Below are 244,784 nucleotides of genomic sequence, written 5' to 3' on the forward strand. Positions count from 1 at the left end.
AAATGGCCAGATGCAAAACCATTTTCCCTGACCACTCCAAGAAGAATCCCTCTACCTCTCTTGCCCAAAGTGAAGCAGGAGCTGGCTCATCTGGAAGACCTGGGTGTAATCTCAAAGGTTGAACAACCCACAGACTGGTGCGCCGGAATGGTGCCTGTACCCAAACCAAATAACACAGAAGTGCGCATATGTGTCGACCTAACAAAACTGAATGACTCAGTCAAGAGAGAGAGGCACATGCTCTCCTCAGTCGAACATACACTTGGACAACTAGAGGGCGCTAAGGTGTTTTCAAAGCTCGACGCCAACTCTGGATTTTGGCAGATCCCTTTATCCAAAGAATCTGCACTCTTAACGACATTTATCACGCCATTCAGCAGATACTGCTTTAACTACCTGTGTTTCGGCATATCATCTGCACCAGAGCATTTCCAGAGGAGAATGTCTCGCACCCTGGAGGGCTTAGAGGGAGTATTATGCCAAATGGATGACGTCCTGGTGTACGCACAATCACAGACCCTTCACGACACACACCTGCATGCAGTTCTCAAGAGACACGAGCAAGTTCCTGGGGCAGATCATAGATCAGTCTGGAGTCAGGGCAGATCCGGATAAATTGGAGGCTGTCACTGACATGAAAGAGCCAGCTGATGTTAGCGGAGTCAGACGATTCCTGGGGATGGTAAATCACCTCAGCAAATACCTTCCACATCTGGCAGAGAAAACACAGCCTCTCAGAGATCTGTTGAGAGCAAAGAACATGTTCACATGGGGAGATAAACAACAAGAAGCATTTGACAGCATCAAAAAGGATCTGAGCACGCCGTCTGGACTGGTACTCTACAGCGCCAAAGCCCACACAGTGGTTTCAGCTGACGCGTCCTCTTACGGACTTGGTGCAGTGTTACTTCAGAGGCAAGAAGACGGCCAACTCAAACCAGTAACGTATGCCTTTAGAGTACTCACCAACATAGAGCAAAGATACGCTCAAATTGAAAAAGAGGCGTTGGCCATCACATGGGCGTGTGAGCGTTTTTCTGACTTTCTAGTGGGACTTACTTTCCATGTTGAGACTGACCACAAACCTCTTGTCCCACTACTGGGCTCAAAGAACATGGACGAGTTACCTCCTCGTATTCAAAGACTGAGAATGAGGTTAATGAGCTTTGCTTACTCCATCTTCCATGTAGCAGGTAAAAACGTTGCCACTGCTGATGTCTTGTCGAGAGCACCTGTGGGGGTCAAAGGGGACACAGGGCTGGAGAAGGAGGTCAACCTGTATGTGAACATGGATATGTCAAGCCTGCCAGCGACAGATAAGAAACTGCAGGAAATCAGAGAGCACCAGGACAAGGATGAAATTCTGCAGCAAGTGAAAAAGTACTGCACTGAGGGGTGGCCACGTAGACACACCATAGACAGAGCTTTTCTACCTTTCCTACAGTTTGCAGGCGAACTAACTGTGGAAAATGGACTGAAGGGTAGTAGACTAGTTATACCAAAGTCACTACAAACTGAGATGCCACAGAAACTGCATGTTGCACACCAGGGCATAACAAAGTGCCAAGAAAGAGCCAAACTCTCGGTCTGGTGGCCAGGATTGAGTGTGCAGCTTCAGAGGTTGGTTGAGAACTGTGACACCTGTGCGAAGGAGAGAGTCAACTTTAAAGAGACATTACTGCCGACTGAGTTTCCAGACAGGCCATGGGATATGGTTGGTGCGGATCTGTTTGAGTGGAACAGCCACCAGTATTTGGTGGTAGTAGACTACTTCTCCCGCTTTATGGAGATTGCTAAACTCACCTCAACTACAGCGGCAGCAGTGATTGAACACTTGGAATCCATCTGTGCTAGGCATGGCGTTCCATCTGAAGTCAGAACTGATAATGGGCCACAGTTCTCTGCAGATTGTTTCAGACAGTTTGCTGCAACGTGGGGATTCACTCACACCACATCCAGTCCCCACTTCCCCCAAAGTAATGGAGAGGCGGAGCATGCAGTGAGGACAGTAAAAAGCCTTCTGCAGAAAGGAAAAGATCCGTACATGGCTCTGATGGCTTACCGAGTTATACCCCTGGCCAACGGGCATAGCCCCGCAGAACTGCTGATGGGCAGACGCATAAGAACTACTGTTCCTGTCATACCATCTTCCCTCGATCAAGCTTGGCTGGATATCTCTAAACTGAAGGAGGAGGAACAAAACAGCAAACAGAGAGAGAGGAAAAACTTCAACAGAAGGCACAGAGCTTATGACCTGCCAAGACTGAAACTGGGTGATCATGTTTAGGTCACTGACACCAGAGAAAAGGGGACAGTGATGGCAAATGCAGACACACCGAGGTCTTACGTTGTTGAGACTTCCAGGGGAAAACTGTGTCGAAATCGCAGCCACCTTGTCACCACACAAAGGCCTGCAGCCACACCAAGTGTCCCATCAGACACAACTCATCCAGACACCACAGTTGGTCATCATCCAGCTGAGCAGAGTCACTCTGAGCCACAGAGTCCTCAGGCTGAGAGACGCTATCCAGTAAGAGTGAGAAACCCTCCAAGGTACCTGATGGACTTGGATGTGGGACTCTAATTAGCTGAACATAGTTATTAAAAAGGAATGCATTCCCAGATATAGCTATTTGACTGTACAGTACAGTACAGTACCCAGAAAAGGGGATGTAACATTATCAGTTGTGTTCTGGTACATCTCTGTCAGAGACTAGAAGTGTCCTGTGATAGGGTTTTGTGGTATATAAAGTTACTTGGAAGAAAACACAGGACATGCTGTCGGGCTCTCATATTTTCCCCTCCATCACCACATAACATCCATCCGCTACCATTCTCCACGGGGCTAATTGGATCTGGATACACTGCACCATTGCCACAGGCGGTATCCATGTACATACTGTCAGTTCTCCTCCCACTACCTGACACACTGTGAAAGCTTAAAGGACTTAAGCACAGATAAAGTGGTAAAATGGTTGAAGGAACAAAACAGAAGTTGGAAATGTGGTAGAACTCACAAAGCAGCAGATTGTTTGAATATATTTCATTCTTACTCAAAGCAAAATTAGGCAACTTTATAAAGAGACCCAACATAATTCATACAGCTCACAGAGGGTTATCAAGATAACATTAAATAGAAATGACAAGGGAATATGAGCATACAAAGCACCTTTTAGAGATTAACATACCCTTTAAAATATGTCTATCTAAAACATATTGCACTGGTAGAATAAGGCAGAAAATAATATAAGCAACTTGTGAACTTAACTGGAAGTCTGTGTATAGATTTCCTATCTATTTATTTTTTAAATAAACAGAAAACAGAACAAAATGCACATTACAGTTGAGAGACTCCATAAGTTCTTTCTAACATTTTAACATCCCCAGAATCCCATTTCCCCGAACTCTCCTCCCCTCCATCTACTCCTACCCCATCCCACAGACCCTTTCCCAGAACAGAACTAGACCAGGTTCCATAAGAATGAATGCAAGTACTCACAGAGAAAACAAGACATAAATAGGAGAATAATAATCATTCAAAAAAACAACAATAAAAAGTTCACTAACTGAGACCACACCGAGAACATTAGATTTCAATAGTTTAATTGAGATAATGAAAGAGAGCTGATATGTTGATGGATGGGTTGGAGAACCTGATGAAGGATTGGGGATGGAGGGCTGAAGTGATGGGGGGAGGAAAGGGGTGAGAGGAACATAGAATGGAGGGTTGAGGGACGATGATGGATGTATGGTATGTGGACTGGACAACGACTGCCGACAGTAGGGAGGTAGGAGGGAACCGGGGAGGTTGAGACTCTGAGTGGGGGAACTGTCTCTCCAGTCCGTCGCCTGGATAGAGCCCCCTGTTCTAGTGTTAAAACGGAGGAAAGAGGATGGTTGATGAAAAGAGAGAGGTTAGGGTGGGAGGGACTTGCAACTGAGATGAGGGGAGAACAACGGATGGGGTGTGTCTAAATACTTTGTTGTGCGGAAGTGGGATGTGTACTCGGCATGGTCTCTGTTCCTCAACCTTGTTTATAAATCTATAAACTTCATTAAATGAGCAAGTAAGTGAATAAATGGATATCTACTCACGAATAACCACTCATATAAATCTCCAAAAACTAACTAACATAAATGGAAGACAAGAGTTTGTATTTGCTAGCATCCAAGCCATTTTGCTGGTTTGTTTAGGTTTCATGAGGTTAGGGAACAGCTGGCATATGTATGTGGTGGGCAGACAGTGAGGCACCTGTCCACCCCAGGTGGGCCTAAATGCAATTTTTATGGTGCCACCTCACCATGAGGAGGGCAATATTTGATCAATGGCCCCCAGTAAAAAATAAAACCAATTTGAGGAGTCGCTCAGCGTAAACTTTATTTTTTCCAATTTAAGTAGAAACAGGATTTCCTATGGCTCGGCTTTAAAAAAGGGTGGCTGGGAAGATTCCCAAAGAAAAATAATTTGTCTACGGGCAATTAGAGAGGCGTCTTTGTAATTTCGTCCAGGGGTCTACCAAAGATTGCTATATGAGGGAATGGACAGATTCTCAACTCCAAAATTGACGACATCGTGTTTAAGAATGAATGCCAGAAGCCAGATAGTTTGGGATATGACCAAAATATATGAGTCAAATCACAGGGGGCTTGGGAGCATCTTTCACATTTTTCATCCACTTTCTCTGGGTAAAGTTTGGAAAGTTTAGCCTTACTGTAATGGAGTCTATGAATAACTTTGAACTGTATAAGGCTAAGCTTGGCACAGCTGGAGGAGGAATTGACGGCTCACAAACCCTTTTCCAGAAATCATGCAGGTGGGGTGGAGCGTTGTGATTTAACAGCAGGTTTAATGCAATAAAAACAGCTTTTTGCATCTTTTTTTCTTAAAGTTTTTTCAATTTTGTTTTCATTGCATGGGGATAAGGTCCAGAGCTGGGCCTATTTTTAAAACATCCCTCTTGATGGTGCATTCAGGAGCTTATAGGAGAGTAGAAACAGAGGTGTGCTATGTTTTTAAAAAAATCCATGACACTTTCACATCAGTCCCACTTCCCACCCAGTCAGTACAAATAGTTGAGACGTATCAAGCTGCCAAATCACAACTTGGAAAACTGAGAGTCAAGTGCTGTGCAGGCCGACTGTGGACTATAGCTGGCAGTATAGTGGTCTATAAGGTAAGAGCTTTATTGTATTTTCCACCCCTCATTTACTCCGGTGAATACTATTTTTTCCAATGAACCTTAGTGGTCTCCTGGCAGCTTTCTGTCCATGCTGAACATCCTCCTTCATACTTAACTTGCTTTGCCCATTTCTAGTGAGTTTGACTGCAAATTGTACTAGAACGCAGACATCTTAAATACATACATGGGTTTCTACGCAGCAGGTTGCAGCAGCATGGAGCAATATTACTTACAGTAATAAAATACAGAATCGGGCCTGATAGATGAAGTTATATAATCTTGTGGGAGTGGTCTAGTCAGGAGAGGCAGTCTATCGTGCAGTAATTTATTCAAAATAAAGCTGATATGATGAACGTGTGAGCAAACAACTGCCATCCAGCAATTATGGAGCAACTTTAGGAATTTTTTGAAGTCCAATATTCACTCTCCTTTTAGCTCTGATTTGGTCTCCACCAACTGCTGATGGCAATATCGGGCTATTAGGCTGTTAAATGCTTCACAAACTGTTTCTGTCTGACATTGGCTGCTGGACAGGAAGCATACAGTTGGTTTATCAGAGCTGTTTGAATCGAGGTTGATGAGAGCGGAGAAACTGAGCCCAAACGGTGAAGCTGCAGGTCTTAAAACCAACACAATGAGCTGAAAGACAAACTGAGTCCTGTGGTCGTTCCCTGTGATTTTGTCAAATGGAGCGACACCTTTCAAATTACACATTTTTTCATTGTTATTGAAAAAAAGATGTTATGTTAGTAGAAAAGTATTAATAAGCACAGCTTTAACTGAAAGAAAAACTTTGTAGTTTGTAGATAAATTTTAAAAATGGTTTTCCGGAATGTTTTTCCCTGTGTCATGCTGAGGACAATGACCAAAACTGTGACTGAATGATTCAAATCTTTTGACGTCAAAAACCAACACAATGAGCTGAAAGACAAACTGAGTCCTGTGAAATTGTCAAAACTTATAGTATTTGAGTAATACTGATACCACAAGAAATTACACACGACTTTTTCTCATGTAAGCAAAAGATAAAATCATCAAGTAAACTAAAACACGCCCTTTTATTAAAGAGTGTTGTGGATTTTGACAGCTATTTGAGTTTAAAGATTTGATCAGACTTATGGTTAACAGGATGTGTAGGTTTTTAGAAATCAGAAATTCATAGGAGGGAACCCCCACAAAGTAAAATTGCATTTTGAACTTTTTCTGTGAAAGACACTAATTACACGCAGAGGAAAATAATAAGAGGCTGATCTTTATCTGAGGAGTCCTAATAAAAGCGACCCTCAAAAGATGGATCAGAGAAAGTGTCACATCAGAGAGCCTGCTGTCGACTAAAACATCCAGCTGTCATGGATTTTTGTGCTGGTAAGTGTCTGTTTTCTTTCTATGGCGGTGTGTGCAGCGCAGGCCTATCCTCCCTCTCTCTCTTTCTCTCTCTCTCTCTCTCTCTCTCTCTGTGTGTGTGCGTGTTCAAATCTAATGCATCTCCCCGATGTGCTCCTTCATTTCACTGCTGTAGTTCTCATCTTCCTGTGCCTGTTCACTGCACAAGCAGCCTCCAGAGCTGTTGAGAATGTACAATGTACCGGGGCCTTAAGGCCATCACTCCAGCTGATGAGAGAAAGGACAGGAGAGCTTCTGGGGAGAATCGTAAGTTTTCTGGAGCTTACTTAAATCTATTTACTAATGAAAACAGTTCATTATATTTTAATATTCAGGAGGTGAAGGTTGCATTTAGTGATTTTCGATTAGTCCCGGTAACTTATTGGGGATGAATTATATGGTTATTCATCTTTTGCACAATCTGGGTCTGTACTTGCTTTGCCACTTTGGAGAGCATCAGTACATTGTAGGAAGATCATATGGCAGTCAGGAATTTTGGCTCCTAAGTCATCCAGGTGCCTCCATTGGTGGAAGACTTATTCGGATCATTTAAGTAAAAAATGTGCACCATAAAATACTTAATTACAATTAACAGTGCTGCATTCAAAGTGTGTTTTAATACAAGTGCAGAAGAATTAGCAATAAAATGTAATTAAACAGAAGTAAAATGATGCAGGATGGACCCTGTCAGTGATACAGTAGGCTTTTATATTATTTGATCGTTATTATTTATGCATTAACATGTAATGAGGGCAGCACAGTCTTTTTAAAAAGCACTAAAAACCTTTCTATTCAGGAAGGCTTTTTCATCTCAACTCTTGTTATTCTATGTTATGCAAAGTAACCACAAATGTAGTGAAGTGTAAAGTAACCATAACATGGAAATACTCATAAAAAACAGTAAATGTACCTAATCTACACCATTGTTCACTGATGTTGACACCTACTGATCAAGTCCGTGTCCTGCAGACTAAATCCGAGTTCCCCAACACCTCCTGCCCTCCAATGACCAGGGAGCTCTCCTCCTTTTGCTGCAAAATGATAGAGTTGTCCAAGCTGATCCCGAAGCTGGAGGAAGACTTGCTGACCATCAGCCAGCTCAGTCTGGAGGTGGAAAAGAGTTTCGGCGGGCCCACACCCAGCCAGGACTGCAGCCTGCCCCACTTTGAGCAGCAGATGGAAATCGATTTGTATCTAAAGTGTCTGCTGCAGAGTCTGGACCAGCAGCTCAGCGAATTATGTTCTATTTATTAATTTCACACATTTGCTTTAAGTTATTAGAAAACAAATCATTACTGTAACCCAGTTTTACATGGGTGAGAAGGTTAACTTATCCTGGAAATTACTTTAAGGTACAATTATTAACAGTATCTCATAAGTGATATTAATTATTAATGTTATTTATTGAAAATAAAGTAATAAGAAGTCACACTTTTCATTTGTGTTGCTTTTATTGTGTTTCACAACCATTTAAGGCGTCTTGAAGCTTGTTGCATGAAGACATTTGGGAACTTTGGGGGGAAAAAAACACTCAGATGCAGCATAAGAAAATATCTTTACTGTTTAACACAAATACACAAATAAAATACAATACTAAATTTGGGGGGAAAACGTGGGCAGAACCAATCTGCAACAATACACTGTACAATCATCCAGAGCAAAACGCCTTCACAGAAACTTCAAACAAGTTAGAAATCCAACCTGGTATGACGAAACACTTTAAAATCACTGGATGAAGAAGAAACAAAACAATCACCACACAAATGCCAAGCTGCAGTGGAACATTAGGGCTTTATGTCATAAGTTAAATCATGTCTCAATTCTCAGTTTGAAGGGAAAAAAAACAATCATAATCACAAAATCATCCCCGTAACTGCATACAGAGGTGGGGTTTAATTTTCTTACAGTAGCAATAACATCCTTTTGGGTGAATATGACATCTATACTTCACACTTGCCACATCACATTGGCCTATTTTGAGTCAACACTGCAAATAGGCTACAAGTGCCATCCCCGTCTTACTGTAAATTGAGCAGCTTTACATGCACAGGTAAATCTTAAGTGATAAAGTGATTTTTATGTCGTAGAAAAGTAAAAAACCAACATGACGGCACACAAAAAGCTGCTCATTTATCAAATAACAACTATCAATGGTTCCTTTTTCTACTGTAAAAGTCAAAGAGTAAACTCGGTTGTTCTGCAGAACAGAAAGTAAAAACACAAGTCACAAAATCCATGTCTGCCTGAGGAGTGCTGAACCACAAATCTTTTTTTTTTTTTTTAAAGAAAAAGACAGACTAATCAGCCTGCAGAGATCACCGGTAAGGGCACTTTATTCGACCTTAAGGCTGACAGAGTCTAATTCTCAAGCCGTCAACAGATGTTGTCAGTAACACAATCATATATGGCTTTTGGTCTGTTTCAGTGTGTTTTCTCCTGCGTCTGCCATTACCACACATTATAAATTAGTGTAACTTCCAGCAGAAAAACAGAGACATTGGTAAATCAAACTATGTGATGTTACAGCCAAAATGTTTTCCTGCTGAGAAGGATCCTGACTTGATTTGTTCATAGCTGAATGGTAAATAATTACGCTCACCAGCGCAGCCCTGAGTGACCAATAAAGAACAGAAAATACTCCTACAGCTACTGTGCATTCAGCTAAGATCTTGTAACACCGTACATGTGAATAATCTGTACTGCTTTTTTCAGTTATGCTCCCTATGAGGGCTGTAAGTAATATCGCTCCATGCTGCTGCGACTTGCCCAGTAGAAACCCATGTGTGTATCTAAGATGACTGCGTTCTAGTACATTTTGCAGTCAAACTCACTAGAAATGGGCAGAGCAAGCAAAGTATGAAGGAGGATGTTCAGCACGGACAGAAAGCCACCAGGAAACCACTATTGTTCACTGGCATTCACCTGAGTAAATGAGGGGTGGAAAATACAATAAAGCTCTTATCTTATAGACCACTATACTGCCAGCTATAGTCCTAAAAATCCCACATTCATCTCATCTCCTCATGATCAAACCATCATGTCCGTACACTTTATACATCTAAGAGAAGACACAAAATTATCAATCACTCAATATTTCCCTTTTTCAACACAATGTTGTGTTTTCTGTATTATAAAAGTAAGTTAAATTTAAATATATACTGTTGTTCAAAAAGCAAACAAGTACCCCCTTCCAATAATGTATTTCGAAGATTATCACCAAGGGTTGTTGCTGTCATTCAAATATAATGTGATAAAATGCTTCTAAAAATCAAAGGTAGGGCCCCCCGTGTGCATCATTCCCAAAGAATCAGTGTGCAACAGAACAAATGCAGGACCCTTGTACATACAAAGTAAGCCAGATGTAGCTTGCATTTCTCTCATTTATTATCCCGGAGGAAGTCGTGGATCTGTGGAAGACCTGGCGACCTTGCTGAATGGCTATAAGGTAAAGTAGTGATATGTCATTTGGACGATTGCTGTTGGAAGGTTCATGATGACGTGGTGTGGAGGCTCCTCAGGACACCTCGCCTCCTCTGCGAGCCAGTCTACACGTCTGTGTGCGTGACAGCCTGGATGGCTTCTTCAGGCAGCAGGGATGGGTCGCTAAGAATGGACGTGGTTGTGCTCAGCTGACGAAGCGTACTCAGCACCACTGAAAAATAGTGAAGCACAGTTTATTGACCATGACCTGCCTGTACAGCACAGCAGTGTGAAGCCAGCAGCTACACAGTTGGCCTGCACAGTAAATGGCTCACAGTTTTTTAAGTCGGTGATTTTGTAGTTTGATACAACGTCTCAAATATTTGTGCTTACTGGGTGAGAAGTGGGACTGATGTGAAAGTGGCATGGATTTTGTTTAAAAACATACCACAGCTCTTTTTGTGATGTTTGTGATAGGCCCAGTTCTGGACGTTATTCACATGCAATGAAAAGAAAACTGAAAAACTTTAAGAAAACAACATGCAAAAAGCTGTCTTTATTGCATTAAACCTGCAGTAATTTATGTAAAATCAAGCTGATATGATGAATGTGTCAGCAAACACTTGCCATCCTGCAAATATGGGAATTTTTTGAAGTCATGTTTCTGGCCACCTGGCAAATGTAAGTCCAATATTCACTCTCTTTTTAGCTCTGATTTGGTCTCCACCAACTGCTGATGGAAATATCTGGCTATTTAGCTGTTGCTTCACTATGTCCACCAACTAGTCACCAAATGTTTCTGTCTGACTTTGACTGCTGGAAAGGAAGCATACAGTCGGTTTATTGGAGCTGTTTCTTTTAAAATAGTTGCCTGCTACATCAGGAATCGAGGTTGATGAGAGCAGAGAAACTGAGCCCAAACGGTGAAGCTGCAGGTCTTAAAACCAACACAATGAGCTGAAAGACAAACTGAGTCCTGTGATCATTCCCTGTGATTTTGTCAATAGGAGCGACACCTTTCAAATTACACGTTTTCATTGTTATTGAAAAAAAGATGTTATGTTAGTAGAAAAGTATTAATAAGCACAGCTTTAACTGAAAGAAAAACTTTGTAGTTTGTAAATAAATTTTAAAAATGGAAAGAACTTACATGGTTTTCCAGAATGGTTTTCCCTGTGTGTCATGCTGAGGACAATGACTCAGGGGAATTTAAAAAACTGTCTCACAATTCATAATTTGATTACTGGAGTGACGAGTTTGTAATTCTTAGAGTTTTCTGCAGCAGCAGAGACTCACCCACCAGTGAGCTGCTAAAACTGTGACTAAATGATTAAAATCTTTTGACGTCACCTAACATTATCAGATCCACTAAGTGTATTTGTTAGAGTCATAAGTGGGAGGTAAAAATTGCTTGGAAAGTGTGATCGACGCGGTTCCTGCCCATAAGATTCAAGGTGGAGTCATTTCATGTATTAATTTAGGGAAAAAAAAAAAAAAAAAATCGATGCACTGTTGAATTTCCTGTCATGTCATGGTTGTTTTGCAACAGAAGAAGTAAATCTTGAATGACTGTCCCCTCTTATCTGCAGAAGATCCTCTTCTACTGGTCCTTTCTGTTGTAGCCTCAGAGTAGGTGACATTCAGTACCTGTATGCCACTATGTGTGTGTGTGTTGTGCTGAATGTCTAGGAGAAACAGTGTTTTACTTACTGGGTCTGAGCACCGGAAGGGAACAATGGCGATCGAGCCATTGCAGCGTGGTCTGGCACAGCTCAGCTCTGCTTGTAGTTAAGACCATCCCATTAAATGACTCAAAGAGAGGCTTGATAATGATGCTGAACTGGAGTGGATGACCGTCAAGGATCAATTACACTACACAGAGTGGTACAAAGGCAGAGCTTCGGACTCTAACCTTTATAACTGTAGCTTTTGTTTTAACCACTTCATGCTTGAAGACTATATAGACTATAAGATTAGCTTGAACTGAAAAGTATGTAATTAAAAACATCAATTATTGTCAATACAAGTGTGACTGAGGATAATTTGTTGAAGTAATAAGATTGGATATAAATGTCTCTTTGCATTGCCTTCATATAATAACCATGCATATCGTTGCATGCAGTTAGCGATAAAGGATTTACTGCATACATAAAGGTTAACTGACCTGGCTACTAAAACATTGCTGATTGCTGGTATTGCTCCATGTACAGAAAAATGCTGAGATATTCTGCCTGATCATGTATTTGTCTTCTTGCTATATATAATATAACAAAGCAATTTCCCATTCTAAATTACCATGTGACTGGTAAAAATGTCACAGTGGAAAATGAGTTATTTGTATTAATTCTTCAAATCCTTTAGGCACTGTGGCCAATGAATAAAGTTTGAATAAGTCTGTTTTTACAGTCTGGACTAACAGTAGCTTGACTTAACTGAGAGCAGAGTGAAGATTTTAAAAATACTTCAGTGGCATAAGCTCTGCTTTCTATGAAATGTAATGACACAGGATGTTATTATGCATCACTCTTATCTTAAAGTGCCTCTCAGAGACACATTCCACATCAAATCAAGATATTACTACTCTTTACTTTGATCATCACAAACAAAAGATAAAAATGACACCATGATGACAGAGTTGTAAAATCCGGTCTAATAGTATCTGAAACTGCTGTGCAGTGTACTGACGTCACTCTACGGGTACCTTTAACAACAGTGCCCTTTGTATTGTTTTAATGCAGAGGCTGTTTTCAGTCAGAGCTCTTGCATTGAAGGATACAATCCAAAACTTCCAGTTCTGGAGAGTGCGGCTCTTGATATATTCATTGAACTTCTCTTGCATGTGGTCAAAGCGATGCCGCGTGCTGGGCACTCCTGTTGCAGGTAGTTGTTCCTGGCACAGGCTGTGATTAAGCAGTGACATAAGACAAAAACAGTTGAGAGATAATGTGTTAAATGTCTGTGCATCAGACGACTGATAACAGAAAATACAGTGTGTTGACGTACTTTATGGAGGCGTTGAGCTCCTCTATCTCTTCTCGCAATCTCTTGACCTCTTCTTGCATCTGCTGCCTCTCTTGCTGGAGCTTCCCAATGTGCTCTACTGTCTTCTGCAATGTGACTGCATTACTGATCTAAACGCACACAGTTATTGAACATATGGGGAATTTGAATATTTAGAACAACATGTGCAGCAAATACTGTGAACAAATATAGACAAAAATAGTGATGTTTTATGAAGAAACACAGACACAGACTTACATTTGATTGGGACTTAAGTGTGGGAACCAGGTTGCAGAGTGTTTTAAAGCCAATGTTTATGTTTGATCTTCTCTTCTGCTCAGCAGATATGTGTGTTGTTCTCCGGCTCTGTTACACAACAGCAGTGGAAATATTACACAGGTTTTGTTTGTCACAATTCACAAATGAGTGGTTAAAAAAGGGGAAATGCCACTGATGTTACAAACAGGGTTATATATTTGTCCAGGCATTAAATTCAGTCTGTCAAAATGATACCTTTCCTTACAGCTTTCTATCTACACTCACCAGCCACTTTAGTAGGTACACCTGTTCAACGGCTTGTTAAAGCAAATATCTGACCAGTCAATCACATTGCAGCAACTCAGCACATTTAGGCATGCGGACATGGTCAAAATGATCTGCTGAAGTTCAAACCAGGCATCAGAATAGGGAGGAAAGGTGATTTAAGTTATTTTGAATGTGGCACGGTTCTTGGTGCCAGACAGGCAGGTTTGAGTATTTCAGAAACTGCTGATCTACTGGGATTTTCACATACAACCATCTCTAGGGTTTACAGAGAAAGGTCCGAAAAAGAGAAAATATCCAGTGAGCAGCAGTTCTTTGGGGGAAAATGTCTTGTTGATGGCAGAGGTCGGAGGAGAATGGCCACACACAACATGTCGAACCTTGAAGCAGATGGGCTACAGCAGCAGAAGACCACACCGGGTGCCACTCCTGTCAGCTAAAAACAGGAAACTGAAGCTACAATTCATAGAGGCTCACCAAAATTAGACAACAGAAGATTGGAAAAACGTTGCCTAGTCTGATGAGTCTCGATTTCTGCTGCAACATTCAGATGATAGGGTCAGAATTTGGCGTAAATAACAAGAAAGCATCCATCCTGCCTTGTATCAATGGTTCAGGCTGGTAGATGGTTCTTGGAACACTTTGTAAACTGAGCATTGTTTAAATGCCACAGCCTACCTGAGTATTGATGCTGACCATGTCCATCCCTTTATGACCTCAGTGTACCCATCTTCTAACGGCTACTTCTGTCAGGATAACGTGCCATGTCACAAAGCTCAAATCATCTCAATCTGGTTTCTTGAACATGACAATGAGTTCACTGTACTCAAATGGCCTCCACAGTCACCAGATCTCAATCCAATAGAGCACCTTTGGGATATGGTGGAACGGGAGATTGGCATCATGGATGTGGAGCCCACAAATCTGCAGTAACTGCCTGATGCTCTGATGTCAACATGGACCAAAATCTCTGAGATTTTCCAGCACCTTGTTGAATCTAAGCCACGAAGAATTAAAGCAGTTCTGGTGGCAAAAGGGGGTCCAACCCAGTACTAGCAAGGTGTACCTAATAAAGTCGCCGATGAGTGTATATGCCTTACATATAAAGTGCAAAAAGACCATATGCTCACAAAAATGAGTGATGTTAAAATATATGAACACAAACACAAACCTGGTTTTGCTCATTCTTTACCAGAGGCGTACTGCTGCTGCTGATCAGTGACTGGGGACTAGGAACTTGATCTAGTGCACATGGCGACCCTTGACCTGATCCTGGCTGACTGTGACCTGGAGAGGAAAAACAAAAAAGACTTGTACAAGTGGTGGGTTTTGGTGTAATGAGATGCCATTTAGGTAGAGTGAACTCTCACCGACACTAGAGGAGGGTTTCTGGTTTTTGCGGCTGGAAGAATAAGACTTTTCTTTGGGGACAATCGGCTGGGGAGACTTTTGCGTCTGAGACACAACATGAAATCCAGATGACTGAGAAAAGAAAAGAAAAAAAAAGTTAAAAGATCCACTGACTTCACTTGTATTGATCACCTGAGCTTTGCTTTGCAACAAGAAGTTTAATTACTTATTTATGAATTGCTCACATCAGAGCAAAAACAACTAGAGCTGCAATGATGGGTCAATTAATCGATTAGTTGTCACCTATTAAATGAATCACTAATCAATCATTTGGAGTAATTTTTTTAAGAAAAAAAATGTTCAAATTCTCTGATTCCAGCTTCTCAAATGTGAATATTTTCTGGTTTATTTAGTATTCTAATGTCTACTAAATATCTTTGGGTTGTGGACTGTTGGTTGTGACAAAACAAGACATTTGAGGACGTCATCTTGGCCTTTGCGAAACAGTGATCAACATGTTTCACCATTTTCTGACATTTTATCGATCAAACAACTAATCAATAAAATGAGAAAATAATCGACGGTTTAATTAATAGTCATTAGATCGTTAAAATAATCATTAGTTGCAGCCCTAAAAAGAACTTATGTGGAAATCTTTAAGTTGTAGTTGCGTAATTTTCTACTGGCAGCTCAGTTATTTCAAGACCCACTATAGCTGAAAGACTGATATACAGTATGTAAGAAGAAAAGACAGTGACTGAGCTGAGAACTTACCCCTGCAAGATGAGGAGTGAGCACCACTGTATTGGGGCCCACCTCTGCTTTCATCGGCGTTGGTGTAACAATCACAGCATTGCCATGACCTGGGAAAGGGCCTGTGAAAAGTGAAAGTTGACAGTGAGAGGCAGCATCCAGAGTTTAATGTGCATGATCCGTGTGTGAGTTATCAGTTTTGACACATGGGCCACATCTTCAGTGCTTTTTCTTCCTCGGTGGTTTTCATTTATGCAGAAAATGAGCTCTGTGATCAACAGAACTCTGACATGGTTCATCTTTTTGAACAAATTTCAGGTCAAAAATTGCATTCTTTAATATCATGAAGTGCAATTTTTAGACTGTTATGAGATTTGCAAAGATAAGCTGTTCTATTAACACGTAGGTACAATATTGTTACAGAATAATTGTTGTAGACAGTATTAGCCTAACATTAGTTTTACACTTTATCAACAGTATAATAACTGTTTCTGTGGTTCAGAAATCCTGACAACTAATGACATTTTTAAACTCATTATCTTGCTGAACAAAACTAAATATTATGTTAAATAAAAAATAAAAACATTGAGAGCACAATAAGAGCGCTTCCACTGGAAATCTTCCAGGAGACATTCATTTCTGTGTTTGCCACATACATCAGCACTAGTACAAGCACAGTCACAGTACAGTGACTCAGATGTCTGTACTCAATTTTTCTTAATCATCTCAGAAAATCAGCTTGACTACTTGACTTGTATGTAAGAAAAGCTTGAGCGCTATCTTGTGGTAAAAAAACGACACAGCTCCACTGCTGGATCAAAAGGGGTTAAATGCACAATTTCTACAAATGCAGAATCAATACTTTGATCTGAAAAATCGGAGACAACAGACCTGTGAGGATAAGTTGGGGGGGGTGGACGGGGTTAGCAGGAGCAATCCTTTGCACGGGGCGGTTTTTGTTGGCACTGGATGACTGAAAGGGGCGAGGCAAGACAAACGTCTGAGGGTGCTGGACAGAGGTGGCAGGCAGCGGAGCTAAGGATTGGAGTTGGGACGGAGGAGGTGGAGGTTGTGTGGATATGGAGTTATATTCTGAGCCGTGGGTGAAGGTGGTGGCAGCGGCGCTGGGTGTGACAATGGAAGAGGCTGTGTGTGTGATCACAGATGGTGCTACGGTCTCGTCCAGAGCTGCTGTGTTGTCCAAGGGTGAGGGAACCATGGGTGCTGCTGAGACCATGCTCTGACCTGGGAGGCACTGTGCCAGCGGATCATGGGATAACGTCTGAGAGACTGAGGAAACTACTGCTTGATTACTGGGCGCCACGTGCCCGGGAAACAGAGGCATGTAGTTTTGTACAAAGGCAGCATCCCCACCACCACCTGTTCCACTGGTTTGACTGGCCATGGGAGTGGGGATGGGCAGGGGGCCAGGAGGGGAGATGTGGTTGCTTGTGAGCTGCATGGAGGACATTAACTGGGCCTGGCGAGGAACAACAAAGGAAAAGGGAACAAACACATTTAGTCCTTTCTTTCTTACAGTGAAGAGGCAGTTCTACATATGTTCATATTAGCTGGAAACTCTACACATTTATTTGTCACTAATAACAATAAGAGAAGTGGATTCACTATTCCTTCAAATATGAATGAATACTTTGGATTAATTGGGCATTAATTAAAATTTATATCACAACTGTAACCAGCTTGCACATAAGAAAATTCCTAATGTGTCTTTAATTTAATGTGACAGAACTGTGGAAAAATCTTTATCTAACTAGCTGCATTTCCACTTTTTATAGTCTTTCTGTTCAGCAGATACAAATCACATTTCTTTTAAGAATATGCCTGTATAGTTTTTAAGAGGTTTAATGGAATACAGATCCAAAGGAGAACAACAACGTTACAACTCATACAGAAGATACTGATGCAGTTTCAACTGAAGCAAACAGAAGAGGTCACATCACTCCTGTTCTTCAGTTCCTGTAATGGCTTCCAGTGAAACGAAGAACAGATTTTAATACTCTTTTACAAGTTGAAATATCTCCCCATAATTACGCTCACATGCTGCCAAAATATCTCCTAGGCAAAGCTCCCAAATAAACAATTTGTACCTACAAGTCAGACAAGGACTTTATGACAAAACTGTGTTCCAGGACTCAAAAGAAAATCTGACACACATAAGGCTCAATAAATTACTTCTGGGGGAGCTTCAAAGAGGACGACAACGTGAAACAGGAGCAGAATATTTAGCCATATTTTGAGTGTTTGATTCTGAGAAGAATATCGCTTCAATGTTAAGCAGTTTGAGTAGCAAGTCATGTGTGAAAGGTGCTATGTAAATATAGTTTAGTAATATTATTATTTTACATTTTTTGTGTAACTACATTAAGACAGAAAGATGGTAGAAGGTGTGGCGGAAATCCTTATAAATTGACCAAAAAACAAAACAAAACCGTAAGTCTTAAATCTTAAAACAACAAACTCTCCTCATGGTGGTGTGTGTTAGAGACTGAGCGTGGGCTCGGTGTTTACCTGTGACTGAGAGCTGCTGCTGGGTAGAGGGGTGACAGATGATGCAGTGGGGGAAACAGAGGGGAAGACGGGCTGACGGAGGCTGTGAAATAAGTCTGAAACAAGAGTCTCTATGTTAGCTAGAGGTTAGTATAAACCACACTACTTTTTTTGTGTTAGGCACAAGCCAACAGCTGTAGCAGAGTTACTAGAACATGTGGGCTTGATTCCCGTAACGTGTGCACCATTAGTGTGTGCGCAGTGTTACTGCAGCTACGGGTGGTGCCTTACTGCTACCTTGAAGTGGATCGAAGGAGTCCATGAAGTCTAGGTTGGGTTGTAAGGGGATCAGTCCTGGTTGGATCATGTCAGCGTTCCCTGCGTGAGCTGTGGAAGGTAAAGAGGCAGAGGTAGGGACGGCGGGAGGAAGAAACGCCGGCATTTTGACAGATATATGGCAGAAAATCAGCCTTCAGCAGTGTTCATATTAAGATTGATACTTTATAGAAAGACACAACAGAAAAAGTAGGAGCTTAGTTAAAAAATAATTATTAAATCAAGCAAAACGCTAAACTTTAATTAGGATGTCTCTACCAATTTCATAAAATAGACAGCTGATTATTTTCTCACCAATCTCCCTCGGATTGGGCCAGGCTATGGGCTGGTGCGAGGCCAACGTGGAGAACAACGTGTCTGAAAACTCAGACATCAGAACGTCCATGTCAAAGAGAGGGTCCATCTCCATAGGGGCGGGTGTTTCATTATGCTTACGAGGCACGCGGCGTGCAACAATCTCTTCATCCTGATAAAAGGAGACACGGAGCATGTCTGGAGAGACTTCCCCAAACAGTGATAACTGCTCCTCTGGCCCCTTTGAGTGTTCAAAATGCAAGCAACCAAGCCGGTTAATGACACAAAAAGCATGCAGTGTTGAGTACAGCCAACATGGGATGACACTAAATTCAAATAATGGCAAAACAAAAACTTTAACAACATGACAACACATGCGCTAGTCTTAAAAAACACCTTATTAATATTTATTATGTGTCTGTCAATAAGTTACAACCTAAATTAGGTGCAAGCGATCGAAAATAATCCGTTAAAAAGTGTTAATAGTGTGAAAGTTGGAATGAGTTGATTCCATTTATATCGACATCTGATTGATGATCAGAAGTTGATAGTAATGTTGATACTAAAAGTGCTTTGGTGGGTGGAGCATGATGCATTTTTTCTTTGCATACCTTAAGCAAGCTTGAGAGGTCATCATCCTTGTGCTTCTGTAACTACAAAAAATTGAATAGCATATTAGTTTAATAGTAATGTTTTATAATCAAACAAACAGGTACATAGAAGAAATGTACAGTATTTCTTGCACAAATACTGAAATGTTACAATATATTTCTGAAAAACTGCACTATACTCTACCCTTTTCTTAAAGTACGTCCTCCACTTGTGATATTCTCTTATGACAATTTCAATTCTTCTTTTCCAGCATTTCCCCTCTGTGGCAACAGCCTGCAGAAGAAGAAGAAGAGGAAGAGGAGATGGGAAATACGCCAAAGTCAACCATAAAACACACAGGACACCAAAGAAGAGGCAAGGGGAACATTAGCACCGAACCGCAGACCGAACAAGCATCTGATACCCCTTTCAGACAGCAGACGATCATGTAACGTGACTCGAAGCTGTTAGCAGAGACTCCAGTGTGCAGTGGAGATCCAAACATTTAACTGATAAACTTGCACTGACTGAATAATTACCAGATAAAAGTTTCGGCTACATCTCTCTGTCTGTACATCCGCACACTTTCTCCATCGCCCACACACGTGCACTTTCTTTTCTCTCTCTCTCTTTCTTCTTAAGATATTCAACAGCTGTCATACTGATAAGCTTTTTCTAGTAAAGGTGTGGACTGGCGGGTCAGTTAAACAACATTTAAACATTGGTATCATTTAATTCATTTTCATTCGTGGTAGCAACGTCAGTTCACCAAAGCCAGGCAGTGTTTGACCTGCGTCCATACAGGTGTTTGACCTGTGTCACTGTGTCAGTCTGAGAGACTGGACATAAAATAATCACCCAAGGGAGGATTTTGGTAACAAGAGAGAGAACAAAAAGTCATTGTTTCTGTTTGGAAATGCACAAAATGATCGTATTTTTCTATATTTACCTCCGCAGGACGATGGACGTCCAAGTCCATAGTTCCATCGAGGGGGGTCACAAAATGACAAACGGGATTCTCCCTTTTCTCGACATCTAGGAATAGAAACACAACCTTAAAGTCATTCACACTTGAAAATACACACATCAGACCGACATTTACAACACAACTAAAATTAATGAACATCTTATAGCAAACGCTGACATTTGACTTCTGTTTCACTTCTGTTTTCTTTCTTTTGCGAATCCTACAATAGAAATTCAATTTCTGATACGATGTATGCAGACAACAACAACATGAACGGCTTTAGGTGAACGGTCATAGCTCAGCTCATAGCTCATGAAAAGCTTGACCCAGTTTGTGTGACATGAATGAGAGATGCCGTTAGTCACTGTCACAAAACTGCTTATGGCATGTAAACAAACATTTACTACTGCAGCAGGTGACAAGCACCGTGCCAATATCTGCCTGCTGACACACTGGATCCCAAATAAGGCGAGATGCAGGTGGACACATATCCACCGTAGCTTGATTGAAAGTAGTGTTAAATTCAAGTCACGCTAAATAAAACACTAATCAACACTGCCTTCACTATGAGAATATGGATATATAACAAAAGACAGAGTGGAACTCTTACACTGCATATACCAGGCTCTCCATATGGCGTTGTTGAGGCGGATCTTGTCTCTCCATAGCAACTTTAGCCCTTTGAAGTTTTTCCATTTGGGAGAAACCAACTTACCACTGAAAAGACAATGAAACAGTGAAACAATTTCAAGTGAGAAACAAATCAAGTACATGCAGATCAACAGTAGAACACCATAGGGGTGGCTACTGCTCAGAGGTGGAGCCAGTCGGAAGATCGGTGGTTTGACTCCCGGCTCCTCCAGTCCGCATGTCGAAGTGTCCTTCGGCAAGATACTGAACCCCAAAATTGCTCCAAAAGGCTGTGCCATTGTTGTGTGAGTGTGTGTGTTTGTGTGTGTGTGAAAGAGCATTAGAAACTCCTCCTGATGAGCAGGTTAGCAACTTGCAGCCTCTGCTATCAGTATATGAATGTGTGTGTGTGAATGGGTGAATGTTGGCATGTAATGTAAAGCGCTTTGAGTGGTTGGAAGACCAGAAAGGCGCTGTACAAACGCAGCCCATTTACCATTTCATAGTGATTTTCTTTGCATTATTAGCAGAAGAAGCCCCTTGTTTGTACAGGATCAGACCTACAAAATGTTTGAACCTTCCCCTATATCACTGTAACATGACACCATTCTTGTTTTATTATCAATTATTTGGCTAAGCTTTAATAACAGACATGTTTGTCACCTTGAATGACATACTAACAAATACTGACGCTGTGCAATGATCCCCAAAACTTAATTGTACAAATTGTGTATAAACGCGAATGACATAAAGTGTGAATAATAAAGATGAACTATCTAAGCCCAGCAAAAGCTTGTTTTTCTTCACTGACTGAATCGGTGAGTTGTCTATTGACACAAGAAGAGGCAAGTCTATCCTGAAAAAACAGGTTTAGTTCAAGAAAAAGAGAGGTAAAGGTCACCTTGATCAACACTGGTACGTCAAGAAATACAGCGAGCAAGCGAAACAAGAAGAAGTCCATCAAGGTCAAATTCAAGTCAAATAACCCGGCATTGAAAAACACACCTGCGCTATTCAGTGAAAAACAAGGCGACATCAGAGGAATAGAGAGTCCGGTCGAGTGAAGAGTTAAACTGGAAATAACAGACAGCTGCGTTGTCCCACAATAGACCGAAACTCTGTGAGCTCAAAGAAGGCAGATATGATGTTTAAGGTCTAACTGACTGTATTCAAGCTCCTTGTTAATAGTTAATAGTTATTTTTTATCAGAAGAAGAGATAATAATGACCATCAAGGGGAAAGTATATTTTTCTTCCCACTCTGCTGTGGTAAGGGCCACGTTTATCACATTCCAAAAGAGTTATCTCAACAGTTTCTCCTCTTTTCCTTCCTTCCTGTCTTCTTAACAATCTGTCTTTCCTGTCCTGTCTTTTTTTCCTGTCCTTCCAGGATTTTGCTGTCCCCCCCCCCCCTGTTTTCATTTTGAGTGCTTACTTTCTGTATATGTCCTTGGGACTAGAAAAATCTGTGTAAATAAGTAGGTAGGTAGTTTTATAGGGGAAACATGCACATAGACACAATCAGTTCTCCATTCAGGATGAATGACAACAGCAGTTACTGATAGTAGTGCTTTCCTGGTCTATAATTAGTCTCCCGGATGAGTCCAAGTTGGTGCCATTTGCAAAGTTAGAGGGAATCCTCTGAGCAGCTGGCTCTGCACCAACGTGACAGTGACACTTAAGCTGTAAACAGAGAGCCACGGGGAATGTGAGCCCAGCATTTTTTGTTACAGCCTGCGTCTTGATATCTGGTTAACAACAACAGCATATTTGCGCCTTTTGGTTTATGTCTGGACAATTACAATCCTTTTATCCTTCATTGGACATGGCCGCGTTATCAATGACATTGTTTAAAATGGTCTAAAGGACAGGGTCAACATTTTTCAAGTGAGTCCAGAAACAATAGCCAGGTGCTGAAATGAACGTTGGCACATGTAATCATTCCTCCTGTTCATATTGACCATTAGAAGATCCTTTCATAATGCACTTATAATGTAAGTGATGGAGGACAAAGTCTACAGTCCTACTTCCATGCAAAAATCTATTTGAATGTTTATTTGAAGCTAAAACGAAGCTTCAGTCATCCAAATTAGTTATCGTCTATAACCGTAGAAGATAATCACTTAACTTAGCTTCAGACAAACTACATTTCTGTTCAAAACGAGGACAGCAGATTTTCTTACATACATTGTAAGTGCATTATGAAGACATCATCAAATAGTCAGTATGAACAGGAGGAATAATTACAGCGAGCAAAACCTGTTCATATGGACACTGGAAAATTGTGAACCTGCCCTTTAATCTGTAGAGTTGTACAGCTTGTAGAAAAAAGTCCAGCACACAAAACATTTATACCACAAATAGGAACATGGTGGCATGTTGTGTGGTGACATTATGTGGAACTATAATTGTTCTTTGTCATTTTTAAGCCACGTCTAGTGCTGAAACACCATCAATCAAATCCAATTATGATTTTTTTTTAACAATTTATCATTGATCCAATCCAATCCAAACATTGTATTGTTTCAATGTCTCTGTTTTACATAAAGACTAAATATTTTGTTCATGCTGTTGTGCAGCAATAAATAAAAGATTTCTATGAGCTCTGGTTATTTGTCATTTCTTTTGACTAAATAAATAAATAGTAATTATTATTATCTACAGTCATAGCCGTGCATCTCATTTCCAATAATTTGATAATTGCTCAGACAGCCAGAGTCTCAGAAATAATAATTAATAATAAACAGAGTAAATATGGGATTATGTAATACATGACAGCTCTTTTTCAAACACTCTCAAAATTAAATCTGGATTCATGAAAAAACAGCTGGTTTACAGAGAGCGAGAGAAAGTAAGATATCACTCCACATATCTTTTCAGACTGTTCACCTTCACTCAGAGATGAAGTCAGCTGATATCCAGGGAACAAGAATTCATTGTCAACCTGTAGACTGCATTTATTTGTTTGCTTAGGGATAAAATCGCACCCACCCTATCATTAATGGCAGACTTGCTGTACCACCTGATCTACAGCAGCTCAGCGAGAACGTTATGTAATCCATATGTTATGACTGTTTCATTCAGGAGTTACTGAACAAGCCTGGAGCTGTTCTCTCAGCGCTTTCAACACACAAAACTAACTCCTTTCTCATAAAGAAAGAACAGTGTCAGATCCGCCTACTAATTTTTCAGGCTTGCACGGACCACATCAGCTTCGACGGGGCACGCTAAAGCTCTCCTTATTTGGTAGTTTATTTTGGCTCGATACCAATGAAAGATTACGGTTTGTTGTTTCTGATTGCCGATTGAGATTGTTCCACCCCAGATTAGAACAAAGAGCTTGTATTCAAGGGCAATGACGAGGTGATGCGAGTTCATCAGGCCATCCTGTCCTCAGAGCTCTTAATGTCTAAACAGAGACCACGGGGGAAATATTGCACTTTTTACTACACTACATTTATTTTAAAGAGGCAATTACTACTTTTAAGATTATGGTTCTATGTTAAACAGCATATGATAAGCTTATAAAATACAACACACTGTTAGACTTAAACCAGAAGTTTCCATCCTTGTTGTGCGTTATGAGTTGCGAGTGATTTCTCCTCTAAACTACTCAGATGGTTTCTTTTAAATAATCATTTAACCTCTCCAATATCTCCAATATTTGAAAAGAATAAAGACCTGTGGGACTGCAACTAACGATTATTTTCACTATTGATTAATCTGTTGATTATTTTCCTGATTAAATGATTAGTTGTTTGGCCTATAAAATGTCAGAAAATGGTTAAACATGTCCATCAATGTCTTGTTTTCTTTCGACCAACAGTCCACAACACCAACATATTCAAAGAATTTGGACATTTTTTCATAAAAAAATAGCCCAAAACAATTAATCGATTACCAAAATAGTTGGCAACTGATCGATTAGTCGACTCATCAGTGCAGCTCTTAAGATTTGTGTAGCAGAACTTTTTTTTTCTTCTTTCCGCTCCCATTAATCATCTCATGACCCTTCAGCTTTATCTTGTGACCCCTTAGAGGGGGCCCAACCCGTAGGTTTGTAACCACTGGAGGAAACTTAAGATAAAGTAGTTTTAACTAGCTACACTTTGACCAGCAGCAACAGGAAATTGTTGCTTATAAATTGATTATTATCAAGGTTATCAAGGTATTATGATCAAATCATGTAATAAAACATCAGTCTCAGGGGCCCTTTTGTCTGTAGAGGGAGTACATTTGTTTTCCTGATCATACTTGTGAATGCAGGACTTTCCTTGTGATGTATTATTACTCTATTGTGTTGGTACTTCTATATAAGTATAGGGGAGGAGTACTTTGTCCACCACTAACACTAAACTGAACACAGACCATAAAAGTGATAAAGCAGGAAGTTACATGGAAAGGAGGCTCGTGACTGTAATTTCACAGCAGTGTGTCCAATGCCTGACAGTATGGATCTGAATAGATAGATGTAGATATAGATATAGATATAGATAGAATAGATATGGACATTGAACACGATGAAGAGGTAAAGTGAGACTGAAGGGGGGGCTGTGACGTGTGTTAACCTATAACTTACCTGTACGCGAGGGTCATGCATTCAAATAGTTTGGTCAGTGAAGCATCTATGGAGAAGTGCGATGCGCTCGCTTTGCCAAAATGATAAGTCTGACAGGTCTGTTTGTTGACAGTGTCGAAGTCGTAGCCTTTCTTCGGGGGGTGCTCGCTGTGGGGCGACGACACCATGAAGTGTCCACTGTGGATGATCTGAGACTCCAGCCCGTCCGTCCTCCTCAGACCCAGGTGAGTCTCCTCCGCGTCAGAGTCGTCGTCCTGCTCCTGCTTTATACTCGCCGGTGGGCGACGGTATTTCTGCCGAAAAGACATCTCCCCAGTCGTTAGCTCAGCAGACAAATAGCTAACGTTAGCCAGCAAGCTAGGACAACCAAACTGTCCCTCTCATGAGGCTTGCAAAGAGGCTGCTGCCGGTTAAAGTTTGTCAGCTTGCTGCCGCGGAGTCTGGGCCCTCGGTGCACCCATCTGAAAGCAGGTTGTTCGTAATTAATGGCCCAAGTTAACTTGTTGTTGTCTTGTTAGGTAGTTGACGTAGTCGCAGGCACCAGCTGACAAAAAAAACTGCTGAAGCCCATCCCAGCAGGCTCCTCTGTCCGGAGCAGGAAGTTCCTGTGTCAAAGTGTTTCTGATTGGTCAGTCGGAGCCCCACCCACCACAGAACTCAAAATAAACCTGAGGCGACAGGTCGCACTGCACTCAACATTTAGTTTATTGTCATTTTCTTGTTTACTTGCATACTTAAAAAAATGGAAATGCTGTTCCTCCCAGCTCACAGCAGTGCAACAAGAAAGGATAAAGATGTATACCCACAAAATTCCGTAAAAAACATATAAATCCCAAGAGAAAAAAGAAAGCGCAGTGCATTAAAGTGCAACACTACTGACACCTGAACACAATTTGCACTGCTATTCATTAGCTGTCCACACAATGAAAAATATAGAAACTCAATATAAATATAGGCTACACATCAAGGATGCAGATAACACATTATAATAACTATTAAAAAAGTTTTTTTGTTACTCTGTAAACAAAAAAAAAAGCAGCCAGGATACGAAATGTACGTTGTGTTGAAAAACGTTTCACTAATGTCAGTGTACCTCACACGCAGCAAACGCAATCAGAGGAGAAAAGTCTAATTGTACATATGAATCCTCACTGATCTTTCATATTGTAGTGTATAAGGTCAGCAATTACATTCAAACATTGGCAAGTTTTTTTCAGGATTTTTCATTGGATGGCCTTTAACTGGCGCAAAGGCAACGCAGGTCTATATATTTAGTTTATTTATTTTAATTAATTTAAGAATAAAATTGATTTATAACACTGGTTAGGATCGTATCTGAAAGCAGATGTCATTCTTCATATTAATGAACGAGGGCTAACAGTTTAATTTAATACTCATTTGTCTAATATATTTATTCTGTGTTGCACCTCTAGATTAGAGATGTACTTCATATCCACGCACGATAAGAAGTGACCTGTTTCATTTAAGCGTGATTGAAAATACTGTTGTTGCAGCCTTAGAATTTCTGAAAGACTGCCATTTAATTTGGTTTGTGAAAACCAAAACTTGCTATGGTCGAACAGTTTTGGAATCAAGTGTTAGAATTATAAAAAAATATATATATATATAATTTCTGGCAGGTTTATTAGACTTAATTTCAGCACCATATACTGTTCAAATAACGTGGCACCAACACGTGGTCTGAATGCTCCTCCTCCTGTGAGGGCACTATAGATGTAACAATGTTATATTTATTGGGTTTTACAGGATCTTTGTGTTTATTCTGTTGTCAATAGTAGATTTATGAAAACTGATGTAAAAGTTTTGATGTTAACTGTGAAAGTCAAAACTTCAGCTTTCATCAGGGGGCCAAATATTTTTGCTGGAAGGCTGGATTTGGTCCATGGGCAGCTATTTGCCTACTACTGGTGTGCAATGGTATGCAACTTGTGTATTTACCGTTTAATTTGTTCATCTATAATTTTTCCTTTCAAAACGCATTTTATATGTAAAATGTAACACAACTGGACACGTGGATGTAACATATTATTGAATGACACCACTTTATTCATTTTATTTCACCTTCAGATACATAAAATTACAGCATTTTTGTGAAGGTATGTAATGAAAAAACAAACTTAAACAGAGCAGCAGAGTCAAACGCTCATTGTCAACATGACTCAGCTCCCGGAGTTGAGCCGACAGTTTGTTGTTCACTCTGGAGAGGAAGGCCTGCCATCCTGCTGTGCTGACGATGGGAAGCCCAGGATGTAACCTGTAAATGTCTCCATTGATATCTCATCTGGGATCGCACTCTGTAGAGAATATTCTGAATCTCCACCTGGACACACACACACACATCGAAAAGTGATGATGTTTCTGCAGAAGTTATGTTGAATTCTAAGGTTTGTGAGTGATTTTTTCTTATACATACCGTCAGATTTATGAATGTCGTGCTCAGAACTTTCCCCTTCTTCTTTTCCTTCACTGAGGCCAAGAAGTGTAGTGAAACACTCAGCCACCTCATCCTCCGTCATGGGTTCCCCTGTCAAAGACCATATCAAAATGCTTCACATGTTGGACTTTGTGACAAGCTGACAATGAAATATAACAAGAACAGAGAATCAAACTTTTTTTTAAAAAAGTAATGTGACAAAAATTCAAAATCCCAGCTGAAAATTGACAGACTAATCCTTCTTTGACTGAACAGCCTTCAACATACCTCGAACCTGTAGAAGCTCCAGCAGCTTATGTCTCTGCAGAACAGGCCGTCCTGTACTACCACGCTTACCAAGGATGTGAAAAGCTTGACAGAGTTCATTGCTGGAGATGCCAAAGGCTGGCCGGTGGTTGACGTACAACCTGATAAACTCCTCCAGGTCGATGTCGGTCACATATTTCCCTGTTTCAGCATATTTGCTGAACTTGACCTCATTTTGCATGTCTTCTATCTGGTAAAAAATAATACAGAGATCTGTTATTACAGTTCTGAGGTGATGTTTTAATGTCAGATAAAATGACATTTATTGTACCTCCTGCTCAGTAGGGAAGTAGGCCAAAGCCCTCATCAGGGAGGGAACCTCTGTAAGAGGAATTTTGGTAGACACTTGACGTTTCTTCATTGAGTCGATGCCTTGATGGCGGACCTGGAAGTAATAGAAAAAGTCCTCCATCTCCTAAGGACAGAAAAGCTCAGAATCAAAATCAATGTGACGCATTGAAAATTTTGAATGCTTAGTTAAAATTGTATAAGAAGGAAATGGCGAGGAAGACTGTAGCTTCATGTAAAATCTGATGTCTTAATCTTGCGGGCTTCTTCAATCCAAAAATACAGTAAATGTGTGAAAATAAACAATGCTCTAACACGGCAGATAGACAAGATTTCGTATGTTGGTTGTTATATCTTTCCACAAATGCACCCAGTGTACAAGTTCTCCATTGAGTTTCCAGTGTTCTCCATTGAGTTTTAGATTTCTGCCACAATGAACTCACCCTGTAGAACTTTCCATCTCTGCCTCCCTCTAGAAGAGTGTAAAAGGGCGCCATGTCCTTTCCACCCAAGGATGCTGCTGCCTCCAACGCACTACAGATATCACAACCACAACAAGGATTGACTCCAGGAAACATAATTACATTACTCTCTCATTTCCTGTGGTCCTCAGGTTGGTCCCAGTAAACCTTACTTGAAGCTCATCTCCCATGACAGGACAGTGCAGTCGAATCCCCCTGCCGTAAAAACAAATCGGCCGTCGTAGGAACAGGCAAAAGCAGACACCCCCCACGGATGGCAGATCAAAGCGTTGGACTTGTAGGGGTTCCCATCCACAGGCAGAATCTGGAGACCCACCTGCAGGAAGTACAACATACTCTTAGTGGTAATGTCGATAATCTGATTCTGTTTTATCAAAACAGCAATATGAAATTAATATTTAAAATATTACAAACAAATTCAAGCTCTGACCTTGTCGTCTGTGATGAATACCATGTAATATGAGCTTGTCTCACGGTCTTCAGAGAAAGGAAGAACCGCTATTTTCTTAACAGGAGTTCTATATGTCGGGCCAAGGAGAGTCTTTCTGTTGTAAAATACAAGTAATAACAACTGTCACAGAAATACATTTCACATAAAAAAATATGATCTTGTTACAGTATTTCACCGACCTACACATCTTGGTGGTGCTGTTTAAAAGCTTCATCTTGTATTGGTCTGAAGCAATGAGAAGAAATTGCTCTGCGGAGAGGGGCGGATACCAGGTCATGCACATTGGCACTGCGCTTTGCTCAACGCGCTCCGAGCTTAAAATGACAAGCTGGTTCACATCACTCTTTTCCAGGTCATACTCCACCTGTTATTCAGTCCCACACATGCACAGAGAGGTGGGTGCTAAATATTAGGTATAAAAAAACCTATATCACAAGACATCAAACTGGTCCAGAGGCCTACAATGCTGACAAAGCAGACTAACCAGTCGGCGGTCCATGCCCAGAGAAAGCAGTCTGGGCTGGGTGCTGTCCAAGTGCACCCCAAAAAGAAGATCTTTGATGGGTTTGTAGTGGGAACGGTATCTGCCCAGATATGTCCAACGAGGCAATGAGCCTTCATTAGTCTGCAAGCGGAACACTGTCACGGCTTTTCCGGCATCCTAGAAATTGCATTGGAACAATGAAAGAAAAGGTACATGTCATACTGGAAGTTTTGAAAATGTTCAAGCATAGAAGTAAATTTGCAATCCATAATTATGGAGTGAGACCTAGTTACTGAAGTGCTGAATGAACTTGATACTTGGACACACAAATACAAAAAAATTGTCAGTGCTGTTGCTAATAATTCAGATTAATGTCACAAAATCTCTTTCTATGTATATGTTACTGCTCAACCCCCCATAATCACAGCTTTAAAGCCCTAAAAACTTATTTTCTCAGTCCTCATGTTACTTTGATTAATGTAAGTTTCTGCCAGAGTTAGAAAACCTTTCGTTATTTCACTTCAGAAATTTCTGTATTTCTATTTTTCTCTGTGCTCTTCTCACTAGTTTGCAGTTGGCGGATCTCAGTCGGAAAAAGGTGACATCACATATGTCCGTGCACCAATCAGGATTTAGCATTTAATCAGAATCTGAAGACTGTTGGTGGGTTGTTTGTCATTGTCAAGCAAATCTGATCAAACCACACCCACACCCGGAACTTGCTCACCGCAGTGGCGAGGTAGTTAGAGTCTGAGGAGAAAGTGATGTGATGGATGGCGTCTTTAGTGTAATGGAAACACTCCTCTGGATGACTTTGCAAAGTCGTTGGATTCAGTATGTGAACAGCTCCACTGCCAAAGCCGACAGCCAGGTACAGTCCTGTTCAGATACAAAAAGGGGGTCTTTACACTTTGCAGTTTTACTCAACTAAAACTGTGTCAAGGGGTAAGGATACTGGCTCACCTTGAGGGTCAAATGTGATACACTGAATCTGTTCCTCTGTCTCAAAAGCCCTGCTGCAGATGGTCAGTTTGCGGTCATAGTCCCACACTTTTAAAATGCCCCTTTGATTGCCCATGACCACATCTGGCCTTTTGGGGTGGCAGGCGATTGCATGTAGAGGCTCACAGTTCTCATGTATCAGGATCTCAGGGATGCCTGTCTGAGCATCTACATGTACTACTTTGGAGCTGGCTGTGGACACAACAAAGTTCCTGCAGAAACAGAAAGGTCAGCTTGGCTAGAATGCAGTTTCCTAGGTAATTTAATTTGCTGCAGGAAACAATTCAGAATGAAGACAAAATGGAGCGTATTTCTTTTACCTGATAATTAATGGTTTGGCCTCCAGTGTGCAGTCCTCCAGATATCCATCTGTACACTCTTTGGAAAAGGAAATGGAAACAATAGCATCAAGGTTGAATTCTCTGTACCAAGTCAGGAGCATGAAGTTTTCATCGTAAAAGTTGATATGTCCTCGGGTGTCACCAGTTACGATACAGCTGTGATATCAAATGAAACACATGCAAAGAGGGATTAGAGACCAGTAAATAGAAGCCACTTTCATAAGACAACAACATTTAATATTTCTGGCTCTGACTACCTGTCAGTTATAGCGAGCACAGTGATTGGATCTTCCTGAAGGGAAAGAACCTGGACATTATCTTTGGTCAAGCATTGGTTTGCAGCCAAGTCTTCCATCACTTGCCACACCACTATGCTGCCTGCTGCAGTGGCTGTTAGGACCTCAAGCTTTTTCCAGTGAAACACAGACTGGTTGAATGACCCGGTGACCATTTTGACAATGTGAGAGCAGTCAGGAGAAGGGTGAGGAAATGCGGGAGCATCAAATACACTGGGGGCTGCATTATAGAGCTGCAGTGGTGAACAGATGAAAATAGTGTAAAATATTTATCAAAACACTCATTGCCATAATAGACAGAAACATCTCTGACATGTCCTACAAAATCCTGATGATCATCTTTACCGTGCAAATCTTCAGGGCAAAGTATTGCAAACTTCCCTGGGCCTAAAAAAAAAAGACCAACTGATTATTGCAGCATATAAACACATTTTACTGAAATACTGAATACTGAACATAATTCAATAAAAAGGACCAGTGGCACTTACTGTGCTGTAAAGTAACACTTGGCTTTTACTGTTGCTGAGCAGCTGAGTACTATCATTTGGATTAAAAATTATGTAATCCTGAAAAACAATGCAATGTTTGAATGTTTGATCACCTGAATGCCATATATGTAAAGTTAGGTAAAAAAAAAAAAAAAGAAAGGAAATTTGACTTACTTGAAAACCATGTGTAGGACTGAGTTCAGTAAACCACAAAGGCTTTTCTGTGTCATTTGTCCAATCCCAAATACTCACACACTGCGAAAAAATCATTCTGATCACTGCCAAATCTACTTATAGATACTCTTTATACTGTAAGACATGAATAGATGGAAATTTTACTCAAGAAAGACAATATTGTCAAATGTTTGCTGTTTCATAGAATTGATCTAAGTTGTATTTTGTACTTTGTGTTGCATTCTGAGATATTAACCATTTGATATAAATACAACAATTTACATACTTTCTGTTCTTCTAAATATTTAACCTAAAGGTGTGTTTAAACCCTAACCCTAATAGGACAAAAAAATCACAAAATAACATTTAAAGATCCTAAATATATAGATAAATATTCTATTCTATAATGTCATTTGTCATGTTATGTTTTGGAGCACTTTCATTGAAATACCATAAAGTCACACAGCGTTTGGTGCTATTACACTCCTGACCTTCATTTTAGAGAAAAAGTGTCACTATTTCAACATCAGAGTGAGCATCTGTTTCCTATTCTCTATCAGTGGTGCAAGACCATTGGTTCGGTGTTGCTTGTGGAAACCACAGATCATAATTTGGTTTCTGTTTGTATCCTAAAATGTGTGCTTCACAATCTAGATCAAACACAACACCATAAAAATAAAATCATGCTGTCATACTCACTTGAACTTTTCCAGTCCCGATGGTTACTAGATGTTTTGTGTCCCTTGAAAACGCCATCGCAATGACACCCCCCTCAGGGTGGCAATCAAACAATGTATGCACAGGAATACTGGAATATTTATCATACATGTGGTTACCATCAAGAGCAAAAGCTGATACATGAAAATATTAATACGTGTGGAATCAAGAACTACCCGGAGTAGGAATCCCATATCATCACTGTGCTTTCTGGGCCCTGGTCTGCTGTCGCAATCCAGCGTCTGTCTTCACTCACACACATGCATGAAATAGGGCTGGAGTGACCCTGACAGTATTGAAGAATATATTTAAAATCAATATTGCAACCTGCGTATCACAGTTATCCTTAGCTGCCCACATCACTCATAGCATTGACTTAATAGGAAGGACAATGTCTAGTGAAGATACAAGAAGTCGAAAACTGACCTGAAGTGTGTGCTGAGAGTTTGAGGTGTGATTGTATATGATGCCAACATGAGCTCCAGCATAGAGAACCACCAGCCGATCGTGGTCTTGCAGACTGACGACAGGAAGAGCAGGGTTCATCCCAAAGACCCAGTCTAGTGACTGCATGCAGAGCAAATTTGCAGTATTGTCATGACTCAATGGATATTCTCACATCACTCTATTCTTACAAACCCTCTTGGTTGCAAGTGCAGAGGGTCAATATACAAATAGTACTCATTCTCTACATATATACACACATTCAACAACATATACTTACCAGTGCATGTGTTCTAGTATGAGTTATCTTCTTTGGGAAAAGTGTGTCTCTGGTTGCAGCGTAGACTTGAGACTCCGCGGTCACTTTCAGTGTGTTGGAGTCTGTTTCCTCTCTCCTAACCCCAACACCATCTTCTTTGTCCTTTCCGCTCTTCCTCTGACTCATTTCCTCCTCTTCATCATTATCCATACCTGCTGGTTGATTTTACACCACTTGGCCTTCTTGAAGGCTTGTTGAGGGCGCTAAGTCACTGCTAAAGGCAAACGTTAGCCTGAGAGTAGGCCACGAAAGATAACAAATTCCGCAATTAGGGTTAAAGTAACTGAAAACAACGACCACAACACCAGCTCTTATCTAATTTTCTACACTCAAAGATGTAAAAACTAAAACAACTATTTAATCTTAAATTGTCAATTGTGAATGAAAAAACGCGATTTCTGTGGCTTCTTCTGTTGGAGCGTCTCGTTGCCTAGTTACCGTTGCTATGGAACGACCATCAGGCCTTTCACACTAAAAGCACAGTTTATGATGGATTTTCTAAACAAAGATACGTAAAGTACGTAAATCAACAGTTTTAGCAGCTTTCTTATTTTTTAGAGCTAAACATGGTTTTAATGTATTGTTTGGATTCATTTTCACACATTATCATTAAGGGTTTATAATTGCTAAATTTGGATTTATGAATATGAAAATTCGCCAGAATAATGATCAAATTGATTATGTATAATTCATTAATTGTGTTACTATTGTTATTGAAGAGACCAAACAATATATTTTTCCGGTAGAGAGAAAAGTCAGCGTAAATATTATCAACAATATATCTGATTACATCTTTCCAAAATTTGTTAAGTGTTACGATAAATAAAGTTTCAATAAAGGATTTCAATAATATTATATGCGCTGTGTTTACGGCATTTGGGGGATTAAGCTCAAAGCAGACCTAACGATTTTGTGATTCCCTTGATTTCGGTAGGGAAAAACGGGGAATCGATACATTTTGTATCACTAATTCATCACAGAATAATGACATCTTGAATATCGACACTGAGGGTACAGATTAATACAAAATTCAAAATCTGAAGTGATAATAGAGGTAAATGTAGGAAAAAAGATGTTATTTTTCCAGGTTAAGATCAGGACATACAGGTCTCAATGCTCCTTTATACATCTTGAAAAAGAGTGTCAGATAAATGTGAGACTTGTATCTGCAAGGAAACTGTTGAGCATGTGCTGATAAATTGGAGGAAATTCACTGTAGAAAGAGAAAGGCAGTGAGAGAGAGAGAGATAGAGAGAGAGAGACAGAGACAGAGACAGACAGACAGAGAGAGACAGAGAGAGACATGCTTTGCAAGAGCTCTTAGACTATTTGGTCTGTTTGTTGTTTAAACAAAGTGAAATGCCTAAATTTTACACTTATATGCCATAAGAAAGAAAGAAGAAGACAAATGCAACCTCAAAAGAGCAACAACTACAGATTACAGTGGACAGTAGTGACCAGAGGAGCAGACACAAGGACCAAACCAGGACAATCTAAGGTACTGAAGAACATTCATCTACTAGGACATGGAGGGATGTATCTGTAATGAAAACGTGAAAAGGAACTGGAAAACCCTGAAAACTCATCTTCTCCACGTTTTTTGATATTTTGATCAGTCTATTTGTTCATACTTTATTTAAACAGTTAGCTAAATTAAGCTAACATTAGCACTGGCAGTTGGCAGTTGACAGTTGACAGTTGTCAGTTGGGATCGCACTCCATTGTCAGTTGGGATCACATGCCATTGTCAGTTGGGATCGCATGCCATTGTCAGTTACTTGTCAGTTGCTTCATTCCAATAAGGTCCAGCGAGAGCCAATCAAAAACTAGAAATAATCGGACCAATCAGAGTGCTGTACACAAACAGTCCCACCAATATGAGCCAATCAGAGACACTCCCCTACTGCTCAAATCTGGCTAACTACCTGCCAATCAATTACCATCCTGAGGTAAAAAATGAATCTCAAAGAAGAGAGTTTAAGCAAAAGCTGCTGGAAGGAAGACCTGAGACTCTGTTTGCTGATTTTTATAAAAATGGAGACATCAGCAACCTAATATTTTACTCTGGACACCCCAGTGTGTGGCACAGTGCCATCATCCTCCACCACCCATCTGCAGAAAGAAAAGGCATTTTCAATGAATGGAAACGACAGCTAAAAGAGAGTGAGGACCCAGATACAGTGATGACAACTATCAACATCTACAAAACTGGGAAGATTATGGTACAAGGCAATTTAAAGAACTTTCAATCTGAATTTCAAACCCTCAAAACACTAGCAGGAGCACAGAGAAAGAAATCTGGCCCTGCTGTCACTTTCCCTCTGGATCCCCCACAGAGAACTTCAGCTGCCTCCCCATCACCAACACACAGTAGCCTGGCAGAGGAGGAACAGAGCGGCAAGGAGAGGGAACTGACCAACAATATCCCCCCTCTCATATATACCACCATGAATGAAATGAGAGATAAGCTTGCACATATGGAAAGTGAACTGGTGCAACTTCAGGACATTTCCCTCCAGACAAACTCTCTTCGAGAATCAAACAAAGCCATCCATCAGCAACTGTCAACCATGAAGACACAATATGAACAAACCCAGACCCAGCTAAAAGAACTTCAGCATGACATGACACATGCAGGAAAGAATTAGCCACGCTAACAGCACTGCTTAGAGAAATGCAACAAGAGATAACTGACAACAAGAAAGAGATCTCTTTACTGGCTGAGAAGCTGAGAGAGAAAGAAATGACAATTCACAGCCTCAGCCAGCAGCTGCAACTTCCTGCTAACCCAAACCTACATCCCCCTGAACCACAAACCCTCACCAGCCCACTGACTGCCTCTCCTGACCTGCAGCAGACACCAGAACCACCGACAAACCTCAGTGTTCCTTGTGAACAGCAACACCCATCAAAGCAATCATCACTTCCCACCGTACAATATAAATGGGACATTGTTTTTCTTACAGACTCTAATGGGAAGTTCCTGGATGAAAAAAGACTGTTTACAAACCACAAAGTAACCAAAATCCGATGCCCAACTACTAACAAAGCCCTTGAACTGCTATCTGAAGAACATCTTGGCAGCCTGAGCCACATCATCATCCATACAGGCACCAACGATGTGAGAGCCCAGCAGGACGGGTTGCAACATCACTAAGAGCAGTGATCAACAAGGCCAGCAACACTTTTCCTAACACAAAGATTGTCACGTCCACCCTGCTCCCACGAAAAGACTTCCACCCTAAAACTATTTTAGGAATCAATGCCAGCATGTCAAGAGATTGTGCCCTCAGACTGAACGTATATCTGGTCCATCACCCAACCCTCGGTGTCGACAACCTCTATGACCAAGTACACCTCAAAAAAGAATATGTTTCTGTCTTCGCAAGGACGCTAAAAGATGCTGCGCTGGGCCGCATCCCCACATTGAGCAACCAAAACAGCAGGAGAGAGGACAGAACACAGACAGCGCCGACCAGGACACAGGGACCAGCAAACCAGAGACAAGAAAGGAGAGGTCCACCAAGACCACCACACCAGCACCCACAACACCCTGGACACGGAACAACTGGAGAGTCCACCAAGCACCGCCAAGGAACTCCTGAATTTCTTCTTGCACATCACCCCAGACCCCTACCCCTACCCCAACCCCTGACTACCACTGCCATGCCCACCCCACCATGGACCCCCACTTCTACCCCCACATCCATGCCCAACTCACCTTGGCCCCCCACCCCCTCCCAGGAGTGCCACCGTGGACACAGTAGGACCACCACAAACATGGAAAGACCTCCGCTCAGCACCACCATCACAGCTGCACAGACCGCAGCTACATGGTGCATGCATGTACACACACACACACGTACACATATACACACACACACATATACACACATATACACACACACACATATACACACGCATACACACATATACACACACACATGTTATTGTTATAAATTGCTGTTGTAAACTGTTTATCAATACTGTTAACTGATCAAATTAATATCATTACAATTATACAAATATTAATACTGTTTATGTAAACCAATTCTATGTTTAAAATAATCTCTCACAATTCTAGGTATATAATCCATAGTTTAAAGTTTCTTCTCTTGGCAGTATCACAGTAGATTATGCAGTAACAGATTTGGACCCTGTCTCTTTCAGAGCATTCAGTTAAGCAACAAACCCCCTTTTCAGACCATAACCAGATCAGGATCTACCTTAAAAGAATACACTCTAACCAACCATGCCCCAACTCCAGTAAATTATATCATATAACAGCTCACTACATATGGAAGCAAAATAGGTTATCTGAATATCAGGAGGCAATGAGCAGCCATGGAATCCAAGAGCCTTTAAATTCTTTCCTGGCCTGTTCATATTCACACAGTCAAGAAGGAGTAAACGTGGCCACAGAGCACATTAACAATATCTTTCATCATGTGGCATAACAATCTAACTTATCCTTCCTAAAACTAAACCCAAAAAAGAGAAAACAAGAAAAATGGTTTGACTCAGAATGCAAAAACATGAGGAAAAAACTAAGACAATTATCCAACCAGAAACACAGAGCTCCAGAAAATCAGGAGCTACATATTCACTATGGTGACACACTCAAACAATATAAACAGACACTGAGAACTGAGAGAGAGCAACACCTCAAAAACCAAGTCAACTTAATAGAAGAATCAATAAACTCAAACAGTTTCTGGGATCACTGGAAGACCTTAGACAATAATAATAATAATAATAATAATAATAATAATAATAATAATAATAATAATAATCTAGCCATTCAAGATGGAGACATATGGATAAAGCACTTCAAAGACTTATACAAAGAAACTCACAACACACCCGAACAAGACCAAATACAAGGGAAATTGAACCAATTAGAAACAATCATGAAGGACTACCAAAACCCATTAGATTACCAAATTATTGAAAATGAATTAGACCAAAAACTGAAAACCCTAAAATGTAGAGAAGCCTGTGGACCTGACATCATCATTAATGAGATGCTGAAACACATGGACTCTAAGTTCAGATCAGCCATTCTGAAACTTTTCAATTTAGTACTCAGAGTTGGCTATTTTCCTGAAATATGGAGTGAAGGACTAATAAGCCTCATATTTAAAAGTGGGGACAAGACAGACCCCCAAAATTACTGTGGAATCTGCATAAATTCATGTCTGGGAAAAGTCTTATGTAGTATACTAAATTTACGAATCATAAACTTCATTACAGAGCATCATTTATTAAGCAAAGGCAAATTGGATTCCTTCCTGAATTTAGAACCACAGATAATATTTTTACATTGAACCCTCTAATTGATAATTACGTGCACAAAATGATAGAAAAAATTATGCTTGCTTTGTGGATTTTTCAAAAAGCTTTTGATTCAACTGGCACAACAGCCTTTTCTTTAAATTGATCGAAAGTGGTATTGGAGGAAAAGTATATGATCTGATCAAATCAATGTATTCTAAAGCAAAATGCTCAATTAAGATTGGAACAAAGAAAACAGAGTCTTTCTGCCAGAGACGTGGAGTAAGACAAGGCTGTAGCCTCAGCCCCATGCTATTCAATATATACATTAATGAACTGGCAAAACAATTTCCCCTGCACCTGAACTGAAATTACAAGACACTGAAATAAAGTGTCTCCTATAACCTGATGACCTGGTCCTGCTGTCCCTCACCAAAGGGGGGTTAAAGCAACACTTATTAGAACTGGAAAAATACTGTCAAACCTGGGTCCTGAGAAGTCAACCAGCCCAAAACTAAAGTGCTCATTTTTCAGAAAAGGTCCAGACTACAGAGAAACACCAGCTTCACAATTGGAAACAACCCTATTGAACAAACAAATCACTACACATATTTAAGACTAAAAATTTCAAACACAGGAAATTTTAGCTTGGCTGTGAATGAACTAAAAGACAGCTTTCTATGCCATCAACAGATCAATAAACACTGAACTACCAATTAGAACTTGGCTCAAAATATTCAAATCAATCATTGATATAACTGGTTCAAATGGCTTTATTTAAATGTTTAAACGAACAGGTTTGATATCCAGAATATAAATTCTAAGTCATGATGTTACACACACCGGTACGTTAGGTGGCGGTGTGCACCTTAACGTTGATTTGTAGTCCGCCAGTACAACCAAAGAAGAAGAAGAAGAAGATATCGCATGTTGTTCGAAATATCACATGGTTCCAACCTTAGAGTTGGTGTCCGGAAGAATTTTCCGGTTGCACTGGTTTGAAAGCAGCTGATCTCTGTTGCTGATTATCTGGCTGTGGTTCATGTCGTCAACTTTTACTGTTTTTTTTTTAGCTTGTCTTACATTTTCGCCACCGCTGTTTCTTACTTTTTTCACTACATCCCGTTGACTGAGGTCTGAAGGATTATCGCTGCGAGGACTTTGTGACGGTTCAGACAGCAGAAAGAGAAAAATAGCACTCCTATAAGGAAGCGGCTAGTTATGATTTCACCAACTGACAGGTGAGGAGACATTATAATTGTCTACAGGGGACTTATCCATGTGAGAAATAGCGTTTTAAGTCCGACACAAGTTGAGTGAGATTATGCATCTAACCGAAAAAGTTAGCTAACTTTAGCCGGTGGTTGTTATCTCCAATCCGCTCAGCTGACTAAAACTATTAAGTAGCTAACAATGTTAGTTAGCCAACACTCAGCTCTCATAAACCTTTAGACAGTGAGGTAAGTCTCACCTGTCAGCTCAGCTACTGTTAAACCATATTAACTATCTGCGCTTTGAACGTAATAATTTGAAAAAGTTTCCAAACAGCGTTGACAGTTGTTAGCTAGGAACATAAAAACTGTAATGAAGGATATAAAAGTAAAGGATAATCACTCTCTATGAAACTTTGTATGATTAAGTAGTTTAAACAGCATTAAATACTTGGACAAAATGTCCTTTTAATCATCAGCAGTTTTAAAGTTGTTTTTTGTAACTGTAAGCCAATTCAGAATCAGTAATTTACATAAGTATTTGTCAAGAATAGTTCATATACATTGTCTAAACTGTAGTCAAGTCAATTTTATTGATATCACAGATCACTAATTTGCCTCAGGGGGGCTTTACAGTCTGTACAGCAATACAACATCCTCTATCCTTAGACCCTCAATTCGGATAAGAAAAAAACTCCCTAATAAAAGCCCTTTTAAAGGGGAAATAAATTCTTAAAATTGTGTCTTCTACTTCATTGAGAAATCCTGAAACTATGAATCTGTAAATATTTTTCATTTCAAAAGTTAAACTGAGAGACGCAAGATGTCTTCTACTTCACTAAAAAGTTGATTCTCAGTGTTATATTGAACCATTATTGGCTCCAAACTAGTTGTGATGTTCAAAAGATCATGCTAACACATACATACTTTAAACTCAGAGTAAATGTGAGCTCAGAGAAACTTTGCTCCTACAGCAGATGAATGTGAAAACAGTCTCCAAGTGTCAAACTCTGCACATACAGTGATGGACAAACATCCAAGTTAAATAACCATCGGCTAAGCACGTGGAGCAGTAATTCACTTCGAAATGCAAAAATCGCAACTTTCTTTCTCTTAAAGGCAACACTTTTTGAAATCGTTAAGTTCAAGAGCATTGGAGAGGAGTATTTCTGGGTTTTAGCGTGCTGTACTGCACTCTAAGAGCAGGGCCAAGTAAAGAAGCCTGAGGTAATGTGCCATGTTTAGGACAACCAGGCTCTTGAGCAGTGAACGCTAAGCACGTGAGATTTAGTTCCCTGCAGCCACAAACACAAGACAAACTGGGTTTCCTTTGAAAGATTTAACATTCAAATGAATCACATTAGAGCTACAAAGTTACACTGAAAACCCTTCTATTTTCTGTTGTGAAATAGTAATGATATGTCCAACAGGTGGGAGTAATATATAAGAGCTCTACAATGTGGACAGACAAGCAAAGAGGAATCAGAGTTTCTCAGGAGGAGCTGCTCTGCAAGAACGCCTGTGGGTATTATGGAAACCCTGCATGGCAAGGTTTCTGCTCCAAGTGCTGGAGAGAGAGAGCCCGTCCAGCTGGAGCCGAGAGACAAGACGCGAGGTGAACACACACACGGTTTATAGGGATCATTCGGAGCATTTAGATCTGGACATCAGGTATAATGACATTTTGACCATGGTTTGCTATATTAAGGTGGTGGTCTTGTGTGGAGATTGATTCTTGTCACAACACCTAAAACGTAATACATCATAGAAACTGCAGTTACACCATTGTGCTCTCCCTTTAAGGAAAAGACTTCAGAGGAGATTGTTATGTTAATAAGATAAGATAAATAGAGCTACTTTATTAAGTCCATGAATTAAAGCAGATAGTGGTTATTGTCATTTTATTTACTCATTAATATGTATAGTTAATAACTGCTTTGGTAACTTCACTATCCTCTAACCATCAGCTGGAGGCAATTTAAGTACTTCAGATTAAAACAGGTTTAGTTTTGGATATCTAATGTTGTCGTTCCTTGCAGACCAACCAATGACGGAACTCCTCTCACCTTCTCCAAATTTGAGGAGAAGAAAAATGCGGAAAAGGGCCGTCGAATTAACACAATGAGGAGACTCTTCTGGGGTAGCCCATCACCTCCCAAACGTCAAGGTACTTCTGGTTAGCTCTGTGTACTTTGATTCTGTGCTCTCAGATACATCAATTTGAAAAGTTGTCTTTTCACAGCGTGTTTCTAAATGGAGTAGTTTCTTAGGCCCCGTCGGTATGTGGAATGTTTTTTTGTGCCTAAGAGTAAAAATCCCTCATCAGCTGCTTCACCAAATTTGGGTCGGACTCCGGGCATATCTCCTAAGAATTAAGAGCAAAAAGGTCTTGACAGAAATGATAACAAAGATACATTTGAGAGCTGGTAATTGGAAAAAAATCAACAAAAAAACTAAGTACAACCAATTTTAAGGTCCTGCTACTAGAGATTGAACCTGGGTATCTGTGATGTTGATAATTAACATCTCCCTTTTCCTTCTCTAGAGTCTTCTGAAACACATGCAAATGTGTTGAAAGCCTACCAGGGCCTTGAGCCTGGGGACTTCACTGGTTTCCTAAAGATACTTCGGAGCCCATCCTCCCAGCGCTTGCAGTCCCGATGTACAGCTTTCCTCAAGACAATGGAGGCTTACCATGTAAATATCTGTTTAAGAGTTTAATATGGTTATTCTATCACATTACAATTTTCATAAAATCTCTTTGATACTGCATGGTAGAGCTGATTAGAATCTCATCATCTGTACAGGATCTGCCGGTACAGAAGCAGTCGGATCTTGTGCAGGATTTCTACCAGTCCTTTGCTGAATATTTTAGCAGTGAGTACAGATCAGTTCAACATTCCTGGGGCTGTTTATTCTGCTGACACGGGAATATTAAATGACTTTTGTCGTTTTTATATTTAGGTTTCTCCGAGGCCCAGGTCACTCAGATAATGGAGCATGTGGAGAAGTTGATAATGACACGGTTGCACAAATGGGTTTTCTGCCATGACAGCTGTGATGATGAACAGAAGGACCTGGCTCTGCAGAGAAGAATACGGTTAGATTTACGTACAAGTTACCTGTGTTGCGTTAAATTGAAACCTCCTAACCGAAACACCTGCTGGATGCTGACTGATGTCTTTGTCTTTGCAGTTCATTAAACTGGGTTACTCCTCAGATGCTGGGTGTACCTTTTCCGGAAAATAACACCACAGTCACAGGTGATCCCTTTCTGCCGGCTATAACAGGTGATTCTATGTTTCACTACTTCATCTCATGAGGAAAAGTATGTCAAATTTCACATATGCAAGTTCTGAAATCCTGGTCTTTGACAATTCATTTATTTCCAACAGCCATAATTGAGATGGATGCCAAACGAGCGCCTCAGGACAAACTTGCATGTGTGACCAAATGCAGTCAGCACGTTTTCGAAGCACTCTCCACCTCGAACACTGAGCCCGCTAATGCCGATGACTTCCTGTCAGGCCTGGTTTATGTGGTGCTGAAGGCCAATCCACCTCGATTACACTCCAACATGCAATATGTGATTCGTTTTGGCCTCCCTCACAGTCTGATGGCAGGAGAGAGCGGCTACTATTTCACAAATTTGGTCAGTTTATTGCAAGTGTAGTGAAATTCACTCATCTGGCATACAAAAAACGTTTTGTTTTTTTTTGTAAGATCTGTTAATCACTCACACTGTTGTCCTCTGTTTTAGTCTTGTGCAGTGGCCTTCATTGAAAAACTGGATGGACCAGCACTCAACCTCAGTCCAGAAGAGTTTGAGGGCTACATGCTGCGTCAGCGAGCTCCCTTTGCACGAAGCAAGAGGCAGCAAGCTGCCAGTGAAACACAACACCTGCTAGAGGAGCTGAAGGGCAGACAGGAGAAGCTGGACCAAGGAATGGATGCTCTCGGCGTGCAGCTACAAAAGTGGGTGCAAGCAGTTAATTCACAACTGGATGAGGCAACAGGCCAGCTTGCTGTGGTGCAGAAGGAGATAACAGCTCAGTCGGAGCTCTCACAGTTCTCATCCTCATCTCATGACACGGTGCCACCGGGGGACGACACCAAAGACCAGACGGTGCTGGTGTTTTCAGATGAATGTGCAGGTCCTGAAGATACAGACTGTTAGCTATAAAAAAAAAAAAACCCATCTAATTTGGTACTTGACTTTTTTAATCCTCAGCACTAATGTTTGTAGGTTGCAGAAAGAAACACAGATTTATATTCAAGTGCCACATTTGCACAAGTTCCAACCTTAGAAATCTTGGAATTTGTAAGCCATTTGAACATGAAGGAAATATTTATAAATGACACTTTTTCCATTAATATCACAGGGTGCACAGGTGCTTTTAATGGCTTTGTTAAGATAATAGTTTGCACATATTTCCTGTTTGAGGATGAAGGCCATCACACTTACATTCCAATTTACAATATATGCACAAATATTGATCAGAAGTAATATTTAAACACTCAGGTTATGCAGCACTTGAGGATATCGTCTAACACTTTAAGGGTGCTTATTTAATATTGACCTTTTTCCAATAGTGTATATCAATGTGCCTACTCATACAATGCTGTGAAGTGAATAAATATGCTAGAGGAGGAAATATTAGATGGCAGTTGATCCACTTAGACCACTACAAGTCACAGGGGGTATTTAGTTTAATCAGGGTTTTCAGAGCTCTGTGTTGCCTTCATTGTCTGTACGAGGATGAAATGACTGGTGCAACACAATTGTATTTATTTTACCATCTGTGTTAGTGTGGAGTAGGTACACAGTGTTTACAGATGTCTTTTGAAGAAATTAAAGGAGTTTATGTTATGATAAAAAATTGTATCCAATATTAAATATTATATCTATGATTTAATATTGTGTGCGTTTGTGCTTTTCTTTCATTTTTCAGCAGACTGAGGAAGAGAGTGATATTTGTGTTTAATCTTGATGAATGTAACGTCAAAAAGAAATGTTTGGTTGGTCTCAAAAAAAGTCAATTTAAGGACTAAAAAAACTGCTTTGTGACAGTAAATGTGCTTGTATATAATGATTTTATACTGAGAATGCTCTTCCACTGCTTAAGTACTAATAATTATAGTCAATCACTTCTACAATTATATATGGATTTTTTGCCATGGAGGAATTAAATATTCACTCTGAACATACTCTGTTATTGTTGTACTTAAAGGACAGGTTCACAATTATTCAAGTGTGTCTTAAAACAACATTCAGGTGCCCATATGAACACAAACAGGTTTTCCTCACTGTAATGATTCTTCTTGTTTATACTGACTATTAAAAGATCTTGTTCAAATGTGCTTTCAATGTAAGTGATGGAGGCCAAAATCCACAGTGTGTCCACACAGTGATTTTGTGAAAAAATGCATTTAAAGGTTTATCTGAGTTAGTCATATCAAGTGGATATCTGCCACATTTACAGTCTTTTAAGCATCAAATTCCCTCTTTGTGTTTCCCTGTTGAGCTGCAGTGGAAGATATTTACTTGATTTGACTAGTTTGGAAGGCTGAAGCTTCATATTAGCTTCAGATAAACTTTGAAATACATTTTTGCACAGGGGGAGGCTTGTGGATTTTGAAAAGAAAGGATCTTCTAATGGTCAGTATGAACAGGAGGAACGATAACAAGAAAAACAGTTTTCATTTGGGAACAATACTATTTTTTAAGACAGACTTAACTTCAAATGTGTGAATATCATGTATAAAAGGGGACACGGATAAAAGAGTCAAAAAGAGCCAAAATTGCTTCGCTTGACAAAGACCATCTTGCATTTGAAATAAGGGTTGTGAATTATTTGGTGGTTGTTTAACTGCTTTTGACATGTCTTTGGGATTGTGTCTTCTTTCATCGACCAGTTGGTGGCAGTAGAGCGCGTAGATTTGCTGCAACCTACATGAAGAAGAAGAAGGTGGGCCTGATACGAAGAAGATTCGGTATCAGGCCCACAATTCACCGGGATCACAGAATTCGTCGTTACACCGTGAACAGGAAGATGAGGATGACAGGGGAAAGCAGTTCTGGAAACTCAGAAACAACAATGGATGATGTAAAAAATCTTATTAAAAAGAAAGATAACATCGAAGAGCAGATAAAAGCGTATTACGACGTTTTGGAGGACGTAAGTCTGTCAGACAACCAATAACAGTAGTCAGTAATAGTCACCTGCAGCGCTAAGCTAACTCAAGGCTAACTTACATCATTTGGGTTAACTGAATGTACTTTAAACATGGCTTTCTTTACGTTTACAGCAAGGTGTCGGAGTTGAAGGTCCATTGGTTGATGCAGAGGGTTACCCCAGAGACGATGTTAACTTGTACCAGATCAGGAACGCGAGACACAACATTTCCTGTAAGTAACAGTTGTTTCTAGTGTTTTCTGGGACCAGTTTATGTAACAGGATGTTTTGGGAGCAGCACATTTTCCAGCAAGCCTCTTGTTCCGCGGTCATTCAGGGATAATTGACTTGAACTGACTGAAAAATACAGGACAGAATAATCCACACCACAACTGGCCAAATATTGGCTATCAATATAGTTTGATAGATACTGATATCATTTTTCTGAAAATATGTTAATGTATGTTAATTAGCTGGAACTTTTTTCATTTACAATTTATATGCTGCTTATTCTTTTCTTTTATTCTCTTTGTTATTCATCTGTAAAATGTTAGAAAACAGTAAGTTCAGTAGAAATCAACAATACTTGCATATTCGATTATTATATATATTATGCATTATACATATTCAATGATTCTGGATTTTTCAATTAAGAAGAAAGGAGTAGATTTTAATGATCTTTAGCTAGTGTGTTAGACTTTTTTTGGATAAACCATATCAGACATAAATTATTCCTAGCATTTTATGTACTTTGGGATATTTTTATGTCTTAAAACATGTCTGGAGGAGATCTGTAAATAATAAGTTAAACCATCAATTGATCATTAGAATAGTTGTCAATTAAGTTTCTGTCAATTGTCTAATTGTTTTAGCTCTACATCACAGCATTTCTCCTTTTGAGAATAAACTTTTTCATAATAAAACATAAACATTTCTAAAGTAATGCCTCGATTGTGTCTTACAGGCCTGCAGAATGATCACAAGGCCATCATGGTGGAGATAGAGGAAGCGCTGCACAAGCTGCATGCTCGAGAGAAAGCCAAGCGGGAACAAGATGAGGCAGAAGCCCAGGAAGAGGCGATGGAGCAGCAGGTCACGCTGCCTTCTCCTTTTGCACGGGTGGATGCTGTCACACAAGGATCACCGGCCTGTGGAGCTGTGAGTGATGTGAACTATGCGTTAATATCCAGATATGACAAACTATGACTATTTTACATTGAAGTGAAGACTCAAAGAGCAGCTGTTTCTGTCCTGTGATCGCAATTTCTGGTGTGTTTCTTTCCAAAGGGCCTCAGAGTTGGAGATGAAGTCATTGAGTTTGGTTCTGTGAACACAGAGAACTTTCAGAACCTGCAGAATATTGCTTCTGTGGTACAACATAGTGAAGGGGTAAGCCACTCAAATAATCCACAGCTGCTTTTTTGATTGGGCAACAAATCTAATTTTATTGTTTTCCATTTTTCAATTCAACTGTGTTGTGATATTTATTATTTTTTCTGATGCTGTTTGTTGTCTAAATGAAAAGAAACCCGAATTCTTCAAGAATGATTTATGAATTCCTTGAGATTGCAGCTAAAAATAGGCTCCTCACTATTTATTTTAAGATTTTTCCATAACACAGATGGTTTGAAGGTCTTCTGGCAGTCGAGTTATGTTCTTTTTATCATATTGCTCAGCCTTATGTGCCTTCTATGTCTGTGTTTTCATTTCCTCCTACAGAAACCATTGCGTGTTGTAGTGATCCGGGACGGTCAGAGAGCACAGATGAGCTTGACTCCACAGCGATGGTCAGGCAGAGGTCTGCTGGGGTGAGTGCCATCGACATTCAGTCACGTGTCGGGATTGGCAAAGATTCATCAGTTAGTCTAGTACAGTTGCTGATATTTAGAAGCAAAGAAAGCCGTGAAGCCCCCAATAAATAAAGTTACTGAAATGCTACAAGTGAAGCAGAGTAAATGTTTCTCTCAGTGTGTTTTACTTTGACAAGTAGCAATGATATTGTTAAAATACGTCTACACCTTAAAACGCTCAGTTCAAATAGATCTAAACAGCTGTCTGTTGGTGTTAGCAGGTTTAAAGTGGTTCACATCACTCACAAGCCTGTCCTTGTTCTTTTTCAGATGCAACATTGTTCCAATCCATCGATGATCGCCGTGACATTGGACAGCATTGTGAAACCCCTCCCCTACTTTTATCATCTCTGGATGGTTTCAAATAAATTAACTCTGACTCTTTACACACCACAGAAATTAGAAATTTCAGAATCTTAAACAAATCTGGATCTATTTCCTTCATACGAGAGCAGATTTCAGTTTGGGATGTATGAAAACAAAGTGTCAAAGTGCTTCTGTTATAGAAGTTGTGTTGAGTTTACTTAACTGAGTGAATATTTCTACTTGATACTCTGAATAGATTCTTTCATGTTAAAACAATTGACTTTAAGTTGAAGAAGAGTTTTTCCCTCTTAGGAGCTTGAATGTACTCAGCGAATGTCATTGCAAGTATTGATATGTTTTCTACATATTGTGTGCAAGTGGTAATTTTGGTTCAGGAGTAGCACTAAAAAAAACAGAGAAGAAGCCACTGGAGACTTTGGAGAGTAATTGATTCACTTTGCTTCTATCGTTGTGAGGCTTGATGACCCATCAAATGTTATGTAGCAGCAAATCAGGGAATGTTGATATGATGATGGATTACTACTGAAATGTTCATTTAACATTTAATCAAAGATTTTATTTGTTTTGAGTGAACTTCTTTCATACACGACTCACTGTGTTCATTAAGTAAAATATTCCTACGTCTACACATCATTGATGATTGATTTGGCCGAACAGAGATGAAGAATTTGAACTGTTTATACGGATGAGTCCGTTATAGTGAGATGACAAAAAGCCATATGTGACCAACATGTCTTAAAACAAAGAGCAATTTGTTACTATTTCCAAACACATTTCAAAAAGTTTTATTTTATAAAAACGTACACAACAAATGTCAAAAATATTATTTCTTTTCAAAAGCAGGAACTCCTCTTTACCCAACATCATACACTGCTAAATTTCAGTATGTGCCAATTAATATAATTATGAACACAATCACATCAATAAAGACGTGTGAACACATGTTATGAACTTGGACCAAATGTTTGTATTTATATGCTAAAAATATTTGCATATTCTCATTGATCAGATTACTCAGGAAGACACAATCGTCTCTACAAAGTCAAAATACCTGATTAACAGGTATAAATGTGACATCAGTTCAGTAGTAGCATGAAAAGGCAGTGAATGTTTTCATTTGGCCCCATTGCTTCAAAGGATGTAAATGGGGTTTGTTACAAATCTCTGCCAAACAAAAATGGTAAAATCTGTAACACAAAGAGAGAAAAATAACTTCATTCATAACTAATTTGCAGAAATCATGTGGATGTCTTGAGTTTCTTCTTTTTGGCCTTGACCATCTGTGGTAGTTGGATTTTGAAGGCAGTCCTGTGAAGATAAAAATCACACAGCGAAATTTCAGACGTATACCAACAGTGGCCGATGAAAAGAGTTTTGGATTTAAGATTTAGTCTTTAAAATACTCACTCGCAAGTTGTACAGATGGGGCTGAAGTTGCAGAATACTTTTAAGAGAAGACAAGAAAGCGTCACCGCAAAACATAACCGCAGCTTTTGAAAGTAATATGAAGATTTTTGTGGTGGGATCTGAGCACTTACTTGACAAACAAACTGAGCAGACATAACCGATTTCAATGAGGTTACGATGGCAGAAACACGCAGCTCTGTAGTCCACGTGCACAGGTGGCGGTAGCACCAGCTGTGACCGCTGCTCAGAATCAGGCAGGAACACCCACTGTTCAGAAAACACAACCATCATCATCATCATCAACACAAAGCGACGGTTATTACATTCAAATACAATCTTCTCAGTGATGTGTGAATCTGTGTTGCGCTCTCACCAGAAGATATTGTGCCAGGGCAATCTTCTGAGGTATCTTCAGGTACAATCCTCCTGTTATATCACAAGCCTGAAAAACACACAGCTGAAGGTAAAACACCTGAGTGTAACAGGTTAGGATACGAAGAGCATAAAAGAGCAAATGTACACGCTGTAAAACAAACCTGCTGCAGGAGACCTGAGTCTGAATCCAACACGCAGGCATCTATCAGGATGTTCTGTAATAAAATACCAAACAGTGATTTTTTAAAAACAAAATATACTGTACAGGTGACAGAAAAGTGGCAAAAAACACAAGATTTTACCTGCTTCTGGGCCGCAAATATCACATTCATGAAGTTCATGTATTGGAGGGCACAGTCCTCTGCTGCTTTTATCACCTGTCCAGCAAAATGAATTACGGAGGTTCAAAATCAAGTGAATAAAAGAAAAGCACTCATAAACATTAAACCGTTCAGGGCTTACCAATATTCTTGATTTTATCTCCTTTCCAACTAAAAAAGAAAAAGCGTACATTAATATGCACTGAAAAGAAAAAACAACACTTATTGAAGAGCATTATTAAGCTTAATATTAACAACAAAATTACCCTCCATGTCCTTTGAGACCCTGTGAATATCTGAATATTAAAGGTTTAAGGAGAATTTGGAAAACATTTCAGTGATCTGCTGCACTCATTGCTTTGTTCAGAAAAAAAAAACAATCTGTTGACATTTATTTCAACTTAAACAGCAAAGAAATCTATTATCTAACAAGGGAAAGTCTTACTAACAGAACAGCACTCCATCATCCAACACATTTAATACAAAAACATCAAGTGCACAACATTTCTCAACAACTACAGTATATAAACTTCATTATATAAAGCTGGATACAACTTTGTCCATGTCAAGAGGCCCAAACTACAGATGAAAGACCATATGAAAGTGTACATGTAATAATAGTCCTTGAATTTTGCTTGTGCAATATAATGTCTCTGTTTAGCTTGTACTTCTAATTTTACTGCAGTCATTCATGATTATGAATATAATCTACTATTAGTAGCTTTACTCATTCTAAGCTGCTACGTGTCATAAATGGTAAAACTGTACAGAACTTGTATTGAAAGGATACAGCAGAGAGCTTTGGCGAGGGATCCAGCCAACAAGGTATCTGTCGAATTTCCCCTCACTTCAGCTGTAATCACATATGAGGCATAATTCATTTCAAGGAGTCACCAACAGTGTGAAATGAACCAAAAATAAAGTTAAAAGTACAATATATTAACTACTAAGATAGTAATCGGATCATTTTCACATTTTATAATAAAAACAGTCCAACTTGTTTTGCTATCAGAACGTTGAGAAAGCTTATTCCAAGAGTTGTGAAAAGTATTATTGATGATGACGACAAAGTAATAATCTGACAAGGCAGTAAAATCTACGCTGTATATTCTGTGTTCTAAAAACTGTCCTGTACCTACTTTTTGACATAAGGTTCCTGATCTCCTCAGCAATAAGGTTATTGGCAACTGACAGGAGTTCATACTTTCCATCCCCACTGGAGGATGCCTCATCCCCACCATCTCCACCTCTCCAGCTCTTACTGGGATACAGAAATTGACTGAAACAAAGTAAGTGGGAGAGGTTTGCATATAAGCAGTGACATAAAATGCAACGATGTAAAAATACTCCATTGCAAAAACAGTCTTCTTGTGTCAAACTCTGCACATACATCATTCTGCACAGTGAAGCTCAAACATCCAACTGAAGGAACAAGAGGAAACAGACATTTTTGAGTGAAGGAAGCCTTTAAGTTCAGTCTCATGGAAACTAAACTATGAAGTTACCTGTCTTGACAGTGGCTGGCGATGACTGCCAGCTTGTTTGTCCTGGTCATGGCCATGTGGGAGTTACCCATCACCATGACTGCATCCATACACTTGGACAGGGTGAACTGTGCAGAAACAAGAGAGCAGCATTTAGAAACAACAACCATCTAAGAGTAAGACAGAATAACATCTAAGTTAACAGTACTAAGTTACCTCTGGCTCACGTTGAGCTTGCTGTCCCCACCATATCGGATTTACATCCACGACGATCACCAGCAGATTGATTTCATCCTCTGCAGAAACATGTGACACATTGTAAGAACATAAAGCAGCTCTGACACAGTAAAGCGGCGAACCAGCGTCTCTCAGATGACAAGACAGGACGTGCACACTGTAAATAAAGTATATTTCATGATTTGAGCCAAACATAACGTTACCTGATGCCATCCCCGGGCAGGACTTTAACGTTAGTTTGAAGCGATCAAAGACCAGAAAGTGAAAACTGGAGCTTTATCTTCTGTTAGCTTCCATCTTTCATCTGAAACTCCACACAACTTTGCAAGCTGGTTTTAGTCAGGATATTCTGACAACGTATAGTAGTTTATAGTTGTAAAAACAGCTAAATTTATGGGCTTACAGTCACTTTAGCTACTGATGCTTGTGTTACCCACTGCATCAGGGAAACTCTCGCGAGATTTGTATGCGTTGTTTCTTCATTGTGCGGTTTGTTTGTCATAGTACAAAATAATTATGTTTTGTGATGTGACAACGCTATGGATACGGTCTGGTTGGGTTTATGCAAAAAAAACCCACTTGTTTAGGGTAAAGAAAAGGTTAGGAAAAGATCATCGTTTGGGTTAAAACGATATCTTAAAACAAATCTCGCGAGAGTTTCGCAACAACCGACCAATGCGGCGTCTTCTTCTTCTTTGCTGGCGGACGACAAACCAACGTTAAAGGTGCTTCTTGCCACCTACTGTATCGAAAATGTAACGTCAGAACATTACAAAGAAGTTATACCATGGATGTAGTTTTATTCTGGATATTAAACCTGTTTCCAGTATCCCAACTCCTTTCATCGTTAGAATGTGATGTTTCCTAACGTTAGCAGGAATGTTTGGACTGAATTTAACAGATTTTTTTGTCCTCAGTAAAGTTAAAGAAATTCATATTAAGATTTTACACAGATAATATCCCAGTCTTTTACTGTTGTAGTTAGTTGAGGTGGAGTTAGATTTAACTACTTTATATAGTGTTTAGTAGTTAAATGTACTTGCTACATTCCAACTCTTAGACCTCTTCTGAGGACTGTGTGGGCGTGTAGACATTGTGCTTGATTGACATCAGTCTTAGTTTCGTGTTATAGTTTTGCTGAACCTGTTAGGTTAGGAACCTGTTAGGACAATTTCATCATTCTTATTAGTATATAGATATTGGTGGCATGTAACTTCCAGCAAAGCTCAGCCCAAAGTCAACCTGGGCAGAGACCTACTTAACCACAGTAACTGAAAACACCTGTTTGGATTAGTATTGTCTTTGTGTTCATGTTTATATATAGTCTTCTACCAATTAAAGATACAAATATTTAACTGAGGCTGTAACTAAACATTATTTTTTATTATTTTTCAATCTGTCAATTATTTTTCTTGATTTCCTGATTAACCATTTAGTTGATAAAATGTCAAAAATTATGAGAAATCGCCATAATTTCTTCTTCTAAAGTATCGTCTTCAAATTGCTTGTTTTGTCCAACCAACAGCCCAAATCAATTTTTAATTCACAATGAAACAAAGAGAAAAGGAGCAAATCCTCCCATTTGAGAAGCTGGAAGAAAGATCCTTTCCCTGATAAATGACTTAAATGATTAATAGATTATCAAAATAGTTTTTTTGATTGACTAATCAATTGACTGTGTCATCACACAACACAATATGAGTTAATTAGAACTACATTAAGTGAGTTAATATCAACAATATGAAAACAATATCAACAATATGAAAATTTGCAGCAACATGCTACAAAATCTGATAGGATTATCTACTCTATAGTAGACACTTGTGGTGTTTTTCTCTTTGACTTGTGTTAAATAATGTTCAGAAGCATTTATGTGTATATATTGACAAATATCACCATGCACCATGATAATATTCCACATATAATTTACCAGGACAATGACACATATAAATAATCATCATTTATAGAAAAACAAGCATTATTTTTGTACAGTATTTAATCATTTTAAGCCCTAATAGTCTGTAGCAAAACAAAATATTTTAGAATCATTTCATAAATGCCAGAAATGTATACATCATATACCTGCTGACCTGATCCATGTCTGCAGTAACTCCCTGTTTTCTGTGTCCTAAAACAAACTGTGTCATCTAAGAGAGCAAAACACAATAATTAGCAATCAGTATTTTTGGTTGATTAATCAAACAATTCTAAATGCTTGAGTGTCTGGTTATTTCTTGAGTTTTGGCTGAGCCTTGAGTACGACAGTCCTGTATCTCTCAGTCTGGTAGTTGTCCGACTCAATGGCCTCGCTGGAGTCGTTCAGCGTCACATATACATCCCCATTGACCTCGGTCACCTTGTGAATCCTTTGTTTGACGCCCTTGGAGCGCCAGTGTGTTCTCAGCGGTTTGGCTGTAGGATCATCCACAGCTTGGTAGAGCCCTTCCCCTTCTGCCAGTGTGATCTTGTACTTGTGCCACGGACACACGATGCACGGCCGCCCATTAAACTCCTGCCGGCGTCACAGCATGAAGGTGATGACAGAGATGATATAATGGAAGTGTCGGTAGCAGTCTCACAGTAAGATTCACACAGAGGACAGCCTTTTTTTTGTCAACTGATCCCAATATCTGGAGAAAAAAACAGCCAACTCACCTCAATGTCTCCATATGCTAATGGACCACCTGCATCTGTCAGTAGGAAAACAGTGTCATTGTCACAGCCGTGTTTCTTTATCAGTCTTTCAAACATATGATGATCCCTTACAGAGTGTAAATTCTCTACAGCTAAAAGAAAATAAGAATGTCATCATTTTTCTAAATGTCTAATAGAAAAAATCCCAAAAAGAATTAGGACAGTTTTTAGAATTACATTTTTTAAGGCTGCAAGTAACAATTAATATGCGATTAATCTGTTGATTATTTTCACAATTAATTGATTAGTTGTTTGGTCCATAAAATGTCAGAAAATAGTGAAAATGGCGTCAGTCACTGTTTTCCAAATCCTAAAATGACATCATCAAATGCTAAAATGTTTTGTTTTGTCCACAACCCAAAAGATATTCAGTTTACTATCACAGAAGATTAAAGAAACCAGAAAATATTGACATTTGACAAGCTAGAAACAGAGAATTTGGATTTTTTTTTTAATGGATTATGCCAACACACACACACACACGTGCATGCACGCGCGCGCGCACACACACACACACACACAGCTTACGGTAACAGCGCATGTCCATTGCATGAAGCTGCCCCTCGTGGTACAGGACCAGTACATCTCTGCATCCATTCACTAGCTTGGTCACACGGCCGGATTTGACAATGTCCTCCTTTTTCCCGATGAAGTGGGAGGCAAGGGGAGGGGAGGAGGAAGAGGAGGAGGAGGAGGAGGAACAGGGAGGGGGAGACGAGGAAGAGGAGGAAGTCTGAGAAGTCTCCTCCTCAGAGGACATGTTGATCACTTCTTACAGCAGGTTTCCTGGTAATGAAGAAGATTATACTTCAAGAATATTTTGATTTCTGAGAACATCATTGATAGAAAAATAGATGGATATTTTTATGCAGGGCTATTAGACTTAATTCATCTTCCTATGAAAGACCACAATACACATGAGAAGGCACAAGTTTTGTCATTTTTCCTCCAATTTCCTCATAACCAAATAACATTTTAAAAAACTTGGATCTACATTGGGATATTAATTAAGTGACAGAAATGATTCTCGTAGGTTTACAGCTTCATCCAAACCTACAGAACAATATTTGCTAAATTGCGATTTTTTGGTCATACACTGATTAACAGAATAATAATGTTGCTCTGAAGTGTTCCAGATGTTTTCAACATCAGCTTCTTTAATTTCCTCCACTTTTACATTCAGATGACTGCTGAATGGATAATAGTCTAAAAAATGAGGTAAAGGAGTAAAGGAAAACACATCTGAGGCTGTCCTGGGATGCACCCAAAGTTTCCTGAAGGGTGGTAATTAACAATCTGCATCTCTTAATTCATCCTAAAATAGATGTGAGTGACTGAGATTAAAGGAGAGAGAGAGTCAGTGTCACAGAGAGAAAGGGGAAGAGAGATGTGGACACTGAGTTGCAACGTGTTGTAACCCCATCAGAATAAGCTTCATGTAGCCCACAAACTATCTCACCATGATCCAGATTAGTTCAGATTGTATGAACTAAACTGTAATCTGCAGTCTCTCTCTTCTCCCTCAGTCAAAATGTTTTCCTTCGCATAAAGAGCTGGTATTTTTTAAGGGCTCTGAAGATACAAAATGTGGCACATAATTCTGCACATACTCACAAAAAAGACCAATAGAGACAGAATAAAATCAACAAAGACAGAAACACATCATCATGAGTCACGTTACTTCACAAAGGAGAAGTAAGTTAGTTCCTCTTTAACTCAGCTCCTGCACGTTTATAGTTAATTGTCCAATTAAAATGTCAAGACCGCCTACCTTTTATGTAGTCTGGTCACATCTCTGACACTGAATGTCATGTCCAAGTTGTGTAGTCAGTTGCCATGGTAATCTTTTTCACGGGATGGGTCTGGTATCCTGGCAACTGGCTGCTAATGATGCTAAATGTAGCTGAGACTTTAAATAGACTATCTCGCTAAAATGACAGACGACAATGTTTTAGCGCTTTATCTGCATCAAACTGACAGCATGTGTTTATTTGGACATGTAACAAATTATTAAGAGTAAACTAAACTTAGTCAGTGTTTCAGGAAAGCCATGATCTGGATCTGGAAGACATGAGGAGGAGCCAATGTTATGTGTTACATCCAATGTTGTCCGCGCTGAAACACGGACTGATGAACTAGATTCCGTGCCCTCCTTTCCCTTTAAGGCTTAAAGATCCCCTCTGCTTAAAACAACAATGTATGTCTGATATGGTTTTTCCAGAAAAAAATATAATTATCACGTTAGAAATCCTTAAAATGGCATCTACTCATTTCCCCTCATTAAAAATACCAGAATCTATGAATTTGCAAATATATTTCATCTGAGAAGTTTAACTGTTGGACACAAGATGTCTCCTACTTCACTGTAAAGTCAATTTTCAGTGTTTGTGCACTGCAGGCTTCAAGTTTCCACATCACACTTGTGTAAATTGAATATTGGACCAGGATTGGCTTCATAACTGGTTGTGATGTCACAAATCGTGCATGCATGCCCCTTAAAACTGGATTTTCAGTGAGCACAGAGAAACTTTCCACTTTCAGCAGATCAATATGAAAACAGCCTTCTAGTGTCAAACTCAGCTCAAACATCCAACTGAAAGAAGAAGAAGAAAAACATATTGTTGAGTGGAGGGAGTCTTTAACATTTTTTTTAACAACAATGCAAAGTTGTGCCAAAGTATACTCAAAGCCTTATTGTATTCGTTTATATATAATATACCTTTATGGTAATATACCAATATGTCTATGTCATGGATTACGGTAGGTTTAGATGCTGGGGGGTAAAATCGATGTGTTGGGGAAAAATATTTGTAGATTTTATGTTTGAGTGACAGAATAATTAAATTAATATATTATTAATTAAAATTCCATATTTTACACCATTTGAACGTTCAGAGTAAATATTTTTCTATTAGTCTTAGATATCGTATTGTTTTTGAAAATGTTTAATATTTTGTAATCTATCTTATCTATGCTGATCTTTGTTTTATTTATATTTTTCTTGAGTCTGACTCTGAAAGCTTACAGCATTGTGAAATAGGAAACAATGTACTGTTCAAAGCACGTCTATAACCATACAATAGCTACAGCAGTACAATATAATATCTATATTTTTGTGTAAAACACAGATAATAACAGTAATAATCGTTGTGTGTTATCATATGGAAGCCCAGAAAACATACAACATCTTATATTGTAAAGCCAGTGGGACAAATATCTTAATGGTTTAGTCTGAGAAGGCTTTTTGTCTTAGTGGGTTTGCTGGTGGGCATTAAGCCCTCTGAGGGATTAACGTTGTCCTCTGCTTCATGCTGAACTGGGCATTTTGTCACCGGCTGTCCGTCTAAACATTCCGCATTGATGTCTGATAAATAAAAAAGAAATTAAGCGCCCACCCCAAAACCGTTTTCGTCGCTATGGAGACCGACTCTGTGTACGGAAATGGTGATACTACTCCGACTAGCAACTTTGTGAAAAATTAATGCATTTGGTCAGTTCAGTTTGTTCAGATAAATCGTCGTGTTCGTCTTTTTGTCACTATAAAGTCTCACTGGAGTTCAGACGGTAAGGTAAGTTTTCTGCTCAGGGGCGGATTTAGTGATTTTAGGGCCTGCAGGTAAACACTGTCTGGCTTTATTTTCATCCTTACTCTAACTGGGAATGTTGGAAATTGTCAGCGGTAGAAGAAGTACTCAAAACGTTTTTCTGAAGTAAAACTATTAACTATAAATAGTAAAACTATTAATACCTTTCAGTAAAAGTACTTCAAAAGTTTGAGTCTTGCATTCAAATTTTAAAAGTTTGAGTAAAAGAGGAATTATCAGCATAATGTACTTAAATTTACTTAACGTCCATTCAAGGTGGAGCTTTTAATTCTAACAGTTTTATACAATGCTGGATAGTTGAATGAATAATATTGCATCATATTTGAATTGTTACATTTTGTGAGTAAAATCTGAATCTGCAACATAACCAGTAATATTTTATCTGTCAGGTAAATGTAGTGATACAATGTTTTCCTCTGACGTAGCAGTAAAAATATAAAGTTGCATATTTGGGGGCTTTGGGGGCCTTTTGTAAGTTATTTTTGGGTACAATGAGTTAGAATAGTAACATAATTCAATATTTTTCATATCTAAACATCATAATAAATCTATAGCTGTTTGGGGTTATTTTAGTTGAGGGTCCCAAGCAGTTGCCTTCCCTACCTAATGGTAAAGTCCGCCCCTGTTTCTGCTCTTACCTTTTTGAAAAACTTTACAGCTTTAACCTACAGTTAGCCAATTCATACTTTTTCTTCATTTTAGAGTGTGGGTTTGTTCTAACAATAAACCATTTCCTGGGATGGACAGGTGTCAACAACCTGTTTCCCTTTTTCTTTTATGCTCTGCATCCATACATTAAATTAAAACTGTGCTGCAGGCTGTCTTCATGTAATTACATTTGCAGCATAACTGTGCTCTATCACCATATGTGTGCATATGAAGAGGCTCAAATGCCGAGGCAGGAATACTGCAGCTGCTGGTCAATTTACTGTAGAAGCCAAAGAAGCAACAGTTGCATGCCTGCATATGCTATATTTGTCATATTTGCTTCGATACAGAAATGTGTGACATGACTACACTGTGCTGCTCCTGGCCCCATCCTGGCCGAGTGTCAAATTTCAGCATCATACCAGCGTCCTGCGCTTTGCTTACTGCCACAACAGCGCAGTGTGGTAGTAGTGACACAGTGACCGACCATTGGCCTTCAGTCTCTGACAGAAATCACAGAGGAAGGGAAAACAGCAAGGACACACTGACTTGGAAAAAGCGGTGACTGAGCTTGTGTAGAAAGGATCCAAGTTTGATTTTTCTGTGTAGGTTTAGCATTTCCTCATAGAATTACACTAGTTGTACAGTCATTTCTTGCATGCATGTGCTTTGTATGACCAACTGATGGAGAGACTAAAGTGAAATATCTGCTTCTCCCAGGGTAGGCGGAGACAGGTGGAAGAAAAAGAGAGAGAAAAAGGAAGTGGAGGAAATGACACTTTGCCTGTATGAGTGTCTGAGAGCAATTGGGCTACAGCGTCATTATGCACGGTAAGCAAACACACTCACAGCACATTCAAACTCACACATTTCCTCCTCTGACTATCAGTCACCCTCTGCCTCCTGTCCTTTCAGGTTTACCTCCATGGGCGTCCGTCGTGCAGCCCACCTTTCAGCGCTTACCATGGAGGACTACCCCATCCTGGGAATCCACACCATGGAGGACAGGACTCGGCTCTTCCGTTTGGTCCAACTGGTCAAAACTCTTGACCTGGAGAGCCTTGGATTTGAAGATGGTGATGATGATGATTATGATGCTGATGGTGGAGATGAAGACAACACTGCTGCAGATAGTAGTTTTACTTATGATGGTTATGAAGATCGTGACGATGATGCATATGAGGATGAGGATGTGAAGGGTGCTGCCGTGCGTAAGCTGAATGCAGCCACTTCTCCCAAACCATCAAGTGTACGCAGACGGCTTGATTTCAGTAGTGAAAGTATTGATCATCATCAGAAGCTAGTCCCTCGTCCTGCGGGGACTGTTCATGTTTCTGCAGGTTATAACAGAAATGATGAGTCAGTCCAGGGCAGAAGGTCAGCCTTCGTACCTGTGCAGCTCGAGCTTGACTCCGCATCTGCTGTGGTCTGTGCTTGCCAAGGGAGGTACAACAACCACAGGCCAGATGTCCGGAGTCGACCATCTGACGATCACACAGGAGAAAACACCAAACCAGACATCACTGGAGGAATTTCCATACACAGCTCTCACACTAGATTAACACCTAAGTGTGAGTCATTCCACAAACCAAAACCACGGCCTGCAACAGTTGCATCAAAGAGGTTTAACAATAAACCGGTTGGGCAAAAAGATAGAAAAGGAATCTCTAGGAGGCAAAAACTCTCTACAGAAATAGGCATTAATGGTGCCTCTGAAGGCATGGCTAAGCCAACACCTGTTTATGAATCAAAGAGAACAGCTGGATACAACTATGGACTACCACTGAGTCCCCCTTCTGCTTCAAACAGAAAGTAAGTGGTAGTGGTTTATTTTGTCTGTACAGCTCCTTCCTAGTAAATGAATACCTTAGTGAAGTTTTATGATTCTCTCCCTTTATATGATAAAGTTTGCATAAAGTTTCCATATGAGCATTGTGTCCTTTGGACATGATTATCCTGTGTGTGTGATTTGCTTGTGTGTGTGTGTGTTGCAGGCAAGCAGGGGCGCAGCGGATCAGCGTGTGTGTGAGGAAAAGACCTCTGACACGTGCAGAGAGCAGGAGAGGAGAGGCCGATGTTGTGACAACTCCTGGTGGAGAGTGTGTGATTGTCCATGAGAGCAAAGAAGCTGTGGATCTCACACAGTACATACTACAGGTAGATACGATATGCAGAGAGGAGTCAAGTCATTTTAAAGTCTATCTCCAATATGTATACTGTGTGTATACAGTGTAGGAGCATGTAAGGGTGGAAGGTCACCGTGTCAGATTAATATGATGTTTATTTCACACCTTGTCCCTGCAGCACAGGTTCTACTTTGACCAGGTTTTTGGGGAGGAGAGCTCTAACGAGGAGGTGTATCAGAGAACAGCATATCCTCTGGTGCAGCACATGCTCAATGGGTAGGGGAGCAGCGATGTAGTGTACTAACAGTATGGATGTGTGTATGTTGTCACCTTACCATCCTTTCTATCAGAATCCAGAAAAGCGTATACAATATAATCAGTACAAATCTGATCACAGCTGTTGTGTTTACATGCTTGATTGATATCTCCCTCTTCTTGGAGACTCTCATGACATTTTGCCTCATCATAACAAGACAAGCATAGATGCAACTAATAATGCATTGAGTTGTTCTGTTCCGTTTAAAGGGCAACAGAGGATATCACATTTTTTCTGTCTTAAAACAACACTCACATGTCCATATGTGCATTGTATGTCTTTGGTTACTGCAATTGTTGTCCATACAGGCTGTGAAGTGATACCTTTCTAATGCAATTTAAATGCAAGAGAAGGGGCCAAAAATACATTCTAAAATTCAGCTGAAGCGAATATAAGGCTTTATCTTTCTGAGTTGGACAAATCAAATAGGTATTTTCTTAAGTTAGTCACTTAGTCTTTTTAGTACTAAATTCCGACTCCATCACAGCTCAGCAAGGAAACAGCATCTGGGGAAAGACAAAGAGGGAGTTTCACAGTTTTGGAAGTGGATTACAAAGGGATCTCTAAAGCCAAAATGGACTTGAGGAACATCTACTGTATTATTATTATTCATATTATTAATTAGAAAAAACATTGTGAATGGCTATCAACAGTGTATCTACTTAACCATTACAGCAATGTCACCATAGTATGAAACAGAGACTAGTTAAATGCGCATGCTTGTATGTGTGTATTATGTGTATATAGGGCCTGACGTGTTTGCACACAGCTGTGCTCTTAACTATCTATATTTGATGTTGTGTGTGTGTTCATAGAGGCAAGGCCACCTGCTTTGCATATGGCCAGACAGGTGCAGGAAAAACTCACACCATGTTGGGTTCATCGCCTGGGAGACCGGGGTTGTATGCACTGGCAGTCCAGGACATTTTTGCTCACCTGTCCACCACACACACCCCCTCACCCTTGCTGGTGTATGTCAGTTTCTTTGAAATCTACTGCGGTCAGCTGTATGACCTGTTGGACCAGAGAAAAAGGTGTGTTGTGTTAAAAGATATTAATAATTGTTGAGGAGGAGGAACGACAAGAAGATGACTTGAGAGTAATTGATAAAACTTTTTAAAAAGATGAATAATAATTTGCAGGCAATGCTAATGTAAAGATATTTCTCATTACACTATCAATTGCATATCTTTGGAATATCACCACCATTTTCTTTATACTTGTTTGCATTGAATTTTAGAAAATATATAGGAAAATTGCCCTGTCTCTTAGTGATTTATTTCCTTTATGCCCAAGTGTTCCCATAGGGATAATTTATTATTTGGTAACGTCCTCATTAATGTAAAGTATGTTGTCTTATAATCGTATTTGAATCTATGATTCTGTAGGTTATTTGCCAGGGAGGATGGCCAGAAGGTGGTTCACATTGCAGGGCTGCGTGACGTCAGAGTGGACTCAGTCAGCTCGCTGCTGGAGGTTTGACTCTTTCTATAAAAACTGCCTCATGTCCATGCTTTGTGTTCTGATTAGCACTTTTAGAGCACTTATGGTAATTACTAAGACTTTAGTTCCAAAATGAGATATCTAAAATTTGGAAAAAGAGAAATCAAATATCATGGTGTACTATTAAAGTTGTGAGCAATCATGTTTACCAAATTCATGGCAGAGAACAAAAAAAATCTGTTCTTTTAGGTTTTAATGGAGTTTTAACTTATTTTTTCCCCAAGAATTATTAGAACGAAACCTTGCCTCTAATAAATTTGAATCTCTTTTTGCTGTGCTTAAGTATTCAGTAGAATGCTACGGTAAATATACTTATACATGAAAGTCCAATGTCAACACTACCTCATTTGGGCTAATTCTGTGCTTACATCCTCACAGATGCATCAGCAGACTCTTGAGTACGTTAAATACTTTGATTATTACTATAAAGCGGCAATATCTCTGAACCTCTCTCTAAATCTCAACCTCTCTCTCCCTTGTCTCCCTCGTCTTACTTCATCATTGCCCTTCAAGGTGATTACAGAGGGCACAGAGGAGCGCACTCAGGGGATGAGCGGAGTGAATCCACTCTCCTCTTGTTCCCATGCCTTGCTTCAGATTCAGCTAAGAGGTCCAAACCAGCAGATAACTGGCAGGTGAGTGACAACATTTGATGTGCTTTATTATATTGTGAGCTTATTAGGGTGTGTTCACTTCCTGAATGTCTTGTCTTTCCCCTTTAAGACACTACTGTATCTTACTGTGACTGAACTAGGAGCGGTGTGTGTGTGTGTGTGTGTGTAGAATGTGGTTTGTGGACTTGGCAGGAAGTGAGAGAGCATCAGATACCAAAGAACCAGACAGACAGAGTCGTATGGAGGGAGCTGAGATCAACCAGAGTCTGTTGGCTGTAAGCTGCACACACAGACACACACACACACGCTCAAATCAAATACATTACAAATACATTGTCAGCATAACATGGTATTTTACATACTTTCAAATTTATATTTTTTTTTCTTAGCTTAAAGAATGTATCAGGTCCCTTGATCAGGAGCAGTCGCACACACCTTTCAGACAAAGCAAACTAACTCAGGTACTAAAAGTTCGGTAACTCGCCTTTTTCTTTGGTTCTTGTGTGCACTAATGATACAAGTGTGCACATGTGAAAATGTTTGATCAATAAATTCTCCTGTGTTCTCATTCTAGGTCTTGAAAGACTCGTTTGTTGGTGACTCAATGACATGCATGATTGCCAACATTTCACCTGGTCACTTAGCAACAGAACACACACTTAATACTCTAAGATATGCGGACCGGTAAGTTTGAGTGCAATATGTGTGTATGTGTGAATGTAATGGGACAGGATGGGATATTAGTTACTTGAAAGATTTTTAGCAGTTTTTATTAACTACTGGATTGTATTGATTCGGCTTTAAATTCAATTATGCTAAGTTTCGATTTTCATCTTAATCCCAGTGTCGACAACTGATCCAGTCTTTGACAAATGCAGGTGCATAGGATAACCAAAAATGTTTTTTTCTTTTCATAGTATAGTCAGGAGCTATAGAGGGAATGATCAGACTGCTATTTGAGATGTTATGTGTATTTCATTTTCCATAGTGTGAAGGAGTTGAGGGGACAGGGAGGATTAAGAGGAGGAAGAAGAGGCAAGACAATACCCTCCCCCAAACGTAACCTGTCCAACAGCAACAGCAACAGCAGCAGCGGAGCCAGCAGTGTTGGCACCCGAGGAAAAAGTCCCCCTAAAAAGCCAAAGTTAGGGAGACAAAGAGAAGCTTTCAGCCCCACTTCACCTGCGACAATTCTCTGCTCCACACCAAAGAACAGTAGATGGGGAGAGGAAACAAGTGCAAGGGCAAGACAAAGGATTGGACTTGAACAAATTACACCAGTGAGAGGTTCACTGGGAACAGGTGATAAGAGGAGGGAGAGAACAGGTGAGAGGGAAGATAGGAGAAGAGCAAGTGAAGAGAGGTATGGAAGAACTGACAATTACTCAGTTGGTGACCAAAACACAGGGGCAGGGCTGGTGTTGGGACAACCAACAAACAGGCAGCATCGCTCGTGGGAGGTGCCAAGAGAGAGGTTAGCCCAGGAGGGTCATTTGTCTTTTGCTCAGAGGGAATCTGGCTTCTACCACAGAGGGAAAGAGAACCAACAAATAACTTTGAAAGGGGGAAGAGAGGAGGAGAGGAGATGGAGAGAACAGAGGAGACAAGTGGAAAGCAATAGAGACACACATGTTGAAGTGAAGAGAACAAGGGAAAGAGATTTTCAGAAGGCTGCAGAAAGGGATAAAGAGAAGGAGAGGCGTCTGAGACAGTATCACCAGCAGCTGCAGCAGTTTTTACCTTCATCTGCCTCTTCCTCTGTTCATGTCCTCTCACCTTCTACAAGTCTGTCTTCCTCTAACCAGCCCTCTCTCTCTTCTCTTGTCCCTGCCTCTTCCTCTTCTTCTCTCGGAAACTCTTCCCACCTCTCAATTTCTGCCCTAACGCATCGTGGTGTGGAGGAGGTTTTACATACGTACAGAGCCAGGGTTGAGGTTAGGGCTGATGGTAATAGAGGACAGTTGCCTTTCCCCTGTGGAGGTGGAGAGACTTGCTTACAAACTGAAATCTCTCCAAGCTACAATAGAACTAATGATGAGGATGGCCATGGTGACTCAAGTGGTATTGGTGAAGATTGGAGGGAATGTTGGGAAGGAACAGAGGCAAAATTTGGACGAGACAGAGGTAAAAGTGAGAAGAGGAGGTCACTGGAAGCAACAGGCAAAGGGGAGGTAAGAGTCAGGAGGGAAGATAGGAGGTCAGCTGGGATGGAAAGAGGAGAGATGAGGTGGGCTTGGGTGACAACAACAGAGACAGAACAGGCAGGCAGGATGGCAGGCGCAATGGCAACTGATGCACAGGAAGTAGTGTCTTACAACTGTGATTCAGAAGAGAGGAGAGAAGTGGGGCAGGAACGAATGGACGCCCCAGTGTGGAGCACTGAGGAGGGAGACGGCAGTTTAGTGTCTGCCCACAGCACTAATGAGAACAGTTTCTTTAACCAATTTCCTGTTGAATCACCCCATCAACGAGCTCCAGCAGAACGACCCCTCTCCCCAGCCTGTGAACATACCAACGCACATACCCTGACCCCAAACAAATACTCCTTGGTGTCAAAACACACCAGATGCACCACCAACATCATGCCTCTACCACTGCAAAATGCCCAGCAGGGAGAGCCATCAAGCAGCAGCAGAGAGAAGGAACCACGGATCACTGCTAATGCCAGTAGAAAACAGTTTCCAGATGCTCAGTCAGCCAAACTACTTCTCACTACTTCCATCACTGAGAATGGATGTAAAATACCTGCCGAGCCCCTTAAGTTATCTGAAAATCTAGCTGGCACTCAGATACGCAGCCATCCAGAGACCAAAGCCAAAATGTCAGTTTTACCTCAAGAAGAGAGTTCTCTAAGCGACATCATGGACCCTCTCAGCATCTCACTGCTTGAGGTGGATCAACAGGCTGCCACAGCCTCATTCCTTCAAGGGGAACAGAGCAGCAACTCACTCTGTCCACTTGAGGATGAGAGGGAAGGTAACAACAGGGAAGTGGAAAAAGAGCGTTTCACATGTGCTGAGATGGAGGGGAAAGTTCTAAAGGACATGGATGTTGAATTTCGCCTGTTTCTTTTAGAGCTACCACAAGCGAAGATCCACTGCCCTCCAACTTCTGACACCATGACAGCTACTAATCACACTAAGCTAAGAAACGACAGGTGTTGTGCCACACACGGACACTGTGGAATAGGTAAGTATGAGTCCTGTGTGTGTGTGTTTATGAAGTAATGATTAAAAATGGGTATATGAACATTTTTTTTAATCTTGTCCAGGTATGGTGGAGCCTCCTATCCCTGAAGTTATGCTGGTTTCTCTGCAAGACCAAGAGAACAGTCAGAAACCCCAAACACAGCCAGCAAGAGCCCCTGAATCTCCACTTAAACCCTCTACGTGTGCCTCTATGCAAACTTCTGTGATTCAGCCCAACTCATCCTTTCTCCAGCTCTCTGGGAATACTAGTTCACCCGGTTCACACAGCGGTGCCACAAAAATGCCGCCAAAATATGCAGAAAACATGCACACCAAACCTGCCTCTTCAGTTTCATTACCACAGTCAGAAAATGTCTTGGGCCACGTGAACTCAATGCCAAACCAGTGTCAGTCAGTACATTCAGATCACCCCAGCAACTCAAGCATCTCACTCCAAAATAATAGACTTACAGAGTCAAATATTCAAGAGAGTACCTGCAATCAGCAAATTGGACCCATAATCCATCTGTCTACCCTGGAAGACTTGGATCATGCCCAGTAAGCAATTTTTCAACAATACAACCATCTTAATTAAAGTGATACTTTTACATTTACATTTTACTGAGGCTCAACAACTACTATTATTATAACTAATAATGATAATACAGAGATGTGTTTAGTGATATTTAAATCTGATGCACAAATGTCAATCCTGCAGATATGACACAGAAATCATTCAGACCTCTTTGGTAACACATTTGTAAACACTGCTGTGTATTTGGGAGTAATAACACCCTAGAGGTTATAAGTTTGAATAGAATATTTCTGTCTATCTCTAATTACTACCCCACCACCACCACCACCATGCAACTTTAGATGGAGTGTTGTCCAGGCCCACTGGGAGCAGCTAGAAGAGATGGAAGCTTTATATCGTAAAGAGGGGACGCTTCTGTGCCAACAACCTGATATGGTCAGAATAAATCAAATCCAGTCATTAGCTGAATTGTTATCGCATCCTCCCTACTTTTTCTGTCTCTTTTCTTTTCTACTAAACTGTACATTTTAAATTAATATAATTATAAGTCATTATTTAAATTAAAATGAATTTTCTTGAAATGCTTCTGTTAGTCAAGGATTTATCTCATTTATATATGTATGCCATCAGAATTGAATTTCCACTCTTCTGTGTCTGTCTGTCTGTCTGTCTTACAGGCATTTGAGGACTACGTTCACAAGCTGGAGGACATCATGAAGAGAAAGGCTCGGTGTGTCCACAGCATGAGAGCTCAGCTGCAGCCATATCTTAAGCTCAGTCCTCCTTCTTCCGACCACCAGCACAAACAAGAAGAGGATAATCATGAGCCAATCACTTGAATTAACTAAGTAAATGAACAGAGAAATATTTGCATTTTTTTAGTGTATAGTGCAGGTAATACACAGAAGAAATTCGAATTATACAAGGCTGTTTTTTTTCCAATTATGAGTCCAATATATTACTTTTATTTATTTATTTTGAATTTTCAAGTGTCCATATGTGGAAACTTGTCTTAGGGTACAAGACCAATTTCCTTACAGGACAATGAGGTACATCAGCATCAGAAGGGTAAACTATACCCACATGTATGTTTGTGTGTTCTGCAGATGGATGTGGGTGTTTTGTTTGTTATTTTTTTGTGTGTAGGTGTGGGATTGTTTTTTTCCTCTTGGATTCTCAGCACTATAAGCAGCACATGCTGATACAGATGCATTTATAGCACACATACATATTTAATTGAATTGAATAATATAATTTAATGATTTGTCAATTTCATCTTAAGATGGAGATGTAATGCACTACTATGGAAACATGGATGACTGCTATTTAAATTATTTAATAGCTGTAATGGCTATTTACATACTATATACAGTATCTATTAACTCAGCCTAACTCACCAGGGCTGTTGTTTTGCAGGCCCAGTCTTGGTCCGATCTTGGTGCTTGTATCAGATGGATGAATTTTTTCTCAGCTTTGGACTTGCTTGTTTGTTTTTTGATCGTAGGTAGAAAACTCAAAATTACATCTCAAAGATTAAATGTTAATAATAAGACCCACCCTTAATATTTCCATGAAAATTAAAGCACCTCATTTCTAGACGTGACCTTGGTATTGAACTTGACCAGGCACTTTCAGTTTTCCTCAATTTGTGCTATACCCACACCCCCGCCAGTCTCTGCCTGGACAAAGACCAGCTCAAAGTGGTTAGGTTTGGGATTCTGCTGGCTACGGGCTTGACTATTACAGTGATTCTGGAGCAGATGATACTCGATACCAAATAGACACAACTAATATTTTGCTAATCTACTTAAAACTTGAGTTCAAGTTGTCTACTGAGATGTTTACTGGGCAGGTGGCAAACTGTTATCTAGTTCTACATTTTTGTAAAAATGGTAGTATTGAGGCTACTTGGTTTTTGACACACAGGTCTAAAGGGTTAAGATTTTATTAAATTTCCTTGGCGATCAGATGATGTGTTCTGTGTTGTGAAATATATATTTCAGTCAGAAGTCAAGATTCAAGAACTTTTATTGTCGTGTGCACGGCAACACAGCAGGTGGCAACATTGAAGGAAGTGAAATTAGGCTTCAAACTCTAGTTCAATCAGAGTACTAAATAAATATTTATAATTGTAAAAAAAAAAAAGGAGAGAGAAGAGAAAGACAAGAGAGAGAGAGAGATGACATTAAAAAATATAAATTTATACAAATATACATTATATTACACATACATGATAAATAAGTGTACTGCACAGAAGTGATAAATACTTCAGGTAAATATAAATATTGCCTAGAAGAAGATTTGATGTCAAAGTTGATTGGATGATTATTTTTCTGAATGGGACAGTGTTGATTTGTCCTGTGCCTAAATCTATTTGCCTATTTGAATTGCCATTCTTTTATTATGGAAATCTTTATATTCCACGAAGAGCATAGCTGAGATTTGAGAGTGATAAGGTCAGTCAAATTAGAATAGAAGAAGCCTATATAAACTCAGTGTTCATTTTAGGTGATCACCTCAGCTAGTATTACACCACCATTAAAGAAACTCCCACAACCTGTTCTGGCTCAAGAAAAACCTGCTGTTAAAAAAAAAAAAAACTCCTCCGTAGACATAAAGAATAGAGCATAAACACCACATTTATATCTGTTCTCGCATCAAGAATTAGGTCTGTGTTGATACTTTTGCTAAATATGGAAAAATCACCACATAAACTCCCTTTAAAGTAAGTTGTCATCATGCTGAAAACACTTCACAATGCTGCGCGCTCTCGTGGGGGAGCGCGCGCGTCAGGGCACGGCGTTCAAACCACCTGACCGGCTCGGCGGGTTTTGGTTGGAAGCGTCGCCCTCACAACGTTGAACAACGGCGCGGTGGGTCACGTGACAGCATCTGCTGCTGCTGCTGGCTGAGCGAAGCGTGTTAGCAGGTAAAGAAAGAAAGAAAAGGGTTTGTTGTGCGAATATTATCGACTTAAAAGCGGTTTCAACGACCTACGCGTTTTATCCTGTTATTTTGTAATTAGTTAAAGGAACCCGATCGGCTGATTCGGAGACACCACTCGTCCTGTTCGGTGGTTAGCTAACTGAAAGCGCTACCGTAACGTTACTGTGGTGCTGTATTGTAAGCGGACAGGCCGTTCACATGCCGGGGCAGTTAGCACTTTGGTGATATTTGTCGTAGGTTAACATAAATCTTCGACAACACACCCGTATCACAATCCTACTAGTGAAATACAGACACCGACCGTTGTGTATGTGAAAGTAAAAGCGCGGTGTTTTTTCTTTTCGTTTCAGTTGTGTTAGCCAGATGCTAACATTAGCTTCTCTGTTAGGTTTTCACAAAAGGGTGAATCTTCGCACTCGTCACATTTGTTTATTTTTTTTTTGCTCATGACTCGGCGAGGCTGTACGAACGGAAATCACATCGGTGGATATGTTAATTTTATGGTCACATTACTAATATCTTGCCAGTAGAAAAGGGCTTTTTTAACTGCAGGAGTCGTGTGTGTGTGAATCGCACACGGAACAAAGACAAACAGCAGTGGCTGGCCGGGCTAAAGCTACAGTTAGCTAGCTGGTTGACCTAACGCTAATGTGAGCGTCAATCGGTGCGGCTCATATTTCCGTCCGTCCAGATTATTGTAACATTAACCAAACTAACAATTCGACTACCATTAACATTAGACACATGCGCCTGAAAAACAATGATAACAGTTCATTATACATTTAACGTTAATAGTTACTGTCATGATGTCGATCGTTTTTCTATACGATTATTAGACAATAGTAAGAGCACAGCCGGTGAATCTCATCTGTTGTGTTTGCGCGCTGACAATTTGTCAGTTATTATTATTGTTGCTTAACGACCAGTTACTGCGTAATATAATCTAACCCGGTGTAGTTGTTGCTTTCGGTTTCCTGAGACAACGTTTAGACTGGCACAAAGGCCCATGTCATCTGAGGTTACTCGTTACTTTTAATGAAATGCCAAATCGCTGATGCTACCCTTGGCGTCGCTGTTTAAAAAAAAAAAAAAAAAAAAAAAAGTTATAATTCATACCCACCCATAACATATGCTGGTGCATACTCAAATTGTTTTTCTGTGGGAGACTGTGGGAGGGTTGTAAGTTGACACCTGGACTGTCCCCTCTTGGCTGGCTAAATTTAACCAGGGAGGTGGGGGCGACAGATGGGGTTTTAGTCTTACATGGCATACTTGACAACAGTGACTCTCAGTCTGCTTACATATTCATTATACTGTACTGGGACTTGGACATTATCCAGTTTTGTATTTTACTAGGAACTGTAACGCAACTTAACCATTTCGCAAATGGCTGGCACTCCACTTAACTTCTGACCTGTCTTTCTCTCTCTCTCTCTCTCTCTCTCCAGATTTTTCTATTTTGTACATACATTGTTTTGTATATACTGTATATGATGACTTCAGTGGTCAGCAATCAAGCCCGGGGGACTCGGGACAGAACGCTGCCCACTACCACACAAACAACACAGCCACAGAAACAGATACAGGTGGGTCTTCACTATTGTACATACAGCTGCAATACAGAAAAGTACAACATACAACGGTTCTACAATAAATCCTACCTTCATGAAGGGTATAAGGTTACATATTTTTATCTATTTTAAAGAGGTGTTGGTATATTTTATGACCATTTTGGAGGCTGTAGTTTACAGTGTGGTTAAACTATATTAAGTTAGACTGAGAGGTGTTTTTCAAGGATGGACTCAATATTAGAAACACCTCAAAATAACACGATACAATTCAACAGCACCACTGATTGGCTCACTTAGTCTTAAATGTTATTGTATTGACATTAAAAGTAAAATGTGGAATAAATGAAGCATTGAATTTCACTTCACGCTTAGACTTTTTAAAATGTTATTTGGTAGTATTTGGCTTTTTTTTAAAAAAAATTTGACATTTGAAATGTATAGAGACTGGAAATTTGGGCACGGGTAGAGGGAGGGGTATGACATCCAAAAAAGGTCAGACGAGAATCGAACCACAAACATGGTTGCGTATTTTAATCCATAGGTTAAAGGAGAGCCCCGATATCTCATTCGTAAAATGATTTTTATATGACTAGGATTGTGGCATCTTTTATTCAAATAAGTAAATAAAAGCCAGGGTCTTACAAACTGCTGATTTGACTATGAAAATTACACCTTTTATCATTTTCCTGTTGTATTGTTTCTAACTGAACTCTTTGTTTACCAGGCCACAGCAGAACAGATTCGTTTGGCCCAAATGATCTATGACAAAAATGACGCTGACTTTGAAGACAAGGTCAAACAGGTAGTGTATTTGTGCATATACACACATAAATACAAATTCTTCTGGCTCACCACCCTATCAATCTGGACTTCATTGACAGTGGCACCCTCGCTGCATCAAGTGTTGATCTAACGTAATGCTGTTTGTTTTTGTTTTGTACAGCTGATTGAGGTAACTGGGAAGACTCAAGATGAGTGCATGGTAGCCCTCCATGACTGCAACGAAGATGTAAACAGAGCCATCAATTTTCTGCTGGAGAGCACCTCTGACACAGTGAGAACTTATATACACTCATTGTACTTGTATTCACATATCATGTGGCAATTTCTCTTCTTTTTAGTAGAGACGTAAAAGCCATGAACAATGCAGAATTTCTATCACAGTATATGTGTATTTTATAGACACAACCTCATTCTCTTGTTAACTTCTATGTCCAGAACTCCTGGGAGACTGTGGGGAAGAAGCGGAACATTGGGAAAGAAGGAGGACCCTCAGAGATAAAGGAGAGCAGGGAGAAGAAGGGAGGAGACAGGGAGGCTAGTCGCGGACGCGGTGGTTCCAACAGGAGGGGCCGAGGTATCAGCCGAGGCCGCGAAGGTAAGAAAGATATTAGTTCTTTTCTTCCATTCTAAGGAGTAAGGAGCTTGGATTGTGTAGATATTTGTTGATCGTCAGTGTGTTGGAATGGGATTCTCTGTATTCGCTGCCTCTTTGGCATTATGTCTGAGGAGGAATAGTTTTTCTAATGTCAGCTTATTTTAAGTTATATGTTGTTAAAAGTATGAAGAGTGTATGGAACATTTATTTCCCTAGGGATTTAATTAAAAAGGCTCTGAGGTCTTTCTTCGAGAAAGTATTAATAATATATGGAATATAATGTCTTAATTTCCTTTTCCCGTTGTTTCCTGCTGGATTCCAGGTCGGTTAGAGGAGAATGGGTTTGAGGTGGCTCCTGGAGAGAGAGGGGGAGACCGTGGACGCAGAGGACGAGGCAGAGGTGAGCGTTACAGCAAATGACTCTTAAAATTTTCTAAACGCCTTGCCATTTTATTAGTGATGAGCTCCAATGCAAAGTTGAATAGGGTGAAGATAATGGTGGTGGTGAGGGGGTTTATCTATAGCTACAATAAGCGTACATTTCCAGACGGCTCTGGTCTCATTAAAAAAAATCAGATTGGGTTTATATATAAACCGTAGAAGCTTAAGTTCTCCATTGTTGTGGTGTTTAGATTAACACTTTCTACATCGTTCTAAGCATTTGGACAAACATGTCCACACATTAAGGCAAGTCGTAATTTTGTCTGAGGATACTGTGTATGTTTGGGTGATGTAGCTGGCAACATATCTATTTGTGTCTGCAGGCATTTAGAGTGCTGCAGTACTCAGCATGTGTGGAATGAGCTCAGTCCCTGCAGCTGCTTGAGTGTGTGTGGAGGGGGGTGTCGTCAGTAAAGAGAGTAGAGAACATGGGAAGCAGAAGAATTTGACAGGATTTATAGGCTTTGATCAAAGAATAGTGATGTCAATCAAGGTGCGAGTCAGAAGAAATGGTGTCAGTTGGCAGGTTATTCTTTGACGGTAGAGTAAATGCATGCATTCATGTTGCAGCTTGTCATTATGAACAACTGTTAAATGGGTAAAATCAAAAGCTTTAAGACAGAAATACTTTAAGATATTCATGGCCAAAAACAAATCTTTTGGTTATTTAGACCTGGGGCTGGGCAATATATCAATATTATGATAAGAAACTAGATATCGTCTTAGATTTTGGATATCGTAATATCATGATATGGCATATATAGACTTGAAAATATTTGGTGTAATTCAAAACAAAAACAGATAAGTAGCATATTATCTAATGCCTGACAGAGGTGTCTGACTGAAATGTCGCTTTCTCCGTAAACATATTGCTAGTTTGATACTTTCTTAAAACAAAAAACAGAGAAGAACGGAGTAATGAGCAGTTGGGGCTGAAAGGAACGAGTCAGCGTAGGTCATCTGGTTGTTTTGTGTATCCGCAGGGGCAGGGGGTCGCGGTAGAGGAAGAGCAGCTGCTGGCAACAGGTTCTCCTCCCAGGGAATGGGGTAAGAAGAACACATGTTTTAGTGTAAATCTTAAGTCTTATTATTAATTATGTCGGATGAGGAGGTGGTGATGGTAATTACAAGCACATATCTTAAAACAAATGTGTGGAAAAACTAAGTTTCTGAATCTCCTTTATAGAAAGTGATTAAGTCCTATTTATCTGCTGGGTCTTTTTTTTGTTATCGATAGCAACAACAGCCTTTTTACTCATTTTCTCTCCATTGTTTTTCCACCTTTCCTGTTGTCTTTTGTTTCTACCCTCTCCTCTTTTCAGCACCTTCAATCCTGCTGACTACACGGCTAACTCGGGAGGTCGCCAGGAGACATGGGAAGGGGACGGCAACGAACCTGCTGAGGGAACTGGTACGGAAAATAACAACATTAAGATGTCACGTTTTGATACCCATTTCCTACTTCTGCTGTGGAATGACGCAATTGTTAGCTTTCAAGTGTCAGCATTATCTAGTGTTCACTCACCCTAAATCAGTGAACTGAGCTGAACTGCTTTCAGTTCGTTTCAGGTTACGGAGTGTGAGATAAAAGTAGAATTCAAGCAGAAACAAGCAAAGCGTCTGCACATAGGGTTCAGGATCTTAGATTGTTTGTGTTGTATTAAAGTAGTCATGGTGCTTTATTTTGTGTCACTGTTTTGGGATGATGGATGGTTGCTGAGAACATATCATGAGTATGTGTAAACATTGCAACACTGACTTGGCTTCTGTACTGTTTTTTCAGGAACATGGGGAGGCAATCTGGAAGACTGGACTTCAGAAGACTGGAATGAGGATGTAAGGCAGCACTTCTTAAAGGTTTCAAAAGGGATTTGCAGTATGACTGATTGTTAACTTGCTGAATATGATTTAAGATCGACTGGTTTTATGCAACTTAAGCATAGCTGTGTGGCCCTGAATAGTTCATGAAATATACAGCACAACACTTCTGTTTATTTTAATTTGATGGATAATAGTGTTTGTATTTTTTGCCCTTTCACAGTTGTCTGAGACCAAAGTATTCACTGCCTCTTCTGCTCCAGCAAACCACATCACACTTGGACACAAGTAAGTCGTTCTGTCCAAAGTGCGTTCAACTTAAAATAACACAAAGAACAGGCTGTATTTTGGAGAATAACGTTAACTTCTCTGTGTCATCTCTTCTCCCCAAACCTCTTTGTCCTTCCACTCTTCACTCCTTCCACTTTATCTGTTCCTTTGTCGCCTGCCTCTCCTCAGTGTGGACCTGGCTAGCCTACTGCCTAAGGCTGGGGTGGCTGTAGGGGGTTCTGTGGACTCTGACTTGGGGGCCATAGTCGAGGGCCCCTCAGCTGAGGATTTGGGGCAGAGCCTGGTGTTTACCAATTCCCACCACAATGGACGCACTGCAACACACAGCTACGCACATGCCACAGCGAACAGCTACGCCCATGCTGCCTCTGCTAGCACCACCTACGCACATGCTGCACTGGTACGGACAGCCACGCATACACACACTTCCACATTTTCAAACACCAGCAAATACTTACACTCATTATGTACCTAAAGAGTCATATCAGTGTATTCACTTCTTCTTGTGCTTCTCTCATCCTCCTAGTCCTCAGTCCTGGGTTCTGGTTTTGGGTCTCTGAATGCACCTAAGCCAGCACCTGCTGCTGACATCAGGACATCGGAGCAGCTCAACGGGCCTCGGCTCAGTCAGAGAGCCAGTCAGTCGTTGGCCACCACCAGCAACAGTAATGTTTCCAAAGATGCAGGGCCACCTCCAATACAAAGTCCTGCTCCTGCCTCTTCTCCCTCTGTCGATATCAAGGCTCAGAGATTGGAGAACGGCCCTGTTACTGCCCTACACTGTAAGTTTAACTCAAAAGTAAATAAGAACCTCAGCACTACTGTGCACTGCAGGACACTAGTTGTAAAATATTTCCCTCTCTCTCCAGTGGAGATGAAGCTTCAGCCGGAACCATCGGCGGTGCTCAGCCAGCTGGCGCAGAGGCAGCAACAGTCCTCCATGCTTCCCACCACAGAGCCTCTGCACCTGTCTCAATCGCATGCTCCACAGGTCCCCACACCACCAGGTATTATACTACACCATAATCACTTCCTTTTTTTTTAATCAAACTGAAATTTAAAGAACCAGTGTGTAAGATTTAGTGGCATCTAACGGTGAGGGTGCAGACTGCGATCAAATGAGTACCCCTCCCCTCCTCTTCCAAGAATGTAGGAGATCCTAAGGTGGCTCCAAAGCTCGTTTGTCTGTGTTGGGCTACTGTAGAAACATGGAGGTGCAACATGGCGGCCTCCATTGAAGAGGACTTGCTTTCTATGTAGATATAAAGGGCTCATTCTAAACCAACGACAACACAACAATACTTATACAATACGTTCTGCTAGATGCCACTAAATTCTACACACTGGTCCTTTAAAGCAGACAGCCTGCATAGCGTACTGCATGATATCACGGCTGCAACTCATGACTGTTTTCATAATTGAATATTTTTCTGACATACACTTGTGATTCCACTGCTGTGCTCTGAACCATATTGTGAATTAGACCTCTCGCCTTTTTAATCTACTTCAGGTCATGAGTCCTCCATCCCTCCGGTAAGAGACGGAGCTTCTCCAGGAGTGAAGCTACCAGGCATGGAGCCTCCCATCACAGAACCCCCTCAGAGGCAGCTCAAGACACAGAAACGCAGAGTACCGCCTCCCTCAAAGGTAAGTTCCTCAGATAGCTGTTGTTTTTTGTTTTTTTTCTCCCCCCCGACAAAAAGCGTAATGACTTCCATGCAAAATTAATGTAAGATCGACATCACTTGTAAGACATGGTAGAAACTGAAAGTTCTCTCTATAATTAATGCGCTCTCACAAGTTTGACAAGAGATGAGCTTGATCTCTTCAGACAGTCAGTTAGCTGTCTGGCTGTGTGGTAGGAACAGACTGAACAAAGTAGTTTCTGCAAGCTGTTAACTCCACTCTCGTTACTTTACTCTCTCTCATAATTGAAGATATCATCTCGTCACAGACGCAGTGGGCAAAGATAAGTGTACTCATACACTTACGTATAAGTCATACTATACTGTAACACATTCAAGCAGGAGTTTACAGGATTGTTTTGACCAAAGATGGCTACTAGGCAGTTATCATCCTATTTATTTGTGTGCATTTTACCAACTTGATTTCCATGATTTAAACATTTTACGCATCGTACAAAAATAAATTCTAAATAATCAAATGCGAAATAAAACTTAAACCCACTTTGTCTACTTCAGATCCCCTCATCAGCGGTGGAGATGCCGGGCTCTGCGGATATATCTGGCCTGAACGTCCAGTTTGGAGCTCTTGACTTTGGTTCTGACACTGGCAGTGGAACAGTGGACATGGCTCAGGCGGAGTCAGCCAGAGAACAAGCCCCGGCTGTGGCTCCAGCTCCAGCTGCTCCAGCACCCATGCCTGTCCCCACCGCTGTTCCCACACAGCAGCCGCAGAGCAGCCTGTTCTCCAAGCCAGGATCTGTGAGGTGCGTGTGTGTGAGTGGTGATGTGTGGTGTGTATTTATTTGAGGAATTTGAACCCAGTAATAATACTTCCTGTCTCTACATCTGCCATATTCTCAGTAGTGTTGATTTGAATATTTTATTTACAAATCTTTGCCCTTCTACCCTTTTCTGTCTGTCCTGTGAACAGTGAACACATGAGCAGCTTACCCTCAGCTGTATCAGATCCCAGCTTCCCCTCACCATCTTTGGGCTTACCTAGTGCCACACCCTCCCCCTCACTGGGTCTTCCCAGTGCAGCTGCCCCACCCTCTTCTACAGCCCCTACCACAGCCAGCCGTGTAGAGAACAGTGGCCCAAGGTCCATGCCACCCCATCTGGGCTTCTCTCAGAGCAAGGATGTCTCATCAGCTGCTGGACCCCTCACAGTAAGGATAAATCTATGAGTGTGGGGGGAGGGGAAGGCCTAAATGACAAAGAACTGACTGAATGTTATTCCTCAAAAGCATAATAATACTCAACATAAAGCTGAATGACAAAATCAAGATTTTCATTTTCTCTTTTCATAGAATGGCTTCAGCGGCATGAAGACACAGAGCACACAGGACAGTAAGTACTCTCAGCATCGTTAGCAGAACTGCACTGGAGTGACCTATAAAATCTAATATAATGAATATTGATTGCGAAATGCATCCGGTAGGAAGTGGAAAAGTCCTCTCAGGCAAAGTTGATGCGGTTTGATAAGACAAAGACATACTCAGCCCATCTTTCTCATTTGTTTTGTTTCATTCTTGTTCCTCCTTCCACAAATTCACACCAAATAAATAAAATCAAACTCCCTTCTTTTTTTTTTTTCTTCTCTCAAACAAGCTACGTCATCAACGTCCAGAACGGTGAAAACGGAGTCTCCCATAATGACGAGTGACAGTGGCCCCGTCCACCACATCCCTTCCCCTGCAGTCACACCTTCACACTCAACACCCATCGCCTCGCTCAGCAGGTATGGGATGCTTCAGACACATGTGACGTATTGACATTGATTCATTAGTTTTGTGTCTCCTTATTTTTTTTCAAATTTTCTTTGGAGATAATGATGTTTACAAGCACATATCTTAATCTTTGAATGTGGAAAAATCTGTCACTGAATCTCCATTTTCTAAGTGCTTTTGCTGCCTCAACAAATTTAAACAGGCTGACAAAACACTTCTTTTTTTTCTCTAGTCATGTGACCAGTTCTCACTCATCCGGATCAGCACTCGCCACAAGCTCCTCCCTGACGGTGAGTGTGCACATGCTCGCACACACAAGACATAATTCTGCAGTTGTGGTGTTTTTTAAGGATTTTAGAATATGATACTTTCAGTGCGGGACTTCCATTAAGCACTGAGGGTTTGAGGGAAACATGGATATGGTGTTATTTATGAAAAACATCCGTGCCTTGACTTATAAAACAGGTGCTGGTTCTCTCCTCACACACCCTCTGCTCTCGTCCCATTACTTCAGATAACTAACGAGGACAGCAGCAGCAGCAGCGGCGGCAATCTCCATGCCTTTCCATCGTCGTCCAGCCAGGTTGTCAATTCCAATCCTTCGGTTCCACTGGCTGTCAGCAGCTCAACCACCAATGGTCTGCATCCATCTGGAGCACCGGGACTAACTCCTAATGGCACAAACTCCATCACAAACACCTCACTCTCAACCGCAGGCAGCCGCACGGCACCACTGCTCACCGCCACCTCTGGTAAGTTCATATTCACATATTCAAAAGAACTTCTTTTTTTTGCTTATGCTTTGGAGAAAGTTTTGATTCTGTTTTTGTGACTATACAGATTTTAAATTATAGATTTTATCATTCCCTCACTTTGGTCGTCTTCTTGTTTTGTTACTTTACAAGTTTAAATCACAAATTATTCATTGCAAAATAAAGAATTGGTTAAAATATTCACCCATTAAGTCAAATTCAAATTCTCCTCATGTTTCATCTCTTTCCCAGGTAAAGCTCCTCCTAACTTGGCCCAAGGAGTGCCACCTCTCCTGGCCAACCAGTACATAATGGGCCCTGGTGGCTTGCTGCCTGCTTATCCGGTAAGTCTGGCTGTTTTTTTTTTTTTTTCTTCAATGGGACAGATGAAATAGATAGGTGTTGGTATCTCAGCTGACTCACCTACACAGAAATGTAGATCATCTTCATTTTCTTATCTATTGGTGAGGCTTCACGTCTGCACCTTTGCACCTTAAATCAAAGACTCTGTGTTTAGCAGGAGTGGAAAAATTTAATTGAACAATTATGCCAGCGTTCACTCCTTATTCTGTGAAGCTATTCAGTGTTGATGATGATGGTGTTTTAGTAGGTTCTGATCAAACATGACGTCTATGGAACGCACTGAAACACTGACTAAAGCTGAGCAGAAGCTAAAAGAATTAGATGATGAAGCCAAAATTGAGTTTATAAGCAACAGTGAGGTTTAGTAGAGACTCCAACATGGTAGTAAATAGTTACCAGTTGTTCCCTACATTTAATTTACAAGAACTGGAAAATATGCACAGAATTCTTTAATTGTTTATCGCGTGTCTGAACTTGTGGGTTATCTTCTTTTCAACAGCAGATCTATGGATACGAGGAACTACAAATGCTGCAGTCTCGCCTTCCTATGGTGAGTCTGTTGTGTTTTTTGTTCTGTCAAGTAGCCTGCTGCGTATTACCTTGGCTGACAGCCAGTATTTCAAGTATTTAAAATCAGTACTGGACTTTCAAATGTTTGTTTCTTGTATATCACATCCCTGTTACCAGTCTAAGATGATTAGAAAAAGCTACAAAACAGGAAGGGCTTTTTAATAATGTTTTTTTTTTTTTTCTCCTCCTGCACAGGACTACTATGGTGTAACATTCCCTGGTACTACAGCTACCATGCCTGGAAGAGATGGCCTGGCCAATAATCCATATTCTGGTGAGTCAAATTGTCCCGGGTGTTCTGAGCTGATGTGTCTACTTACTGACCATGTGTTTTATGTATAAGATATGCCGTTAACTCATACTGACACTGAACAATTGACGCAATCGCTGATCAGTGTCTCTGTTGAAGTACTTTATTTTCCTCAGTTTGGTGGATTCTTTGCTAATTAGCCATTCAACAGATTGGCAAAGAGATTTTAGATACATTTTTTTTTTCAACTTCAGTGTTGTCTTTTCTATCACTGTTTTCTCTCTAGGTGAGGCGACAAAGTTTGGCAGGAATGACTCTTCGTCTCCAGCTCCCCCGACCAGCCTGTCTACAGCCGGGGTGCAGTCACAGCCCCAGCAGGCACCGCAGGCAGGGACACAGGGGCAGGGCCAAGGACAGAGCCAGGGTCAGCAGACACAGAACCAGGCCTTCCTCAACCCCCCTCTGCCCCCTGGCTATGGATACACTGGTAAGAATAAGCAAAAGTATGTTTCATGATGAGGATGTCAGCCTGACATTTCCTCACAGGCATTTCCTGTTATGTCATCATGCACTTAAGTATTTAGTTACCATCTGTCCTCTTGTTATTTTTGGCCTCTTGTTTAAATGCCAATAAGGAGTACTTGAAGCTAAAAAAGAGTGTTCTTTTTTGCCAGTAAATCCTGAGGATTGTTTAGAATACTATTTTCTAATTGGATAAAAGGGAAAACTGACTGTACGATAACCATTCTACAGGTCTGCCATACTACGCTGGTGTGCCTGGGGTTCCCTCAGCCTTCCAGTATGGCCCCACCGTCTTTGTGCCTCCTGCTTCAGCCAAACAACCTGCAATGGGCCTGGCCAACCCCTCTAACCAGTACCACCAACAGCATCAGCCCAGTTACGGACAGCATGCATATGGCACAGGTAAGACTAGGACAAGAGAAGAAGGCTCTGTCTGCCACTGCTTGGATCGACAGTTAAAACAGTGCGTTTTTAGTCAAATAGCAGTAAAAGGCAGTTTTTAATTTAGTGTTTTTAAATTCAATACACGCACAGACTCCAGCCTGTGTTGGTATCTCAAGTGACTAACCTACACAGAAATGTAGATCCTCTTCATTTTATCTATTGGTGAGGTTTCACGTCTGTGCACCTACGCCTTAAATCAAAGACTCTGCGTTTAGCAGGAGTGGATACATTGAATTGAATAATTATGCCAGCGTTCACTCCTTATTCTGTGAAGCTATTCAGTGTTGATGATGATGGTGTTTTAGTAGGTTCTGATCAAACATGACGTCTATGGAACGCACTGAAACACTGACTAAAGCTGAGCAGAAGCTAAAAGAATTAGAAGATGAAGCCAAAATTGAGTTTATAAGCAACATTGAGGTTTAGTAGAGACTCTGACATGGTTGTAAATAGTTACCGGTTACCAATAGTTACAGACTCCAGCCTGTGCGTGTATTGAACTCCGACAGCACAGGTTCATCTTAAATTGTTACTGCTGAATAAACTTATCACAGTGCCATAATCTGTCACAACAACATGCTGCAAAAATGGTTGAGAAGGTTATCTGATAAACCTCAACAGTCGGACTGATCATTGTAATATCAGTGGGTTATTTAGCAAGTTACTTCACCATGTCATATAAACTGTTGACATGACTTACTGCCATGTATTGTTATAATACTGTTGTTGCTATACAGTCTCATGTATAGCAACAGTTTGGTACAACTGTATTTTACTAGTACAGGTATTATGAGTGAGACAGGGTGTGTATGCAGAGACGATGGCAATAAGTAAAAGAGACGTGGTCATAAATTGGGGTGTGAAATGTGAGGAGGGAGCGGAGAGAAATGGACATCCAACTCTTCATACACCAAATGCTGCATGTGCGTGTGGGATTGGGCCTTTTGTGTGTGATTTTTTTTTTTTTTTTTTTTTGCTTGTGCTGCATGCATAGCTCAAACCCCCTGCTGAAGTTGGACACGGCTCAATATAGACAGCTGCCATTTTAGTCAGGTTACCTTACTGCCTCTCTCTCCTCTGCCCCCTTCTCTTCTTCTCTTCTTTTCTCTTTCCATCCTCCCCCCCCCCACCCCACCCTCTTCTCTTTCTTGACCTCATCTGTTCCGTCTCCTTTCTCTTCCTACCCCCTCCTCCTCTGCTCGCTCTGCCTCCTCTCTTCTTTCTATACTCCTCCTCCTCCTACTCCTCCTCCTCCTCCTCCTTCAGCCTTTGATGACCTGTCTCAAGCCCACGGTGGGGAATACAGTAAGGGAGGGTACGGAGGCTCTGCCCAGTCACAGGCCAAATCAGCGGGCAGCGGCCCAGGGAAAGGTACACACACCACACATGTGCGCACACTCTAACAGCACACACAAAGTCAGTGGGCGTTGTCCTGTGGGGGAAAAAAAAAACGGATTTACTCACAATTGCAGATGATTCTACAGTCAAGAATGTTCTGGAGAAAGGTGCGTATATGCACGTGTGTGATGTGCACATAAATGGATACATGCCCAAGGGTGAATAAAGTGAGAGTCACATCTCTGCGCCTCTTCATTTAATATGCTTCTTCCTACTGGCTGGCCCCCCCCTTCTACTAACAGTGGAAATGAACATTCAGTGCTCAATATTCACTCATCAGCAGTGAAGTGACAGTTGTTCTTATTCCCCCTTAACCCCTTGATTTTCCTTTCTTCTTTATCGTTTTCTTCCCCTTTTGCTTTCCCCCCCTTCTCTCTTAAATCTTTATCTCCTTCCTCCTCCCTCTCTTTATTCCCCTCTCAGCACCGGGACTGTCAGGTTCAGGTACAAGTGGAGGAGTACCTGACATGGGAGGTTCGATCTACAGCAAAACACAGGTGAGTAAGCCTTCTACTTGCTCTCCTGTTGTATTTCTGTCTTTAGGTTAAAGGCCTTGTGCTTCTGCTTGCATCTTGTAGAATGATCGTAGTCTTAAAATCACCCTCGAGTGACCTTCTCTGGAGTAGATTTGTACCGAACACCTGCCAACAGTTAGGTTTCAAATTATTATAGGTTTCTTTGCGTGGGGTGGAGTGAATGTTAACGTTTTACTCGAGTTGCCGACAGTTACCCGCATTACTGTAAGTGTAACAAAACTTAGTAAAAAGCCATTAAGTACTTTATCAAACCGCCTGTTCAAGAAGCATAAACATGGAGAAAAGTGATATTTTCAACTGCTTTGCCCGCGGTGTCCCATCCACTGCTGTTATGTTATGTTAACACGCTGGTTAAGCTAATGAAACGAAAACTGTATGTAGCGAAACTTTTTATCTGAGTTTGCCATATATCTTAAAATTTGGCAAATTCTTGTAAACTTAGCTGCTGGCTGAGACAAACCAGCCCCTCCTCTCTACCAGCAGTACCTGCAGCAGACGGAGGACAAAAGACTGCCTGCGCAGCTGTGAGAGAGCAGCTGTGCACACGCCCCTTGAATCGGTTGTGGCGGCAGATGGGTTGAAATTGTATATCGTGTGTGTAGATTGTGTTTCATAGACGATCTGGCAACTTGAGTAACGTCAGACAAACGTACAAAACTTAGGGATCCGTGTGTATGACGATTATTCATAATAAAGGTTGAGAGCCGTGCAAATTACGGGAGTTTCCAGTGTGTTGGCAGGTGTGGGACTGGTAGACTGGTGAGACATGTTGGCGAAAAAGACGACCATTTGTAACTTTAACATCACATTACATTGGATAACTTTGTTTGCATTGAGGTTCCTCAGTGAAGTTTATGAAATGCCAATTTGAAATGTGCAAGATTTGTTTTTATTTCTAGAATCATTGCACCTGTAATTGTGATTTTCAAACATTTGTGTCTTCTCTCTCTGTTCTCTTCAGTCATTTGACAAGCAGGGCTTCCACACAGGGACACCGCCACCCTTCAGCCTGCCTTCAGCACTGGGGGGAACGGGGCCCCTGAACCCCGGGGGTGCTCCTGGTTACGCCCCTGCTCCCTTCCTGCACATCCTGCCGCCGCACCAACAGCCCCACTCCCAGCTGCTGCATCATCACCTCACGCAGGACGGACAGGTAAACGCATTGTGCGCTCAGTGTCTCCCGAAAATAAGTTTGTTAGAAACGTTTTGTGCATTCGGGTCTTTTATCTGGGATTTTGTTCATTTTATTTGGCGCTCATGACCTCAGTGTTGTGATGCACTATTCTTATCTGCTAGCCTGCAGTATTCAGCAACTTTATATAGAGGCCTTTTTGGCCAGATGGTCCCAGGAATATTTGGCCCCAAGAACTAAAATGTCAAACTATGAGTTCCCTGCAGTGCGTTTGTTTTGCATTTCAACTGGTTCTCAAGAAAAATAATAATATGGCATAGTAGATTAATGATGGATTTAAAAATTAATGTTTCTTGATCTATATTAAGTTATTTTTACAGACAAGTTCACATCATATTTGTAATTTAAAGTTGTACAATTGCAACAAATTAAGTTGATATGTTTAGTTAGTCTCTAGTTTGTCTCCTCCAATTTTTTGAGTGGTCAGGTCACTTTAGTTCCCATCTCGATTCAATAATATTAATGCTGACAACCACTTTGCTTGCACCTGATTGATTGCTGTATACAGGTTGTTGCCATTTTTAGACTCTTTTTTTTTGATGTAATTAAATGCAGCAACTGTACCTTAATTGGTCGTGGGCCATCAGAAAGTACTATCTTGGTAGTGGGAGATATTTTCGAGCGTGGGGCAAGAAACCTCACACCCCAGGGACCAAAATTGCATCTGTGGGTTCTTGCTGTCAGAGTGCTGGTGAAGTTCAGTCCTTAAGAAGTTGCCTGGAAAGTTATGTGGTTGGAAAGGGGCGAATAAACTTAATAGAATGTGGAAATGAAATAAACCTGTCAGGTAGTTACTTAAACTCTAAAACATGATTGACTGAATGGTGTTCTTGTTCTCCGCAGGGTGGTCCTGGTCAGCGCAGTCAGTCCAGCAGCATGCAGCAGAAAAACCAAGGCAGCAAGTCCAGCTACGGCAGCTCCCCCTACTGGGCCAACTGAGGAATGCTTCCCACTCCCCTTCTTCTCCCCCAAAAGGCTGTGTGTATGTGTGTGTGCGCGCGCGCATGTGTGTGTAAAGCTAAATCAAAAAAAGCAAACAGAAAGACACACTACCCTCACAATGAGCAACCACGGGCGTCCTCGCCCCGCTCCCCCCACCTCCACAAGTCCTCATAAGTCTTTTGGGTTCTCTCTTCCCCCCCTTTTCAAAAATTGGTTGTACATGTAAGATATTTATGTATGTATTTATATATATATATATACTGTATATGTAATAGTAGAACATGAAATGTGGTTGCTGCATTTTATTTTTGAAGGACTTTTTGTTTACTTTTTTCAAAACTGCAGGAAAAGATGTTACATAAAGACAGAATATGATGATGATGATGGTGAGAGAGCAAGTGAAGAAGATAGATGATCAAACCCTTCCTGGAATAAACCAGAAAAAGGAAAAAGAGAGCTATAGCACTGATCATATGAGGACATTTCAGATGGGGGTGGGGTTTATAATAACTAACTGCATCTGTCTCCTCTTTATTTTTCTTTTTTTTTTTTATACATAACCTCCTGAATGACAGGCTCATCCCCCCCAAACTTCATTTTGTAGCTTCCTGTCTTTCCCCTCCTGCCTCTCTTCTCCCTTCTTCTGGAGGGCCGCCTACTCTCCCTGTGTCAACACCTTCCCTTTAAAGACAGACCTGCCCATCTAAATTTTATATTTTAATTTAATTTTAATCCTCATTGCCCTCGAAATAAAAGTTCTGAGCAGTTGGAACACGGACTTGTCTGAGTCTTTTTGTATTTGTGTGCACTTGTGCCAGTTTTTTACACGTGTGTATTTAGAGACTGTCTGAAAGGCCAGACTAAAGAGTGTCAGAGATGGAAAAATATATTTTTTTTAAAAATCAATTAATCTTACAGGAACTTCAGCAAATTCTGCCCATCATAGGAAGAAGTCTACCCACTGTTTTCACATTCATGTTAGAACTGTTTGAAAGGAAAACTCTGGTAACAAGATGTTTCAAATCACTATGTATAAACATTCATGGAAAGTAAATTCTTGCACACTGATGTGATTAACCATATTCCACACATGGCTATTGGTGACTTTCTCAGGGACAGGTAAAGCTTCTCTGTGGTCCATTATTTAACTTTTTGGTACAAATTACAACATGTCAATCTTTACTGAAATTAAGAATGTAAATCCATCAGAATCCGAATGACGACAAAACAAAGTATTTTTTTTATTAAAGATTCCTAATTAAAAAGTACAAATGTCTTTTTTTGTTGAAATCTGATAGTAGTGAGGTTTTTGTCTTGACCGTTGACTGGTTTGTAGGAACTGTGTGATCAAATGTAAGCAAATAGGATGGTAATATGATGAAATATCTCTTTAACTCATTTGACTGGAGAACCTTTGTTGCTTTGGCTTCAGAATCACTGAAAACAATAGCCGAGGTTCTGCTGAGATTTACAAAAGTTGTGTGAAATGAATCCCTGAAAATGAAATGAACATTTCTGCTAGGTGACTGGCCATATGGTGACTCAGCTTGAGTCAGACACAGGCAGCTCTGTGATAGCAGTGAACACATCATAAGACGCCTCCTTTAGCTGTGGAATACATATCAGATCTCATCCTTTTAATAAAAACTTGGAACTGTTTTTGTTTTTGAAAGTTTTATTAATTTAGCCAATCCCATTATCACAAATCAAAAAATTGCCTCAAGGGGCTCAACAATTAAATAATGAATTCCGAAACTGATTGTTATGAGTTAATTTGTCCTTTGGCTCGTGACTCACCACCGCAAGAGGGAGAGACTTAAACATGAAAAGGGCAGACAGGACAATTGCTCTTTATGAGGTGAAATTGTACAGGAATGAGTTCCTACAGTAAATCAGCACCGTGACATTCATTAAGACGGGATGAGCAAGCACGCAGAATGAGGGTGAATAGATGTGGAAAGACAATGGTATGTTTTTCCAAGTTAAACCCTGATGTCATCCTCAGTTTAGGATTGTCGTTGCCTCATTTGCCATCTTGAAAGAAGCAGTAATGGAGGAAGGAGTGGAGAAGAGGGTAGAAACTATTAAATCGTTCAAAAGCATTGTTTGTCATCCAGGCACAACCTACCAAACATAGTGGCAATATGGATGTTTTAAATCAGGAATACAACTTTTATGGCCTATTGGTAAATATGCATTCCACATAAACTTTTAACCTTGTTTCCTGTCAAATAGAGGCAAAAATAATCTTAAAATAAGAAAAATAGCTTTTCGTCTGCAGAGAAGATAATCAGACACGGTTCATGTGAGGACTGATGTTTGCTGATTCATCCAGGATCATTTCCTTTTCTGGTTGTTGCTTAGAACTGGGGAGCACTCGTTCCTTCTCATTTAGTTATTGAAAAAGGATCATTTATACTGCAGCAGTAATTAGTCTGATTGAAGAGGCAGCCATAAAAAAAAAAAAACAAGTTGACATGCGGAACAAAAACTCTGATCATAGTTACTGAAATAATTTTTTACACCTTTGTTACATCTTGTGGTGTTAAATGAGGATGTTTGAAGGTCCACAAAAGGAGAAGGATGGCTCTGTTAGTGTTGAGCAGTAAAATAAACTATATTTTAAAAGTTTATCTGACACTTATGTGAGGCTTCAGCAGTCTGAGTTAGTCATATCAAGTGGATATCTGTCTTTTTAGCATCAAATTCCCTCTTTGTGTTTCTTCGGACAGTGTTTCCCTGTTGAGCTGCGGTGGAAGTAGAGTAACAAAAATAGGGACTTTGACACTAAAAAGACCGTAATCATGAAAGATATCTACTTGATTTGACTAATTTGGACAGCTGAAGCCTCAATTAGCTTCAGATAAACTTTTAATACATTTTTGCACAGAAGATTGGCCCCATCACTTACATTATAAGTGCATTATGAGGGGATTATGGTGAGAAAAACCTGTTTCAATGTTCATTTGGGCACCTGACTGTTGTTTTAAGACAGACTTTAAAAATTGTGAACCCAACCTTTAAGTTTATCTGCCATCTATTATTTGTAACCATATCAGTCACCACTAGGTGGCAATATAGCCAAATGAAGTCATTTGGCTGCTTCATATCATACACTGGATGACTTTTCAACACGAGGCTATCCCCGGTGTCACAGCTCACAGGGACATGTAAATGATTCCTCATATTTAGAACATACCCTTCAATATTTTCGCTCCATAACGTAGGGACAGTTAAATAAGCAGGTCACTTTGAGCCGAGCACTGATTCATTTCTAAGATGTGAGTCATATATGGGACACATGAGGGTTGAACAAATCTAATGAATACATACATCAAATGGAAACATGTTGACAACTGAGCTGACTGGGTGTCTTTGTGTTAGGTGACGACCCTTTGCCTTACTGAATCTCTACCATGGAAATCAGTATTCAGATTCCTCATGGACTCAGGAGACCAAAGTTTTACTTGGCTATACGGCGCTCTCTCTGTCTCCGCCTCCTTCCATCTCTCTCCTCTGAATGTAGAATGTGTTAGCCCGCAGAGTAGCCCATATAACCCTGGTATGTGGCTGACAAAGGAGAGGGGGGAGAAGAAGAAGAGAAGAGTATAGTGATGGGAGGGTGGGATGCAGAGCAGAGAAGATGGAAATTCGGTGAGTGGCAGGTGCTATTGTGGCCTAAGTGCAGGAGCCTACAGCAACAAGGTCAAAGGTCAAAGTGAAGTTGAAAGGTCAACCCTAACTCCCTGGAAGCCCACCCAGAGAGAGATACGTATGGGGGGGGGGGGGGGGGGGGGGGGGGGCATGAGACATTAGAAAAAGAAGATGTAGACAGAAACGAGACCATCTGGAAATGAAAGCAAAGGATGTAACAGGTAGGAAAGACCATGATGGATAAAGATTGCGAGCATTCGGGACATGAGAGAGGTGAGGAGAAGCAGTGGTAGATGGGCAATTGCAACATGCATTTAAATGCAATAGGGGCACACATGTCCGATAACACCCCTGTCTTAATGGGACAAGAAAATCAAGTGGGAGGTTCTCCTCTAGAAGTGTTGGACTTGATACTGAATGAACAAATTAGCTGTGTCCTTGCTGAATAAAGCTAGTTGGCCGCAGTTTCCTATTAGGGCGTTCCATTGTGTTGTATCTTGGGGGTTGTGTGGAGTTTTTTTTTTTTTTTTCCCAAGTTGTGTTTGGCCTAAACACATGATGCACCCTGTTATTTCATTGAAGAGGCACAGGAATGCACACAGGAATGCCCCTCAGTGTTTGTTGACACTCGTGACCGCTCCGCTCTCTCAGATGTTGACAAAGACGTTTTGTTGGGGTTCACTCGGTTCACTCCCCGCAGAAACTCGGGGAGCTGTGAGGCTGTCATGCAGGATATCGCGACATTATAGACCTGAATGGAAACTGGGGGCCCTGCTGCTCAGGGCGGCCTCGTGACCTGGGTACTTGATTTGGATACTCAAATCAATTTCTGCTGTGTTTCGTTTCTTCTCCTTTTTTTTTTTTCCTCTTGAAATTACAAGCCCTTCCATCCGGCTGAATGGAGAACGATCGCGGGGTGTTTTTTTTTTTTTTTTTTTCCTTTACCCCCTTTCATCTCCATCTGGGGGACCATGAGATGTTCTTGTCCCCCCGCTTGTTGTGAGATGTGACAGCGGGGTCCATTCAACGAGAAATTGGCTGCAATTAGTGCAATTATGCTGATTTTCACTTGTGTCCCATGCAGAACAGAGTTTTCGCTGTGCACAGAGACATCCCCGGGAAACTGCTGCAAAACAAAAACCCATCAATCAACAAAGGCCTTGAATGAAAGGCTCAACTGCAGATAATACCAGGCACATTCCATAATGACAGCATTTAGTCAGCTGTGACCTGTGTTGCGGTGGGGGGCATGACATATAGAGCTTCACCGATTGAGGGGAAATATGCAGTAAAGCCAGTCTAAAGGCCAGAGGGTCTGCATGGCAGTGGTGGTCATCCAACCCATGCAGGCCCACCTGCAGTATTATAGTGTTTAACACACCTGAGTTCAGCTCATGTTCAGTGATTCAGCCAAGGGCAATCCTACTCTTTTTGGATGTATTTTAACCAGTCCACACTGTTAACCCTTAGTCTTGATTACAAAAAGAATCATCAACCTGATAAAGTAGAAAGATGGTTGGGTGTTTTACGGGAGGAAAGCATTACTTCATCCTTTTTCTGAACATATAGTAGTTTTTTTATGTCTGTGGCTGTTTCCCATTGGATGACGACTGAGGTGGAGGTCATAGTTTACCCAACTTTACATTGGTATGTCTATGTCAATATTGCCCAGGAGACTGACAAGGCTTGCATTCAACAGCAGGTTTCAAGGTGAAGGAAGGGGGAGCAGTATCCAACATGTAATGCATCCACTTGTTCGCTGGTGGGAATTTTCGGTGAACAAAAAAAAAAAAAACATCCCTGCCATTCCTGTGTAGCAGTTTGAATCAGCTTTTAAAATGTTACTCACTGTTAAACGTGTCGGCATCTCAGCTGCTCACTGAAAAGTTGCACAATGGTTGATGGTTGGCAAACAGCTCTGATGACCCAGTAAACTGTGGTAAAATGAACTCTACTGTAGGCTATACTCACAAAATTAGTCATGAGCCCCGACAAAAGGAATACAAAGACTACAAAAATGTTCACTGGGATCGTCTCAGTCTACAAAAAACCTTCAGCCATCAGAATAATCTGAAAGATACAACAGTCATATAACAAACTGTACACTTTGTCAAGCTGTTTTTATCCCAGTCTGTTCTTAAAAGTGTGGCACTACCTGTTTTTCAAACTAAATATTTAATCATCTCAACATGTTTGAAGAGTTTTTCTTCATATTGAATGCAGAACACTGCTTGGGCAATATTATTTCTGAATAAGAGAGACCAAAAAGAGATTTAACATAACTCTGTCCTGGTCCTAATACTTTCTTTATCTGGGATTATGATTAATTCTAGATCCAGGTTAAATAGGGTCACAGCAGGGTCATGGTTAGGGTTAAACATAGGGTCAAGGTTGTGATTATTCTGTAGAATAGGCACCAATCTACAGATTCAACTGTTTCGCAGCTTTTGAGGTCAGTTGTGTTGTAGTGCCTCGTTGCTTTGAAAGAAGTCACATAAATGAACACGTCGTTAACTGCAGAATATACAGACTGTCTGAGGTCCTTGTATTTTTTTTTTTTTTTTTTTTTTTTTTTTGCAAGTTCAACTGAGCTTTGTGAAAACCCAAATAGTCATTATCTAATTCTTTCTAACTGGGATACTTTCCAGACAGTTTGGCTTTAAGTGGATTATTCTTCATTTTTGCCCAGGGGCTCTCCCGGAGGAAGCCCTTGAAGCTGGGCCCCAGGTGGCTCCCTGTTCCCCAGTTTGACCCCCCCCCCCCCCCACCCCACACACACACACCACCCCCACCCCCCCCGTGCTGTGTCTGGTGGACGGGCGGTCAGCAGTGCATCCACTCTGCATCCAAGCAGAGTGTCTTTAAGACCCAGCGGAGCTCGGCAGGGAAACCCCGCGGCTTTAGTTGTTTCTACTCTCCAGAGTGTCAGCTAGTTATTTGTGAGGAGGCGCTGTAGCCATTTCGCCACATGAAAGCCCGATGAGCTGAACGACCAACATCCGAGTTGCTCGTGGAGAAGAGAAATCAGCTTTGAGGAGCTCCTCCGCGCGCACACAGACGTGTACGAACTCGCGCGCAAAGACGCACGGCGCACACACACACACACGCACACTTCCTCCTCCTCCGCCGTGGAAAAAAGAGAGAGAGAGAGGAACAGAGAGGGGCACACGGAACGCAAACTTCCAACTCTCCCATGTGGAAAGCAGAGGTTTGAGGATACGGTATATTTTTCCTCTTCGGGGCTCCGTTCCTCCCCCCCTCTCTCCCTCTCTTTCTCCCTCTCTCTCTGTGTGTTTCTGCCCGGATAGTTGGGTTTCTATGAGAGTCTTGCTCGGCGAGAAGAGAAGTTTGGTTGTTTGCCTGGTCGGCTGAGGAGGAGGAGGAGGAGGAGAAGAGTCGGGTTAAAAGTGGGGGAAGATGGTCCGCAACGCCGCTTGGAGAAGAAGCTTGCTGTGCGTCCTGGCGCTCAGTCTCGGCTTTGCGTCCCCGCCGTGCAATGCTCGGATTTACACCAACCACTGGGCAGTCAGGATAGCCGGGGGACCCGAGGTGGCCGAGCGGATAGCGGAAAAATATGGCTATAGGAACATGGGACAGGTAGGTCTTTTTCTCTGTCCAAAGTTACCTCTTGTTGTGTGTGTGTGTTTGCGTTTTCTTGTTTTTTGTCAACTTGTAAAAGTGTCATCATGGTGGTTATTATACCTCTATCAGTTAGGGGTCAAAGGTTGACAAAAAGGGACGCGAAGAGTCCAAACCTGAGCCCATAAACCCTCTCTGTAACTCAGTTCCTTCTGTGTCTGTGACTCTCCGTCTCATACAGACAAGAGGTGAGAGAAGCTTCAAAGAAAGAAGACCCAAGAGCAGGATGGCACAACAGGTGCCTCCTCGCTGTGTTTCCGCGGATCATGTTCGGGGCTACAACCGCAGGGAGCTCACTATCAGCCTCACAGACTTAGCAGCCTCATGTGCTCGGTGCTTTTGACACTCAAGTGAGACAGCTAGTGCGGTTTGGTTTATGGTCTTGGTCTTGACATCAAAAGGTCCACAGTCAAACAGATTCTCGAGTTGTTCCCTTCTTGATGCTGTTGTGTGTTGTGATTTTGCCAGATATGAAACAGTTGGACTCAAAAACCGTCCCTGGTAGGTTTTTCTATTTAAAAACTTGGTAATGTTAACATCACAGGCAAAAGGAGATTGGAGATTTGCTGTTGCACTCTCCCTCAGTATTTCTCCTGTAAATGTAATCTTGACATATCTAGGCCCACTGGGTCAGCTGCTCAGTGACATGTAGGATTAATTCCTAAGTACATGCTCCCATATTTTGGACTGTATGTACAAATAGATGGGATGAGGCTGTTTTTATCTTGAGAAATGATTGAGCACCACTATAAGAGAACATTTTAAAATAAACACGCCATATTTCACTCGCAAAATCTGAGCCTGTGTTTTGCAGCTTGCTTTTTTTTTTAAAAACCCATCAAACATAAGCATGCCTCCACAGTGTACACTTAGAGCCAAATTCAGGGGCCAATTCTCAGCAAAGTCTTAAGATGAATCCTAACCATCCCAGCAGTAAAGAAACATACACAGAGAGGGGGAAACACTCTCTCTTCACATGATGTTGTTTTATTAATCAACAGAAGCCTGCGCAGCTCCAGGAGGAGGGGTTTATGGTCACTTGGAAATGTGTTTTGACAAAGTTAAAAGAAAAACCCTGTGTTCTGCATAGACAAAAGAAATACGCCACACAAACGTGGACCTCACACGTACTCCAGAGTATCGTGACCGAAATACACAGATAGCTCAAGCCTGCACTTGCCAGCACTCGACGTGAAGACAGCGTGGAACAGAGGGGGGCATTCTGACAGGTTGTTGTGGGGTAGCCTAGTCAACAGCTATTGAACCCCCCCCTCCCCTCCCTCCCCGCCTTATCCAGCCCGCCCACCCACTATACTCCCCAGAGAGCAGGCCTTAATGGCCTCGTTTATCCCCTGTCTTTGACGGGAACTAATGTGTGGAGTCCCCTCCGTACCCACCAACCCTCACCCCACCACCACCACCACCACCACCACCCCCCACCCCTTCCATCTTTCCATACCAGCCCCCCATAGGAATTCCCCTGTGGAGTGCAGTGTCGCCCCCAACCCCCACCATTCGCCCTAATTTCCATCTCAATATGGAACGTTCATTGGACTTTGACACCTCATAGACAAGAGTTTTACTTCACTTCCTGGTTTTGGGGTCAGCTGAAAGCCGCTCTCATGGGAGTGATAACAGCACACTCTGGTTTCCTAATGTGAACTTTGACATCCACCTCCATCAACCCTTTCGCTCTAATATGTATAATGACATTAGACTGATCGATTTGAGGTGACTTATTGTAAAGTTTCTTGAAGTTTGACGCTGCTGTAGATCTCAAAAAAAAAAAAAAAAAGGTGCGAAGACTTTGTTTTGTGCTGGATATGCGGGCCGTTTGTGATAAATGATCTGGGGACGTGGCTGCAAAATGAGAAAAGGTTTTTACGTCGTGAAGGGAAGGAAAGTAGTTAAAGGGAGACAAAAGGGGGATGGGTAGGGAAAACATGTGACAGAAGGACAATATAGTCTTCTTGACAGGGGTGGAAAGAGGAGAAGAGACAAAGATAACCGCACACTGGGAGATGGAGGGAGGAGGGAGCGAAAGAAGGGACGATAGATGGACGGATGGATGAAAAGAGTTGGCATGGAGTGAGAGAGCACCTCGTTAGGGAATTCTGGGTAATCCTCTTAACCATGGAGCCCCCTTCCCAGACTAAGACACTGGCCCAAATTGAGTCTAAATCAGCTGACAAGGCCCCAGACCAGGATATCTGTTCATACTGTTGTTTTGAAGAGCTGAGAGAAGGACTTGAAGCTCTTGAGAGGGAGGCTGATGATCTGTAGCCTGAGGTGGAGAAGAGATGGACAAGATATCAGATTATTTATGCAGGTTGCACTGATGCTACATCAGTTCTTGAAGGCATCAGGCCAACAGGGTGTTGTTATGTGTCAATATTTATCTACCTTTCCATAAATACATCATGCATACTGATCACTTTTTTGTCATTTTTATATACTTGTTTGTTTTGCTGATTAAACCTGAGACAGAGTTGATTATTTTAATTTTAGCGCCAACTGAGGCAAATGTTTTGTCTGAACCGCACTGCCTCAGGCAAAACTTGAACTTGTAGTTCAGGAGTCAGACTCAGCTATGAAACATCATTTCTGTTGGAAAAATCTTATCATCTTTTGCAAACCCTTTTGGGATTCTATATCAAGAGACATGGATCATCCGATGAAAAAAAATAAAAAATGTCAGTGATGCAGGAACTCATGAATCACTGATGTGCAAGTGGTTTCACTTCACAAATTTGTTACGACATGATTCCAAGTAACCAGAGGTTATACTGAAGTAAGGACTCACTTCGCTGATTATTGCATCAGCGTGAAAGATTAGATGACTCTACAACCCCTGCGTGTCTATCTGATCATATGCAATCATAACTGAAACAGTAACAACTGAAGCCATGCATGTAGACTAGAGTTTAGGGTGAAAAAAGGTTGAAAAGATAAGACTCATTAGAACCTGAAGAGAATTTGACACCATGATAAGAGTTGTGAGGATAATGACACACAAATGAGTCATTTTTGAAAAACAAAGACTGAGTTTTAGGTTTTTGCTAACGCTGTGTGTGTAAAGCTTTTCCAGCAGCTCCTAATTTGCAGACACTCCTAGAGGGAAGGGTGGCCTGCTAATGGCAGTGCAGATGTTGGGTAGATTAAATAGACAGTGGCAGCTCGATATGTTGAGACCTGTTTACACTATGAGAAACATCCAAAGTGGTAGCCGCCTATTGTGGAAGCACATTTCGTTAGTATGCAGAATGCTTTATAATTTGATCACCCAGGTCCTCTGATGTGTGCTGCATGTTTATCTGATGTTAAGTGTTTTTGCTGGAAAGTGATCTACAGTAGCTCAAGCCTACTGGCACTTTGTTGTTTCTCATTTTATCAGTCTGTAAGTTGGAGAATATGTGCGAGCATTGAGCTGAAAGCTGATCTAATGGGCTCTGTGGCGGCGAAGCTGAGCCGTGGATCAGTGACGCGCCACAGGACCCTTGGCAGCCATGACAGTTTGATCATCTGAGGGATTGTATGGTCTTTATCAATTATTAAAACTAATCACCGTCCAGCAGCTTGCCTTCTGACTATCAATGCCTGTCTGCGGATCCTCTGTCCTTAGCGTCTCTCTGTCACTCAAAGTCTTTGTCCGTGTGTGTGTGTGTGTCTGTACATTTTCAGCCTCCCTTTTGTGTTGTTTTGTGTGTCTTTGTCTGTGTTTGTTTGACTTTTAGCTTCACCTTTTAATCCGTGTCCTTTTGTCTTTTTCTATGTCAGATTTTAAGAGCTCAACAAAACTTTATATACAATACATTGAAAAAAAAACCCCATAAACATTACTATAATAACATAGAAAATGTGTCACTTTACTACTTTAAGAGAAGGAACGTCTCTTCAAGTACTTAAATTGTCAGTCACAACAGGAGTCGACCCAGTTCATTAATGTGATAAACTGTAATGTCGTATATGTATGATGTGTGTCTGATATCAACTGTTGAATGCAAACATCTCTACAAGAATATCAATGTCAGAGCGGTTATTAATTGTGTTGCTGTGCTTTGCAGATTGGGGATCTGAAAGACCATTATCATTTCTTCCATAGTCGGACCATCAAAAGGTCGACTTTGTCCAGCCGTGGTCGCCATAGTTTCATCTCCATGGAGCCCAAGGTAAGACTGTTGTAATGTTAATTATAGATTTAGAATAAAAATAGTTTACAGATGACGTGTTCCTTGTGCATTCAGTGAACGCAGTACGGTAAAGTCCGCTGACTAACTTTTGCCGTGCTTTCATAAGCATCTCCTGGTCTTCATCAGTGGAGAACATTTGCTCACTTTTCATGGGGATAGCTCAGATGTCATCATGCTACCATAAGTACGGGACTTCCATATTCCCTGTAATCACATGACCACAGTTTCATACTTGATGACAACTGAGCAAACTCCATCTGCTGTAGTATGGTTAAAAAAGCAGAAAAGACAAGTAAGTGGACCTTGAGTTAAGATTATTTTGTCAAACTACTATTAACAAGGACAAACATGTACTCGTACTGGAGGTAATTATAGACATATTGCCAAATTCTGTGTTTTTGGCAGGCTCTCACACAGGCATCACTTTCCTTAGACTGTTTGCCAATTTCTTCAATGTGTGTTTAATAATTGCATGTTTATTTTTGATATAAAGTTCTAGAAATTACCCTTTAATTTGCCACAAATATGCCATTAACCAAAGAGTGTAATTGAAAGCAGAATTATCAAAATATAAAGTTATTTTAACAGTTTTTTTTCTTCTCTTTTTTTATTACCCATCATTCAGCCTCCAGGGTACAGAAAAGTCTAGACACCTTGAATAAGTTAACAAAGTAGGTCTGACTGCTTTCACTGGGTCAGAGAGGTGTGAGGTACTGAATGCCACCCGGTGGTCGTGGTGGTGTCCCAGAAAGAAGAATTAGCCGCTTCACCAGATTTGTCAAAGCAAAATTCAGGGAAATCCTGGCTCTTCTATTCTTAGTATGTGCTTGACAGAAAAAAGGTCTGTCACAGAAACCTGAGTTTACTGAAAGTCTCTGTCTGTTACCATGGCAACAAACTTTCTATACGGCAGGTACAAGGCTAGGTTTCTGCCCCAGCGGTCATTCACCATGTTATACCACGGCCACAAATCAAGGCTTTATGATATATTTGTATTTATTTAATGCAATTTGACATCATCTCTACATTATACTACTGTCAACTTAAGCATAAAACACTGGCTTTCAATGCATCTTAATTAACATATGCAATTAGAACATGTTTTTTTTTTTTTTTTATTTGAGAGAAATGACCCTTGAAACAAGAGTTAGAGCTGAAGTAAACTGTTCCTCTTGTCTTATCAGTGCTCCTCATCACTGCACCAGGTCATCAAACCCTGGCTGCATTATTGATGAAGCCTGAACCCCACATCAGTCTGACTGGTGAATGGGTTTATTTTGACAATGCTTACTGTATGGACATGACTGATTGATTAAACAGAGAGACTGGTACAAACTTCATTGACATATACACCAGCTAAAACGTGATGAACATGTGGCGTAGCTAGTTTTTGACCTTTTTTAAACTGCGTTGTGTGCATAACGTGTATGTGTAGGGACTAGCTTCAAATGGGTTTCAAAGGACAAGACAGCTCATGAGCCTATTTTTATTTTTTCATATTTATATCTGAAACATAGAATTGATTTTGATGGGGTGAAACTTATATCCAGTTTTTATCCGTTTTTAAAAATATTGACTATTTGGAGATTTGGGGATTTCATCCAGCAGAAGTGGTTGTGTGTGTTTTAAACAGTGGATTCAAGTTTGTTTGTATCTGTGGATGCACATGAATGCTGAAAAAAAGAGTATGAAATAGGAAGAAGAAAACAGAAACAGCGAGCAAAACAGGAAGAAAGGACAGTGCCTGTCATCTTCTGTTATCTACTTATCTCTTTGTTGTCTATCACCATGTTTCTTTTCAGTTTTCTTCCCCTCCTGTACTTTCTTTTTAGTCCACTCAGCTTGTTTTGTCCACCTGCTGTCCTTACCTGTCATCCCTTTTCTTTTCTCCTCCTTGGTCTCCCCTCTCCTACCTCTTTTCTCACTATGGCTTTCAACATACTCGTTTCCCTCCCCTCCGTCTTTGGTTCTCTTGCTCTCTCGGGCCTGACACTGTGCCATGGTTGAGGAGGGTTTGTGTCCTGATGCCAGCTGGCTGAGAGACTGAGATTTTAGAAGACTAGATCAGAGAAGAGAGGTTAAAGGAGAGAAAAAAGGGGGGGGAAAAGAGCAATTACAACAGAAGGAGAGTGAAGAGGAGCTGAAGAGAGGAGGGAAGAGGGGAAAGATGGATTAGAGAAGCCAAATAAAGGAGAAGTGGAGTGGAGAGGAATGGAGCTGTCAGTGTTTTCCTCCAACTCGTTATGCTTTCAGCGTAATCTGTGGACCTGTCTGTGGGTTTAGGATCAACATGACGGCCAGTTTGGCACCAGCGCAATTTGGCATACAGCTAATGATGTTTTGCAATCAGGTTTTGTAATAATGACAGCCGTGTGTGTTTGTGTGTGAGTGAGTCAGATGGGTGTAGCGGTGCCATGAAAGGCGCACCCTGCCATCCACAGTACTCATTGGCACGCATGTTACCATGGTGATGCAGCACAGCACAGATTACCACTTTATGGCATCCGCCTAACTGCAGTGTCACTTGCCTCTCAGGTCAAAGACCACTTTATTTTTCCAAGCTGGTGAAGGACTCTGCCAAGGACACTGGAGAGAGTATGCGTCTTTACCTTGATAGCTGCACGTCTCTAACTTTTCCTTTTTTTTTAACTTCCTCAAAGATTTTCAGCCCATTTTGGGTTTATTATAGATGTTTATCATTATTTCTTAAACCACTGAACAGATGGTGAAGGTCTGCAGTCTCAAAATAATTAAAGTTTTATTGTTTCATGTTTAAAGCTGTGAACCATCTTCACATTCCATCAAGAAAGAACTATAGATCCTTTTATACTCTTTACCTTCTAATCTGTCGATTATTTTCTCGATTTAACTGATTAGTCGTTCTATAAATGTCAGTAAAAGGTGAAAGATGTCCCAGGCTCAAGATGACGTCCTCAAATGTTATTTTGTCCCGACCAACAGTCAACAACTCAAAGACATTTATTTATCATAGAGGACTGAATAAACCAGAACATATTCATATTTAGGAATCTAGAACCCTAGAGTTTTGGCATCTTTTTTATAAGAAGATGACTCAAAACAGTCGTTGTTTGATTCAGAATAGTTGGCAATGAACTTTTTAGCGACTAATCGTTGAAGCTTCAAATGTTACTATACAGTAAATGTTCAGCTGTCCCTGTGTTCATCACATCACATGACGGGGATTCTCAATTGATTTGAGAGAGGAAAAAGTGATAAAATATGCAGTGGTGTCACTTAAATCAGCGTATATAAACCTGTTAGTGAGGAGATCTTCTCTTTATGCCTCCAGCAGCACTCAGCTTGCACCTTGCACTGCTCTGCTGACGTACGCCCATGACTCATTCATACTGGGAGTTCCAAGAGAGTTTGGCCGGCCGCAGACTTTTTCGTCGTAGCTCTGCACTGTTATTAGTTTTTGGTGTGAAATGAGTTCAACTATACTTAGTCTGCTTTGTTTGAAATGTATTTCCAGCAACTTCTAGTTTCCTGTAAACAACAATTTGAATACTGCAGTGGCTGTTTCTTCTTTTTGTAATGTCTTTTTGAAGTCTGTGCAGTAGATTAGAAGAGAGGAAAAAAACGGTCCATGGCGTTCCGTTGCGGGAGCATGGTGTTTCCAGACAGTTTCACTTAGTGAGACTCTTGTTTACTTGAAGTCATTTATCCAGACATGTGCAGGAAAACTGAGAGCCAGGTGTGGTCCGCAGCTGAATCCTCGCAGGGATACACTGAAATGCGGAATGGCTGTGACCACAAAACGAAATTTCAGTCATACCACATGAGGAAAATATTTCCCCGCATAGTAAAACTACTTGAATGTGATCTTAAGGAGCTCAAATCCAAATGATTAAACACTTGAAATCTATGTCTCATTGAATTATTTTAATCGCTTTTAGAACTCACTGTATTCATGAACATGTGTTGAAACCAAGGACACTCATAGCATCAAGGAGACAACACAGACGGAGCTTGTGTAGCCTTCAGGACCTTAGGAGTCATTTGCATATGTGCAGGTATTATGAGGATCCACACAGTCCCAGGTACAGATTTCCATAAAGCTTTGGATGCTTGTCTGACATTCAGCAGTAAACTCCTGCATATGTTTGCCTTGAATTTGTTTAACAGATGAACCGTTAAAGAGTTGATGCCCGGAGACGAGCACCTACAGCTGGCCAGTACAGCACCACTGGGCTCAAACCGTGTGCTGCGTTTAGGCCGAGGCTCTGAATCAGAGCAGAATAGCCGCCTTCCCGTGTCAGTCCAAAGGTTGTTATGGGTGTTGTTATGGCAGTTCTGCTACACTAGCCTTTGACCTTTTTAAAAAAACTCCCCAACTTTCAATTATTTTTGCCTGCGACTAAAACAGTGTCACAAAAACAGCAGTGAAAGTGGATCAATTTGTTCCCATTTGTTCTATTGAAGTGAACTCTTCCCCAGTTTCCCCTGGTTACTGACCCAGCCAGCAAGAGCCACCTGCAAGCCCTTACACAGGGAGCGAATGAGAGAGAGAGAGAGAGAGAGAGGGAGAGGGAGAGAGAGAAGGAGAGGGAGGGAGGGAGAGAGAGAGAGAGAGAGGGAGGAAGTGGTTGGAGTGGGAATGAGAAAGAAAGGCAGGCAATCTCGGAGAGAAATGGGCATCTGCAGCAAAAGAGAGAGACAGCGAGAGATGAGGGGAAAGATGAGAAAAATGGGGGGGTGGGGGGAGAGTGAGATAGAGGAGAGGGAGTCAGGAGCGGGAGAAAGTGGAAAAGGAGAGCGACGGCGAGGTACAGGTGCGAGCAGATCATTCCTCTGCTCCACCAAGCAGGAGTAAAAAGAATGGAGCAGATCCAATCGTCATGCCTCGCAGCCTGCCAGCGAACTGGCAGTGAAACAAAGGCAGTGATACATGGGCAAGTTTTCGAGGCAATAATAGAGGGCAATATTGTCTTTGTTTGGATAGGGATTGGCAAACGTGACACAATTGATGTGGATAACTGCAGGCTGTTAATCAGGGAGTGATTTTTAGCAACAAAAGGACAACAAAGGATGCCATTGCCCTTGATAGTTTTAGAAAAACTGGCTCGGGGTCTCGCTGCAAGTGGACAAAAGTTTCTCAAGTGAAGAAGTCACCAGTGTAAGCAGCAGTACAAATAAGAACACTTTAAATGCAAAAAGAAATTGTTTTCAAACTGTTAAATGCTGATATATATGCACTCAATATACGCCTCCTTATCTATCTATCTCATACAGCGCAATGATACGTCTCCTTTTTTTGAAAAAGATCTGTGTGGCTACAAAAATCAATAAAAATGAATTATCAGTCCTTCTGGGAGTAAGAGCTGAGTTGTTTATATATATAAACACCAGCAGAGTTGTTTAGATATCATGATATTAATGTCAACAACCCCCACATTCCCACTGAAACAGCTGGACGTATTTACCGTTCCTCCGCCTTCCTGCTCTTATTAACATTGCTGTCACAGTTTGCTTGAATAATTTTCATTCGGCTTTCTCCCCAACTGCTTTCTAAATAGAAAATGTGCAGTTGTGAGAATGAGAAGTATGAAAATGTGACGAGGACACCGGCGATCAACGGGAGATGCATTTTCCGAATGACATTTTGAATACTTTTTAACCCCGGAGACAGTTGAAAATAATCAGATGAACTTGAAAGGAGAGTCATTTTTCAGTTCATTCTTCGAAAAGTGTTACTTTAAGTTGAGGAAAGCTTAGCTGTGGTCAGACACAGCAAATCAGTATCATCTGGGTAAGCTGCATGAGGTAGATGAACACTTCAGTGTCCCACTGTTATTCTTAAAACAGATTTTAACATGCATTAGAAGTACTTCCTGGCCTTTCTTTTTTCCGCAGTGCGGAACTGAGATATGGGTACTGTAAGATAAGAAGTTATACTGTATGTGGTAACAATAACACATGGTTCTCCACTGATCCTAAATCGTATCACTTACCGCCTCCTCAGACGGGTCGGAGGTCATCGTCAACTACGGAGCAGCACCAGGTCGCTCAAAGACACTTAAGCGAGGTGGACGCTTTGTCAGCAGATGCATGAAACCTCAGGTCAACCAAAAATTTTTTTTTTTTTGCCATCTGTTAAGTCTTTGCCCTGTATCGTCAGTCAGAGAGGATCGGTGGCGAGAATGAGAGGCAGTGACGCGTTCATCGTCAGACCTCCCTCCCTGGAATTACCAAGTTAAGGACAACAGCAGTTAAGACTGACTCTGCTGATCAAAGATTGCGGTTGATGCTATGCTAATGTATGCAAATTGTAATGAAGCATCAGTGGTTTTGCGCAGACCCTTGCACACACACACACACACACACACACACAGGCGCGCAAGTCCTGATGACACTGTTGTTTTGAGGCTAATGGCGTGTGTAAACGGTTACTTTGAAGCTGATGGTCCTGACAGAACTTGACGTGAAATGAGCTGAGACCTCGGCAGACGGAAGAGCATGAGGCTAAAACTAAATATGTCACTTGGTATTTTGCTCTCTGTCTCTCCCAGTTTGCCATTTCTTTGTCCTCCTTTCCCCACTCTTTTATAAAGAAGGTCTACACACTTCAGCTATTAAATTACGTCATCTACAGAATCATTTTTTTTTTTTTGTTTTGTTTTGTTTTGTTTTTCTCTCCCTCCATGATCTATAAAGAGCTACATACTTGAGTTATTAAATCAATGTTATTTATAAAATCAATTATCCTCCCTTCACTTGCTGTCTTTCGGCCTCTCTTGCTATTTGTTTTCACTTCCCTCCCCTTCTAAGCTTGGTCTTTTTTTATTGACTCTCCTGGGACTCGTTCTCTTCAGCTCTTTATCGCCTCTCCTTCTCTCGTCTTATCTTGTCTCGTTGCCTCGTTCTCCAACTCTCCAGAGAGCCTGGCAGATTGTTTCAGTGCATGAGACCAGATAATCACTCTGCAGTCATTATGTCAGCTATTTTCTTCTACTTTTTTTTTTTTTTTTTTTTTTTTTCCTCCTCCTCTCGTCTTCTCTTTCTGTCTGCTGGAGCCGTATTGATGTGGAGAAATGCCTCGTCTTTGAAGTCGGACATTGTTCACTAAAGCCTCAGACTTCTAGATCTGGCAAACTGAGCAACAAAACAATAATGATTTTTTCAGTGTGAAAATTATTGTATTGATTATCAGTTATGAGTGGAGTTTCTTTGTCTGTACGTCATGCGTATAGCTCGACAATTTTACTTCACAGTAGATGGTGTGGCGATCATTTCCGTCTGAGTGTGGACTTGGAAAATGGGGGGAAAAAAAGGTATAGATTCACAAGATTTCATCTATTTCCTCTGAACATCTTGTGATCCTGGAGGGTTTATATGAATGTCAATGTACACTTCAGTCTAAAGAGTGTCTAAATCATTAACTCCAGAGATATTTACATCTCAGGCTGCTCTTACACAGCGTTACACACACTCACTCTAAGTACTGTGCTAGTCTTATGCCTGCTAATGTTTCAGTTGTTGTGTAGCCATCGTTGCTGGTGCATGTAAACTTCTGATGGAGTCTTTTTAGACCGTTGAAGTCTGCAGGACTTCAGCTAGACTAAACACAAGATTTTAGGGTTTTAAAAAAGAGGTGAACAGGGCCAAGCAAGTGGTGTCCAGCCGCCTTGTTCGGATCCAACAATGCTGATTTTGAAATCGGAAAATTCCGTCTGAAAGTGAAGCGAGATTCCTGCCAAGGAATGCCTTGCGCCTTGAAGCGAGCCCATAACATTTGAGAGATTGATGTTACCTGTGAGACATTTATGTCTTCGGTGCATATGTGAGTGTGTGTGTCTTAGTCTGTCCATTTTGCAGAGGAACTGATGGAGAGAAAAACTTTTTGTCCACAGCAAAACTGCATAGAAAGATGGCTAAAAAGAGACCTTTTTAAAGGAGTATAAGAAGATTCTGGACATGCTTCTTGATGTACTTTCTCAGTGGCATTTTCTATTTAGTCTTAATTTGTTCACCTTAACATTTAAAACGGGGAGGCCACACATAAAAAGTGCAGATAATTCAGCTGAGCACTGTCACCTGGTTTAAAAAAATATGTATTTTCACCTTTGCAAGTAGAAAAACACATTTTTCTTGAGCTTTGTTCCCTCCTACAGTTAAAAAAAAAAGTCATTTTGATGTATGGCTCACTCATAACAAATATTCTATTCTCTTCTGCTACTTTCTAATGTTTTTTTCTGTCTTGGTTGGTTGGGCGTGATAGTATACTGGCTAGATCTATTGACTGGAGATTGTCTGTGTATATTTTTCTTGTGTGAACTCATCAAGCAGAGGAGAAGACATATAGCCACTATATTTTCACTTTTTTTTTATTGATGATGCAGCATCCGCTATTTAATAAGATCTCAGGTTTTCCAGCCACCTCACATTTTCCTTCAGACTTTTTTATCCTTGAAGACATCATCACCTGATGACTGATTGTACTATCTGTGAAGTAATTCTGCTACTACACCTACTACTACTACTACTTCTGCTATCTCCTGTCTGTGTTTGTGTGTTTCAGGTGGAGTGGATACAGCAGCAGGTGGTGAAGAGGAGGATCAAGAGGGATTACAAGCAAGCCCCGCCCATTTCTCTATCAAGCCCCGCCCACAGCAGCCCGGCCCAGAACAACATATTCTATAACGACGCCAAGTGGAGCAGTATGTGGTACATTGTGAGTACACTGTATACTCATACCAGAGAGAGTGTTTACAGGACCAAAACAAGAAGCTCTGAAACAAATAAAGACTGATACAATCTACGCCGTACTCCACTGTTCTTCTCACAGGGTTGCGTGCTTTTCTTTGCCCACATTTATCCAGTTTGTGGGTCAAAGGTCACCTGAGGTCATGGCACAGTCCTCATTACTGCAGGGTCAGTGGAGCTGAGGGATTTGTGTGTTTGTGTGTTTTACTGAATGAAATAATAGAGGATCCGCACTTATGAAATTTTTGCTTTTCCTCAATTTGAAAAGAGACAGTTTAGGGTCAAGGTAAGGGTCTGTGTTTATTCATAAGCATTCAGCACAGGAATGTCCACACAGCTAGGAATATACGTGTCTCCACGCTCCTGCATTTCGAAATTGTTTCTTGGAGATCAGCAGCTCGCGCGCGCGCTCGTCCACGCGCGCACACACACACACTCAGTACTTTCAAATTCATACAGCAGAGATTTGCCGGCTTATCACAAATGTTTGCATACACCCTCAGATCATTGCTCTTTTATTGATGTATTTGTGTGTGGTTGAGTGTCCTCAGCTCTGTCAATTGTTAACTCAGTATAGATAACTCCTAATACTTTGACCAGTGATTTTAAACATATTTTTCTAGCTTGAGGACAGAACTCTGTGAACTCCGCGTGCATGTTTTCAGCTTCCTCCAGTAATTTCTAAAAAAAAAAAAAAAAAAAAAAAAAAAAAAAAGTCACCTGGCATGCTGTTGAAACATCTCACATTTCTGACAGTTTGTCCATCTGCGGATTATATTTTATAAGCAATAACACTGAAGCAAGACTTTGATGACTGTAGTAAAGAGCCCTATGAAAAATCCATTACATTCAATTATGTATCTGAATGTCACTTTGACACGCAAACAAACAACAGCTTGTGGCAGAGGCAGTGCCTTTGAAAAACATTTGCAGTAAATGATAATGGATTGCCTAAATCATACTTAATCATGTTACATTATATAGATATTTGATAACACAGAACAATAGATCAGCTGAAGCACAACACCTGCATTAATGTAAGAAACGTTTACATGTGTTGTGACTGGTGGGGAGCCAGCTGAGGAAGAGTTAGCACTTCACAGCTTATAAATCAGAGGAGATGAAGCTCAGAAGTTCAAAAAACAAAAACCGTTTTACTGATGTCGGAGACACTGATGACATGTTAATTAATTTGCATTTTCCAATGTAAAAAAGAGCTTTCATTGTGTTTTTTTTTTTTTTTTTAGTTTTTGCATTTTTTTCTGCTGCTGTGTAGTTCAACTGTTTAATTAATTAATTAATAATTTTATCAATCCAACATGGACTCTATATTTGAATAGTAAAAGAAACTGTTATAAGGTTGAAGGATTTTTTTTCTGTTTAAACAGGCTGAGATTTCACTCAGATTTTTTCAAATACTTGAGACTTCACTTTAACTTGTTTGAACTGGCGTCTGTGCGACTGTGTGCCTGTTGTAAGTTAAGCGGTAAAAATTCAGTCTGTGGGCACGCTCATAAATTCTAAATTGTGCATCAACAGACTCTTATTACGTATTTTATCTCTTGCTCTCCTCTCTTCTGTGTTTGTCTTTTCATGTTCCTCCTCCTCCTCTCAACTCCGGTTACCGTCTCTCCAGCACTGTAACGACGACGTCCATAACTGCCAGTCAGACATGAACATCATGGGGGCGTGGAAGAGAGGCTACACGGGTAAAGACGTGGTGGTGACCATATTAGATGACGGCATCGAGAGGAACCACCCAGACCTCTATCAGAACTACGTGAGTGTGTATGTATGCGCGTGTAGGGCGGCTATGAGCGGTAGCGGTGTGTGTGTGTGTGAATGTGTGTCTTGGGGCATTATAGGAACTTGTATGTAAACTGCAGAAGTAAGTGAGTGTCTGATTACAAATATACAAACAGTGAAGGTCTTCTTGTGGAAAAAAGACACTTAGATTATGAGATTATGGACACACTAGAATATATGTTTAAACCAAAGGTGATTATGATGATGACATGAATGACACTAACATTTTAATTGTACTTTTTATCATGTAACCAAGTTGAAGAAAGCAAGAAATTCATGTTACAGAATTCAAATAATCCACTAGATTGGATTGTAGCTTGGATCAGATAATCATGTCTCACAGATTACATTTTGAAGGGAAGCTTCCTCAAAGCTGTGCAAGTATTCTAGTGTTATCTGTCTGTAGTTACATACTGTATGTGCATGCTGAGGTATGTGTCCCTCAAACCAAGGCCAGATAGTTAGAGCAACTTCTTAGCCTGAGGCGGCAGGTAAGGCCATCAATCAGCCGTGCAGATAAAATGATTCACACCCTGTTTGACAGAGCCTGCGCTGCTGTTATTAGCTACTCTTAATGCCCGGATTTGTTTATGCCGAAGGGCGAGCGGCACTGCAGATTGAGTTAGCTCTGATTGCATTCGATTTACAAAACTGTTGTGAGTGATGCTAATGTGAACTGTTTGATTGGGTTAGAGAAGCTTTTTGGCGTTACACAGGTCTATAACACACACACACACACACACACAGTTGTGTTGGTGTCAGACACATTTTTTTATGAATTAACCTGTTGGATGTTTTCTCTGCCCCCTGATGGTTATTACAACTGTGTCTCTTCCAGGACTCTCAAGCCAGCTTTGATGTCAATGGCAACGACATGGATCCCATGCCGCGATATGACGCAACCAATGAGAACAAGTAAGAAATTAGAAAAATGTTGCATCCCGGATCTAACGAGGGAAAGAAATGTAACTTTAAAGGTCACAACAGGGCTCAGGTAAAGATTAGCAAGTGGCTTTAGTGTTTTGGTGTTATAGTAATCAAAATGCTTTTGTGTGTTTTGTGTTTTTTTTGGGATTGATTTTTGCCAGAAACCTCAGTGTGTTTGTATTTGCTGGCTCCTGACTTTGTTGTGGGTGTGATGAGTAACATTAGTGTGTTTGATTGTGACATTTGTGGGGAGGTTGCGTTTTTTTTTTCTGTTTGGAGGAATTGGTGTGTGTATGTGTGTCAGGGGGAAAAAAGCTTGTCCAGGCACTTGTCTTGTGCCAGTTTGGCCTAGTGAGTGATTTTTTTTTTTTTTGGTGTGTGTATGTGTGTTTGGCTGCAGCAGCCCAAGTGCCTTGGCAGCGGCTCAGTCCCTGCTGGTAATGCATTGTCTTAAAGAGACATGAGGCCTACAGATGCAGCTTAATGAGCTGGGTTCCTTTTAAAGCTGAATTCATAGTCGACTGCGATGTTGTGTGTGTGTGTGCGTGTTGACAGACATTTGTTTTTTTCCTCTTTTACCTTTCATACTATTCTTTAGGATCAGTTAAATCAGAACATGACGCTCACGTCCCTCATGACAGCTGAATAGATGTGAGAGGTCTGTGTGAGGTGGCAAGTAAAAACTGGTCATCATCACGCCTGGAAGCAAGCACACAGTTTGTTGAATTTCTGAGAAAAGAACGCTAACTTTAGCTACATCTGGCAAACTGCGGGTTGTTGTCAAACTTTGTGTTGTATAGCAACAAGAATGACTTAATGCTGGTGGATTTTTATCTGTTGCTGTCTATGTGTAACAAGCGGCGCCAACAGCTGCGCTTTGAATGTAGGCAGGAGGGAAAAAAGCAAGTACGTGATTACTGCATACAGCTCTCTGAAATAACGCGTTTGGATGCACCAGCACCTACTGTGCTGTATTTTCAGTGATGTTCCTTGTGCCTGCAAACTTTTAAATATCGCCCATTACAGAGCATCCATCCTACGTACCACAGATTTTAAACACGACAAATATAATTGCGGAAAATCCAGTCTTTTCTGCGTCAGATATCCTTTTGTTAAACAGATAAAAAGTAGTTACAGAACTTTATGTGTTTGTGTTTCTGAGCTTCTTTCTTTCTCTACCTGATAGTTGAAACTAGTCCACTAAAAATCAAAGCTTGACATGTGCGTTTGGTTCATGGCAAAGCTTTAGATGGCAGGGTTTTGTGATCAGTGTGTTAATAACTCGGTCTTCATGGATATGATGAGTCTGTGGGTGTTCAATCAAATGTCTTCTCTTGTATTTACTTATATATGTGTTTGTGTGTGTGTGTGTGTGTGTCTGTGTGTGTGTTTTCCCTTAAGAAACTAGGGAAAACTAGACAAAGCTTCTCTTATCCGTCATTGACTTCGAAAGAATGTAATCGTTATTTTTAATATTGGTCTCGGAATGTATCTTGGCAGCAATGAATATACGCCACTGGCCCGCCATTTAGTTTAATCAATTAATTAATCATTAAATATCTTTCTTTTTTTCCCCAAAAAACCAGACATACACATTGAAAACTGCGTAAAACTTAACTGAAATTGGAATTTAAAAAAAGAAAGAAATGATAGTTATCCTGATTCACAAAGAGCCAGCAAATATAAGATGTTTACTTTGCTTGTTGACGCAGGGACAAAACACACACACCTGTGCTTTTACGCCCTCAGATATGTACCACAAAGAGTTAAATGTGAGTTTTAGAGGCTGTATCCTTTTGAAACCTTTAGAAAGTTAAAAGGTAAATTTGAATAAGTACTGTGTGCGAGTGTTTTCACTATTATCCATTGCACAAAATGTTATATGGTTCTGGTTGAAACACAGAGAGATCCCAGAGTGACTGTGACACAGATGTGTAGAAAATGGAAAATACAGGCAAACACAAAGACTGGAAAGACAGCCAGACAGACGATTTTATGGATTAGTGGAGTGAAGTGACCTGAGTGAGGACTGTTGAAGCGTTTTGAAAGAGGGAGCCAGAGGTTTGGCTCATTAACTGTGATAAAGGGGCCCATCACTGATTTGCAGACATTTAATATGTTATACTTCAACCCACTGTTTCACTTGTGTTAACTTTTCTGTAAACCTGGGGGTCATTTCAGCTGGACGGAGAATAAAACGAATGTTTTCACATCTATACTCTACTACACATAATATAAATATCAATGTCTGAAATGGATATGATTCAAAAAGAAATTTCTCATTATAAATGTATTTTCAGTGTATGCTGTACTATGTATTATAGAAATAGGTTTTGTAAAACTGTTAATAGCAGCTGAACTGTGAGATTTGTGAAGTGAAGAAGGTTAAAATCCTTTTAAAGTTAGATGTCGTGAACAGAAGTGTTGTTGATGTAAAGGAATAGTTCAGTGTTTTGGGAAATATTGTCGAGTGAGATGAGAAGATTGACATCTCTCTCATGTCTGTACGGTAAATATAAAGCTAGGCTACTGAAAGTGGCTTGTTAGCTTAGACTGGAAACAGCTAGCCAGAGTCCGTCCAAAGGTAACAAAATCCACTCACCTGCACCTTTAAAGCTCACACATATCTGGTTTGGTCCGGACTATTTGCCCGAGCGCAATCACTGCTCTAGGCCAAAAATGTTTGTTACCTTTGGGCAGAGCCAGGCTAAGCAGTTTCCCCCTGTTTCCAGTCTTTATGCTAAGCTAAGCTATCTGGCTGCTAGGCTAAGTCTAGCTTCATATTTACCACACAGAAATAAAGGTGCTTCATTCTAACTTTCTGCAAGAAAGCGGATAAACGTATTTCCTAAAATTACAGCAATTCCTTTACACTGTTCTGACTTCAACTTTCTATAGTTTGTGGAAATCCAGATGCAACTGTATAGCATGAAATTCTGGGAGAGATTGAGGGTAAAGAAGTTATATCAGGGATTTCTGCTCATGAGTTTTTTTCATGTAGTTCTGAAGCTGCCACTCAGGGATGTTGGAGTACATTACTGGAATGCCTCGATATTTTTTTTAAGCCTTTGACCATGATATTATCTAAATGTTAACCTGAAATAATCAGGTTACGGTGAAAAGGATTTTCCTCTGTCTGAGTGCTTCCTTGGACTTTGAAACTTCACAGTGTCTTCCCCGGGGGTTTCGATAGCTAGATGCTGGGTTTCCATGGCAGCGGTCAGAGCTGTTTCCGGGGGGTGTTGTGATGCAGATGTTCTCTGCAGGAGGTGTGCGTGTGTGTGAGTGTGTTTGTGCCGATCTAGAAAGTGATGTTTTTGAGGAGGCGGTGGACGCAAACACACTTATGTTTGTTTACGCTGGTCGCTGACCCGAGCCGATTGTCACCACTGCAGTTACTGGTGGAATGTTACCCTGGTGTGTGTGTGTGTGTGTGTGTGTGTGTGTGTGTGTGTGTGTGTGTGTGTGTGTGTGTGAGAAGCTGTTAGTCATATGAGTAGTGTAATGTATTGCTAATCTTGGACATTATTTCAGCTATCATTGTGTTTATGTCTGTGTCTGTGCTTGGGGAGAACAGCGCTTGTACGCTCCGCTCAGAGCACGTCCAGAAAACGTCCAAAAAAGATCAATCAAACTGTTACATTTGTGTTTTTACATCCTCACTGAGGTTCTTCAAACATATTTGTCTGGACAGATTTACATCTTATTCTGTAGTCTGTTAGGCCTACGAGGGGAAAAAAAAACAGAAATTGTTGAAATATTTGCAGTGTCTGCTGCATTTGTAACACTTATTACCCTTAAACCATTTTGTTTAGCGTTGCTTCAAGAGGAATGTACACATTTATAAGTCAAAATGTGTGTTTACGTGTAAATGTCCTTGTTTTCTACCTCAAAAGCTGCATGTTTATCTGGTAGTTTGTGTGTGCTCTCCTGCTCATGTATACATTTGCCCGTGTTAACCTTGATATCATCTGTGTGTGTGTGTGTGTGTGTTTAGATTTGTGTAATAAGCTGTTCATTCCTGCTCTCTCCTCAGACACGGGACACGGTGTGCGGGTGAAGTTGCTGCAGCCGCAAACAACTCCCACTGCATTGTGGGAATTGCCTATAATGCCAGAATAGGAGGTGAGTGATGATTAGTCATATCTGTCTGGTTCCTGAACAGCTTTTGACACATCTCTGTTTATTCAGCAGATGTATGTCGTGGCTTATGTTTAGTGTAATTAACCTACTAATGTATGACATGTGAAAGGATGCTGACGGCAACCGTTACTGAACATTTATTTTTCTGCTCCCGGCTTCAATGCTATATTGAAATCTGTCTAGTTCACACAGTAAATTCATCACAGATATTCAGCACACTGTATATTTAGTACATTTCATCAATTATTCCAGTTATTCCGCAAACCTGATTTAACTAAAAATTGGTGTTCAGTGATTGATCGTGCCCTTATATCGTCACGGTGATGTACGACTGCCTCTGTGTACTTACATTCTGATGAAAGCAATATGTGATGGATGCTTTACATTGAAGAGGAACAAAGAATTTTAAATGAGTATAACTTGTCATGCTTATAGATACAGTGACTGTATTGATAAATCATGTGTTAGTGGGACAAGCATACCAACATGGAAATATGAATTAATTTATTGATTAGCCTAATTAATTACTTGATTATACTGACTGTGTTTAATTAATTATGGTAATTATCGCAGGACATTATGGAGATTGGCTGCCTGTGAAACTTTTTCTTCCAGTTCTGTGGAAACACATTGGAGACAGATCAAACTTTGCTTTGTGCATATGTTATTTCTATGTTCTTTGTGTATCAGGCGTGCGCATGCTGGACGGAGATGTAACAGACATGGTGGAGGCCAAATCTCTGAGCCTCCAGCCACAGCACATCGACATCTACAGCGCCAGCTGGGGACCTGATGACGACGGAAAGACTGTGGATGGACCAGCGTCTCTGGCCAGGCAGGCCTTCGAGAATGGCATCCGCACGGTGGGCACATGCACGCAAACACATTTACATCCAGAAACGTGTGAAAATAAACGTGTGCTTCATTGCTCAGCCAAGACTTTGACATTGGTATTCATACGGTGAGAAAAGATATGAACACACACACTCCGAGCAGATGTGTTTGTTTCATGCTCACGTACTCGTATCCCAAAGTCCTTTCTGGCTATCTCTACCTGTGAAACACATGCATCTGTGTGTGTGTGTGTGAAGCTCATATACTCATATCCCAAACTCCTTTCTGACTATCTCTACCTGTGAAGCTCCTCCGGACATTAGAGAAAAGCTCTGCTATATTAGCATATATTAATTTACATATTCATAGCTTATTTTGCATAATGACAAGCTGGCGCTGTGTTGTTTGGTTGAGTAGAGTGAAAAAGCTTTAACAGAGGTTAACAGGGGTGAAGTCATTTATTGGTCACATCTCACACATTCACAAAGTTTGCTACAACTGGCCTGCTGCCATTCGGTAAGTAGATGTGCACCTTTGAGGAGGTGAGACAGAGATCCAGGTGGACGGAGAGGCTGAGGGCCTGTGGCATGTTACGAGAAAGAGAAACAGAAAGAGACAGAGACAGAGAAAAGAAAGGGAGGAACAGGTTGGCAGTGTGAGTAGAAGAGAGTCCCAGTCGCTCCTGACAGGCTGGCCTTTTAAGATGACAGAGGTGATGGAGATATCTGTCCAACTGGTACGAGTTGTGTGTGTGTGTGTGTGTGTGTGTGTGTGTGTGTGTGTGTGTGTGTGTGAAGCTGAGTGGAGATGGCATGCTTGTGAGTGCGGCATGTACCTATGTGACACTCTGGAGAGACAGTTTATCACAGAAAGCTGGGGTGTTAGAGATAGCACTGACAGCTGAGGGTTGCAGTCTGGCCACTGCTGCTGTGTGTATGTATATCTTCTCTTTGACGTGCTTTTTTTCTTAGACTTTTCTCTTTTCTGGCTTTTTTTGTTATATGAAAGGAAGTGAGGAATTGTGTGCCTCTACTGCATGTTTTTTTTTTTTTTAACATTTTTTCTCTCTAATGACTGTTGAAAATGAGGCCAACTCTGTTTATGTGTTTTCATGTTTTTTTTTCATGTTTTTAGGGCATTTTAGGACTATAACTAATCATCAATTGTTCGATTTTGTCTTTTATTAATTGATGAATCGGTTAGTCAATGAACTGTTTGAAAATAGTCATGCATGCCCATCACTTTTTCCCAGAACGCAAGAAGACTGCTGAAAATTGCTTGTTTTGATAAAACAAGAGCCTGAAAGCCAAATTTACACTGATCTAAAACAGAAAAAGCAGCAAATGCTCACATTTGAGAAGCTGAAATATGTAAATATTTGGAGATTTTCCTGGATAAATCACTTTTAATTCATTTTCTGACATCTGACAAATTGATTTGAGACTGTGATAATCAGTCATGTGACTCAGATGTATTTATCACACCTGTGAGTACTCAGCAGTTGTACTGAGTGAACCTGAAGAAGCTACAGGCGAAACGCGTTGTTCGCTCTTAATAAAGTCACAGTAAAGTCATTACAGTGTGCGATGGTTAATTTTGACCGACCAGCACCTGTCTGACAATACTGGCTGTGCATGGAGAGTTCTGTCCTTTTGATTTGAGTATTTGTTTGAACAACAAAACATTCATCCTTTTTTTCCGATCTCTTGCTGATGACGGCCGTCCATCAGTTTCACCTCTCTCGTTCATGCTCTATCCCCCTCCTCATCCTCTCTACTGACTCTTACCTCTCCCTCTCATTCTTTGTCCCCTCCTTTCTTTTGCTAACTGCTCTTCAAAGCGCTCTCCATCACTCTCATCTGTCAGCATTTGCTCTTGTCTGATCCCCCTCTCACTCAGAGGGCTCCACTTGCTTATCGCTGCCTGACAGAAGCCCCCTTTTGAAGAACTCCATTCCACCTTTTATCCTCATATCATTGTGTGTGTGTGTGTGTTTCAAAGCGTGTGGATGAGTGTTTTTTGAGTGTGTATCTTGACAAACAGTGTGAATTGCTGTGTCAGTCAGTTCGTCAAATGTCTTTTTCGCTGACTCCTGGCTGAACTTTGCCTTCATAACTCGGGCGGTCATCACCAGCGCTGTGACTCCCTTTGGGCCTGCGTTTAGATCATTTTCAACTCAGCCAATTCAGGAAGTACAATGTCTAATTGAAATAGTGAAAGGCATTTGGCCGGAGATGGTTTAAATTGAAAAATAACTGAAACTGAATACTGTTCTAGTAAATGAATCGGTGTCTTTATTCACACTTTGGGTCGATTAAGTGCACTCGCTCTGAGCTGGCTCTGGCCTCTCAATTAGCAAGATCCTCTGAATACATCAGGGATACATTTTTTTATGTGCTGTGTAACCTCCTCTGGAAACCTAGATTTGAATATTAAACATCTGCCTGGCTGCACATGTAATGGGCCTCAGTTATAACAAATGTCCATATGTGTGCAGTGTTCAGCCAAAACTTGATAAAATGCAAAACATGCACATAAAATCGTTGTTAAAACGCAGTCTTACTTTCTGTTAAAATGCTTAGTTTATTTATATGATCTGTAAGACAAACTCTTTATGCAAACTTCTCATACAATATTTGTAGCTCTACTGCTTTGCTTCCTTTCAAAATTGTACATGATCAAGTCTAACTTAAACTTTGAGAAAAATTGAGAAAACTGGATGTGCAGGAGCGATAAACAAAAATAATCAGACAAAATAAAAAGAGTAAACACAAGGTATCAACCATAAGAATATAACAAATTGGAAAAAATGAAAGAAATAAAACAGACTAGGCAGATAGACTGCAACAACAGCACAACATAAATAAAAATAAATAGGGGTCAAAGATGAGAAAATGACTTTATGGTAACAGTACGTTTCAAGAGAGATTTAAAAGTTGATACGGCTCCATCAACCTGACTTCCTGTAGGCAGGATGTTCCAAGATAAACAGGACTAAAAAAACATACAGAGAAATGATTTTATCCTTTTCAACTCATTTGTCAGTAGCATATACGAGCAATCTTCCTCCTTCCTCCCATTGAAAAAAAATAAAGCCAAAGTCAAGTTCCAGATGTTATGCAATGAAATGAACTATTCAGAAAAACATGCATCTTTCTAACTAATGTCCTGTAGCTGACTTATTACTAATAAATGTGACAGTATTCAGTTAGTTCCAGTAACAGATTAAGCCTGATGCCAGTCAGTAAATGAATTAGTCTCCTCTGCTGCAATGTCACTGATGTGAGGAGAGACAGGAATTCACCTCAGTCCGACATGGAAAAAAACTCACTAACACAACATGGCATCCGGCAATGCCAACTTTTCAAAGGGAAACATTATGGTTACTGAGCTTAGATCAGATCTCATCAGATCTGTTGCCAGACACTCATAGGACTGCCGAGGACTTAAACTGCCTTTCTGCTTACTGATCTTTTCCGGCACTTTCGCTGTTGCCAGTATTGATCTTTTCATGTTTTATATATAGTGATGTCTGAACCCTGAACACATAACCTGTCACTCCCCCCTTCTGACAAACAGTTAAAAGTGTGCCAAAACAAAGTCCGATGAGCAGTAAGTGAGCTCTGAGCGCTAAAACAAATCTGCACCCTCTTACTGGATCCTCTCTGCATCTTTTCCTGTCAGGGGAGGAAAGGACGCGGCTCCATCTTCGTGTGGGCTTCAGGCAACGGCGGTCGCAGCAGAGATCACTGCTCCTGTGACGGCTACACCAACTCCATCTACACCATCTCCATCTCCAGCACGGCCGAGAGTGGACGCAAGCCTTGGTACTTGGAGGAATGCTCGTCCACACTGACCACCACCTACAGCAGCGGGGAGAACTACGACCGAAAGATTGTAAGAATGGGAGTGAGTGTGTGTGTGTGTGTGTGAGTGTGTGAGTGTGTGTGTGTGTGTGTGTGTGTGTGTGTGTGTGTGGTCGATTTATGACAACCGCTACTGAACGTGTACACACACAGTAATTCTTGACAGGGGCACTCATGGCCTAATTTTCGTCTTCCTCACTAATGTCCAAGCTTTATCTGTGGTGTTTTGTGCTTAATTAAAATTTGGACAAGGTTTAAGTTTTTCCCCTTGAAACGTGAGCTCAAAAAAATTGAAAAATTTGCACATTAGATCATTTAAGGGCACAGAATGGTACAACTTGGCGTTAACTTGGCCTTGCGTGTGTTTGTGGGTCCAGTGGAGCGACCTGGTTTGACCCAAATCGACCAAATCCCTCCCATGATCCACTGGGATGGACGGTGACAGTTGGCCACTGTGAGCTAACTTGTCTGGCGGCGTCTTGCTACATTCCTCGCACTGATGCTACAGATGGACACACACACGTGTGCAGAAACACACACATACACACACATACACACATTCTTTACAGTTTCCCTCTGGCTTTGTACTCTTAGAGTAGAACCTCATATATCTGAATGTCAGTCAAATCTTCTTGAGCACATAATGTCCTGTCTACTCTTATGCTACTGGACCACTTTCACTCTTTACCAAAGCATTTCACATTCAGTGTGTGTGTTTCAGATAATCCCTCAAACTTTTTGGTCCAGCAACAGTCCTTTGATGAGGGCTCAGACTGGAAGTTGGCCAAACTTTTCTTGGCTGACTGACTGTCAAGCTGTCTGACTAAAGTCCGTACAATTAAAGCGAACACACAGCGCTTTAACAACACGTTTTACTACTTCTTACTCTTTGTCCTTTGTTTCTCCTTGGGCACTGAATCGTTTCCTTGAGTTCTTTGGGAAACTGGTGATTTGTGTACTTGAGTGTGAGTGTCTGTATGTGTTTTATCTGTAGTGAGGCAGTGTATCAAAGCTGGAATGTGACTTTCAGGTGTATTAAATCCTCCTGATCCTCATGACTTCAATCTCTGTCTCCGTGTCTGTCTGTTTTTCTTTCTCCCTCTCTGCCTGCCATCACTGTCACTGTCACTACTCTCTTCCTCTCCCCTCACCTCTTCCCTTTTCATGCCTTTTTTTTAAACTTTTCATCCCCTCATCTCCCTTTCCTCTACTTTCTATTTACTATCTTGTATTACCCTTCTCTCCTCTATCCGCAGATCACAACAGACCTAAGACATCGGTGTACAGACAGTCACACGGGGACATCAGCCTCGGCTCCCATGGCTGCTGCCATTATTGCTCTGGCTCTGGAGGCAAAGTAAGATCCACTTAACTTCATCCCTTCACTTCATCCTTTTGCCCCTTGCTTACCTTCTAATGCCCCCTTGTTCTCTGGCCTCATTGATCTATAAGGGGAACACGTGTAGCATTTTCTTAGAAGTACATCATTGTCAAGTCAGCGGCGGAGATGCATTTGAATACTTGAAAAAGCTATCTTTGTTTTTAATCAGTTAATCCCTGGGACATTTGTGCAGAAACGTAGCAAGGACGTCCCGGGTTTCAGAGGATGCAACTCATATTCAGGACAACTGGACTATACATAGACACTCCCACAGGACATAGATGCTCATAAACAAGAAGTACAAGATGTGTAAACGTACCTTTGGCTGGGGAAAGTGGCTGTCAGGGGCTCAAGTATATTATCTTAGTGTACTACATTACGCACCTGTTTCCGGTCAGTTCAGGGTTTCAGCACTTACTGCAGTGAAAAGTTTACATATACTGTACTTGTAAGGGATATACTGTATATATTATGGCCACATTGGGATTATAATGGTTTCTGGAACAGAATGATTGGAAAACACACTTCCTTTGTCACTAAAACATTCACAAATTTAGTTTCTTTAACAAATTCATGGTGCGTTTCTTGAAAATACATCAAAATGTTATGGGCTGGTATTTGGTTGCATGTCCCTTTGCTCTTTTTGTCTAAATCAGCAGGGTTTTGGTAGCCATCAACAACCTTCAGGCAGAATTGTGTTTGGATCTTGCATGAACTTGTCTTTTCAGGGCAGTCCACATATTTTCAACATGGTTGAGGTCAGGAGTTTGGGAAGGCTATTCCAAAAACTTAATTTTAGCTTGATTTGGCCACCCAAAAACCACTTTTGATGTTTGTTTAGGGTCATTGTCCTGTTTGAACACCCAGCTACATCCAAGATTTTAACTTTCTAGCAGATGGTTTGATGTTGTTCTGAAAAATTCTGAGGTAATCTTCCTCATTAAATCCATCCACTTTCTTCAAAGCGGCGGTTCCTTTTGCAGCAAAACATTCCTAGATCTTGATACCACCACCACCATGTTTAACAGCAGGTGCTCAGTTTGATGACCTCACCTTTCTTCCTCCAAACATACTTCTTGTCATTGTAGCAAAATAAAACACGTTTGTTTCATCTGACCACCCTTTTTTGTTCGTCCACGTGATCAGAAACAAAGTTGATTTTGGAGCGGAAGCCTTTCAGCCCCATAACGATGTAGAACTTCCTATGTGACGCTTGTGTTTCAGCGGCATCTAAATCAAGTCTTTTAGATTCTTGGATTACATCTGACCATCCAGATCGATTGTTTCTCAGCAGAGGTTTGGTTTTTCTTCCAGACCTCAGCAGATACCACTGAACACTCTATTGGGAAGCTGCAATGTGTACATACTGTAGCCCGTCTTACATAGGGTTGAGATAATTAATTTGATATGACGATATACTGCGATACAGTCAATCAATACACTGGCACAAATATGACAGTAATGTAGTCTCGGGATCCTGAGGCAGCAGTCTGTCCTTCCTTTACTGCAGACATTTGAAATCTGAACTTTTCTGCTTTCTGGCAGTTCAGCCTTCTGCCATTTTATGGCAGTTTAAATATCAAATGATGGCATGTGGTCATGCTGCTGTATGTGCTGAAAAAAGGATATTTAACTCAGCTGCCCATAAAACTGAAGGCTCTTCATAATATAGTGAATAAATATAGAATAAGACTGATAACTGCAATTTAAAATTTACTTCTTGTTTATTTATACTTCCAATGTACACACAACAGAGGTGATGCATAGCAGATGGTTGTCTTAAAATAAATTTCTTATTTCAAAATCGTGATTCTCTAATGATTACTCCATCATTATTGGGGTCAAAAGTGACTTATAGTTACCCTGGTCTGAAATCACACAAATCATATACTTTGGATTCAGTTTGAGTTTGAGTTGCAGCAATGTTGATTGACTCAATTTCAAGCTGTCTGCAACAAGAAGGACTACCCACAAATGCTTTAGGGCTAGGGGCTTTCATGCCAAACATTTCTGTTAGAAGGGACTGAATTGCCAAATTCAAAGTAAAATGAGAAAAGTACAAAGTTTCCTCCATTGGTTTCAATGTCCTGTCTTGCCCTCATGCCTTCTAGATGCCCTGGTGATGCATAGCAGGAGCCTGCCCGCTCCTCTTTGAAATCTGTCAGTGTGCTTAATTTGCGATAAATTCATCAATTGGAAAGTGCAGGGCAGGTACAGAGACTCTGAATTGGGCTTTACCCCCATCATCACATGTTGAGCGGCTCAGTTAGCTGAGGTCACTTCATTTAACCTGGATAATCCAATCCAAATCCTCCCAGTAGAAAATATTCTCGGTTTCCTGGCAGTGCTGGTCACATAAGCCTGTTTCCTCAACAAGATTATCACACACTGCCTCTTGCTCGCCTGCTTTCTTCTCTTCTGCTGGCTCTCACTTCCTCTCTGTCGTGCTTGCTGTGCCTCCACCGCTGTCACGATGGTCTCTGTTTTTTTTTTTTTTTCCTCCTCCAAGGCAAACGCTCTTTCTATCCATTCATTGAGTTTCTCACATGGATAAACTTGCATGCATGCACACGCAGGCAAAACAAGGAGAGGATGAAAGAGGGAGAGGGAAACAGTTTAGACAAATTCTGTGCAATACCGATGATATCAGCTCTTATCTGGTGAATGAAAGCGAGCAAACTTTGTGTGATAAGCGTGTCAAGACGCCATCACGCCAGACTTTACTAAACTCGTTGTTGTGAGGTCTTTTCCCTTGGTATGAGAGTGGAGTGGAACTTGTTATTTCAGAAATCTGTCCCATGCTCCATTCTCTGTAGATTATGCCAAATTTAAGATGTTTAAGTGTGTGATTTATCTCTTTATGAGCATGGCAAGCACCAACGTCTTAGGGCTTATGAAACTTTTATTTCTTTCATGTTTCCTTTTTGTCCTTGGAAGTGAAGAAATGGAAAAGTGAGTGAACATGGAGTCCTCAGTGAGGAAATTAGGTGGGATGAACAAGAAATGAGCACGGATAACCCAGCATAAGAACCTCATCTACAGGGAGGTTTTAAGAAAACCAAAGCAGGGACAGATGGATGAATAGAAACCTCTATTTCTTTTCCATTCATCTGCTTTAAAATAAATGCTAGAGAGGCAGATTTTAGAGTTTAGTGGATAATCTTCCATCACTGGACTGAACCAAGGTGAGATGGAGATGAAATGTTGCGACTTTTTGCCTCTTCATTTTTCCTCCTTCACCTCCCTCCGTGCTCTCTCCCTGCAGATTATCCCTGTGTGTTTTCGTCCATAATTACACTTGAGAGAAGCACCAAGAAACCTATGTTAGATGTTCTGATTTGCTGCTGCCTATGGTTTCCCCCCAGTATGCGTGCTGCTCCATTAATTAGTATTGGGTTGTTTATGGGAAGGCTGTCGTGGCCTAGATAACGATGCCAAAGTCACTTTTAATTAATGACCATAAAACATTTATAGAACCATAATTACACAGTGACAGTTAAGCCTATTAATATTGATCTGAACATTAATTATTCTGACTTATCATAGCACTTGTCTGTGCTACGATCCTTTTAATTATTTCTTTGCTTGATATTTTCAGCTATTAAGTGTTTTTTTTCTTCAATTGCATTTGATAAGTGCGGGTTTGGTGAGGGCGTTTGTGAATTCTGAACATGTGTAGCAACAACGTCTTGGTTTGCAGACCTGACTGTAATGATGTATTCTGGGCATCGTAGGGTTATAATATTTTGGGTTCATTGCAAGCAGAACTTCCCATAAAAAGATGTAATAATCTTTCTATTTAAAATTCTCTTTGTTTGTCTAATCTTGATCACATCCCTAACACCAGAAAGTAGTTTTTTTCCTTTAATATAACCCTAATGGCTGCAAAAAGGATGTCTGAACAGTCCATTAAGTCAATTTGAGTACTTTTCACATGCTGCATAAGCAATCTGTAAATAGACTTTTTCCTAGGTACATAATTGTTTTTTCTCATGAGAAGTTGGAGAATAACTACACCAAGGAAGAAGTCAAAGAAATTCAATGTACTTCACAACAAAAAATATATATATGCATAGAAAAATGTAATAAAAACAATACAAATATATAAAATACAAGGGAAATACAAGCAAAACCATCCGCAAAACCATCCACAAAACCAAACACAGCATCAATGATCCCTGTGCGTAGCCTATATACTCATACCATACAGCATTACTCTACAGATACACACACATACTATATGTAAAATCGCCAACATTCACAGAATAAAGTGCACGTGTGAAGGGGGCTTCAGCGTAATCTGCGAAAGTCAGCAGCTAAATGTGGGACGCAGAGACTTCTTCCAGACGTTCAGGATTTTAAAAGTCTTCTAGCGCGTTTCTGGTTTAAGAGATCACAGGAAGCTGCAAAAGAACCTGTTCTTATGAGAACTGGCTCAGCGGGCAAAAGCATAGTGTGTTCAAGGTGGACTCCTTTTTGTCGCTCTCTGTCTCCCTCTCACATCTCTAAAATGTTAAAATCAGAATGTTGGGTTACAAAACTTAAATATTAGTTTTAGGTCAACTGCTTCAGAGTTGTGCATGATCCAGTGGTCTCAGATGGCGAGGGGAGAGACATGAGGGGAGGGAGCGGAGCATCTGGCCGGCATATGAGATGGAAGGGAATCCCAGGAAACTTGGTGACCCACTTCTTCCTGGTTTTCCCCCTTTAATGTAGCGTTTGGACATCAAAGGAGTCGAGACACATGGCTGCCATCTTGTAATGGATCTCACGTGAGATCTGAGAAACTAGGGACGGATGAATGGGCATCTATGCTCTCCATCTACGCCTCCCTGTAATTTTACAGACTGTATATTACTGTGTTTTCTTTACCTTGTTTTACATTTCATCCTCTTTCTTCTTCTTTGTTTTTTTTTCACGTACTCCCCCTTTTTATCCTAAACTTTTTATGATGTTCTTTCATCCACCTATCCACCCATGCTGTCGTCTGAATTTACTCCCATAATGACGACGTCTTTTTATACATTTTCCTGCTTTCAATCATTTTTTTTCTCTCTCCATGTTCTTTTCCTCTCTCCAGAACACGATAAAAGCAACAAAATGTCATTTTCTCATCATCATTCCTGTGTTGACGTTATTGGTATTACGAGGCCTGACATTTTCATTTATGTATGTTCATATGTGTAGATTTCCATATTTGTTATTTCAAATGTATGTGAATGTCTGTATAGAGAAGCTTAAGCAGCCTTGATTTCACTTATATATTTATGTAATTCCTGCTCAGATATGCGTTTGTAGTCAGTCCCAAGTGTCTAGATATATGTATTAATGTATGTATGTGCTTGTGTGTTTTTTTTTTTCTGCTAGTCCTCTTCTGTCTTGGAGAGATGTTCAGCACATCATTGTAAAGACCTCTAGAGCCGGACATCTCAGTGCTCCTGACTGGAAGACCAATGCTGCTGGTTACAACGGTACACACACACAACCACATACAGACACACAGACTCTACATGTATATAGAGAACAATGTTTGTTTCAGAAATAAAAACAGAAAAAAACTTCTTGAGATAAAATTACATAAAACATGTGTTTGGCGAAACAGAAATCAGGGGAAACAATATTTGAAAAATATCATCAGGCGTTTCCACCTCAGTTCACACCACCTAGAGGTGATTTTCTCAACCGAGGATCAGATTGCTGCAGAATTAATTTTGATATCTTTATTAGCAATTCAACACAAGGAGACTGTTTTTAAATGAGTGAAAACTTAAATTCAGGATGGTTAAAGATCCAGAAAGAGCATTGCAAAGCTTACTTGTTACTGTTATTTTTACTGTTGTTTGGACTTATTGTAAACCGTAAAAAGTTGTGTTGTGATGAACATTATCCAACTGTTATTTAACCTTATCTACATTTCCAATTTCACCTAAATTTTCTGACTGATTACTTCAGCTTGATATTATCAGGGCCTTTGATTCACCACTTTAAATCTTACCATCTCGTGAGACACAAGACAACAGGACACAGGATAGGCCTAACTTGGCCTTCTGTTGTTAGTGATAATGCTGACGATAACGATGTCACAAGCAACGATAAAAGAAAAGCTGAATCTTTGTGTTTAACAGCTTCAGACTGGTTTTTAATTCATGACCACTTTGTAGATGATACTGTGGTTCGTTTCAGCAGATACTCTTGCAACACAGTTACATTTACAATTCATGGTGGGATAGACTGTTATGTTTGAGAGAAAGATACAAAACAGTCACAGAAAGTATTAAATCAATATGCATGATTTTGACTCCTGAATTTGTTTTCTCCAATCAAAAGATGGCTGGAATTTTTTCCTCCTGCTTAACTACTGCACAGCCAGCTGTCATCTGTCAGGGTCCATGTGGTGGTTGCTGTTTCACAACTTTGTGAATGCGTGCCTGAGTGTGTATGCATACCTGCGTGTGTGTGTGTGTGTTTGGGTGTATGTGTGTATGAGTGTGTGTGTGTGTGTGTGTGTGTGAGTGAGAGAGAAACCAAGAGAGTGAGAACTAAGGGTCAGCCAGGCTGCAGGCCCAGTGTGCCTGGAGATTTTCCAAGTGACTGTTTTTTCAAAGAGGAACTAAAGAGAAACAGAACAGGGAAGGGGGGGTGAGGGGGGTATGGAAGGAATTCATATTTGATTAGCTGTACCCATAAGTTGAGTGGTTTCCAAACTTTCTTTTTCATTTTTCGACAACTACTTCACATATTTTCAGTACTTTCATCCATCTATTTTACTGTAGAGGATACTTGTCTTAAAAAAAAACAGACTAGCTTTTTTGGATACATTTTGACACTGTAATAACCTACATAACAGTCTCTACAAGGAGCCAAAAACCAGTATAATACTAACGTATTAAAGATGGCTGCAGATATTGTCTAGAACATTTGTCACTGATTCTTAATTTGACTCCCTCTTCTTATATTATTTTTGGCTTCGTGATTACAAGATAGGGAAAGTACACAAAATCATACTCACGAGCTTAAACTATACAGAATCTTTCTTTGATAAGTCATTATTGGTATGATTGTGAGAACTGGAGTAGTCTAATCAGCTGTGTGTGTCCTACAGTCAGCCACCTGTACGGCTTTGGCCTGATGGACGCTGAGGCGATGGTGAAGGAGGCGGAGCGATGGAAGCAAGTCCCTGCTCAGCACGTCTGTGTGGAGAGCGCAGACCGACAGATCAGGTAGGACACACACACACACACACACACTCTGACACACACATATGATGTGACTTACCAGTGACCAGACCACTTGCTGAACCCACTAAAGAATGGAAAACACATCACATTCACCTAAAAACCTCATTTGAACCACAAGTCTGTTTAAGCATTTCAGTGTAGACACTAAAAACAATACACTTATATGTGATTGTTGAGCATCTCATTCCAAAACCACGGTCATTAATCTGCTGCTATAGTAGACTCTACTCCTTTGGAGAAAAGATTTTGGGTCTTGACTGCAGGGATTTACTCCAATTTAGCCGCAACAGCATTAGTGAGGTCGAGGCTCCAATGTTGGGTGTTAAGCCCTGGCTCGCAGTTGGTGTTTCAATTCATCCCAAAGGTGTTGGATGTGGTTTAACTCACCAAACTTGGAAAAACCATTTCTTCATTATCCTCGCTTTGCGCACAGTGACATGTCATATTGAAATAGGGAAAAACTGTTGCCACAAGGTTGGAATTTGTCTAAAAATATTAAATATTGTATCCTGTAACATGAAGATTTCCCTTAACTGGAAATAAGGGGCCTAACGGAAACCAGAAGTATGTGGGATTATAATGAATTGTTTAGAGCAGGTGCCGGTCTAATGTATGCCTGTTTAACCCTGAGGGCTCCGATGAGAAGCACTGATAACACAGAGTCGGGCTTATGATATGGTTTTTCTCTCATGCACGCATACCATGACTCAACTCAGAATGAGGCTGCTATGAAGTGCCAGCAGCACAGCTCAGGACCCAACAGCAGCGTAGGCTGCCCTAACTATGCCTGACTGGAGAATTAGGTACAGGGGTGTCCACAAACTTTTGGCAGGATAATGTTGTTTTAAAGCTTCCTGTTGAGATAAAAGCACTTGGCTACCATGCAGTACAATGCTTCTAGAAACCCACTACTTTGCCACAATAATGGATGGACATTTATTAGTTCAACAGGTATATTAATCGTATTGGACTCCGCTTTGATGGATATAAAGAAATCCACATACTGCGCAAGCTTAAACTGAAATTCCAGATGAGTGAGTCAACTCTGAGACCCGCATATGTGACAAAATATGGTTGTGTTGTGTTATAAGTAGAGGTTGGTTGGTCTTTGTGTGCCTCTCTTACAACCACTACCCCCTCTCTCTGTCTCAGTTCCTTCTTGTTTTTTCTCTAATTTTTTTTTTCTTTCCCTGGTGTTTTATGCACCGGCATGTGAGAGTGCGGTTGTGCAAGCTGTACCTTGATAGGGGCCAAGCATTAGTTCTGGCAGGGTGGTTCTCACATAAGACCTTTACTACACACACACACACACAGACACACACACACACACTCACACACATAGAGAGAGAGAGCCAGGGCTTCACAGCTTGTTATTCTTGATGCAGCTGGAAGCCTGAGCACTGTTCTGTGTTAGGGTGGCTGGCTGAACTTGGGCCCTGGACTGGTTTGCTTTCAGTCGAAGGCTCGGTGGCCAATGACTGCAGCATTATCAGTGTCATTCTGTCTGTTCTGCTCCAGTGCACAAGTCAGTCCATATGAGGCTTATGTAAAGTCCAGCTTGTGTCAGTGGCAGCCGTGCTTTGGCCTCTGTACTCATGTAATATGTGCTGGCTTATGGAGAGATTCTCACTGTTGTTGAAATACAAACTGCCATTTTAACTCCTTTTTCCCAAATGTAGTGTATTTATGAGTAGCTTTACAGACGCAAGAAATGGTCAGTCACACATTTGTACAGTTCCTGGCAGCTTAAGCCTTGTTCATAAAGAGAATTACCCTTCCGAATGACAGGCTTGCAAAGAAGTAAAATAGGAAATCACCAGGAAACAAAAGGCTTTGTTTTGTTTTGTTTTAGGGATGAGGGCGAATATAGTAAGTCATAAAAGTTTCATGTGTAACAGTTCAACAAAACAGTTTTTAAATTACCCCAAAAAGCCTGAAACATTCTTTCCCCCCAATGAACCACTTTGTCAAGTATAAATTTATGTCTCTGTACCAACTTGCGTCATGAATGTGCATGTGATTGTAAGACAAGAAGGGAAAAGTGAGAGAAAGAAGTACGTTTGTGTAAATGTATTTTGGAAGCAGGTCTATGTGTGTCTCTTTTCCTTTCTTGGTACATCCCCACACGTGTATACTTAATGTGTGTGTGTTCTTGTAACTTACTACATAAGTGCTGCCGTCACCTCATTGCTGTGTTCCCACACACCCTTTGGCTGGCCCCTCTGACTGCGTTTGGTAATGTCTGTCTGCAATCGCTCGCCTCACTCCACTTGGAGCACGCACCAGGAGAACTGCCTGATCTGTGTGCAATCAGGCTGGTGGTAATCAGCTGTGCATCTGCTCTGCTCGGTCCCATGCGTATGGTTCAGTTATCTGTGTTATGTCATAGAGAAGCCAAAGCTGTGATATCAGCCCTAGACTCCCCAGCCATTACTGCTGTCCACTTTCCAAATAGTCATCGACTACTTTACAAAACAGACAATCAGTGTTTTCTGTCTTTTATTCATTCCTTGAAGTCTGATTGAGTTCATACAGTTTTCTTATATTGACTATTTATCCCCCAAGTATCAGCTCGGTCAGCCTTCCATTATGTAAATGATCAGAGATTGAGTTGAAGGACGAATGGAGAATTGGTTATGGATTGTTTACCTGTCGGCATTCTGGAAAAACAATTCATAACATGCCGCTTTGAATAATGAACCACTTCCGCTCCTTTCATACTAATTTGCTGATCTAATTGATATGAGACAGGTGCATTTATGCACCATTGTTATCAATTTGAACTACATTTCCCAATGGAAATCGTTACAGTTTCATATTGAGGGCCAATTTTGGCCTTTCACAAACAAATTGGTATTCTTAGCAGTAATCAATGATCAGTGGACTGACCCCACAGTCAACACAATCACTTCCTCATTATTTCAAATGATCACATTCACATTAAACTTTTGAGAAAACATTTAGCAGAATGATTTAAAGTCACCACATTTATGACTGTGACTTAAAACTTATACATGCATTACTGAATGGCAAAAGAGTTTGTTTGCTCTGGTCCAAGTCAGTTGATACGTTGGTGAACTTGGTGTGTTTTCCATTTGGTTCGTTTTTTTTTCAGACAGAGTAGTCCAGGTCTGACATTGATTCATTCTCCGCCTAGTTGCTAGCAGCTGCTAAATTCGCTCATCGGCGTCCCACTATACAAAGCTCACCTGGCTATTGGAGCCGTTTTGCTCAAACTTGCCAAGTACACCTGGTAGTTTGATCGGATTGAGGTCGGACCATGATCCCGCCACTAACGAACCGCTCCAGAGTTCATTTGGGACCAGACCAAGACCGCCTCCTCTAAAGGGTCTTGGTGCGGTTGTTTTGGTCCTCACCCAAGTGTGATTACTGTGTTCACACCTGCCCAAACGAATCGTGCCAAGGGGGAAAAGCGTGGAAACTTTTTAGTCCAGTTAAATGGAGACCCTTTAGAGGAGGTGGTCTTGATCCATTCCCAAATGAACTCTGGAGTGGTTTGTTTGTGGTGGGAACATGATCCGACCTCAATCTGACCTGACTACTTGGTGTACTCACTAAACTTGCTGAACAGGTCCCGTAGCCAGTTGAGCTTGGCATAGTGGGATGCAGATGAGCGAAATTAACAGTTGCTAGTAACTAGGCGCAGAATGATCTGATGTCAGACCTGGACTAGCGCACAACGTTGTATTTGGCCAGTGGACCTCCTCCAGGACCTTCTCCCTGTGTTTATGTTCTTGCTCCCGCAATCTGCCCATTGAGTGAAGTGTACGTCCTCATGTGGCTTGCGGTGCTGCATTTCAGCTCATTTGGATTTTTCTCTGTGTGAAAAGAAACTGAACCAAGTCGAAAACGCACCAAGTTCACCAACGTATCAACTGATTTGGATCAGAGCAAACGAACAAGAGGTGTGAAAACACTCTTAGTTGTCAAAAGAGCCACCCTGTTGCTGGTGACATGAGGAATGTGTTGTTCCAAGAAAAAGCCTCATCTTTTACACAACTAAATACATTCTTAACCATAATTGCCCAAGGGTAATTTTCCTCTCAATGATAAACATCTGTGTTGTATCACTTAGTCTCTAAAATGTAATTGCTGTTTTCAATACAGGATCAAACAGTACAAGTCACTGGCGTTCTCCTTACAGCAAAAAAATTAATTATAGTAATCCTTTTATATGTATTTTGCCAACAAATGTAATTAACAAGCTCTGTTTCAGTTTCCATTGAATAAAATCTGCATGTAATCTAGTTCTGCAGTGAGCTGATATGTTGAGTCGGCTCAGCTGCTCCATATGCAATTTATATCAAGATGGTATTCATTGTTCCCCTATACTAGCCTTGAATTTACTGTCATTGGTATTGTATCACTATCGAAGTATGTTAGATCATACTACTGATGTTATTCAAACGGTCGTTAGATGTTTGTGTTGGCTGTTGTTTCATCTTTCTGCTGCCGAGCAGTGTATAGCAGGCAGAACAAATAATGTTCTTTGTCTTTCTTATCGTGCTCATGCTTCTTGGTTTCTTTGGCAGGTTGAAGGCTTGGAGGAAGTTAAATCAAAATACATGTGATTGCTTTTAAGGGGTAGTTCAGTATATTGAAACTTAATAGTGAGTGTTATGTCAGTCACTAACAGTATTTTTGGCGAGAGCTGACAGCGCAGAATGTCTGAAGATAGTGAAACCGCCGTAGTCCTCATCCTCGGAGAAAAAAGCGCATCCACTCGAGCATACAAGCTACAGATACATGACAGCGTACCAGCACACAGAGTGACATTCAGCAAGTCAATCCTGTGCTGTGAAGATGATGGCTGCTCAGTTTCACCCAATGACTGAATACACAAGTTTACTTTGAAATTCATATTCAGGCTTTGCTGTGAGAAAAGATTGATTTGAAATACTTGTATATTTCCAAAAGCTAATCAGACCCCAATCGACTGGATTCTTTTGTTTGCTTCTTTGTTGTTTTTAATTGCAATATCTTTTTTTTTTCCTGCAACAAAATGTACTTGTACACTCAGCAAATCTCCTTAGTTAATGCCACAATTTCCGTAAATTCTTTTCCCCACTTTTTGTCTTGGGTTGTGGGTGGAGTATGTTGACATCAGTTCAGACTTTGAATCTGCCTTAATGACTTGCTTGTTTCCATTAGTGGATGCTTAAAGGGATTGGTGTTGGGTAGCGGTTGCAAATTGTTCCTTTTGTTGATGCATCAACTGATAGGAATGTGACCAACTGTTTAATTCTGTCTTTTTAGGGTGAATTTTTCCATCATTTCTGTGTTTTTCTATCCTTTCTTCCAGAACTATCCGTCCAGAGCATGTGGTGCGGTCGGTGTACAAGGCGACCGGGTGCACTGACAACCCCAACCACCATGTAATCTACCTGGAGCACGTGGTCGTACGTATTACAATCACACACCCTCGCCGTGGGGACCTGTCAATCAACCTGACCTCACCCTCAGGGACCAAGTCTCAGCTGCTTGCCAACAGGTAGAGAACAAGTTGTGACCACATTTAAATCAGAATAAATTAATACAAGTCAGCTTCTTTGCAGTGACATTAAACTGCTGTAAGTTACTTATAAATTTGGAAAAATGTGACTTGTAGTTAAATACTTAATGTTTCTGTATTACATTGAAAAACATTTGCATTATTCTCTTAAAACGTAGATCAACTCCTCTATGTTTGCTTTGTAAACAACAGTAAATATTTTTAAATTTGGACACTGAATGCACTGTATGTAGGCTACATTCACCTCAAGTAAACCACAGTCCTACAATGTTTGTCGAGTTCATTAGAAACTGTGATTGTACTGGGTTGACTGGTTGTAATTGTTTGCACAGGTACGTGCGATACTTGAGTTGTTGCCTCATCTGATATCTTGGTGTGATTTCTGTGTGTGTGTGTGTGTGTGTGTGTGTGTGTGTGTGTGTGTGCATGTGTGTGTGTATTTTTGATGTGTAGGTTGTTTGATCACTCCATGGAGGGTTTTAAGAACTGGGAATTTATGACCACCCACTGCTGGGGAGAGAAAGCAGCAGGCGACTGGGTCCTAGAGATCTATGACTCACCTTCTCAACTCCGCAGCCAGAAAGTACCTGGTATGAGAGAGTTACACATTTCTTTAATAAAATTCAATAAATTAAAGAAATTGGTGAACATTTCAATTTGCATTTTTAAAATTTAATTTGAAGCTACAGTGACAAAGTGGAAAAGACAAAGTTGTGACTGGACTCAGTGCACGACCAGGAGGGGCACACGTGTTGCTCCGGAGGCAGTGAACTTAAATTAATGGGTCTTTTGAGCAGTTAACAACATAATAAAGTCTCAAAATGGGGAGTAGCAGTTTTTAAAAAGCTGTTACCTATATCACAGCAATCCTGTGTAACTTGTGCCTAGTTTTCTCATGGGGATTATTAAAAGTTTTCATGTAATATAATCTACTTATGGTAGCAGCAAAATACCTGTTTTATAGCTGAATAGACTAAGGAGTTACTGCTCTCTTACACATCTGTTGTTAAACATGATCATAATAGCAGCTCTACATACAAATATACAAATTAAATAAATATCAAAGGACACCCAGCTGCTCACCATCAGGACAGTGTGTGTGTTTTTGTAAGATGACTTTTACAACGTTGCTGTTTCCACAGGAAAGCTGAAGGAGTGGTCACTGGTGCTGTACGGCACATCTGTGCACCCATACTCGCCTCTGCGCAGCGATAAGCCTCGCTCCACAGACATGCTGACGCCCACCGACGAGGAGTTCACAGAGGAATACAACGGTGAGTGATAAATCCAGAGCCCTTACAACACAGGTTAGCCACAGTAGCAGCCACGATGTCCTGCTTTGTATCGTAAGTCTTTTGATATTTTTACTGACCTGTCACAAAGACAGTAAGTTGTACTGCAATGTTAGCTGTAAGGGTATTACTAAAGGCTGTGATTTGGGCTATATAATCTATTCTTATGGGCTTTACTCCTTTACACTGTGTGTCTCCAGGCCCCTGTGACTCTGAATGCAACGAGAATGGCTGTGAAGGTCCCGGACCCCATCACTGCATTAACTGCCTCCACTACTTCCTCAAGTTCAAGAACAACACCAGGTCAGATTGCTTTTATAGCATCAGTATCGATGTTGTTCGTGCATTGTTGTTGCCAATCTTCAATATAGAACATTAAAGAATCACAACATGACCAACATGGTAACCTATTAGACTTTAAGACTTGCACATGAAAACTGTAGGAAATTATCTAGTTTTATAAATGTTTTTTATTTAAAACCACAGATCAAAAAAGCTGATTCTGTGACCGAGCATATTGCCCTGATAACCTCACCCGTAAATTACGTCACGGCACCTTGTGTCTTCACCTTCCCTGTTTTATATGGGGGTTGTTAAAAAAAGATTCAGAGCCAAACAACTTAAACATAAATTGTTAACATAAGGTGAGAGAAGAAATACAAAGATGAGTCATATAACAAGTGTGTGAGTGAGTGAATAAACTTTTCTTTTGCACCTGTTTTATATATTTTGTATGGAGCCTCGCAGTGGTTATAGAGAGAAAAAAAATATATCGAGGTCACGTTTTACTACATCAAGCGTTTGAAATGCTATTGCGTGCACATGAGATATAATTTGTTCCCACGTTTTGGTTCATTCATGGACACAAGATGCAGCTGCCATGTAGCTCTTTTTTATTTAGGAGATAGTGATCAGTGTTGTCGAATGAGTTGTGTGCGTCTTTACGCACGGTGGGTATACTTGGATTAAGACATACCGTAGTTACGTGTCAAGAGCCTACCTATGTGTTCAACGTAGGCTTTATTATGGTGAAGATGCCAAGTTAAGGTTGATTTTTATAGTTTAGTCCTTAATTGTCGGTGTACAGTCGGTGCACTTGGTAGCTCACTGCATCTGTGCGTAAGAATATGTGGGTGCACAAAACATGCCTCACATAATTAGTGATTTTAAGGAATGTACCTTGATGTAACCCCATAAAGCCAATAAGCTGTTAATAAGGCTCTACTATAGTGAACACATGGTGACTGATAATCTAGTAAACTTACCAGTATTTATCAGTTGAGATGCAATGATAGTGACTGAATCGTTGATACAGTACACTCGGCTCTCTGTATACACACTTATCTCATGTGTACGAATGAACCAAAACATGGGAACGAACTGTATGTCATGTGCACACAATAGCATTTCGAACGCTCAATGTCGTAAAACATGGCCTCAATATATATATTTTTTTTCACTCTATGACCACTCTGGGGCTCCGTAATTTTGTATATATTTTTGCTTATGGACATTTTTTTTTTAGGTGGTATAATTTAAGTGGTGATTATAATTGTTTAAAATTCCTTTCAGTCTCTCACTTCAGGGAACAGTTTACAGACATTCAAAGCATATGTGAAGATATAAAAGTATCTCTAGAACCAATTTGTTTCTTAATTTAAAAAGTGCATCTGAGCTACAAAGCTAAAGATAGAAGATACGTCTGACTCAGATGTGATTCCAACAAAGTCTGATTGTTTTTAGAAGAATTGGAAGTCTTGAAGTCCTCTGGGAATTGACAGCCAAATGAAGCGAGGTAATATTAGTTCAGAGGGTGTCAGTCAGAAAGTTACGAAGACTTTATCTTCAGTCGTCTGAATCTGGTTATGGATGAATCTTTACAGAGCAGGAAAATCCAGTCGAGGGTGAAGATTGGGAATCTTTCAAAGGCTTTTTAACCGTAATCTTAAATAAAATCCATCATCTTAGTGATGAACTCTGTCTCATAATTTGTTATTTTGTAAGAAACTATGCATGAATTTTATCCACTTAACTTGGTACAGTATGTTTCCTACATGAAGGCGTAAAAGAGTAAAATTTTAGTGTGTCTTGTTGCTGTTATCAGTTTGTCTTTTCAGTGTCACATGATATAATTTCTGGCTTGTTACAACTTTCTGACCTTGAGTCACCATTTTTTGTGAAAGATTTTTGAATTTTAGAAAATCACATTATTGGTGTGCAATTCTACACATTTGCCACCATTTAAGGTCACAGGTCACCGCTTTTCCCTGTTAGTAGAGCTTTATGTGAATAAGATTGTCTAATGGTGTGTCTAAATCTGTGTGTGTGTGTGTGTGTGTGTGTGTGTGTGTGTGTGAGACTGTGAATTTGCGCATGTGTGCACATTCGTGTGTGCCCTTAGGATCCCATTAGGATCAAAGTCTGTTGTAATTGCCTTTGTGTCGGCAGGTCTCTGCACTAATAAAAGGCAAACCGATGCAGGTGCATGAGAATGTGCAAGCTTAGGCGCTGCCTTATCATTAGCCCACTTTAGAGGTGCGTTGCCCTTTTCTGCCACCACAGGGAGCAATTGATGAGTGAAGATTGGAGGGAGTGGTGGGAGGAAGGACGAAGGGTGGTGGTGGTGGTGGTGGTGGTGGTGGTGGTGTTTAATGTTCAGATAATTACATCCCTACATATGTGTTTGATGGTCTAGACTCGCCAAAAGGTGTGTCGGTCTTTGGAGCTTTGTAGGCTGTTTGCATTTCTGTGTGTGTGTAAAGGTCTGTGCATTATATACAAGACTGTAGAAACTCACGTCATAAGTCCAATAAGTCCAAAAATCTGCAAAATGTTCTTTAAATTATGATCATTCTCTTTCTTTTTTGTAATTAATTTACTCTCATTGTCCCAGAGTTTCTCTACATTATTGTCTATTATTGCGTGTTTTCTACTTCACCAGGAGTAAATTCTGGTGGTTATGTATATCTTCATTTTGCATGGCCCAAAAAATGTCAAATTTAAGGACATTGAATCAAAAAAATATTAATATCCACCTTCTAAAAACCCACTAAGTGTAATTTTATATTATAAAATGTAAACTACACTTTAGCTCCCTGTATTCCCACAAGCAAATATTTAGGAAATTATCTGTGTGTCCTTAGTGATAACTAAGCACTGATTGTATAAGATGATAATGTTCATAAGCAAAGAAATGCATCTGTAAAGTTACAAAATTTCAGTTCATGTCAGCGTGCTTTATCGGCTTTATTGGAAAGGTAACTGACATTTCGGTTGGGCTCACTTTTGTTTTCACCTCCCAACAATAGTGAGTTTAATGTGGCTATTGCACCCCTGAGGTGATTTTGTGACTAAAATCTTATCATAGCCTTTTAGGAATGATGGCCAAAAATACAAAAGTAAGCGTAAAGGTCATGTTATAAAAATAAAAACGTGAAATGTATCTTAATTGCTTCTTCCACAGTTTCACGTCTATATGATTTCAAGGACTCAATCACAGACATCTGCCAGTACTGACAGTGTGGTCAGGAAAAGGCTGTTTAAAGTGTTTCTCACATTTAACGGTGTCCTTGATGTAGGCGTTACATTATAGTGTTTTTGTAATTTTTATTGTTTAAATAATAATTTCAGCATAGCAGAGAAACGGTGCTGAAGTTGGAGGACGAACACATGGCAGTGTGTACGTGCACACGTGGATTATGTGTTTCACACGTGCCATATGTGTTTCTTGGCAGAAAAGTCCATAGTGTGTGAAGAAGGCTTAAGGAGTGTGTACATGAGTGTGTGTGTTTTGTGCTCTTGAGGATTTCAGAGATCTTTTTCACCTTAGGAAGGGAGCCTCCGGGTGAAATGGGGGGGTGACGGAGGGCTGTGAAGTTATCCAACAGATGTTACACCTGTTCACCATATAGCACCCGCACGCACACACTCAGCCCCTTTACTTCTGTATCTGTTTGTCCCGACTCAGTATGTGCCACTGACACATGAAGTTTAAATATACAGTGGGAAATTGAGTCCTATAAAATTATGTTTTACTTGAGCTTATTTTATTTATGATTACACACAAAAACCTACAGAGTATTATGTGCTTAACACTCACAAGAGCCATGTGTTTTTTGTCAGACATATGTTTTACATTTTGAAGCTGTTAACATTATATCGAACTGCGTGATGACGGCTGTTAACCGTGGAACAATGATGTCGATTTGGTCCTTTTTAATATCATGTTCAAGCAGACTGGCATCACGGTAAACTACAATCATAATATGATGTCTATAAGGTGATTTGTTTTTGCTTTCTGTGACACTTTTCTTTCCTTTCACCCCCCCCATCTCATCTCTTTCCCCATTTCAGGATGTGTGTGTCCGAGTGTCCCAGTGGCTTTTTCCGTGATGATAGGAAACGTTGCAAGAAGTGCTCCTCGTTGTGCGAGACCTGTGTCGGTAGCCGTAGCGACCAGTGCACTACATGCAGGGCTGGCTTCCACCTCAATGAGGGCTCTAACACATGTGTCGCCACCTGTGTCGACAGCTTCTACCTCGACCAAGGTATGTTTCCCTTCTGGCCAAACTGCCTCTACAATGCACAAATGTTGTGCATTGTAGTCAACAATTTGTTTCCTAAATCGTTCGTTGGTCTTAGTTATATGCTTCTTCTAACTTAGTGTTTTTTTCTATGTTCATGAAACAACATTTAAACTTAACTCAACTGGGCAGTTCTGCAGATGCAGCAGCAAATCGCCACCAGCAACACAAAATCTATCAGTGGCTCAGCCGTGATTGATACGTGCTTACTCAGGGTCATTGATTTGTCTTGGCAAGTCCATTGTTACTTTGTCGCCTATTTATCAAATTCTTAAGGTGTGATGTCCCTAAGATTAGTGAATGGTGAAATCTATTGCTTCTCTATTGTGCGGGAAAGTATTCCATAAAGAAGACGCCATCAATGTCGCAAACAAACTGGACTTTTAGGAAACTCTTTCTAGTAACTGCATCACGAAAAAAAATATTAGGTGGTCATAACTGCTTTCGTTCACTGCCTCACAATGATGCAGTTGTATTCCTGATGTAACGTCTAGCCACTTGTTTATTTTAATACACCTGCTGAACCGAAAAGGACTGAAACGCCTGTGCTTGTTAGCTGTTTTTTTTTTTTTTTTTTTTTTTTTTCTCGCCCAGACTAAATTGGGAAAAATCATGAAATAGAACAGATCTGCAGAAGGATTCTTGGGATTATGTTTAGGAGAAGTCAGCTTGTTTTCTCTGTGTTGACCACGGCTTTATAATAAACAGCCGTGTTAACATACAGTATGAACTGTATGTATATTCTTACTCGTTCGCCTTGAAGATGTATGCCAGCCTGGATGAAAGTGAAGCAGGAATGAGAGACTGAAACTATGTATATCTTATAATTATGTCTATATATTGGTACGCAGCCAAGATAGTGTAAGTCCTGGCAGCTCCGAGAGTCTTTGGCAGCAGATCTGATGTGATCTGATCCAAATTCAATCATAACATTTCAACGGGCCAAGATGTAGTGGATATTTTTTTTCCTTTGAAATGTTGGCACTGCAGAGCTTTGTGTTGTGTTAAATGAGCTATCTAGAGTTTATTTTCTCTTTGTCAGACATGACAGCAAGCTGAGGTGAATTCAACTGGTGGACATAACTTTTACAGAAAAAAAAAAGTTATGGCAGAGTTTCTGCCAATCACATAGATCCATAAAAGACTATTTGACTAGGGATGTATCTAGTTGCGTTTATTTTTATCAACTGCTTAATTGTTTAGTCTATAAAATTTCTGAGAATAGTATAAAAAGGTCCATTACATTTAGCCAGAACCTAATATGACGTCTTCATATGCTTGTTTTCTCTGATGAATAGTCTAAAATCTAGATATTTTTTAACATACTATGATGTCAAACAGAGAAATGCAGCAAATCCTCACATTTAAAGGGCTGGAAATCCTGAAATGACATTTCTGCTTTGTAAATGATCAAAATTGTCAAGTCATTTTCTCTTGTTTGACTAATTGGTTAAACAACTAATCATTTCAGCACTATTGTCGACCTGCAGTTTTCAACTGAAATGAGAAAGTGAAAACTTAGAGGCAAAAGTTAAAGTGGATTTTCTTCCAATGGAAATGTGTCTGTGACCTGTCCATATCCTGCATCCACCCTTCAATGATTGTCAGATTCCTGAAAATCTAACCGCACTTACTTTCAGTCTCCTCCTCTCTGCTCTGACCAAATGACTTCCCAAAACAAAACCATAAAGGTTGTGTCATACATCAGCAATGTTTTTCCATTGGAAATGTAGAAATTACAGTTATGATGAATAGTTGTAGTCTACTCTTTGGTTTCCTAGGAACAATAAAACATGTTATTCACGTATCTTTACGGCAATCCTCGTCGCTGCTGAAGGCAGAAGTGTCCATGTGCATTGTTTCAAAGCGTGGCATTGCCTTTAGTCTGCCTTTTGAAATATTCATCGACATTCCTATCCTCCCTCACCAACACTACAATCTTCTTTTTCATCCCTGCCGCTTTAGCCTTTTGACATTTCTATTCTTCCCCCCACCTCTATCTCTCTCTCTTGCCATCTCTTCCTCCTGCCTTTTGTCCTCCACTTTTGTTCATCTGCCCCTTCTTCTGCTTATTCCTTATTCTCCTTCCCTCCTCCACTTTTCTCACTGGTCGTCCTCATTCTACCCTCTTCTCCTCCTTTTTTTTTTATATCATTGTCTTCCACCTCTGCTCCCTTTCTTCATTTCAAATGCAACCAGACTTCTGGTTCCTATTAGCCACTGTGTATGACTGGCTTGCCCTGTGTTTTTCAGATTCCAACATTTGCAGGAGATGTCCAGAGAACTGTAAGAAATGCACCGCCTCCAATATCTGCACAGAATGTAAACCTGGGATGAGGTAAACATAGAGCTACGCTGAGCCATGCCTAACAAGAACTGCTAATTAGTTTTGGAGCATCGCTGTTTTCAATGTCAGCCGTGTCATCGCCACAGTCTTGCTCTTGCCGACTTGTGATTATACACTTTATAACTTTCAGTGTTTTGATTTTTACCACAGCAAGGGTGTAGTTAGAATTAATAGCAAACAGAGTGAAATCATTCTGCATTTTTTCTTAACTGCTGCAGAAAGTTTGAAGGATTTGCCCGAGAACTATTTTTCAAGCATTTATATTCTAAAAGTGTCAGTGTGCTTCTTTCTCAAGTTCTGTTTTTCCGTTCTTTACACAAATGTCACGTTTTGTGTGTACAAACAAGCGCAACATGATGAATGCCTTTGAGGAAAGGTTGTCAGAGTTGAAAGTGTGCTCATCTCACCCCTCTCTAACACGTGTGAACGTTTGTTTAGAGCATACTCCGCCGTAATGTTTCCCATGTTCTCCTAAACTTATGCTTGTACCATTATGCCAAATGGGAATTTTAAGATGTATTTCACATCATTTCAGCCTGGCGTAATTTGTGTCTTTGGAAGCCTTAACTGAAATTTAAAATGAAGCTCAGTACATTTGACCTGAGTTCATCTGCACAACATGGATTTGTAATCCTGGATCCAGCAACCTTTTCTTCAGGTTGAGTTTCGTTCATATATAAAAACGTCTGAGTTTTTGAGTTTTTTACCCTTATTTTACAATTCACATTACATTTTTTTCATTTTTTTCATTCATTTGACACTTTTATCTTTCAAGCAAGACATTCAAGCATTAGAGGACAGGGACTCAAATGAGCCGTGGTACAAATTCTCAAGTAGCTGACCAGATACAAGTGCATTGAGAACACTGACAGAAGGTTGTTTTTGTGCCTTTTAATTATAGTAAGAAACGCCTATTTTAAAAATGTTGTTGTGTGCATTGAAGAGACTAATGTTTAATTGACTCCTGCTATCAGAGCTGCTGATATCAATCAAAGCTTGTTCACATGTGGCTCTACAGTCAGTCCTCTGTCATACTAGTACAAATAGCTCAGGTTTTGCCCTTTTTGAATCAGTTAGGCTTGAATGTCAGTGTTGTGGTTTTCAGCGTTCAACCACTCTCACGCTGCAGGAATACAGTATTGCTATTTTAGACAAGCACATTGTGTTACACTGTGGTTTTTGGTTCGCAGCATGATCCAGTGTAACCAGGGCTTCCCAACTGTTTTCCACTGGGGACTCAAATTGAGTAAACTGAGTTTCACCCTGTGACCCAGCCTTATTAAAACCCACATATACTCGTGTCATGCGGAGACCCACAAGAAGTGGTGCTGTTGCCCATTTTGGGTTGTGATCTTTACTTTGAAGAACCTCTAATCTAAACCATTTAGCTATCCATGCAGACATGTTTAGTTTATTTTCTGACCACTTCCACAGTAGCCTCTTCAGGCTGCCCCAACTACACTTGACCTGACAGAGGATAGGGTGTTTCAAAGTGCTGGAATTCCTGATAGGTCACAAAGGAAACACTTGTGAAGCGTTTAAAACATACTGCGGTCTTGAACTCAACTTTAAGTGTTCAGTATAGCCAGAGGTGGAGGTGGGGACACTTGTAAGCCATAATTTCCTCTAAACACCAGCGAGACCACAGTAAGACACATGCTCACACACACATATACACACACACAATCTCTTCTCTCATTCAGTTCACCATTCATGGTCGGTTAGGAGCTGAAGAGGAAGAGAGAACCAGGCAAGATCGTTTCTGGGAAACGTTAGCTAACACAGACCAGCTGTTTTTCAGCTCAGCGCAGCGAGCTCACCAACCTGTCCTTATTGTGACTTCACAGAACTGACTTTATAACCTCCAAACCTACTTCCTGACTGACCTTTACCCCTACATCTGGCAAAACAGTTGTATATATCGGTCAAAACTACAAATACACTTTGATTACCTTTTTAAATTAACCTAGAAAATGTTCAAATTTCCTGCATAATTGTTAAAAAATGAACGAAAAGGCCAGTCGCTGTTGTAAACACCCACATGAGAAATCATATCGCCGGTGTTGAAGTTATTGTTTTCTTCCTTCTTCCCACATTTTTGCCCAAAATATCTTTTCCTAAACTCACCTGTGTTGCTGCCTGTATGTGTTCTTTGTTGCTAATTAAAGGAAATTATAAAAGCTTTTTTTGCTTACATATTTTTCTGGCATTTACAAGGAAGTTATGAATGTATTTTTGTTTTTTCTGTCCAGTCTTCAAGGAAGCAAGTGTCAGATGACGTGTGACCCAGGGACTTATTACAACGGCCACAGAAGGACTTGTGAGCCCTGCCATCGGGCCTGTGCCACCTGCGCAGGTAGGAAGTCATAAGACATTTAACAATGAGCTACATTTATTGTATAGATCAGTGTGTACTTTGTCTGGCTGATTTGTAATTCCTCACAACATCCCTGATGTGTTTTTCAGGCACAGGTATAGAGGCATGCACTAAGTGTGCAGACAGCTACTTACTCGAGGACTGGCGGTGCGTGTCAACATGCAGCACTGGCTACTACCTGTCAGAGCAGAACGCAGACAACGGGCAGGTGCAGAGGTCCTGTAAGAAGTGAGTCAGCACACCTGCCAACACTTGTACATCACAGAGCACTCATGAAGAGGTTTCACAGCTCTCGTCTACAGAGATAAACACAAGAAAATCTAGAGCTCTAGCAAGTGAAGTGCAAATTTCCTGTTTTTTTTTCTTTAACTTTACCTCAGTTGAGCCTTTCCTAGTATAACTTGTTCTTTCCGTAGTACACAATGTTTGCAATTCCCTGTTGTCGGGTTTCTCTGTTAATATTCTGAGAAAGTGGCCAGCAGATGATTCAAATACCAACATCTCTTCTACAAGAAACAGAGAATTTGTTGCACTATACATGTATTTAAAACTGTGACTCAGCAAGAATTGTTATTTTGTATTTTTGTAAGGATAAGTGTCCTTGCATAGGACTTTGCTGTCATTTGGAGTTTACTGTGAAAGCATGAAACTGGTACCACCTCACTGTTTCAACTTTTAGAATGTGTTGAAATTGCACAATTTTTAACAAGCCATTGAGGACAGCCTCTTGGTGCCACCAGTGTTTCAGTCTTAACACTGTGTGCAGTTTTCTCCCCACACACAGTTGTGTTTCTTCACTATTTAGAAATGTTAACTTGGATGAGTAGAAAAAGGAGTGAAGGAACAAGTAAACACTCATATTCCTGTTTGATGACCACTTTCCCTCCATCACACCCACAGTCAAACTCCTCCGCTGACTCAGACACCTTGTCTGTTGTTCATTTTCTTATCAGTCCTCATAGAGGACTTGTCTCCCTGCTATTTTTCTCTCCCACCTTGAATTATTTATTACTCACTTGACCCTTTACCTTACTCGATTCCTTCATTTTCTGTCAGCTCCCTCCTGATCCCCAAAACTGATATCAGATTATTTCCAGTAAATGTTTTTCTCCACACAAGCAGGACGGTAAATGTGACAACTAAGTTTTTGTGTTGCCTAATTTTGGATTTATACTCCTAAAGGATTATTTCCAATATTTTCTAATCCAGTTTTTGTTTTGATTATGACTGTGTTCAAAATTTCACTTCTTACTTCATTTTTAAGCTTCCAGTTCTTTGCAAACGCTGCTCACCAGCGCATACTGAAAGGGGCAAAGCAATAAACTAAACTAAAGCAGATATTTTTCACTTTTGTGTGTGGTTGATCATATAAGTGCATTTATATGGCATCTTTTCATTTTGTTTCATATTTTGCGCCGCTAACATTGGTGGATCCACTCTTTTGTCCCCAGTTGTGTTTACACACAGTTTATGATGCACACGAGGACATAAAGGAACAAGCATAAATTATACATGTATAAATGTTCTAATGTTAATGTGTAGGAGTGTGACACAAATTATTTTCTCTTGCTGCAGTTGATATTTACACAATATCTGATATGCCTGAATTATATTCTAATAATATAGCTCATTCATGCTAAAATAATGTGTAATACTGCAGCATAAAATGCCTGTTCTTGAGTTGTTTGAGTGCATATTGGAGAACAGGAAAGTGGAAAAGTAAAAGCTCTACAGTGACAAGATTTTGAACAATATTGATCATGAAAAAGGCTACGTAGGAAAATAAAGCCCGACCAGTCAAAGACAGTTTAATGCTGCATAGACGAGTATCTAATTCTTCATATGACTATCGACAGGTGTGACCATAGCTGCTACGAGTGCTTGGGGCCCGGTGAAAGAAACTGCAGCAGCTGTGTCAGTGGTTACAATCTGGAGGCAGGAGCCTGCGTGGTCAGCACCATCTGCAAAGATGGTGAGTTGTCAGCTTTCTCATCTACAAGATTGTCCTAATGTGTTTATTTTATACTTGTTGTAGAGACTACATAGAGACGAATAAAGACCAGCTAAAAAAGTGAAATGGACAGCAACACAGCCGGAAAAAAACATAATGCTCACAAAATATTAAATGCAAAATACACAATCTGTGGTCTACCTTATCTGAGCTGATTAAAGGGCCAATCAGAGGTGCAGAGTCTGAGACTATTTTACACCTCTAGTTAGATAAAACAGTGTTTTATCCCGCCAGGATATATATATAAAAAAATGCAAATGGTTAATTGAGTAAAAGATAAGGATTCACCTGCAGTGGCATGGTGTGACTTTTCCACTAGGTGGGGCTATGGCCCTAAGTAGCTCTATGTATTTTGGCTGTGAGCATTCGCCGTACAATGTAGCAGGGAGCCAGCTGCTGGTGACTAGCGGCTAGCGGTTTCTAAAAGTTTAAAAAAAGTATTTTTTGGTGGCCACTTAGCAACTGCTTTCACTTTACAATTATCACCACAGTACCACAACGATCCGTGCACGTTTTCCCTGCCTTCAGGGGTAAATTTTTATCTAATAAGGAAGCAGCAATTGGGCGGAAAATCGCCCAATCTTGCAACATTTCTTAGGTGGAAAATTTTCAGCCCCAGATCCAACTATTTTCAGCATGCAGCGTCAACTAATCAGGGTCCACTAGGACAGGCCAAACATATTACACACATACCGCCGTCAGGCAGAGAAAGTACGCCCTTCGGCACACAGAAAGATTGTAGGCGGCAAAATGGTAAATTGACTGCACTTATATAGTGCCTTCGTAGTCTTCCAACCACTCAAAGCACTCTTACATTACAAGCCCCATTCACCCATTCACACACACTCACACACCAATGGCGGCAAGGTACCATGTAGGGTGGTGCCATCAGGAGCAATTTGGGGTATCAGTATCTTGCCAAAGAACACTTCGACATGTGGACTGGAGGAGCTGGGAATCAAACCGCTTATTTTCCCGTTAGTGGATGACCTGCTCTACATCCTGAGCCACAGTTGCCCCTCAAAGCAGTTGCTAAGTGGCTTTGCACGTTTCTGTAATTATGTACGATTTAGATGAGAGTAATAACTGAAATTTATACACACACACCACACAGCACAAACAAAAATAATTTTCATTAAAACATGTATTTCACTGTTGGAATTGCAGGAGCGGCGGCGCCCCGGGGCCTTTAAGTTCACCTGTGGCCTCATTTCTTATTTTTGAGCTTTGTACTAACTTCTTGAATCAAACTGGTGACTTTAGTAGCTTCAAAGCAGGCGGTCCATCCTTGCTTTTGTCTTTTTGCTCTTTATCTAAAGGTCTCATTCACGCAGCGCATATTACTAACATCACATCTCTTCGGGGTTACACGCTCACTTACACATTCTTTTCGTTGTATTTTAACATGAGCTCACTTTTCCTGGTCGTAGTCTGTAACATAAAAAAAGTTTCTTAACGTCTACTTATTCTTTATCCCTTTCCTTATTTTTCATCAATATCTGCATCTCTACAAAAAATCTCTGATTTCTCCTGCTTCTTTATGTGCACTCTCCTTTTTCCTGTTTTCTCAAATTGTGTATGTTTTGGCATGTTATGCAGCTTTTAGCATAAATATTCCTGTTACTCACTAACCAGCTGAAGTGACGGTCAGATTATGAGGCTTCGATTGCAGTTCGTGATGTGCTGCTCTAGCAATGACTTTCTTGTTAAAATTAATCCACTGCCAAATAGTCTCCCAGCTGAGATAAAGGTCTGTGGAGAAAAATATCTTTACTGTGTGACCTTTCTGTTGATGAATACTTTGCTTAAAGTGCACACTCAGTCTGTTTCAAAGGTAACTGATTTCATGTTGATGACATTTTGATTGGCAGCTCAAAGGTTACTGGTACATTTTTAATTGCTGTTGATTTGAGAGAAAAAAAAAAAAAGGAAAAAGAATGAACTTATAGTGTGTTCACATGACAGACTGGTTGTCCACTTTAATTCTCTATGTTGCAAAATGACACCAAGTTGTGAATTTTCAAAATCTTCAATTTTCTAATTTTGTGACGTTTGTTTGTCTCTCTCTCTTGTTCTCTCTCTCTCTCTCTCTCTCTCTCTCTCTCTCTCTCTCTCTGTCTGTTTTTTTTTCTCCTCCCAAATCTGTTTCCCCTTTCCTGACATGGATCCAATCACTCCACTGGACTACAATCATTTTCCGCCTCGATGAACATCACCTGTGATTGGATCAAAAAAAAAAACTCTTCCTGTCACCTGAACCCTCTCCTGACCAATCACATGCCATTCAACTACTTCAAATGGTTCCACCCTGTGTGTCTGTGTGTGTTTGTATGTTTGTGTGTGTGTGCACATCCCCCCCCCCCCCCCCCTCTCCCTCCCTCCCCACACACACACACTCCCCCCTACCCTTCCAAACTTCTCCTGTATCTCTTCTTCCTGGTCTGTGGAAAGCAAATGAAGAATCTTGGGCGGAGGGCAGTTTCTGCGTGCTCGTTAAAAAGAACAATCTTTGCCAGAGGAAAGTGCTGCAGCAACTGTGCTGCAGAACGTGCTCGCAAAAGGGGTGACGGGACGTACTCACTGAGCATAAAGGGAGTGCTGGGGGGGGGGACATGGGGGCTCAGGGGGCACCCCCTCCTTCTCAAACCCCCCCCCTGCCCACTCATTCACAGTCACATAATTTATAAGAGAATCTGTGCCTCTTAAAGGGACTGCATCGGAGGTGCGATGACAGGACTACAACAAACCTACCTTTTTTTCTGTACTGGGACACACACGTGGTCAGGGTGTAAAATGACTGGGACTTACTTCAAGAACAAACAAGCAAATGAAAACAAAAGTGAAAAACAAACAAATGAATAAAAGTGTCGGTATTTTGTGACCAAAGCATCGATGCCAAAATAATTGAACCTTCTTTTTTTTTTGTTGCCAGTGTAGGGTGCATAGCTAAAGACAGGAGCCACTCAGCCTGTGAATCTCTGAATACGTCTGTGTGCATTTTTATTTTGGCTCCTCTTCCTCCTCCTCCTCTTTCCAATGTTAACGATGAACAGATGGAAACTGAACATACACTAGGAAAGGCTCTGGTTTTCTGCCTGTAAATATACGTCAAAGGAAAAAAAAAAAAAAAGAAGCTCACTCAGTAATGTGAAAATAATGTCTGTCTGGGCTGACTTTGGCTGTGCAGGGGAGGGTAGACAAATTCACACACGCAGTTATACACACACACACACACACACAGCACAAATATATATATATATACACACACATATATATGTATACCACATACAATTTAAAAAAAACATGAGTTTACACACATAGAGCAGTCTCCACTTGAAGTTACAGACGCTGCAGTGTCACCGTTATCCCAAGACTGATGTACGTTACTGACCAAAGTCACCTCATTTCATTTATTTAAAAAAACATGAACCCGCCCTCTGAATAGTGTGTGTGTTTGTCTTTATTGGTGTGTGTAGGAGAATGCCATTAATTCTTGATGTAAGCCCAGACGGCATTGATTCATTCCAGAGGTACAAGACGAGTCGATAGTCATTCCTTCCGGAGCTTTCTGCAGGGAAGGAAACGCAGCAGCGAGTTATAATGAATTTGTGGTACTAGGGATGCACCGATGCCCATTTTTCACTCATGATGCAGATTCTGGAGACTAAAACTTTTGCCCAAAATTGAGTATTGATTCCATCCATTACTGTGACTGGACAATGTAAAGCTCCGCCATTATTTTGTTGTCACTGGATAAAATAATTCCAAAATAACTTCTTTTATTTTTACAGGAATCTGCAGTTCTCCTGTGTGTTAGTTTGATTTTCCTCATATGTAACCCAGATAAAGGGAATTTTGATAGATTATTTCATCTGGTGTCAGCTCTGTATCGGTGCATCCCTGTTCTCAGATAAATAGGAGTTTTAGAAGTTTCTACTCTTCATCATTCCACTATAATGTCAATGCATATCAACTGTAGTATTGCTCTACACTTTCAACATAGAAGGTCAATGATCGGCACAGGAAACATTCTGTCGTTATCATGTTTCATCTGCAGGTAAAGATCTCTGACAGGCAGACAGACGGCGGCAAACTGCTGTGGTGCAAAACAGAGCTGTGACTGTTTAACTTTCAGTTAGATCGCAAAAGTTCAAAATTTAAACATAGAAACGCATTTGGGAGTAGAACTTTATGTTCAATCAACTCAAGAGAAATTGGAAAGCAAACACAATGAGGCAATCAATTTTTTTTTTTTCTCTATTTACATTTTAATTGTTAAGAACTGAAAGTGGACTTGTTGACAGCATCACTGTAGAACCGGGAGTGTGTCAGAAATGTTAAATCATATCGAGCCAAAACTATACTTGTGTTAAGGCCGACAGACGTCAGATGTCTGGCTTCTCTTTCTGTCTGTCTCCGAACCTTACCTGGTGGAACTCAAAAGCTTATTCTGGTGGTGCTGGTTTCTAATAAAGAACAGCAAAAAAAAAAATGTTTAAGATTCTTATTCTATTTGTGTGGGTTTTCACACCCGCAGCTTGAGCATTTACAGTATTAGATGAATTGTTGTACTGTCAACTGGTTATGGTTCTTGATGATTTGTAATAAAGATTGATGAATCCCCTGTTTTGGTTAACAAAAACTTATTCTTGGTCATTGTTTAAGATGACTTGAATTGACTTTAGATTGTGTGGTAGTAGACACACACACACATACACATACACGCACATACACACACACACACACACACACACACCCCTCGTATAAAAGCTGTTTTTATTGTGTACCTGTGACATATCTGTGACAATGCATTATTAATGTTACTCAAAGTCCTAGTTTTGAAAATCTTTTTTTTTTTTTTTTTTTTTACTTAAGTGTTCTTATTAAAATGTTTAATCTGTTCACGTTTTTGTTTTCAGTTTCCATTCATTATGTTGATATTCATCAGTATTATTTCAGCCACTGGCATCATTGTTCATCAGTGTCTCTCGCTTGCTACACCAAAACATTAGGTCCCCTCTTTTCACTTCTTATTGAGTTATTTTTACAAATTCACAAAGGGGAATAACATCATTGAAATTCAGATCATTGCGTTCAGAAACTTTTACTTCAACGCTCGATCAGATTGATTAAATTAAAGTTCCACACGCTCCGAGCCGAGCACTTTGAGGGGGACGTGTGCACTCAATGACAATTAGGTGGAAGTTAAAAACAGGTCAGCAATGCAAGGATTTGCTGCTTTATCATTGGTGCAAACTTTGTCGTCTTATTAAGTCTATACTGTTTTTAAATTCATGAGAGAGATAAGATGAGTCTGAATGTTTTGCTTTTCTTCAGTTCAGCATTTTCCTTTTTCACCATACAGCAGCAATTAATACTGAAGCAGCAGATAACAAAACTCAAAGGATTTCATTTAAATAATGTTGACTTACAATATACATCTCCAAAATCAGCTCTGTTTGAGGAGAGAACAGATAAGAAATTCCCTGATTGTCAGCAGTTGCATTTTTAACATAAAAGATATTTATTGATAAGTAATAAAAGTATATCTGCTAATATATATAGCATATAGTATAAGTAACTGTTACTGTCCTCCCACTCATCCCCATACAGTTATCTATTTTGATTTGTTATGTTTGGTTTCTGTCCATGTTGTAGAACTGGTAGATAATTTATAACATTGGAAATTTTTATTATTGCAGGAATTTGAGTGACTACAAAATCTTTCTTTTCAAAAGCTCATCGCTGCTTTTAAGGCAACGCTGTGAGATTCATCCCTTTTTCACTGAACCAAGGAAAGCCTTGTTTCTGTTATCTGTTGGTATTCACAGGTTATGCTGTTAGGATCATTACACACATGTCTTGATTGCTGGTGACAACCTGTGACCATAAGTCATGTTCATTTGTTTGTGTATTAATGAGCCAATAGTACAGTTTGGACCTGCTATGTCACTTAAATTGATTCAGCACAATTCATGTAAGAAAATCCTACAAGTGTCACAAAATCAAACAACCAAACATATTTTTCTACAACCCTTATGGGCTCATTTATTTAATAATAGAATAAAACTGCATACTGCTCATAAACTCCCCAACTAATGTTGTTTCTGTTAAGTGCACATCTTGTCATGGCTGAAGCTCCCTCCAGTACTGACTCTGGCCAAACTGAACATTATCTCTCCAGTTTCTAGCATCTTCTGGAATTCAAATTATGTGGGAAGCCATGAGAAGTCTTTAGTTCATTCTGCTGTAACTCACGGACTGGCAGCGCTGTGGCTCAGTAGTTAGCAATATGTGTCTTTTTCCAGGTGCTTCCTACCCCAAAAGACATGCATGTTAGGTAATACTACTAATAGTCCCCTTGACTAAGGCATTGGCTTACTAAGTAGTGAGGATATGTCAAATATCCAGGACAAGTTTCCCCACAGGGATTAATAATGTATAACTTTACTCCAGTCGAGAAGAAGGGACACTTTCCTGTGGTAAGAAATGCACAGTATTTGATAAACAGCGTGGTTCTCTACACCACCTGCAGGGTGTCGTAAATATATTTCTCTTTTCCTGCTTTCTGGTACCATGTGTGTGCAAGTATCAGGAGGTGAAAAGGTCAGGGTATTTGGATTCAGGACCAGGTGTGGTGGATGTCAGTGTGATATCTGCCACAGAGTTCTCCCTCTCTCTCTCCCGACAGAGTAGACTGTCAATGTCCTTGCAAGGTCAGCCGAGTCCATAACAGAGGAAAAGTTTTACTCCCCTGAGTGACAGGCTCTCTTTCTTCCCCGCACCATTCTTCTTCCGTCTGGCTGTGGGAGTCCAAAAGTGTCTGCTTTTTGCTGAGTGGAGTTGTGCGGCTCTCCGTCCCTTGAGAACTTGGCTCCCTGTTTGTTTGTGTGCGTGAGTGAGGGGGAGACAAACAGAAAGACAGGGAGACAATTTGTGTGCGCGAGGGAGAGTGACGGCGTTTATTCGGGGGCTGTTTGAATGGTTTCAGCAGAGCTCTACTGAATGGGAAGCCACCGCCTGTTGTGTTTGTACACAAAGAAGCTCTTTTGTTTTGAGAGGAACAATTGAGCTTTTCACAGAAAGCCAGAGAGCACAGACAACCTCGCCGCTGCCTTGAAGGATGCACACACACACACAAAAACACACAGCTCCATCCTTATGCCTGAGCCAGTGTCTGTCACCTTTGTCTAATACAAAGGTGGGATAGGAGACAGTGTTTATGCCTCTTTTGTTATGGCTCTTTTCAATGCTGCCAAGTGTGAAGCTGAAGGTTGATGGGCTTTTTGGAACTTTCTCCTCAATCCTCCAGCAACTTTGGACACAATAGCTTATATACATATAATCTATGTCCTGAATGAATGTGACCAAAGTTTATATAAGACTCATTCATACGGGAAAAAAGTTCAACAATATGCAGCAGGTCCAATGTATGTATGTAAATTTTACTGTTGCATTGGGCTGAAAGACAATAATGTATCTACCTGGAGTGTGATACTATTTTTGATCAATGCCAATGACTCAACAATCACTTTGCCAGGTGTTGAGATTTCTGGCACCCAAAAGTCAATTTCCAGCCTGTACTCCATTCTGCAACAAAAACTTTCCGACCTAAAACCTACGCACATTTTCTGCATTTTCTGCAGTGGAGGATTAGGCACATGAGGCTGTTGGATGACATTTCATTCTCAAGTAAAAAACAAATGATAAGTTGGCGTCATTACAGTATTTTTGTTTTATGATGTTGTAGTGTGATTGTGTTACATCTGTGATCTAATTAGCAAACTCATTTCTCCTTCAAGTAGCCGAGCCAGAGACATGCTGATGTTAACGTTGCCTGGTCACTAATGCAAAGTGGTATAAAAAAATACTCCATCACAAGTAAAACTCCATATTTAGCATACTGAAGTAAAAATACATAAGCATTGGCTTTAAATGTATGATGCAGAATGTACCAATTTGGAGTGCTGTTAAGAAGATTAACGCTTGTTTTAATGGTCAATTTTAAGAACTTTATATACTGTTGGGTCATTTTTCAAACTGATAATATATTTTACATAATAAAATATTGGTTTGAAAGAAGCAAATGTAGTAAAACGCACAATATTTCCCTCCGAAATGTAGTGGAATGGAAATAAAAAGTATCCCGAGATACTCAAATAAAGTACAAATACCTCAAAATTGTACTTTCTTGCTTTCTATCATTGCTTATACAGCTCCATTAAAGTCATCAATTACTTTTTCAGTCCAAGGTCTGAGAAAAGGCTCCAGTCGCTGCTGAGAAGCAGGGTGTGCCACACAAATGAATGTGTGTAACTCACTGTAGTTTCAAGTTTACCTAAACAGCATGTTTTAGGACTCTGGGAGGAAAACACTCAATCACGGAGAGAGCTTATACGTACATAGACTCCACGCAAAACTAAAATTGTCCTGTCAGCTTACTTTTAAAAGTAGATTTCCGTTGTCTGCAGAGTAGAGATGTTGTGACGTCATGCTTATGATCCAAATCAGTCTGCACGAGTGAAACAATGATAATCCGTGTTAGTATTAAAAAGCCTTGAGTTATTTTTAGAAGCATCTCCATATCTACAAATATCTCAGATCCAAATTGTGTCTCTTGTTTACTGTAAAAGCTCTCAGCAATTAGACAGCATGCCAGAGAATTAACATGGTATGACTGACATTGTCAAACTTGATGTTTTTCAACCTTTGAAAAAAAAAAAGAAACGTATTTTGCACATAACATAAACACACGACATGAAGAAGAAAGCAAATGAGATACAGTTGTTATTGTGCATGAGATGTCAGGAGGCAGAGGATAATGAGCTAGACCTTCAGTGAAATGGAAACAATAACAACTGACTGTTGGTTATAATTAGTGGATACTAGGACACATCACAGCATCAACTGAAGTCACTCAAGTAAAAAAAAAAAAAAAAAAAAAAAAAGGAAGTGAGCAAACACATGACAACGCTGGTAAACAAATAAAAAGAAAACACGGAGCAAACAGCAAAGTGCGTAAGTATGAAATAGGTACAAAAACTATCTTGGAATACTGATCCTTGAGAAATTGTATTTGTCATGTTGTTCACTGTTGCTCTCTGTCTGCAGGACAGTACATGAGTCCACATGGAAAGTGCCACTTGTGTGACGCTACTTGTATGCAGTGTAAAGGTCCAGAGAGAGAGGACTGCACCAGCTGCCCCCCAACACGGTGAGAGCCACTGAAATATAAACATCTACGTTCAAAGGTGACCCAGATGAAACCATTTTCAGTTGTGAAAACTATATCTCTGTTTTTCTTATATATATTTATTGTTTATTTATATAGGGATGAGTATAGAGCATGAACTAATTCCACATACCACAGCGGTTATAGTTTAAGCTAGTTTGCATTGACCGTCCTGAGATGGGCCTTCAAAATTCATAAACCTCAGCTGTCAAATACATATTAAACTGGACAGAACTCAACAATACATATAAATGCAGTACATTAAAACACAAAACTCAACAAGAAAGTACATACAAAACAGCGTAAAACACAATCGATCTTGAGCTTGTATATTTATCTTATACATACAGTGCATCATATAGAGACACAACAAACACTGTGTTTCTCACTAGTAGTGGGGATGTTAAACGTGTTGACAGTTCAAACAACCTTGAGTACAAATGTAGAAAGTAGCTTATTACAAGAAGTCTTGTTACTGTAATTAAATGGCTTTTTCTAGCTTGTACAGTTTTGAGTCTGTTCTAAAATGGGTTAAGTCTGTTTTAACAAAAGCAGATTTTTGAGTTGACAAGTACCGTTTTCAGCAAAGCGATAACGAAAGCCTGTTATGTGTATGTGTATTATGTATATTATATACAGAGGCTGAGGCAGATTTTGCACGATTCATTGTGAACAACATCCTCACCTGCAGGTTCTTTGACGATGGCCGCTGCGACATCCGCTGCCGGGCAGGGCGTTACGCGATGGGGAGACAATGTCACCTCTGTCACCACACCTGCCACGAGTGCACAGACGAGGGGCCTGACAGCTGCACCAGCTGTGACACAGGTACTCTAACTTGGGTTAGGATTTGTAAAAACACTTTTTAAAAATATTTTAATAATTAAATGCACATCCAGATAAAAAAAAAAATCTCAACATTTGTATATCGACACTGTGTTGCTTTAAGTGACAGGAAAAAGCAAGTTGATGTAGATAAAACCATCAATACAATCTTATATTTGAACAATTCTCCTTCTGTCTTTCCTATCTCATAAAACCTGCACCTTCTTTATCCTCCTTGAAGTGACACATGGTAGCTTTGTGCAGCGGTTCACTTGAAAACCCATTTATCTAACTGTGACTGGAATCTGAGTGAAAATCGTGCTTTTTCGTAAGATTGTATGGATCAAGCCAAGGCTCATTTGTGCCAGGCTCCACCAATCAATCCTCTAAAAGTAAATGAATCTAATTAAAGCAGTAATTCAGTCCAGGCCTGCAGATAGATGTAGATAGATGCCTGCAGATAGATGTGTTAAAAGGGGAAATCACTCATTTGTATCCTTATGCAGAGGTCACAGCACATCTCCCAGGTTTTAGCTCAGTTAAAGGACAAACTGTGTCTGGAGTTAGATGGCTCTTGTGTTTGTGTGGTCTTTATTTTTTGGGGTATAATTTTGAACAAATACAAACAAGAAGACAATAAATTCCTTTTGTGACATTTTGACCCTCTAGTTAATTTTTATGACCACAAGATCCCGTGCAGCCAATGTGAAGTCCATAAAAAAAAAAAACCCTTTTCCATCAGTGTGAAAACAACAATCGTTATGATAAAACCCGGACATCATTAGAGGCTTGCAGCTGTAGAAATATCAACTTGAAGGTGGTAGTAATAACTGTGTTTATCACAGTGTCACAGACGGTATTATGGCTGTCAGAATGAATGTATTTACACAAGGGAGATTCTGTTACGCACACACCCAGCTACACACACACACACACACACACACATACACACACTCACACGCACTTAAAGACACCAGGCAGCCAAGGAGAAGATTAACACCAGATTTCCCCTTCACACATACACTCTCTCTCTCTCTCTCTCTCTCTCTCTCTCTCTCTCTCTCTCTCTCTCACCCTCACGTGTGCACACACACACTCTCTCAATTAGCCGGCAAGTTTGTCAGACTGTGTTTGCAAATGTGGTTCCATTTAATTGCAGGTCTGTCTGAGGCTCAGTGAGACATAACAATAATAACATGAAGAGACCCTCCATCTGTCATTTCTCTCTCAAAACAACCTCTCTTATCTCAGTCCGTCACACACAGACACACACACACACACACACATACACACACATACTGATCCATATTGAGCAGATAGTTCTTGATATTGACCTTTGATATAATGTGTAGTTATACACCCCTGCTGTGTCTAGAGGGGGAAAATGAAAGAGCAGCAGAAATGAGCTTAATAGGCAACAAGGGATCAGATGAAGAAAAGTAAAGGGATGTGTAATCAAAAATATCAGTGTCCATTTCAAAAATAGTGACATACACACACACGCACGCACACACACAAGCTGAGACGTGCATGAAATCAGGCAAACTACACACAAGCTAGTACAGAAGTGAAGTTTTAATTTCTACCCTTTGATTATTGCATTTTTTCACTCAGTCAGTGTACAAGTGTTGTACAGTTTACATGTAAGAGTGCCAAATGTCTGTATAGTGCTGTCTAAACACTGCTCAGATGTGGTGAAAGATACCGTAGAACAACTTGCAGTGAAAAGTTCCTGCTGTAAATGTGTTACTATTCAACAACATTCATATATAATGACATAGAGACAAACCAGCCTATGTTTCAATGAGTATATCTGCATACTGTACCTGTTTTTTGCATCAGCACTCGCTGCCAAAGTTCTTGTCCCTCCTTTACAGATTTCCTTCTCTTCTCCTGCTGCATCTAGATAAATTTCACGAGGCCAGGTACCTGTTTAAGGGTCAGTGTCGGGAAGTCTGTCCAGAGGGGTTCTTCCACTCTGCTTGGAAGCGGTGTGAACCCTGTGTTGCTGACTGCATCATCTGCACAGAAAGAGATCACTGCCTCCGCTGCAGCCCAGGACACAAGTTCAAAAACGGCAAGTGCGTTCCGCTGGAGTGCAGTACAGGTGAGAGACTTTAATACACGTTCATTTGCAGACGTCACTATGTATTAACTATGTATTAGACTCCTGGTGGATGACTTCTACAAAGGTCACCACTTTGAGTAAAGTTGCATAAAAGCATAAATAAGAAAAGAGTTTGCATTATTATTGCCAAATACATGAAAAGTCGGGAAAGACGTTATAATAGCTGCCGCCACCCACTGTCGCTCCGCACCGCTGTCACAGAGCGGGCCTGAATTCAGCAAACGTCACCACACACACACACACACACACACATGTAGCACACTGACCTCATTTTACAGCAAGTATTAAAATTCAAATGCCTTCAGACAGTTTGTTGTGATTTGCAATTTGCTTTTGATTTTGACACAAATCAAACAGAACCCCACACTTCCTGCACAAGCATGAAGATATGAGAGGACTGTAAGATTTGGAAATGTATCTGCAATTTGCAAGTGACAATTATTTGCGAAACAGGTCTTTGCCACCATTCGAGATCTGTGTGTAAAAAGTGCTCGCAAATTACTTTCATGAAACAGGTGCCTGCATAACATCAAAAGGAGAAAACTACATAAGGCCGCAAAACTCTATTCGACAGTGTGAGAATATCATATCAGAAATATCAAAACACTGTGTTTGTATATTGGTATAGACATGATGTTTATTGCTTTAGCAGCTTATTGCTGTATGAAAGAGAGAAACGACTGAAAATGCCCGAGCAGACAAATAAAGCCAACCCAGCTTTTTTCATCTATCTTGGCTTGTCTGGTGCTGATGTGTTCTTGCCTCTACTTTCTGTTCTTAATCTGTTCAACTAAAGAACATTTGCTAAATAAAAAACTTTTTTTTTTTTTTTTTTAGAGAGAGATTGTGAAAGATGAACACATTGCACTTGATCTCATTGTATGAGATCAAATGTGGATGCTAGCCAAAGGAGGATTGAGAAAGAACTGAAATGTTTTGAATGAGATATTCGAGATAAGGGGAGGTGAAGGTGGGGAGTTATAACTTCACTGCATTAAATGTGAGACAGAGGTGAAGAGTAATGATGAGAGTTAGTATGTGAGCATATAAAATGTACGAGTGGGAGGATGAGGTTCTTATCATATGTGGCAGGCAGGTCTCAACAGGCCCGACAGACAGCATGAACTCTGGAGCAGGCGAAATTTTATCTGGTGTGGATGGTGGTGGGATTTATGTCTGTCCATTTAGCCATTGGCTCATCTTCTTCTTCTTCTTCTCTTCTCTATTCTTCTCGTCTCTTCTCTTCTCTTTGTCCTCTCTTTGTCTTCTCTTTGTCTTCTCTTTGTCCTCTCTTTGTCTTCTCTTTGTCCTCTCTTTGTCTTCTCTTATCTTTTCTCTTCTTTTTTCTCTTTTCTCTTCTTCTCTTCTTATCTTTTCTCTTCTCTTCTTATCTTTTCTCTTCTTCTCTTCTCTTTTCTCTTCTCTTATCTTTTCTCTTCTTCTCTTCTTATCTTTTCTCTTCTTTTCTTCTCTTTTCTCTTCTTCTCTTCTTATCTTTTCTCTTCTTTTCTTCTCTTCTCTTCTCATCTCTTCTCTTCCTCTTATCTTTTCTCTTCTTCTCTTCTCTTCTCTTCTCTTCTCTTCTCTTCTCTTCTCTTCTCTTCTCTTCTCTTCTCTTCGTCTTTTCTTCTGTAACATAAATAAAAAAGTTGCATCAAAATTTTGGTGGAGAGGTGAAAAGATGACAAAGCAATTACGTCTAAAATAACACAAGCACCATTTAAACGGCACTTTCCTGAATTTATGACAAAAAATTACAATCTGTCTTTAATCAATGTGATCGGATTTTCATGTCAGAGATATAATGGGTTTAACTTTAAAATGACCTGTTTGTTGAAACAAGTGTGTCATCCAGTACTAAACAATTAACATGGAGTCAAGTGTTTTAAAAGAAATGAGCACGTAGCATTTTGAAATGAATCTGAATAACATCGCTCTCTGAGTCTTTTTTTCCATCTTCTCTGCATTTAATCATCATTTTCTTGTGTCTTTTGTATTTTTAATCCACTGTTTTATCTGCTGCCTTCATCAGATGAGGTTTCCAATGCAAAGAATGAGGACTGTCTCCCCTGTGATGAGGGCTGCGAGCAATGTCAACACAGTAAGTAGACAGTGTCTCTCTCTCGCTCCTCACTTTCTCTCTTCCCTCTTGCCTCTTTCCCTTTCTTCATCTATCAAACTGTAGAAATCAAACCAAGCGCTCTGTTGCTGCAGCAACAGATATATCACTGTAGCTAAATGTCTTGCGTTCAAAGTGAAATTTGGACTGCTCATCTTTTTACTACAGCTGAAGACTTTTATCATTATAGTTCTCAGGCGTAAGATACAGCAAACTGTTGAGAAAGCTTGTGACAAAAACATGACACTGTATAGAAAAATATTTACTGCGCTAAATGTATATTTCAGTGTAGACATGAGGTGTGGTGCCTGCATGTACTAATGATGCTGCAATTGACAGCTGTTGCCCCTCACTCTTCAAAGAAAGCTGTCTGCTACTGCAGATACATCATTGTAAATTAACTTAAATGAGCTCCGATAACTGAGCTACATGACTACAATATATGTTGTTCTACAATTAATGACCTCCTGTTTATTCCAATATGCCTCATCCATTTGGGAAATCATTTAGACAAACATAGACCATCTCGTAGAACTTTAATGCAAATTTCCCTAATTATCATACACCTTACCCCATTAGAAGATGTCACATTAGCATTCGGACTCACATAAGTGCAGATTGTTTTTTCACTTTTTGCAAGATGTTGATTATCTTTTCCTCAAGGAAACACTGCCTACAATCTAGTGTATGTTCGAAGCACATTATATATCCCAGAAAATGGTTAAAAAAGATTTTCCACTCCTGAATGACTCCAGTAACATTTGTCCACTTTTGATTCCTTCCACACTAAATATCAAAAATCAACATATCTGTCTATACAGCCAAACAGAACCGTCTTTTACTGAATGATGTTTTTTGAATATTTGTTCTCTTTTTTCTCAACACAGTTACAGTAAATGTTACAGTAAATATTACCTCGAGCTCATTCCTTGTGCCACATGAAGATAAAGCATTTCCTTCTCCCAGAGATGATTAGCAACATACCATAGAAAGTGGTTATTGTGCTGAACTAGTCTGAGGTGGAGACAAGCTGTTATTATGTCATTATACACTCTGGGTGGAATATCTTTCTTCACTCTAGTACCCCCCCCCCCCACCACCACAGCCTCCCAGACACCCACTCACTCTCAGTAATCACAATTCTGCAAGCTATACAAGTCAGTCAGCAGATTAGAGATTTGAGATGATTGGCCTGGTGGTGACGTGGTGCTACGGGCTAAAGTGAGGATGAAACAGAACATGCAGTGTCTGAGATTGGCATTTGATATGTGTGTGCATGCTTACACCATGTGTCATCCTGCATTTCTAACAGTATGAAAACCCCTTTTGGACATTTAATGTTTGGAAATCTTGGGACTTTTTCGTGGGGCTACATCGGGGGTTCAGACATGGGTGTAGGTTGTAAATCAGGATTAGGATTAGATATAGATCAGGATTAAGACATGCACTATTTGTCTTTGTCTTTTCAAGCTCATGTCTGTGAAAACGCTGAATTAGCTGGTTACAGGTCGCAAAAAGGCTACAAAAGACCCCAAAAATGTGTACACGTGTTCTGAAGCAATACATTTTGCTCTTAGGTTTTAGTTTTATCTTCATTTTGAGTTATAAGAATAGGCTTATGAGTTTGTGTGCTAGTGTGTAATGTGCTTTTGTGTGAGATCAATGAGCCGGCCTGCCTGACTGTCTGTGATAAGATACAGCAGCCCCTACTCACTCCTATCTCCCCCATCATATGACTTCAATATTTCTTTTTAAGTCATCAGCACTTTTATACCCATCAATCCTTTATGCATCCTGTACTGCTTGATCATGGGATAAGGGTTCAGAAATATTTTATAATTTGACTAGTGTCATGTTTAAAGATCCCCTCCAGACATGTTTTAAGATGTATATAATACGCTCTACTTTGAATAGTAATAATAAAATAATAACAGCAAGTTTGATTATCTTGTTAAAATCCTTAAAACGACATCTCCCTCATTAAAAGTCTATGAATCTATCGACAGAATCTATGAATATGCAAACATATTTCATCTCAGAAGTTTAATTGCTGGATACAAGATGTCTCCTACTTCACTGTTAAGTCCGTTCTCAGTGTTTGTGCACTAGAAGCTTCAAGTTTCCACGTCACACTTGTGTAAATTGAATACCTTGTCCAGGATTTGCTCCAAACTAGTTGTGATGTCACAAATCCTGCTTATTAGGTGCATGCCTTAAACCAAGATTTAAGATGAGAGAAACTTCCCACTTTCAGCATATAAATGTGAAAACAGCCTTCTAGTGTCAAACTTCATCATTCTGTACAGTGAAGCTCAAACATCCAACTGAAGGAACAAGAAGACATTTTTGAGTGGAGGAGGACTTTAAATCTGTCTTGGTTTTGTGTCATTTCAGGCATGGCACAGACGTACATGTCTCGTGTAGCTCAGTGGTTAAATCTCTCTCAGGCTGAATGGTTTAATCACCAGATGTAGTCTTTTACCTGTGATTAAAAAACCCGTCATCAGCTTGGTCCTCTTTGGCGTGTTGCTCCTTGTCTTCCTCTGTTACTGAGCACAGCTGCTGACACATTTCTAATCAGTCTGTGTGCTTCAAAGTTCTTCTCTCAATATCACCAATCCACCTCTCAGGGCCTCCCTTCTTTCCTTCTATCATCGATTTTGTGTTTCATTTGCTAAACTCATGAACATCAGCTATTTTCAACCATCATGCCTCATGATGACTCTACGCCATGATTTCTCTACTTTGTCTCAATATCATCTAGTATTGATCTTGACTAGTCAGATTACACTTCAAGAAAGCAGTAACATACAGTTCCTCTCCTGTGGAGCCAGACTCTGGCTGCTCCGAGGCGAGGTTGGCAAGCCGAAGCTCACCTCGCCTCCAGTGTTCGGCTTTTTTCGATTGCTTGATAAAAGCTGTCTTTCTCATAGATGTTTAACTTCATTACATTAACGCACATCTATTCTCTTTTTCTCTATCAGCAATCCACTTCACAAAGACTTCTTGATAAGCATATGCTGTCACTTTCTCACCCGAAGTGCTGAAATGAAGTTTATCCATCTCCACTCTTGACTATATATCACAATTTTTTTTTTTTTTTTACCGAGACTGCTAATTACTTCAGTGTCATGCACATGTTCATCATATTGTATGTGTTTAAGTGCTAGTTTATGTAGTGTGTGAGTGCATGTAGACCGTAAATGTGTGTGTGCTCGCACATTCCACAAGTGCATACTTCAGGATGTGTATGCCAGTTTAAATTCTGTTGAAATCCCCCCTCCCCTGGCTTGCACAGTTAATATTTATGCGGCCGCTATTTTCTCTCTTCACATAGACACAGCCTGGAGGCATGATTTCCGGCTCCTCACTCCTTCTCTCTCTTATTCTATACCTCTGTCCCTCCCACCTTTCCTTTCTCCCAGTCTCTCCCTGTATGAGTAATTGCTTTCACAGGTAGTGGCTTGTCGACCGCATTGAAGTGCAAACCAGTGCGGCGTTAAGCTGTGGGTGCTGGAAGGAGACAGAGAGGCAGAGGAATGGGGTGTGGGGGTCGACGGAGGCTTTTCTGGAGAGGATGAATGTCCCAAGGGGAAGTCTGCAGAAGGGGCTTTCTTAAGTAGTTATTTCCATCTCTTTCTCCCCCCGTCTCTCTCTCTCTCTGTCTCTCCTTAACCCTTTCTCTCTTTCTGCTTCCTGTCTCTGACTGCTCCTTTCTCTGTCTTCCTCCTACCCTTCCACCCTGTGTCCTGTTTTGTTTTGTCATCGATGGACTACAGGATGACAGTGTGGCTCTTCTTTGGTTTCCAGTTGTATGATTTTGATTGACAGCAGGAATTAATTAGTTTGGAAGAAAAATAAACTTCCTCTTTTTGTGTGTGTGTGTGTGTGTACAACCACAGACTCTCTCTCTCTCTCTCTCTCTCTCTCTCTCTCACACACACACACACACACATACACACACACACACCTAAATTATGTATTAATATCCTCTGCATATGTTCCACAGACTCAGACAGAGACAAAAGAAACCCACATATACAGCAAATATCCGGATGTTTTACAAACCTGTCACTCACATTATGCATGTTTTTGTGTCAGCAGAAAAGTTCAGCTGTAGTAAAGGGCGAACGGACGGCACAGAACACAGCAGCAGCATCTGAAACTAACAGACATTATAGAAGTGAACTGAAATGGCCGTAGAGACTCTTTGATTTTTACATTTGTTTGTCTGGGTTAGATTGGATTGCTCGGTTTGCATTGATCACTCTCAACTGATGATTGATCCTAAAGTGCCACTCAATTCCTCAGTGAACTTTAACACTTTTTTATTGTGTGATGCCAGAGTGCCTCCTGCTGGTGACAAAGGGGACTGACACTGTGTCCCAATTCCGTACTGCAGGTTTTGAGTATGAAGTGTGTTCACATTGGGATCTAAGGAAAGAGGGTGTAGCATGCTGTACAGATTGTGAAACCCCTTGAGGAGAATTTGTAATTTGTGATATTGGGTTATACAAATAAAACGGACTTGACTTCAAACTGGAAAAGAGACAAAGTACACTCAAAACAGCATCTGTTTATACTAAAAAAACCTTTTTTGAGTGTGCTCCCCAAAGCAAAACACAAAGGAAATGGAGGAGCCACTTGCAGCTGCAAAAAAGCTTTGTAAACACCCCAGAAAACATAGAAACAAGAAACAACTATTAGATACTTGGAAAAACATTTTATGTTAATTTATTAAGTTTAATTTGCAGTGATATTCCACAGTCGCAGTTGGAATTAAATGCATTGACGTATATATTATAATATGTCTTGTTAGTATGGAACAGTTAAGTGCAGTATGTTGATTTTATGTGTATTAACTGCAAAAACATTACACTAAGACAATAAGTATGTACAGTAGTATAAATTATACACAACAAGAATATAGTGTGGAATTGGGGATTTATGTGTGTCACAGTGCTGTGCATATGAGACAGGATATAATATGACATTTTTCACATTTTTCTTCATTTTAATGTACAAGTGAACAGTTCAAAAAACAGCCAACCACCATACTGACCACCAGTGAAGTCCACAGTAAAATTATATTTATATAATTATTATAATATTTACTTTTATTAGTATTGACAGATAGGAAAAATGCTTAAAATCTGGCTTCACCTCTACACATGTGAGTGCAAAGATTACATCATGTTAAATGTGATTTGAGCAAAGGCTGCAACAACTGATCCAGTTGAGGCTATTTTATCGCGCTTTGAGCTTGCAAACAAATCCATTTCTCAGCTGAACCTGTTGTTAATTATTGATTTTGATTCCCGTCCTTCATCACAGAGGATTCAGCACATCATGATCAGGGAACTGTCTGCCTCAAATGTGAAGATGGTTACTATAAGTAAGTCTCTTTGGCTAAGAATTTCATTGAGTTACACCCCTTTATTCTTATGCTGTCATTTTGATACCATCTGTCTCTCTGTCTGTCAGGTTGGGCACAGACTGTCATCAGTCCTGCCCAGATCGGACCTACAGCGTGAATGGCAGCATGGTGTGTGAGCCGTGTGAAGACAAACGATGTGTGAACTGTGACCAGTCCCAGTGCTACTGGTGCGAAGAGCGATTCTACGTCTCTGGTACCATTTGGAACTCTTTACAGAATAATTATGAGCTGAGTCATAGAGTGAATGTCAGCTCCTCGGGTGAGAACAAACGTCTCATTATCTTTTAACAATATAGACAGGGTGGGACACTGCGCCCCGAGGAGCTGACACTTCACCTGGAATGTTAGTTTCAGTCTTGCTGTACTGTTTTCAGATTTGTTCACTATTCCATTTAGAGAGATGTGTGAAGAAACTGTGATCTGCATACTGATTTTGATATTTATATAGACTCGGCTGCTAAAGAGAAAATCTTTAAATGTCCTTTAAAGAACAGAATCACAGTAAATTAATTGATTTTGTATGATCACAAGCATCCACAAAAGTCTATTTGTGTGTCCAGATGGATCGTGTGTGGATCACTGTAAGGAAGGTTTCTTTGTGGATAAGGAGAGCCAGGACTGTGAGCCATGTCACCGTGCCTGTCGTACCTGCGGAGGGCCACAATATGACGACTGTGACTCCTGCGAGGAAGGATTCACACTGAAGGACGGGGAGTGTTTGGAGGACAAACAGCTTGCCTGTCCCGAGAAACAATTCAGAAACAGTACGGCGAATGTTCAGTACTCAAGTGGCTCAATGTGATCAACATTACCCATCTGTAAACTTTGGTTTTGGGTGGATATAAGTCATGTAATTTTTTTATATGCTTCTCTTTAAACAACAACTGAGCCACATCTGTAGAACTGCTGTTAAGTGCTGCCATTGAAGCATGTTGCATTGAAATCTATTTTTCTATTAATATTTAGAAACCCACCCTTAAGAGTCTATATTTTTCATCTCAGTCATTATGACATTTTCATTCATCTCCTCTTTTGTGTCATTTATGTGTTACCATTTTTTCCTTGTTATTTTTGCTCAGATCTGGGGAAATGTGAGGCATGCCACTTCACTTGTAAGACTTGCTCTGGTACGACGGAGTGCAGCAGTTGTTACCCAGGTAGATACTCTGTCTATGACTGCTTATGAAACAAGGACTTGGTGGACTTGTCTTAGATGTTTTGGAAAACCTGCACATGTATTTTCATCAGGATCAATGGAACAGTATGATAGAAAGCCACATTAGATCTCCCACAAATGTTTGTACCACTGACAACCTTTGTGTCCTTTATTCTTTTTCTTGTAACAGTGGTATGATTTGTCTTTCTGCTTTCAGGTCGTTTTCTGACCCCACAATACTCCTGCTTATCTCGTTGTTCACCTGGCACGTTTGCCAACAAAATGTCCGGCAGGTGTGAGGACTGCTCAGAAGGTTGTGTCATGTGCCAGGACGCCCAGCAGTGCCAGCGCTGTCGCGATTGGCTTTACCTGCACGATGGAGCATGTGTGGAGGAGTGTCCGAGGTTCTTGCCCTGGTTTTTCATTTCTTTACATGCATGTGTTTGCACACCATCATAATACTGTCAATGATTTTCTCCTCTCTTTTCGCCGCCTTCCACAGAGGGATTCCTCAAGGTAGCGTATGCCAGCCGTGTGCCTCGGAGTGTGCATCCTGCCAGAAAACTACCTCCAACTGTTTGAGCTGTGAGAAACATTACTTGCTGCTGGACCACTCCTGCAGGGAACGCTGTCCAGAGAGTTACTACGCCACCCAGAGGGAATGCCTTCGCTGCCCTGATAACTGTAGAGAGTGCAATAAAGATGGTCTGTGTAAGAGTAAGTACGCTGGTTGGAGCAGTAGAGGACAGAGAAACGTTTTAAGTGTTTGTTGAGCTGAAGAGAGGATGAAGAGGATAAATGCAGACGGGGGAAAGACAGGAAATGCCAATAGCTCCTGCTTTGCTCACCGGACTGCAAATATTTCAGCGATGAAGACTGAATGTAACAATTGGAAGGAGAAAGGAAGTGAGGACCCATGATAAATCAGATGACAAGAAGGATGGAGGATTAGAGCAGGCATTTGGGAGGAGTAGAGAAGACAAAACAACATTAAGGGGTCTGAGTAGTTTTTCCACTTTTTTGGGTAATGTAGAGAGATATACTTTACATCTTTATGACCTAAATTAATTAATAAATCCTACATCCCTATTAAATTGTATAGTAGGAAATATGTTATCATGGACTAGGATCTAAATGTCACAAATTAATGCTTTTTCTGAATGTAAAACTGATTCTTTTGATTAGTGGTGGTAGTCTTATGATCATCACTTACTGCAGGTTAAAGATTTTTTCATTCCTGACAACATTGTGTTGAAGAAAATCAAATGTACGCCTCAAAGATTTAAGAGTTACGTTTTTGTGTATAAATCCATCCAAGGATTCAGTTATGTGATTGGGCATCATGGAAGAAAATTTGGTCACAGCTGCAAGAAAATTCAGAGCACAAAGCAATCACTACTTTTGATACATAGACATGTATATATTTATAAATCTTGAGAATGAGGATTATCATGTAATTGTTTAAGAGATCTCAAGGTCTCACCTAAATCAGTTTGTGTGCAGGTTAAGAGTGAAAGTGACTTAATTTGAGTCCAGGGTTCCATGTAATTTTAATAGTTTTGACTCACTGGCCTAAATGTCACTTTTCAGAGCCCTGCTGTGCAAAAAGATATGAAAACACATTTTTTTCCTTTGTATAATTCTTTTACTTCCTCTTTTTCTCTATCTCAGAGTGTGCAGACTACTTCTTCCTCCATGACGATAAGTGTGTGGATGATTGCCCTACTGGCTACTTTGCTAGTGAGAAGCAACAGGAGTGCGAGCGTTGCCATGCTGATTGTGCTTCCTGTGACGGACCGGACATTGATGACTGTCTTGAATGTCGCAACAAGAAAGCTGTCCGTCACAACGGAGAGTGTCTAGCTGAGTGTCTCAGCTACACTTACCATGATAAAACTACCAATGAATGCAGAAGTAGGGAAGATTGAATCTTATTTTGTTCATGAAATAAAAATATTGATTTCTACTTTCCCCAAAATTCTAGTCAGCTGAGTCTCATGACTTTAAATTTTTTCCAGATTGTGACAAGTCATGTCTGACCTGCTCAGGCCCTGAGCCCTCATCCTGCCTCAGCTGTGATAAGAGCAGGACTAAAGATACCACTGGCCACTGTGTGTGGTTCAGTGCGTGCCCTCTGACCTCATACATGGACCAGGATGGCGAGTGCCAAAAGTGCCACAAACTCTGCCATCGCTGTTCTGGACCGGGCAAAGACCACTGCCTCAGCTGCAAAGAACAACACTTCTTACTGAGTGAGTTATCAAGAAAAATTTTGTTTTCAACCAGAGATGTGGTCAATTAACTTTCAGGTTACTCAGTTTGGTAAAATTAGAACAACATAATGATTAACAATCATTATAGAAGGCATTTTAGAAGAAACTTCTCTTTTAGAAATCTTGACTTTGTGTCTGTGTCCATCAGACAACACATGTGTGCAGGAGTGTCCTGTGGGTTACTACGCTGAGGACAAGGACGAACGTGTGTGTGAGCGCTGTCACTTCACCTGTAAGTCGTGTACCGGCCGTCACAGCGTGCAGTGTGACGTCTGTAAACTCGGATTCTTCAGGCAGGGAAGCAGCTGTGTCGAAACCTGTTTAGAGAGGTTAGAAGAACTTACAGACACACAAACATCACACCTACTCCTCTCTCCCTTTTCATTAAAAAACATGAAAAAGTTAACAAAACATCCTTTCTCCTTTTTAGTCACTATGGCAACTTCAGCAACATGGCTTGCGAGCGCTGTGACCCCTCTTGTAGCAAGTGTTGGGGTCCTAGTAACAGAAATTGTCGGAGCTGTCGGGACGGGTACGTCTACCTGAGGCATTCGGGACAGTGCCTGCGGAGCTGCCCTTCAGGCTACTACCATGACAGCTGGTCCAAGACCTGTCACAGGTGTCACCCCACCTGCAAGACCTGCAACAGTTAAGGAAGCCTGACAGCTTATTACTGCCATGTTTTCTCTCTTTTTCAGGCTTTCTTTTTCACATTATTGAGCATGATTTTTTTGTGTTACTATTTCTGTTTTTATATATTTTTTATATTTAATAAATTCCAAATTTTTAGGCATCAAAGTCAGAATTAGCTGGGATTTTCATGTTTGCTCTTGATACTGTGCATAGAAATGACTTGTGGCAGTTGATCAGGAGTTAATGAAGTACAAATTGCAATTGATTATTACTGGTAAATGAAATCAAAACAGCTGATTTTTCACAACTAAACATGGTAACTTGATATACATCAGTAAAGCCCCATAAGATGCAGAATCATTTTTTCCTAGCTGAGCTTGCTCATTAGGCAAGGAAATTCTATAATATATACTTTTGCAGATTTCATTACAGATAAACTGTGAAGTTTCTTCGTAAGAAGTCATTCCCATTATAATGATTTTTTTGTATTTGTAGTGATACATATATTGTGCACAGTGCAGGGAGGAAGAATAAAAAATACATATACATTTTTGGGACATTTTCTGCCCTTTTTTGGAGAGAACAGTTAAGAGCTGAGAGGAAATGAGGGAAAAGAAAGGGGGGATGATATAAGGTTCCCAGGCGAACTGTGCACATTGGAATTACATGGTTAATATCTTAAAGCCTTACTCCACCAGTACTCACCAGAATAGAAATATTTTAACATTACATCACATCTCTACATCCTGTATGTTCTCAAATAAGCATGCAGGTCGCACTATACTTTCTATGCTTATTTACTGAGGTTTCCCCCAAGCAAAGACATGCTGCTGCTGTGCCTCTTAAGACGCTTTTCATTTGGAAACTCCAGTTTAGCCATGTGATGACATTTGACAGAAGTTACTATAACACAATATCTGTCTTTCTCTCTCGCCCCGTGTGTGTGTGTGTGTGTGTGTGTGTGTGTGTGTGTGTGTGTGTGTGTGTGTGTGTGTGTCTCTCTTTCTCCTTCCAGGAGAGGGCGCTCTGGCCTGCCAGTCTTGTCATGAAGGTTACACGTTTATGAGAGGCATCTGTGAATCCAGGTGTCTCCTAGGCTTCTATGCAGCTTCACAGGTCACAGAAAAAGCTTTTGTGTTACTTTACATGTATTTACAATGAGCGTTTTTGTCAGTGTTCATCCAGCAACGTCACAATGAACAAATTGTTATAATTTGTCTATCATAGCATCTACATGACAAGATGCTCAACTTGCAGAATCAGCTGCTGTATGGAGCAATATTAGAATGTGTTAACAACTCTTCTCAGAGCGACGAACCAAACTGCAAGGCGTGTGACCCGTCCTGCCTGGACTGCCGAGGTCCCAGCATGTGGAACTGCACAGTGTGCCCCGCTCTCCAGATCCTGAATGATGACGGCCGCTGCTTGAGCTGTTGTGGAAAAGAAACGCGCCAGGATGATAAGCCGATAGCCAGGGAGTGCTGTGACTGCCAGGCCTCACTAGGTAAACCAGAATACATACTGGAGCACAGACTGCCAGCTCTAGCAAAATACACACAGATCAATGAGGCCTCTTGTGTCATCTTGTCAGTGAAAATTCCTCCTCTAGATTTGTGAATACACACTGTATTGATACTTGTGTGTGTGAGTCATCAGTCACAGTTTTTGAGGGGATCTGCCATTTGTAATGGTTGCCCTTTATAATTCATTTAACTGTATCTGCTGTGTAGACACGAGTTTCAACTTCCTAGCAAACTGGGGTTTCCAGGATTTCAGGATGCTAAATATGTTTCCAAGTTTTCTTGGCCTCTAACTATTACAGATAAGACTGCATTTCTTGGAACTAGAGTCTGGTAACACACACTCACGCCATGCAGGGATCATCAGAAACCCTGTATGGAGTTTACGTCTAATGTACAGTAACTGTCTAATGCTCCTTCTCTTTCACAGAGGAGTGTGTCTTGGATGTCAACTTTGTGTTGCGAGGAGCTGAAGAGTTGGAGGTTCAAGGCAGCTCTGCCAAACGCTTCATCACTTTCTGCATTCTACTCATTTTCTCCATGGGTGGAGGAGTCTTCCTCTTCCTCCAATCTCGACCGTATAAATCACTCGCCATCCCTGGCATGCCCAAAACCAAAGCTGGAGGCTATGAGAAACTGGACAGCAACGGAGGAGTCGGCTCACAACCCGACACCTCCCCGTTTGGGGAGTACAGCGACCGAATCATTGAATGTGAGGATGATGAAGGAGAAGAAGATGATGATATTGTGTACATGTCAGAAGATGGGACAGTGTATCGGAAGTTCAAGTACGGACTCTTGGATGATGATGAGATTGAGCTAGAGTATGATGATGAGAGCTTCTTATACAAATGAAACAAGATGAAGAACAACATACTTTAGCTGCACTGACATAGATTTTCCTTACATATCATTGCAATCTAAATATGTTAATGCATGATGTAATTATGTTTTGAAAAGTCAAATCAAGCACACACTTTTTCAGACTAAAACCATTTTTAATCAGGAACTAATTTGAGTCATACCAGCTAGTCAGCAGCTATTATGTTGATGTAAATGTTCATTTGTCAATCATCTTTATTTTTTGTAGGACAGATATCACCATCAGGATAAATACTATTCTGTGGTTGTTGTTTTTTTTAACATGGCTGCAACTGAAAGAAAAATAATTATGGGCAAAACCAATGTTGTGCATTAAAGTCTGAAACTTGAACATCATCATATAATTAACTTTTTCCTGTAAAACTATCTTATCTCTTAGCATGTTTCAAGCCATATTATTGGCACTAATCAGATCTTCCATGTTTGCCTTAAAAACAACACAAGAGTGAAACTACTAGACACATCTAATCATATTTGTGATGGTTGTTTCCAATACATCCAGATTCTTTTTTGGAAGATTTGGATTTTTGAGTATACTTATGTAAATCTAGCATAGGGATACCAATTTCTTGCTGGTGTCAGTGAAAAGTTGGGCTATGACTATGCAGCAAACCTACATAGGTGCACCTCAACCTACAATAGGTTCAGTTTTCTTAGTAAGTCATTGTGAATGTCATCTGAAATTCTTGGCGATACAGCTGCTGGGTCAATCTGAAAATGAGTTGTCTTACTTCTGCTCCTGTTTACTTCACAACTCTGCTTTTGGTTTACTGTTCAGTTATGCAGCATATTCCTTTAATCATTTTTGTCTAATCCACATTTCTATAAGCATTTATTTTTGAGACACAACCCTCAGTGGAAGGTGTGAATGTGCTGAAAATCATATTCATTCTCATGTGTTGTTTACATTTTCTAGAGTAAATCATTTCATTTGGAACAAACCTTGTCTGTTTACAACATGAGACGATGAAGAGAAGACTTTGTCAATAAAACTTTGATTATTCTGAAACAAAACTCCCCCACAAACATATCAAACACATAAAACTAAATTTCTTTACATTTAATTATTAATTTTTAGCTTATATTATTGATTAACATATAATAATGTAATATACTTCCACTGTATCTGCATCATCTGCTTTTAAGCACTTAACTGCTCTGTTAACATTACAGTTCAGTGCTGCTGTGTTTTATTGTATCGTTTAAGTTTTAACTGTACTGTGTATCACACTTCATCTAAAAATTCAAAGCAAAATTTCTTCTGAAGTATAATCTGATCTGTGAACCTGCGTGTTAAAGTTTGGACCTTTTCAGGTTAGTTTACAAAGAGTGTACTCGGTGTTTTCCTGTTTTTAGACCTCAGTGAAATGCTTAGATACTTGTGTCCAGACCTCTACTTACGACACAGCAGAAAGTTGCAGAATAGTTCCTTAAAATATTTGCTACTTTAATGTTTTGATTTCAGAGTTGCACATCTGGCTTGTGTTGAGATAAGAACACTTCCTTTCCTACTCACTGGAAAGTGTGAAGTCCAATCAATTTGCATTTTTCTGTATACTTGCCTGAAGTGAAATGTACTGTGAATGTTTCCTAATAAAGTTGGATTTTGATCTGTGTTAGGAGTGTGCAGTTTAATGGGAATTTTTATCATGAATTAATTTGAAGTTTTGAGTAGAGTTGCATGCAAAACAACACACAAGTGACTTTTAGCTGTTCCCTGTTTTACGGAAATTACACAACCAATTGCACATGTTTGAACACAGTTACTGCACATGTAATCATGTTTCCACTATGTTTAATTATTTTGAATCTTACCATGTAACTTTTAACTGAGAGAACTTAAGCTTGATTATATACTAAAGTAATAATAATGTAACAGAAAGATTCATGGAGTGTGAGCAGAGAATTTGCAAACTGTTAACTGCTTAGAAATAAAAGCCGTGGCGAAAATGATGCATCAGAGGGTAGCAAGATTGCCACGGTCCCTTAAAATGGAACAAAACCAGATAAGGATGTTTACTGGAAGAAGCAGCTTTTGACAATGACCCTTGTGCGAGATTTAGAGAGTGTTCAGAATGCAGTTCCCAGCAGGTGTAGAAATGTGTCAGAAGCGAAGCCGAGTGATTCGGCCTTCAGCTTCCAGTTCTCAGCAGATGGATGCTGATAAGTAATCCATCCAGTAACAAATGGTTGACTGTTGTACCAATAAATTGCTTTTAAGGATGAAGGAATGCTCTGTAGCCTTTATGACAGGTGTAGTTATGTCTGTATATGTGTGTTTGACTTTGCCTTTTCACTCTTTGTCTAACACAAACACTGAGCCTGCGTGCACACATGATGCTCTGAGCTTTATTAAAGTGTGACAATATTGTAAGAGATTTTTGTCTTGTTCCTCTTTGTCAGAGTGGAACTGCAAAAATTGCCACAACACCTGTGATTGAGCTTAGTGACATGTTCAAATACATGTTGGCATTTGCGTTATGTAAGGAAGTGTGTGTTGTAATTTATGAACTGGCTCAAAGTGAGTGACAAAAAAGGGAATCACATGTATAAAGTTTCTAGAAATTACATTATTGTCAACTTAAGATAAAGTAATATAATAATAATGTTAGTCAGCTAGATAAGTAATGAATACAGTGTGTGGATGAGTGTAGTGTGTAATGAGTGCAAACAAATCACAAAACCCTGACCCAGCTGGCTGGTGGAGGCCTGAGTGGAAGAGAAGAGAAGGAGGTTACAAACAGGAAGCCTCTTAAATAAGCTGAAGACTAAACTACTCAGGTGTACTTTCCTGATGTCCCCTCCAACTCTGCCTATTGTGTTCCTGAGCCAGAAAGTCAAACCAATTACACAAGCAAATTATCCTAAAATCCTAAATAATTACCAAAGGACTGCTTTTAAGGTTACAAATTTCCAGTTTAATCTGCATAAGAACTGTTAAATCAAATTATTTAAGCCTCTTACATAAGTCTGATTTTCGTAATATAACCTTTACACCGAGTGCCTGGAGGAACAGGCTGTATCCAGTATCTTATCTAATAATAGACTCAACAAATAGACACAACATTGACTCTGGGACATCTGCTGTTGTATCTCCTCCTCTCTCTCTCACACACACACATCCACATCCCCAAAGTGTTGGAATTTAATTTTAATTTGATATACAGAGTAAACATGGCCAGATGCATTATCAGGCCTGTCATGAAATGACAGGAAAATGTGGTTTATTCTCAAAAGCTATTTCCACTCTGCTGGATTTACAGACAAGATTACATTTACAGAAAACTTGACAGGAGTACAGTATTCATAGGAGTAGTTATAGTTACAGAAGTTTTAAGGAGAAAACAAGGTAAATAAAATAAGGTAGAAAATGTCAGTCTTGAAAGTATAAGATCACTAAATTCTTAATTACATGTTTTAATGAAATTATTACAATATAGTCAATGTGAGTATTTCTTTCTGGTTTTCATGCTTTTCAACTAAATAGCTTCATTACACATTATCTTAATGGATAGAAACTAGAAATACTGCCTCACAGTATGCCTACGCCAACTAGTCAAGTTGCAGTTTACATCCATGTCTGTCCAGATTCATATAGCCTAATATTTGTAGTGAAGACTTTGAAGGAATTTAATAAAAGGTATTAAGTGTATTTTCCTTGTATGTGTTCACATGCTTGGCCGATAAAGCTGATTCTGATAGAGCACAAAGTTGTAGCCACAACAGTAGACAAAGCTTCAGATATGGATGTTGCTGCAAAGAAACAAAATCTAAAACATGGACGTTTCACACACATCTTCAACTCGGCAGCACAGAAGATCTAAACAATCACCACAGTTTCAAGGTGAGCACCCAAGATTAGTGTCACCAGTTCAGTGTCTGAGCAAATGTGAAATACAGTCACAATCTCCCCTCCTGTCCCTGAGTTATGGTGTTGAATAATGGCCAGAAAAGTGTTTTTGCAGAACATTATGATGTCACAGTGAAGTTGACCTTTGCTTTTTGGATATAAAATATCCTCACTTCATAATTTTATCCTATTAGACATTTCTGTTAAACTTTGTCATAATTAGCGTATGAATTCTTGAGTTATGGCCCAAAAATGTTTGGTGAGGTCACAGTGACCTTTGACCTTTAACCACCAAATTCTAATCAGTTCATCCCTGAGTCCAAGCGGACGTTTGTGCCAAATTTGAGCACTCCAGGCATTCCTGAGATATCATGTTCATGAGAATGGGACGGACGGACAACCCGAAAATAGCTGTCGCCAGTGCAGAGGCATAATAAAAAATGAACATGTAAATGTATTCTGATCAAATGATTTATTTGAATAAATTATATAAAACACGTGAATGAAAACATAAAATGGGCGTTGAACCTTTTAACTCTACATACAGTAACCCTGGTCCCTGTGTTCTGTGATGTCTGGAAGACATCTGACCCTGCTGCTTTACTACAGTAGGATCAAACTTTCATCTTAAAATCTCTTTGTAAAGAATCGACAGGTTTGAAGAAGCAGCACATCACAATCCAAAGTTACAGTGAGGTTTCTTCTGTACATTAAGTGCTTTAGATAAACATGTCTTATGTAGCATCCAACATATAAAAGCTTTATGTAATAGTGGATTAGATAACAGACTACAGTGAAGTACTGCTTCCAGTATAGGCTTTTTCATTTTTTAGTTGGCCTGAATAACAATTTTCAGGCTTTTACATAATTAAACACTATTTCACTGCTAGCAAGGAAACTAAACTGATTCAAAGGAAATATATATATATATAAAAAAAGCTACCAGATTGAAAACAGGAAGGTGCCTGCAAAAACAGCTAAGCTCTTCTTGTGAGAGAATCATAGCTACTGTTGCATGATTAATGTCAACATTCATAAAATGCAGTCATTTCTTTCGCTCCCTAAATAAACACTTTAATAAGTAAAGGATCGAACATAAGTAATCTGTATTGACAACACAGATTCAAAAATCCAAAAAAAAAATATCACATAGCTAGACTCATATATTTCATTCAGTTGAAATAATTATTTTACAGGGGTTCAAAGAATTGTACATCGTTCCAGTCGTGTGTTTGACAGTTTCATGTTTCATTTAACAGGTGCAGGCACACACACACAGGCCCAATAAAAAGACTAAGAGGTACTCCTCTAGCAGTGCAGAGTTTTCTCCACAGTATTTGAATATATTTGTTAAAAATTTGAAAGGCTGATCTTCTGCGTGATCATCCTTTCATTTGTAATGGTGTGAATATGTGTTAATTCACTGGATTGTTGCCCTCTTGGAGCTGTGGACTTCATTCTTCTTTCTCTCATCTCACCTATCAGTGTTTTACTATCTGTAACAAACCAGATGTGCTGCAGTGGGGGAAAAAAACTTAACTGACATGCATAAAAACTTGCCTGCTTTTTCAGTCTTTGTGTTCTACAGATCATCTACAAATCTCTACCGACCCAACAGACTGACGATGGAAAGAAAGAATAAGTACTACAGTGCCACTTAATTCCAAAGGGTGAATATGTTGAAATGATTTAAAATAATTATATAGTTATAGGGCTTGTGTCACACTGAAAGGGAAAAGACATTTTCTCAAGAGAGAAATGAAAGGATATGTTAAATTTACACGATTTCATAATTGACTCTCCTTGTCTTCAGACAGATGCATTTACTACACTGTTGCATAAAGTCACCTGACTGTGCGACCTGTGTTTTTGTTACAGACAATAATGCCCAGACTTTCTCTCCACCCATCTGACGCCAAAACAAATCTCAACAAAAAAGGACTAAAGTAACATGTATGACCTTGGCTTGATAGTGTTCACACAGTTGAGTTTATGGTCTATTTGTGACGTTCTTTATATATAGATTATTACAACATTGCTTATATTTTGTGTCTGAGTTTAACGCACAGTCATACTGTTGGATGAGGCAATCTGGTGTGAATATATACAAATTAACATACTCTGTAACAAACCGAAACGAGAAGTTTAACAGTTCACACTTTAACCACGGTAGACTGATCAAAGACACAATGACAAAGTAAAAGAGGAATACAATTTAAAAAAAAAAAATTGGTGGTTTATGATTATGTCCATGAGGAGCCATGGCAACAGCTAAGCGCTCTCAGAATGAGGTTGTGCATTTTAATGAGTACATACGCACGCAAATGTGTGTACACGGAAATCTCAGTGTTGTTCTGATGTGTGTGTGTGTGTGTGTGTGCTGTAGTCACAGCCAGCTGTCAGTGGCCATTCATAATAGTCTGTGATGTGGATGCGGTGGTGGCGGGCGGGGCTGAAGACAAGATGGGGGTGCTGGTGAAGAAGTTGTCTTCTCTCAATTTGAGATGCTCTGGCAGTTCCAGTTTGACCTTGGCCTCCTCGATGTCATTGTTGATGGCCGCAATGAGGGCTTCTGTTAGGACAGAGTTGACAGATAGATGAAGACTAACCTGGTGGTACAGGAAAACTTGAGATCTTGGCACATGAAGATATGAGTTTAGGTGTGCATGTGTGTTTGTGAGGAAGTTATCTTACCAAGTGAATCGTAGCTTCTCTCTGGACGGATGTAGCCCACCATGACAACACTGAGGATCTCACCATAAAAGTCTTCTTTGAACGTGTGAATCACATGAGTCTCCTATTTAAAAAAAAGGAAAAAGTCATATGTAATGTACAGTAAATGTCAAACGGAAGATTCTAAATAAATGTAGAAAAAAGGCTGTGTATGGAGTGTGAGTGTAGTGAACAATAATATTTTATAATAAAATAAGGGGACAATATTCATGAATTTGATAACTTCACTTAGAGCAAGTGCTTCCATGTTACTGTGGTCACTGAAATGTGTAACAATACAACACAGAAGTGAATTACATTGCAGACTTTTGCCACAACTTGCTTGAAACATTTTTAACCTTTTACAATGAACTTTGTCTTCACTTTAGAAACCAACTTATCACCAAGCCTCAGACTGAACCCTCTCTAGTAGGACGGTCATTATTCCTCCCAATTCTTACATCCTATGTCCTATTGCTGAATCCATGTCTGAAATTGGTGGCTGCAAACAAATCCATGAGCAAGACTGAAATCACAGCGGTTTAACAGCGAGAACATGTGAGGTGCTTCTTTGGGTCGTTATACTCGTCGTGATAGAACAGTTTTCAGTATCCCTCAGTGGTGGTCACATGAATAGAGACTCTCTCTTCATGTTGTTGTGCCTAAATGCTGATGTTGAGTTGTTCAGGAGTCACACCAAATTAAAACTATTTAATTTAATTTGTTCCAACATCTTTCTGTCCAATACAGAAATTTTTAAAAGACCAATTCAGTGTGACACCTAGACCTCTGGCGATGTTAGTAAAGACACAATCAAATGATTGTCTGGCCATAATTATCATGAGCACTACTCGTATGGCATGCTATTAATGGGTGACATTTATACTTTTTAACTAAAATAATAGGAAATCTACGATGACCCCTGTTTAACATTCCTGAAAACTGAGAGAAACAATGTGAAAGAGAACATGTAGAAATCTTCTTCTCCTCTTGTGAAATAGAGTTTCAAATGAGACAAAGTGTGACACTGACAATAATTTCTTTTTGATAAACTACAGGCAGGGTGCCTGGTGGTGTAACGGTTAAAGTGCATATCAGATATAGTAACTGCAGCGTCCACAGTTTGACTCCCAGCCCGGGGGACCCACGTTGTACATCATAACCCCTTCTCTCTCTACATTTCCTGTCTCTATACTGCCTGTCAAATAAAGGCAAAAGCCTGAAAAAAAAAAAAAAAACTACAGGTAGAATTTATGAGAAACTGTGAATGAAACCATGACGTCTGTTCATTAATACTTAAATAAATGAGTACATCCATTGCTCTTTGTGTGAGTATAACATAACTTCAATGAGCAGTTATTCATCTTCTTTCTAGTGTTGGGTGGTAGGACCAAAAATTTGTATCACAGCATTTTTTAAGATTCAGGCAGTTTCACAATATATCACAACTGTGTGTAGGTTTATCCTACTGTCAGGAGTACATAGAGCTTACATGAATCGCTATGTAAGCTTGTTTCAGAGTCTGAATGAGGGTAAACACAGGAAATAGCCACCTGTAGCAGCAAGATAGCTAACTGTATAGAGATCTATATCCGGGGCAGTTTGCTGGCTCACTGAACCACCCATCACCAAAATCAACTGGAAGAAAAGAGTGAGGCCGGCTGGATGAAAGATTCAGCTACACATGGTAAGAAAAATGTGATTTCAACACTTAGCTGTGTGAGGAATTACAGTATGTGAGTCTCTATCATCCAGCGGTACTCCATGAAAACTACTCAGTGTGTATCTTGTCATTTTATCCAAACTTGCAGACATGAACCATTTTATTTCATCTACTAAGTTCATAAATTCATATCATATGGGAAATTAAAACCAGTATACTGGCTGAATCAGTATACCGCCCCAGCACTGCTTCTTTCAATTGATTTTTTCCCCACTGTGTGAAATTGGATTTCCAGCCATGGCTGTGGAAGAAGTGGGCTTGTGACAAGACCACCACTGGTTTAAAACCCTAGATTGTCAAATACTCTTTGAGAAAAATCAGTTAGTAATGCCTCATTCATGTTCATTGACTACAGCATTAAATTACAGCTCAGTGGAACTTAAAGTCCTATAGCCTCACTGCAAATTGTACTTTATGTTACACAGCTGACAACAAAGTAGAATTGTGAGTTGTCACTTCATTTTGTAGTTGCTTTCAAAGATTAGAAGGGAATAAAATGCTGAATATAAGATGCGTATTATGTATGAGTCAACTGCAAATTAAGTGTTACAACTATTATCAAACTATGTGGCCAACAGTCCTTAATATATCATAATTTTAAGTATATGAATGATTACATTACATGCCTCTTAAGTCAAACAATGACAACAGCCCGAACTAAAAGCCATTAGACACAAGTGCACGCTGTGTACTGACCATGGACTTCTTGGTATTTTTGTAGTAAGGGTTCCAGCCGATGCTCATCACCATTTTGTAGACGTCACCGTTACCCACGCAGGCCCAACCATAGTAGATCCCTGTGCTGATATCTGCTGGGAGGTTGTCCACCACTGAGTCTGGGAAGTTGGCTGGAGATGTGAGGGAGAAAATGAGGAAGAAGACAACAATAACAACAAAAAAAGAAAAGTCAGCACGTCCTACTGATGTAAGTTCAACTAGAGAACATCTCATCTAGAATCAAGTTTATGTGTTGCTCAAAGGCACTTCAAGGCAAAAAAATTTTTTTATAAAGTTTTTGTGTCAGTTTTAATTAACCAGAGAACATTATCTGTTCAGAGAAAACTTTTACCTGGTTGTTGTAATTTGTAAGAAGACAAATCCTACAAGCCCGGCATGATGAGTCTATATAGACTGATAATGGATTATTGAAGTTGATATCAACATTAATATTTGAGAGTTAAAAAAAAAATCCATAAATAAAATCTGATGTTATATCAGCCAACAAGTCTATCTTTAAAAAAAAAAAAAAAAAATTAAACCATTAACTGTTTAACATTAAATGTGTTTTTTATTTTAAAAATACAATTGTGACTGAGAGTGAGTATGTAATGGTGATGGGTTTGTAAATAACCATAAACATTTATTTATATCTGTACTGTAATTTCTTGCTGCTTATTGGCTGACATGTAAGACAATAACAGATTATCTGCATGGTAATATTGGTCTGGTAACGACTCACACGACTTTTAATAACATTTAATCATATTCAGTGTACTTCCATGTTCCCTCTAGATCAAAAACATCTAAAAAGGGACCTGACCGAGGTTTCTCTTATCACCTTGTCCACAGTTTTAATAACTAGGGCTGCAACTAACCATTATTTTCATGATCGATTCTTTCTCAATGAACCAATTAATTGTTTGGTCTATAAAAGAAAATGGTAAAGGATCAGTTTCCCAAAGCCCAAGATGACGTCCTAAAATATCTTGTTTTGTCCTGACGAACAGTCCACAACCCAAAGACATTCTGTTTACTGTCATGGAGGACTAATAAAACCAGAAAATATTAAAATTTGAAAAGCTGGAATCAGAAAATTTGGACATTTTTTTCTTAAAAAAAAAAAAAAAAACTCCAAACAATCAATCGATGATCAAAATAGTTGGCAATTAATTTAATATTTGACAACTTATCGATTAATCATTGCAGTTCTAGTAATAACAAGAATATATTAAACAACAAAAAGTGAGTAACTAACTATTGGTTGCCAAAACATTTTAGCAACTTTCCATATGGTTTTACAATTATCAGGCAAATCCAAACTTGTGCCACAACGATGTGTGTTAATGAACGCTGTGGTGATGGGGGTCTGATTTACCATCAAAATATTCTAAACCCAACTTTACTTGTCATATCTGAGGGCAAATGTCAAGGAAATAAATAAAATGAAGAACAATATTACATTTATCATTAGGAGGATTACGTTTGCTTTTCAACAGATCTGACACAGAGATATTATTCAGACGACAGCATGTGTCCAACTTATTCAATATTCATTTGCATAGTTTCGTCCGTTCATTTTAGTTATGCTGTGGCGTTACTACCAATTTCTGGAAACATAATATCCTTTATTTCGGAAAATAACAGTTTTCACCATTAGTCAGATGCTGTTACTCAACTAACATTTACCACTGCAGTCAAAAAAAAAAAAAAAAGAGCCAATGTGCTCCGGTTGCGTAAAAAGGTGGTGTCGTCATCAGCACCATTCATCGTTCCTGGGTCTGTAACTACACATTAGTAACCAGTATGATTGAAGTATTTGTTAATGTATCTGAGAACAGAAGACTGCCGATGTTAAATTTAATTATGAACCGTTACTCAGCTTCTCTGACTCCACGTTAAGAGCGATTCAGAGTGACCTAACGCTACCTACGTAAGATAAGGTTACATATTCCTGGAAAGACTCTTAATGATGATTAACTCACCCGTGGGGATTCCCAGTTCTTTGCTTCCTCTCCCGAAACCTCGGATGACCTCTCCCCGGCAGAAGTACGGAAGGCTCTTCATGCCTAACTTAGTTTCCCGGTAACAGCTGGATCTCTTTGACGCACAGAATGACCTCGAAAGACACAAGAAAGTCGGACTACTCTGTCGGCACCTCTTTGGTAGCTAGCAGGACTGAGATTTTACCCTTGTAGAGTTCAAAGTCCGCCCTTGTATTTAGCTTTACCTGCGGGTACCTGGGTACCGGGCGTATAGGTTAAAGTTGAACGTTTCTCACTAACAGTGACGGTAAAAGTTAACCAGCTATGCTAGCTAAACAGACTCGGCTAGCTCACAGGCAAACTGTCCCTGAAACGGTTTTAACTGAAAGTCTCTGTTGTAACTTACAGTACTCTAAAGATGACAGTCCCCGCTGTCATTTAGGTCCACTCACGCTGTGGTGGTTAAAATCAAGTCCCCGGTGCTGACAGAGAGCCGGTAAAATTACATGTGTTGGTGTGTCGAACACATCTACGTCCGTAGCGCTTTTTACGCTTCTGCTGACGTCATTGACCGCGTGACCAAAGCGGGCCATGCAGAGTCATGTGTTGCCTTCAGGTGTTGTAGGAAATATAGCCATTACAAATGAGGCGTTCACTAAAATCAGAATTTGTTTATTAGCCAAGTATGCAAGAAACGAAGAATGTGTCTTGGCGTTTGTTCACAACACAACAGAGAAGGATAAACATATAACAAGAGTAAGGTAATAACAATAATGAAATAATGAAATAAAGTAGCACTAAAATTAAATGGAAAAAATAAAAATTTAAAATCTTTTTACAGAACAGAATAATAATAATTTTGAAATGAGATATAAAACTTGAAATTAAATATTGACTGCACAAAATAAATATGGACTGCGCTACCAACCAACAATTGCTGACAACTGTAAAAATTAAATGTGACATGTGCAATTAAATTATGTAACAGTGGAGGTTGAATGTGAAGCACAATGTTATGTCCAGTTTGGTGAAATATATGAAAGTGACCAGTGCAGGGATTAAATGAGGGATGTGAAATGTAAAGTCCAGTTTGTTAACACCAGTGTGAACAATCAATGGAAGTACAATTGAGGTTTTCAGCTGGGTGTTTTTATATTCAAGCTACTAAAATCTTCCTCTTGGAAGGTGTGTGTGCACGGCAAGCTATAAAAAAATGAATTGTTTTATTGTTTTTAACTTCAAAGTTCCAGTGAATATACAAAAACCCTTTATAGGTTACTGACAGGTTTGTTGGTGCTTTCGTTGGTGTTTGAGTCTAACCACAAGAGGGCGACAAGAAGACTATACTTTGCCAAGCACCCAAACCATGATCCAGACAGACTACCTGCTAGTAAATTAGAAAAAATATATTGTGATGTAAATTGGGTTCATTAAAACAGTTGTTTTTTTCAAATTTGAACTGAAAATATATCAGCAGGCCTATTATACTTTGTTTTTTTCCATATGTAAAAATGTATATTATTGCAGGTAAAAAATAAAAAATAAACATTAAGGACATACAAGAAAGAGATCATTATGAATTTGAACCATTCAGTCTTTATTTAAAGATGTATTAATGCTGTTTTCTTATTCTGAAACACCACAATAATTCAATCTGCCCTGAAGTTCTGTAGGTTAAATTTACCTACATTAGAGCAGCAATAAACATGCAAATCTGTGGACTGAAAGCAAACGTTGTGTGTGTGTATGTACATCTCTCTCTCTCTCTCTCTCTCTATATATATATACACATACATATAAGTTCTTCCATAAATGTCATATCAATAAAGAGAAAAAGTAATTTGATTCCTTTATATGGTCTTAAAAAAGCCTTTGAGTGTGTGTCCCGATTTGGAGAACAAATCTACTCAAACACATTTGCTCTCAGAATAAAAGCACAAACCTGTAATAATCTTAGCAGTGGTACAGTACAGTTACTCCTGCTGGCTAAATAAGTGAACATTGTAACTCTGAGTGTCCAGACTGCAGGGAAACAGCATTGTTTTCTTCATTTCATTGTTTTCTATTATATTATGGCTTTTGCAGGACTAAATTTTAGCGGTTTCCGTGCATGGTCACATTTTTGATTAACAGAGATTGAAATGAATTCCATCTTTAAGGAGGGTCACAGACTTTATGAACATTATTTAAGGCAATTTCATGCTCTAAACAGAATCATTAGCCAGTAGGAGTGTACAAGTGTTTGTAATAAATCAACTGTTAATAAAACAGTGCCGCTTTTTCTCACCGTCTCGTATACTCATACAGTTTGGGCCGATACTATATGGCCATGACAACCATAAATCCTTTAATTAACGACCCAACCCTAAATGTGAGGAACAATTGTATCAAAGATAATGATTCAATTGATATTTGAAGGTTAAATATTTCAAGGTGTGGCTGACCTGTGTTACTGTTCATGTATTTTTGGATACAATATTGCATGCTATTGCACACAGAATTATAAAGACCAATGATACAAATGAAATGTGTGTAGTGTACTGTTTCACTCCTTTTTAAACATAAAAGCTCTGTTCGTCTTCACCAGGCTTAGGTGCATGAGAAATGGTTTTACTTTGAAAAATACTGACAGGAAGTTGTACTTTCATAGCCAACTGTGACTCCCATGTACTGATGTGACACACCTGAACAGGTGTACCCAACAGGTTGAGGAACATCAGACAGGTACGAGGACAGACAGAGATGACTGGAATCTATTCCTGCTGCTTGTAAAGTCACAGGTAAGACACATTTATCTGCTCTGCTGTTTAGGTGAACAAAAGTTGAAAATTACAGTCACAGCAGGATTTATGCCTATTTCATTTTTCTCACATTTAATGACTGATTTCATCTCATAGATTTGTCTTGAGGCTATTTTCAAGGCTTCAACAGTAAATTCTTTTCTCCTGTTACATATGTTGTATGCTAGCACTGTGATTTGAACGTTTTTCTGACAATATATCTTTTGCTGCAGTAGCAAGTCACACCTAATTCACACCTAACTTCACCTTTTAAAATTGACACAGTGTAATACCGCAGTTTAAATATTATCTGGGTTGGAGAAACTGATAAGTACAATTCAACTTTGTTTTTCCACTGTTAAAGTGGCCCGTACCATTTTTACAACCTTATACAGAGGATGAATTAATTGAAACAAACAAACAAAATAAAAAACAACTAAAAATTAAAACTGAACAGTGCTGTGAATTGACTGGATGTAAAAGAGAATTTGCAGCTTTGAAAAAAATGAGTAAAGGGCATAGATTTGGTTTTAACTTTGATCGGGACTTAAAAAAAAAAAAAAAGGACAGCACTTGGCCTCCATCTATTTCTTCTCTTTCATATACACGCATATGTACACATACACACATTAAGAGCCTGACTATACAAAAAGTTTACTTTATTGAATATGTATTTGCTGATATAACAGGAAATAATTTATATTAATATATAGAAATCAATATTTTAAATTGACCTATGATAGACGTTCACAATAACTGCAATAAGAAATTTTAAGTATGGAAACCTGAAGGTAATGCGCTGCTCTGTTTGAACCAGCTCTCTGCCGTGAAGTTTTCAGACTTCACCTGAGATTCTGTAGCTTTGTGCTTCTTTCACTTTGATATCTGTAAATCATCTCGAAACTTTTTTTTTTTGTATTATTTTTCATTCAACTCCTCAACTCATGGCTACATCTTTCACTATGACATAAGAACTCACCTGAGAGCATGAGAGCTGCTGACAGGATTTCTATAACGACATGATGCCTACACATTCACAAACAAATAAGTTGGACATGCTGCAGCTAGGGAGAAGTGACACAACTGTTTTTTTGTTTTTGCTAAGTAACTCCGAGACTGTGTCACTTATAGGCAAAATATTTCACATGTAGTATGGTGGACATGTCTGCACTTGTTCTAAAGTGCAAGTTGAATCATCGAGTAAACAGACACCGCATTATTTATATGTTTATTTTTTATTTATAACGCCGATGCGGAACACGTTGCGGGTCAGTTCTAACAGTGCGATAAATTGCTGGCACCCTCAGCAGACCAGCACCATGAGATCTGAGGGAGCGATCTGACAGGCGGGAAGGTGCTAGATCATCCAGAGCTTTAAAAACAAGTAAGAGAATTTTTAAATCTATCCTCAACAATACTGGGAGCCAGTGCAAAGATGCTAACACAGGAGTAATGTGACCTCTTTTACTGGTTTTGGTTAGAATTCTTGCAGCCGAACAATAGGTTTTATTTGGCAGTATAAAGTGCGTTGCAATGATCTAAGCGTGGGAGTACAAAGGCATAAGACAGTTTATTAGCATCATCTAAGAAGAGGCAGGTTCTGACTCTTGCGATGTTTCTAAACGGATAAAAAGGTTATCTTAGTAACGTTGCTGATATGATTCTCAAAGTTGAGGATCAAAGATGACACCCAGGTTTTTCACCTTTGGTTTTACCTGTAGGGCCAGATTTCCGAGTCTGTTTACGATTTCATCACTTTGACAGTCTGTGACTTCAGTTTTGTCTTCGTTCAATGTGAGAAAGTTGCCATTCATCCACTGCACAATACTGGAGAAGCAGTTTAGCAGAGGACGTAGGGCATCCTAATTGTCTGTGACAGATAAATACAGCTGGGTTTATGGACACGTCTTGGACATGATGTAAAAAAAAAAAATCTGAAATATAAACATAACTTGACTTTTACCAGTCCTACAATGTATTTTTCATTAGGCCTATTACAACTTGGCAGCTGTGGGGAAATTTTATAATAGTTTTAAAATAAATTAAACATTTCCCAGGAATGTGAGTCTGTGGACAGAAGAGAATCCGTTACTAGGCGATATATTATGTTGAAGAAACTGTAGCACTGGGGCGGCCATGTTGGATCTGACAGGCAGTGCTCTTCTGTGGCTCCGCCGTTCCGACCGTTGAGCCGTAATGGCGACAGCGTCATAGTGGCGCAGCACAATCTGTTAAGACTGTACCGTAGACGCCACGGCTTTCCTGTTTAAAAAGCCACTGGTGTGCACAAGCTAGTAAGTCTATGCTGACAAACCGTCAGGGGGTTATTCTACAAAAATGGACAGTTGTCAGCTTTTGAACTGGTAAGGGGGGAAAGTTATTAGAAAACTCACTTGCACAAAAGTAGATTTTCGTTTGTATCTCGACAGGTGACAGCTCGGATTTTTTAAATGGACTAAGATGATAGGTGTGTGTGGCTGTGTGCGTGATGAGGTCACAAGTGCATGCTTACATTTAGAAAAAATGGGGGTGTTACAATTGTGGTGATGTTACAATTGTACCATTCTCCCCTTACCTTATAAATGATCCATGTCATCCATTATGACCCATACAATAATTGTTCATCCACTCTTAAGAAAGGAGAGGGAAGGGGCTTATATAAATACGTATCCTTATAATGTCAAAGGAGAAAAATGTTGGGAATGATTACAGAACATTCATGAGATAAGCTCAGCTGTTATTTACACTTCAGTTCTTCTTTAAAAGGGACCTGATGCCTTAATTCGCTTTTAGAGGAATTTCCGTCTACAGTAACTTCTGTAATTAAATGACATGCCAGAGCTAACCAGCATCTATATGCCTGAAATTTAAACATGATGTTAGTTTTGTTTAATGAAGATGTTTTAAATTATTTTGTCTATTTTAACTATAAATAGTGACCACTGTTCATTCATCGCTGACTCTGCTACTGCTGCTGCTGGGGTGCAGCTAGTCGACAACGAAACACAGCTTGAAGTTAAGGGTTGCCAGTATCATAATAACCCACTTCTTGCAGAAAACACACCTGGCAACTGCAGAGATCTTATCAGTGACATTATATTGCTAGTTAAAATGACAAGACTGTTTGAGATGAGTAAAAATGTTGGTGGGGACAATTTAGCATCAACTTGACATTTGTAGGGACATGTCCCTACCGTCCATATCCAAATCTACGCCCATGGGTTGAGCATATCATGTAGGCTACATACTCTACTGTATAATAAACCAATAATGTCTGTAATTTATTTCTACTCGTCATCCTTGTTTAACAGCACCGATAGCTTGTTTTGTTTGAAGTTATTTCGTGCGGGGTGGAGTAATGAACAACTGTGCTTCTCTTTCCATGTGAATCAAAACAAGTGAGACTGGCTCTCGCTGGTTGTTGTTCACACTGCATCAGTTCATATCATTTGCATAAAGTTGAGCCAACAGTCAGGCGCTCATATGAACACCGAAAGAGGTTTTCCTCGCTGTAATAATTCCTCATGTTTATACAAACTATTAAAAGATCCCCTTCAAATGCACTTTCAATGAAGGTGATGGAGGCCAAAATCCACAGTGTGTCCACACATTCATTTTGTGCAAAAATGCATTTAATAGTTAATGATAAATGAGGCATCAGCAGTCTGAGTTAGTCATATCAAGTGGATATCTGCCACATTTACAATCCTTGTAGCATAAAAAATTCCCTCTTTGTTGTTTCCTTGTACAGTGTTTCCCTGTTGAGCCGCGGTGGAAGTAGAGTAACAAAAAGACTTTGACACTAAAAAGACTGTAACATTGAAAGATATCTACTTGATTTGACTCATTTGGACGGCTGAAGCTTCATATTAGATTCAGACATTTAAATACATTTTTGCTCAAAACGAGGCTTGTGGATTTTGGCCTCCATGATTTACATTGTAAGTGCATTATGAAGGGATCTTCTAATGGCCAGTATGAACAGGAGGAATTATTACAGTGAGAAAAACATGTGTCAACGTTCATTTTGGTGCCTGACTGTTGTTGTAAGATAGACTTGAAAAATTCTGAAAAAACGCAGGTTTCAAGCAAAGACAACATGCCTCCACAGTAGGAGTTTCATCTTGTTTCTGCAAGTATGGTTAATCGTCCTCCTACTAGGCATGATCGGAGGACAGACGAGCAAGTCAGGCACAGCAAACAGATTCCAACAGTTTCAGAGGAGGAAGAGGAAGAGGAAGGTGGTCCTTAGCTATGTTTAACCAGGGCTCCCCCCATTGTGGAGTGGAATGTACTTTATCTGGAAGAACAAGTCCGTCTAGCTGGATCCAAGTCCAAACGCTGTGCCGAGACACCTCATACAAACCTTTTCACTGGAGGTAAAGAATGAGTGTGATGAATAGCAATGCAAATAATCCCTTAATGGTTCATTCATTCATTGTTACCTTACAACCTGTCCTGGGTGTATTACGCATGTAAGAGCTGCTCCTTCTGATTGCTCATTGTGGAGCCTGTAAACAGCACCTTATCTCTTTATTTAGCACACATGCAAAAACCTCCATGGAAACTGTCAACGGGACTGATTACATTCAGAAGCAATTATGCCAATGTCAAAACCTGAGAAGTATGACTGTGTCCTGGAGACAAATTGCAAATTAAATGTTTCATAATATTTGAAAGTCAAACATATAAAAAAAGGTGAGGGTCCAGTATTCAACTAGTAATTATTTTATTAAAATAATCTCAAATTAAATTGAAGGCATGAAACAAAACAGAAAAAATAAAGAAAACAGATAAATTAATAAAATCAATAACACAATAAAAAAGAGAAATATAAATGTGAACATTTTTTAAGAGAAAATATGGATGGATTGACAATATTTTAAAGCTGCATAGTGACTTATGTAATAATAATAATATAATATAACACACATTATTCAATTCCACAATTCCAATTTCAATTCCACTTGATGGTGCTGAGAAGTATTTGCCATGTATATGCATGTGTAGGGAAAACCCTCAAAATATTATATATGAAAAGAGAAATGTACATCCAGAGATGTATCAGTTTTAGACTTGACCAGAAAACATGTAGAAAGTTTACTCCACAGTCCAGCAGCTGAGGCACCTTGTTCAGATTGAATCCATGTAAAAACAGGTGGTTCATGTGTGTATGTAGTATGCTGTTTTTTTATACCACCAAATCTGAATCTGAATCTTTTTTCTTTTTATTCCTCTTTGTGCTGTTTTTTCTAATAATGTAATCTAAACTGATTGCCTGTTCAACCTGTCAATTATTATAAGTATGAGCATGTCCAGTTAAAAAATGTCAAGATTGTTTAAAATGAACTCATGAACTTTGTTTTTTTGATCACCTTTACATTTTACTTATGTTTGGTTAAGGAATGGGTGTTTTCATATTATTCATTTTATCTGGTTTCCAGGGGCAGTAACACATGGAGGGACTAATCTGCCTGGATTCATAATGGGTAGAACGTTTCCGCCCAAGTATTACTACATGAACCTTATTTATAGCAATGCTGATATGTGGTGAATCACCTCATAGCATGTAGTAATAACTGGCGAGTAAAATGCCTCCATCTGACATTTCTACCATAGAGTTTAGATTTAGATAAGTCTGGATTTTAAAGTTAACCATTAATGATTTTACCAGATTTAATGTAATATCTATAACTGTCACTTACTGTACAATGTGAATTATTAAGATAGACCTTAAAATTTTAGACACAATGTGATTCATAGACTGGTAAAAATCAAACCAGTGACTCTATTATATAAAGGTTACATACAGAACGAAGACTGTAAAACCATCTTAGCCTGGTTCCTTCTCTCAAATAATGAGGCTACTGAAACGAGGACGGTGGCAACTATTGCTGAAGCTCACTGTTGTCTTGGGATCACTATGGATATTGTCCCTACTCAGTGGCTCGAAGACAGGCTGGGATCCTATTTACACTCTCAGGTACAACTGGTTGGACTATACAGATGCTGACGGTGGCCCAGAGAAAGTTTGCAACTGTTCAGCAATCCTGGAGGGAGACAGGGAGGCACTGGACCAGGCCAAATTACTGACCATCACCAAAGACTTCCGCAAGAGTGTCCAGATCCCCGATAAGTATTATATCAATGCAACCAAAGACTGCAGGTTTGTTGCTCTAATCTATGGGTTTCAGAAATATCAAATGATATGAATTTAGCAGTATTTCCTAGTTATTATCAGTAAAGTATACAGTATACATTCCCTGAGATTTAATCAACATGTGTATTTACAGGAAATTCAAGTTAAGCAGGAAATACTTAACATTCCCATTAAGCCAGGAAGAAGAGGACTTCCCCCTGGCTTACTCTATTGTTGTCCATCATAAGGTATGAAACTTCTAAAGCCTGAAATTAAATGACAAAATTGAGAAATAAAAACTGTCTAGTAGTCTAAACAATTTACCTGACGATGTCGTCAGCTTGGCCTTGAGACTGAAGTTTATTGCGAGGGGGGACTGGCCGCTGGTCCCGGAAGTGTTTTTCCCCATTCTGTATTCTCATTTAAATTTTTTTGTCCTCTATTTAACATAGAAACTCAGGACTCTCCCGGATAATGTAACCATCCTAAAGATTTATATTATGACAACCAATTTCAATTATTTCAACTTTGTTTCTGACAAATCACGTTTTATCTGTGATTTTGTGGCGAACGGCTAAGAATTACAACAGTACCCATCCACCTCGGCTGCCGTTGCTATGGAGAAGAAGCCAGTCAGAGGTGCGAATCAGAGCTGTAATGAATTCAAAATTGCAGACAAAATGCAGCGCCATAGTTGCTGAATTCACTAAAAAGACCATAAAATCAGTTTTCTCAACACTGTAATCTTAAACTTCTGCCCACCATTAGCAGCACACATGACCAAACTTTAATCTTGGTGACTTGCTGTTTCTGGCTGAAATGCACCTTAGGAATTGTAGTTAACTTTTTATGTACAGTCTTGTACTGATCCAAGCTATAGAATGTGTTACGTAATGTTGTTTATGGGAAAAATAAATGTGATTTTTACTTACAGAACCAGGGGTGCCTGAAATAGTTCCTTCCACTTCACATCTCTATAGAAAGCCTTCTTTGTGAAATTGGAGGCATGGAGTTTGAAGGATGACTCATCTGACCATATAACTTTTTTCCACATCTCTGTAGACCAGTGCCTATGATTTTGTATCACTGAACTCTCAAATGTGCATTAATCTTAGTAATGAGAGGTTCATGCACTGCAACCCTACTATAATATCCCTCTCTATGTAATTGTCGACAGACTGTTCTTGCTGACACAGTCTGATAACGTCAGACATTCTCAGTCACCTGAGGAATAGTTGCTCTTCTGTTTTTCCTCACATATCTCAGTAATGCACAAGCATCACAATCATCAAATGTGTCCCAACAATTAACCTTCTTTCAAATTTCACTTAGATCTTTCCCTCTTGCCATCTTGATACAAACTTAGAATCAAATGGGCCTGCTCAGCAATTTTATACAAGCCACAGAGCATGATTGGATGTTAATTGCCTAATTGTACCATGCAGTGCTCCTGTTTGGAGGCATCTGCATTCCTGCATTAATTATGTTTCTCCACTCATTCGTTCAGGTTTTTCCTTTAATTTGCCACCCTTCTGTATAACTGACATGAAAAGGATTTAATTTATTTTTTTGATACTCTAGGTGCAGAATTTTGAGCGTCTGCTGCGAGCCATCTACGCACCCCAAAATATTTATTGTGTCCATGTTGACAAAAAATCTGAGGCCTCAGTCATCTCTGCCATCAAGGCCATCACTGCTTGTTTCCCAAATGTCTTCATAGCCAGCAAGACTGTGAGTGTGGTTTATGCTGCCTGGCCACGAGTCCAGGCTGACCTCAACTGTATGGCTGATCTCTATAATGCCAGCACAAAATGGAAATACTTCATCAACCTTTGTGGCCAGGATTTTCCTCTGAAAACCAACTTGGAGATCGTACGGATGTTAGGTTCATTGAAGGGCGGCAACAGCTTGGAGTCAGAGAAAATGATTGAGGGAAAGAAGTGGAGGGTGACACTTTCTCACCAGATAGTTGATGGGAAAATCCAGGTATTTGTTTTGGAGATTTTTATTATTTGATACACAGCTATATTGCAGAATAACTTTGCAAAAACTTTCTGTTCGGTTTGACCTTAGTGATGTCACCATCATATTAATTCACTATTTCAACTGTCTCAGGCGTCAGGAAAGGCAAAGGACCCACCTCCTTTCAAAGTGCCTATTCTGTCTGGAAATGCCTACATTGTGGTTAGCCGAGGATACATCCGCAGTGTGTTGGAGGACAACCGAGTACTGGCACTGATTGAGTGGGCCAAAGACACCTACAGTCCTGATGAGTTTCTCTGGGCAACCATTCAACGAATGCCTGGTGTTCCTGGCTCAACGTGGCCCAACAGCAAATATGACATGACAGACATCAATGCAATTGCACGGCTGGTGAAGTGGCAGTGGCACGAGGGGTCACAGGATTCACTGGACGCGGTGTACCCAGAGTGTCAAGGCAACCATGTCCGGTCAATATGTGTGTATGGTGCCGGAGACCTGCAGTGGATGCTTAAGCAGCATCACCTCTTTGCCAATAAGTTTGATACAGACACAGATCCCATTGCTGTCCACTGTTTAGAGAAGTATCTGAGACAAAAGGCTCTGGCTGGGTTACATTTCAAACATTTTTAAGGTATATTTGAAATTATTTGTATTTGTAGATTAATAACTGAGAAACATAAACACAGTAAGATAATTAAAAATCAGTTGAATTACTGGCAATACTTTATTCAGTCCCACTGCTGCTAATCTGGCAGTCGTTCAATAGTTCAATTAATCTACTCAAAAGTCCATATGAAAAAAGGTATTTTGAGCATTTCATGTGGAAGTGGCATCATATCAGAGTGAATTACACAGTTTTACTGCCAGTGTTCTGGCTGAGAATATATTGTTACTTCCAATGTGCAAACCTGCAGAACCTGCCTGAAAACTAGTAAGACAATGACATTACACATAAACCATACCTACACAGGAATTCAAAACAGGTTTCAAAACAGCAATGTTAATGTTCTGGAAGGGCCAGAATAACTCCTCAATACAGCCTCCATACAACTCGACAGAGCTTCAGCAGCTGAGCAAAAAAGAACAGGAAAAACAAGCAGCATCCAAAAGCGTCCAAATATTTGCTGCAAAAGAACTTAAAGCAACTCTTACTGTATATGATAAATGTGTATTTACTTTGGTATTAACAAATGTTTTTTTCTACTGATGATTAATGACTCCTCTGTGATTCTATATTAGTGTGCAGGGAACTTTTGATGCAATGAGTGATTTGTGATGATTTTTTATGTAAAAAGACAATTGTTGAAGAGGAGCATATATTTTTATTTATTTACAACAAATGAAGTCACAAACAAATGTATACGGTAACACTTTATAATAACGATCAGTAGTAAGACATTAGTAGTAAGTTAGGAGCAAGTAGGTAGTTAGTAGTAAGTTATTTCACAAATATGTTGTAAGTCATCTAAAAATCATCCATTGATTATGAAATATGCATGAATAAATCTTTAGTTGATTATTAATTGATTTGTTGATATATTATGAATCATTTTCCTGTGTTTTCAGTATTGGTCAGGTGCTTCGTATAACACAAGTGGCAGTGTTTGTGGGTCTGTGGCAGTGGGATAATGTGAACCTATATTAATGACATGTTAATGCAGGCTACCGAACGTTGTGACCTGCCAGTATAGTTCCTCATGCAAGTGAACAGGGGATGTGTCAGCTCTATACCATCCCCAACTACTTTCATCATCCTCATCAGTTATAAATGATGTGTAAATGTATGACTAAATCATTTATAAGTCATTTACAAGTGCTTTTGCATACTCCTAAATTGAGTTGCATCAATTGTAATAATCAATTTTAAGCAATTTTACCAACTCTTCTTTTTTAGGTATGATGTCAAATTAACTTTGAATAACTAGTTAGCATCAAAGCAATTCACATTTTAACAAACATCATAATGTCAACATTCAATTGTTTTTTTAATGGTTGATAGCCATTTCTTGCCGTTTAAATTTAAACACTGCTCAAATTTTAACATGGAAACCAACAGACAATATAAATCAAAGCAGAGGTCAGCAGTTTCTGATAGTCAGATGAACAGACCTGATGTTCTCTCCACAAAAATTACAATTTGACTCTGCAATGTGTTTAGTTGTTGATCATAGTATTTTAATGGAACTTATTAAACATTGGGTGGGCATTTCAGGTTTGGTTTTAGATTAGTTCTGTTCTTATCTTTTGGGAACATCATTCTATGTGGAAATTGGGAATTATAAGTCAGCTTCAGTATTGCTAAAATATGGAGTTCCACAGGGATCTGCTCTTGGGTCCTTACTATTTTCCATTTACATGCTACCACTTGGCCAAAAACACAATATCATTTACCATTTCTATGACGAGGATACACAATTATATCTCTCCTTCAACACTAATTACACCAATCAATTAAACAACCTCCACACATTATTATAATAGGTCTAGACTCATCACAGAATTACATTTTCCCACATTGGTCCCCTTTCATCTAACATTACTAACTCTTGCAGAAGTTATCTTTGACAACCACCTGAACTTCTATCAGCACATTAATTCTGTTTTTTCTAACTAAGAACATTTTCAAAAATCAGGTTATTTTTATCTGCTAAGAACTTAGAAACAGTAATTCATGCATTCATTTCATCTTGGTTAGATTACTGCAATGCACTCTTCTCATGCCTCACACAACAAAACCTCAATAAACTTCACATCACACCGCTTTTAAAATCACTTCATCGGCTCCAAGTCAGTCTTAGTGGATTTTTAATATTTTAATGATCACTTTTAAGGCTCATTGAGGGTTAGCTCCAAAATATATAGCTGATCTCCTACGGGCCTGAATGCAACCTGAGATTCTCTGGTAGGTCATTTCTGGCCATTCCTTGGTCAAACCTTAAAACTAAAAGTGACCAGGCCTTTTTTGTTCAGGCCCCTCAGTTGTTGAATGGCCTGAGATCAGGGAAGCTAACACATTGTCTTCTTTTGAGTCACTTTTAAAAACTCACTATTTTAGACTTGCTTTTTGATTGATTTTACTGTTTGTTTTATTATCTTTCATTGTATTTTATCATAATATTTTATTAACTATTTGCTTATTGTTTTTTAATTGTATGTACTGTAAAAGCACTTTGTAATTTGTTCTGAGAAGCACTGTATAATTAAAGGTATTATTATTATTAGTTGCTGGTAGTCAGCTTCCAAAATGACAGACAATCTTAAAGTGCTGCTAAATGTCTCATTTATAAAGTCAATTAAACCAGGAACTTCACAAAGCTCCACACTGTGTCACACATACTGGAATACACAAAAAAGAGCTGTGCACAAGCCGTGTCCAGCTAACAGCCATGTTTGATTATGTGAGTCAGGATAATGTACTTGTAGGCTGGTTTTATCCTCAATGGTTTGAGTCTCATAAAGAGTCTTTGAACGACTTGAAGAACTGAAGGACTGAAGGTGCAGCCGGTGGGAGACATGTAGCTCTGTGTCATAGGGTCCCTGTAGTTTCCTGGTCCTATTTGTCTAAAAGTCACAAATGACTCTCTTCAGTCACTTTAATCAACCAAAATCTCATGCACTGTTTCATCTGATGTAACTTTAACTTTCTTAGCTAACTTAACAATACTACCACACATTAATACACAGTAGGGTTTAATTCTTAGAATACTCATTCAAACCATTTCCTGTTTCCACAGAGATATAATAATGGGGATTTTTTTTTGGAACATATTTTTTTAGAACATATTTGAATATATGTAGAAAATGTGGGCCTACAGTTTCCTTTCTTAAAACACATGAAAAAGCTGTGTGTGATGCAAATAGATTCCAAATGATGCAACAAACTGCTTGTTGAACCTCTGGCACATTTGATCACTCGTTCACCGAGCGTACACTTTGCATCTTCATTCTTCAATCTTTTGAAGTATTTCCATGCAAAGCTGGTTGCAGACATCGTGTTGTGTTTGCCTAATTTAGAGCCTACAACAGAAGAATTTGGTAGTGCGCTTTGAATTCATGGCGCTTTGTGTTTATTAATTACAATAAGCTTTCTGTTCCACCAGCATACGCACACAGCTGTTATATATATGATACAGCAATGCACATTGCACAATGTTTGAAATGCACAAGTGAAAATAAAAAAAAGTTCTGTTAACTTTGAGTGATCATTGCCTCTCTAACTACAATATATCTAACACTGCTTGGCTATTAAGGCTCGCACTAGCAGCCTCTGAATGCTAATAGAATAATGGCTTGAAAAATGACAAATTTACTTGCTTTAATGCACTTTGTTTGTTTATACAATGAAGAATTGTCAAATATAATTTCTGTTGATGTCTGTTCTCAGCAGACAGATCACAGGCTATGAACATGGCATTTCATATTCCTCACAGTTATAGCAAAGTTCAAGCTGCATGCAAAGTTTATATTATGTTCATTCTAATGTTGATTAACAAAAATGGCATTCTTGCCTTAGTAATTATTAATATCACCAAATAATATGCTAAAGTGGTCAGGTTGGGAACCCACAGGTTTATGCATATTTCTCCTTGTTGCATTAGTGTTGCTTGAAATATGACTAATGCATTTTGACTGTAGCTGAAGTTATACTGTAAAAACAAGTCCAGTTTCTGGGATTCCTGGGATAGTGTACTTCTGTTCCCGACAGGGCTCGATATTAAGGCTTGTCTGGGACAAATGAATTTTTTGGAAGGGCAAGTGGAAGAGAAATTTACTTGCCCCACTGAACAAATGAAAAGTCATGAACAAAAAACCCCAAACAAACAAAAAAAAAACCCAAAACGTATCACGTTATGTGCAGTGTTGCCGCTACAATTGCCTGACCCCCTCGCCCCAACAAAGGAAACAAATAAAAACAAATGTAACTTATATTGGCAGCATAGTGAGAGTGTGATAGGCTTGCAAATGTTCATGTGTGTTGCATAGACAGGGCTATAGCAGAGGCAAAATACATGTAAATGCTGTTTAGCCACCTCTCAAATTCAGAAATAGCGTTTAGGCAAACTTTCCATCACTTTACAGCTGTTACCTCAGACTTGCTCCCTACCGCAGTTTCTGTTGTAGCTTCTAGGAACACTCATTTTATTTTCCATTTGAACACTGTAGCCTTGTATCAGGACTTTCCACAAGGATATGGAATAGCCAGTCAGTGGGAAAAAGTAGCCAGCTGGTAGCAACATGTTTATTTCTGCTGTAAAGTTGGACATTTTAACATGGGGGTCTATGAGGATTGACTCGCTTTTGGAGCCAGCCTCAAGTGGCCATTCGAGGAACTGCAGTTTTTGGCACTTTGTATTGGCTTCATTTTTCAGCTCCAGAGGTTGCCGCTTGGTTAAAATTTGCTTCAAAGCCAGTTGCTGTTCCTGTATCCAGTTTTCTTTATACATCCAAGCTACCACCCACCCTGAAAAACATCCTAGGGGAAACACTGTCAATCATAATTATTAAACATCAGAAGGATATCAATGATTAATCTATAGAGCTTTATTGAATTAGATTTTAAATAAAATTCATAAATTGAATCATTTACATGTTGACATTGTTTGGATGCTTTCAACTGTTTGTTCGTCTGAATTCTGCATTTGCAAACAAAATGAAAAAAGTAAAAATTATTGTCATTTTTACCTGGACAAGTGACTTTTATGCATGGACAAGTAAAAGTTTAAATCTACTTGTCTTAAGGACAAATGCCTCAAAAAGTTAATGTCAACCCTGCCCGTGATAGAAAATGTCAATATTCCAGAAAAATATTAATCCCTAACACACAGTAATGTGGGGTGCTACCACATTGAGAGCTATGCTACTATCGCTAACATGCTGACCATGCTGACACGCTAAATACAAAAAGCATCACAATTTTTACATACTACATAAAATTGATATAGTATTACAATGCACACATGCATTTATATAATGTAGGTTGCAATAAGTCCTCATTCAGGTGGTGAAACTCTGTATTTACAGATATTACAGACATCTGTTGTCTACCGACATGCTAACGTGCTAATCATGATTAGTACCAAACTTTTTTACAAACTACATCATATTGGTACAGTGTTAAAATATACACACACATGCATTTACCTTCTGCAAATTGCACTAAATCTATATCTGGCGGTATAACTCTCCCATTAACCGAAGTTAATCTGCCAAATAGCTGCATCAGCAGCTGCATCCTGTAGTGCCATATCTACACAATATAAAACTCGGATTTAAACACTCAATGAGAGGAGCCTACTTACATGTCTTTAGTAGAATATAATTCCTGGGAGACTCCAGACACAACCGACCCCAACAAAGAATCAGCACTACGGAGTGGGGCGGGTTGAGTTATTGGACTCAAATACCACAATGTTTTCTAAATCTCGATTTTGTAACACTTGTTACAAAGGATATGTAAATGCATAAATTAAACTTCTACCATTCATGTACAAAGCTTTTTGTAGGCTATTAAATTGGAAAACAATCTACAGCTAAGGGATGCTCATATAATATAATACCAGAATTTCTATTAATTGCATTGAAAGGCTCAGAAGTGATTCATAATATATCAACAAATCATGAATTAATCATCTAGCCTACTGATTCTTTCATGAATATTTCCTAATTAACTATCATTTATAGATGACTTAAAACATTTGTGACATGTTAACATAACAATAATTAATAATTTACAGGTATATCAATGATTTGTTCATCATTATCTAATGTCATAAATGACTTACTACTGATCATTATTATACAGTGTTATCATGTAGGTAAATGTAATGAAAAGAAAGACAGACATAGGCAGTTTCTATATTGTCTCTCTAAAAATGTCAGTGAACATACTTTATTTCTTCATCACTCCCCAACATCACTCTCTCTCTCACATACACTCACACACACCGGACAAACTATGACTAAATTTGATCTCAAACTGTAGCGACTGAAAGCATGCAACAAATGTATGCAGCTATTGATAATTGCTATTTTGCTACCTTTACGATATGACTTTGCAACATATTTCACGGTGATATACAGTTTTAATAGAATAACCCACTCACAGCCTTTGTAAGAAGAGGTGTCGAGTGACACATGTTGACATAATGTAAAAACCTTTCGTCACCCACATAAAGTATTTCAAAACCCAGTTTTGCCGTTTGGTTTCATGCCATTGCAAACTGAATGCTTGTACAGTACAATCATTTCTTTGTGTGTGGATCATATTTTTGTAGACTTTGCCTAAAATTAGAGTCTAAATGGAGCATCCCTTTGTTATGGAATTTTCCATCTTTAGAGGTTACAAACTGGGTGACATTGGACTTCAGCTGTCTGTGATGTTTTGGGGAAGGCAGAAAGCGCTCTGATAGAGGGTATATCAGCATTTCCATGGTTACCAAGGTCAGATGAGGCTTCCCTAAACAACACAGATGGGTGGATGACACAGTCAGACGCTCAAACCCAAACTGCTGAAATTACATGCAACATGACTTAAACTGTCCTTCAGAGGGCAGAACAGAAAGAGACAGCATCGGAGCAAAACACTCTGGTGTTTACTGTTTTTGGTTCTCCACTTGGCCAAGTGCTTTCAATAAACATTTTCAGCATTAAGACGTAAAAAGTCTTGTGTGCGCCTTTCTCCACTGCTGACCATTGCTCAAAATATCCACAACACCCTTAACATCACATGTTAACATCACATGAACATACGTTGTTCAGGGTTCACAAATGTTTATTTGTAAGATGGGAAGTAATACAACTGTTGACGTGTATTTGGTTATTTGGTGAAAGAGTCACAAGCCTCGTTACGGCTTCAGATAATTCACACTTAATACCATGGGCTACAAAAGGTACAGCTAGCAAATGACAGGGGTTAGTACAGGAATGTAACAAAGCCAGTTAATAAATCCTCCAAAGTCATTCAAACATGAATCAAAGCCAAACAAAACAAAAGCTACACAATGGAGAACACAATCAAGTACTGTGTAAAGTACAATAGTACACGATAAAGCATCTTCCCTTCAGCACAGTGCCGGTCTCTGCACTGTAAATAAACTACGATGTTCAACACCCACAGGTTAGTACTTTCCTCAATGAATGAGCAATTGCTTGGTGTCTTGTACCACAGCGTCTTGCTGTCTAACCCATTGCTAGTTGTTGGTGTAACAACTATGTGCCGTACACATCATGCTACAGGCTTTTTTTCATATATGCTGCTGTAGAGTACAGCATACTGCAAGGAGAAGATAGGCAGCAGCCACGTATCTCGTCAAACAGCTGAGTTCCCCTTCCTGTCGGCTCTGAGTGAGAGAGAAGGAGAGACAGAAAGAGCTGTAGTTCATCTTTGTCATTGAGGCATTAGAATTAAACATTTGAAGCAATGGGATTGCCACTGAAAACTATATATGTGAGAAATAAAGACAGTAGTCAGATCACAAAGTAAATGGCATTCATAAAATGTAGACCACTGCACATATATTTATGATTATATCTGAAACAGAACATGAGATATGCCTATTGACATTCCAATATTATGTATTTCTGTTAGCTACAACATTTCAAAATCAATATTTGTTCAGTGGCTACCAGGCCTGCTTGTAAATTTACATGGAAGAATCACTGTAGCACTTTTAAACATGTTTACTCTACAAATAATAAAATCTCAGCGTTATGAGTCAGCTGTTCTGCTCTCTTTATTAATGATATTTCATTCCTCAGTCATATAAACAGATTCATTTACAGTGGGCACCATGGCTTTGTCATACTGTACAATTTACTCACTGCCACAGTCAGTGTTAGTCATAGAAAGCCTTGCCACTTTGTCTCCGATTAAAAGCTAGCATCAAAATGTTTGGTAAACCCTCTGTGAGGCAGCATAGAGAGTTCAGTGAGGCTTAAAGTAGTTTATTGTTCCATTGCAGTGAAAATAGCCAGGAAATGTCTAAAGTTGCATCCTTTCAATGTCAATTTAATGTAAAATATTAACATGAAATTACTTCCTTTTTTTTTCTTCTAAACAATCAGTGCCTCTACAGTATGTGTCCATGTCATGGCTTATCAGTTAATCAGATTCAGGAGTTAGTTGACTATATAAGCCATTAAGCTAGGTTATTCTGTGATCATCAGAAGCAGAGCTAAGTAAATATATTAATTCACAAGGACACAAGACGAAGTTCCATAAAAATGGCACAGCAGCGGCTTTGTGTAAACCCTTTCTATATCTTTTTTTCACATGTGCAAACTTCCTGTTAACTGAATATTAGGGATGTCAGCAGAACACGAATGTCCTTCTTTGTCTCTGTTTGATTCACTCACTGACAGAGAACAATTGCTCACTACTTACTTAGCTGCTGTGTCCTGCAATTCTGTATCCAGTCTGGTTTAGCATTGGGTTAGAGGGCAGAGAGCAAAGGTTAGTGAGGTAAGGAGAAAAACAAGTGAAGGGGGCCACCTCATTGTCAGTACACATGCAGTTGTTGGGGATTAGTAGCCTATATCCACACTGCCATAGGAGGGTGAATGGAAGGAAAGGAAAACAAGCATCAGTGCTCTAAAGATCAAAGGAGTGAGGTACAGATGCACTGCGATGCATAGGGTGCAATCATTTTCCAATAATGAACCAGTCAAAAGAGTCAGTATTTTACCCTGTTAAACATTTTTTTTACAAGCACGGGGTCTAGGTCAATAGTAGTTTATAGTAGTTTAATAATTATAGTAGTTTTCAGACTCAATACATGCTCAGTGGCACAAGACAGAAAGGCAAAAAGGTACAAGACATGGCCCCTTGGTAATGGAGAGGGTTGAAGTTAGAATTAAAAACTTGAATTTTTCCATGGTCTCATCTCCACTCTATTTTATATGCTACAAACACAACCTTTTCCCTTTTATACCACGGACCTGGAGAAAAATAGCTGAATAGGAAATAATCATGCATCAAATCCCATTTATCGTATTGTCCTCAGCAGATAAAGAAAAGCTTTAGTCTTTTGTTCTAATGTTTATATTTTCCTGATGACTGACCTGCTACCTTGATGATATTTTTCTGGTATTTCTAGTTACTGGGCATTACTATTTGCAAAAAGGCTTCATGCTAATAGTTGTGACTCATCTCTCTGGAGGCTATTGTCAGCCAGCTACAGTTAAAATACTGCACCTCATATTCTTTTTTGCTAAGGGAATATTATGTGGCCAATTATGAGAAAGTCATAAAAACACTTAGCCACCTTTCATACTGACAGAGTAATTGGAAACTATGCATCGCTCGTAGGTTCCTCAACAGCAAACCATCAGACCAGCCTGTTGGGGAGTCACTTTGTATGTCAAGTCAATTTATTTATTTTATTTATATAATCACAACAGAAGTTATCTCAGGGCACTTTTCACATAGAGCAGGTCTAGACTGTACTCTTTCATTTACCCAGCATTCCCCCATGAGCAAGCACTTGGCGATAGCGGCAAGGAAAAACTCCCCTTTAACAGGAAGAAACCTCGAGCAGAACCGGGCTCTGGGTGGGCGGCCATCTGCCTCGACCGGTTGGGTCGAGAATGTATCTGGTTGTTAGTCTAAGTTATTTTGGTGTATATATGTTCATTAGATTTCCACTTAAATGCAACAGGTGAGAGGTGAAATAAACCAATTTCCAGGGAAAGCCACATCACAGATTGAGAGAAGTAAGAAAATCAAGGTCTGCCTCACATTACACTGGATAAGGAGACAACTAAACATTAGTTAGTCAGAAGATGTGAAAATTCATAGTAGTGCGGAAGGATTTTTCAGGGAGACTTTTGCACAGCCAGCTGATCAATACAGGCAGGTTAGTTGATTTACCTTATGCATGCAAATTTGTGTATACCCCTCTCCTCGTCATACCTTGGGGCAGAGTGAGAGATGTATGAGTATGCCTAATTTAGGCATTTGAAATGGAAGTTTGCAGTGTGTTTGTTTCCCTTTTTCATTGAGGAAGTCAGTGAGTTATTCTTGAGTTAGTCACAGATTAAAAAAAAAAAAGAGAAGGTGTATAATGTGATTACAGCAGAAAGGATTTGTCACTCAACCTGACCTTTAGCTCCTTGAAAAGGTGTGTTAGACAAAACACATATAATATCTAAAGGTATATGTTGAGTTTTCTTAGTCCATGAACAGCCTTCGGAAACAAACTATTCAGGGTCTAAGCTTCTACACACTCAACAAACAGGTTTTAATTAGCTGTAATTGCCTCTGGCAAAACCTGAGTGGAAACTGCAGTGGAGGAAGGGTTAATTCATTTGGTAACATGGTTCATATGTCTATGCATATCATGATGTCAGGTAGTCATCTAAATAAATCAAGAATGGCAACGAAGCTTGAATGATATTTAGCTGTGTTTTAAGCACAAATAACCAGTATCCACTGAAGAGGAGAATGTCACAGTGCAGATAGTGTCATTTTCACCTTGTCTGGCCACCTGCCCCAGTTGTGTTCACAAAATAATGTACCCAAAATATAAAGGTTACTGTTCTTCAACCTTTCGTTTGTAAGGAAACTCTTTTACAACAAAAAGTCTGAATGAGTGATGCTGAGCATAAGTAACAAAGACTAAAGTGTTCCAAGGGTGGGACCGTGTTGTTTAACAAGTCAAACATACTGTAGATACAAGCTTACTTACTTGACAATGCTGGGTGGAATGTGGACATACTCCATTGGGATGATTTCTCCAAGCTCTCGCAGACTATTCACATACTTAATCTTACTGCTGAACTTGGAGCTGAAAAAAAGAAGTCATAAAGTTGTGTATTCAGTGATGTGTATTCAGGTGAGTTGATTCAACCGTTGTGATATCACAAGTTGGCTACTGGATTTTCAGTGTAATCAGATTGTTTTCTTGGAAATAGCTAGGGCTACAAAGGGTTTGTATTATGATTTGTGTTGGTGTCAAATTCTAATAGATCACAAAATATGCCCATAGAGAGTTTCTATTTCTTTCTCATATATACTGGTAGCATGGATACAGTTATTGGTAGAATCAAGGCTTCAGTGTGTGCATTTTTTGAGAGTGTTATTTAAACATTAAGTACAACAATGACACCTTATGAAGGGTCTGGTGATTCCCAGCAATGTCCGTATGAACCAGGAAGGATGGACGATGATGAACATTTTAAGGTTTTTCTTCAGTCTGTGGGACAAGAGAAGAAGAAGACGTGGTGTAAAAAGATAGGCAAGAGCTTCCTTAATAACTTGCTGACTTATTAATAAATATTACATATTAATTACACCTGTACCGCACTTTTAGCTCCAATTATTTTATTGTATCACTAATGTTTTGACCACACTTGGGCTACATCCAAAATCACTCAATATTTAGTAGTACACTGTATTTACCGCCTACCATTTTATTTCAGTGTGAAATTTATGCACTCTATAGTGCCCTCCAACATTCACACAATGGAACAAAAAAAGTATTGTCCATGGCATGTACCCTACTTTCTGCTAACAATCCCACAATACATGGCATCACATTTTAGTGACTTGACAATTACAGTTGTGCAACACTAAGCCTATCAGTGATGACTCCAAATGATGATGATGATTCATAAGTGAAAATCTCAATTTACTGCTCACTACAGAGTAAACTTCTGACTGTATGTTATACAGGGAGTAGTGAATGAGTGAACACAGACGGTTTACGATAATTGACAAAAATATTAGGAAAAAATACGTGAGTTGTGTAATTTAGTTGCTTATGGTTTCATTTTTCTTGGTAAAGTATAAAAGATGAGGATGATCACTGGAGAGTTATGCAATATATTTAATCATTAGAGGATTTAGACCCATCATTAATACCAAACTGAATTACAGTAATTTTAGCTCTAATTTGTTTTGAAAAAGCAAACAAACTCATGAACCAAGCTTGAATTCACTTATTATCTTTTATAATCTTTATGTGCTAATGTCAACTGAGAATGCATGATTTTTTCTTCATACAAACCAACTAGCAACTTCTGAGCATGAATGTATTATAGAAGCTAGATAACGGATTAAATATGGCACCCATTCAGTCCTATAGGAATTGCTCGCCTGACGCATGCACCAAAAAAAGTTTCTAGTTTCCAGGTTTGCTTCCGCGTTGTGCAGCCCACTGAATATGCACAGTAGTGTTTCCCCCGCTGGCCCTGCCCGCAAGTTCCCACTTGGCCCATAGACTTTACATTGTGATGACGTCATTGATTTTTAAAATCGCTTTTCTCGGCTTGAGGAAAGTTTTACAAATATAAAACCTCCAAGGATCAAAAGTAGATAATAGAAAGAGTCATAATTGACATTGTTTGCAGTTCGAGGTGTCCTGTCAATAGTTTTACAGATGTCCCTTTTTTAATGGTGGTCTATGGGGAAAATGCTTTTTGGGCCACAGCGGGATTTTTCACTCCAATACCGCGAGTGGCCACTGGGAAAAATTGGCTGCAATGCTGAGCAACGGTGCCCTATCCAGCTCTTATTATACATCCATGCCTCCGGGGCTGTAAAATGAAGCGCAAGTGCCAAAAACTGCAGTGCCTCGAATGGCCACTTGAGGCTGGCTCCAAAAGCGAGTCAATCCCCACAGACCCCCTTGTTAAAATGCCCAACTATACAAGTATAGCTACTTTCCCCTTTCATGATAACTGTACGGGGGTGAATTGTTTTATAATTCTCCAGTTTAAATGTTATTAAGCTGTAAAGTTATGCATAATTAAGGACATGGCTGCTTTGATTGACAGGTCGCTAGCCGCTAGGTGACTTGTTTCAGAAACCAGGCTTCATTCAGCCCGCCTCAGCTCCAACTCTTTGCCCATTTTGGATTAGCCGGGAGTTAGGTGGAGTAAGGCACTGCCAAGATGGCGATGGCTGAAGCTGCCCACTTTGAGCTTCAAAACTGCTCTTCAGAAACTAATGGGTGACATCACGGTGGCTACATCCATATTTTTTACAGTCTATGATACAAACTCACCTTTACATTTAATCGGTTACACATATTCATCTACTTATGGGCAATGCGGCAACACTGAGTTAGTAAAGAGCATTTTAATGGCAGATGCTGCTGATTAACATTAATTTGTCCCATTACAGACTGCTTTTGATTTTTGTTTAAACAAATTATTGGAAATTCTACTTTAGACAATTCACGGAATATAACTGCATAATATAATATCATTAAAACTTAATGTCTTAATATGACATTTAATCAAAACTGTGGCTCCATGTAATCACACAAGATCCTGGTCAGAGAAAAAAGACACCAAAGAGAATAAAAACGTATTTGAAGTCAAAAGGGTTTTGTGTAAAAAGAAAGGTGGAGTGAGTGTGTGCCAAGTGGGTGGTTTTATGTGGCTGGGGATCAAGAGCTTGAGTTTTTTCATTATCTGTGTGTGTATGCATGTGCTTTAAATTATAGCTGTGCATGTGTTTGTGTGAATATTACCTTCTATCAATCATTTGATAGCACTTTTTCATCCAGGTAAAGCCAGGCATTCTCCTGCGAGGTGTGGCACCATTCAGGTAGACGATCATGTAATCTTCTGCCACCATAAGTTCCAGGGTACTAATTACATATCTACACAAAGACAGACAATGGAAACCACTATCAGGCTGGTATATACATTTCCTTGTGAAGTGAATTGTTTAATAATTAATTATGTATAAATCATGGTTGTCTGTTGACACCAGTATGTAATTTAATTTCTGGAATTAAACAGCATTTTAACAGCCTCTTTTGTGTCACAGAAAGTAGACTATATGACAAAGTGTATGTGGAAACACTTGTCTATATACAGCATGTTAGTATAATTTTGGTCTGGGGCTGGATTTCAGAATTTGGGCTCAGCCCCTTATTTCCAGTAATGTAAAATCTTAATGCTACATCAACAATGACATCACAATACATTAATGTGTTTCCAACTTTGTGGCAACAGTTTGGGGAGGGCACTTCCTTGTTTTAACATGACAATGCTTTCATGAACAAAGAAGTCCATAAAGAAATGGTTTTCCCAGCTTGGTGTGGAAGAAACTGATTGGCCTGTTCAGAGACCTCAACCCATTCCAACACCTTTAGGATGAACTGGAATGCTGACTGTATCGACCAATATCAGTGGTCAACTTCTCTAATGCTCCTGTGGCTGAATGAGAGCAAATTCCTACAACAAAAGCCTTAACAATAGAGTGGAGGCAGTTATAGCAGAATCTTGATGCCCATGGTATTTTGAATGTGATGTTCAACAATCACATATATGTGTGTGTAAAATTCAGATGTCCACATACTTTTAGCCATGTAGAGTAGCTTTACTTACAGAAAAAGGTTTTCCATTACATAGTTGTAATTGTCACAGTCGCTGTCTGGTAGAAAGCAAGCTGCAAACACGATGATGGCATTCTGTTCAGCATAATAACCTGAAAACAGACAAAAAGGACACTCATAATGGGTCCCATTTACAATGCGTATGCATTCATACATCTGATCATTGAATTTACTTACAATTCTTCTCTTTTTGTCTTATGTATCTAATTAGTAATTGTGACCCATTAATTCGAGGCCCATCAGTGAGCACTATTGTTAAAATGGCAGCTTTTTTCACAGTCTACATATGGGTCATGGTAAGGGGTTTGAGTGGGAGTTGCCTCCCCTCCACTTCTCTACATTCACTGCAAAGAGGACCTTATATGGGGAAGGGCAGGGCAAAGCTGTGTCCTTTCAAACTGCTACAGCATGAGTGTCTCCAGAACATTTTCAGATATAATTTTCATTGTAGCAATTACTAATATTTGTCTGGATCTGATTTAATAAGTTTAATGTTTCAAATGCAAATTAAGATGAAGTTGTTTTGATCGTGCCTCTGTAAACCACTCTTCTTCCTTTCACTGTGTGGTCAGTGTGCTCTGTAATATCACAGGTTATCAACAGGGTCGGTGGACCCTTAAACAGAATTATCAAAAACAATTATTGAGAGTTTGCCTTTGAAAAATAAGGCTCAAAGCATAAAATTATCAAGTAAATATATGATTCCACCAGACATGGGAAAAAAAACCCAGCACAATACAAGTGAGCAGGAAGCATCGGCTGAAATCAAATGATCAAAGGCTGTGAAACATACAGGATAAATTGGTGTGTCTGGATTATAAGACTGTAGTGTGTGTGTGTGTGTGTGTGTGTGTGTGTTTGTGTGTGTGTGTGTGTGTGTTTACCTCCATGAGAGATGACTCTTCTGTAAGGCTCGATGCACTTCATATCAATGCGATGCTCCTGCTCTCCAATCACCACGCTCCTCCACAGTCTGCTCTCCCTGCCCTCCTCAGCCGCTCTGTGTCCTGCAACAGCTTCACTTGATGCGGCTCCTGCTCCAAGATTAGACTCATCTGAGTCCCCTGTTTGTGACATCACAGACAGCTGATGTGAACGTTGAGTTTTACAAGATGGAATAACAGCATATTTATATTTGCACGGTATTTCTTTTTTTGGGACAATATACGTTAGACAACATACAGACATTTATGTACGCATTTAGACATGTTCGTACAGTATCCTCAGCTGCGTGTCTCACCGTGTCTGTTGAACTCCCTTGAGTCGGCCTCATCAGATGTGTCCACCTCATCAATATTCAGATCCAGGTCATCCCCGGTATCCAAAGCCTCGTCCTCTGTATCCAGGGCATCCTCTGAGAGAAGGGACCCTTCACTAGGGTCCAGTGACACGTTCATTGGTGGAGCTACTAACTTCCTCCTTTGATTGGACCCGATTGACAGATCTGCAGAGGAGGGTGGGTCTAGTCAGAGAGAGTTTGTTTAATTTTTCTTAGCATCTTAATGTGTGTGTGTGTTTTTTTCAAGTCAAGGTGTAGATTCACTTTAGATTATGTGATTATGTTTTGAGAAGCTTTGTTATTGCTATAGATTTAATTGTCCTTAAAAAATGTCTGTCAAATGTGAAAACATGGGACAGAAGATCATTAAGTCACTATCATTGCAACAGAAACCAGAACATAGAGCTGTCAAGAGCAGTTTTATGAAAAATGGAAAAAGGGAACAAATTTCCAAATCCAACTAATTGTCATAAATGATGATCATTCTTTCCTTTAGATTATGAAAATAATAATAATAATTAAAATATCCAATGGTTTTAAAAAAACTGAGAAGATGTAAGTTTAGATTATCTAGCTGTTTATTTACCTTCTCTGTTTTCCATCTCCTCAGCTTCCTCACTGGAGGCCATCTTCATCATCATCCCTGCTGCGCTGTCTCCTTGTTGGGAGTGCCTGCTAAGAGGCACAGAAATACAATAATAAGCAATGACATAAATTATCATTGCTATCGCCACTACCACCATAGGCACAGCTACGCATAGTATTGGGCCAAACAAGCCAAAGACAACCATCTACAAAAAAGAAGAATCTAACTTTTCCCATGACATTGAACTAGGAAGAATTTCTGTTGTTTTGACTGAGGACATAAAAGATTACAGAAGTGACAAAGCAGACTGAGAAAAGCAGAAAGCGACTCACTGCTTCATTCCCAGGCTGCACGTGTGGGCTGAGGAAACAATACTGAGCAGTGTTGCTACCTCCCCCCAACCAAAGCCCCTCTCACAGACTCTGATTAGCATAAGGCCAGCTAACAATAGAGAGAAGCAGTACAGAGAAAGAAACACACATGATCATACACACACACAAAAACACACACATTCAAAGGCTTTTTTCTTTTAAAATCTATCTTAGGACACCTACCTTACCCTCTCTCCGTCTTCTCCCACCATGAGTGGCTGATCCACTCTCTGTCCCACAATCAAGTCACATGACCACTTTATTATGAAAAGGTCTGGCGTGAATGTATGCCCCCCCCCCCCAAAAAAAAACAACACACACACACACAGACAGGACAGGGGAGGGTCATGTGCCCCAAAGAGGGGGTGGGTCATCAGATTTACAAAGTGGAACAAAATAAGTACCATGATGCAACTGCTAATGAGGAACAATTAAGTTGTAGCACACTGTACAATGTACAAGTATGCACATACACACATTGAATATTATTACTACATTTGATTTAGCAAAAATACAAACATTATGTGAAAAATAAAAAACTTTAATCAAACTCATTATTTCAACTTTCAAAGAGGTACTCTGGCTTTGCAGATGCACTTCCATAAAGTTGGGAGACTCACAAAAGAAAGATTAAAAAAGAAAGAAATGAAATTTTCCACTTATAAAAAGCTCCCTCCAGAGCCACAGAAGCCATCGGTACATTTAAAACCAAATTAAAAAGTCTGCTAAAAGCTACTCAGCTCCGTAACCACTGACTACATTTTATCATCGATCTTTTCATGAATGCAAATAATCTTGCTTTTAATTTAACAACCATACATTAGTCATTTCTGGTTTACATTGTGGGTGTTTGTAATGTGCTATTTGTATTTTGTATAATGTGTCCTGTGGGTTTTTTGCTTTGTACTGTTATGTTATTGAGCTGTTATATGTTTTAATTGTGACCTACCAAAGGGACTGCAGATGAAAATTAGCTATCAACTAACTCTAGTACAGTACATCAGATGGTAACATATACGTTTACCACTGTACATGGTCCCAATGAATAAATAAATAAATAACAAAGACAAAGACAACATGCAAACCGGTGACAGGCTGAGTTGCACTCGCCATGACGAGTAAACTGATATTCATGGGTAAAATTAGTGCCACTGTTTAGCAGATACAACATGAATCAACATTGGGCAAAGTAGATAGATGACATTAGGTGGGAGAGCTGTTGAGCTAATGCACTACTTTAGTAATGTATTACAAAAAAAAAAAGATTTGTATTATCAAACTACAGAAATATCCTAACAGAAAAATATCACCTGTTACAATGCTTTTACCAAACAAAAGCATTTTTAGATACATCTATTTGGGCATTGTGGATTGTGTTTTGTGTTATTAGAAGAAAACCCTGGACTATTCTTTTTTTGTGGCTGTTCATAATTTCCTTGTTTACCAAAGTCATATCACTGAAACTGTATCACATTTGCAATTCTGGGGTCAAGCAAAAGTGCAGCGTTGAGATCTACCCACTGGGCAATTATGATCCTCATTAAAGAAAATGTTGTGTAGATAATGTTTCGTATCCAATGCTGTCACCGCCAACTTTACCCCAGCCCAATAACCACCTTCTTCTTTTACAGTTTACCTTTAGGACCTACTGAACCCATTATTGCTACTTAAGCACCACAGTGTTGTGCCACTTTTATAAGCCAATATCTTCTATTTAAAGACAATCTAAAGAGTGATAAACTCTGTTCCACTCACCAGAGACAACTGTAGTATATAGTGGTAATATAGTGGTTTCACTTACGGCAGATTAATAATTTATTGCAATATTGTCAGAAGGCAGGCATCACACAAAAATTAATATGTTAATAAGCCACATGTTTGTTGTAGGAAGATGCAATATTTCTTTTCCTGGAATTAAGGGCTTTTCTCATTGGGCTTTGTGCGCTTCCTTAATTGACAATGGTAGGACGGCAATATGTTGGGGGGCACCAAGGGTGGCTGATCAGATTCCAACATGCGCAGCATGGAGGAGAAAGTTTTCATTGAAAAAATGAATAAATAAAAAATACAATTTTGGCCCACAGGAATGATGGAACACCAATTAATCATGGAGCTGATATGGGTGGAGGTTAATGACTCATAAAAATTAAATAAGTCTACAATTAGCTCGGTCCCACCTCTGTTTTTGTCTTATCACTTCTCTATCTTACCCACATAAGACCCAATCACTTAGCATGCTATTTAGCAACTGTGCACCTGTAACACACTGCTTCCAGCTCCTGACACTGATGCCAACACTCTTCCACCATGTCCTTCCTCATGACCAGCATTTATGACTCCATCCTGAATGAGACTGATGCTGGTTGAGATGCAGGTTTGCATCAGGAAATTATCACACCCACATGTAAAGGTCACACCAGTCCCATTTTATCTGTACATCTTGTAGTCTATACATAAGTTGATCCAGTCCTGCTTCTTTTGTCCTCTGTTGAACCATGTTAAGCCTCTAATAACGCACCACCTACAGTATGCAAAAACCTTTGCACGTGCTCATTTATTTATATTGATAGGCCAATCATCGGTGGCTTTAGCACAAAGAATAAGTGTTGTATGTTATCTACAGGATTGATCACAGTTTTAAATTGATCTCTGCTGCCTCTTTGTGGTAAAAGGCAGTTAATGCAGCATTTAGCCTCTGAAAAACCTATATAGATCAACTGTTGATCTCTTTCACTCTCTCTTTCACACACTTGTCATGGATAGAAGCTAACATCATGTTGCAGCTTTTTAGAAAGACCAATGACAACAAACTGACTTTTAAAAGGGACGGGTCTTTAGCTGATACCCACTAATACATATTTTTAGATCCCAGGGAGCACTTAGAATCATAGTACGGAGTTTACTGAGCTACAAAATTGAGTCTGTATAAGTGACAGCTCACCTTGAGAGGAGAAAGTGGACGTATTCCTCTGGCACATACCGCGCATGATCTTCCCTCTCAGCGTGGATATTTGATTGGTAGAATAGCTGCCCATCAAACTGGTACTGCCCTTGGTCTGTCTCATACTGGCTCTGGCCATCAGCTTGATACTGAGAGCACTGGACTTCAGAAGCACGCGTGGAGGTAGAGTCACCTCCGTATTGGCTTTCGGCTATGTACTGGAATGTGGAACCTGGATCTTCCGAGCTGTACTTGGCAATATCTCCAGGTTCATAATAGCTCTCAGCCTGGTCAGCTCTATATTGTACAGTTGTGGCATCAGTTGTAAACTCAGCATAGACATCTGTGGTATTCTCCTGGCTGTTAGATTTGGTATCTGCGCAGGCTGCGGAGGTGCTCTGGTTTTCAGTTCTTTGGTCAATGTGGTGGTAATTGTAGCCATATTGGGTTTGACCCTGAGTTACATTCTGACTTCCTGTCCACTGGTATGCAGCATTCTCATCGGTTGTCTGGGACAAAAGTTGTGATGTCACTTCTTGGTGTCTTCTTTCAGGGAAATAGGGGAGTGTAGATCAGAGCAAAGAGAATGAGAAATTCAGAAAGAACGGTTAATGTTAATGACAGTGAACTACAACCACAGTGTCTGGACTATGAATTTTGAAATGTACAAAATATTTGGGTTCTACTTTCATTCAAACTGCCCTGTATACCCTCCTTAGAATCAGTGGCTTGCAAGATTAAATTTTCATTGTGCAATTTCTTATCAGTTTGTTTAATAGACTTGTATGTTTAAATATTTGAGGTTCACATTAAAGGCACGCTGTGGAGTTTAGTAGCACTATGGTGCAATGCGGGTTGATGCAATTCACAGTCCTGCCACTGGTTTCACAATTTTCCATTGAGCTGTAGGTGGCGGTAAAGCACCAAGAAATGCAGCAATGTTCCAGCAAAAGCATAGAAGAAGAGGACAAGGAAAACTTGGATGTAAACAATGCAGGTTTCAAAATGTTTCAACATGTTTGTTGGGTCTCAAGGATACATAATATGTGTTCTGCTGACCGTAAACAGAAACTTTTGTTGTTTGTTTACAAGAAAACTCCACGGAGCACCTTTAACATTGTTAAATTCACCACAGAATTGAACACAGAATGAAATAAGCTACTACAACTCAGCATGAAGTGCCATTCATTCATATGAAACCATAGTTTGTAATACTTTTCTGCAAGAATAAACACAGTAGTAAACTTTAAACTGCTTCATACATAGATTACCAGTCAAAAGTTTGGGCACACCTTCCCATTCACTTAAATGAGAAAGTGTGTCCAAAGTTTTGACTGGTAATGTACATGCAGTTTAAAAGAATCACACAAAAATAATCAAGATTATGTACTCTTTGCTAATGTAGAGTTGAACCTACATAGACAAACTTTTATTCTCTTATACACATGAGTAAAACCGATGCACACACTCACACACAAGCTTGCTTGCGTACCCACAAATACACGCACTCACACACACACCTTGTAAGAGAGCTAAGGGAGCTGTTTCCATTAGCTGTGGTGGGGCTCCAGCTGTAATGAGGCAGGTAATGCATATTTAATGAGGCGTAAACAGATTTATAAACACACACACAGAGCTCCAGATCAAAGCTCGCCGCCACACACGAACACACACACACACACACACACACACACACACACAAATACATGCACAGTTTGTTTCTTACTCACATATAAACACACACATATGGACATATAATCTGTTTCTGCCTCAGTCACACCGCTCACATTCATTCTCACATCCTCACTGTGAATCTCACTGTCTTACTCACTCACCTACACACACACTCACACTGTCAGTTTCAATTCCTATGACTCCTTACTTGCAAAACACTGTGAGGGTGTGTTGCAGGGCCACATGGGTACAATATCCACCATATGAACCTTTAAACTACCATTATTAAACAGATAGACATACACACAGAATCATTTTGGTCTCTTTTGCTGTCTCTCAGACAGACACACACACACACACACACACACACACGCAAACACACACTTCCAAAATCCAACATTTACCCTCAGGAGGGCCCTCTAGCTCAATTCTGACAGTCTGTTCCGCAATGCTAATATTCTTCTAACATTTAGACACCATTAAGAAAGCTGTAGAGACTCAAAAACCCAACAAAGAACTAAACAGGAGTTAGGGGAAGAATTGTTGGCCCGTATTTATATGTGTGTGCAGGGCAAGTACATGTGTGCACATGCATGTACATTCACAGGCCTTTCGCAGCCTGAAAATAGAAAGTCTGCCCTGAGCAACAGCATGAATGCTGGAAAGACACACAAACACATATTCCACTGGTATCCTATCCAGTACAAATTAAATTATATTCATGGAAACCTCTTGAATAACTGCAAATGTGACAGGTAGAATATCACAAACTTAAAGACATAAGGTTATGATTTGAGGTACTTTGCTTACCTTAAAATAGGTGAATGGCTTTCTTGAGAAGCTCCATGGCCTCCAGTGTGTTGTTCAGCAGACCATGTATCACAATCAACAGTCCTTAAAGGTTGTCCATCATAGTAATCCAGTGTATTCTGTAGGAACCTGCCGCCCTTTGGTTCAAGTGTCTGTAAATCTGTTTGTTGAAATGAACAACCTCCAATCAGCTCCTCAGTGAAACTCAACAGATCAGAAGAACCCAGCTGTGGTCTTTCTTCCTTCTCAGTTTGGACTTGTGAAGTCCATTTTGGCAGGGTAGTGAGCTCTACATCAATTTCCTCTTCCTGCTCGTCCTCACCATTCTCCTCTTCCATTAAATCTCCAGAAAAAGGTAATCCAAGTCCTCTGTCAGTGGAAATACCTGACTCACTTAATGGTGTGCCAACCAAAGAGCTGGTGTGGGAGACAGAGCTGTTGGTAAGTGCGGGAGATTGTGGTTCAGATGTGGATTGAGGTGTGTCCTGTCTTGCTAACTGACCCCCCCAGACTTGTAAGTTGCCCAAAGAAGTAGGACATGATGGAGCTGAAGAGGGCGACTGCCCACCCTCATCTGAATCTTCCATTGAGATTTGTGAATGGACATAAACTTCTTCTCTGGTTTTCAGGAAGTGATCTGACGGATATCTTAATGATGGAGACACACTTCTGGCCATGATGCTTGATTTATCATCATAGTTTCCTTCTTCTATCGGTGTTGGACTGCAAACTGTCGGTCTTGAATCTGACTGATGAAAAACTTGAGAAATAGTTTTTGATTGGCTTGGACTGAATATTTCAGTGGCATTACTAGCATTTTCTTGGGGATGCATGCTGTCTGTGAAACGTTGAGAGGCACTGCAAGCATCGAGGGCTGACTCATCAGAGCTGGACTGATGCAATGCTCCTGTTTTTGAGTATGTCTGTTCTGTGATGTGTTTGTTAGTGCTTTCAAAGACAGCTTGATTTTGCTGGACATCTGCACTGAGTGTACCCTCAGTATCTCTAGACATTTGGTTTTGCCTGCTTTGTTCTGTGTTCTCCTGATGCTCTCTATGTGCAGCTTGGGCCTGGATTTGCAGTACTGTGGCAGCATAAGAAAGCATGCTAAATGTTTCCAGGGACTTCCTTGTTCCTTGTGATTGCTTGTCACCCTCTTTAGGCCTATAATGCCACTCTCTGTCAGCTTCCTTTACTGTGCCAGATACAATGATGTTTTCCATTTCAAGGCCTGATGATGAATCTCCATCTGAATTGGACCTGAGGTCATCTTGACTGCCTGGGAGAAGACTGTCTGGGCTATGCTTCGTTGTGTCTCTCTCCCCCCCAGAGCTGGAACTCAGTGACATGGTCTCAGTTGTTTTACCTTCCACATTTCCATTGCTCTCATTGTCAGGACCCCTTTGGCTTTCAATAATAGGCCCATCATCATTGTGGGCCATTCTGACTGAAGTTGATTTGGGGCCATCGTGTTTCTGGGAAACAAGACTATCCCAGTTCATAAGGCTTGGGGACAATGATTGGTCAGTCTGGATTTGAGTCTCAGCAGCTTCTCCTGAACTTGATTGATGATTGGCTGAAATTTGCTGAGTGACAGAGGAATTGTCCACCAGAATAAATGGGGAATGATCACTTGGTTGCTCTATCCAGTCAGCCTCCTCTAATCCCTCTGCAGTTTTGTTGTCGTACTTACTCTCAATTGAACTCCCTCCACTTCTGGTCATGTCACTCAACTCACTAGGTCTCTCAAATATGAACACTTGGTCATCTGGCTGTTCTTTATCTGAAAGTACTACTCTGTGTTCTCCTAGAGAATCAGCCCTCTGGTGTTGATCATGTCCCTCATCTATCTGAGTAGGCTTGGTCACAGCTATAAAAGGGCTGGACTGCTCTTCTAGCTGTATCATGTCTACTACTGGACTAGAATAGGTCTCGGGGGAGGATGTCAGGCTCCAAGTGCCAGCTCCAACATTGTCATATTCTGAGGTGGAGGTGACCATGCCAGGGACAGGTAGGTCCCACATGTCACTACCTTGGTCTGGTACTGTCTGTTCTTTTGGAAGTTCAGATACAAAATTCTGTATGACAGACATTTGACTCTGAGCACTCTGGATGTCATTGTCATCTGTTTCTTTACTCTGTGATCTACCCTCTGCAGCCTCTATGACTATTTTCACATGGTGTTCATTACCTTTCCACTCTACTTCCCCAGGTGTCTGACTCAGTACTTTATTCCCACTTTTCTCCTCTATAGCTTTTACTTCTTCTGTCTGCTTGGTCGCGTTTGTCTCAGGAATATCACTGGCTTCCAGTGATCCCATGTAACTAAGGTCCCTTCCATTTTCTGGCCCTTCGGGGCTTGTTATTGTGGAAGAGCTGTCTTCTTGAATGGTGGTGTTCCACATCTCCATTCCACCATCAGAGAATCCTAGTGGACTTTCCACAGAGGCACCACCCTTAACACTGGGGTTCAATCCATAGAAAGAACCTGAGTTTTCAGACAAGTTTTCAGGGGTCGTGAGAGGTGATAGACTGTCATCCCGGATTGTCATATTCCACATATCTAGTGATTCAGGGTAAGACGTGGTGGTTCCACTATCAGACTTAAGAAATCCCTTCTGTGCTGAGTAGGTCCAGAAGTCTAGAAGCTCCATCTGTCTGTCTCCTTTTTTCCCCTGTACCCCTTCGTCCTCTTCTTTAGATGTGTCTGGTGTTAGAGTGTTTAGGATTACTTTCTTTTTTGACAATGAGGATGTTTTTTCTTGCACTGCTATGATACCAGCTTTGCATTTTCCAAATACTTCCTCCTCTGGTGGTGTCAATTGCAGATCCGCCAAAGTAACAAGGTTCCATTGATCCTTCAATAGAGAATCTGGGTTCCAGTTGTCATATGATTCAGTCTGCTCGGTGATCAGGCTAAGCTGTGGTTCAAGGCCCATTCCCCTGTGGTGGGAGTTCTCTGACTTTAAGATCTTTTCTCTTTCTGCTGTGTCACCAATTGACTCTTTGCCTACAACTTCCTCCAAAATATTCTGTGGACTCTCAGATCCTCTGGTCCTATTCCAGGCATTATTATCACTTGAGGACAATGCTCCTTGTGTGTCAAAGCCAAGTTCATCCCAGGTTTCCGACAAGGACGATGACACACTGTCCTTGTGCTGTAGGCCATTGATCCTTTCAACTACATCTTCTGGGAAGAACCTGACCCCACATCTGCTGGGTGGGCGACTACCTACCAGGCTGTTGACTGGGGTTGGAGGAACCACAGTATCAATCATCTCATTCCCATGGATTTGACCATGGTGGTCTACTGAAAAATTTGCCAATGAACTGGGAGCAGAGAAATCCATCAAGCTCAGTTCTTCATATTCTGATAGGCTTGAGCTTCCTGCTCTTCTTACTTCCTCATCTCCTCTTCCTCCAGAATTTGTAGATTCCCCGCCTGCTGGCAGAGAGTGGTCACTGCTATGTAGTGGGTCAAAACTAAACAGGTCAAAGTTCTCACTCCTATTCCTGCTAGAGCGGTTCCTCCTCCTCTCCGGTGGGACAGGAGGGGAGAGAGATAACAACCCCAGGGGAGAGGGGTTTCTCAGGAAGAGTCCTCCAGGCCCTGCTGCTGACCCCCCACCTGCTACAACTTCACCAACAGGGCTGTCATCGCTAAGAAACACTGAACTCTCCTTGGAGGAGCGGCTGCTGCGGATTGTGGTCATGCCGCTGTCAGGGCTCACTAGCTCCCCACCTGCACCGACTCCTACACCTCCTGTGTCCTCTTCATCTGCCATCACCCTATTTAAAGAGATAAAACAACATTGTCACAACATTGTGTCCATGTTTGCCTGAAATCCATGAATAAGTAATATTCATTATCAGATTTTCTATTTTGATTACTTCCCCTGACACTGAATGAAACAAAATCAAATGTAGGATGCATTTAATTACCGTGCTATGGGCACCGCATCTCCACAGCCTCCTTCGACTCTCTCTATATCAGAACCATACATGTCATTGATTCCAGATGATCCCTGGGAGAACTCAACACTGCCTGCCACTCCCTCCGTGGAAGAGGTCCTACTGCTGGGGTGACAGGCCAGCATAGAGCTTCGCCGATCAACAAACTCCTTGAGGAAGCCCTGAATCTCTTCCCACAGCAGAGAAGTATCAGAGGATAAGGGGGTGTTTATAGTGATGTGGTAGACCTGGAGACACTCCCTGGGCTCCAATTCACCAGAAAGAGACAAGCTGGAAGACTCTTCCAACTCACAGCAGATCTGCAATGAGAGACACTTTATTTCAATATTTTATGTTTTTCTATTTTGACTTCCCAAAGCAATCCTTTTGGGAAATATACTTATCTATCTCCTGGAAGAAAGAAAATTGATAGCACTCTTATATCATGTGTTAGTGAAAGGCTATACACAATACGATAACTGGAAACACAGAATCTGTGTGAAAACTGAAATGTAAAAACACCAAATTGCAATTTTATGGGAATTATGTGTTGACAGCTGCTGGCTGTAGCCACTTATGTACATGACAGATATGAGAATGGTGTCAATCTCATTTAACAAATGGATTTTCTGGGAAGGCTTAGTGACTAAGGAAACACGGACTTGTAAGGCCTAATATCAAATAACAACCTGTGATGTCACCCCACTTTACCCAAACCAACAACCAACACCACTCAACAAACCTCTTGTCAAGTTTCTGCTGCAATTCTTGGTAATTTACCAAATTAAAGATCATATCTAGGGATTCAGAGCAACTGACAAATAAATAATAGATATTAAAACGCCTATTACCAGTTACCAGTGTTATTGATAGAGTTGCATTTATTAAAGAATAAACACAACACACAGCAGTAGTCTTGCAGCTGATTTACCTGGTTTAGGATATCAGCGTTGCTCGTGTAGACAGCCACCTGCTGGCGAGGATGATGAACTGTATCACTGATGGACAAGAGAACCATCAGACCATCGTAGCCATGGCGATGACTGAATGATTTCAGCCTGTCCACATAACCATGCCAGTCCTGGAAGAGAGAAAAAGAAAGAAAAGACAAATAAATAGGACAGAAAGACAAAAAGAGGAGAAGGAATCAACATCTACAGTGGGTAAGGCAAACTGCTTGACAGATGCTCCCAGTTCCAACTTTTTTCAAATTAATGAATAAATAATGAAAAAACAATTATCACATTTGGTTGTCGTAGTCTCAAAATGATTAATACACATTCCCTAACATTGTAGTTACAGCTGTATGGGAAACTTTGTTAGACCCCTGTCCTTTATTGTGCATATGATTACATTTTTTTAGTAAAAATGAAGTGGTTTCAAGTAAGACTTCATCTGTAGCAATGAGAGACGAAGCTGTCAAAGCGCACAGAGGGGTAGAGAGACACTTTGTGATTTATTGTTCGGAAATTAATGTTTGCTCTTAAAACAGCCACCATGCACAGATTATGGTAATTCAGTGACACGCACAATGATTGATGGATGGAAAGTTGCATTAATTGATTGTTTTGTTTGTCAAGGGAACTTGTTTTTCTTTCTTTCTGAAATGATTAACAACAATGTTATGGCAACCATAATTTGCAACGCAGGGTTACGCAGAAAGTGTGCAAAGAGATACTTTTGAAAACATATTTGCTTGATTAATCTAGATTTGTCGTACAACTGTTTGTTTTGTGAAGTTCTCAAAATTGTTTTTGTGCTTATTTAAGTAGAACTTTAAAACAAAAGAGTTAGTTATAGTAAAACTAACAGAGGAAGTTTGGCATGCATGTGTGTGAATGACATTCATGAAAACATATTTCTAATCATTTTTCCTGACTTGTCCAAATAGTCCATGTTTCTACCTGACTTTTAAAGTGTTTTTCTGTGTGTGTGTGTGTGTGTGTGTGTGTGTTTCTGTGCGCTGTGTCTTACAGTGTGTGTGGTCCTTCTCTCCTGAGCCTGTGTATGTGAGTGTATTTGTGTGGGTCCACTGAAAGTGATTGATGAGTGCTGCAGGCGCTGTATCTGCCCAGGCTGTGTCAATATTAACCTGTGAGGATGAGGGGGCTACAATACTCCCCCCCTCCCCCTCCCCCACTCCCCCCCGTTCCTCCCACCATCCCTCCATCCTTCTCTGTCTTCACAATATGGCTGCTGTCAGGCTCAGGCCCATCAATCCTCACACACACACACAACTGTCACTTCACTGACACCGCCATTTCTCAACACTGATATCCTGATGAGTGCAATGAAGCTTTCCAAGATTCGTTAAAACACACATATTCGCTCACATAAGTACAAACACACAAGTACGTATAACCCTAACACATGCAGATACACACATAAATCTGCCTCCAGTCGTCTACTGTAATCTGAGTGTATGAACAAACATGTACCAGTATGTACACATATGAGCTCTGGTAAAAGCAATAAAGTCTTCATGATTTACAGTACAATATGCAACCAAATGCTCAAACGATGGTGATACTCTAAAGCCACTATCCAACTGTGTGCACATGCACACAGAACTGCACACACACATATTCTCACACACACAGGCAGGGAAATATAGTCAGAAAATGAGCAGAGTGCAAATCTCAGAGATAACACGCAGGGCGACAGTCTGTCTGCCATTTGGCTCTTAACTGAGTAAATTACTACTCATCTTGCCTGCCCCTCCCTTTTCTCCCTCTTTCTGCCACCTCCAGATACACAGATTGCCTTTTCTTATAAATTACCAACATGTTAGCTATAAAAATCCACTTCCTCTCTATAAGAACCTTAGCATGCAGCCACAGAAACCTGTATCTCATTTGTTGAGCTAAACTGAGATATCAGAAACTAAGGGTTCTCCTTTAAACCCTTAGCTTTATTTTTATTAACTTTTGAGTTGTTTATGAGCAGGCATTCACAGGAACAATATGCTACAACTGCACATTAAGAGTACTGGCAGTTTCAATTCTTCCACATTAACGATGTGGCATTTTTCCTTCAACTACAGCAAATGAAAAATTTAGGAATTAAGACCCTCAGTGTCTGTCAGTATGCTTGTTTTCAGTTATGAAATGACATTTCATTCATACATTAAAAGTATGTAAAAGTGGGTTGCTGCCCGGAGCAGGCACGTGGATGAACTGGTATTTGAGGGTACTGATGTTTTACCAAGGCACAAGTTTATTTTTTTGTTTAATTAATTGTTAATTCAAACTTTATTTACACTCAAAAAGATACACAGCAAAATAAAAACTCTCTTTAAGGGTTCAAAGTTTTCAACATAAAAAACAGAAAAGGCAAAGAAAACAAAATTAAAGAAACATTAAAACAAAGGTGACAAGAACCTAAATAAATAGGAAATAATAGGAAATATGGGGAAAATAACACTTTACAGCTGAGACTTAACATGCCCTTGATTAGTTCTCTTAAATTGAGCAGTGTATAATGGCTTTAAAACAAAAAATGATCTATTTACCATTTGTGATGTCTGACCTGGCTTTGCTTTGAGGGTTTTTGGAGTTATGGGTTTCGATTAAGGGGCCGTTGAGGTGTGGTAAAAACTCAAAGTAGCAGAACCTTTCCTCCACCAACAATCTTCAAACCCACCATAACTTCCCCTGCTTTTCATTGCAAAGATGATTCACTCTGATTATAGAGTGCAAGTTTCTGCATTAACTTTACATAAAGTGATTGAATACAGATAAAAAATGTTGAAAAACACCTCACTTTCTGCAGGATCTCCTAGTGTTTTCCAACTACTACATTTACTGGCAAAAAAGAAGTACAGTTGCTGACCCAGATGGAGGATGGATATCAGTGACCGATGGTATGAATGGTCAGTAGCTTCAGTATCACAAGTCATAGAGAGCCTTTGTGTGTGAAAAGGGAAACCCCCCTTAGTCTAACTTTGTGTGTCTTATGTCGTGTTTTTTTTTCTCTTGGCATCAACTTCTTTATGTTTCCTTATAGAAATCTTCTGTTTATCTCATTTTCCCTCCCTCACCTGTGCTCTCACATACACACACACACACATTTTGCAGCTTCAACTTTCTCTCACACAAAGTCCCAATCCACAAACACACACACACACACACACACACACACACACACACACACACACACACACACACACCCTCCCTCTCTCTTTGGTTGTCTTTGCTCCACAGGTAGCAAGTCTTTAGCGGCTGCTTGCAGTTCTCCCAACCTGCCATCATTATGCACAATAGCCTTAGGTACAAAACTCAGGCCTCATAACTCACGCCCCGCGCGCGTAAATTCCCGTGCAAACACAGTCAAAGCAAAAACACATTTCCTGCTGTCGCCAACATCTCTGGCAAAGAATTAATCAAGCGTTCATCCATTTAGGCTCTTTGCATACCCTTTCCGTCAGAACACAGAACGCTAAGAGAGTTGCGAGTTCTTCTCAGGCGATCGTTTCGCCACCCTGATGAATCCATCAAGCGAGGTTTGATTTATACATCTGTCTGTGATCACAGCGGTACAGCTACAGCAAATGGGGTGGCAAGGAGCGAGCTGACACCACCCTGCTCAAACACACACATGCGCATGCATGCACACATGTGCAACATATACCACTTACCACACACACATGCACAGGCAAACTTGCTCACAAACCAACAGTCATACGCTCTCGTTCACACTCATGCACACACACACACACACACATCCACTACAGTATTGCTGCTTATGAAGTTTTTGGAGAGACAGAGGGAAGAGGGGAGGGGGGTCTAAAAGTTTGCAGAGAAAGAAGCCTTTCTGTCTGTCTGTCTCATATGGGCCTTCTCCGCATGCTTCATTCACTCAGCTCTAAGTGCAGGGATTTGGGGGCCAAGATGCAAGCGCTGAGTCTATAAATGTTTTGTTTTGTTTATTTGTTTGCCCTCAAAGCCCAAGGAAGCCACAGGGGGAGAATGAAAATGGGGGAAAAGAAAGAACGAGTGTTTCAGACAAGATGATGAGGAAGAAACATCAGTGCAAGTTACTGAAGATACAGTATGATGACTGTCTTGTGCAGTGGTTTTCCAAACATATTTAATGAAAACCACATTTGTGTATATATAACAAATCATATAATACATTACAGCCAAACAAATTTAAAATATATTTTCACAGTCCAGACAAAAGTGATATGCATCTTTGTATAATGCTTATGAGTGTAAATCACTCTGAATGGATTCTTATATAAAGAGCCACAACAAAAATGACTCTAAACAGAATCATGAAATCGTGCTTTAATATCCTTGATAGCATCAGCACATTTTTATGCAGATTTAGAATCAGAATATTTGACTCATATGTACATATCTTATGTACTTTATGAATACTCTCACCAAAAATATCACAGATAAAGAAGCAGGAAGTCAGAGAGGAATAGAAAGATAGAGGGATGGAGGGGCGGGGCACCCTGGCTTCCTGGTCTTCAATCTTAGTCCCTGGGAGGCCCACCCTGCACCTGCTGTCTCCTAGTGCCTCTCATCAGAAAGGCATTTACAGAGTGCCGTGGCTGCGGGCCCCTTCATTAGCGAGCATAATTATTTGTGCAAGTGGCGTAGGGCAAAACTGGCCCCGCATAAACAAACAGAAGGGCCGGAGGACTGTGAACAAACAACACATTAGAGACAATCAACGTCGCCAAAATGAAACCTAAAGCGTACCTCAGATGGAGAGATGGACACACAAACATAAAAAACTGAACAAACATATCTACATCAACAACATCAAACACTATCGTGATAAAAACGGAGAAAAAGCAAACATCCAAAACAATGTAAACTCACATGCAGATGCATTATCCTAAAAGAGGATGCTAAGATGTACACAAGGCCAGACACACATAGTTACAGTAGTCACACTCTCCCAGAAAAAAAAAGAAGATTTTGTTTACTACTACGAGAAAACAAACAACATTACAATTATTATTGTATCTAGGTGGATTAGCGTGTATGTATGATTTAGAGTTCAAAACAAAATGGAAACTTTTTCTCTCTCCCACCTTTCCCCTCTCTACTGTCTCAAGAGTGGAAATAGCTTGCAAAGGAGATAAAACAAGGAACTCTAAAACATATTGTAACCCTTAGATGTCCATATTAACACATACACACACAAAAAAACACATTATTCACATATTCATGCTTGTACGTGTGTGTGTGTGTGTGTGTGTGTGTGTGCGCACGCGTGTGGCTGCGGGCTCCTGTCCTTCCCACAGTTCATCAACTCCACAGCATGACAACACTTCCTCCGACCAATGTTTCATCTGCCAGCGCTAATTACTGAGCCATGAAACCTCTGATACACAAACACACACTGGCTGGCATGGAATAATGTGTTTATTAATTTGAGCTTCATGCTAGTTTTATGCGACACCTTACATACAAACAGGGAAAGCCCTCCAATTTTTATACCAGCTTGTATTGACTCAGCTATTACTAGCTGTCATATCCTTCACATCTACAGGTGACGCTGCACAATGACTGTGTGCCCTTGAGCCAGGCACTTAACCCCATATTGTCCCCTGTGGCACCTCTTCTCCAAGCAATGTTGTCTTTTAGCAATACCGAAAACATTATTCACGCTTTTATATCTTCACGCCTGGACTACTCTAACACTTTGTTCACATGCCTCAATGCTCGAGTTGTAGCTCAGCTTCAGATTGTACGAAACAAAGACCAAACACATTTCTCACATCACCCCGGTTTTAGCCTCTTTGCACTGGTTACCAATTTCTAGAAGCCATTTTAAAATGACATGACCACATAGGAAATAAAATACTGCACTGAGGAAAAAACAGCTAATACGGGAATTGTTATGATGCATAAGACACAATATAAGAAAAGGCTACTGTTATAACATTAAAAAAAAAAATCACACACAAGAGTAGTAGTATACAAAAATGGTAACTATGAATGATCAAAGGTTGATGATAATTCCTCCTAAAAAGGTTTACCAACTACTTTTGTTTCTTGGTATTTCATTTCACAAGAAAGGACTAACCTAAAATCTAAGCAAATATTAGGGATTTTGTACAGCTGGCCATACAGGAAGCATGTTCATAAGGTCTCGTTTACAGAGTATGACTCATGTTATTTATTCACGTAGATACCAAATGTCAGCTAAGCTCATAGTTTGCATAGAAATGCAACAGTGAGCAAACATTTGTGTGAGTCTGCAGTGGAAATTCAAGCTTCAAGCATTCAAACAACAATAAAACCAGTGTTTTGAATGCGGAAATGTCTGGAGCCTATGCATTGTGAGTTGTTAACTTTATTTCAGTCACTACAGTTCAGGAACCTTAGCTGATACAGTTTGCATATTAGGTTTCTGGACAGTAGAAATACTGCACACAGAACCTTAACAGAGCAGATGACAGCAGAAATCACTATAACCGACAGCCAGAAAAGTCTTCTTATGGTTCAGAAAACTGGAATACTGAATGCAACAATATTTACAATATGCTGTAAAGCAAACAATAAAGCTGACTAGGGTTGCATGGCAAATATGTTGCTCACCACTTTCACAGGATGTGTCTATGTATGCAGAATTTACAAAAAAGCATTATACCCTCACATTATTTTCAGAAAGTTACAAATTCATTTAATTGTTGCTCATATGCAGCACCACAGAAAACTTTTTTTTAATGGTAGTAGACAGTATTTTTATTTTTTAGCCAATCATGAAAATACAGTTTGAGGAACTAAATTTGCCTTTACAGCTTCAAATGTAGCACACGCTGATAAGCAGATACACAGGAACATCCAGACAGGCCATTTTAAATGAATGAAATGTTCATTTCCACGTTTCTATCCCATAATAGAGGAGCACACAGACTGACTAATGTATGTTTGTACAGTATACAAAAATACATTAGTCAATCTATACAATGTGTCCATATCATTACACCACACACTCTGAGGCTTTTTCTTCTGCTAACTAGGCAATCACAACAATTTTTTTTTTTACCCAGAAATCTAACTCTGTCCTCTTTAACTGCTGTCAAACACACACACACACACACACACTCACATACACACACAGATAGAAAACACACTCTGACAAACACATAACACATAAACCATTACAGACTAATTGAATCTAATTTATTTAGTTTTCTGGAAAGAATCATTTAAGGCAGAACTTCCCTAAGCCCCCTCGATAAATGATTCTCATACCGTTTTGCTCTCTTTTCAAACACAATTAAAAAATAATATATAAATATATACACACTGCAAATGACATGCATATAAGGAGTTCATTTTGGAGCCCGATCTCAGGTCATTAGTAACCCACCATGACGCTGTGGAGTTGGAGGGTCCGCTGGCGACACACAGGCCCCTGGCCATTTATTCTATATTAAGTCTCTAATGGGGCCTCTCTCTCTCTCTCTCTCTCTTTCTCTCTCTCTTTCTCTCTCTCTCTCTCTCTCTCTCCCTCTCTCTCCGTCGCTCCTGACACACAGCATGTAGGCACAGCGCTGGTAAAATATGCACAGAAAGTCCAGTGTGCACACACACACAAAGCCATTCAAATGAATGGTTATTTATTCGCTAAACGAGGATCTGGGTGTTTAATGTTCCTTGGACGTTAGGTAGTTTTCTGGGGGAGGAAGAGCCATACCCCTACGGCTACAGACATCATTTATTTTACACATAGCCTAATACTGCACACTAGGCAGTCGCTGAGAAAAATGGTCTTTTGAAGTAAGAAGGAGATATAAAAGAAATAATGAATGATTTTTTTGGGGGGGGAGGGGGGTTGTGGTGGTGGCGGGTGAACACATTAGAAGTTGCAGCGGGAAGAAAAGCAAGGGGTAGGCTTAAAGGCTTAAAGCATCCTGTGTGTGTGTGTGTGTGTTTGTGTGTGTGTCTGTGTGTGTCTGTGTGTGTGTGCATGTACAAATGTGAAGTAAAAAGGAAGAACCAGAGAGCGACAGAGATAGAGAGATAGAGGCGTGAACACAATTGTGTGTGAAAGTGTGTGCATGTCTGAGTGTGTGTGTCTGTGTGTGTGTCTGTGTTGGATTTTAGGATATCAGTGGGGAGCAACGTGATACCTGGTTGTGTTTGAGGCTCTCAGACCTCCATCTGCATCTCATCCAAATGCAGAACATCACAACATCGGAGGGGCTCCTACTACCTCCATAACAACCCCCGCCCCCAAAATGACACAGACAGTGCAGGTGTGATGTATCCAAACCATCAAAGCCATCAAAAGTAACTTTTTCAAAAAGAAAAATTGTTTTAGTTTGTCTCTCTTGCAGCTAAAAGTTATTATGAGCTTCTTTGAAAACAACGAAGAAATGGTATTAAACTGCATTACGTCTCACATAATCACCATGATATATTAATTATAACCAGTCAGACTAGTGAGACCTTTAATTGAGACGATAAGAGTATTAATATTTCTATGTCAGCACACTTATCTGAACCTAAAATTCTCTTTCGGTCTCTCAGTTAACATGATTCATCAACTGAGCTTCAAATAAATGAGCTTAATCGTTCTTGGATTTTCTGTCTTCCACAGCTGAGTTTAACTGACCTTAAATTAAATGAGGTCAGACATGTCTTATTCAGAAAAATGATGTCTTAAAAAAAAAAGAACAACTTAAATTCTGTTAGCACATGCCTTTATATTTATGTTTTAAATGACAGAAATGAAGCCAAATGGAATCATTTTAAGCTTTTTTATAAGATGGAAACTCACCTCCTCGTCTGAGGTCACTGAGGTTAGCGCTATGGTCATCTCTCCGTCTGAAAACTCTTTCAGCTCCTTGGACAGCAGCTGCTCCAAGTCTACATCCCGTCAGCACACATAAACAACAGCATAGAACAAGAGGACTAACAGTTATATATAAGACACACACCAAAGGATACAAAACGATTTCACGACAGACAGAAAAAAACATACGCGTGAATGCCCTCTCCAGATATGAGAGGTAAGTGAAAGGACTTTGCATCATGATGAATGCGTCTGCTTTTAGTTTTAAGTCCCTACAGTCTACCCACATATTTGTTTTCTGGCTAATCAGACCTCTAACCAGGCTGAAGTTAGGAGATATGCTGGAAAAAGCACAGGTGTAATTAATAACATTAATCATGGCTACATTTCATGTAGGTGTGTCAGTTCCAGGCCCATGACTCATGAGCCAACTTTAATTTTATTGCTTACATTTGTTCCAGCAATTACAATTCAAAATATCTGCCAGTGATTAATTAAAGCATAACCACTCTGCCAAATCAAATATGCACCTTGTAGCTTCGCTGCATCCTGTTGACTCGCAGTGACATCACTCAATTGCTCCAAGGATCTCATGAGCGCCTCCAGTTGTACTGATTGACGGCCATGTTTGATACACTGAGCTTCACTTTGTAGCCGTAAAGCCTCTGTAAACACATAAACACATATACATGCACGGTTGTGTTCAACATGGTATCATGCAGCATGCACACTCTTCTTCAAATGTTCACATAGGTTCAATAATTAAGCTCAAAATGACAGTATGTTTGATGAGGCCATTGATGAATTTCTGGTTTTCAAAGACTAATCTGCAAGATACAGAGACCCCAGGTTCCTGAAAAATTCGATTTTTTCATCAAGATAATATTTTGTGAGTACAAGTACTATAACCAGATATTATAAGATCTTGTGCAAACAAGAGAATAACTTGTGCGAACAAAATATTATGTTTTGGGATGTCAGGGGCTACGTAATAAGACCGCTGGTGTAGGTCAAGTAACGAGCATTGCAACACAGTTTGATCTAGAGCCAGTTACACTAAATATTGTTTAGCCTTCTAAGATATAATCTCTTTATTCGCTGTTTTTCTTGAGTACTGCATTATTTAGCTCATTTATTCTTCATGGTGAAGATATGACCCCTTATATTTATGTGCATTTCAGTTCACTGTATGCTGTTCCAGAGACCTGTCAATGCTGCTGTAAAGCCTTGGTTGCCAATATTGGTCAATACAAGTAATTAATTACTGAATGACCTTTTAACCCCTTCTGTTGAGTTCAGCCCCAGGTTAAAAGGTCTGTAGATTGACATTGTCTTGTTATGCCATCGCAAATGGTTGAACACAAAGTTGCAATCAGGGCATTTTTTGAGTATTTGTTGGGGGAAGTTCAGTAAAGGGTTAGACTTTATACTGTTTGTACACAGTCACTGGTCTCCTTTAAATAAAGAAGATGTACAGTACAATGCATAGTTAGTACATCATCTTCATTTATTCTGGAGGAAAATCTGAAGTGACCTCCCAGTGCCTGAATGAAAAAGATATTTACAAATTACAATTATGACAGAACAGATGTGAGGGATCATGTTGCTTCCTTCTGCTGATAACAACAGGACAGGTTTATCAAGAAAAGCTGCATGCTGTTAGATAATGGTCAGTTCACTATATAAAACCATTAAAAAGTACAGTACATCCACTGGTAGTATTTTCCATTTGACTGAGCTTAAGAGTTGAGCTACTGGCCTCTTTAGGAATCAATGAACCTTAAAATGCACTGTCCAAAGCACTCTAGCAAAGAAATATGAGAACTGGACTACATACAGTACATCATTTTCCTGCTCTAATCAGCTCTCTTTTTCTGTCTATGTCTTTGGACTTTACTTTAGTCTTCTGCTCTTCTCACTACATCCACCTTAATTCACTTTCACTATCGGTCCATTCTCTGTCTGACTGCCCATCTGTAAATCACAGTGAAAGACAGCAGAGAAGAAAAGCAGCATTGACCAGAGATCACTCATGTCTGCTTCCAAACCTTCACGCAGGCTGCTTAATGTCAACAACTGGAATACCTGTTTGGCAGACTGTATGACCTTAACAACATTCACATACACACCCCTACACTTTGTTGGAGTTGTTGCATACATGTCTGTCCAGATTCATATATTTGTAGTGCAAACTTTGAAGGAACTTAATAAAAGGTATTAAGTGTATTTCCCTTGTATATGTTCACATGCTTGGCCAATAAAGCTGATTCTGAAAGAACATGACAGGAGACTATGCTTTAGATATGGATGTTGCTGCAAAGAAGCTACAAATCCTAAAACATGGACGCTTCACACAAATCTTCAACCCTGCAGCACTGAAGATCTATATAATCACCACAGTTTCAAGGTGGGCACCCAAGATTAGTGTTAGCAATTCAGTACCCGACCAAATGTGAAATATGGTCACAATCTCCCCTTCTCTTCCTGAGTTATGGTACTGAATAACGGCCAGAAAAGTGTTTTTGCAGAACATTATGATGTCACAGTGAAGTTGACCTTTGACCTTTGAACTTCATCATTTTATCCTATTAGACATTTGTTTGAAAATTTTTCATAATTATCATATGAATTCTTGAGTTATGGCCAAAAATGTGTTTTGTGAGGTCACAGAGATCTTGACCTTTGACCTTTGACCTTTGACCACCAAATTCTAATCAGGTCATTCTTGAGTCCAAGTGGACATTTGTGCCAAATTTGAAGAAATTCCCTCACAGCGTTCCTGAGATATCGCGTTCATGAGAATGGGACAGACAACCTGAAAACACAATGCCTCCGGCCACAGCTGTCACCATGGAGGCATAAAAACAGAAACAACTTAACAGATTAAACTAACTTAAATAAAAAAATAGTCACATTATGTGTCTTTCTGCACTCTTCCTTACTCACACTCACACTCACAACCCCACATCTCTCACTTTCTTCATCTCTCCTGGTGGGTGTTAAGCGAGTCATGTCAGGGGATTTGTGTGTGTCCTCCCTCATCGCCCCATTACTCCCCCTGGGGGGGCGCCTGCGCCTCCCTCACCTCCGAGAGTCTCCCTCAGCGCTGCTCCGATGTGCTCTGCTGCCTCTTGAAGAATCTCTCTGGCGACTGTCGTCACTGCGGACGATGCCCCATAATCCTCTGCGTCCTGCTGCCCGTCGTGATGGACCACTCGCAGGATGCAGGACTCCAGAGTGTGGTACTCAGAGCTGGGAGAGGGAGAGAACGAGGGGGGGGAGGGATGAAGAGGATATGGATGGCTGCAAGGGAAAGAGCGATGATTGTGAGGCATTTGCATAAATACAACTCCCCTTTGGGTCATGAGGGATGAACACACACAGGCCTGAAATACACAACCAAACATACACCCACTCTCATTTTTGCATAAAAAAATACAGACTTCCCAGCCAGAACTGAGTGTGTTTGTGTGTGTGTATTTCAAGATTACTTGTACAGATATTAATCAGTGTTGATAAAACATAAACTTCCAGGTAAGATTTTAATACCTTCCCTGGTGTTTCTATAAAGCAGTTAAAAAAGTAGCTGTAGTGGAAACTGATTCTTGCTCTAATACTTGACACCGATACTTGTTCACTGTAGTTTGTTCAGATGAAACTGTACAAAGTGACCCGATGATAAGATTTGCATATGTGAGTGTGTTTACCTGTCTAGCAGTCCATCTCTTAGCAGTGTGAGAGAGAGTTTTCTGGTGTGATGAAGTTTCACCAGATCTACATCCTCCTTCCACAGCAGCAAGCTCTCACAAATTTTCACACTCTGCAGATACCTCACCGTCTCCGCGGGCAACACAGCATCACATCGCCGGCCGCACAGCACCGGCACACACACTCCACCTGACGGCTCCCTCTGGAGCAAACAGACAATACATGAAACCAGAGACACTTTGGGATTAAAAACAAGCTTGTTCAAACACAGTAATTCAATCAATATGGTTTATAATGCATGACATATGATTAGATTTACATTTAAAATATAAAGCTGTATAGATCCACAATTGCACCAAAAAGTACCCACAGTTCTGATAATTATATATTTGTAATATACTAAAACTTTAACTAGGTCTCACCACTAAAGTGAAAGTCTATTTATGTTTATAGTGAAACAAAGAAGTAGATCAAATTCTCAGATTAATTATTTTTTATTTAACTATTAACAGTAGACCATGTTTAACACTTTTTGGTGTATTTCGCTTGATACATCGGCGATGCAGGGAAATTTTCCACCCTACTGCCACTCTGTTAATCAAAAATACAGCTGCCAAGGTAGCACTTTAGCTTATATTGAATGCAAGCTGTGTCGTATTTTCTACTCTATCTATATTCTATGTCATATATTTCAATAAAAATAGCGGTTGACTGGGCAAACAGCCAGATAAAAGCCATAAAATGTCCTCAGTTTTCAAATGACTGGTACTCTGAAAAATGAAGTTTTGGGGGAAACATTCAGTACTCTGAAACATGAAAAGGAGGGGATTTGTGCCTGAAACATTAACACACATCAAACAGCAATGTGCAAGTACAGATTTGTTTGTTAACATGATAGCCATAAAACATCTTATAGGGGAGATATATCAGGTCTGTGTATCTGTTAGCTTAGAGTTACGGCCCAAAAAATATATTCTGATTCATACAAAAATCAATGTGTAAACCCAATCTTGTATCTAACCCATTATTTAAGTAAAAACTGACAATATGCATTCACTTTTTAAGTGTTGGCTCAAATACCAGGTCCTGCACCTGGAAGCTCAACATCTTTTCTGATCCATATTCTATATGTTTTCACTTTATTTAGCTAATATTATCATTCTGTTTCTCCATATTGCTCTGATGCTACATCTGTCTACTCTGTATATATGACATCTATCACATAACTTTGTATCCTGGATGAGGGATCCCTTCTCTGTTGCTCTCCCTGAGGTTTTTTCTTTTTTTCTCTTCATGGGTTTTTTTGTGTGAAGTTTTTCCTCATCCAAACTGAGAGTCTAAGCATAAAAGATTTTTATGCTGTACAGATTGTAAAACCTTTTGAGGCAAATTAATGATTTGCGATTTTGGGCTATATAAATAAAACTGCCATGACTTGATTTGACTCTTTAAACCTCTGTAAAAGTTTGATTTTCACATGTGTTTTAAGTAGAAAACATGTGCACACAAATGGACAGAACCCATGTTACCTGGCTGAGGTGTAGTGCTAAGCACAGTGTTGCGGCCACAGTGTCAACATCTGCCTCTGGTCCGCCTACAACAGCATGGATGGAATCATCTGATGCATCTGCCTGGAAACACACACAATCATACAACGTTAGTGTGTCTGTGGCTAAGTAGCTTCTTAACTTCTAAATATGCTTGGCGGATATCATTCAGTGATGTTTTCCAACATCCAACAAGGGAAGCAGGTGACAGCACTGTGCATTAGTGTGTGATTTGATAGATGACATAATGATATAACTTGAAACTCCTCCAGCCAGTATGACCGTGTTAGATGACTGCAGCATTTTGAAAATTACACTATGCATTAATAATTAAATCATGGTGCTGCGAGGTTTAGCCCATGCTTGAAAGCGAATACTATATATACAATATGCAACACACTAGAGATATAATCGTTTGTAGCAAACCGGCGGTTGAAAATTAGGGAGGGAAACTTTTGTCACTGCAATTTCAGAGTAACGCGCTTTATCAGAGGAGTGATGAGTTCCATTAATTCCACTAAACAATGCAGACAAACACTCCTAATTTAGGTTAAGTGGACATTAATGACAGCTCCATTACAGAGATTTGACATTCATTTCTGGGTGAAAAAGGCAGAAAATTAAGTTTCTTCATCCATCCGTTGAATGAGATTCTTACTATTAGATTTTAATATGGCAGATATTTTATAAAACCATACTCCTACTTCTATGGTCTGATTCCAGCATTGGTATTTAGATACTGGTATTTATTGAAAAAATAGGTGAAGGCACTGGGCACCTGTCCACATCTGTCTCTGTTAGAATGTGAAAAAAAACTATTAAAACATCTTAGAATTTCAAAACATCATTATAGAAATGAGGCTACCTCTTTACTGACATGCTTCCTCATTAATTACAGTATGCTTACTGGAAGTCAAATGAAACAGCACAATCATCTTCTGTAATTATTTCTCAAAATCACTCACAATCTTCATCCTGCACTGGGTGTTCTGTGTCAGTCTGTTTTATCTAAAACAGATGAGCTGAAACACCAAAGGTACAAGCCTTCCCTGCAGTCTGTGCCATTAATCAAGAAGCAAAATGTGGATTCAATGAATAGCAGGTCTATCTGTGGCTCATCTTAATGGGGTTGTGGGAAGCTGGGAGCGCATGGAGCACGGGAGGATAAAAAGCAGGTTTACAGCAACAAAGACAGGTAAGAAGCCTTTTGTCATTCATGTTTCCTGGCTAGCCCAAACTGGCACCCTTCTAGCCACAAGCTTGGTTTTACCACTATAACCTCTACATTTCTTCCAAACTGGACACACCAGGTTTGTGCTCAAGGCAAAATAACTTTGGTATGAGTGTGTCAAGACTAATTTGAAGTGGTATAACCTTGAGAACTCAGTGCACGATTTGATATACTCTCTAAAAATTATTCAGTTATTTAGGAATCAGATATGGCTACTCTCGTGGAAAATTGCTTGATCACTCAATAAACATGCAAAGAGAGCATTGTCAGGTTATGAAATAATGTAATCAAATAATACAATCAGAAGTACAATGCATTATATTTCTGGAGACAAAGATGCATACCACCTAGCTATCTTTTCTTTGTCTGAAAAGTTGGCACTCAACCAGTCCTTTAAATACTATTGTACAGAATTTGAAGCATCTATTGCTAACGTTACAGGTTAGTAAACAACCCCCAAATTGAAACAAAAGTCAAGAGTTCAACTAACCTAGGAACAGTTTTTCTTCACGACCTTATATGGCAGCACACACGCATGCATCAAATAGCATCACAATATAACATTGCTACCATACTAAATTAAGAACAAACAACACTATCCTCTAAAGGCTTATCAGATTGACACATAGAAGTCTGCATAACTAGGATTTGTCTTACTACTGGCTCAGACAAAAGAACAACAGAAGAAACTAACTGTTAAACACTCAACTGTCTCATTTTACACAGCAGAGAACTAAGTTTAGAATAGACAACGTGAAGACATTTGGAAAAGGTGTGGAACACAAACTAACACTAAACTAACCTTAAGAGCACTATTTGTAACATGTATGATACATACAAGAAATACATCAAATGATAACCTACTATTCAATTTTCTTTCACACTACAAGAAATCCATCACAAATATGGATAAATCACATCAACATAACAAACTAGCTAGTCACCTTACAAATGGTTTTGTATGTTTTAGGCCATTTGCTACAAACTGCATACTGTACTTTACAGTACTGCTGGCCATTGTCCAAAGATGACGATATGGTTTTAGTTTGAGTTCCTCTCATCACGGTGAACAAGTAGTCACTCCTTTTTTTTCAAAGGAAAGCATAACATCATTGTGAGAAAATGAAGCTGTGTTAAAGACATGCAAACATCTGGGATTTACAAAACAGTCCGCTCCTGCAGAGCAGTAAATAGAGCTTTGTTCATATTGAAATAATGTTGCTGGAATTTGAAACCTGAAATGCAAACAATAAGCAAACGAGTGTGTTGTAAAAAGGATTATATGACTTTGAAGAGGAACTAAATAAACTGCAAAAAACCAGTCTGCAGGGCGGGACTGTTAAAACTGCAGCAGCTACTACTCTCTTAGTTTGTGGGTGGCGACACTGAAACATCTGCGCGTCTAAACTGCTGCTATAACTTTCCTTTATTATATCAGATTCAGATTCAGAACATCTTCCCCTTGTAGACAATCTTCTATGCATCTTAAACAGAGGAGACCTAAAGTTAACTTTGATGGAGACTGGTAACTAGTTTTAAGCAGATTTCAAGTCTCTGTGAGTCGATCTCATACTGTACTCATAATAATATGAAGCAAATGGCTGCCTTAACCTTTATTCAACCAGGAAAGTATCCCTGAGACTCTCTTTTTCAGGGACAACCTGTTCCCACTAGCTCATTCACACACATTCACACCTGCAATGTGCAGAAAATCAGTCTACAAACCAAAAGTGTGCTTTGTAAAATGTTCAGCAGTAATGTGAACGTGTAGATTATGGGTTAAAATATTGAATACATGCTCTTAAGAGCACTATGTGCTGAGTAATGACTTTCTACTTTTATTTAATTGAGTAATCCTGCTTTCTCAACCTAGAAGCTTAGCTAAGGCTTAGCAGATTTGTTGACATGTCAAATATATAATGGGGTCTGGTAATTTAAGGGAGCTTAATGCTACCAATAGATGAATAAAATACTGGTAATAATGCGTAAGGAATGGAGCTAGTGTCATGTTTCTGTCCATAGGGCCTTACCAATGGGGCCAGATGGATACATAAAATGAAAGGAGAAGAAGTGAGAAACACAAGGAGGGAGGGGAGGAACGAGGTTAGAGGCCGTTGATTAGACTGAGAATGTGAAAAGAGGGAGTGCAGTGAGATTGGAGGAAAGAGGGCAAGGAGATTGAAAATGCTTATGAAAAAGAGGGCTGAAATATATGGAGTATGGGCACCAGATTGATAAGTCAGACATGTAGAGGAGGTGGGGAAAAGGGTAGCGGCGAAAATGGGGGATAGACAGGTGAAAAAGTGTGATACTGAAGAAGAAAGAGAAAGAAGGAGGGAGGAATTAGATAAGCAGGGGGGGAAGATGTGAAAATGGAGGGAGAGAACATGAGGAGGAGAACAGAAAGAGGAGAAGGAGAAGAGGAGGAGGTCTGCAGCCAGTCCCTTCATAGAGGAGAGAGGGAGAATAAATCAATACTAGATAGCCAGAGAAAGGAAGTGATGCATTAGCAGGAGAAAAGGCCACTCACTGTCTGTTCTACTGCAGCGAGAGAACATCTCTGTGTGTGTGTGTGTGTGTGTGTGTGTGTGTGTGTGTGTGTGTGTGTGTGTGTGTGTGTGCGTGTGCACGAGCATGCATTGCCCATCTGATATCCTTCAATCTGAGTGCTCTCTCACTCAGCTCTATCTCCCTGTCTCACCAAATTCAAGCCCTCTCCTTTCCTCTCCTCTCCTCTCATCTCCTCTCTAATTTCTATCTTTCAATCACTGCCAGCCAGTTTGGGATTATGAATCTCCTTTAGATGACCAGCTGCCTCAATTTATATTTTCAGCCAAATATCACTCGGAACTGAAGAGGTTTTACTGCTTACAGTAATTGCTCTTCATATAAAAACTGTGAAACAGTTAAACACGATCTTTAAATGTATTTCATAAACACTAAATGTTTACATTTGTGTTTTTTAACCACTGGGGCAAATGGAATCTGAGCACATAAGGTGGAAATCCGGGAAACACCTTGAACAATTCACCAGTCCATCGCCGCGCTCACGCAGACATCACTACTAATCATATCTATGGAGTCTCAATTTCACCTGAACTGTTTGTCTGTAGACAGTGGGAGCACCTGAAGAAAATCCTCTTGACAGCTGCAAAATACAAAAACTCCAAATAGAAAAGACCTGGACTGAGAATGAAAGACGAATGCTTCTTGCTGCCACAACACTTTTCACAAAGACTCTTTAGGAATCTGTCATTTTCATTACATCTAATGCAGGTATTGCAGTATAATTTACACAATTTGTTGTTTTTGTTGTTTTTTTTTAAAAAGGGTAAAGCAGTTTGTGTGAAATATGCCTGATAAACCTTTGAAGGAGACTTCTTAAACTTCTTAAACTTATGAAGGATGCGATCAGTATCTTGATAAAGCTCATGGTAGTCTGAGCATGTTGCCTTTTCAAAATTTCCTTTTGGTTTAGTCGTGCATTTAAATTAAATTAAATGATCACACTTCAGGATTGCCCACGGAACCTTGAACGTGAAGCCAATTGGGACCTTTTTAATCCAGCTGTTTGCTTTATGTCTCAAGGATTATGTGATGTTGTAAACATTTACAAAAAATAACTATGTAGCCCAAGCGATAAGTTTTGAAAATGACATATTCTTTTGAATGATATTTCTGTAATAAGCACAGGCAGAGACTTCTAGACGCTTACAAATTCAAAGCCAGAACCAAATTGGTCCTAAAAACCTATTTTGTTTGTGTGTTAGTGTGCAGACTGAGAGGGACAGATGCTGGAAGTCCACTCAGCACATTGCTTCATCTCTATGACAAACGATGGGAGAGTGAAGGAGGGAGAGCGGTAGAGCTATGCAGAGGAAAACTGAGTGAGAAAGAATATAAGTTCAGTGAGCACTAAGAGCCAGGCCAATTAGAGGTATGGATGTTCTGGATGGTGGCCATCTAGAGAGTAGAGTGAGAGTGAGAGAGAGAGTCGAGAGTAGCCAGCAAAAAGTGAATCATCAGAGTTTATATTGGAGAGCTGGAAGAGAGAGATAAAATGTGTGTGTGTGTGTGTGTGTGTATGCATGTGTGTGCTCTGTCATAGGCTAATATTGGGGACAAATTTCAGGCTTAAGATCGGTTAATTGGGGACAGCTTGTCCAACTGGGGACAAAAGTCGTGTCCCCATGTAGGAAAAAGCTGATTTTTGGTTCAGTGATTAAAATTAGGGTTAGGGTTAGGCAAGTAGTGGTTATAGTTAGGGTAAGTCTACAGGAAATGAATTTAAGTCTATGTAATGTCCCCAAAAGTGCCCATGATCTGATATGTGTGTATGTGCGTGTGGTTGTTAATCATGACATGTGTTACACTTTATCTGCAACCTCCCTAACACTCATCAGTTGCCCTCCTTATCACCCAATTACCCTGCTGTGCTCTGATCTGAGGATTTGCATCTTTGATCTTCTTGTCTCCTCCATGTTCCCGTTTAATGTGAAGTACAGCCCGGATGCAAGCTCTTATCCTCTTTTAAATTTCATGTCAGATAGGCTGTTCATGTATGCGTGTTTGTATTGTGCTGACACCTGTTTAAATGAATAAAATGAATATTCTGAATACTGTAGCAAATAGAAGCACATAAACCGGGTAGTATCAACAAACTGTACATCACATTGGTGTAAACATCTCTTATATATCGTTCCAACTCAAAATCATTATGTTCATGTTTAAGTTCAATATGTTCTACTTTATACTTGACTGTTGACAGATGATTATGTAATTGCCATAAAGTGTAAAGTTTGGACTTTCTGTGAAATACTTATCTGAGCTGTGGCTCCTACCCTGTGAATGACTAACAGCATCAGGTTCATAGATAACAATATGCTTAGGAGTGGATTTTCCCTGTTACACAATACTATATAGGCAACTTTAAACAAACAAACAAATTAATTGGTTATATTGCCTGAAAAGAGATGGAACTGCTAATGGCATAAATTGAAAGTGACATTCAAGGATTATCTGATTATCAGATCATCTAATTGGAAAAACATTAGTAAATAATATTGCAACTACTTGTTTCCATGTACAGTGAACGTGGACGCGTGCATGTGAATCAAATTTGCCCTGTCTTGTTGTTAGTGTGTTTACGTGGGTGTTAATTCTGTAAGAAAAACAACAAAATCATTACTATTAATTTGTATAAAAGTCTTTGAATAATAACGCTAATGTGTGCTCTTTTGTGGCAGACAGGACATAAAGGCATTTGTGATCAATTCCTGGCATTGATAAATACCTGGGCAAGCATGCTCTATGCTCATCAGACAAATTAAAATAAAACAATACACCATATTGAAGCCAGCCAAAATATAAACGCAAAGATGCCTCATCAGTAGCAATGTCAATATGAACTGACCACTGAGTCATCACAAATACTCTTTGTCAGAAGGTGATATACATGTATTCACAGCCTTTGAAACATATCATCCAGGCCATATATTACAACTGATAATGTGGTCATGATACTTAAACTCGCACATGTAGAAAAAGCAGTTTCAAGGGGTCCAAAGTAGCCCATGGCCTCGGGGCATGTGCATGATCCATGCAAGGCTCCCTGGTGTAAACATCTGTGCGAGTGCTGCATAACACTCCATACAGACTAAATGTGTACAGGCCGAGAATACACAGACATATAAAAAGAATATCACCACATATCTGTTGCTACCTATATTCAAGTATGTGTGCCCCAGAGACACAGAATACTGCTGCACAGTTTCTCCACAGTCATTTAGCCTATATAAATTGGGTTGTTAAGTATTTGTATGAGGCTTTTTTTTTTTATGTGTGAACAGATATTCAGTCCTGGATCAAATGCAAATTATGAGTCAGTATCTGCAGAGCAGCCAGATAGCCTCTGGCTAAACTTGTTGATGTCACGCCTCCCCCTCATTAGAAATCAGCTCCTCATTCAAATTCACACGCTGTTCCTGTAAACACAACGAGCTTATTGTATGGGGCCACACACACACACACACACACGTCTTCCTTTCCCATGTACTGTCATATTGTCGATCTACAGGTGCTTGGGGGGGACCGAAGGGACGTGAGAGGCTTTTTGCAGTGCGCTTTTTCAGCAACAAGAACGCAGCCTGTAGCACAGCAGTGTCAGCCTCTCCGTCATGGTCTCATTCATTATACCCACAACCTGGTGTTAACGCCGCTGAAGGCTCTCAACTCACCCCGAGTCTGCTCTGGACCCTCCGCAAATACTCTTCCATGTCGGCCTTCGTCGCTACGGTGCCGCTGCAGATCTCTCCATAGACCAAGTTTCGGCAATAAGGCTGCTGATGATTGTATGTGTGTGTGTGTGTGTGTATATATTTTTTTGCTCTCTCTCTCTCTCTCTCTCTCCGCTTCCGAGTCCCCTGCTGCGCTCGCACTGCAGCACTCTCTGCTGCTGTGTGTGCCGTCGGTCCTCCCCTTCTCTACGGGGTGAACCCACAACACCGAGCAGTGGGTGTGACGGCAGGAAGAGGAGATCCGACGGAGGCGCGCTCGGTGATTCAACCGCGCTCCCTGCGGTAGGGAGCCCCCCTCCGTCCCAAACCTCCCCCTCTATTCACATACACACACACACACACACACACACACACATACATCCTATCCCGTACAAAGCCTCGACTCAACGTCCACCAGCGGAGAAACGCGGTGAATGATGAACAGTGGCGCTCCAGCACCGCGGACAGCACCCTTTCATTGCCAGTGGCTTTAGTGTCCATTTCTGGTGCATTTTGATGCTTTGCAATTTTCACACGTTTCTCTGTTTTGCCGCAATATAACCAGAGTCAAAACAAATGCACTGTAATGGCTTTTTCTGGTATGTGTATGTCTCTGTGTGTCTTCAGCCAGTGTGACAGGGAGCACATCAATTGATCTGAAAGATGACTGTGTGGGTAACATCCACACAATGGACACTCAGCCAGTCACGAGCTTTAATATTAAAATGGAAAAGCCACTTATCATTGGGTCAAGGTGCCACCAGATCTATCTATCTATCTATCTATCTATCTATCTATCTATCTATCTATCTATCTATCTATCTATCTATCATAAGGATAGATATTTTGCCTAATGCGGATTTTTCTCTGGACATCATCTGTGGGCCTAATTAGCAAAATTAAGCTATGCTAGACTGACCCCTCGCCTGCATGTAATGGCTCTGAAGAGAGCACCAGAAATGCTTCTGCTGTGATCACAAAATAGATGGAGATTATTTTCTTAAAATAAGATCATAAAAGGAGAAAATGCAAACTGTAAACAATGGCACATTACACATAATACTCAAACATAACTGTATGTGTTTGTCTGTTACTGTCTATAGCTTTTAGTTTGAATCCATTGGAGCCGAACTCTTTACTGCAGCAGGCAACATGAGTATCTCTAAAATATGTCGTGGTTTCCCATTTGTGGTGAAGGCAGTGATTCTCTGGTCTTAATGGGAGCCTCCTTAGTGCACTATGACTGCAGGGAACCCAGAGGACTTGTAGTCCTCAGATCAGAGTCAAGCCACACATAATCAATATGACTTCCGGCCACAATCTTCACAATAAAACCCTCATTGATTTTTTTTTTTTTTTTTTTTAAATAATACAGAGTGAGAGTAAAGTGCACATTGTTGTCCAAAGGAATTAAAAGTGAATTATTCTAAATTAAGATGTACAATATATGCAGAAAAGTGGGTGCACCGAAACATGTAATTGCACTTTTGGTGTTCCCATTTTCCTTTGTTACTTTCCCTTGAATTTGTACTTTATTCCCAGAACCCCTCTCATAAACCCTGATGATTAGTCCTAAACTTGTTAACTGGAGGCTGGTGATGTTATACCAAGCAGAGGGAGCAACAGTGACAGCAATACTCACAGAGCAGGATGAGATTTTCCATTTGAGATAAAGTGAGTCAAGTCCCTGATTTAAAACATGTGTTTTTATGTGTTATAATAAATATTAATGAAGAGACACCTGTATCTTTCTTTCCCTGTATGAATATTCAGTGTCAATGTGCAATAGTGAATCTTAAGCCCCTCTAATACACAAAAACCTGATGTTTGCTGCTGATGAGCTGAAATACTTTCATGTGTGGCCAGTTATGGGTGGCAGCAAAAAAAGTATAAAACCACACAATAACCTTGAAGATAGTACATTGTTTATTTTTTGAAAGTGTTTAAGGTATCTAAAGTTTAAGGTTTTCCTTTGAGATCTGAAGTGAGTTTTTATATTGATCATCATCTTGATGAATGAACAGAGCAACTGACAGCCTGTAATGATATGAAGAAACAAACTCCAGTATGGTCATCATGTTGATGCAGTCTATTACAGCAGTATCAGCTCCAGATTAGCCATATGGATACTCCATCAGTACCTATGAAATATAGAAAC

The 244,784-nt window shown here is 40.0% G+C and overlaps 12 protein-coding genes across 28 annotated transcripts; 6 read left to right on the plus strand and 6 right to left on the minus strand.

The window, feature by feature from the left end:
* Positions 1-8,099: 8,099 nt before the first annotated feature.
* mlxip (MLX interacting protein) lies at positions 8,100-26,124 on the minus strand. 4 transcript variants are annotated; one of them, XM_067611090.1, is made up of 17 exons: positions 25,534-26,124; positions 20,936-21,042; positions 20,308-20,393; positions 19,563-19,652; positions 19,379-19,414; positions 18,768-18,939; positions 18,435-18,524; positions 18,159-18,253; positions 16,521-17,109; positions 15,651-15,751; positions 14,897-15,008; positions 14,698-14,813; positions 13,242-13,349; positions 12,987-13,114; positions 12,760-12,883; positions 11,694-11,823; positions 8,100-10,215 (listed from the first exon to the last, which is right to left on the minus strand). In XM_067611090.1, exons 1-17 carry the CDS (start codon positions 25,839-25,841, stop codon positions 10,109-10,111), a joined length of 2,499 nt encoding a protein of 832 aa, XP_067467191.1. In that variant the 5' UTR covers positions 25,842-26,124; the 3' UTR covers positions 8,100-10,108. The 4 variants fall into 4 exon arrangements, with proteins under 4 accessions (XP_067467191.1, XP_067467176.1, XP_067467183.1 ...); XM_067611075.1 differs by having other exon boundaries at positions 18,768-19,008; XM_067611082.1 differs by having other exon boundaries at positions 19,379-19,420.
* Positions 26,125-27,590: 1,466 nt separating this feature from the next.
* Positions 27,591-34,232, minus strand: cfap251 (cilia and flagella associated protein 251). Of its 2 annotated transcripts, none has more exons than XM_067611109.1 (20): positions 33,742-34,232; positions 33,444-33,584; positions 33,194-33,303; positions 33,000-33,108; positions 32,301-32,381; positions 32,127-32,204; positions 31,984-32,025; positions 31,600-31,871; positions 31,322-31,498; positions 30,963-31,213; positions 30,727-30,878; positions 30,000-30,176; positions 29,695-29,879; positions 29,495-29,609; positions 29,217-29,380; positions 29,026-29,116; positions 28,566-28,706; positions 28,256-28,484; positions 27,968-28,078; positions 27,591-27,874 (listed from the first exon to the last, which is right to left on the minus strand). In XM_067611109.1, the coding sequence occupies exons 1-20, from the start codon at positions 33,928-33,930 to the stop codon at positions 27,747-27,749; spliced, it is 2,943 nt and encodes a 980-aa protein (XP_067467210.1). In that variant the 5' UTR covers positions 33,931-34,232; the 3' UTR covers positions 27,591-27,746. The 2 variants fall into 2 exon arrangements, with proteins under 2 accessions (XP_067467210.1, XP_067467205.1); XM_067611104.1 differs by having other exon boundaries at positions 28,566-28,709; positions 33,742-34,231.
* A 5,748-nt stretch (positions 34,233-39,980) lies between these two features.
* LOC137197628 (rab5 GDP/GTP exchange factor-like) lies at positions 39,981-45,181 on the plus strand. Its single transcript, XM_067611117.1, has 9 exons — positions 39,981-40,295; positions 41,696-41,880; positions 42,305-42,432; positions 42,811-42,962; positions 43,073-43,142; positions 43,230-43,365; positions 43,461-43,555; positions 43,661-43,917; positions 44,026-45,181. The coding sequence occupies exons 2-9, from the start codon at positions 41,723-41,725 to the stop codon at positions 44,440-44,442; spliced, it is 1,413 nt and encodes a 470-aa protein (XP_067467218.1). The 5' UTR covers positions 39,981-40,295; positions 41,696-41,722; the 3' UTR covers positions 44,443-45,181.
* Positions 45,182-46,260: 1,079 nt separating this feature from the next.
* Positions 46,261-49,171, plus strand: psmd9 (proteasome 26S subunit, non-ATPase 9). The gene is made up of 6 exons (XM_067611124.1): positions 46,261-46,444; positions 46,575-46,674; positions 47,406-47,599; positions 47,729-47,830; positions 48,161-48,249; positions 48,562-49,171. Exons 1-6 carry the CDS (start codon positions 46,319-46,321, stop codon positions 48,587-48,589), a joined length of 639 nt encoding a protein of 212 aa, XP_067467225.1. The 5' UTR covers positions 46,261-46,318; the 3' UTR covers positions 48,590-49,171.
* Positions 49,172-49,387: 216 nt separating this feature from the next.
* Positions 49,388-53,013, minus strand: gtf2h3 (general transcription factor IIH, polypeptide 3). Its single transcript, XM_067611122.1, has 13 exons — positions 52,645-53,013; positions 52,421-52,500; positions 52,226-52,332; positions 51,860-51,999; positions 51,511-51,573; positions 50,987-51,016; positions 50,863-50,891; positions 50,703-50,777; positions 50,562-50,615; positions 50,399-50,467; positions 50,157-50,292; positions 50,026-50,062; positions 49,388-49,926 (listed from the first exon to the last, which is right to left on the minus strand). Exons 1-13 carry the CDS (start codon positions 52,652-52,654, stop codon positions 49,857-49,859), a joined length of 900 nt encoding a protein of 299 aa, XP_067467223.1. The 5' UTR covers positions 52,655-53,013; the 3' UTR covers positions 49,388-49,856.
* A 1,372-nt stretch (positions 53,014-54,385) lies between these two features.
* LOC137197657 (Rieske domain-containing protein) lies at positions 54,386-57,261 on the minus strand. The gene is made up of 4 exons (XM_067611123.1): positions 56,907-57,261; positions 55,664-55,921; positions 55,097-55,131; positions 54,386-54,953 (listed from the first exon to the last, which is right to left on the minus strand). Exons 2-4 carry the CDS (start codon positions 55,893-55,895, stop codon positions 54,669-54,671), a joined length of 552 nt encoding a protein of 183 aa, XP_067467224.1. The 5' UTR covers positions 55,896-55,921; positions 56,907-57,261; the 3' UTR covers positions 54,386-54,668.
* Positions 57,262-58,356: 1,095 nt separating this feature from the next.
* On the plus strand, positions 58,357-68,587 carry LOC137197689 (kinesin-like protein KIF24). Of its 2 annotated transcripts, none has more exons than XM_067611125.1 (15): positions 58,357-58,699; positions 60,109-60,219; positions 60,304-61,200; positions 61,383-61,545; positions 61,693-61,790; positions 62,646-62,864; positions 63,219-63,306; positions 63,847-63,968; positions 64,117-64,222; positions 64,337-64,408; positions 64,522-64,631; positions 64,936-67,136; positions 67,219-67,693; positions 68,012-68,105; positions 68,348-68,587. In XM_067611125.1, the coding sequence occupies exons 1-15, from the start codon at positions 58,617-58,619 to the stop codon at positions 68,507-68,509; spliced, it is 5,001 nt and encodes a 1,666-aa protein (XP_067467226.1). In that variant the 5' UTR covers positions 58,357-58,616; the 3' UTR covers positions 68,510-68,587. The 2 variants fall into 2 exon arrangements, with proteins under 2 accessions (XP_067467226.1, XP_067467227.1); XM_067611126.1 differs by having other exon boundaries at positions 58,611-58,699; positions 60,114-60,219.
* A 1,886-nt stretch (positions 68,588-70,473) lies between these two features.
* Positions 70,474-87,271, plus strand: LOC137197715 (ubiquitin-associated protein 2-like). Of its 3 annotated transcripts, XM_067611128.1 has the most exons (30): positions 70,474-70,599; positions 72,065-72,202; positions 72,912-72,989; positions 73,131-73,241; positions 73,406-73,565; positions 73,888-73,965; positions 74,990-75,053; positions 75,329-75,417; positions 75,790-75,842; positions 76,048-76,112; positions 76,284-76,515; positions 76,642-76,897; positions 76,985-77,122; positions 77,626-77,762; positions 78,317-78,564; positions 78,732-78,969; positions 79,111-79,150; positions 79,412-79,541; positions 79,763-79,820; positions 80,045-80,282; positions 80,535-80,626; positions 81,145-81,195; positions 81,411-81,489; positions 81,752-81,952; positions 82,219-82,389; positions 83,698-83,802; positions 83,904-83,936; positions 84,253-84,326; positions 85,327-85,518; positions 86,401-87,271. In XM_067611128.1, exons 2-30 carry the CDS (start codon positions 72,107-72,109, stop codon positions 86,494-86,496), a joined length of 3,603 nt encoding a protein of 1,200 aa, XP_067467229.1. In that variant the 5' UTR covers positions 70,474-70,599; positions 72,065-72,106; the 3' UTR covers positions 86,497-87,271. The 3 variants fall into 3 exon arrangements, with proteins under 3 accessions (XP_067467229.1, XP_067467230.1, XP_067467231.1); XM_067611129.1 differs by lacking the exon at positions 83,904-83,936; XM_067611130.1 differs by lacking the exons at positions 83,698-83,802; positions 83,904-83,936.
* A 5,742-nt stretch (positions 87,272-93,013) lies between these two features.
* Positions 93,014-172,865, plus strand: pcsk5b (proprotein convertase subtilisin/kexin type 5b). 4 transcript variants are annotated; one of them, XM_067611141.1, is made up of 37 exons: positions 93,014-93,750; positions 97,857-97,961; positions 106,522-106,674; positions 108,343-108,486; positions 109,351-109,427; positions 113,476-113,564; positions 114,273-114,445; positions 118,101-118,313; positions 119,539-119,639; positions 125,031-125,134; positions 126,766-126,883; positions 132,225-132,413; positions 132,888-133,024; positions 133,577-133,708; positions 133,927-134,029; positions 138,080-138,273; positions 140,563-140,647; positions 142,909-143,012; positions 143,123-143,261; positions 144,890-145,005; positions 154,156-154,258; positions 154,968-155,104; positions 157,008-157,208; positions 159,262-159,330; positions 164,683-164,743; positions 164,833-164,978; positions 165,346-165,549; positions 165,865-165,942; positions 166,159-166,345; positions 166,444-166,658; positions 167,613-167,855; positions 167,960-168,193; positions 168,363-168,543; positions 168,645-168,862; positions 169,863-169,963; positions 170,156-170,351; positions 170,798-172,865. In XM_067611141.1, exons 1-37 carry the CDS (start codon positions 93,571-93,573, stop codon positions 171,220-171,222), a joined length of 5,655 nt encoding a protein of 1,884 aa, XP_067467242.1. In that variant the 5' UTR covers positions 93,014-93,570; the 3' UTR covers positions 171,223-172,865. The 4 variants fall into 4 exon arrangements, with proteins under 4 accessions (XP_067467242.1, XP_067467269.1, XP_067467259.1 ...); XM_067611149.1 differs by lacking the exons at positions 93,014-93,750; positions 97,857-97,961; positions 106,522-106,674; positions 108,343-108,486; positions 109,351-109,427 and adding an exon at positions 111,940-112,023; XM_067611168.1 differs by lacking the exons at positions 154,156-154,258; positions 154,968-155,104; positions 157,008-157,208; ... (12 more) ...; positions 170,156-170,351; positions 170,798-172,865 and adding an exon at positions 147,505-149,668 and having other exon boundaries at positions 93,036-93,750.
* A 1,569-nt stretch (positions 172,866-174,434) lies between these two features.
* On the minus strand, positions 174,435-182,801 carry rfk (riboflavin kinase). The gene is made up of 5 exons (XM_067611179.1): positions 182,643-182,801; positions 182,237-182,370; positions 180,231-180,382; positions 177,794-177,896; positions 174,435-177,671 (listed from the first exon to the last, which is right to left on the minus strand). The coding sequence occupies exons 1-5, from the start codon at positions 182,672-182,674 to the stop codon at positions 177,499-177,501; spliced, it is 594 nt and encodes a 197-aa protein (XP_067467280.1). The 5' UTR covers positions 182,675-182,801; the 3' UTR covers positions 174,435-177,498.
* Positions 182,802-189,112: 6,311 nt separating this feature from the next.
* On the plus strand, positions 189,113-193,768 carry LOC137171589 (beta-1,3-galactosyl-O-glycosyl-glycoprotein beta-1,6-N-acetylglucosaminyltransferase-like). The gene is made up of 5 exons (XM_067575607.1): positions 189,113-189,395; positions 190,461-191,182; positions 191,310-191,403; positions 192,737-193,141; positions 193,271-193,768. The coding sequence occupies exons 2-5, from the start codon at positions 190,875-190,877 to the stop codon at positions 193,766-193,768; spliced, it is 1,305 nt and encodes a 434-aa protein (XP_067431708.1). The 5' UTR covers positions 189,113-189,395; positions 190,461-190,874.
* Positions 193,769-197,608: 3,840 nt separating this feature from the next.
* On the minus strand, positions 197,609-242,928 carry LOC137197778 (uncharacterized). Of its 7 annotated transcripts, none has more exons than XR_010931505.1 (19): positions 242,588-242,928; positions 235,103-235,204; positions 233,573-233,775; positions 232,951-233,117; positions 230,396-230,530; positions 229,851-229,939; positions 221,029-221,178; positions 220,089-220,417; positions 216,147-219,935; positions 213,663-214,208; positions 210,351-210,439; positions 209,726-209,947; positions 209,370-209,549; positions 208,478-208,577; positions 207,613-207,744; positions 205,243-205,329; positions 204,823-204,921; positions 202,521-204,047; positions 197,609-201,477 (listed from the first exon to the last, which is right to left on the minus strand). XR_010931505.1 is itself a non-coding variant. In XM_067611197.1 (19 exons), the coding sequence occupies exons 1-19, from the start codon at positions 242,624-242,626 to the stop codon at positions 201,447-201,449; spliced, it is 6,519 nt and encodes a 2,172-aa protein (XP_067467298.1). In that variant the 5' UTR covers positions 242,627-242,928; the 3' UTR covers positions 197,611-201,446. The 7 variants fall into 7 exon arrangements, 6 of the variants coding, with proteins under 6 accessions (XP_067467298.1, XP_067467329.1, XP_067467306.1 ...); XM_067611197.1 differs by having other exon boundaries at positions 197,611-201,477; positions 202,521-202,553; positions 213,663-214,205; XM_067611228.1 differs by having other exon boundaries at positions 197,611-201,477; positions 202,521-202,553; positions 209,726-209,929; positions 210,351-210,436.
* Between the last annotated feature and the right edge of the window lie 1,856 nt (positions 242,929-244,784).

The sequence above is a fragment of the Thunnus thynnus genome, chromosome 2, assembly GCF_963924715.1.
Source record: "Thunnus thynnus chromosome 2, fThuThy2.1, whole genome shotgun sequence".
Taxonomy (NCBI): Eukaryota; Metazoa; Chordata; class Actinopteri; order Scombriformes; family Scombridae; genus Thunnus; species Thunnus thynnus.

Excerpts from the sequence above, each read along its gene's own strand:
- mlxip (XM_067611066.1), bottom strand. The coding sequence starts at position 25,841 with ATGTCTTTTCGGCAGAAATACCGTCGCCCACCGGCGAGTATAAAGCAG. Across the intron at positions 15,752-16,520 it reads CCCCCAACTTATCCTCACAG|GCCCTTTCCCAGGTCATGGC; the intron begins GTCTGTTGTCTC and ends CACTTTTCACAG. Across the intron at positions 10,216-11,693 it reads CCTTCCGGTGCTCAGACCCA|TGGTGCTGAGTACGCTTCGT; the intron begins GTAAGTAAAACA and ends ACTATTTTTCAG.
- pcsk5b (XM_067611141.1), top strand. The coding sequence starts at position 93,571 with ATGGTCCGCAACGCCGCTTGGAGAAGAAGCTTGCTGTGCGTCCTGGCG. Across the intron at positions 97,962-106,521 it reads TCATCTCCATGGAGCCCAAG|GTGGAGTGGATACAGCAGCA; the intron begins GTAAGACTGTTG and ends TGTGTGTTTCAG. Across the intron at positions 140,648-142,908 it reads GAATGTAAACCTGGGATGAG|TCTTCAAGGAAGCAAGTGTC; the intron begins GTAAACATAGAG and ends TTTTCTGTCCAG.
- LOC137197689 (XM_067611125.1), top strand. The coding sequence starts at position 58,617 with ATGCATTTGGTCAGTTCAGTTTGTTCAGATAAATCGTCGTGTTCGTCT. Across the intron at positions 61,201-61,382 it reads CCTTCTGCTTCAAACAGAAA|GCAAGCAGGGGCGCAGCGGA; the intron begins GTAAGTGGTAGT and ends TGTGTGTTGCAG. Across the intron at positions 61,791-62,645 it reads GTGCAGCACATGCTCAATGG|AGGCAAGGCCACCTGCTTTG; the intron begins GTAGGGGAGCAG and ends GTGTGTTCATAG.
- cfap251 (XM_067611104.1), bottom strand. The coding sequence starts at position 33,930 with ATGGATAATGATGAAGAGGAGGAAATGAGTCAGAGGAAGAGCGGAAAG. Across the intron at positions 32,026-32,126 it reads AAGTGTTACTTTACAGCACA|GCCCAGGGAAGTTTGCAATA; the intron begins GTAAGTGCCACT and ends TTTTTTTTTTAG. Across the intron at positions 28,079-28,255 it reads GGAGCTTCTACAGGTTCGAG|GGGAACCCATGACGGAGGAT; the intron begins GTATGTTGAAGG and ends GGTCTTTGACAG.
- LOC137197715 (XM_067611128.1), top strand. The coding sequence starts at position 72,107 with ATGATGACTTCAGTGGTCAGCAATCAAGCCCGGGGGACTCGGGACAGA. Across the intron at positions 72,203-72,911 it reads AGCCACAGAAACAGATACAG|GCCACAGCAGAACAGATTCG; the intron begins GTGGGTCTTCAC and ends TTTGTTTACCAG. Across the intron at positions 73,566-73,887 it reads TATCAGCCGAGGCCGCGAAG|GTCGGTTAGAGGAGAATGGG; the intron begins GTAAGAAAGATA and ends GCTGGATTCCAG.
- rfk (XM_067611179.1), bottom strand. The coding sequence starts at position 182,674 with ATGACAGCGGGGACTGTCATCTTTAGAGTACT. Across the intron at positions 180,383-182,236 it reads AGAACTGGGAATCCCCACGG|CCAACTTCCCAGACTCAGTG; the intron begins GTGAGTTAATCA and ends TCACATCTCCAG. Across the intron at positions 177,897-180,230 it reads AAAATACCAAGAAGTCCATG|GAGACTCATGTGATTCACAC; the intron begins GTCAGTACACAG and ends TTTTTTAAATAG.
- psmd9 (XM_067611124.1), top strand. The coding sequence starts at position 46,319 with ATGAGGATGACAGGGGAAAGCAGTTCTGGAAACTCAGAAACAACAATG. Across the intron at positions 47,831-48,160 it reads TGGTACAACATAGTGAAGGG|AAACCATTGCGTGTTGTAGT; the intron begins GTAAGCCACTCA and ends TTCCTCCTACAG. Across the intron at positions 48,250-48,561 it reads TCAGGCAGAGGTCTGCTGGG|ATGCAACATTGTTCCAATCC; the intron begins GTGAGTGCCATC and ends GTTCTTTTTCAG.
- LOC137197628 (XM_067611117.1), top strand. The coding sequence starts at position 41,723 with ATGTGGACAGACAAGCAAAGAGGAATCAGAGTTTCTCAGGAGGAGCTG. Across the intron at positions 42,433-42,810 it reads ATCACCTCCCAAACGTCAAG|AGTCTTCTGAAACACATGCA; the intron begins GTACTTCTGGTT and ends TTCCTTCTCTAG. Across the intron at positions 43,143-43,229 it reads CTTTGCTGAATATTTTAGCA|GTTTCTCCGAGGCCCAGGTC; the intron begins GTGAGTACAGAT and ends TTTTATATTTAG.
- LOC137197657 (XM_067611123.1), bottom strand. The coding sequence starts at position 55,895 with ATGTCCTCTGAGGAGGAGACTTCTCAGACTTCCTCCTCTTCCTCGTCT. Across the intron at positions 55,132-55,663 it reads AATGGACATGCGCTGTTACC|ATGCAGGTGGTCCATTAGCA; the intron begins GTAAGCTGTGTG and ends TCCTACTGACAG. Across the intron at positions 54,954-55,096 it reads TAGCATATGGAGACATTGAG|GAGTTTAATGGGCGGCCGTG; the intron begins GTGAGTTGGCTG and ends TGACGCCGGCAG.
- LOC137197778 (XM_067611189.1), bottom strand. The coding sequence starts at position 242,626 with ATGGAAGAGTATTTGCGGAGGGTCCAGAGCAGACTCGGG. Across the intron at positions 221,179-229,850 it reads CAGTGACCTCAGACGAGGAG|GACTGGCATGGTTATGTGGA; the intron begins GTGAGTTTCCAT and ends TCTCTCTTCCAG. Across the intron at positions 209,550-209,725 it reads AAGGGAGTTCAACAGACACG|GGGACTCAGATGAGTCTAAT; the intron begins GTGAGACACGCA and ends TGTCACAAACAG.
- LOC137171589 (XM_067575607.1), top strand. The coding sequence starts at position 190,875 with ATGAGGCTACTGAAACGAGGACGGTGGCAACTATTGCTGAAGCTCACT. Across the intron at positions 191,404-192,736 it reads CTATTGTTGTCCATCATAAG|GTGCAGAATTTTGAGCGTCT; the intron begins GTATGAAACTTC and ends TTGATACTCTAG. Across the intron at positions 193,142-193,270 it reads TAGTTGATGGGAAAATCCAG|GCGTCAGGAAAGGCAAAGGA; the intron begins GTATTTGTTTTG and ends CAACTGTCTCAG.
- gtf2h3 (XM_067611122.1), bottom strand. Across the intron at positions 50,892-50,986 it reads GGTCTCAAAGGACATGGAGG|TTGGAAAGGAGATAAAATCA; the intron begins GTAATTTTGTTG and ends TTTCTTTTTTAG. Across the intron at positions 50,778-50,862 it reads AGATAAAATCAAGAATATTG|GTGATAAAAGCAGCAGAGGA; the intron begins GTAAGCCCTGAA and ends TTTGCTGGACAG.